Source organism: Rhodnius prolixus, unplaced genomic scaffold, assembly GCF_049639745.1.
Source record: "Rhodnius prolixus isolate KJV_2025 unplaced genomic scaffold, Rpr scaffold_2, whole genome shotgun sequence".
Classification (NCBI taxonomy): domain Eukaryota; kingdom Metazoa; phylum Arthropoda; class Insecta; order Hemiptera; family Reduviidae; genus Rhodnius; species Rhodnius prolixus.
The window spans coordinates 38,550,914-38,763,472 of NW_027411592.1; the positions used below are offsets into that span (position 1 = coordinate 38,550,914).

The 212,559-nt window shown below is 34.2% G+C and overlaps 2 protein-coding genes across 3 annotated transcripts; one reads left to right on the top strand and one right to left on the bottom strand.

Moving 5' to 3' along the window:
- Nucleotides 1-22,890: 22,890 nt before the first annotated feature.
- On the top strand, nucleotides 22,891-211,655 carry LOC141449614 (uncharacterized). 2 transcript variants are annotated; one of them, XM_074119180.1, is made up of 9 exons: nucleotides 22,891-23,050; nucleotides 200,287-200,471; nucleotides 201,505-201,668; nucleotides 202,858-203,020; nucleotides 204,536-204,763; nucleotides 206,675-206,795; nucleotides 206,879-207,065; nucleotides 207,892-208,188; nucleotides 210,680-211,655. In XM_074119180.1, exons 2-9 carry the CDS (start codon nucleotides 200,292-200,294, stop codon nucleotides 210,891-210,893), a joined length of 1,554 nt encoding a protein of 517 aa, XP_073975281.1. In that variant the 5' UTR covers nucleotides 22,891-23,050; nucleotides 200,287-200,291; the 3' UTR covers nucleotides 210,894-211,655. The 2 variants fall into 2 exon arrangements, with proteins under 2 accessions (XP_073975281.1, XP_073975282.1); XM_074119181.1 differs by lacking the exon at nucleotides 22,891-23,050 and adding an exon at nucleotides 200,091-200,167.
- LOC141449609 (dynein light chain Tctex-type protein 2B-like) lies at nucleotides 169,499-170,123 on the bottom strand. The gene has a single exon (XM_074119168.1). The coding sequence runs from the start codon at nucleotides 170,008-170,010 to the stop codon at nucleotides 169,558-169,560; it is 453 nt and encodes a 150-aa protein (XP_073975269.1). The 5' UTR covers nucleotides 170,011-170,123; the 3' UTR covers nucleotides 169,499-169,557.
- Nucleotides 211,656-212,559: the final 904 nt, after the last annotated feature.

Here is a 212,559-nt window from a genome sequence, read left to right on the forward strand (position 1 = left end):
AAATTTTGTGTTTTGCCAATCATATTTTTCTTTCGTTTAGAATTATTGTATTTAGAGTTTAAACATTGCTTCTTCCATTCTAGAAATAATAATGTTTCTTTAAAAAAATTATTAGTTTCTTTTTCATATTGTTACTTACGGTGACTCCCATTAATATTGGGACACCTATTACAAAATGATTTAAAAGGAAAATGAAAACAACATACAAAAGTTTGGAATTTTTTTTTTTTTTTAAATAACAGCAACATCTGTGGAAATTATAATAAGTAATAGTAGTAGTAGATAGCTTTATTTACATACAAAATATAAACATACAAAATAATTTATAAAATTTAAACAAAAGCTTGCTCTAGGCATGGTATAAAAAAACCGTCTGCCAGGAGTTGTTATATTGAACTAAACTCAATAACTCAAATAAAAACTATAAAAAATGAGGAAAAACTGCATAAATATGAAACTTAAACAAAAATTAATTAAGAGAAAATAATACAATAAATAAAGAGAAATAAGAACATTATTATTTTTTTTATTTTTTATTTAATAATAATTTGTCTTGGGGACATACCCCATACAAATGAAGACTGGTCAAATATAGTGAACAACATGGTAAGAAAAAAGAGACCAGAATATATAAATAATACAATAACAGTAAAACATAAAATCTAGAGTAATAACAGTAAATATACAGCACACTGCATTGTATCCATATTTTAAGTAGCAGATGTATAATTTATGAATACAAGAATATAAACGGACAAAAAGTGGCGATATAAGTATGTAATCAATCTCTCACACTGTAAACTATTCATTTAGTATAAATGATCGTGTTTTGAGGCAATTAATTGTAAAGAGGTATAATTGTTTAATTTCATTTTCGCACCTAAAAACAAACATTGTGGAACTGCTCCATTGATACATTCTTAACCTGCAGTATGTACTGATTACGAAGAGATTCGTAAACCGGACAAACTACTATTAAGTGGTACAAATCTTCCGCATCATTACGCCCGCATATTGTGCATATTTCCTTAGGTTTTATTAGGTGTGTGACATTTTTCACTGACAATTTGATCTGGTAATTGCCCGAAAGCCTCAATTGTGTGACTAGTTTCACTATACCAAATGGCAAATTCAATTCGCTAGAATATTGGCAGACCGAACTTGTGGCAAGTATATCGTTGTAAATAGGGCTGTACTTTGCTGAGTGCATTAGATCTAGGTCTTTTGACTTTTGGAATTCCTTATATCTATTTAATGTTCCAGAGATAGAGTTTTTAAAGGCTGTGGGGTCTCTTTCAAGAAGGATGTCATTTGAGCCAATCAGACTCAATAAATAATTCATCTGCGAAAACCAGTTGTACTTTATCGAGGGTTTATGACTAAAATGGATATGTTTTAGCTTCAAAAAGCACAACTTAGGAAGTCTATGGTCTTGCATCTCAAGGAGCTTGCAGATCCAGAACAGCGCTGATTTGACCACATTATAACTGGAGTTAAGCAGATCAAACTCAGTTCGGATAAGCCAGGCAGGAGTACTTTTATTCAATGAAAAAAGCTTTTTGTAGAACTCCAGGTGCGCTTTTTCTATTTCAGATAGATATCTCAACCCCCAGATTTCAACCCCGTAAAAGAGAGTACTCATGGAAATAACATCATTGACTAAGAACATTATTAAAAATAAAAACAATAATAAAACCCTAATTGAACAAAATTACTTTAACTTCTTAGTAATTGAACTCAGAAACCAAAAAATTTCTATACCTACTGGCTACATTAACATATTTAAATAGGCTGTCCCAGTCTTTGCCATTTAACGCATCTATCAGTTCTGCCTGTGTGAGCTCTTTATTCCCCAGATACCTGGTTCTAAATTCACTCAATACAGGACAGACTGCAAGGAAATGTTTACCATCTTCTTTTTGACTCAAATTGCACAAGGAACATAATTCAGAACTCTCCTTACTGTATGGTCTGGAATTAAGGTTTAACAGTTCCCCTCTACATTTAATTATGGTACTGATTTTTATTAAATTGTATTCATCCTTAAAGCAATTCATATCCTTTCTAAGTAAATAATAAAGGCCATGATACGTCCCAGCTTCAGCTCGATCAATCGAATTGCACCTTAATAATGATGTATACCCATTAATCATTCTCTCTAGCTGCTCTTTTAAATTTGGCGCCTCTAAATCAATAGACATCCCCACCATGTTTGCTGTTTCTGTCCAGTATTTATACCATGAAATGTTGCGCTTTACAATCCCCTTTGCCCCCATTGTACAATATCTATTGTTACCGTAATTCAATATTTTCCGAACATAATCCAAATGCAATTTAAACGTATAAATATGAATTAGATTGTATGAGGTTTCTAAGTTTAAAATATAATTTGGTGTATTGTATGGCAGTTGTAATAATTTTTTCAGGAAAAACCTCTGAAATTTTTCTAACACCTCAGAACTTTGATATCCCCAAGCCTGCGCACCATAGCTTATAATAAGTATAAATCGATGAAATTCCAAACTATTAGGTAGCACTTTTTGAAAAAGTGTAAAATAAGGCTCTCAAAAATATTGGGACACCAGAAGTGCTAGAGTTTAAATGTTCAATATTTAAAATCTCCTACTATTTAATAATTGGTTGGTAATAATTTAATAAATGCTTTTTGACTTAAAACAGCCCTCAAACGATCAGGCATAGGTGAAACAAGTTTTTGGTTAATTCAGGGGGTGTTTTTTTCCCATTCTTCCAGGAAACATCGTTTTAATTCATTTTTGTTAGATATTACTCGTTTACTTAAAGCACTAGCTAAATATTGCCATAAATGTTCAATGAAATTAAGATCCGGTGACTGCGGAGAGGTTTGGAAAACTTTGGGCAATTATATAACAGTCACTGACGTATCACCCAAGCCGTAGGTTTGGGGTCGTTGTCTTGGTAGAATTTAGAAGACCCTAAAATACCAAATGTTTGGGCACTTTTTTCAAATTATATTTTACTATAAACCATTTTGTGCATCATTCCATCAATAAACACTAATTCTCCAAATTCTGATGCGGACATCCAGCCCCAAACCAGAACTGACCCACCTCCACCCGGAGGTGCAGCTTTAAAACCCTTTAAAGTTGGCTGTAAATTCTTCTTTTCGAGTTCAGCATTCGCTTTCCTCCAGACTATAACCCTTCCATCTGACTGGAAAACATTAAATTTTGATTCATCGCTAGAGTATATCATTCCAAAAGTCACTATTTACATTGAAACATTTTTCGGCAAATTTCACTCTCTTATCTTTATTTATCTTACTGACAAAAGGATTCTTCCAGGCTACTCTACCATGATAGTCGAGTTTTCTTAGCACTCTCCGAACTGTTTCTGCTCCTTTTTTGCTCTCTGAACATGTCAAAAATTTCACATTGAAGTTTTGGAGCACTAAGTCGGTGATCTTTTTTAATTCTTTTAATATATAACGCTGCTCTCTCTCTCAGAGAGCAGTTGAGGACGGCCTTTTTGTGGGGTTGAAACAATTCTTTTTTCTTTTTGGTAACGCTGAATGATGTTCCACGCAGTAGATGTTTTAGGTCCGATCAGTTTTTCTGTCTCTCTAACACTTTTTTTTGTCTTTGTGCAAAGAAATTACAATTTTTCTTTGTGCAATCGTTGTATTTGTATTTTTGCGCGACATGTTACACCTGGCTTGATTTATATAAACTAATATAATTATTAATTTCATATTGAATATGCATTTAAGGTATATATTTACAAATTGTATAGATATTCGGGCAAAACCTTGGACAAACTATAAATTATAATAGTGTCCCAATTTGCACTTATTATTATATATATTTTTTTTAATCTACCAAAACATTTTTATGTACTTATTTAAATAGTTTTTATTTAATTAATAGTAATTATAAAATGAAATGAATTTATAAAAATTTGAATAAATGGGTGCCACTTTTAATTTTCGTCAATTTTTAACTTCTGTAGGTACTGTCCCAATATTAATGGGAGTCACTGTATATGAAAAACTGTCTGTAGTATCATGTTTACAACCTTGTTACTTACAGTGACTCCCATTAATATTGGGACACCTATTACAAAATGATTTAAAAGGAAAATAAAAAACAACATACAAAAGTTTGGATTTTTTTTTTTTTTTTAATAACAGCAACATGTGATGTGTTACTGCAAACAGTTTTGACTGAGAGAAATATTTTCTCTTGAATGAATGAATGATGCTTTATTATTAAAAAAAAAGAAATTAAATACAAATTATATTTCTAACATCTATATGACATGGTCCATAGACCGTCTGTCAGAGTCTACACAAAATATTTAAATACAAATTCCAGGTAAATTTAAACCACATGATATCAATATAATGTAATTAAATACAATTATTTTGTTTTTATTTAATAATTAAATTCTGCTACCAACATGTTTCTGTACATTAATGACGTATTTTGTGTACAAGGCCAAATTCCACCAATTACCTCCATTTAACGTAACAAAGAATTCTTCTTGTGATAATGATCTTTTGACGTGAATACGTCTTTAAATTTGAATCATATGGTGGCAATCCAAAAAATCTAATGATAACAAAATCGGGGGATACAGTTTGGCATTATAGTTTCGAATCTATCGTCTACATCCAAAATTAAATTAGACCACTGGATAGCTAAAGGATCAAAGAATTCATTACGATAAGCGAGGACTCTGACGCATCGCGCGCGGTGGAGGGGGAAGCGCCGCCATTTTGAGATAATTTTGCTGCGTATCCAGATTTGCAATTAGTATAACTTCTGACTCGGAGAAACTACAATGCTAGTTTAAGTTTTAATCGTCAGCTGTCGTCACAATCTATCGATTGTATATAAAACATTAGAGTAAAATAGTGACAGTGAATATAATAAGGTGTTAGAATAAAAAAATATTATCAAAAATATATAATGTCGGCCTTTATGCGTCGAAAAGCCAAAATCAAATACAGAGATCGTTGGAAAGGGCTTCTCAAGAATAATCGAATGGTAAAAGTCGCAAAGCCGGTGGATTCGCCATATATCGCAACATCAATAGCTTCACTGATTGTAATAGAATTAACATTGACATTTCGGAAATTTATTTGGTAATGAAAGACGCAAAAGCTGGTGATGTCTGTCTAGTAAACGAAAAAGACCAATGGCATCTTCAAATTCGTACTCGGGTGTGTGTATATCCATCCGGGCACAGCGTTAGCAGAAATTAAACTCTATGTTACGATCGTTGTTAAAATATTCCAAAATCATCTCTAAAATTATACCCGATTACGAGCCTGATCTTACTACACCAATTATGATAGTTGGAGACTTTAATGTTGATGTCTCACAAAACCGCACATTGTTCGACTTCATGCTCAGCGAGTTCAATTTATCTTATATTGAAACTTCTCCAACAACGTTATGTAATACCTATATTGATTTAACGTTTACCAGAAATCTCGATGTATCTTGTAGGCCATTTGTGTCTTACTTTTCGTATCACAGACCTATAATTAATGAAGTTATATTGTAACAAAGTAATTATTTGTTTCCTTGATTTCATCCTAAATACATAAATAAAAATATTTTTTATAAAAAATATAACCCGTTACGTAAACGTATTCACGTACAACTCACGGCCGTGTCCATGACACAGCCACAGTAGAGCTTTTTTTTTTCTTTTTTTTTTTTTTTTTAAAAAATCGGGTTCTGTAGTCATTAAAAATGGGGCATTCGGCATTAAAACGAAATGTATTTTCTATTTTATTTAAATTACACATTGAGCATTTAAAATTTGTTCCAGTAAGCCGTGGCTTGTAATTTAGGTTCAACATTTCTCCGCTAATTTTAAAAATCAATATTTTACATTCTAAGCTAAAATTTTCTAACATATAGGATACATTAAACTTCAAAGAATTAAATTGCTCATGATACTGGGCATGTTTAGCTAAGAAAAGAAATTTCTCTCTCTCATTACTTATAATTGCAGACCATCAATTAATTCATATTTTGAAGTTTCCAAAGTATGTAGTAACATCAAACCTCTCTGCCAAACTGCAACCAACCAAGAAGAGAAAATAAAAAGCGATGATGTATGTTGGCGCTTACTAAGAAGTTCTTCATTCAAATTTTATTACTTTATAAAGTTGCTTCAGATTTTTTTAGTAAATCACTTCGGATAATTTAACTGCCAAAAGATTTCGAATTTAGATGCTGAGAGGATGGTCTTAATGTACTTGTCTTAAAGGTTTCTCTGATTATTATAAATTCTTTTTTGTTTTAAAATACTTATACTAATTTTTTTAATTTCTTACTTATCAGTATGACCAGAGAATGGATTATACGTAATCAAAGATGACGATAAAATCATTTCCTGTTACCGTAAAACTTAATAGCTGAAATCGGACATTTTTGGTACTTAAAAATCAAATACTTGCCTCATCAACCCTTCCATGACATTTTTAGGGCATAATTTATTCAGCGAGTGTACTAAATCTTCAAAGTTTAATCTTTGGTGACCTCTATTTAGAATAGCTATATATTACTACACTTTCCTTTGTTGCACTAAGAGCTAGTAAAAAAATAAAATAAAATAGTAAAATATTATGGTTATTCCATGTGGTACACGGACGGGTCCAAGATGGATGACGGAGTGGGAGCCGGCGTGTACGGGGCTCATCCGAGATGTAATATCTCGGTGAGCCTGGGAAGGCTAGCTACGGTCTTTCAGGCGGAGCTAGTCGCGATTATTATCTGCGCCACCGAAATAAGAAGACGGGGAGTGCATAACTCCAGAGTTGTCATTTATTCGGATAGCCAGGCTGCTCTGCGGGCAATTGACTCGTGGGAGATCAGCTCAAAGGCTGGTTTGGGACTGCCTAGGTGCACTGAAGGAAATTAGTAGCCATAATAAGGTCTTCCTGGTTTGGGTACCTGGGCACTCGGGTTACAGAGGCAATGAGGCGGCGGACCGCCTGGCCCGGGAGGGTTCAATGAGAGCGCTTATCGGGCCGGAGCCGTTCTGCGGTGTCTCAAGATGCCTCAGGAGTACATCCATTAAGTTATGGATGCAGGACCGATCAAGGGAATGGTGGGTCAAAACTCCAGGCCAGAGACAGGCGAAAAAGTTTATTCATAGCTACTCGCCCAAGCTAACTGCAGAATTACTCCAACTAGGCCGGGTGGCCATAAGGATAGCAGTTGGCATTCTCACTGGCCATTGTAGATTAAATAAGCACATGCATCGCATGGGCCTGGCAACGGATAGCCTGTGTAGGTTTTGTCAGGAAGAAGAGGAGACGGCACTGCATGTGGTATGTCAGTGCGAGGGGCTGGTCTGGCTAAGGTACCGCCTCTTTGGCAATGAGAAGCTGGTGCCAACAAGCCTCAGCCAGGGCCCTCTCTCGGACCTATTAAGGCTTTTAAGGCAAACAGAACTCGAGAGGGTGCTCTGATGGCAGGTGCTCTGATTGACCACCTGGGAGCCCCCCCCCCAATTCCACAGTTTGGTTAAGGACAGGATAGGGGGAGGGTCTCCAACTAGGGGGGTGCCACAATAGATCCTTGGGGTGTCGCGGTGGCGTAGGCTGAATAGCCAATTCCCCCGGTAGAATCTATCTATCTATCTATGTTTGGTTAAGGTTTATCATAATAACTTCATTCATATAAATATATTCATTATTTTATTTTTTTTTTTAAGCCTTCGGTGATGCTCCGCTGGCTGAGTGGTTAGAGGCGAGGCTAGAAATGCCAAAGACGTGGGTTGAAATTTGGTGCAATTCCCTGGTCTCTTGATCTTGGTTTTTTTAAAATTAATTTGATACGAGAATTTTTTAGTAAATTAAATTAGCTATTGGTTTTTGTTCGCTAACACGTGATTGGTAAATAGAGAATCGATACCACTTTACTTATTAATTTTTTTTTTTTTAAAGTTATGGATTAGCTCAGAGTTTGTGACGACACCGGATGTAGAGATCCGGATTCCAATCTACAGACTACTCTTCTTGATTTTCCGACGATCGATTGATCAGGGATAAACACTTTATTATTAAATTGTAAAATGCATATTTATTTTTATTGTTGTAATGTACTTTTAAAATAAAGTCTACTACTACTACTACTACTCTTCTTGAATTTTCACTTAAAAAGGAGTCACTAGCTGATGAAGTTTCAGCAAGGAAAAAAAAGATCATTGGGAAATTTCAGAAAAGTTGCATTTCCAAGCAACTTACGTTGATCAAATTCAATTTTTAACAACTTAAATGAAATAAACATTATGTTGGTGTTAGCATTTGCGTTGTATTGAAACGTTAATAAAGAGAGCATAACTTCTTCACTTAACTTCAGAATATACGAGTATTTTATCGCGAAAATGTTCTTAATAAAGTGATAGAACTAAATGCACGCTTGTATTTGCATAAAATGTTTTAAAAAAAAATTCCTATTGTCAATTTCGCCAAAATAGCAAAAAAAAAAACACTGTAAATTTATACTCAGTAAAGGGCTCCTTCCGGTAGATAATTTTGATAGAAACCTAATTGACGGGCACCTAAACAGAATGTCAATATGGACTTCCTTTATTGAGTTAACGCTAACACTTTATCTCTCTCCAACAATTTGCAAGCAGTCTCGCAAATTTGTAAAAAATTACATTTTCTTTTCAGTGTGTCTAAAACACTATTTCGATGAAAGGATGTTCGATAATATGGTTCTAAAGCTGGATTTCCTCTGGGAGTGGTAAAGGAAAATAAAAAAAGATGAAAACTGGCTGAACACAGCTGTTGAGGTAAATCTTTAACGAAAATGAACGATCCAATCATAAAAGTCTTATCATCTTTGGCAATAATATTATTTCTTCCTTAAATTTTCCTTAATGCATAAAGTAAGTTTAATAATATATTCTTCGTTTTTGAGTATTTTAAAGTAAATAAAGAAAAGTAAAGAAAATTAATTTAGGAATGAATTGTTAAATCTGGCAAAGTTAGGAAATATCGTTAAATTGAATGGAAAAAGCCCATCTAAGAAAATCACAATTCCCAATCAGCTTATTGAAGTTTAGTATGAAAGTTTTTAATGAAATTTTCAATATTTATTGACCAAGTTAAACTTTAATGGGTACATTAATTTTTACTTTATCATCTTTTATATTCATTGTTAATGAAACTTAATAATTAACAGTTTAATTTAAACTGTTAATTATTGTGAAATGTAATATTAATATAGTTAACAACCTTTTTTTTCTTTTATTGCTGTAAATTTAACAATTAATTCTTTCAATTTATTCACAGATCAAACATTTCGTTCCTCAGCAGCGAATGCAAAAGCAAACATAAAGTGTTGATGCTAAAAATCTGTCTGACTGCTGATGTCACAGGCAAAAACATAGAATTGAATGACTTCCAGTTTAAAACAAGATTAGGTAGGTACAGAATATATAATATTCGTGATTGAATATATTTCTAAATATCATATAATTTTCATTAAGTTTTGATAAAAAAAAATTATGCGGATCAAACGCGAAACCTGTTTTACGTTTCTAGTACAGTATTTTATCTATTTAGTTGGATTTATTATCCTCACGAGAGCACGCATCCGTAGGGGACCAGTTGTCAAGACCTGCACCCATTACTCTAAAATTAAAAACATAAAAAATACTTCAAACAACAGCATCACACTTAAATTTCACCAGATTTTCTCTCTACATTTTATAAAAATATAATTTATACCATTTTTAAATTATTTACAACATATAATTCTTCAGGTTCTTAAATCTTTGTACTTTCCTTTACTCGCATTCGTGGTTCTGACTCTGCCATTTGAAAATCACAGATATTACATAGTCTATCAAGATATAAGGAAGATGGAGCGACTTTTGAATCTAAACGATGACAAAAAAATTAAACTGCCTGATTCAGAAAAGAACTCTGATAAATAAGAGAGGTGCATCTATTCTAATTTTTCTAATATAATTCAGATATTTGATTATTTGTGCCGACGCTAGTATGTAATACTTAGCTTTATAGACAGTGGCAAATTACGAATACAATGATTATTCTCAAATAAAGAACTTACATTAGTTGAGAAAGTTCATTGCCAAAAAGTTATTATTTAAGTTTTTGTTTTAATTAGTTACTTCAGTAATTTAGAAAATTAACTAAACTATTACAACGATTTTACAGAGGAAATAATTTGGGAAGTACCCGGAAACAGTAATTACTTGGTTTGTAAGCTAAGCTTGTAACGGCCGAAGCGGCAGTTTGTTAGTTGTGGTGCCCAGAATGCTCTGCATACTAATTAATGTTGATTATAGTTGCTTCTTTGATATTGTGATCAGTGTGTATTCATTCGCGGAGATATATATTTTTTTTTATACTGTATTCTTTACTATTCCGAGATTTGCTAATACTATTCCGAGCTGCAGCATTCACAAAAAAAATCTGTACAGCTAAGATTTCATATCACAGTAAAACAAGGTATAATTCCAGTAATTTCAGATAGTTAGGATGCTTTGGGAGATTAGTTTCTACTTGATCATTGGTATAGAAATACTTTTACATTTTTGAATAAGGAGCTTTGCTACTATTCGCAAGTGTTATATAAAGTCTCTCACTTAACCCGATTCTTTTTCCTGCAACCCGAGATACTCTGAAAGCAAAACTTGCATTACAAGTTACAATAAGAACGGAAACCCCAGCCAGGGTTGGCGAAATACTTCAGTAACTATTTAATTGCCCAGATTTGTTACAGAATTATTTCATATTACCTAACAAAGCACAAAGGACTGAATAGAATTTCAAGGTATTTCCAATATTTTATTTCAGATATTGTAGCGAAGTTCCTTATTCAGGACAATAAAAATAATGGAAAGATGCTGACCAGCTTCTCTGTAGACTGACAATTTCGTAATCTGTTGAAACTAATGAAACAGTTTAATAAAAATATAAAATTCAGAAATTAATAAAATACAGTTCTGCATTTTGGTCTGCCTATAAACTAACCTTCACGAGTCCAAATTGTGCTGCATCCTCGTTGACGGCTTTCTTCAATAGAATTTTGGACGACATTTCTTTCCTTTTCCATCTGATTTCCACTACAAGATTTTCTTAGAAAATCTTCCATCTTGCATTCTCTTCACATGTTCGTTCCAAACAAGTCCTATTAAATATTTATCTGCCTAATGTTATTGTTAAATAGTAAATAACAAAGGATAAGATCCTCTAATTCCACATTCTCTGTAGCTTTCCGTTGCTAGAACGCCAACTTGGTTTTTCTTTCGAATCCCAAAATAGATTAGATTAGATTAGGGCGGCCTCAAGGCCTACGCCACTGCGACCCCTTTGGATCTATTGTGGCTCCCCAACTTTAGACCTCCGGAGAGCGACTCCTGAGTAAAGCTCACCGGCCTTGGTTTTTCCTCCCCGAGAAGTAACATCCTTAGCCACACGAGTCCCTCACACTGACACAACACGTTTCAGTGCCGTTTCCTCCTCTTCCTGACAGAACCTACAGAGGCTATCATCTGCCAGGCCCATGCAATGCATGTGTTTTCTGAGCCTGCAGTGGCCATTTAATAGGCCTACAATCATCCTTATAGCCCCACGGCCTTGACGGATTAATTCTGCAGTCAGCCTTGGCGAATAGCCTTTAATAAACTTCTTCGCCTGCCTCTGCCCAGTGGTGGCAAGCCACCACTCCTGAGATCTACTCTGCACCCATAAGTTAATGGCCGCAGAATTCCTAGCACTTCGAAACACCAAAACAGGGCTCCGGGCCAACGAAGTGTCCCGCAGAGCCTTCCTGGGCCAATAAATCTGCCACTTCGTTTCCCTTATGACCTGAATGACCAGGTACCCAAACCAAAAAGACCTTATTCAGGTCACTAATTTCTTTCAGGGCACCCAGACAGTCCCAAACCAGCCTTTAGTTGACCTGGTAGGAACAATCCCAAAATAACATCCACCCATTTATTTATTTGTCTTTCCCTATTTCTCCAAAATAAATAAATTGGACATTGAAAGTCATTATAAAAACAATTTTCCTTGGTACCCTATTATAAGGATGCTATTTTTAGAAGGAAAATTTAGTAGATTTCACAAGGAGTTATATCTCATCAATGCTCAAAATTCAACACTCTTTGCCTTTTCCTAATCTCGTTCTCAATGGACTCAAGCATTTCCCTCCAAACTCTGTCCAACTTTTCCAGGATCTACCTTTCTTTTTTCTTTCCCAAGGGATGAAATTAATTTCCTTCTTAGCCATTTCTCCCCGTTTACCCGCGTCAAATGGTTGTACATTTCAGCTTCCTTTACTGAATACAGTTTCAGAAAAGAGTCATTACCATTAAATCATAAACCCTGGTTAAAAGACAGAAATTTTGTTTGTTCCTTGTGCAATCTAAATGCTATTGAAGACTCGTTTCATTTTCTGGCAGTGTGCCCAATTTTAAAAGAATTTAGATTAACCTGCTTTAAAAGGAGCCAATTGGATAATGAGGAATGTGTGTTCTATCTCAATGGCGGAGACTGGATGGGTTTGGTTTAAGTTTGTTGCAGCGGCGTCCTCCTACAGAAATTTTTTAATTAAAGAATCCAATTTTTAGTTCGAAGGGAATATTATTATTAGTGTCTCGAGTATGTCTTTTTGTTCATAGTATTTATTTCTTATAATTTGTTATTATTTTGTCTTATTTTGTATAATTTCTAGTTTGATAACAGCTTGACAGACGGTCGAAAGATCATTGTCTAGTGATGTTTTTTGTACGAGTATATTTCTGTGTGTACTTGAATAAGTAAAATCAATAAACATCTTTATTCATTCATTCATTGTCACTGAATACAGTTTTTTTTTTATTATTCTAAGATGACGTACGAACATGCCATAACAAATTTTCCTCATCCTAATCCTCAAAAGGACAATACAGTTTCTTATCCAGAATCCATTTCTAAGCCCATCAGCTTATTTTCCATTTTCTTAGGTTGCCCCAAGTTTCTACCGCGTAAAGAGTGACGCTTGACAGAACAATCCTGTATTATCCCATCTGTTCCAAAGTTTCGAGATCAATAATTATTATGTAACTTGCTTCCCTACTACAATTCACAACATCCAATTCTGAAATCCCTGCTAATGATATTCAGACAATGAAACTCAATGCATGGATGCAACTAATAATCATCCGTAACCATAGTCGGAGAAGAATCAAGTATTACCATTTTGGACTTATTGACCACTAAGCTTCATTTCGAGCCGATTGGTTGCGTGCGGCTTCCTCATCCACATATGCAAGTTCATCCTTGTCTCCATAGCTATAATAATTTGATCGTCTGCAAACTGCAACGTATACATTACTCATTTCTAATTGACAGTATTTTGTGTTACATTCTGAAAAGGGTTCACCGATGTAGATTTCAGGGAGCAGGAATGGATGAGACACTGCTATTGTCTGAGTCCATTTAATTAGAAGATACGATGCTAATAAGCAAGCAGCTTCCAATTTAATGAGACCACTCGTGTTCTTAATGCGAATCGTACAAAGTACTTTCGCTTTACTCGCTTTACTGTGAGTTTCTCACGTAAGTAACAATATCGTCACCTTTCTGGAGACTTGCGAGCGCCGGGTAATCTGCAGAGTTATGCACTCATTTCTTCTCCAGTAGCTGGGTTCCTCAATAAGTCATCCTGCTTAATAGCCTGTATTTCTGCTAAATTCTGTTTTTTAGAACTCTTCCATTAAGCCTACTAATCCCAAGATTCTACCTAATCCTCTGTAACTCTTTTAAATTCCTTCTAATCTAACAGCATTTATTTATAAACAATAAGTTGGTAATGTTTATCCATAGTTTGAGATTATAAAGGGAAAATATTCCTTTAAATCATTTTCTTATTCTAATTATTAATTTACAAATATTTTTAAACAGGATATTAATAAACCATTGCTTATTTTGCTTGAATAATCTATTCTTTACGAGTAAATGAAATAAGTATCTTAAGGTTTTGTTTTCGCCAGTAGCAGCTAAAAGGTAATTTGAAATGTATCATAAATCATAGAAGTAATGCGCGAGACAATTTAGTTTGGCGTGGAGCTCGCGGATGGTTGGTATGGCGCACGTAAACAGATGACTGTGATCGTAATTCGTACAAGTAAATGGTAGTGATACTAACAAATGGAATTGCACAGTAGAAATGCGGCCATTTTTAGTGAAAGCTGACGTGGCCAGCTTGGAAATTGCCTTTTGATACAGATCTCTTAGAAAGGTGAAAACATAGACCACTGAAACAAGTTAAACGTGGAAAGAGAACTTCTATTTATTTATGTTTTAGCATATAAATTATAAATAAGATTAAAGGAGTAAATATTTTATGATGCTACAATGAATAGTAATTCTTATAAGAGGATTAACTCTTATATTTGATAAATAGAACTTACCTTTAATATAATTTTTTCTTTTTCATAGTTAATTCTTCGGAAGAGCTAGCTATGTTTTGATATTCTATATTTAAGGTATTAACCCTAATTACAACGATTTTTGTTCTACTGCTTTAAACCTGCTCTTCGAGAGCCACATACTGCAATTAGCTACGAGGGTTGGCTGAAAAGTAATGCACACACGCTAGGAGAGGGAGAAAGAAAAGAGTTACCAAGTTAGGACAGAAAGTATATTAAAGTGCAATTCATAAGCTTCACAATTATGTATTACTTTTCAATGTAGTCACCGTTAACGCTAATACATTTCTCCCAACGTGAAACAAGTTTTTTCATTCCGTCACTGAAGAATTCTTTTGACTTTTCTTGAATCCAGAAAATGACAGCTGCCTTCACCTCATCGTCTTAGGTGTAGTGATTACCCTTGAGGTCTCTCTTGAGTAGAGGAAACAAATAAAAATTGCAGAGGGCAAGATCCGGGGAAGAACGAGGGTGTGGAATTGGTTGAAACTTCAGTTTTTCCAGAGCCTCTGGCAGTTTCGCGCAAGGTGTGAGAACGAGCGCTGTGGTGTTGCAAGATTATTGGTGCCAAGCTGTCTCTAACAAGACAAACTCGACGACTGAGGTTTCTTAGAGTCTCTACACACCGAGAAGAATTTACCGTTGCCCCTGGTTCCAGAAAAATCGGTCACATAAACTTGGTGAGCATCCCAAAACACAGTCAGAAGAATTTTTTTTTTTTTTTTGCGGACGGTTGTGTTTTGAACTTTTACGGCCGAGGTGAAGACGCATGTCGATATTCAGTGCTTTGGCTTTTCTCTTCTGGGTCGTAATGATGGACCCATGATTCGTACCCTGTCACAATATTCAAAATAAAGTCGATAACAGTACACTGTTTATCTCGCAGTGACACAGCACTAGTACACGGTGTCCATACTTCGGCTTCTAAAAATACACTGGGTGAACGCAGCGAGTTCAAACTGTGCATACATAATAAGGGGAAATATGACTTCCAAATGCCACGTCGAGCGCTTTTTGAAGCTCTTCGTTCGCGCTCTGCAAGCATGTGTGCATTATTTTTCAGCCAACCCTCGTAGAAATGAAGGCCAGCATTAAGGCTCGCCAAAATGAAGTCAATATTCTACATGACCTTTATTTCTAAACCCATCTTATTCTTCTTCAAAGTAAAAGTTCCCTTAACACTTGGCCTATCAATCGTTTATACAAATTTTTCATTCTAAATTGATTTCATGAATTTAGAAAATGCTGCTAAATACTACTTACAATTCTACGAAATGCATTCTTTTCCAAATCATTTCATGTTGTTAGAGGTTTCATGGAAATGAATTCGAAAGGTATGTGGGTGTTAAGGGGTTACATTTTTTTGGGGGAGGGGTGCCTGAAAGCTATGAAATTAGATTTTCTGAATAGAGGGCGCTGTTTACCCTGAGGACACTGTTTACAGGAGAGGTTCTTTAATGCCTAATTTAATTTTCGTTTATTTTTTCCAGTGTACAGCTACTTTTATATATAAAAGAACTTTTGAAAATTCACGTCAAAGAATGATTCAGATGAATAAATAGTTATTTATTTAACAAGTGTGGAAAGTAGTACTTTTCCTCACGCGAGGCAGGGTTTGCACGCACGAGCGAGCGAAGCGATGCGAGTGCAAGTGCAAATTGCCGAGTGTGAGGAAAATACTTTACACTAGAGTTAAATATTATATTTTTTCTGCAACCATTTATTAACTAATAAAATTAAAAATTTCATTTTTACAGTCTACAAAAAGTAATTTATTTATTATAAACATTTATTGTTATATTACAATTATTTACATTGCTTACGTATTCACATTACTTATTACATTTTCTGCTGTTTCTTTTATTGATGGAGGAGTGTTTTCTAAACAGGCATCACTAGAATCCATTTTAAATTTCTATAAGGTAACACTATAACCTTTTTAACTGTTATAATTAAAAATATCTAATTATTTATTAAAGTATTATTTTTATTTCTATATTCCTTTCAATTTTTATTTTATTTTTTAATATTCGTTTTTTAATTATTTAAATAAAATAAATTTAAATAAGCTTATTAGAGTTTTACAGAAAATATTTATGTTAATAACAAAACTTCTTATATCAAGGAAGCACAATAAAGTTTTTCCACTCACTTGTGCGGAAAGTGACACTAATGGGAATTTCCCCCCACTAGTGTGGGAAATTGGGCATTACACAGCTGATTTTAATTGAGTAATGAGAACTACATGGTTGCAGAAAAAAGTAATTATTTAATTATTCCTTCCAATATTTTATTTTTATATTTATTTTGTAAATATGTATTTTGTTTTGCATATTTTGTCATATTTTTGTCTGCTTCTTATTCTGAGTTCTTGCGCTCCACGGCGTTAAATAGATAGCTAAATTTAGATAAATCTTATATGTTTAGAGGGTGGATTTTGCCTTTTGGAAACCATTCATGCTCAAAAATGGCCTCTCTTTTAAATACAGTACAGAATTCTAGGTGGCACGTTATTAATAAGGAACTTCCTTTGATTTTGGACCTAACCATTCGTAAAACAGATACTAGGTAATAGTTTGTTTTTTGTTCAAAATATAATTAAAATTAGTGGTTCTTTATTTAATTTAAATTACAGAGTTGGCCGTAGTGAAGAAGCTCAAATATGTTCATTGCGCAATTTGCGCGAAATAGAAGATATTTTCCATTATATAGCAGTGTGTCTGATTTTCGCAGAGTTTAGAAAGACATGTTTTGGTAAAGACATATTAGATAAAAACGAATTTATTCGCTAAATGAACGGTCATAACTGGGAGAAACTGTACAAATATAATGTAACGGCTGGCAAATACAGAAACTTCTTAATTAATGAATTTAATTTTTAGTTGGTTTCAGAAGCTGCCATTCGACGATCCAGCAGGCCCATCGTGTTGTAGACACCATCGCTTCTTCACTCGAGCGAAAACAGTACTGCGCTGGAGTATTCCTCGATGTTTCGCAAGCCTTTGACCGAGTCTGGCACGAAGGTCTACTGTGGAAACTAAAACGCATCCTTCCTAGCACTTATTACCTCATACTCAGCTCTTACCTCTCTGACAGATTCTTTCAAGTTCTTCAAGGCACTATTCACTCTTCTATCTATCCCGTCCTTGCTGGTGTGCCACAGGGAAGTGTCTTAGCTCCTCTTCTTTACACAATCTACACTGCCGACTTACCTTCTAACTTTAATACCTCTATTTACACCTTCGCTGACGACACTGCCATTCTCTCCACACACTCTGACCCTATCCTCGCAGTACGCTCACTACAGTCCCACCTTCACTCAATAGAACCTTGGTTAGAAAACTGGCGTATAAAAATTAACCCAACTAAATCTAAATACATAGTCTTCACACTCAAACGTCAAACTCCGCCACCTGTCTTCTTACATCACACACCTATCCCACCAGCCGACCATGTGCGGTACCTTGGAATGTACCTAGACAAGAGACTTACCTGGAACCCCCATACGAGACTTAAACGTACCGAACTAAACAAACGATACAAACTTCTAGCCAGGCTACTCGACAAACGCTCAAAACTCTCACTGCAGAACAAACGACGACTCTATACAGCCCTTCTCACACCAATATGGACTTACGGACTCGAACTTTACGGTACAGCCAAAAAATCCAACCTCAATAGACTACAAACACTGCAATCCAAAATTCTCCGCCGCATACTAGACGCTCCATTCTACGTAAGCAACCACACTATACATACAGATCTCCAAATTCCACTTATCTCCGAACTTGCCAAAATTCGATACAAAAATTTTCACCAAAAACTCTCACTGCATCCCAACCCTTTAGCTGCAAACCTGTCTACAACTACGCTACCCTCCAATCCTCGAAGACGGCTGAGGCGCCGTTGGCCCCGTGACCAACTGGGTGACTAACGGCGGCCATCAATGGATGACCGTCATTCACGTCTGCCACGCTATTCACATACATTCATCGCATTTACCTATTGTACCTGTAGGTACAGGTGTAAATTTCATTAAAAGGATAATAAAAAAAAAAAAAAAAAATTTTTAGTTGGATAGAATTGAATTTTGTTGGTAAGCCATTTTGTATTTAGTTATATAAATTATATTGTTATTGAGTGACTGAAATATATGTTTTTATAATAAGACATAGTATAACTGAGTAGGAGTCCACTTCTGCTTACGGACTTCAATCCATGCGGTAGGTGCTTCAGTTTATGATTACATTGTGAGTTTTTGTAAATTTATTTAAAAAAATTAATAAAGCATATTATTAAATGGCCTTTCTTCAAAAATTGTTTTATTACCTCTTCCGTTAAAGGGAGCTTTTCCTTAAATTTTTGATAAATATTGTCGATGTCGCTGCAACAACAAAACGGAAAGCTAGTAACGCGGAGCATTGAAAGAAAAAGGAGTTCAAATTAGGCCATTATTAGACATAAGTTTTTTAAATATTATTTTGTAAAAGAATAAACTAGTTATGCCTGCATCAGTGTTTAAGATTCTAATCAAAATTTATTTAATAATCTAAAATAGTGAAGTTTTGGTACAAACATTTCTGTTTTTTAAAGTAAGGTAGGCTAGGAAAGCGAAAGCTAACGCATAACAATGACAATAATAACAATAACAGTATCGGTAATAAAAATGTCAATTTTTTTATTTAACCTCCTAACCGGTTATCAAAAGAACTGTCAACCCCAATAGTTGCTACTATCCTATTACTCGTAAAAATAAAAGGTTTTTATTTGTGCCGATAACCTGCATGATATTTATGCATTGCGTTCAAGTATCACACTTCTAATAAAAGATTAGATTCCCATATTGCTTTAAGAACAACCATAAATTATTATTAGTAAGTATGATGGATGCTATTAATATTCAATTTGGGGTTTTTATTGAATTTAATGTGCCGATCCAATATTAGATTCCTAGGGGCACAAATAACCACAGTATTAGATGCCCATATAGGAAAATGTTGATTTATAATATGATAATATGATTGCTAGTGACGGACCTGTTCCTTAACACATTCAGATGAATGAATCTCTCATCTGTCCGAGTTGTACTACTTGGACAGCCCGTCGCAGGTCTTCAGGTGTACGAGGGTCGTTTGAAAAGTCCTTGCAAAGTCAGAGAGATAGCACTACTGGCGCGTATCGAGGTTACGTTTAGTTAGTAGCATCTCTTGGAAGAACACACACCAAGTTTCAGCCAGATCGGTCTATTTCTTTGTGTTTGGCATTCGTTTGAATCGAGGAAGTCGAGTGATTTTCAAAAAATGGACGAAAAAGAATTTCGTGTGTTGATTAAACACTACTTTATGAAAGGCAAAACGCCTCAGGAGACTAAAGAGAAGCTTGATAAACATTAGATTTCTACGGAAAGCATGTTAAAACTATTGAATGGCCACGATTGGTCTCAAATTGTTGCCTATGTACGATGTGCTTACAAATATAGACAGTCTGTACTTGAAAACTGTACATAAATCACCGGCATTATTCTGCGGTTGAGTTTGTTTTCATAAGTTCTTATATTTAAAGTGTACAATATATGAAATAAAATATATGTATAATAAAAATTAAATATATAAATAAATAAATAAAATATATATATATAAAATATAAAAAATATATAATATGTGATTGCGAATTTGATTTCATATTAGTGATTATTTCATGTTACTGTTTGTGTTGGTTCACTGGATTTAATTATATTTATTGCAATTAATATGTAGATATGGGACAAATTAAGTAAATAATAAATAATTGGAAATGTAGGCAATATTTGTATTGGTTATTATAGCTGTGTTAAGTAATTGTTGAAATTGTTTATTTGAAAATTTTTTGGGCTTTTTGGTTATTTTGATAATTTTAAATATCCGATATTTTTAAATAAGTTTATTTTTGGGGAATTACGATATGTTGTATACTTGTACTGTAACGCGGAACTCGCCTGACGGTCACTGTACCCTAGGCTATATGATTCAATGAATATTATTTGTGCAATTTATGTATTTTGATCATAAATAAATAAATAAACATTATGGTGACTCTGCACCTTCGATTAGAACAGTTTATAAGTGGTTTCAAAATTTTCGGAGTGGCCATATGGGCACAAGTGACGCTGAACGTTCTGGACGCCCTGTTCAGGTTACTACTCCAGAAATCATTGATAAAATCCATGATATGGTGATGGATGACAGAAGAGTGAAGGTGCGTGAGATTGCTAGTGCTGTGGGCATCTCGAATGAACGGGTACATAATATTTTGCATCAACATTTGGACATGACAAAGCTATCCGCAAGATGGGTGCCGCGATTGCTCACGCTTGACCAAAAACCAAATCGTGTGAAGTGTTGCAAGGACGGTTTGCAGCTGTTCCACAAAAACCCGCAGGACCTGGATACATCACTACACTCCTGAGACCAAAGAACAATCTACACAATGGGTTACCAAGGGGGAATCTGCGCCAAAAAAGGCGAAGACCGTTCCTTCGGCCGGAAAGATTATGGCGACTGTCTTTTGGGATTCGCAAGGAATAATCCTCATCGACTATCTGGAAAAGGGTAAAACTATTACAGGTGCATATTATTCATCGTTATTGGACCGTTTGAAAACCGAGCTGCAAGAAAAACGCCCACGATTGGCCCACAAAAAAGTCCTTTTCCATCACGACAACGCACCAGCTCACACCTCAGCAGTTATGGTCGCAAAATTAATGGAAATAGGGTTCCAACTCGTTTCACATCCCCCCTATTCTCCAGACTTGGCTCCCTCGGACTACTATTTGTTCCCCAATATGAAGAAATGGCTGGCGGGAAAAAGATTTTATTCAAACGAGGAGGTGATTGCAGAAACGAATGGCTATTTTTCAGACTTGGACAAATCCTATTATTCGGAAGGGATCAACAAACTAGAGCAGCGTTGGACGAAGTGTATAAGCCTAAGGAGACTATGTTGAAAAATAAAAAAGGTTTACCCCAAAAAATTAAGTAGTTTTTATTTTTGCACGGACTTTTCAAACGACCCTCGTATCTCCCAGTCATCCTGTAGCGCATTAAAATTTTTGAAACAGTGGATTGGTTCATTCCTAATCTCTTAGCAATAATTGACTGCTGAATCGCATCTTTGTGCATTGTTACCACACAAACCGCTATCTCTTCAGATATATCCTTGACGAGGCATTGATTGTTTTAAAAATTAAAACATCTTTACAAAAAACTGATAACAAAAACACTAAAGAAAACTTTGTAAGAGAGAGAAATTACACAGAGGTAATGAAATGACGCTCTGAGATGATTTGTGTTCACTAGCTATGAATAGATTATTCGCTATGAAGTCATAAACGAATTGGTTTCATCTTGTTCTTGTATTGGGCTAGAGTTTATTTACAATGAATCTAAAAAATAAATAAAACATTTTAAAAATTTATGCAATACTTTTGTTCAGCAGTTTACATTTCATAACTTTCTGTGATGACTCAATAACTTTCCTCAGAAGAATAACGAAGACGGTTTTCCGTATTTTAGAATATGTTTGAATGGAAAGCAACAATAGGGCAAAGCATGTTTAAGTTGGAATCCTCGACTGCACATATCTGCAGAAGATAAGGACAGAAAGTGCTGCTTATTTGGCCAGTGTTCTTTTATTACTAACATTGTGTTCGAGACAAGCATTCTCAAGATGTCCTTAGGATCGTTACAGCTGTAAAGAAAGTTTAGAAAATCTTAATTCTAATCTATGATCAGTACTAGTTTCAAGCAAATCCACCATTTAAGAGGTCCATTCGAAGTAGACTTCATACTTAGTATTGTTGGTTTGACAGTTGAATGGTTAATCAAAAGCGATGTGTGCTCTAAAAGTAAATAAATAAATCAACCTCCAGTTTTTTATTACATATTCTGTTATTGGCTCCATGAGTTAGAACAAAAACTAAAGTAAAACAAAGCAACAGGCAATCCCATCTTTGTCACTTACGACGCAGAATTTCTTTTGACAGTATCGATTACGCTATAGACATAGAAACCCTCAAACTTTTAGTCGTCTATAAAATTCATTCGACTGCTCTGGTTTAGGTTTTCATTCGAGATTTATTTTTTTAAAGGAATCCTGGAAATATTTTATATTTATTTTAGGTATGTCTATCTAGGTAAATATCATTAGATTAATTTCTTTAGAATGGGCTAAATTTTTAGAAAACTTAAGAAGATTAAGCCAGTCAAAATAATTAAGGTAAGAATTTAATAATAAAAAAATAGTTTTGCATAATAATTCCTTGTGGCAAGGACTTTAAAAAAGGAGTCGGCTGAACAAGTTTGTGTGGGCTGATATTTCAGTTGTGGTGGTAATAGCAGAGCATGCGCAAACCTCTTCTTGCGAAATCCCCCTCTTGTATAGAACTTTAACCAGAAGGGTTTCCCCTCTAATGTAGGGGGATAACGATAAAGGGGGTTGAAGTACTTGCGGCGAATCGATGCTCGCTTTCAGTTTGTCTGGCCGAGGCTGAACCGTACCGTAAAAGGGGTAATTCTGCCTCGAATCTATTCTACCTAATCTTCGAACTTTCGCTAAGGTATTTATTCAATTTTCTAATAATAATTATTATCAAAGAAATGATTCTGATATTTGTATATTTTTGCCAATATACTCGGAACTTTTTTTTTTCTAACCTCATCATATTGATGATTTGCTTAAAAATAAACAAATTGATTTTAATACTTTTATCACAAATATTTTTATTTAAAAAAAATACAAAATTAAAGCCAGCATTTGGAAATTTCAGAAAGTCAAGAGTTACTGCTTTAAGTCATGTTGTTTTATGAACAATTATAACAGTGACGATACCTCTCGTTTCAGATTATACAACAATAGTACACAGTAAAACTGATTACGTTTATCTATTTTAAGAGTTCAGGTAGATTAAAAAAATGAAAATAAAATTTCACAATGCCAAGTGGTTTACAGAATAATCAAACGCTGTAAACGGTATTACTTTTGCGCTTTTAGTGGAATAATTGAAGAGTTCTTTTTAATTTAGATTGTTAACTGAACATTATTTACTACAGTAATGAAAATCCCTAGTTCCATACACTTTCAAGGGCAAATAAGAGATTTTTTTTAAACCAATTTTTAATGCTCACCACGCAAGAACACTCTTTTAGAGCCCAGAATGTTTTGATAAAAGTCGTTATACATTTCTTTTCTTGTGATTTACGATTTATTTTGTGATTCCTTTCATATTGCTTCAGTAACTCTAGATGTAGAGGAGAAAATTGTTTTATCCATAATCCAATTTCAGTGAACATAACTTAGTTAATGTTCTGTTACCTGTAGTGGTTTTTTAAATTATACTATTTTTTTTTAAACATTAAATTTCAGGAAACCAAAATTGTGTGGTTACATTTTGTTCTCTCTGATTAAGAGATTTCTGGTAAAAATTTATCCCGCCTCAGAGTGAAAAATTCAAGACTAAACGCATTTTATTTATAATTTAATTTATTCATTTTTGTTTAATTCAACTAAGAACACTATATTATCTATTTTTCGTTTAGTACTAATTATAATCGTGCCAATATTTTCAGCTAGTCAATATTAAGAATGACGTAAAATGAGTTAAAAGAAACGTACGAGTTAAAGAAAGTTTTAGAATTGACATTTTATTTTTTATTTGTTAATTTATTTTATTTATTTGTAATGTTTGACATCAATTAAAAGTTAAACTCACGATGTCGTCCAACTGACCCAGAAAAGTGGTTGTTTCATGGAAAAATCTGTTATTGATATTTTATTCATTACACTGTAAGTTCTTTAAAAGTCAAATGAATACAAAATTGCTGGCTTTTAATTAATTTTTTCTTTTTCTTGTTTTACGTAAAGTTTATTTTTATTCATTTTTTCGTTAAAAACTAAATTTTTAAATTTGAAAAGAATGTTTATTTTTAATTAATTTTTTTTTAACATTTTGAAGAATTATTTCTTTATTAATTTATTATTACTTTTTAATATTTGTTTTTTATATATCCTATAAAACAATTTTAAGTTCATTTCAATATACAGGGTGACCAGAGTTATATGCTCCACCCACTTTTTTTTTTAACGGCGGGAAATTTCGAAAAAATAAAAAACACGTACGGGTGTATAGTATTTGAGCTCCTAAATTTTTTATAGTATTTGAGCTCCTAAAAAAACAAAACAAAAATTTTTGAAATCGGTTAGGTTTTTCAAAAGTTATGGTAGTTTATAATATGAAAAACAAATTTAAGTTTATTATCAAAATTACGTTATTTTTCTTAAAGAATCGGTTCAAACTGGGCACAATCAACGGATAGGCAAGCCAAAACACTGGACTCCCACGCTTTGCTTGTAACAGCACTTACGGTGGCGAAGTCAAGATCTAGGCAGGCTAGATCGTGGCGAAGTCAAGATCTAGGCAGGCTAGAGTTATTCGACGTTCAGGTGTTTTTTTTTCTACAAACGTTTGGTGTGGAGTTTTAGGAAATCAACTAATCGTCCCATACTTCTACAGAGAGAACTTAACTGGTGCAAGGTATCGAACTTTTTTTAAGAGACATTTTGCCAGTTCTGCTTGAAGATGTTCTTCTACAACGTCGACTAGATATGTATTATAAACAAGATGGTTGCCCGGCACATAATGCGAGAGTTGTTCGACGTTACCTGGACAGAAATTTCCGGGAAAAGAGCATAGGAACTCATTGTCCGATCCAATGGCCACCACGATCTCCGCACTTGACCCCAATGGACTATTTTTTTTGTGGGGATATCTAAAAAATAAAGTGTACAGTAACCTTAATCCCGTGGCTTCAGTCGATGATCTTAAACGTCGAATAACTCTAGCCTGCCTAGATCTTGACTTCGCCACCATAAGTGCTGTTTCAAGCAAAGCGTGGGAGTCCAGAGTTTTAGCTTGCCTATCCGTTAATTGTGCCCAGTTTGAACAGATTCTTTAAACAAAATAACGCAATTTTGACAGTAAACTGAAATTTGTTTTTCATATTTTAAATTACCATAACTTTTGAAAAATCTAACCGATTTCAAAAAAATTGTTTTTTTTTAGGAGCTCAAATACTATAAAAATATGCAAAAGAAAATATAACGTTCCATTTGAAAAACAAAGTTGGATGCTGTATCTCGAGATACAGGGGTTTAAAAAAATGGGCCAATCGCTAAAAATAAACTAGACTAAAAATGATTAAATACGTGTTTTTTATTTTTTCGAAATTTCCCGCCGTTTAAAAAAAAAGTGGGTGGAGCATATAACTCTGGTCACCCTGTATATGAATAGTTTTTTACTTTTTCTCTCCTTATTACAGTTAATATTGTGTTGAAGATCTTTTTCGAATTTACAAAAGAAATAAATGTATTGGGATCCCTGAAAAGCGTTTTTTTACTGCTCTTTGTGTGAGGTATGCGCAACTCAAAAAGAGAATCTAAAAAAGGAACTTTATGTTTGACATACGAGGGTCGTTTGAAAAGTCCGTGCAAAAATAAAAACTACTTAATTTTTTGGGGTAAACCTTTTTTATTTTTAACATAGTCTCCTTTTAGGCTTAAACACTTCGTCCAACGCTGCTCTAGTTTGTTGATCCCTTCCGAATAATAGGATTTGTCCAAGTCTGAAAAATAGCCATTCGTTTCTGCAATCACCTCCTCGTTTGAATAAAATCTTTTTCCCGCCAGCCATTTCTTCATATTGGGGAACAAATAGTAGTCCGGGCGAGCCAAGTCTGGAGAATAGGGGGGATGTGAAACGAGTTGGAACCCTATTTCCATTAATTTTGCTACCACAACTGCTGAGGTGTGAGCTGGTGCGTTGTCGTGATGGAAAAGGACTTTTTTGTGGGCCAATCGTGGGCGTTTTTCTTGCAGCTCGGTTTTCAAACGGTCCAGTAACGATGAATAATATGCACCTGTAATAGTTTTACCCTTTTCCAGATAGTCGATGAGGATTATTCCTTGCGAATCCCAAAAGACAGTCGCCATAATCTTTCCGGCCGAAGGACGGTCTTCGCCTTTTTTGGCGCAGATTCCCCCTTGGTAACCCATTGTTTAGATTGTTCTTTGGTCTCAGGAGTGTAGTGATATATCAATGTATCATCCATATTGACGAAACGACGCTTAAAGTCCTGCGGGTTTTCGTGGAACAGCTGCAAACCGTCCTTGCAACACTTCACACGATTTGGTTTTTGGTCAAGCGTGAGCAATCGCGGCACCCATCTTGCGGATAGCTTTGTCATGTCCAAATGTTGATGCAAAATATTATGTACCCGTTCATTCGAGATGCCCACAGCACTAGCAATCTCACGCACCTTCACTCTTCTGTCATCCATCACCATATCATGGATTTTATCAATGATTTCTGGAGTAGTAACCTCAACAGGGCGTCCAGAACGTTCAGCGTCACTTGTGCCCATATGGCCACTCCGAAAATTTTGAAACCACTTATAAACTGTTCTAATCGAAGGTGCAGAGTCACCATAATGTTTATCAAGCTTCTCTTTAGTCTCCTCAGGCGTTTTGCCTTTCATAAAGTAATTCTTTTTCGTCCATTTTTTGAAAATCACTCGACTTCCTCGATTCAAACGAATGCCAAACACAAAGAAATAGACCGATCTGGCTGAAACTTGGTGTGTGTTCTTCCAAGAGATGCTACTAACTAAACATAACCTCGATACGCGCCAGTAGTGCTATCTCTCTGACTTTGCACGGACTTTTCAAACGACCCTCGTATGTTATCTTTCCGCAATCACTATCCAATGATCTCGACGATCAAAAATCAACGAACAAGAATTTTCACTTTACTCAGTCTATCTTTTTTATAAATCCTTAACCTTCATAATATAGTCAACTGAGCTGTAACTTTTAATTTAAAATATTCTTCCAGGATAAATTAATTCAGGAAAATTGAGAGGAAGGCTCTTTTTGGGAGAGTGACTCCTGTAACTCATCAGTATAAAATTTCGAGTAGACATTTGTTAACTGGATGTCTGACTTTACAGCATTTTTTCAGTAAACTCGGATTTCTCGAAAAGACTTTTTGTTTTATTTGTTCATTAAAACTCTCCGGTAGGACAGTTGTATATGGGTTGACCATCAAAAACTGCACGAAAAAGCGTAACGTTGAAAAACACCCAACTTTGACAATTTTTTTCTCTTTTTCTATAAAAGATAAAATTCCCAAATTTTCTTTAAATCTTACTCCAAACCCTCCTTTATAACTGTAATTTTTTTGTAACCACCCAGATCTAATAGGTTTCGAGAAAAAAGTTGCCGAAAATGAGCAAAAACGGCTTTTTCAAAAAATGTTCATGTTCTTGTTCTTGTTCTTCTTGTTGTTGCTGTTGTTGTTGTTGTTCTTGTTGTTACCTTTTTTGTAAACAACGTAGCGCCTAAACGCGTGAACCGATTTTCATGAATGAGGTGTCATTCGATTCAGTATTTTATGTAGATGTGCCTTTTGGGGGTCCCGACGCTGTACATCGAATGGGAGAGGAGTTAGCCCCCTTTATGTAAGGCCCCCTCCAAAATTATTATTTCTAATTACTCTGTAAATCTTGGCCCGATTTTGATAAAATTTGGTAGGATGATAGAGTTAGGGCTCCCCTAAGTAACATTAATGCGGCGATCAGCTCTTACACTTGTTAAGGGGAAGTATAGCAATCGTTTCAAATTATCGACACGTGAACCGATTTTTATGAATGAAGTGTCATTCGAATCGAAATTTTGTACAGATTTGCACTTTAAAAGTCTCGGCACCGTGCCTCATAAGGCTGGAAACATAGTGGAGCGGCGCGCAAAGCGGCGATGATAGCGAAGAGCAAAGCGGCAAAAACAAAAACTAGAAATAGATAGAGTTGCTCTATCTTCGCTTTGCTCGCCACTATGCGCGGTCCCATATGTTAACTTGTGTTTGATTTCGCCGCTTCGCTCTTCGCTATCATCGCCGCTTTGCTCGCCGCTCCACTGTTTCCAGCCTAAGGAGGGGAGTTTGCCCCACCCAAATAAGGCCCTTTCTAAAACTATTATTACCAATATTTCTATAACGCTTAGTCCGATTTTGATAAAATTTAGCACGAAGCAGTAATTAAAGCTCCTCTACGTGGCTGTGATGTGCCATCATGCTCTTACACCTACTAAGAGGAATTACTGCAATCGTTAAAATTATCAATGGGTGAACCTATTTACATTATGAATGAATTGTCGTTCGATTCAAAATCTTTGCCTTTTAGGGAGAAGTACTGTAATCGCAGTTTATTTTTCTTGCTCCTCTTAAAAGGAAGTACTGAAATCGCAGTTTAATTTTGCTATTTACGTACAAATACCTTCCTATGTTATTCAAAACGCTTTCTCCAAAAAATTTTTATTGAGGATGGTTTGGGAGCCGCAACTACAATCATTCTTTAAAAAGATCTCTCCAGTGGTAGTTAACACCTTATCAGGTTATAATGATAGAATTGCTTATTCCAAATTTTAAAAAAATCTGTAAAGCAGATATGTAACTTTGTAAAATAGACAAAAAGGAAAATCTATCCAAAAGGTACAAAAATCTCCTTAACAAAAACTTACAGTTTAAAATGTTAAGTATAAGGGTTGATTAAACGCCAAAAGGTACACAAATCAGCGAGTACCCAACATTTCATTAATACTTCATTAATATTTAAGTAATTTTACTGCATTAATTTTCATTAATAAGTTATTTTTTAGAATTTATTAGATATCACAGACCCTTATGCTGGCCATTTCATTTATATTATTTTTTTGTTATAATGATGATAAATCACATATACGTACATGCATGATAAAGTAAAGATAAAGTTAGAGTAGGCTACTGTCTTGAATTCGTCTTACCGAAATATTCGTGAGCACAATTAACACACAGTTAATAACAAGTAGATTATTAAACAATAATTATTCATTTCTCTATTGTAATGTAATTTAGTCCCCCTAATTTTACTTATAGTAAAATACTGGAATAATTAGCTGTCCTAAATATAAATATATAAATATATGCATAACTTATTTACTTTATATTACATATATACAACATTGTGGGAAGAACACCTAGATGGAGAATGTAATTGAAGAAAACTATATTATTTGCGATAAAGCCAGATAATTATTACCTATTATTATAAACGTTTGACTACTTCATAAAATAACAATTACTTTAATCGAAGAATAAACTTAAACCGACGATTTTTATTTAAGAAATAAAAATAAATAAATAAAATAAACAAAATCATTGGTGTAAGTTAGTGTAAGCATTTTTTTTAAACAAGATTTTGAATTTTTTAGCCTCATATTTTTATTTTATTTTTTATAACGTTTTTCTTTTTAACCTGTAATTAATAGTTTGATTATTATAAATAACTAGATATTACAGTCAATCTACAGTGCTACTTGAACATATATTTTGTAGACGAAAATGGCCAGCATAAGGGTCTGTGATATCTAATAAATTCTAAAAAATAACTTATTAATGAAAATTAATGCAGTAAAATTACTTAAATATTAATGAAGTATTAATGAAATGTTGGGTACTCGCTGATTTGTGTACCTTTTGGCGTTTAATCAACCCTTATACTTAACATTTTAAACTGTAAGTTTTTGTTAAGGAGATTACTTAATATATTTGGATTTATTAAATTTATAACAAAATTTTATTACATGGATTTTATTGGAATAGGAATTAATTGGACTAGTTTGCATTGTTCACTACTCCCATGGCTCTCATTTTATTGCAGTAAATCTATATTAATCGTATTGAAGGAAAAAAAAAATCTTCATTAAAAGTTCCATATTTGACGAAAACCTGTATATTGTACTGTGAAAACGAAAAAAAGGGAAACATTTGGCGAGTGTTCCGCTAACAATAACTATAAATATGGGATGATCCCAAAGCTGAATCTGTTTGGTGATCAAATTATTTTAATGCTAGTTATTGAGGTAGATTTCATCGAAATTGGTAAAGGAAAATTTATATTTACGACTGGTGACGTCAATGCCCTTTGTGTACCTTTATGTCGCTGAAAAACCCCAGATGATTTACAGCTGAAATATATAAAACATAATTGAGGAAAAGCATTTATTGGAAAATATTTTTTCACTAGACATAATATTTGATTTATGTGCCTTACTCTGTAAAACGATTTAACTGCAATAGAATTTACAATTTGAAATTTTTATAAAAATCGTCATTCGAGAAGATTAGAAAGGGGTTGTCAGGAAAACCATTTGTTCGTTGATTTCATCTTTCATGGTACTCATGTCTTATCATTCATTCATTCACCATCAGTGGTTGCTTCATCAAATAGATGTAGAGAATTTGACATCCATTTGGAATGTTTCTATGTACGCTACATTTGCTGGTGAATTTTCAGCAAGTGCGGAAAAGTTCGCTAGTTGAGTTCATTACTTTCTTTTTCTTTTTTATTTGTTTATTTATTTTGCAACTACTCGTATAATAGATATAACAAGCAAAAGAGATGAGAGTAAGGAAATGGCGCAAATACACGCGCACGCACATATATCCGCTTACATACACGTGCGCGCACATACATGTGCGCCAAGAGGCGTGAGTGGAGTGAACGACGACCATCCAGTGATGGAAGCCGTTAGTTCGCCAGATTGGCAAGCTTACACAGCAACCATCCTAGGAGGTCGGCGTTGTGTTGAGATGATCGCGTGGCCACCGCCGCTTTTTAGTCTGCGCTGTGGATTTGAAGGAAGTGTTGTAGTAGACATGTTGTGGATCAGAGGGTTGTAATGACTGTGTAGATTTGAGTGGAGTTTTGTGTAGTGAGATTGTGCTATTTCAGAAACGAGAGGAATATTTAGATCAGAGTGTATAGTATGATTGGAGACATAGCGTTAACTACTGTTCTTAGGATTCTAGACTGTAAGGTCTGAAGTCGGTTGATGTTTGATGTTCCGTAGAGCTGTATTCCGTACATCCATATTGGGGCAAGTAGAGCGGTATATAGTGTTCTTTTGTTCGTAAGGGTCAGTTTTGATCGTTTGTCAAGTAGTATTTTCAACATTTCTTTCTAAACGTCTTTTTGGCTTAATAATGTATAAACTGGCCTTGTACGACTACTAAAATTCGTCTGGTTAGCAAACATTAAGCGTGAATCTACTGCAAAGGCAGGGTGAAATTTATTCCTGTCAGGTGTCTACGTAGCAGTTCAAACCTGGTGAATCGGAACGACCTCAATCCATAAAATCAATTTATAATGAGCAACTTGCAATATTGAGACAGAAGGACCTGCAGGGTCCTTTGCACTGGACGGGTACCTCAAGGCAGATTCGTACTTCCTTTTACCGGCCATTGTCCGCGAAAAACATTTGCTCACTGCCTTTGTAGACCATACTATTTGCGAATGCATGGCATTCCGTTTAAACACTTACGGAGGATCAAAGTGTGCCGTTTTCAAAGACCGTTTTATTGTCTTAGATGGATTCGACGGTAAAAACAGTCAAAGAAGATTCTTCTCAGTTCTTCAAGACAAAGATAGTCAATTCTTGAGCCATCCTCAACAAACCTAATTTCGAATAAGTGTAATCTCATCTGAATTGATTAAATACATGAAGACATTTAATTTTTTGGTTGCCATAACCCAACTCTGACAACATAGTGAGCGATTTTTGAACCAATCGTTAGCAAGGCAAACTCGAATGGTCCCAGGAATCACCATGTCGAGAAAAACCTCGTTTTTATATAACCAGCGCTTATTAAATATTCTCAGATCATCCTGAAGGAATGCTGCTCATAAATTCCTGCGAGATGCCAATGACATTCAAGTGTCTATCGATGGGTTTCAGCTATGCTATGTAGCTAGCAAATTCATAGAACTACAGCAGCGATATTTAGCGTAACTAGAGCAGGTAGTAAAATCAATTGCCCGAGCTATTTGGAACTGTGTGTTCCAACTATAAAAGGCGGTTGGTATTAGTTGCTGGGCTGTGCGTTGGGATGGCCTCGAGAGGCACTGACCTTTAACAGTGTGTTTTAATGTTGCAGGTCGCTTATGTCAATTTACCAATCTGTTGGATTAGTAAACTAAACTAAGAATATAGTACTAGTAAGTTCAGATTAGCCACCATGTTTGTTTTTCTCTGTAAAATCGCTGCGTCTACAAAATCAATGTTGGATTTTACAGTATAGATTTCTGATTTTGTTTGGATCAGGTTTACTGTCACTCATAACACTTTCTATCTTGATTCCATTAACCAAGCTTTCCTACCTTGCAGGATGCTGTTGCCTTCCCCTTGTAATTTAAAACTCCTTCGCTGGTCGGAGTGTAATTACCAGTTACTATCGCTTTTCTTCATACACCTGACGCTAATATTTCAGCCTGAATATGTGGCGCATCTTTCTTAGTCTCTGAAAAGGGTTCGCAAAAACATAAATGGCATTGATCAATTTACATGCTAATTAACTGGATAAAATTTGAGCTAGATTTGAGCAGAATAAACGACCATGGTAATCTGCTATGATAATTGCATGCAAGCGATTTTCTAATGGAAACATTTTAAATAATATTTTAAAAATTATCAAAAAATTTATTGTATGAATGGTATTAATTGGATACTTTTACAACTACTCATATGATTGGAATAATGAAATTACTCAATGAATTGGTAATGTTTAACAAATAAATATTTCAATGTTCTGTTATTATTATTACAACTAACCTGATTGGTTGAAATCATTTAAATGGTGCAAAATACCACATATTGGGTAAAATTATTTAGTACTAACTTTTTCAGAAAGGCCTTCAAAATTAATCAATCAATAAACCTTTATTTATAATTAAATGAAAAAAACAAAAAATACTCTTAGGAAATGCATGGCGTATAGCCGTCTGCAGGAGTTGGTACATCAATTATGAAAATCAAAAATAATAGAAATAAAAACGGTGATAAACAAAAATAAAGGAGTATGGCAATAAGATGTAAATGAAACAGAATACAAAATTATCTATTAAAGTTATATGAGAAAATAAGGATGAATAATAATAATAAAACTAATAAATAATTACAAATAAATTATACAGTAATAAAAACTAAATAATTCCTTCTCTATTTGGGCAGGTTACAGAAGTGATGACAAAAATAATAATAATATATTAATCATAATAATAAAAATAATAAATTAAAAAAAAATAGAAAAAAATAATAATAAGCATCACGCTATAATATGGAAAATGCGTATCAACTATGAATGAAGGAGCTGTCTACATTCAGAGCTTGAATCCTAGATCTCCAGGCCACTTTAGTGAAATTTAGAAGTGGGTGGAATTCCAGTGAGGATAGCAGCCGGACAATTTGGTAGAGGCTCCCATATACCGAAGGCGAAGCTCACCCAGTGATGGACATTCGGCTAAGAAATGGAAGAGGTCTTAGCGGACCCCGGATGTACATAATGCACAAAGGCTCTTGTCCTCCTCACAATCCAACCATGGCACGCTATTCACCTTCAACAACTCTCCCCTTAGCTTAAATAGCCACCTTAAGTCCCCTAATTTCAGATTAGTGGCAATATCTTTATCGAAATAAGCCCCAAAGTGTGCCTTCACATCAGTTAGAGTTCTATATAGGAAAAAACGCTCTGTACTTCCGGCCCTCCTGACAGACTCTTCTCGACAAACATTCCGGATTTTAGCAACTAAATCTGATAGCTGTGTTTGCCAACGGCAAACATCGTTGGCTAAACATAGTGCTACAAAGTAGGCGTCATGAGTGTGCATTTGCGAATACTTCGTTATTTCCTATTTTCTATTTTTATGTATAAAATGTTCGAGCTAAGTAATGGCGAAATTTTGTTTTTGTTTTGGCAGAGTTTATCCTAGTTAAATCTGAGCATCAGCGTTAAAACTATCGTCGAAGGTCGTTAACACCAAGCTAATATACTGTAACGAAGTTGACCTGGGCATAGAAGAAAGGCCTAGATTGTTCTAGGGGTTGAGCGATCAAAGTCGGTAACAGGCCACCACTGTGTGAACAAAAGGGCGGTCTCTACTGAGGAGAAAAGAAAGGCCTAGATTGTTCTAGGGGTTAAGCGACCAAAGCCGGTAACAGGCCACCACTGTGTAGACAAAAGGGCCGGTCTTTACCTGATCTAGAAAGGAAAGGGCTAGATTGTTCAAGGAGTTAGTGACCTGTGTAAAAGCCAGCCAAGAGAAAGGCCTCAGTTGGGGTGGTGGCATATGTGTTTCCCAGCCAGTGATTGACAGGTGAGAGTGAGACAGACGGAGTTGGAGAGAGACAGAGAATGGGAGGAGGCGGCTCACAGCTGAGGTGGTGGCAGTATGTTTTCTCCAGCCAATGAACGTCAGGAGGGCGTGGAAACTTATGCTCAGAGAGTTGGAGGAGGGCAGTCCCAGTTGGAGGGAGGCACGCAGTTAAAAGGAGGCAGACACAGCTGGAGAAGTCAGTTTTTTTAGAGTTCTTAATGAGTTGTTAATCAGTTTTAAAGAGTTATTAGAGTTTAGAGTTATCAGTCAAGTTTATGAGTTAGTTTTGAGAGAGTCAGTGTTGCGGAGTGCTTTAAAGTGGTAGCTAGTCAGGCGGTTAGTCAGTTAGTGAGTAGAGCTTTGTTTGTGTAGCAGAGACTAGTGCAATTCGGTGCAGTGCGGACCGAATGTGGTCAGTCGGGGAACAGTTTTGTGGCGTTACGTAGTGAGTAAGTAACAGTAAACTGTTGGGACTGTTGTAAATGGTAACTGTAATGAATAGCGTTAGTTGCTAGTAAATGTTAATGTGAGTAAAGGTAATGTGTTAATAAATCAGGTTATTACTTATAACTTTAGCGAGTTTTATTATTTATCAAACCCACATATTATTTAATAACTAGTGGCAGGCATTAGTTGTGTAAGTAAAGTTCTTTCTTAGTAAAAAGAGCAAGAAAAACTTTACAATACTTTAAATTTACTTGACGGCTTGATTATCATTATTTTGTATTATATTAAGTATAATTATTTCTATAGTAATGGAATTTTTTACTTTTCTTGAGTAATCTTTTATTATACACGAAATCTTTGTTTGTTTTTATTAAGTAAAATTGTTTACTTAATTTTCTGTTTTTCTTTCTTCACTTTTCTATGCAATTGTTTTCACAAACGTTAAGTATAAAATAGTTTCACACGAGTTTCGAACTGGAGGCGACCCAGTTACAAGTTCAATCTCATAACTACCAAATCAAAATCTTAAACATGAACTAGTATATAAATGATTATTCTTCTAAATAAATCCTTTTCCTCAAAAACTTGTATGTACCACAACTAATGCAGTGGAAGAACATCATCTCTTAGCCGCTTTTGAACATGATGTCATTGACAGAAAAGGGACACTGACGTTGACAGATCCAAATTGAATATATATTTTTTTTTATCATCTTCTTGGCAATAATAAGAATAAATTAAATTTAAGAAAAATAATATCAAATATTTCAAAAATGGAATACCCTTATTTAAATATTCCACTAAACTTAACAAATATTTTCATTCAAATCAAGTCTTTTTGTATTACATTTTCTATGAAATATTTATGCAATTTTTAATTTATTTTTTATAGGAAGTTTAAATAAAATCTTTGGTGTCTTTAAGAGAAAATCTAAAAATGCGGAAAATTTTGTTGGGTAACGTGATAACCTAGTTAATCAATTTCCATAAAATTTAAGGAAATTCAGTCACAAGTTTTAAAATCAGTACATAACTCAAAAATGACAACTTCTAGCAAAACTAAACTATTTTCCTCCAGAACCTACTATAGTTTTGTAGTGAATATCTGAAGTTTAAATATATATATTGTAACGAAGTTGACCTGGGCATAGAAGAAAGGCCTAGATTGTTCTAGGGGTTGAGCGATCAAAGTCAGTAACAGGCCGCCACTGCATATACAAAAGGGCGGTATCTACCTGTGGCAGAGAAGAAAGGCCTAGATTGTTCTAGGGGTTAAGCGACCAAAGTCGGTATCAGGCCACCACTGTGTAGACAAAAGGGCCGGTCTCTACCTGAACTAGAAAGGAAAGGGCTAGATTGTTCAAGGAGTTAGTGACCTGTGTAAAAGCCAGCTAAGAGAAAGGCCTCAGTTGGGGTGGTGGCATATGTGTTTTCCCAGCCAGTGATTGACAGGTAGGAGCGAGACAGAGAGTAGGAGGAGGGCGGCCCCAGCTGAGGTGGTGGCAGTATGTTTTCTCCAGCCAATGAACGTCAGGAGGGCGTGGAAACTTATGCTCAGAGAGTTGCAGTCCCAGTTGGAGGGAGGCACACAGTTAAAAGGAGGCAGACACAGCTGGAGAAGTCAGTTTTTAAGGAGTTCTTAACGAGTTTTTAATCGAGTTCTAAGAATTTTACAGTCTTGTAGTTTCTAGTCAGTCAGTGAGTTTTGGAGTTAGTCTTGGAGAGTCAGTGTTGAGACATAGTTAGAGAGAGTCAGTGTTGTGGAGTGCTTCAGTGGTAGCTAGTTGGGCAATTAGTCAGTTGATGAGTAGAGCTGTGTTAGTGCAGCTGAGACTAGTGCAATTCGGTGCAGTGCGGACCAGGGGTCAGTCGTGGAACAGTTTTGTGGCGTTACGTAGTGAGTAAGTAACAGTAAACTGTTGTGACTGTTGTAAATGGTGACTGTAATGAATAGCGTTAGTTGCTAGTAAATGTTCATGTTAGTTAATGTTAATGTGTAATAAATCAGGTTATTACTTACAACTTTAGCGAGTTTTATTATTAATCAAACCCACATATTATTTAATAACTAGTGGCAGGTATTAGTTGTAGGTAAAGTTTCTAGATACAAGGTAGAAAAACTTTACAATATCTTATATATTTAAGTAGTTGAAGTTGATAAATTTAGCTAGAAACACACAACACGGCACAGCAACTATATCCAGGGTACTTCAGCCTTACAAGTTAACCCTGTTACAGCTGAATAGTTAATTTACCCATTTAGTAGAAGGTGCACTCTTTAGCCCACCAAGTTGAATCTTTAACTTCTCTAGACGTAACAGCACGGCTGAGGTGAGCTCATATTTATTGTATAAATCTAAATATGGATTCCCTCATCCATCTTATACTGGATGGACAGCGACGTCATAAGAAATAGTAGCCAGGTCGAACGAAAGAAAAACCTGTGGTTAGCATTAACGTTAAAACACAAACTGTAACTCTGAAAGGCGATGTAGGTGAACTTGAAGGTAAGCCAGTAATTTTGGACGAAGTTTCTTCCAAAAGTTATTTAATCTTTACAAATCTTTAATTTTTGAAAATATGTTTTGATGATCCAAATTAAAAATTAGGATAACGCCAAAATTAAAAATGGTGTCACCAATGAAACTTATTGACTACTTGTGTACTTCTCGTATTTACTTGGTTAGATTTATTATTTATTTTTTTAGAGGATTTGACTCTTGAACTCTTATAAAATAATATTAGAAACTCGAATGTAAAGAACAGGGTTTAATGTACTGGATTTCCACGCGGTGATACCGGGTTCGAATCCAGCTGCTGGTCCCTCAGATTTTCTCTTACCAGGAGCTTCTCACAGCTTTCTGTGTTTTAGCTGCAATGATTAATCTGCATAAAGCTATCAATATCATTGATGAAAATGGCAAAAAGTAAGGGTGAGATACTATCTCCCTGCAAAACGCCTTTCGATACCCGAACCTCGTCAGTATATACTTGTCCCACTTTTATCTTGGTATTTATAGAGGTTTGATAAAATTCTGATCCACTTGCAACTAATGCCAAAATTATACAACTTATACCAAAGTAAGCTGTGATTGACAGTATCAAAACCTTTGCGAAATCTACAAAACAAGCATATACTTTCCTTTTATCTCTCGCAATCTGACTTTGAACTAGAGCAGTTAGAGAAAAAATACTGTCAATACAGCCTCTAGACTTTCGGAAGCCGTTTTGGTTTCCACTTAAAGGGTTGCCGTATTCAAACCAATCAGTCAACCGATTACCAAGAGCTTGAGTGAACAATTTGGCAATAGTATTCATGAGAGAAATACCTCTATAATTTCCGGGTTCCGATGGGTCACCTTTTTTAAAACATAAACATGAGCTTCTCACAGCTTTCTGTGTTTTAGTTTCATTTTTTCATTCGTACTCCAGCTCCAGCTTTCATATTTCCTGTAGAATCAATAGTGAATTTGTTTCGATTTCTAAAACTTCTTAAAGATTAACAAGAACAATAAAACAAAGATAATTCTTGTAATAGGTCTTGCAAACAGCCCAGATAATCAGGAAATAAAATAATTATTTTCAAATGTGTGAAGACAGTTAGTATAATATCTGTTTTCTCAATAATTTTATTATCGACTACCATTTTTATCTGAAAAAAATAAAGTATATTATCGCAGAGATTGTAGAAATTATTGCCATTTTTAAAGAGAAGGAGGTCTGCATTAATTTTTTGTGGGTAAGGTGTCATTGTGTGGTATAAAAGAAAATGAAATTGTGGATAAACTTGCAAAGGAAAAGATGGGAAATGGCTAATTATAAATTACCAAACACCGATATCAAGTGTATAATTGCAAAAGCAGCACTACAAAAATGGCAGACAGATTACAGTAATGGTAATAATGGGAGATTCTATAAAACCATCTCAGATTGGTTACCTAGACAACCATGGTTTAAGGGAACTGTCACTAATAAATGGGCTGTTACGACAATAAGCAGGCTGAGAGCGAACCACGCTGTGTGCGGAAATGTATCTTTACAGGATCAACAAAAGGTCCTCTCCTCCTTTGCGTAGATTGCAATGAGAAGGAAGATTTCAAACGTATAATAATGATATGTCCACGTTATGTGGCAGAAAGGAAACGAATGTTTGACGACTTATACAGGTATTTAGATGCACCATTTTGCTACGAAGACATAATATTCTCCACCAACATATATGTCCTTAAGTCTATAGCAGAGCTAGCAATGAAATATGATTGTATTTAAAAGTTATAGAATGAATGGAAGAAAATGATTAGAGAAGGATTACGTGATTTTAATTTCGGTTAAGCTATAAGGATAGCAGGAATATAGAATACTGATCCATCCATTAGCTGTAGTTTATGTAAATAGTTGTATATAGTAGAGGGATGAATGTGTGAAGCGAATGTATTTATAAGTAAGAATGGAGAGTGAGTGATATTCTAGTGATTAGCACCTAGACGATGCTGGCTGTATGGCGAAAGCCAATGCCAAAAAATAAAAAAGTAAAGAATTTGACTTATTGATACTGTCCAATGTGAGTAATGTACAGAATTAATAATTTGATTTTCTAAAATATTTTCGAACATGCGCTCGGTGAAAAGCGTAGGTAGAACAATAAAAATAAAAATTTAATCATTTGTCTTCTTCATCAAAATTACAAATTGAACAAAAATTTACCAAATCTAACTGATATTTAAAACTTTTGTGGCAAATAAAATGTTAATTTGTTATTACACATTCTCAATCGTGCAGCAAGCCTCATTTTATAAACCAAACATTTGAATTTTAAATAATCCCTAAACCATTATTACTAAGAGAGCTGATATGTCCAAAAAATATATTATGGTTGGAATTATACTTTTCTCTTCGCCTAGAGAATGAAATTATTGTTTAATTTTTATGGAATAACAGTATTTCTTTCTCCAAATCGGCTATGCTGGGATAAGCTGTCTATATTAATGCTTAGAGTGACTAAAAGGGTGACCAGCTGTGAATTCCTATTACATTCCCGTAGATTGTGAATTCAAATCAATGATGATTATGATTCAATTTCATGAATGTTTTTTTTTTTTAAGCGTCCACAACATAACTGAGGGTATCTATTGACTAGTCTGCTAAAAATTTTGCAAACTAATTATTAATTAGAAAAAGTTATTCAGAGAAATGACTGTTGCTTCAGGAATGTATGGACCAGTCACTTATTTTTATTCTCTTTGTAAGAGCTTCTTCAATTGCCGGCCAGTGTAGTCTGTAATCAGTCAGTGACTGACAATACACCGAAACCTATGACTACAACTGTTGAAAAATGGGGGTTGGATTTATACAAATAATACAAACTGAATAGAGTTTTGGTCTATGTAGAACGATTCACTGTTTTGTTTCATCTTGATTTTTTTTTCTGAACCGAACGATTTTCTTTACTTTTTGTAAGAGACGATTCATTTCAAACTCTTCATCACATGGGATACATACTTGAATAAGCCGTGCCATATCGGAGGGTTTAATATTGCTCTCTGTAAACACCGTTCACTCATAGCAACATTCAATGAAAACATTTATTTGTAGAATCATGGAATGAAAATGAGAGCAAAAAGTTTAAAAGAAAGTTTTAATCGAAAATGGGAGCTTATCGAACGTTTTCTTTATTATCGATTGGAAAAAGTTAATTTTCAGTAGTAATATAAGGAAAACGTATAGCTTACATAAAATTCCATAGATACCAATTATATATAAAATAATTCCAGAAACTTACACGACTTTTGTAATTTATTAGGAGACGTATTTTTGCGAAAAGTCAATTTTGAATATTTGATCAATCGCAATAATACCGTAAAGCTTTCAAAAAGTGCTGAGGTATGAAAAACTGTATTGATTTTATTGTTTTCTTGGTAATTACATGATATTATTTCATGTTGGTAAGACTACTTTTAATGCAACCTCCATTTTGCTATAAGTTTTTACAATTCTCGCAAAAAAAAAAAAAATTTACATTATTTTTTAAGCGTACTGATCTCGGATTTTTTTTCTAAAATTAAAAAAATCATTAGCGTTCGCTAACTAATTTAGGAAATACTCTGATAAAGAATTGTGCTTACTTCAGGATGTCTGAACTTATTCTCTGATTCGCATAAATTTTTTTTAATTTTTTTAAGTAAAATTTTTAAAAAATAAGACGCTTGAACATCTATTGATGGCCTTAGACTTCTCAGTACATTACTTTGGTCAGTGTGTTCTCAGGTAGAGATCCTAAGAAAAGAAATGTTAGTTAGTATCTCTCTAAATGTTCAAAATGTGATTCGGTCTGCAGTGCTGGATAATATCTTTGATTTTATCTATCGTAGCATGCATATTTTTGTGCTTTCCTGACAAGTTTCTGATTTTAATCCGTATTTCTACCTCTGATGATGGATTTAAAGCCCGAAACCTGTCATGGATTCAAGAAATATGCGTGCTACGATGGATAAAACCAAAGATATCTCTCTCTATATGATTAGGGCAACGCAATAAGGTGACAGATGCGATCGTTATGTCTACGAAATTCCAGTTACTCGTTATTCTACTGAGGATTTGTTGTAGTTGTATATATTTACGGAAGCGAGAGGTAGATGACGCGCACAGCTGTATTGCGCTATTGGGCTAGATTCCAGTTCTTGGCGTTGGATTTTATTCAATGCGATAATTTAAGAAATTTATAGTAAAGTATTTTAGCTTACCGTCTCCGTCCACAGCACCTGGTCGTTTGGTTGGACTTAAAGCTAGTTTTTTAAAAAAATAGGCATTAGACAATAATTTTTTTTTATTGTTTTGTATATTTAGCCTCCATTGCAACTATATATACAATAAGTTTGATCATGTGCCAGCTACTTATATATTCCAGGAACCTCTTATTCCAGACTGTGTTGAATCTACAGAAAATGAACACTCTCTAAGAAGATGACATCCTGTCTCGTTCACTGATAATTTCCGCTTTATCCGCTGAAAAACCATTTTTATGTCAACTACGATTCCTGTTTGATTTAAACAATTCGTTGTTATTGCAGTGTTTTAAAAAAATAAATTACATTTTATTTAAATAAAGGGGGTAGCGGAATAAGAGGGGTCTGGCGGCCCCCACCGGTTTTGCTTCCAACCAAATTGAGTTTCAATTGCGCCATTTTGTAGAGTAAGAGTGTATCTTTCAACCATAGTTAGGCCGTCATTTTCCATCGAGTCAGCCCAAAATGCCGAAGACTTGTTTTTAAAAAATCCCGATTTTTAACGATTTTTTTGGATTCAAAGTTATGTTTTACTTCATTTAACTGTACAGTAAAAACCGGAAAAATTCAGTGAACATCTACACATCCAAAATAAATTTTTAGTTGCGTTGGAACCGCTTTAAAATGATTTGAACGCTCGAAAAAAATTAAAATATAAAAAAAAACACATTTTTCTCGTTTACGGGGTTTTTATGGGGTTGGAGAGGGTCGGAAAAAATTTCAAAAAAAATTTTTTCGGTCTCCTCCAAGGTTTTTGGGTCGATTGTATCAAAACCGGTGGAGGCCGCCAGACCCCTCTAATTCCGCTACCCCCTTTCCAATATAATCCATTCCGTTTATCAAAGACTGTTCGATTGCTTAAGAACTAATTCGGTAATACTCTATAATATAGTCTGTGATGTTAAAATTCCTTAACTTGGTTAAATTGAAATTACAAATACAAAATTAAGCGTAAAATTAGAATTTCTTGGGTAAAGTAAGAGTACTAGATATTACATGTAAATTTGTTGCTTTGGAAAATGTACCAAACAATACGAGTTGCTAAATAAACCATTCACAAACTTGTAACTTGTTACAGTTGTAAAGAACAATGAGATAAAAAAAAGAAAAAAAAGATTGAAACACAAAACTAGAGGAAAGTTCTACCGTTTTTTGCAAATGCAAGATAAGAAAATTAATTAAATAGGGAATGATTTAATTTGCTCAGTACCAATGATATAAAAGTATAATTAAATTCGCAAACCTTACAAATTTAAAGGTTATTTTAAAAATAAACTTTAATTGAAGAAATTGTTGCTGTGCCCTTAATTTAATCAAACTTATTGAAATATTTTACAAATAAAAATAATATATATACAATTCTGGGATAAACTAAATCTATGAAATTTAAAATAGATAAAAGAAAAGTTATGACAACTTATAAAAAATTAAAAAAAATGGCACAGTCTTAGATAACTAATAATGTTAACTTATTGAATAATAATAATAATGTTTTATTTGTAATAAAAAGAAAGTAAATACAATTAAATAAATAAAAAAAAAACATTCTACGGCATGGAAGTTCCGTCTGCCGGAGGGTTAGCGCAAAATTAATAAAGCAAAATAAGCACTACATAAACAGACAGTAGAAAAATTAAATTAGACAGAAAAATAAATAAATAATAATAATAATAATAATAAATAAAAATTAACAGCATAAAAAAAATAATAAAAATAATAACAATAAAAAATGAAAAAGAAATAAAACAGAATATCTGATTCATGCTAATCTAAAGAAAATTATATAATACATACTTTGAAAAAAGAAAGTAAAATACATTCATCAATAAATAGAATAGGAAAAAAAAGAAAATTATAGTATTCTGGAAAAAGCAAAGAAAATACATAAATAGAAAAATAGCAAATGAGAAATACCTACAAGATGGCAAAAATAAAAACATAAAGAATTTAATATAAATATTGAAGTTAATATATTTGGATGAAATTCACACAAGCCTTGAAGGGAATAATACTATGATGGCCAAATCATACGACGGCGATAATGCCAAGCCAGTCGCGCAAAGTCTAAGGGCAGTACACTCGCACAGAAAATGATGCAAATCCTCCCTCACAATCGGGGCACAAAGAGGGCAGTTAGAATTAGGACGGTCAAGCCATGGGATGAAATTTAAATGTAAAAGCTCACATCTGAGCTTAAATAACCATTTCAAATCGTACAGATTAAGAGCTAAACGGCACTCAACCTCAAGACAGAAAAGTTTAACATCGTAATTGAGTTCTTTATACAAGAGAAACCTGTCAGAATCCTGAGCAAGCCGTACACATTGTTCTGTATGCCGAACCTTAATAGTATCTAACAAAGACCTGAGCTGCCCTTGCCAGAGAGAAACCTGATCCAGAGAACTATCAAACCTACAGGTGTATCTTAGCGCCAGCTCGCACCAGTGCCTGAACCAAAAAGCATTCTGATTGATTACCTCGGTTGCCAGAATACGTGGTAAACGATGAGAGGGAAGATTTATAGCCCTAAGACAATATCTAAAATGTAAATTTAAAGTAAACACTTTAAGAAGATCTAAAGAAGTTTCCAAGTAAATCATATAGTTAGGTGTGGAGGAAGGTAACGAAAACAACTTCTTCACGAAAAACCGCTGAAACTTCTCCAACTGCTCATACCTCTGAAAACCCCAGACCTGGGCCCCATAGCAAACAATGGAACGTAAAACGGCATCGAACACTTGTTTCTTTGCATGAAGAGGGATCAGTTGCTGAGCGATGAAATTCGACCAATTCCTATTAAGAGCTAATTTTGCTGCTGAAATTCTTTCTTTCAGGTGGTATTCCAGGGAAAGGCGAGAAGAGAACGTAACGCCAAGATACTTGTAAGAATTAACCACCTCCACTGGCTCACCCCTGTACCTCCACCGTTCTGTAAAAATAGATAAAAGAAAAGTTATGACAACTTATAAAAAATTAAAAAAAATGGCACAGTCTTAGATAACTAATAATGTTAACTTATTGAATATCTAACTGACTAAGAGAGTATCCCTTAAGTGGAGAGCTTTCACAGTCAAATAAAATATATTATTAATTTTTTCTAAGGTGTCCACAGATATTAATGACAAAAAATACTCCGCACTACCAGTTATATGTCTATGTAAAGAATTTAGCGATGGGCACGCTAGAAAGAAGTGGACTAGGGCTCGTCTGATTCCTTCAAGTTACATAATATACAATTCCTTTTTACATCGAATTTAAATTTACGCCCTTGTATATTTTTTTATAAAACTTTCGACCAAATATATATAAGTTGGCGATACAGATGGGTGAGTTGTATGCGGAATTCAATGAAGCAAATCGCTTTAGCCTTTTCAAGAAAATTTAAAACAATCAGGTGTAAATAATCACTGGCATTTCTCTTGCAGCCATTACAAAGTTCTAATTGATTAAAAACATGTTCTCCAATGAGTTTTAACAAATCATTTAATTGTTAGTAATAATACTTGGGTGGTTCAACACTAGTATTTAGAATGGCAAAGCACCCAAATTGTGGAAAAAATAACATACATTGTAATAGAAATACTTGCCAAAAAAAGAAAAAAGAGATTTATATGCAAATTTCCATGAAGTTAACTTGAGTCGATTAAAAAAAAGCGTAAAACTGTAAAAAATAAAAATAAAAAACCTGAGTAAGTTCCCTGACCTGGTGACACCATTTACATAAACTTAAAATTGCACGAATCAATTTAATCATCGTATAAGTTAACGGAGGTCCTTACATAATTCTAAATAGCACGATAGAAGGACGCCAAATCACTACTTCCTCAAGCTGAAATGCCTTAAAAATGTTCTTAATTTAGGAAAGAAATAAATTAATAACAATTTTTTGGCAATTAATAACAAACCAGAGTTTCATTTCAAAATCACCACGATATCCACGGTAAACTATTTTTCAAAATCAGTAAAGCGAATTTGACAGGATCTTAGCTAGTGCTGCACGAGAAACGAGACAAATCTCGGTCTCGGTCTAAAATTCGCCGAGACCGAGATCGAGACATGATATATATCTCGTCGAGAAATCTCGGTCTCGTCTCGGTTTTTCAAATATTAATTTTTAGCTACAAAATTATAAAATTGTGTTCTTTATTAATAAATAATCATTACGGGTATTGAATTAAGTATTAAAAGATACGATTTTATTATATATGTTCAATATTAATACATCTATTTGACTTCGAATTACATAAGTAAAGTAAGCAAAGTAAAGTAATCGCCTATTTTTTCAAGCGGGGTGTTCGGTCGTGACCGAGACCATTCGGCCAGTTTGGCTAGCGTCCGTCTCTCGCGAGTCAGCCTCGCGCCCGCGCGCGTACTAATGTACGCATCCGCCTTAATTTCCTTTTTCTACGTATCACTTATCGCCAATTACTAATTTATTATTTTACACCTTTTTTATCCTCTCAAACTTTCTATATTAACTTGTTGTTTCCGTTTCTATTTCCTTTATTTGTTTTTCTATATTCTAAACCCTTTGCCCCACTACTTCCTTTGAACCATGTGGTCACCTTTCTAGTCTGTGCAGTTCCCCGCTAGTCCTTGTTTAAGACGCTTCTCTGCTCACGCTTTAGCAACTCTTAACGCATCTCAACCCGCTTCACTTCCGCTGACACCTAACAGTACGCATCATCCGCATCTGAACGCCTCTCCAGAATATCGCTTCACGCATATTCCACCGCTTATAGTGCACTTATTGCACTATTCCCCCTTTACTCTTCCGCTTACCTCATTTCCACTTCCGCTACGCTTCTCTGAGCCTGAGCCCAAATATTGCCTCCCTTTCTCAAAGCTCAACACACACACACACATTTACATAAACATATATACACGCTTCCGCTCCACAGCTTCCTTTCCTCTCATCGCTTCTCAGGCAGCTTATCAACATACCTCACGCACATCGCTCCTTGCAAAGGGTAAGTACCTTCCCCTTTTTCTTTTATTTCTCTTTATTTTTCTATTCTTCTTTGTCTACTATTATTTCGTACAGCGCCCACTTGGGCACCTTAGCATTTGGGTGTAGGCGGCCACGCGCGCCTACACGGGGCTTTACGTCCAACTACCAATTAGGTGTCGCGGACGGAGGCGACTAGCAAACATACTTTACTGTAAATTTCTCATATTAACCATTAAATAAAATCCAAGGCCTATGATCAGGAATCGAACCCAGTACCACAATACACATTAGCTTCGCAGGTCTCGCACCGCTCGGCTACCGTGGCGGCCCCCTTCGAATTACCTAATTTTTACATAAATTCACTAAATTTCACTATTCATTCATTCAATTTCATAAATTTCACTATTAATAATCTAATACTTTGAACTTAGATATTATTTGAATTTATATTTTAGAATTTTAGAATTAATGAATTTGAAAAAAAGACTATCTATGCACCTAAAAAATATTGCCACAAATTTTTGTTTTTAAGATACACTTTGCCCTAACATTGATTCATAAAAGAGCTTTTACTGAGTCAGAAGTTAGAGAAGATCTTCTATTGGTCATTATCATCGCAGCTTGCGAAAATAATCTTTCAGATGGCACTGAAGTTGCACAGATACTAAAAATATCTTTCGCCATTCTAGACAAATTTTTGAAGGAATTCTCAAGTGTTTTCCACCATTCTAAAATGTCAACGTCTACTGGTGTAATTAATTATTTCTGTCTTCCATGCTTCGGTGATAGTTGCTGATTTTTGAGCAAATGTGCAAAAATATTGATGCAGTCGTCGTCGCCGTCAAAAGGTGAATCATCAGATTCTTTATCTTCACCAACAGCCATAACTAATGGAGCGGGAAGTTTGTTGGGAAGTGTATTTTTTATTTCACGAATCGACTTGATATAGGAGGCAGATATGTTATTTGGGTCTTTCATTTGGCGCGTTTTTAACATCTTTTTGAAATTATATAAAGATATATAACAGTAATAGTAATATATGATGCATTGAAGTGTAAGTAGTCTTCTTTTACACACATTTTCATTATCAATATATAAATTAAAATAATTATTAGAAAATAATAACATTTTTTGAAAAGATTATTAATAGCAAACCGCTTTTAATACTTAAACAAAAATTCAAAAAAACCGAGACCGAGACCGAGATATCTCGACGAGACCGAGATCGAGACTGCATAAAGTCTCGCCTCGTCTCGGTCTCGTGCAGCACTAATCTTAGCACTCACCAGATGGTAGAAATTAAATGTGACCCGATGGTAAAAAGTTACTGTATATATTGGTTTGCTAACCGTTAGAGTACGGCCAATTAGTTTGTGAGTTTCGGCCAACAGGAAAATCTTCCTGTTATCAATTTTTGTTTTGTTTGATACTCTACATCCACCGAATAGCTGCAAAGTGAGAGAAGTTAATATTATGGTTCAAATGTAGAATCAGAGTTTTAACCAATGATGATTAATCAATCATTCTTAAACTATGAACTCTCTTACAACTTACGAATAATTTTGTAAAATTAAATCGTCAATAGATTTACATCGTTAATTACATAATTGCTGATCATTTTTTCGTCAGTTTTGATTCGATTAAACGACATCTTTGTTTCCATAATAATTGCTAGAGTTGAAGTGCATTCAAAATCACAAAAAAAAAGATTTATAAATGCAATTTAATTGGATAATTTCACATACCTAAGTGGGGATCGGGTGAATTTTAGGGCTAGATTTTGTCTTTAAAAAAAGGCAGCTAATTATACACAGAATTAAATTAAAAAATAGTAGCTTAAATTGAAAGGTAAAGCAGACCAGTGTGAGTACTTTGGCCCAGGATAAACGACTAGACATCTATTACGCAGGATGAACATGTCTAGGGTAAGGTTAAAATCCGTACGGAAGAGCACTGCAAGAAACGTTCTAATTAAGAGATATGGATAAAGAAGAGGACACATTACTCTTAACAGGTGACAGAAATTAATGTTTCACATTAATTATTAATCCAAAAATTAAGATATTTTATTTTAGAAGGAAAATTTTAATTGAAGCAGTTAAAATTAAAATATTAAACTGGTATATTGCTTGGTTCTAGCAATAATTTTACCACAAACTCAACCGCCAACCAATTTTGCACCATTTAAATGAGTTCAACCAATCAGAATTGCAGCGATAATAAAACAATATGCGCATTATCGCAATAATAAAGCGTCGTCCAGTATTCTCATTAATAAACTGTTATAACGACGTAATTTGCAATAATAATAAAACCTTTAATTGTAAATATTTTAATTATTCAAATAATAGATACAAAGGTATAAAATTAACACTTTCTACGATAAAAAATATAGTTTTCTTCGGTTAATAGGTGATTTCTTTACAACAATCGTTTAACCAGTTAATCTGTTTTTAACAGAATTTAATTTTTTTAAAAAAACTCACAATGTGCGGAATTAAAATCTGACAATAACGTGTACATATACACGTCGAACGTAGCAGGGCAAAACAACCAAAAGTTTACAATGTCATAATAGTCACTGCAAGCGGCTTTTTCTGCAATATCTAGGGCTTGAGATAACAGAGCATTCTGTGCTCTTTCAAAATCTTGCACCGCTTCACGTATGCATTGCCTAGTTCACTAGAGACGCAAGAGCTTTTAACAAGGAAGAAAAGAGCTTTGAATTCTGTGCAAAATGAAATCATGCTCGTACTGAGGTCTGAACTTCTATCTATGGTAAGAACGGTATTGCACAATGGTTGAGAGCTTCTATTTGTGTGCCTAATTCCCAATCTCTAATGCGGAGACCAAACATGTACCAACTACTTATCATTTGGCTGATTCCCACCAACCCTCTCCATATAAAATACTGGCAGTTCTATTGGTAAGATAAAGGGAAACATCCCACCAAATAATATTCTTATTGTATTTTATTAAAATTTCGATTTTTTATAGTAAATGGAAATTTTATATTACGCGCCTAGCTGGTGTCGCCAGAGCTCACAGAACTTCTCATAGTTTGCCTCGTATACAGGATTTTTTTTTAAAGAAAATTTAAGAAAGGGGCACCAATTTAAATTAAGATTCTTTTTTTCACTTTTACTTCATACTAAGTGCTTTTTAACGGGATTCCGGAAACCCAGTTCATTCTATTCAAGTTTGGTGTGTAAATGCATTTTCATCTACAGTAAATAGAGGTTTTAAGCCGAAGATTTAATTCAACTGACATGGTTGAAACAACCTTTCCTTTATTTAATTCTATTTCCTGAAGGATATGACAGTCATACAAGAAATCTGTTTGCTCTTTCAGGTGTTCTGCTAGACGGCACTCAAAACCGCCACAACAAACGTAACTTTTTAATTTTAAATAGCCTATATTATATATAAAACATGTAGAAAATGCTAAAGGTACATAGATATGTGGAAGATGGTATAATAAATTTTAACTGTCCGAGTAGCGGTTATTAATGGCTTCATACTTTTCCATTACTTGGAACTGCTGAATCAGATAAAAGCCAAAAACACAACAACACTATAATTCCATATAATATATATATATATATAATAAAAATGATCGCGATAGCAATTAGGTTAAAAACAGGGATGAGAAATTGATATGTGGGAGTAGCCCCTCGCTTTGCCAACACCCACTTCTGACCTATTCGCAGTCTGTAAACAGTGTTCTTATTTTGAAACTGTATAGTTTTCTAAGACCACAATCCTAATGAAAAATTATCTATTTTTATTATTATTATTATTAGATTAATCTTCAGCGACTATCCAGAAATCGTAAGGTCATCTGAATTACCTATGACCATGTCAAATACTTTCAATTTCACAAGTACAAAACAATATTTCTATAACCTATGGCGTAAAGCGTACTGAAAAGTAGAAATAATTCCAAACATAAATATTATCATTTATTTAAATAAACAAAATTTAAAAGGATTGCAGTGAGCTGGAATGAATGAGATTAGATGATGAATATGGAACAGAATATTACATCTGGAAAATGATTTAGAATTGTCTGAGATGTTTGCACTGAGGTTTTACAATTCAACTTGTGTTTGAAAGTTCTGAATCTCCTTGAGCTGTGCTTATCAAGATTCACAGCGGAAGAGGTTATTAAGAGTAAAGTATTTTGGTTGGAGTTGGCTGACTCTTATTAAAAATCATTCGCCCAGTTTCCAATCTCTACTAATCCAGGTCCCACTTATGTTATAATTATTAATTAATAACCTTTTTAAAGGTATCGCCATTAGATTTTAAAATCGAGCTAAAAAATAGTAATGAATATAAGTCAAATTTGAATAATGACTTAAGCAATTTTGGTAGTAGGAATTCGAGCGGTTGTTGAGTCTCATGTCTCGTTGAAACTGTCGATAAACTGGCAAATCTGTTGCTGTCCATGCCTTCGAAGACTCTTCATTAAAGTTGTAAGATCATGGTAAATCCCAATCACTTCTTCCAAGCTAGACTCTACTACTGATTCCCAATCACAGTGAAGTCCCAACTATCCGTAGTAATTATTAAAGAGATTAATGCGCTGCGATTAATGTAAAATTGCGGAGTAAAAAGTTTTGTTAAAAACCGAACCAAATAAAACTGATTGAACAATAAAACCATTTTCAATATTTGTTGTTTGACAAACATAATTAGGTAATATCTTCTACTAAATCATTAAACAATACATACATCAATTCTTTTCATGGAAAAAAAGTGAAGTAATTATGATCTATTTCATGTATTTACTTCTATTGATTCATCTATTTTTATTGATTTATTTTTTGCAGCTTGAAAGGCGGCGTCAATCAACACTTAAATGTAATTGATTTTGCTACAGTCAAATAACAAAAATAAGTAATCTTTAAAAGAAATTAACTAAATAAAATATTTTATTCTAATAATAGTAAATATTTACTTTTCCACGAAATATCTTTTCCTTTACTTTCTTCTCCTATTTCCCGTAGCTAATCCACAACAAATCCTAGAATGGGTGTGCTAGGAAATGTGACAACTTGGAGAATCCCTAGGGAGAGAAAAAGACAGTCGCAGCTAGCAGAGAGGTTTATAACTGTTCTTTTCAGAATCTCCCAGACAGATGTGAAAATGTACGATAAAAAACATAACCCACAAGAGAAAAAAAATATTAGTTTTGCTGTTCATTCACTACGAACCTTTTTTTTTATCTACTTAAAACAATGTAGTTCAAATAAAAATGCTTTCCAGCTCTAATCTGGACCGTCGGCGAAATTAAGAAAATGCACTCTGACATTTACATTTATTATTTTTAAGATTATTAACCTAATTACATTGTTAGATAAATTGAATCAGTGCTTACAGAAAGGCCTTATTCTTGAATAAATCTTACTTGAATTGAAAACTTATCTTTCTTAGCAAAAGTTTAAAAACAGAATAAAACTCGCTTCTACGAGGGTCGTTTGAAAAGTCCGTGCAAAGTCAGAGAGATAGCACTACTGGCGCGTATCGAGGTTATGTTTAGTTAGTAGCATCTCTTGGAAGAACACACACCAAGTTTCAGCCAGATCGGTCTATTTCTTTGTGTTTGGCATTCGTTTGAATCGAGGAAGTCGAGTGATTTTCAAAAAATGGACGAAAAAGAATTTCGTGTGTTGATTAAACACTACTTTATGAAAGGCAAAACGCCTCAGGAAACTAAAGAGAAGCTTGATAAACATTATGGTGACTCTGCACCTTCGATTAGAACAGTTTATAAGTGGTTTCAAAATTTTCGGAGTGGCCATATGGGCACAAGTGACGCTGAACGTTCTGGACGCCCTGTTGAGGTTACTACTCCAGAAATCATTGATAAAATCCATGATATGGTGATGGATGACAGAAGAGTGAAGGTGCGTGAGATTGCTAGTGCTGTGGGCATCTCGAATGAACGGGTACATAATATTTTGCATCAACATTTGGACATGACAAAGCTATCCGCAAGATGGGTGCCACGAATGCTCACGCTTGACCAAAAACGAAATCGTTTGAAGTGTTGCAAGGACGGTTTGCAGCTGTTCCAGAAGAATCCGCAGGACTTTAAGCGTCGTTTCGTCACTGTGGATGAAACATGGATACATCACTACACTCCTGAGACCAAAGAACAATCTAAACAATGGGTTACCAGATTATGGCGACTGTCTTTTGGGATTCTCAAGGAATAATCCTCATCGACTATCTGGAAAAGGGTAAAACTATTACAGGTGCATATTATTCATCGTTATTGGACCGTTTGAAAACCGAGCTGCAAGAAAAACGCCCACGATTGGCCCACAAAAAAGTCCTTTTCCATCACGACAACGCACCAGCTCACACCTCAGCAGATGTGGTCGCAAAATTAATGGAAATAGGGTTCCAACTCGTTTCACATCCCCCTATTCTCTAGATTGGCTCCCTCGGACTACTATTTGTTCCCCAATATGAAGAAATGGCTGGCGGGAAAAAGATTTTATTCAAACGAGGAAGTGATTGCAGAAACGAATGGCTATTTTTCAGACTTGGACAAATCCTATTATTCGGAAGGGATCAACAAACTAGAGCAGCGTTGGACGAAGTGTATAAGCCTAAAAGGAGACTATGTTGAAAAATAAAAAAGGTTTACCCCAAAAAATTAAGTAGTTTTTATTTTTGCACGGACTTTTCAAACGACCCTCGTATTACTTCTTAAAAGACTAAAATAACTACTAGGTGGAGAAGTTTTGTGTTATGAACATTACTTCACTCATTCTAATTGCTTAAGTCAGGGGTCGGCAACCTTTTTCGGATGGCGGGTCATTTTCAAAATAAAATTTTTTATGCGGGCCGCACATTCAAATAGTGCTTTTATATCATATACAAGTATAAATATTATTAAAAATAAATATAGAAAAAATGTATTTTTTATTGACATGCTATAATAACAATAATGTCAGAGAACAAAATTTTTACAATTCTTAAAAGGGGAAAAAAAAGAAAATACAATTCCAATTACATATGTATAAATATGTAAATATAAAATATATAAATTTAAAATTAATAAAATATTAAGGAAAATAGTATATATTTCCTTTTATTCATTCATTAAAATTCAATGCGCTTTTTGTTCTTGAATATTGTTTGATAATTCATTTAAGTCCGGTTGTGTTTGGGATACTGAGATCCTCAACAAGTTTTGTAAATTTTCATCCGTCAACCTCGTTCTATATTTTGATTTTATCAAATTCATTCTTGAAAATGTTTGTTCGCATAAATAGGTGCTTGAAAAAATACAAATCATTGATTTTGCAAAATTTCTTAAATTGGGAAATTTGTTTTCTGGTAGATTTGAATAAAATGCAATTAAATTATTTTCATCAAAATTATTTTTATACACATTGTTAGATTGCAAATCAATTAACTCTATTTGTAAATTGTCTGGTGCTTTTACAATATCAAATTTTAAAGGATTTTCAAATATTAATATGTCCATTTCTTTTGCATGAAAATCTTGAAACCGATGCTGAAAATTTTCATCCAGTACTTTTAGTGACTCAATAAAAATATTCGAAGGACACTGTTTGTCGTTTTTGATTAAAAACGATTGCAAAGTAGGAAAATGACAATAATTATTCTTTTCAAGTTGAGAAATAAACAATTTTATTTTAAGCTGGAAACTTTTGATTTCTGTAAATAACTCGTTGATTAACTTTCCTTTGTCTTGTAGTATTATATTTAATTTATTGAGGTAAGATGTAATGTCCACAAGAAAAGCTAACTCGCTTATCCAATTAAAATTCGATAATTCTGGTATATTATTTTCTTTTTCTGTCAAAAACATTTCAATCTCGTCTATCAACTCGAAAAATCTTTTTAGAACTTTCCCACGGCTGAGCCATCTTACTTCAGAAAAATAAATGATATCTTCATATTCTGCGTCAATTTCATTTAAGAAATTCCGGAATGTTCGATGGTTCATACCGTTTTTGCGAATATAATTGGTGGACTTTACTACAATATTCATAACATTTTTCAAATTTACAACTTTTGCGCAAAGTGCATGTTGATGGATAATACAATGAAGTTGTAGAGGAGGCTGTTTAATATTTAATTCTTTCAATTTTTTATTAATCATGCCTACCAAACCAGTATTGTGCCCCGTCATGTTCTTTGCACCGTCAGTTGTCACATTTTTTAATTTTTCCCACTTGAGATCGTACATATTGAAAACATCTAATAGTTGCATAAATATATCTTCACCTCTTGTATTCCCATGGAGGCTTTTTAATGCAGCAAGTTCTTCTGTCACACAAAATTGTTTATCAATACCACGGATAAAAATCACCAATTGAGCGGTGCTAGTTATATCGTTGCTTTCATCAAGTGCTAGTGAAAAATACTCAAATTGTGAAGAATTTTCTTTTAATTTATTAAACATATTAGTTGATATATTTTCAATACGTCGAACTACTGTACGTGTAGACAAACTAATATCTTCAAATTTTTTAATTTTTTCTGGACAAATTTCGTTAACAGCAGCCAAAATACATTTTTTAATGAACTCTCCATCCGTAAATGGTTTGTTATGTTCAGCAATTAATTTCGAAATATGTAAGGACGTTTTGACCAATGCTGAACTTTGTTCCTTACATTTTTTAAAAACGTTTTGTTGTGCTTCTAATGATTTTTGTAAAGAATCAATTTTATTTTGTCTGAATTGAGATTCAAATTTATCATATTCACTTTTGTGTTTCGTGTCGTAATGGCGACACAAATTAAATTCTTTGAATACGCTTATAGATTCTTTGCAAATTAAGCATAGTGCTTTATTGTAATTATTAATAAAGAAATAATCAAATGTCCACTTTTCATTAAATTCGCGGTTTTCCTCATTAATTTTTCTTTTTTTTGGTATTTTATTCATTTTTCCTACAAAAAAAATATGAATTATTAAAATAATAAATTAAAAATAACATGTATTTCTCATTACCTATTGTAGTGAAACGTCTTACGGTTGTCAATATGAACGTGTTTATGTGCAAAATTCACATATGAACGAACATACAGTAGCAAACTGGCGAAATGAACGAAAGCTGTTAAGCGAGCTGTCGTATTCGTTGGGGAGTGGGGATTAAACTTGCGCAGTAAAATAGGTTCCCAATATGCTTCTGTTGATTTTTCCTAAAATTATATTGATGTTTTGGCGGGCCGCGCAAAAAGTTTCAAAGGGCCGCATACGGCCCGCGGGCCGCAGGTTGCCGACCCCTGGCTTAAGTTATGGCACTGCAATTAAAATTTTAAATTGCAAATCTTTTAATGTTTTTTAAGTATTTGCACAATTCACATAAGAGTTTTTGATATTTTATTTCAAGTAAATGGTTCATTAAAAAAAAAAAATTATAACATTAAAAATTAATTTAATGTAGGTGCAGCAAAGCTTAGAATTTACCTGAAGACATTGCGCAATACAACCTTTGTTCTTTAGTAGGAACTTATAAAGAAAATTTTAACTGATCCACATGTCTGCATTCCCTAAAATCTTTTTGATTCAATTTTTTTTACAAAATGTTTCAAACAAAAGTGATTGTTCATTAAATAATCAGTTTGAATTCCAAGTTTAATAATAACGTTATTTAATCAATGTTTAAGAAAATATAAATGACATAGAATTTTTTTCTGTGGACTTGCATTTTAGATGAACAATATTTGGGACGAATTTAGAATTAAAAGATTACTTTTAATGTTCTTTATTATTATACAGTTAATAAAACAATAAATTATTCAGATAAGGCACGCTGAGAACCTCTATAAAATTAATTTCCTTAGTTATAATGACTAGCGAAAACAAAAAAATAAAAAATAAAATAAAACGTTAAATTGAAAGAAGGTGCAGAAATTTCAGAGTAAGAAGAGTGCCAGAAACAAAATGGCAAACCAAGTTGGAAATAATTTAAAAAAAAACTTAATTTTTAAAATTGATATTAAATGCATTTCTGTACAGTGCTGCCTACTTCGGAAAATTCAAGAAGTAGTGAAGGTCCAATTTAAACTACTAATTTCTTTATCGCTTATTTCACCATTTTAAAACATAATGTTTTAGCATAAGATGATGTTTTTGGTGAAGGGCGCTCTTAAGAAATATTTAAAATTATTAAATTTTGATTAATAGAAGAACTGAAGGTTGTTTTTCATTAATGAACTCCTGTAAATCTATATAAAGTTTTAATTTAATAAGCTGAGAGTAAGTATTTAATTATGATTAGCAAAAAATTCTCTTCAATTCATTAAAATAATAGTAGGTACTATTTCCGGCAGCCGGAGTGTGGTTAACAGCCACCGAAACTATTAGAAAGCGTTTTTTCATTTTTAGTTTTAAGTCCGAAATGTTGTATTAAATATCTTAACAATTTAAACTTGAGTATTAAATTGTTTGCAATGGAACGATTATAGCCAAATCAGTTTAGTACAAATTGTTGATATTAATTATGTCTCTCAGTCGTTGGCTACAAGAGAATCGTATAACCACAGGAGCACAGTCTGATTAGTCGAGCTAGTTATTTCCTACAGAAGTAGCTCAGAACCAGCTCAATCTTTCGTAAAAATGGTTCAAGAAATCGAGAATTAACCTGAATAAAATGAATACCAATACTTAACTTTTATCCTTAAAAGAATTATTTCCGAGTCTCTTTATTTCCAACCAAATTCCTCATCCTGGATATACATCGAAAAGTGAAATATTTGGAGCCACTAAAACCGTCTTAGAAGATAGAAAATGGCCAAACACTGAAGACAGTTAAAAATAAAACTCCTATACTTCTACTAGCTAGACAACAGACCTAGCTTTTATTTTGGAACAAACATTTATTTTGTTGATCACTATCAAATCGATCTTAAATCACATCTTCCAACTTTGGTGTTAGGTTGAACCTAACGTTTTGTTTCCAGTCCTTAAAATCCAAAATCCATTGAACAATTGCAAACGTTTCTTAGCATGTAAATTCAATCAAACCATCCAAATGACCTGAATACTCCCTTCTTACCTGAAGTAAAAAAACTCAGACACCAGAGTTCCCAAATCATTCCTTCTCATTCTCTTGTCCATCACATCTCATCCCGAACTCTACTTGACAACTGTTCTAGATGGCTAAAATGTGAGCAGCCTTAAGTTATCCTCACTAATGTCAATGAGTGAATCACTGACGGTTTTAGTGGCTCCAAATATTTCACTTTTCAATGTATATCCAGGAAGAGGAATTTGGTTGGACTAAAGAGACTCGGAAATAATTCTTTTAAGGATAAAAGCTACGTATTGGCATTCATTTCGTTCAGGTTTATTCTCGATTTCTTGAACCATTCTTACGAAAGATTGAGCTGGTTCTGAGCTACTTCTGTAGGAAATAACTAGATCGAGATCCGGGAAGAGTGACATCTACAAATGAGAGAATGATTTTTGGATTGGTTGGAATGTCTGCCGTGAAAGCAACCAACGGGTAGTTTTTTCCATTCTAAATATTCATGTGATGCCATTTCTGTACAAATTTACTTTTGGCACCAGAATACCGTTTTACATTTTTAAAAAAATACAAAGTTTCTGTGTAAAAAAGTAATGCTTTTCAAGTAACATTTAGCTTATAAATTCGGAATTCGATAAGTGAGTAATTGCGCAAACGTTTAATAATTAATAAATGCAAAAGGTGCCAGACGGATAAGCAATTTCAATTTGAAATATAGTTAGATCAACAATCATAATCATCTCTAAATGGAAAAACAACTGGCCACAATTCTTTAAACAAAACGTATGATAGAAGCGAATTCGGCGAGAAAATAGTAACTCTTCAAGTTCACACAACACAATTAACAAGGAACAGTTAAATGTAACAAATGCTCTCGATTAAGAGGGGTAACAGTGAGGAAGGCTACCCCTGGTACTGTCTGCAGGGTCTCTGCTAGAGTGTGCTTCGAACTTTTACCCTAATTTATTACCTTTTCAACTCGGACACACCTCATCTAAAAGTAATTGCTGGGCCAAAGTTTTCGCGGTTCTTTTAAAACTTTTTTTTGGGTTTCCTCCTCTTCATCAGTGTTTCTCTTTCATGCTCTCCTTAGTTCGCTCCCCTCTTTACTCTTCAGTAAATTGTACTAGCAAACTTCATGAAATGAGACAAAGAGAAATTTCGCTTCTTCATCTACTTATTTCACTTTTTCACATGAAATTAAGTTTTTTTTCCTCCTCTGTTGTAAGAGATAATAAATATATATATATAACAAGAAAGAGCAAAAAAATTATACTAACTCTCAAGAAATATGGAGACTTTGAATTATATTTGGACAGGATGTATATGAAGAAACCATGTTGTGCCATTATTTTCCAAAAGACCATATTTCTTGGCCCTCACTCCTGTACCACATTTTACTTTTCTCCATACCCTCATCTAGTTCCTGGGTCTGTGGGAATGTACAACTTTAATAAAAAGAAATTTCAGTAATCTGGCAATTCTGCATACATACTGAGTATTCTACACATAGAGGAGCTGCGGATGTGGGGCGAAGTTCTGCAAAGGTTCCTCCATAGCCCTTTCTTCCACCCCTCACAACCTCTCATACAGCACTCACACTAAATACGTCTGCCCTTGCTCGTTTCCTAAAAAACTTCTTCACCATTTCCAGTTTCTTAGTATTTCAAACATTATAAAAAAATAAAAAAAGTAGTACGTGACATATTTCACAAAAGGACTAAAGATACTGGTGGCAAGCATTATTTCATTTTCTAAATTTCTTTCCCTTCACTTATTAGAATAGAAAGACAGGAGCGCTCATCTTTTTCAAAAGGCGTTTTACGAGCATTATCTCCAACCGTTTCTTTATTCAAACGTTCGGATTACTTTATTTTGCATAAAAGAAGTAGAGGAGCAAAAGAGACAACTCCATCTAAATAAAGAAAAAAAAATTTAAGAGTATTTTACATTCTTTTAACCCCTTACTCTGAAGATTATTTAATATAAATGCTAATTTTATATGTTCAATTTTCAACCAGTGGAGTGAAATTAGTGTTTTAATAAGAAAATTTTAACTTAGAACTTTTTAGAAAAATGGTAATATAAAAAACACTAATTAGACTTCTTCTTTTTATCCGTGCCAGAGGAATTGTGGAAGGGGTTTAACTCTGGCTCACAAAGGGAGAGCGCGGTAAGTCCCTCCTTAATTTCGTACTAATGTTTACTGTTATAACAGAGTCGAAAGAAAGTCCATGCGTATTCGTCTGAATGAGCCTTCAGCTGTTTTTTCGAGTTGAAAAATGGCTCTCAGGAAACAGCTACTGCTGAACCCATCTTAATAAAATGTTTGGGCTGTTTCTATGTAAGAAAAAGTTAAGAAATTAGCCGCTGGAAGACCAAAATCAAATTGGGTAAATGTAAAGTTGGGTTTACAAAGTTTTTAGACAGTGTTTAGATCAAACAGCTTTTAAGTTCAGCAAAAGAAGCCACGGTTTGTGATGGTATTGCACGTAATGTGCGTTTCTTAAAATTTATTTTCTGAATTATTCCTTCTATTAACAGCTATGGTATTTATTACCTAACATTTTACCTAAATATTTAATTTTTCCCTTCCAAACAGTGGCTGGAGCCAGACCGCGCCAAAAGTACAACATTATTCCATTCCTGCTTTGATTTGTTTGCAATAATAATAGATGTGGAAGAAAAGAATGCAGTATGACAATCTGTCGGGTAAAGTATCCTTAAGGTTTCGGTTCACTAGGTACATTTATTACGGATAAGATGTAATTTCGTATTAGTGTTACTCCTGATGACGTTGGTGGCATATATTTTGTTGAAAGTTCCTTAGCTTTAGTATTTTATGTAGTTAAGGTTGCTCAAGTCGTACCCCTTGAAAAAGCGTGCTCAGGAATCAGAGAATATATTAGAAAATACATACTCAAGGTTATCATTGGAAACTTTAGTAAACCCTGCTCTTATTCATTGCAAAAAATTAATAGTCTACGCACTTTTTCCTTAAAAACCTAAATATTTATAAAAAAAAATTGAAATCGGTACGACTTAGGAAACCAGTACCTTAAGTCGTACCTGCTTTCTATGGTTTATTTTCAAATAAATATATTTGGGCGCGGAACTGAGCTAGCAAATTCAAATTTGCCTTTATTTCAGTCGAAGTCTGACGTGATAAGTAGGGGACTGAATTTGAGACAATATATCGACAGCAAGTGTTTCAATTTCTATATTTGTCACCACTTGTTTAGGTGTTGTCCTAGAGTCGATGGAAGAGGGTCGGCTGACGGACATTCAGTTTTCTTCAGTTTCAATATTCTCTTCTGGAGTTGGTTTGGACAATGAGTCCTCAATATTTATCATTGAAGCGGAGAAGTCTTCTTCCTGAAAGGCAAGTCTATTATGTAGCCATGTGGCTACATCCTGTAGATTTAAAGCCGTTTAAAGCGATATCCGCAAGAACAGATTTTGGGTATGCTTTACCCAATAACTCCGAAACGGTACTATGTTTAATTGTTTAGCCAGGATTTGTTCTTACCAAATTGATGAGGCTTCGTTATAATAACTTTTAAGAGATTTAAAAAAAAAAAGAACCGTCTAATTTTTGATGAAGTCGGTATGCTCATCTACCTAGCCTCAGAGTTATTGAAAACGTAATTTAACAAATTCGCCGGTGATACGATTTAGGAAGCGTAAGAGGGTAATGAGGTAAAGACATAGCGCGCAAGTCTGTTAATAAACCCCCAAAACAACTTTGAAAAACCTTTCACAGAACTAGAAGAGGCAAACAAATCACTAATAGATATATAACTTATACCAAAAAAGCGAAATGTATTTACTAGTGTTTTTTTTACTTTAGGAGCTTCCACACACCAGTTGATAATAACATTCAAATGGCTATAAATGAATTTATTTACCAAAAATTTCATTGAAACGCAGATGGCACTGCCTACGTGCATAAGTATATCCGAGCAGTATAACTATATACTGTTGCCATTTATAAGGCGCGAATAGTCCTTTTGAAATCATTTAGGTACGCTTTAATGAGCACCGGTACGACTTAGGCGACTTTCCCCTAATATTATTGATCAAAATTATTTTAGAATAAATCAATTGATTGCATGATGGATACAACTAGCGTAATAAAACTTTAAGGATATTTTTCTAGACTAAATGAAGTGCTTGTTGTTGGTATGGATCATTAAATAGATTAATCATGAAATAGCTCTACAGAAACAAACGCCAATTTCGAATAAAAAGCACTTTGAACAAAAAACTTCGTCTAAAACCGTTTTCTCGAGTCACCAGGCTTACTCGCCTAAAAAAAAAGTTTACATCTTTAAAATAGCAGCTCTAGAAAACATAACGCGAAGCTAAAAGACCAAATCTCGAAATTTATTTTTACTCTTTCAAGTGACAGTGTTTGGACTTGTCTGAAAGGTGGGTGCAACTTGCAAAATTTGAATTGTTCAATTCAAGCTCAAAAACTATACTATTTTATTTAAAACTTCCAACGTAAAATGATAGAGACGAAAGTTTAATGCTTCGCCGTATTTAAATAAAAGTTTCATGTGAAAATCTTTGATAAATTGTCTTCCACTGTTCCCAAATATATATTAGTTTTCCCCAGAAATAAGGAAAAAAGTTTTTGATAAAAAAAAAAAACTATTGTTGAGAAGTAGATATTTTCCTTCGGCCTTCTATTCCTTGAAGTTAATAGATTGTCAATCGACAAACTTTCTTCAATAAGAACAAACTTTAAGGTAGAGAATAGATACTAGATATGTTCTTGGTGGTAGTAGTGGGACGCAATGTTTCACGGCAGAAGTTAGAAAGTAAAAGTCACGACATTTATTGGCGTCTTCATGAGTCAAATCACAAAAAAAAAAGAACTTGTTTGAATACTTAAAATTACCGAACAGAATAATTAAAATTGCAGTATTCTTATTCAGAAAGAAATACTTAAAAATATTGTAATTATGGAAGAAAACAGACCGCAGAGACATAAAACAAAGAGAAAAGTGGAAATAAAATTGAAGAGATAAATTTAAAGCAATAATTTCTAGTATGTGAACTCACATTGAAAACTTTCATAAAGCTAAGTGAAAAGTTGTCATGCACAAACCCATGTTCTTAAGAAAAATAAAGGCAGAGCTTTTGGAACAAGTGATGCGAACATTTTTTGGCGATTTTCAATTTAAGAAGGAGTCCAGAGTGGGTATTGTAGAGAGCATCATTTTAAGAGGTTTTCACACTCCAATTGAAAATTATCTTTCGGGTTATAGTTTTCTATATTTAGAAATAGAAATTCTATATATAGAAATAGTTTTCTCCTCTTAAGTCGAAGCTCTAACTTCTCTCTTTATTTATTGAAATTGAATGCATCAAAGAACGAAAAAAGAAGTAGAAACTAGAGGGGCACACAAATAAATACATTAAGAGCAAGGAAAATATTTATCGTTTAGAAGATGGGTAAAGTTGATTTTATCCCTAATTTTATGGCTACTAAAACATATAATCAATTTCCGGCTGTAATAATTATTTTTTTTTATAACAAATAGCTTCTACATCCAAACTGAATTCTTCGGTAACTGTTGTAAAGAAGCACAGTTTATTACATAGAAGTATTTATTAATGTATGACATAGTTCATAACACAGTTAATGTTACAAAAGTTTATTATTTTGGCTTTACTTACCTTTATTATGTATTTATAAAGTAAAAGTAAAGTAATGCCTACTTTTTTAGGTAGGTTTTACGTCCACCTACCAAATTGGGTACAGTAGACGGAAGCGACTAGCAGACATACTTTACCATAAAGTTCTCACAATTACCATTAAATAAAACCCAAGGTCTAAGACCCGGAATCGAATCAAGTGTCACAATATATAATTGTTTTGCAGGTCTCGCCTCTAACCGCTCGGCTACCGTAAAATGCGCTTGTAACAATTAAGATATAACAAAAAAGAAATGAATACAACAAACAAACAAAAAATTGTTTGAAACCCTTGGAGCTATTGATTAAAAAGTTCTGACTGATGAAAAAGCCGTTTTGAACAGTAGCTTTTCCTGAAAACGTATGTTGAATAGGGAGGGTGTTTCAAAAAATGATGGACTTTTAAATTTTAAAGAGCGCCGGGCGCAAAATTCATTTAAAAACAAAAAGTTTCGTCAGTAGTAGAGCAAAATCGATATTTAGAGTCGCTACCATTGATCAAAAAAAATTATTTTTTTTTTAATAAAAAAACTTAAATGTTTTGTATCTTTTGAAATTATTAGCAAAACATGTAATTGTACAAAGTTTATTTAAATATAATTTGTTATAAAGGCAATGCTGTTGGAATCATTTTGATGGCCTTTTTATTTTCAAAGTTATGAATAATTAAAGAAGCTGTATTAAAAAAAAAAAAAAAAAAAAAATATTAAGAAAAATATACATTTTTGAAAAATTTCGATTAATTAACGTTAAAATCACTTCACTTTTTATGTGTTTCGTACAGAATCTAAAAAACATACAAATAACAAAATCAAAAAACAAATAACAATAAGATGTATATTTTTCTTAATATTTTTTTTTTTAAATACAGCTTCTTTAATTATTCATAACTTTGAAAATAAAAAGGCCATTAAAGTGATTCCAACTGCATTGTCTTCATAGCAAATTATTTTAAATAAACTTTGTACAATTACATGTTTTGCTAATAATTTGAAAAGATACAAAACATTTAATAAGGATTTTTTATAAAAAGAAAAAAAGAAACCTCTAAATATTAATCGATTTTGCTCTAATACGGACGAAACTTTTTGTTTTTAAATGAACTTTGTTTTTCCGCCCGGCGTTCTTTAAAATTTAAAAGTCCATCATTTTTTGAAACACCCTAATGTTGATCTACACTCTATATTCGGATACGATAGCAGCGCCTAAATGGGACACTTCTTTTTAGAAAATCTAAGAATAGGCAGCTGAATTCGGTCCCAGGATCTCTTGGAGGAATTGGTTTTTATCTCTTTTAGAAAGTAGAGATATCAGTTCGAGGTATTTAAGTTACACCTAGTTTTTCACCTTAGAACTTAATTTTAGATTTTCTAAAAACACTTTATGGGTTAGTTTTAGAACTAACGTTTGTATTGTACTTTTACGGATGAAGTTCTTTAGATAAAAGTTTTCACAAAGTAAAAGTTAACATTTAATAAAAACTTCAGTAAGGTTAAAATAAAAGGTATGAGTTAAACCTATAGTTTTTTAAAAAATAGAGGTTAAACTTTTTATTTCGACCCTTGCGAAGAACTCTTTAGAATTCTACCATCTACCAGACCAAACATCTTGGCAAGCTAACGAACAAGAATATGAGATAAAAAAAAAAAAAATTGATGAATGAACGGAAGCAGCAAATGTATTCTTCAACAAACCAAGAGGGGAACTTTAAAGAGGATAATATCTTTGCTCTTCCAACAAATGAAGCTGCCGTAGAGCCCCGTAAAATGAATGGCTATAGAGCTCTAAATCAACAACCCCATAATTATTACGAAGAAAGATATTTCATTTAATTGAGAATCTTATTTTATTTCATTTTTTTTTGTGGTTGAATATAAAAAGAAAGAAGTTGATAGAGAAAGACTTATATTCTTTCAGAATTTTAATATTTCATCCAAAGGCTCTTTCAATGTACACTTCTCATTTTTTTTATTGAATTCATTGTGAAATGTAATTAATTCGGGTAGCATTAGAACGCTATACATAAAAATATTTATACAAAAGAGTATATAGGAAAGGTATACAGGAGTATAAAGGAACGATAAATATATAAAGGAGCTTAATTTAAACATTAATTTGGACAAAATATTTGTACTTAGAAGATGGTTAAATATATGGTACTAGTGTGGTTACAAAAATAATAACCATTTAAAAAAGAAAATAGTAATTTATCTTTGAAAAGTTATTGATCTTCAAATGGTCTTCTTAAATATCTTATTTTATCTTTTGACACCTTCTTTAGTTTATAAAATTTTTATTTTATTTATAAAAACGAGGCTGGTTAATTTATAAAAAGCCTTTATACACTAAATTTATTTAGAACTATCATTATTATCTTAATATTTATAAAAGATGGTTCTACCATAAGTAATTATAATAACTGTTAATGTACGTATGTTGTTCCTAATAATTTTCTTTTATATTATATATTTTCATTTAATAAATAAATATTTATATAACTATAATAATTTTCTAATTCTTTGAACTTTTATACTGATAAAACTGTTCCTGAACAAATTTTTCGTGTAAATAAATAATTTTTCAAATTTTTACGAAACTTATTCGGACAGTCAAGCGGCACTGAAGGCCCCCTCTTCCTTCAGAATTACCTCTTCCCTGGTCTGGGAATGTAAAAAGGCCCTAGATAAACTGGCTCGGCACAACAAAGTCCGATTGGAATGGGTGCCGGGCCATGTGGGGATCAAGGGGAATGAAATAGCTGATCAGTTGGCCAGGAATGGAGCTAATACTCCCTTCACTGGTCCGGAACCAGACCTGGGGATCACTAGGGGTGCAGTTCGTGAGGCTCTCAGAGACTGGATCTGGAGAGAACACGAAAAGTACTGGGTGATGCTTCCAGGGGTCAAACACAGCAAGAGGGTTATGCCCTTGTTGTGCAAACAAAGAACTAAAGTGACTTTCTTTGTTTGCACAACAAGGGCATAACCCTCTTGCTGTGTTTGACCCCTGGAAGCATCACCCAGTACTTTTCGTGTTCTCTCCAGATCCAGTCTCTGAGAGCCTCACGAACTGCACCCCTAGTGATCCCCAGGTCTGGTTCCGGACCAGTGAAGGGAGTATTAGCTCCATTCCTGGCCAACTGATCAGCTATTTCATTCCCCTTGATCCCCACATGGCCCGGCACCCATTCCAATCGGACTTTGTATGGGCAGCAATCAGATTACTCTGATTACAGGCCTATTCACGGGGCACGGAAGGTTCAGAAAGCACCTGCACAAGATAGGGCTTATTAGCTCGGAACCTTTGTGCAGATTGTGCGAGGAAGAGGAGGAAACGGCCTCTCACCTGTTGTTCGATTGCGTTGCAATTGAGAGACTGCGCTATGACATCTTTGGAACCTTGAGGCCAAAGGAGATAATAGCGCAGAAGGAACTAGTAGGGAAAGCTCTCGACCTTCTTAGGAGGGGAGGTTTCACGTATTAGGTTTAAGGGGAAGGCACAATAAGCCTCGTGTTGCTGTGGTGCCGTGGGGATAGGGTCCCGCCCCGTCTTTTTAAAATCTAAAGCTAAAATCTATTCCCAAAAACTTTAGACTTCCTTAGTCCTTCAAAACATGCGTTTCGTAGTAACTTCATTATATGTCTATATGTACTAATCTTTATAAACCAATTTGTTGATAGCTGCCGGAACAGCTTAAATCTTATGTTTAAAGGCTGTTATAGTTATATTACACGTGCTTTGCCTCAGAATGCCTAATTATTAAGAGTCAAACGCATTCAATTGGAGCCAAAAGGAATATAACGTTTCATTTTATATCATGTCAATTTAAATCTTTCCATTATTTGGTAGTACTGGTAGTGTCTGGTTATAATAGACATTAAACTACCGTTCAAACAGTTTAAATAAGACAAATTACAGAATTCGAACTAGTTTTGTGCAGCTAAACTATCTCTGATAGTCGAATGAGTGATGATGTGTATAGAACTCCAAAATCTATCGAGAAGTTGTTGGTCCACTTTCCCTCCTCCACCCTCCAGGACATATTTATCTACTTCAAAGTCTCAACATGTAAGTTTGGGAGTTTAAGCTGTCAGGGATACTTGCTTAACCTGAGTAGATATTCACATTTTGCTGCCTCCATTTGCAAACCTTTCTAGCTCATAAAAAGAATGTTTGGGGAATTAGTAAGAGTTACTGTAGCCGTAGTACATTCCTGTGTAACAATAGACTTTGGAGGGCCCAAATTATCCAAAATAGGAGATATCTCTGTTCCTAGAGTCTCAATGTTTTGGTTGAGACTACGAACTACAAAGCGTTAGGTGGTTACCAAATTACCAGATATTGATTATTGGGTAGCGGTTCTCCAGACACTATTAGATTGTAAGAAGAAGTGGAGCTCAATTAAAACAAGATGAGCTCGGATCTAAAAAAGTAGGAAAAAAAGAAAAAAGCGCGCGATATCAACCAAATACACAAGCCTCTTTAAGCTTATCCATTAATATGTATTAAAAAGAAGCGTTATAACCAAACAAATGTAACTATATTTAAGTAGGATTTATCGTCCTTATTTAATTTACATAAAAAACTAATAAAAAAAGATTCATTTTATCCTAAGCATTTCTGAAATAAGTTCTTTTTTTCAACGAGTAATGTAAACAATATAATTGATGTTATTAATGAATAGATCCGTTTATTTATTAGGGGTTTTGGCACAATTAGCTATTAAAGTATTAACAACGGTTAATACGTTAGTAGATATGTATTTATATAATTTTGCCGGTTTCTGTGATGGGGTCAAGCCTAAAGGAGATCCAAACCTCACAGACTCCTTCTCTCACAGCAGATCTCAAAGTTCTATTCAATAAAGTTACTTTTCAAGTGTAACTATAGCGAGTTCGTTTCGTTACTTGTTTAGATTCACTCAAACAAATGGTTTTTCTTGAGGTTAGCTTGATACTCCACAACCTCCAAATCAACAGTCTTTAGAGACAAGTTTGAACCAAAGTTTGAGCCTACAAGTCTTGGTTAGAACACCAGATTTAAAGGGACGTATTATAGTTATTTCATGATCATAGAAGAACGTTTTGTTATGCGAAGTCCGAATTGAGATATCTTATTAACTTTTCATTTGTCTTAGAGGGACCAACCGGCAGGTCGACTGCCACCGGCAGATTCACATCCTCTAACTCACTAGAGGCCCACTAAGGGAAATGGAAGGGTTGAAAATTTCACCCAAAAAATGTGCAAAATTATAGATGTAATCACCAAAATTACCTCGCATCTGCTTTGACGCTCTTCTCGCTAGAGAAGCTCTTCCGTTTAATAAAGTTCACTACAACTGGATCACCCATTCTAAATCAATGTTAAGTTCCTTTGGTGCTTTAGATCTTATGCAGGGAGATCCCGTTATTCTCAAATCCCAAATTAAAAACTTAGAAAAACAACTTTGGCATGATAAAATTATTGATAAAATCCATGATATGGTGATGGATGACAGAAGAGTGAAGGTGCGTGAGATTGCTAGTGCTGTGGGCATCTCGAATGAACGGGTACATAATATTTTGCATCAACATTTGGACATGACAAAGCTATCCGCAAGATGGGTGCCGCGATTGCTCACGCTTGACCAAAAACGAAATCGTTTGAAGTGTTGCAAGGACGGTTTGCAGCTGTTCCAGAAGAATCCGCAGGACTTTAAGCGTCGTTTCGTCACTGTGGATGAAACATGGATACATCACTACACTCCTGAGACCAAAGAACAATCTAAACAATGGGTTATCAAGGGGGAATCTGCGCCAAAAAAGGCGAAGACCGTTCCTTCGGCCGGAAAGATTATGGCGACTGTCTTTTGGGATTCGCAAGGAATAATCCTCATCGACTATCTGGAAAAGGGTAAAACTATTACAGGTGCATATTATTCATCGTTATTGGACCGTTTGAAAACCGTGCTGCAGGAAAAACGCCCACGATTGGCCCACAAAAAAGTCCTTTTCCATCACGACAACGCACCAGCTCACACCTCAGAAGTTGTGGTCGCAAAATTAATGGGAAATAGGGTTCCAACTCGTTTCACATCCCCCCTATTCTCCAGACTTGGCTCCCTCGGACTACTATTTGTTCCCCAATATGAAGAAATGGCTGGCGGGAAAAAGATTTTATTCAAACGAGGAGGTGATTGCAGAAACGAATGGCTATTTTTCAGACTTGGACAAATCCTATTATCCTATCGGAAGGGATCAACAAACTAGAGCAGCGTTGGACGAAGTGTATAAGCCTAAAAGGAGACTATGTTGAAAAATAAAAAAGGTTTACCCCAAAAAATTAAGTAGTTTTTATTTTTGCACGGACTTTTCAAACGACCCTCGTATTTGACCGGTGTAAATCCAATATTTTGTACCGTCGTATAAGTAGTCTGGGCAGCAATGAACTGCATCTATCTTCATCTTATCTCCATCAAAAAAAAAAAAAAAAAAAAAAATCGTTTAATATCACAGCTTAGATTAGCTAACCTCAATAAAACAAAAAAATATTTCAACTCTGGTACTTATGTCTTCAATAGTTCCAATTTATGCACTCTATGTAAAAATAACTTTTCAGTCTCCTTGCTCCACCTCCTTTTCACTTGCCAGGTCTTCGAGCCTTTCCGATCACATAAATTAAACAACTATATTGTAACAGCTTTGCCTGACTCAGAAAACTATGTGAATCTATTTTCTATTAACTCTGTACATCAAATCAACGCTGTATATGATTATGTCAAATTATCTTTAAAAATAAGAAGTTTTCTACCTAATGATTGGTATTTTTTTTTAATTTTTTTTTTAAAGCTGAGAAAGATAATAAAAGCTAAGATATGACGTAAGACAGGAAGAAAAAGAAAAGCTCGTAAAAAGATGATATAATCTTGTTTTTATGAATTTATTATTTTGTGTATTTTATATCTGGCATATAATGTATTATATTATTTGTCAAATCATCCATGCTAAGGGTATAACCCCAAAAGCATTATGTAATAAATAAAATAAATTAAAAGAAAATTACAGATGTAATGATCCTGTACAATATATTCATTATTTTAGATATTCCAGTTCGACGACACGATTTAATAGTCTAACCCTCTTATAATTGCATAAAAGCATGAATCCATGTTATCCACATTCTTAACATAATTTTCTTAACAAAAACTTTCACGAAAGTTTTGTTTATATTAGATTCTGTGAGTACTGGCCAGTCAATATATTCCTTCCAGCGCGACCTAGGGGATGTGTTTTGTTACCCTCTAGAGTCTAGATGGAGTACCCCATCTATTTAATTAGGCTTAGTAGTCTGGAGTCCGGAGGACAAGTTGTTGTGCTGTTTATTCTTCTTCCTGACAAAGATAACAAGCTCTCCGTTGACAGACCCAAGCAATGAATGTGCTTACTTAGTCTACAGTTGCTTTTTTTAAGAAGCTTACGATTGCCAGGAACATTTCGCCAGGCTCTAGTGAGAGATTTTTCACTTTGTATTGCTATTTGTTCATCTACATTTTGCTATGCCATAAATGATACAGATTCTTTGAAATTTGAAATTTTCTAACTCTTTCTCTTCTTTTTTGCCATAAATTTTCACTTGTTAGTTACAGCGTGAAAACTTAAAAAATCAAGTACAATGAGTTAATCTTAACACTGATCAAAAAATATATTTGAATAGATCTGTTAAACAAGGCAAAAACACACACAGCTCTTCCGTACGTCCGTCTTACAACACAGCTGAGGTTCTTTTTGGATACCCTTCAATTATTTATTGTAATTATTTGAATTAGCTACAAAAATATTCACTTAAAGGACAATCTTCATCGTTGCAGTTGGTGGAGTACTGAAAATGTCTGTAATGAGTATTAGGTAAACTTTGTTGAATCTTTTTAAAGAATACTTAACCAAAATTCTGCAATATTTCCATCAGTTTCCGTGCGCCTCATAGAAAGCATTTCTTGATTGTTATTCCATACAATCACCTGTTTCATAACTAAACGTTCTTAATTCTAATTTTCAACTTTTGCCTATTAATTATTAATTGTTTGTTGTTGTTTTAATGTTGCTTTCTAGGCGACCACTTATTTAATTATTCACTTGTGATGTTTGTTTAAGAGAGAAATGGTTTCAAAGCCACATTAATATTTACTTAGACCCAATTTAATGTAGAGATTGGTACATAATTAATATTAAAATAATAACTAAGAAAAAAATATGAAAAATCTTCCGAATCCTTACATTTATGGATCTGAAAATTTAATACTGGATTTTCTATATGCTTACGCACCTTTTTACATTGAAATAAGCCTAATATTGGATATCTATTCGGTAGTTCAAGAAATATTTATCTAGGAAGTATTTTCAGCTTGGATATTATTTCTGTATGCTAATATAACTTACATCTAGGTAATGTACGAGGTGTGTTCAAAAAGTAACGGGAATTTTCGTTGTTTGAAAAAAATATTTATTTATTCATCTACATTAATATTGTCGCCTTCAAAGTAGTCCCCTTCGCATACAATACACTTGTGCCAGCGCTTTTTCCAATCCTCGAAACACTTCTGAAACTCGATCTTTGTGATAGCTTTCAGCTCTTTCAGCGATTCGCTTTTAATGTCATCTATGCTTGTAAAACGACGGCCTTTTAATGTTCTCTTTATGTTTGGAAATAGAAAAAAGTCACATGGAGCCATGTCTGGCGAATATGGAGGCTGGGGCATCGTTAAAGTTTTGTTTTTGGCCAAAAATTCACGAACAAGCAATGAAGTGTGAGCAGGTGCATTATCGTGGTGCAAAATCCATGAATTGTTTTGCCACAAATCCGGGCGTTTTTTTCGGATTGCTTCACGCAAACGGCGTTGAACTTGTAGGTAGTACTCCTTATTGATTGTTTGACCTTGTGGCAAGAATTCATGATGCACTATGCCATTAAAATCGAAGAACACAGTGAGCATAACCTTCACATTCGACCGCACTTGTCGAGCCTTGTTCGGTCTTGGCGATCCAGAATGCCTCCACTGGGACGATTGAGCCTTAGTTTCGACATCATATCCGTAAACCCATGTTTCGTCACCTGTTATAACACGTTTCAGTAGATCCGCATCGTTGTCGACTTCGTTGAGTGACTCTTGAGCAACTTCCATTCTCCGCTGTTTTTGTTCGAAATTCAACAATTTTGGAACAAATTTTGCTGCCACACGTTTCATACCCAAAACATCCGAAAAAATTTCATGGCATGAGCCAATTGATATGGCAACATCATCAGCGACTTCTCTGATTGTGATTCGGCGATCGTTCATAACCATTTCTTTCACTTTTTTCACGTTTTCATCGGTTGTTGATGTGCTTGGACGTCCAGGTCGTTCGTCATCTTCAACGTTTTCGCGGCCATCTTGGAAACGCTTATACCACTCGTAAATCCTTGTTTTACTCATAGCAGACTCACCATATGCCTTTATTAACATTTCACACACTTTATTACACTTTATTTCATTTTTTACGCAAAATTTAATACAAATTCTTTGATCCATTTTTTTTAACAAACAAAAATCGCCAAGCTCGTAAAACACGTCTAACCTTAACGGCTGCCACTTAAGAAGTAAACAATGAATATTACTGAAAATTTTATCGTACTTCAGGGGCATGTGTACCAACATAATAAAAAAAAAAAATTTACAATCAGACTCTCCAAACCCGCGAAATTTAAAAATTCCCGTTACTTTTTGAACACACCTCGTACCTCTTCAGATGACAGATTCGTGTTTTTTCCGTGATGGTCTGGCCAATTTTTGTTCGTAGACCAGTTTGAGTGTCCAGGACAAATTGCTAATTCGCTGGAGATTAAACTATTTAGCTCAAAATGAAGTTAGACCAAACTTAAAACCTTTTTTTACGGGAAAAAGTGTATGATAACATTCGGCTGAAGCCAAGAATGTAGATATAACTTAATCTATTTCTTTATAGTAAAATATATTACAGCTTTATGTTGTAAGTTGAATTCTGTTGGGTTTGTGGTCAAAGTAGAAGAAGGTCTTATACTTTTCAATTAATAATTGAGTTGTTTCATTAAATTGTTTAAGTCCTTAATTAAGTTAAGGATTCTAATTGAAACCCAACAGTTTTCGCTCATCAGCACTGACTGCCAACAAACTGTAATAGATAATTATAATAGCGTGCAGTTCTACTTGCAACAACTCATATATTTGCCCCTTCAAAGCAAGCGAATGTGAGCAAGTTTATTACATTATTGATAATATCATCAGCAAATAGCCTAACTTGCAGTGTCATCCAATAAAAAGTACCCCACACTCTCATTTCTTTAAATAAGCGGGCACATTATTTTAAGGTATGGTTTATACGATGCAATTTCGTTCTGTAAAGTTAATGGAAAATAAAAAACATTTATTTATTTTTCAGTTTCGTTTTAAAGGTATATATTTGAATGCTTCAGATTTTTTAGAACTCGTCTAATCGCTTTTTCACTTCTTCCTCTTTCTAATGGTAAGGAATTACGTTAAATTTTGGCATCAAGTTTGAGATTTGAGGTTCTCTGAATCCGAAAGTGGTTTTAGAAAATATTGTGTACGAGGAGTGGCTATTAAATAACGAGACTATTGCTGTAAAACATTTTATTTAAAATTTAAACATATTTAGTTAATATCACCTTCAATATACACCCCTCCCCTAACCCTACAACGCTCTAATGCGAATTTGCCATTGTTCGAAACCGTGCTGGAAGTCTTTTTCTGTGAGCTCCTGCACGACGAGTGCCGCTTTTTCTTTCACAGCCTTCAACGGACTGAAATCGTGTTTCTTTTAATGCAGATTTAACTTTGGGGAACAGATAAAAGTCACATGGGGCCAGGTCAGGCGAATAAGGCGGATGGCCTAAAACTGGGATGTTGTACTTGGCCATAAACGTCTTGACAGACAATGCAGTGTGAGCCGGCGCGTTGTCTTGATGAAGAACTTGTTCTTCCACAAATCGGGTCGTTTTTTTCCTTACTCTTTCACAGAGTTGGGCAAGCACCTCACGGTAGTAAAGTTGATTAATTATAATCGATATTTTCATCCGTTTTGGACGGGTAAGGGCGACCTGGGCGGTCATCATCTCAGACGTCTTCTCGGCCATCTTGGAAACGCTAGAACCACTCACAAAACTCGCGCACGTGATTAATATTCATCGCCATAAACTTCTTTTAATAAAAGATAAGTTTCAGTAGCGGTTTTACCAAGTTCCATGTGAAATTTCACGACGATTCGTTGCTCTACTACATGAGTATATATCATGTTTTCGGCAAAACGAAACTAACACCTCTTACACAAACGACGGTTCCGGTCAGACGGATTTCTCTACAAACACGTGAGACGTTGCAATCGAAAGAGAAGGCTTTACGCTGCACAGCTGTCGGTCGTTAGGATTTAATAGCCACACCTCGTACGTGAACAAAATATCTCATAAAATAAATAAATAAATAAAGAACAATAATGATAATGATAGGAAAAACTTTATTTTTATTGGGGCTTATTAGAAAACCAATCTGTAACTTAGCGATCAAAATAGCATATCCAGAATAACCATTAAATGAATTTTAAACTTTTTTACAATAGTCCTAACAATTTTATTAGAGCTTTGCACACTAATTATACCCGTAATTAACGTTTATTTGAATTATTTGTTTTAGAAAACGGTGATAATCTCTTTAATGGTCATATTAAACGAGTATTGTGAATGGTTGATAGGTGCCACTTGTCATCCATGATGTTTTTAGCGTTTTCAACATGAAAGTATTAAATTCATGCATGATGTTGTTCTGTTTCATTAAAGGTTATTTGAAATTACAACAAAGATGGAATACTCGTTTGCTTCTTCTCTTTCAAACACACCATACAGGGCAAAACCCAATATATTGGAATGAATACTAATTGAAAAATAATATAAAACCTTATTTAGATGAGCTCATCGCATACAACAGCTGATTGACCCATACAAACCTCTCCCTTCAGGTCTTGCATGACTTCCTTTTCGATTTATTTCGACTACATCCAAACAAATGACATCTTTTTTGATCACCAGCAAGAGTGCTTCTTTAATTTTTGCCATCAATACTTCTACTAGACCTAGAAGATTTGTTACATCTTCTTTCTATCATTACCGCAACTTGAGCTAAATTTCCTCTTCTTTCTAACTGCTTAACTTGGCAAGCACTCGAAGCTGTTCCCATCAATTGACAGGATTGCTTGACTTCTTCGAAACCTAAAACATATTTAAAAGAACAGTTCTATCTATGCGATTTTTAAAGTTAAGCGATGGGAGATTAATCATTTGATATAATTAATTTGGCTCATGTAATTAGTGGGCAAGGTATTGGATATCTTCAACCATGAAGATGTTGACGAATTGCTTGTTGGTAATATTTTAAATGAAGATTTAACTTCAAATCTCAGCAAATATCCTTAAAAAAAACGAAGTTGAAATAGAAGTTCAGGTTTAGCCTTAATTTTCTGTTGTTAAAATAATTGGAAAAAGACTTTGTACGAGGGGGTACCCAAAAAAAACCGGAATTATTTTTTAAAAGCTATTTATTTACAAATTTTTTACAGAACAACCTTATCCCCTTCAAAATACTCTCCATTACAACTAATACATTTGTCCCACCGGTGCTTCCACTGTTCGAAACATTTTTTGTAGTCATCTTTAGAAATGGCTGACAGCTCCTTCTTCGTTTTTTTCTTGACCTCTTCAATGTTGTCAAATCGGTGACCTTTCATGCCCTTTTTCATGCGTGGAAATAAGAAAAAGTCGCACGGAGCCAGGTCAGGCGAGTAAGGTGCGTGGGGCAGCGGAACCATGCCATTTTTAGCCAAAAACTGTGTAACAGAGATGGCTGTGTGTGCAGGTGCATTGTCGTGGTGGAAGAACCAGTCTCCTGTTTGCCACAAATCAGGTCTTTTTTGGCGAACACTATTGCGCAATCTTTTCAAAACTTCCAAATACAAGGTTTGATTGACGGTCTGACCTGGGGGGACAAACTCTGAATGGACTACGCCTTTGGCATCAAAAAAGCAAATCAGCATTGTTTTGATGTTTGACTTGACTTGACGACATTTTTTTGGTCGGGGTGAAGATGACGTCTTCCATTGGCTCGACTGTTGCTTTGTTTCTGGGTCATAACCATAGCACCATGACTCATCACCAGTAATGACCTTTGACAGAAAGTCTGGATCAGTTTCAAGCTGTTGTTTCAAAGCACGACATGTTTCAACTCGATGTTCTTTTTGATTGTCAGTCAGAACTCGAGGAACAAACTTGGCAGCAACCCTTTTCATCCCCAAATCTTCCGTTAAAATTCGCTGAACCGAGCTCCAAGATAACCCACTACTCTCTGACAGTTGATCAATTGTCTGTCGACGGTCTGTGAACACCAGTTCTCGAATTTTTTCAACATTTTCGTCGATTCGGGAAGTTGATGGACGTCCAGAACGAGGTTTGTCATCAATCGACATGTCGCCATTTTTAAACCGAGTAAACCACTCGTATACTTGAGTTTATCCCATAGCGTCATCTTTGTAAGCTGTTTTCAACATAAAAACACTTTCAGCAGCATTTTTGCCGAGTAGAAAACAAAATTTCAGAGCTGCACGTTGTTCACTTAAACTTGCCATCATAAAAAACGAAAAAAGAACAAAACAGCGCTGGTAAAAACAATCACTGCAGATGAACAGAACAAGCCAGGCAGACAACACAGGCAGGACTGAACTGGCAAGGAATTGCGCTATACACGTCTAGCGGCAGAAATGCGTACTACATAAGCTCCATGCGCGGCAACGCAATTCCGGTTATTTTTGGGTACCCCCTCGTACGAGTATTTGTAATTAATTGGAAAATAATTTTCTTAATAATGATACATGATATAATGATAATCAATAATAATGATACTTGCGAAAGCAAGCCATTAAATTTCAACGTGATTTAAATAATTTGTAACTGTTTAATATGAACAAAACAAGACATGCTAAGTTTAATAACTGACTACCTCGTTAAAGAAAACAAATAAGATTCTACTAATTCACTTTCCTCTCGTTTAATCACGATTCAATGACCAGTTCAATAAATATGAGAATTTTCATTTAACGGCAATAACTTTGAATAAGTAATGAAAGACAACTTCATAACCAAAATTTCTCATAACTTTTCGTTTTTAATTTACTTATGAATGTATTTATTTTTTTAGTGGAACCTATTCTTTATTTTACCATTGCATGTACTTGTACGTATTTATTATTTTGTTTTTTGCAACTGTATTTGTTACAGACCTATCGCATAAAAGTGGGTCACTCTGTTACCAAATCTATTGAACCTGCGCCATTTTTAGTTGACAATGTAATAATCTAATGATGTAAATACAAAAAGTCACGTGGGTCACAACTAAGTAAAAGTTTTTTAAGTAATTTAAGTAAAAGTTTGTGTTCCAACTGGCTTTATTCTTCATGTCCAAAGGTGGGAGAACTTACTTGCTTTGAAACTGTTACCTGAAAGTTTGGTTGAACCTTAAAGTTCAAGTCTGAGGGTCCATATCGGTTTAAAGAATACGCCGCGGTTAATTACCTTGTGTACCAGTAGTAACTGTAATTGACTGCCAAGTAGTCGCAACAGTAATTCGTTCCATCGTGTCGGTTAAGTTCAAGTTTTTTTTTAGTCTAGTGAGTGGGTCCTACGTAATTCGTTCGTCATTGTTCATTCCAAGGTAGTGAACTAACTTAGCAGGAGAAATGGAGGTTAGTCTTACTGGTGGACAAGAGTTAACTGGTCCTCTCAGCAATATTGTCCCCTAGAGAAGAAGAAGTACGGCGTCTGCTACTCTGTGAAACTGTACACAGGGCTGTGATGCAGAAGAAAACCAAACAGATGCAATGGAATGATTCCTTGATACTGTAGATACATTTAAAAAGCATTTTTTTTCCATAATGGTTGACAAACTGTCTGCTATTTGTATGCAATTATTTGCAAAGTGTTTAAGTTCTGTGAAAACATGCAGCCATATTGTCCAATGAGTTTATTCGCTGGGTGTGTGTTCAATCGTATATTCCTAGCTCTTCTGTCAAATCAAACAATGACAGATTTTTAGTTCGTAAGTGCTTCATTTTTCTTTGATTGATTTATTTTATTCGTTATTTATTTGTCTGTGGCTCTAGGGGACAGCTAACCAAGCCTAGGATCTTCCGTAACCATTTCTAAGGCTGCTAAAACAGCCCAAAAAAAAAAAAAAAATCATAGGCAAAAAAGAAAATCACTCCCATAATTTGGTATCTCATTATACCAACTCTCTGATCTTAGTATTATGAATAATGTACGAAGTCATTAAATCCTTCTATGAACAAGGTCCTCTGGCCTGAAAAGGATAAAGCCAGGATTATTTGAGGATACTCTAGCTGCTGTCCCTTTTATTATAATTAGGGTCTTTACTCTCTTCAGAAATTTTCATTCGCTTTTATTTACTTAACTAAATTTGGTAACACCGCCTGTAAAACTGATATTTCTACACCATTTCTTATATTTATTTTAAAAATTAGGAGAATTCTGACAGACCTAAAAGAATTTAAAGGAGCAATCATTACGTACTTTGGCTGTTATCTGAAATTCTCTTTATTTTAATTTTTATTCATAACAACCTACTTAAGAAAACTGATGCAGACAGCTAAAGGCTTTCAAATATCTGTATCATCATTATGTACGAGGGTCGTTTGAAAAGTCCGTGCAAAGTCAGAGAGATAGACCACTGGCGCGTATCGAGGTTATGTTTAGTTAGTAGCATCTCTTGGAAGAACACACACCAAGTTTCAGCCAGATCGGTCTATTTCTTTGTGTTTGGCATTCGTTTGAATCGAGGAAGTCGAGTGATTTTCAAAAAAATGGACGAAAAAGAATTTCGTGTGTCGATTAAACACTACTTTATGAAAGGCAAAACGCCTCAGGAGACTAAAGAGAAGATTGATAAACATTATGGTGACTCTGCACCTTCGATTAGAACAGTTTATAAGTGGTTTCAAAATTTTCGGAGTGGCCATATGGGCACAAGTTGAGGTTACTACTCCAGAAATCATTGATAAAATCCATGATATGGTGATGGATGACAGAAGAGTGAAGGTGCGTGAGATTGCTAGTGCTGTGGGCATCTCGAATGAACGGGTACATAATATTTTGCATCAAACATTTGCACATGACGAAGCTATCCGCAAGATGGGTGTCGCGATTGCTCACGCTTGACCAAAAACGAAATCGTGTGAAGTGTTGCAAGGACGGTTTGCAGCTGTTCCAGAAGAATCCGCAGGACCTTAAGCGTCGTTTCGTCACTGTGGATGAAACATGGATACATCACTACACTCCTGAGACCAAAGAACAATCTTAACAATGGGTTACCAAGGGGGAATCTGCGCCAAAAAAGACGAAGTCCGTTCCTTCGGCCGGAAAGATTATGGCGACTGTCTTTTGGGATTCGCAAGGAATAATCCTCATCGACTATCTGGAAAAGGGTAAAACTATTACAGGTGCATATTATTCATCGTTATTGGACCGTTTGAAAACCGAGCTGCAAGAAAAACGCCCACGATTGGCCCACAAAAAAGTCCTTTTCCATCACGACAACGCACCAGCTCACACCTCAGCAGTTGTGGTCGCAAAATTAATGGAAATAGGGTTCCAACTCGTTTCACAGCCCCCCTATTCTCCAGACTTGGCTCCCTCGGACTACTATTTGTTCCCCAATATGAAGAAATGGCTGGCGGGAAAAAGATTTTATTCAAACGTGGAGGTGATTGCAGAAACGAATGGCTATTTTTCAGACTTGGACAAATCCTATTATTCGGAAGGGATCAACAAACTAGAGCAGCGTTGGACGAAGTGTATAAGCCTAAAAGGAGACTATGTTGAAAAATAAAAAAGGTTTACCCCAAAAAATTAAGTAGTTTTTATTTTTGCACGGACTTTTCAAACTACCCTCGTATTTGTTCCCGTATAGATGTAGTTAATTATCTAAAAAAGAATCTTTTTTTTTTTTTTTTTTTTTTTAATTTATTTATTTTCACAACTGCAGAATAATTCTGCATCAAGTGAAGCTGATACAACATGATACATAGAATACATACATGAATACATGAGGGGAGAATTCACCCATTGGTGAAACTCCCAAAGTGGTACAGTTCACTACTGTACATTGGCTCTTACTTCATTTAGAAGATCGCGTGGCCACCTGCGCTTCAACCGCCTGGGAGGATTTCCTGGTAGAGTGGTAAGTTGAGCTACTAGAGGATTAGGATGTGAGGTGATTGATGTGTGGAATTTAAAGTATCGGGATCTTACAGCTTCAGAAACATAGGGAACAAGGAAATCTCGGTGCAAGGTATGATTGGAAACAAAGTAAGGAGCATTAGCGATTCTACGGAGAGTTTTTGACTGGAAGGATTGGATTCTGTAGATATTGGAAGCTTTGGCTGAGCCCCAAAGTTCCATTCCGTAAGTCCAGGCAGGTTTTAGTATCATAGTATAGATAAGTCGTTTATTCTGTAGAGAGAGTTTAGATCGCTTGTCAAGAAGTCTAGAGAGAAGTTTGTATCGTCTGTTCAGTTCTTTCCGTTTGAGTCTAGTATGTGGATTCCAGGTTAGGCGTTTGTCCATGAAGAGTCCTAGATACTTAACACAATCTGTTGTGGGAAGAGGAGTGAGGTTTAGGTAAACGGGTGGAAGGATAGTTCGCCTTAGGGAGAATGTAATGTAATTACATTTATTTTCATTAATTTTAATTCTCCATTTCTTTAGCCAAGGCTCAAGAGATTCTATATGGGATTGGAGGAAGCGGTAGGCAAGGACCGGGTCTTTATGAGGAGAGAGGATGGCCGTATCATCGGCATAAGTAAAAAGGAAGGTACGAGGATTGGTAGGAATATCAGCAGTGTATATGGTGTAGAGTACAGGCCCAAGGACACTTCCCTGGGGAACACCTGCTCGAACTGGGTAACAAGGAGAGTAGGAATTTCCACAGACGACACTAAATAAGCGTCCAGTAAGGTAAGATTGAAGGATGAGAAAATATGTAGTTGGTAGGATGCTCTTGAGTTTGGCAAGCAATCCCCGGTGCCAGACGCGATCGAAAGCTTGAGCAACGTCGAGAAAAACTCCCGGACAATACTGTCCATTCTCAAGAGAGGTTGAGATTACATCCACAACACGATGACATTGTTGGACTGTAGAGTGATGAGCGCGGAAACCAAATTGATGGGACGGAAGTATTTCCTGTGATTCTAGGAGAGGATAAATTCGTTTTAGGAGCAGTTTCTCAAGGAGTTTTCCTAAGATTGGAAGAAGGCTTATAGGACGATAGGACGAAACGCTGTTTACTGGCTTTTTAGGTTTAGGAATCATTATTATTTTGGAGAATTTCCATTGAGTCGGGAAAAATGTGGTTCTAAGTACTGAATTGTATAGGTAGGTAAGGAAAACGATAGCACGTTTTGGCATTTGCCGGAGGACTTGGGCGGTGATAAGATCGTGACCAGGGGATTTTTTCCTAGGAAGATTCTGGATAGCATACTTAACATCAGAAGGAGAGAAAGCTTTGGGAGGAAGTTCGAGAGGTAACGGTCTATTAAGTTCATCTACAATTTTGCTGGTATGTTCGGAGTCGAATATGTTAGTGTGGGGTGTAAAAGTGGTATGTAAGTGTTGAGAGAATAGATCAGCTTTGTCGCGGTCAGTCTTGGTCCAAGAACCATCCTCACGTCTAATTGGAGGTGAAGTGAACTTATACTTAAGTAAGCGTCGTGTAGTGTTCCATAGTGAGTTGTCTGTAGTGTTTAACGCTGCAGTGAATTTTTCGTGCTGCTCATTTTTGTACTTACTCAACTCCTTCTTAACAAGACGTGCTAGGCGATTAAATTTACGTTTGTAAGAAGGTAGTCGTGTGTTTTGCCATAACGATCGTATCCGTCTTTTATAAGTAATAAGGATTCGTATGTCACTAGGTACAAAAGAGAACTGGTCAGGTAGAGTACGAGGTCTTTTATTTGTTGTAGAATTCCGTACACTTTGCTGTATGGCAGAGGTAAAGTTTTCTACTGCACTGTCAATCTGTTCAGGAGTCTTGAGAGGTATTTTAAAGTCTATTGAACTGTCCAGTAAGTAGCGAAAGTTGTCCCAATTGACGATTCCGTCAATCAGTCTCGAAGGATTTTGTTTGAATACAGGTTGAGTGTCTAAGGTAAGTAATACAGGACTGTGATCAGAAGAGAGTTCATCTAAGGTTTCAATGTTGGGATGTAGAAAAGAGATAGGAGTACAAACAAAAAAGTCTAAAATATCTGGAAGTTTGGAGAGTGAAGTAGGCCAATAAGTTGGTTTGAGTGGAGATAAAAAGGAGTAATTCGTTTGGGATAGGACATTGTTCAGTAAACAGCCTCGAGGATTGGACACTCTACAGCCCCATTGTGGATGCTTAGCGTTATAGTCACCTCCTGATAAGAAGCGGGATCCGAGGGACTGGAAAAAGGAGAGGAAATCATTGGAAGATATAGTATGATTAGGAGGGCAGTAAACTGATGCTAGTGTCAATTGGAAAGAGTTTATTGGGAGAGATATGACAGTTGATTGAAGAGAATTGGTAGGATTAGTTGGGATCAGATTGTGTTGAAGACAGTTTTTTATTAGAATTGCAGTGCCCCCATGGGCAGTATCATCAGGGTGATCAGTCCTGTGGATAGTGTAGTCGGTTATGTTGAAATAAGATCTGCTAGTAAAATGAGTTTCAGTGATGAGTGCGATGTCTATTCTTCTGTAGTGGAGGAATGCGTCCAGTTCGAGTCGTTGGGAGCTCAGCCCATTGGCGTTCCATAGGAGGATTGAGAGAGAATTGATGTTTGAGGGATTAAGGAGCAAGCCTGGGCAGGAGATTCGTTATTAGGGTGGTAAGGAGGTTAATAAGAGGATTGATTGTGCTCTTTAAGTCACTTAAGAAGGAAGTGATTACAGAAGTAATATCAGAAGTAGGATTTGGTTGAGGAAGAGGTAGTTGTGGCTGAAGCGCAGGTTCACTTCTGAGCATTTGAGCATACGATATTTGAGCATTGGTTGTTGTTGTCCTGTTAACTTCTTTCAGTGCAGGAAAAGCGTTGAGAGATGGTGGCCCTGGATAATCTCTTCTCACAGCCGAAGGGTGCTCGTAGACGGGCTTCGGCCTCCTCATTCTCTGGAGCTCCTTATGAACAGAGCATCCCTTATAGCTGGCAGAGTGATTGTTTCCACATAGAACGCATTTACGAGGGACCGTAATTGGTTTTGGGCATTCCTTGCTGAGGTGGGGTTCTGCGCACTTAGCACAGTAAGGTGGATGCCGGCAGTAGGCCTTAGTATGTCCATATTGTTGGCATCGTTTGCACTGAACGATTTCAAATTGTTTATAAGGCTCTTCAACTCGAATGCGAGTGTAGTTTAAAACTTTCAATTTGAATACATCCTTATTATTATTTTGAGGCTCCAGATCCACAAAAAACAGTGGAAGAGGCTTTTTAGTATTACGGTGAAGCACATTTGTAACATTTCTCGGCAGAAATCCAAGATCTGATAATTCTTGTTTAATAACTTCTGGCGGTGTAGTGTGGTGGAGTGAACGGATAACTACTCTAAATGCTTTATCCTGCTTAAGTTGATAAGTATGGTATTCCGCATTCTTCTCAGAAAGATAATGAATTATCTTTCTGTAATCTTCTATGGTTTTGGCTGATATAATAACGTTATTAATTCTGCACTTGCATACAAAATTATTTGCGCCACATATCTGTATAAGGTCTGCACACAGTTGCATGTAATTAGTAAGATTACTTACGTAGATGGGTGGTGGTTTAGGTATTTTTTCCACCGGTGCTCTGTCCTCGTCTTTTTCATGAGGTGCTAGACAAGCAAAAGGGTTAGAGGATAGTACTCCAGGTGGTGCTACATCAGTGGTCCCCGTCTGACTGTGCATCTGGCTGTCTTTGGTTGGTGACATGCCAAGACGTTCCTTGCTTGCTTGAACAGTTGTAGTAAAAGGTGACGGAGATAAAGAGCAGGAACTGATCACGGAACTTGCACGTGAAGTGGAAGGAAATGATTCCTTAATTTGAGCTTTTTTAGATTTTGGAGAAGTGACAGGAGGCTTTTTTCGTTTTACCATTTTGACTTAATTTAAAAAAAAAAAAAAAAAAAAAAAAAAAAAAAAAAAAAAGATTTAACAAATAATAAAATATAATTTAAGGAAAATAATAATAATAATAATTAATAATAATAATAATTAATAATAATAATAATTAATAATAATAATAATAAAATAACTATAAAGTATGTACAAAATCGTATTTACATAAAATATATACAGTATAATATTAGATACTATCGATAATAACGATCTTCATGTAGTTCGATTTCAATTCGATAATGTTCGATTTAGTTCAAAGATTTGACACGTTCAGTTTTTGATTCAAATAAGACAGCTAACCTAAAATGATTGTTACATAGTTTCACTCACTTATATCTAAAATATTGCTCGATAGAATTGTGTAAAATTGCACCAAAATGTTTCAAAAATGTTAATTAAAATCTGTGCAAAAAATAACTGAAAAACGTCACTTTTTAACTAGCAAACAACTGAAATGAATTTAGAGCGACACTCACTCCGTCATTACTTCAGCGGTACTCAAAAAAAAAAAAAAAAAAAAAAAAAAAAAAAAAAAAAAAAAAAAAAAAAAAAAAAGATTCTATTTGATTAATAATTCACCATACCTATATTTGTTTGAATAATTCTTCTTTATAATGTCAGGACATGTGACTGTAAATATTTTTTTTTACTGAAAAACAAAGGTGACATTGCCTACATAAAAAATAAGATTATTCTTTTTTTATCAGAACGTGGCTGGCAGTAATGTCTTTGACCCCATAAACCGATAAGAGATCCCTTTTAATTCAATTTCTTTCAAGAAGGTATTTACTGAAAAAGGTAAAGATAAAATATCTTACTGCGGGCAAGATATTTTTCTTTCTTAATAACAAGAATGAAAGATGTAGAGCGCCTCACAAGATATAGAGAATAATCTAAATAAGGGGTTTTATGTGATGTTGATACAAACTGACTGACAGTAGGCGGGCAAGAATTTTCATTCTTACCATAAAGGAAGTTAGAAATATATTGGACTTGAAGGATTACTACAGTAGAGGAGACAAGCTGCCTTACTGCTTATATCTGGAATTATTGCAATCGTGCCAAAATTTTCTCAAAGATTTTTATTCGAAAAGATACGTTTTAAGGCTCCTTAATTTTTATTTTTTATTTTAAAAGCGTGCTTTAATATCTGAGGTCATTGAAGCCCGTTGCTTTCCACTTCTAAAACAGTTTTATCAGATTTTAGGAACACAAAGCTTGAGTTATTTTATATTAAGTAATTATAAATATTTAACTTATATTTAAAAGTTTTATGAAAAATAAAACTCGCCATTATCAAGAGTACCAAAGAGATAACTTGCCCCCGCTAATCGAATAAATAATATTTCTTTGTAAGCGAATGAATCTTTACGTAATAACAGTGTTTATGTAAACAGCCAGACGAGCTTTTAGCAATATTCGTTCTTTATTAAAATCAAAATTTTCCTTAAATTTTGTATTTCCCTTCAGTAGTTTACTTTAATGAGGACTCTTCATTAAATTATATTGATGACCATATATGTATATGGTTTATTTTAGTGTATTATTAGATTGGTAGACATTTGTTATTTGATCTATGTGAATTTATTTGCGTTTGACCAAATATTCTCACTTTTACCAAATTATATCCTCAAAAATATCCTTAGGCTTAAGGCAGATGCTTGCTAACAGGTGATGCAAGTTTATTCGGGCTATCCTTGTAACATTTAAATGGAGGCATTCTCTCTTCTCTCTCCAGGAACACATCCTATCCTTCAATTTCTCCTCCTAACTGCTGATCCTGATGATTAAGAGGTCTACATCTCCCAGACTTTCCTTTTGTTGGTCATCCAGTTGCTTTCTTCGTGAATGACACTCGAAGGGAAGTGTATAGGTTCACAGTGCGGAGGTTGATACCAACAATGTGAGAAGTGCTGAGAGACACAAACTCGGGGACGTCCTTTTCAACTGACAATCATATACGAGCAGGGGCGGCTTAACCTATAGTGCAGGGTGTGCAATGCGCCGCGGCGCCCCCTGAGGCAGCTAAGAGCATCGTCTTGGACCATCATGGTACAACAATGATATGACAGAAGCGGCCAGCCAGCGCGGAGGCGGCAGTTATCAAACGCGATAACTTAGTTAATAGTTATAGCCGGGGGGGGGGGGGGGTCAGGCCTAGGGGGCGCCAGGGTTTCATTGCACACGGGCGCTACACGAGCTAGAGCCGCCCCTGTATACGAGCATTATTATATTTTAATAATCTTCTTTCACTCAATAATAATAACATATTTGTAACTTTTAGAGGCCGTGTGAATTTTTCTCAACAGAATTATTTGACCCATGCTCTTTTCAAGTAGATACGTTTTAATTTACACAAAACTAATGAAGCTTCACAATAATTTTCCCGACATAGTCTAATGTTAGTTTAAAAGAATGCGAATCTGGGAAGTTAAATATTAAAATTTTGCTTCAACTTGTTTATTAGTACCGTCTTTATTTCGTATACAGGGTGATCCATTTAAAACGCACCAATCGCTAATAACTTTTTAGGAAAGCGGAATTTCGAAAAAACCCACGAAGTAAACTATATGTTTATTTTGGTTTAGTTTTCAAATTTTTTACCCCCGATGCTGTAACTTTATTTTTTGCGGAGTTACGTCTAAAAACCCAATTGGGGTTTCATAAGGACCACTGGTTTGGACAATGACTGTGAAAACTACATTCAAAATTGTGAAAAATGACGTTGACCCCGTTGTGATACCCCTAATAATAGTTGAGATATTTAAGATCAAAGTTACTATTTTATCAACTCGTGAACGGTTTTCGATATTAATTTTCCACCAGAAATACACGTTTTGGTAGGTTCTCTGACTGCAAAAAATGTTATTTGCAACGCAAAGAACAAAAATAATAATAATTGAAGATTTTAAAATATGAAGTGTAATGTAATGGTTATGGGTGAGTCAGGATAAATTTGTTCTATCATCAAATAAAAGCAACCATCACATCATTTTAATGTACCCCGTATGCAAGACTTCTTGACCTATGATTATGGTAAGAATATCTTGCCAGCGAGGGGCGGGTGTTCGTCTAGTGATCAAGAGCGTGGCTTTGTAAGTGAGAGAACCCCAGTTCGAATCCCGCGTATGCAGTCATTCTTATTACCTAAAAAATGATACTTTTTTTAATAAAGTGTAGTCATACGCGGGATTCGTACTGGGGATTCTGCTTTCATAAAAAGTTATAGCGATTGGTGCGTTTTAAATGGATCACCCTGTATATAAATAAATAAATATAAATAAACGTACACTAACAAATAATTCAAAATAACTTTTCAAATAAAATAAATTTCGCACCTTAGACAATGGCTCGTAGGCCGTCTGTCGAGTAGTTCTATTTCAGTTTATAAACATAAGTTCGAAAGTGGATGATATGTAATCTATAAGAGCAATAATGTACACAACAAGCGATGAGGGGCTATATTAATTGTTATAGTTGCGTATTATTAATTTATTTTAATTTTTATTTATATATTAATTATTATAATTAATTGCGAGCATAATATTTTCCTGTAACGATATGCATCGCGGACATATTTATATAAATTATATAAACTATTGACATTATTAATACCATTTACCTAGTATATAAAATATATTCTTGCCACTCCAATCTCTTTTTCCCAAAAAGCCGTAAGTATAAAATATATTTAATTCAAGGCATGTCGACATCTAAGGTCAAATCAGTTTTTCCTTCTTACAAACAACAATGTCCATCACCGGTCAGCGAGCTGTAAGAAGCTCCTAGGAAGAGAAAATCTAAGATCTAACAGCAAGGATAGAATCAGCTAGTGATTCACTAACCACTGACTGATTTTTTTTGTTCGTTTTGTTGTATAACTAAGTATATAGAATAACAACAAAAACAAGAACAACAATTTTTGAAAATGCCGTTTTTGCTCTTTTTCAAAAACTTTTCTTTCAAAATCTATTATTTATGGGGGGGGGGGGGAGTTGCAGTTATAAAGGAGAATATGCTCTATATTTTAAAGAAAATTTGAGAATTTTATTTTCTATAGTAAAAGAGGAAAAAAATTGTTTCAACGTTACGCTTTTTCATGCATTTTTTCGTCAATCAACCGTTATACAACTGTCCTACCGGACAGTTTTAATTATAACGGTAATTTTTCTACCCGTAAATATATAAAAACATCTTTACATTGACAGTAAATGTATTGTAATTTTGATTGCCATTGTAGAAAGGTTCTTTTAATAAACAGTACATTATCACGAATAATTAGTATGCAAGATTAATATGAACAGCTAGTATTGTAAACAACAATTTGTAAGGAATTGTAAATGATGCCTTCTGGTCAAAGGCGATAATAGAACGGAGCAGTGGTCCATAAATTTGGTGTAGTTTGATTGAACAATTGCAGTTGACTTTCGCATCTCTGTTTTATGTCCTAAAAGGGTTTCCATTGAATTCGATTCCACACATGAGTGAATTCTATTAAAGCTCTCGTTCATCGTGCCCATTAACCTGGTTGAATTGAGGAAATATAAGCGAAAAAACTAATCGGAAACCAAGAAACAATTGCGCCAGTATTTTTAAATGATTATTGATTGGTCGCCAATCTTGATTATTTCTCACTGATTTAATTATAATTGGTAAAAAATGTTTACACGTTGTTACAAAATTTAAATTTCTCACGAATTATCGAATTTAATTTATTAAATGGTACAATAAGTAATGTATAGCCAAGTAAGAGAAGTTTATTTTCACTCATAAGTTTGGTATTTCGTATTTTTTAATTTATATTTAAGCAGTGTTCTCAAGCAGACGGCTTTGCCATTGCTTTGTTTATTTTTTAAATCTACTTTGGCTATGTATATACGAGGGTTGTTTGAAAAGTCCGTGCAAAGTCAGAGAGATAGCACTACTGGCGCGTATCGAGGTAATGTTTAGTTAGTAGCATCTCTTGGAAGAACACACACCAAGTTTCAGCCAGATCGGTCTATTTCTTTGTGTTTGGCATTCGTTTGAATCGAGGAAGTCGAGTGATTTGCAAAAAATGGACGAAAAAGAATTTCGTGTATTGATTAAACACTACTTTATGAAAGGCAAAACGCCTCAGGAGACTAAAGAGAAGCTTGATAAACATTATGGTGACTCTGCACCTTCGATTAGAACAGTTTATAAGTGGTTTCAAAATTTTCGGAGTGGCCATATGGGCACAAGTGACGCTGAACGTTCTGGACGCCCTGTTGAGGTTCCTACTCCAGAAATCATTGATAAAATCCATGATATGGTGATGGATGACAGAAGAGTGAAGATGCGTGAGATTGCTAGTGCTGTGGGCATCTCGAATGAACGGGTACATAATATTTTTCATCAACATTTGGACATGACAAAGCTATCCGCAAGATGGGTGCCGCGACTGCTCACGCTTGACCAAAAACGAAATCGTGTGAAGTGTTGCAAGGACGGTTTGCAGCTGTTCCACAAGAATCCGCAGGACTTTAAGCGTCGTTTCGTCACTGTGGATGAAACATGGATATATCACTACACTCCTGAGACCAAAGAACAATCTAAACAATGGGTTACCAAGGGGGAAACTGCGCCAAAAAAGGCGAAGACCGTTCCTTCGGCCGGAAAGATTATAGCGACTGTCTTTTGGGATTCGCAAGGAATAATCCTCATCGACTATCTGGAAAAGGGTAAAACTATTACAGGTGCATATTATTCATCGTTATTGGACCGTTTGAAAACCGACCTGCAAGAAAAACGCCCACGATTGGCCCACAAAAAAGTCCTTTTCCATCACGACAACGCACCAGCTCACACCTCAGCAGTTGTGGTCGCAAAATTAATGGAAATAGGGTTCCAACTCGTTTCACATCCCCCCTATTCTCCAGACTTGGCTCCCTCGGACTACTATTTGTTCCCCAATATGAAGAAATGGCTGGCGGGAAAAAGATTTTATTCAAACGAGGAGGTGATTGCAGAAACGAATGGCTATTTTTCAGACTTGGACAAATCCTATTATTCGGAAGGGATCAACAAACTAGAGCAGCGTTGGACGAAGTGTATAAGCCTAAAAGGAGACTATGTTGAAAAATAAAAAAGGTTTACCCCAAAAAATTAAGTAGTTTTTATTTTTGCACGGACTTTTCAAACGACCCTCGTATATTATTTCTCAATAAAATAATAATAAATAAGTTCGGGTGTTGCCCATTCGAGTGTTAAAAAAGCCCATTGGACTATGCAATTTTCGGTTCTAGTGTTTAATGCAATTATTTTTCTGCATGACGGAAATGCTGTAGAATAAAGCATAAAGACAAGGTACAGAAGGTTTGGCTAAGTAGTAGAAGAGCTTATTGTAATGTTAATGTACCACCAAACGGTGTTTTTTATTATTAAAAGAGTGCCGCGTCTACAAAAATGGTTGAGAATCATTGTTCTACGGTCTTCTATCACAGCAGGACAAATTTCTTCGCCGAATAACTAATACTCCGGATTACCATTGGTCAGATTACTCCAGATTACTACATGGTCTTATCGTACCATTTATCAAGGACTTCACCTCCATACAAATAGTACCAATCTCATCTACCTGGTCATCCTAATCTATTAATCCATCAACTCCCATCTCTTAATCAGAATATTGGAGCAGTGAATATATATAATTGTGTCGAATTATTGATTGGATTGGATTTATATTGACAAATATATTGATGTAAACCTCACTTAAATTCAAATCATAGATACTAACTTGATTCAATTCTCATCAAGTTTCTCCAATTGAGTTCCTTTAATAGACTTTACGATGAAAGGGCTGTCACACTCCAACTAGATAAGTAGTAAGAAGCAACATTAAGAGAGAACTTTTCAATTTCATGATAAACATTTTAATGCTCGACACTATGCGCACTTGGAAACCCTAACAACCCAAGGTAATTTAACGTTTTCGAGGAATTGTTCCCATTTCATTTTCCCTTCGTTAGAATGGCAAAGTGAAGCGGATTTTTTTTTTTTTTTTTTTTAATGGTATCAGTGTTTACACTATTAACCAATCAACCACTAACTGTATGTGTGTTTAGCAATAACTGGCTGATAGGTTTTTAAACATTGTAATGTTTAATAAATCTACCAAAGACGAATACACATAGATATTATTTGAGAATATTATCTCCTTAAAATAGAGGGGAACAGTACAATATCTTGAGATTTCGTTAAAAAACGTTTCCCTTTCTTTACTATAATTAGGGCAAACCATAACTACGTGTTCAAAATCCTCCGTTTCATTACATCTCCTACACAGAGGAGAGGCCAATTTACCTATTCTAAACAAATATGACCTACAAATACCATGGTTTGCTCGCATTCTATTTATTGTGGTAACAATTCTTTTACCAAAATAACCATCTTTAAACCATACTTTATGGGTAACCTATGGTACCATTGTTTTATAAAATAAGCCCTTATCCGAATTTTCAAATTTACACTGCCATTTTTCCATGATTTTTCTTTTAACCCAGCCCTTTAAATCTGATGGCGGAAGAGGGATCGCTAAGTACTCACCAGAACTACTGGCCTCCTTAGCAAGTAAATCTACTGTTTCATTATTACTAATACCACAGTGAGCTTTGCACCAACCAAACTTAATATTCTTTCCTTGATTTTTCAGATTTAAAAGAGCTTCGGCAATGTTAATCATTAAATGATTGGCTGATGCCAACTTCCAATGATACAGGGCATCTAAGGCGCTTCTACTATCACTAAATATGGTGATATCTGTGGCATCCAAAGTATAAGAGTATACCATAGCCTGATGAATGGCGATCAATTCGGCTGTATAAACGGTAGAATAGGCAGGCAGTTTAAACATTTTTCTTGTATTGCTATTGGGATCAAAATAGGCACATCCAACCTCATTATTCAATTTGGAGCCGTCGGTAAACAGTGTGTATGTGGAGGGAAATAGTTGTTCAGAAATATCATCTAGAAATACTTTATTTACTATTGATCAGTGAGGTCAATAATTTCTTCTTGTACCTCATTCTGCGTTCAACCTGAATTCTCGATGATTTTTTTTCTATTTTGTTCAAAAAATAATTACAATTTGTTTCTTTTGAAAATATTTCTGCGAAAAAATTCCCGTTAGAAAAAATATTTTCATCCCTAAGGGTCGTCTAAAAAAGATATTTACTTTGTAAATTCTGAGATGATTAAATCGAACAAAAACCTCAGGGGGGTTTAGGAGAAATTTACAAAAAACAAGTTTTTCAACAACAAGCTATTTAAAATTTAATTGTGATGTTCACTTTAATTATTAATGTAAATTATATTTTGAAGAAACGCCAGCTGTAAGTCAAGGATAAATGGCCGACCTTTTTGTTTTTCATGCCATCGGTATTACCCTTACAGCCTGCAAATCATTTATTTGTATTGTACATACAATTACATGCGATAATACTCGTAAAAATTTAGATGAAACCCAATTACTGCAAATATTTCAAATCTATAATTTCTATCTTTTCACCTCATTACATTTCTCACACGAGTTAGTATTGCGCTTTCCTGATTTTATATAAATATTCGGTTAGAGCGTAACCTGCAAATACTGCTAACAAATCTCTTGTTGATGAACTCTAAACTTCGAAACCAAGGTTTACTCATACCAATGACCGGATTATAATATTCTTCATAGAATGCAGCTTTCTCATTCTTGTAAATCTTTTGCCAACCCTCCGTCGCTCTTTGTCGGCTTACTGTGGTAAGACTCGTCAGTAAGTTAGCAGACTGGCCCAACTCATCAATATCTATTACAGCAACATGAATCTATTTGTTTCCTGCATTCTAAACATAATTCTTTATGTTCTTCATCTAAAAAATTGGACGTAAGTTTGAATTTGATTAGATGCTGTGAGAGCTGACCAGTCAGCCTATTCCAACTCGAGCCAGGAAAGATGATGTGGCCCCATCTGGTTGGAACAACCCTTTACAATTTGTTTGCTGGAGATGGACTTCTTGAAAAAGCTTTAAGACACATTTTCTACTCCAAAGTGTCTAATTCTGAGCCGGATTCGCTGATCATACTGAAATACTTAACTATGTTTACTGTGTCATTTCTTCTTCTTTCTGGTCAACTTAGGTTTTGGCTTTGTCTAATCAGGTCTTGGTGATGCATGTGTTTACTCAGTTGCAGTCTCCAACAAGTGGCGTAGAGTTCTCCATAAAGCCTGCCGGCCTTGGAGAAAAGTAGGCGAGTGGCTAATAATCAACTTTTTCGCTAGCCTCTTGTCTAAAGTTTTCAATCACCACTTTTGTCTTAGAGCCGTCCGAGGACCTTACTGAGCCGTAAGCATAAGTAATTACGTAATTAATGATGTCTGTCATTATTTTACATTTTGTAACTTGATGAGATTGTGCTGCCTTTTATTTCTAAACATATTTTCGGAAACACTCCAAATTAAGTAAAAGACTTTGTTGTGCTTTAAAGAACTTAAAATGAAAAAGCATTTACTTCTTTTGCCCAAAACCTCTCAAAAGAAAATTCTAAGTACGCCACTGTATTTTATGTCTGACATAAAACAGTATAACGTGATAAAAGAGTGATAAGACAAAGTTATTATGAGTTTAAGTAAAAAAGCGATATAAGAAAAATGGAAATATGCATTGAAATATTATTTACATTATGTTTAGCAGTAAATTTAAGGAAGAAAGATAGACAGATTTTTTATGAGTTTAAGGCAGTTTGTTGGCTAAAAGAAGTGGAGAAGATGTACGGTGAACCCAGCACCACCTCCTTGGCTACGAAAGGAGGCCTCAATCGATTCCTTGACACATAGACTGTACTAAGAGAGAGATAGAAAACTTAGAAATAAGGGAATGAGACGGATGTAGAAACATGACAAAGCTTGCAAGGGAGATAGTGTAGGCAAATCGATATGTAGATATATACAGAGCTTACCACTCTACGTGAGATAGCTTTTTAATTGTATCAGAATCAAAAAGTTTTTTTTAAATTTAAACGAAGGTGGTTGAATTCTCTTCTAAAATTATCAACTTCAGTTTATTAGTCTCTTAAAACTTCCATTTACAGCTCTAGTAAGCTATTTTTTATTTTGAAATGTACAAGAATTATACCAAAGGTTGACGCTTTTACCAGCCACAGCAATTGCGCAAGTCTCAACCATTAGTTATGATTTCGGCTAGAGGGTCCAAAAGCTAACCTTTCGGCTACCTTTGGAAATCCTAGAAAGCCGAGAAACTTGAAGAACTTTAATTTATTTGTCCAGTCTGAAAATTCGTCCGTCGATTCTGGACAAACGTGACATTGCTAACTTGCTGCATTAATGTGATCTTTTTTTTTGCGCTGGATCCAAGTTACAGTGAGGTGGAAAATGAAAATTAGTTTTCATTAAATTATTGTTCTGTTTGTGCATGAAGATATTTAATCTATAATTGGAAACGAACATTAAACAGGAGAAATAATTGTAAATAAAACCCTTTACATCCACATTCAATTTTCTTTCTTTAAGGTAGGTTCTTGTAAAATTTACACGACTTTTCCAAAGACACTGCATGGTCTTTCTGTTAGGAAATTGAAAAATGATACTTGTAAATCTAGCTGCAAAAATTAATACAGTTGAACCTCTCAATAACGGACACTGGCGGGGGAAAGCAAAGTGGCCGCTGTTTGGAGGTGGTCGTTAGAAGGAGGTAGGCAAGTTTCATAATGAATAAATATGGGTTTTTTCCAATCATCTATTTAAAAAATGGTTTATTATTAATAAATTTAAAAACGTACATAATTGCATAATTATTTAGCTATATGATATGCATCAAATTTTTCTTAATTATCCAAAAAATTTATCAAAAATCTACATATTATTGACTTAATTAATAATTTTTATAATAATCATCACATTTATTCGTAACCATAATAATTTATGGTAAAATTATCATCATACTATCATCTATTATTAGAAAAATGGAACAAACCTTTCGTTCGGCAAGTTGACGATGGCTCGATTTGGTTTTTGCAAAATCTTTCAACACTATTATTTTCTCTTCTAGAGTTAACCACTTTCGTTTGAGAGGCATCGAAAAAAATAATATTGTTCGTCCAAAGTAATATTGAAAAATGATTAAAATGGTACAAGATGTATGCGCTTATATAGGAAACTTTAGGAAAAACCAGAAAAAAAACAAAAACTTGAGAGAGGATAATTATTTTTATCACCTCGTCAAACGAACTTTTAAGAATAAGGTGGTAGTAGGTGGGAGGTGAAACATATAATCCGTTCCCCAAAATCAATGTCCGCGGTTGCTATGTAGAGTGACCGTTAGACGGAGGTTCTTTTATGTAGAAAGTGTATAGGGGTAAAACGGGGACATCCAAAAACTGTCCGTAGATGGAGGTGGTCGCTAGTGAGAGTGTCCTTTATGGGAGGCTCGATTGTACTATGCAGAGATGTTCACCAAAGTAAGACATCTCCCTCATGATCTAATTATCTTTATTTCATGACCTCGCAACAAATAAGTCCGATGTTCGGTTAGACTTCTGATAATAAAAGTTTTTACTGATAAAAATTTGTATTGTCACGCCGGCTTTCGCCGATCAGATAAAGTAACCACTATTCGCTACAATTTGTATGTTTTCTTTTTTTTTTTTTTTTGGAATTAAACAAGGCAAACATTGGGGAAAATCAGGCGCCACGGTAGCCGAGAGGTTAGAGGTGAGACTTGTAAAGCTAATATGTATTGTGGTATTTGGTTCGATCCCCGGTCCTAGGCCTTGGATTTTATTTAATGGTTAATAAAAGAAATTTACAGTAAAGTATGTTTGCTAGTCGCCTCCGTGCACGACACCTAATTGGTAGTTGGACGTAAAGCCCGCCTGAAAAAATAGGCAATTACTTTATATTACTTACATTGGGGAAAATCAGCGTAAGAAAATGTCTATTAAAATCCCGTATAATGAAGCAGTAGCTCAAGTTAAAATGGAAATAAAACACACTTCATGTTTTCCCATTAGGGATGGCCTTAAGCGAGGATGTTAGCCATCACCGACCACCTTTAACATGTATATGCGTACGCGCGCGTGTGTTTGTGTATGAATGTATGTGGGTGGGTGTATGTGGGGGAGACAGAGAGGGTGTAAAAGAGTGAGCGTTGAGGTAGCGGACATTGTCCTTCTGAACTTTACGATTTACTGATAATCAGCTGTTAATAACTTCTGATGAAGAAACTCCAGTATATATTGAGGAAGCTGTTACAAGCATTTTCCAAATAGGGTTTAGGTATTAGCAAACAGAAAACGGAATTTATAGCACTAAAGTTCGAGTGGTTATCACTAAGGTGTGGTGTTTATATTAATGAAAAACTTTAGAATTCTTTACGCCCTGTTGTGGAATAAAAGAGTACGCGGAAGACGGAAAAGAATAATGAATGAACTTTTTTCTATAGGCACCACTCTATTCGAGGCTGCGTCCAGGACCATCACCATCAGTATGGTAGACATAATATCTTTGAAATAATTGATCAGTGAAGATTGATGCAATTCGGTACCTAATGAAAGTGGATAATGTCAGCTGATCAAAGAGGATTTTTGTACAATTCAGATGAGAAGAATAAGAAAGATCGACCAAAGAGACGAAATTCCAAAGATAGAGGTTACTGGAAGTCAAATAACTTGGGTAATAATATATTTATAAAATATAAAACATATATTACTCTTAAGTAAGGTATACTCTCTTTTAGATAAAATTTAAGAGTATTATATTAAAGAAAAAGTATTATAGAAAAAGAAGAAAAAATGGTAAAAATAGACTGTTTTTCAACATTATTCTTTTTAGTAAGTATATTTTTTTGACGAGCAACCCTTTTACAAATGTCCTACTATTCAGTTTTAATATTTTAAGACCGATTTAAAGAAAACAAAAAAGTTAGTGATTTGAATGTTGCGAAAGCCTCATGGATAAGAACATTATGGATTCAACACACAAAAAATATATTAACATAAATCTAAAATTTGAATCTAAAATTTAACTGTACTTCTTGTGGCTCTAAGTTTAAGTGAATTTTGTCCAAGCAGAGATGTATCGTGAATGCTAGTCCAACTTCTTATATCTGTTTCTTTTATATGTTTTCAGGACATTTTTACTATTTAGTACACTTCATCGTTCTAAATCATGTTTGTTACTAATTATATTAGTTTTTATAGTATCGCTCGGGTATTTTGCAGTTCTACTAAAATTAAGTGAACATTATGTTCAAAGGAATAGTTTATGACTAGTTTAGAAACATGGCGACTTGTTACAACGATGGTCAAAAGTTCCACTTCAACGAGTAAGGCAATCTACTTGAGTTACAATATTTAACGGAAAGAATATTGTTCAAAATTTTTGCAAAACGTTTTTTAAAGGCATTTTTAACTTCTTTAGTCCTAGTAGAAGTAGTACAAAGGCCCGTGAGTTCGAAAAATTACTTTATTACAAATTTCTTTTTGTGTAAATGTAAGTGATAAACTAAGAACAGATAATTGCAGAAAGTTTGAATTTCATATTTCGAATCTGTGCCATAATAAGTATGGTACAATATCATGCAATCGGAAATGCAATTCATTGAAAATTTTATTTCATTTTTTAATTTGCAGTTCATGAAAACGATCGTTAAAATGTGAATATTCTCCGTCATGAAAACAACGAAGTCAATGGAGTTTTGCAAAAACAATGGCGTTTAGAGCATGATTTTACTATGAAGTGATCACGCCGTTGGCCAAGTGATTTTTCTTAATAAAGTAAGTGTCTGAGCTTATTAGGGCAAAGTTCTGCTTGATAAGTTTCACAATTGGTGAATTCTGCTCTCATGCTGCTCATGTACGTATTTATATGCATCATGTTGGATATGCTGATATGCTGATGAGCTTCACAGGTAGAAATGCGCTGCAGTTGTGCGTACATAAAGTTGACAAGATAGATAGAGATAGATAGATAGATAAACTTTTATTTACACCGTAGATAGTATACAAAGAAAGAATTTAACAAAAGTATTAGCTGACATAGCCATTGGCTGTCTGTCAGGAGTGCTAATTTCAAATAAGGATGTATATTTTTTTTTCATTGAACTGAAAACTGTACAATAAAAATGTAAATAATTAAACAACGAAATTAAAATAATAAAAGAGTAAAGAATTTTTCCCTTTAAAATTATATTTTACATCATCATTAATCCAACCACCAATTAGTAATTGAAGTGGCTAACCAAAAAAGGAACGACAGGCTAGAGCGTCTCTTATAAAGCCAGCCAACACCGCCCAATTTGCGCCATTCAAATACCTCAACATTTCCTCTTCCGATAAGGACTGTGCATTAAAGAACTTCAATCTTATCTTTCTACGAGTTCTACCAAGAAGTGGAAAACATCCTCGGCTTCCCGAAGGTCACACATCGAGCAATTGTAATTTCCTCCAACAATATATGGTTTGAAATTTAAATTGAGGGGCTATCCCTGGAGGTGGATAATTTGAATCTGGGACTGGAGAGGTCGCAAATCAGTAAAGTTGACAATAACACAACAGAAACTAAAAAATGCGAGATGCCATATTGTAAACCACTCACTGGTAATGCTTTAGTTGACCAAATAAAATTCAAAATGATTTTTGAAAACAGAATTCGTTTAAAACCACTTTTTCTAAAAAATGTTATTAAAACAAGGAGAAACCTACAAGAAGTTACGTGTTTTGTTTCGTCAGATATTCTCTTTGTAAATTTCAGTTTATACACAAACATTTACTGTTAGAATAAAATATTTCCTAATCAATCCACAGATTATGAAATATTTCATTTAGTTAAAGTGTTTCACAAGATAAAATTACTCCAAATATTAGACTATACAAACATGAAAACTTGGCACGGGCCTTCTTCATTACGTACATGTATTCCACGTGTGTAACTTATGGTTTGGACCAAACGTTGTTTGCTGTTATCTCCCAAATGAATTGCTATGTACAATTTAAACTGCTTCTGTACATAGGGCAATTCTTGCAGTTTGTATTAACCATGGTGTTTTAATATTTTGGTAGGAGAGAAGTTATTTTTTCCCCAAAAAAAGAGATCCCAGCTTCGAATTCAGCTGCCGGACCTTGCAGCCTACCTAGAAGTATCTTACAGTTCACAGTCAGAAGATGGAATTATTTGAAATTTTTGCCATGAAATCTTCAAAAGCAAGTTTAATTCTCTCTGAAATCTTTTTTCAGAAAAGTAGAAATTCTCTTATTTACGAGTATTTTTACAAAAATAAGCAAAAAAAGTTACAAAAAAAAAGAGACGCTTTTCTTCATGTAAATTGAAAGGAAATAAATGAGCGAATGTGAACAATGAAAATTCTTATTTTTTTGGGAAAGAGGGAAGAAAAGAGTACAAAATAAATTTTTGTAAAAATAAAAAAAAAACGTGGAGAAGATGGAAATACAGTCTGATTATTTGTTTTCAGCAGTAGAGAAAGTTGATGTTGAAATGAAAAAAGAGGAAAATTTTACTTTTATAATGAATTATTAATGAATGAATAATTAATGTGTCTTATTGTTGCTGTCAGCAGCTAAGGGCTAAATTAACTTTTAATGATATTAAGTATAAAAAAAGTAAAAATATTCTCTGATAATTAAATTACAGAATAATCTCAAATTCTGTCGACAAAAACTTAATTCTTTTCAATTTCACTTGGAAAATTTTAATATTAATACGGATTGCTAAATATTAATATTTGGAAGGGTGATCACCAAACTTAAATTTCATGTGCCTAATAATTACGTATTAATAATGAAAATTTTCAATTAAAAAATATCTGTAGTAATGTATTTATTTTACTGAAAATGAATTTTAAATTGATAACAGATATCACTGGGTGCCTTCTCTACTCATGATTTTCACTTATTTTTTTATCCTGGTATTTGTACCACATTTGCTTGTTGCCACAATCGTTGATTAAATTCAGGAATTTATTTCTCTTGTATTATTATTATTATTTTTTCCCGGCGCATCGACAGCTCGGCCATTAGTGCCATCTCGTTACATAAAAAAACCTCTCGTACTCGGATGGCCTTCTTCTCCCTCGCTACATCCTTTACAGCTTCCATCGGGAAGTAGTGTAGAGCCGAAGGACACTGGAGCACATCTTCCCTCTACAACCATTTGACCATCGACTCCAGTCGACGGAGGGAAGAGAGCTGCTGATATGTTGGCACCATCCTCTCGTATCTTGTATGTTTTGTGTGGACCACATAATGAAGGGCTAATCGCTCAAGATAAAATAATTAACCCATCCACCTAATCTATCTAATCTAATTCACTATTAATAGGGGGGAAGTACTTTGCTTAAATTTAAATTGTGCTACGGTAGCCGAGCGGTTAGATGCGAGACCTGCAAAGCTAATACGAGTATGTATTGCGTTGGTACTGGGTTCAATTCCCGATCTCTAAGTCTTGGATTTTATTTCATATTTATTTGTATTATTATTATTTTTTTATGATTTAAGGCGCGTCAACATCTAAGGTTATTAGCGCCCGGAGCTTTTTTCAGTGCACTGCCAACCTCCGGGCAGTGTTCTCTCGTTACAGACAACACTGTCCATCACCGGACAGTGAGCTGTAAGAAGCTCCTAGAGAGAGAAAACCTAAGGGTCAGCAGCTGGATTCGAACCCGGGACCTCCGCGTGGGAATCCAAACCGCATAACTAATCCCTTCTCTTATTTGTATAATTTTTTGTTTTTTTAGATTTAAGGCGCGTCAACATCTCAGGTTATTGGCGCCCGGAGCTTTTTTCAGTGCACTGCCGGCCTCCGGACAGTGTTCACTCTTTACAGACAACACTGTCCATTTTTTATCAATATTACCAATCTAATACTTTAAAGAAAAAAAAAAAATTATAATTTTGACAAGTAACGGGCCCTTCCACACCATAGGCTTCCCCAAAATTCCCAACTATTTTCGCTTCTGGATTTGGCTACTTCAAAATATCCAAACCAACCGAACCGTGAAACACTCGGCTTATCTGTGTGCCTACATTTTATTACAGAAAATGGGAGAAAATAAATATTTTACTTAAAAAAAAAATGCTAATCCTAGCAACGGGAGAGGTTATAATAATGTACTGTAGAATGCGCTTGGTGATTAAGTAGTCTAGCAAAGTTAGGCCCACTTAGATTGTATTCAATAATTTAGTGTTGATGGAGTGTTAATGATAGTATAGAGCTCAAAAGTAACAACAGCTTGTGCCCAGAATCCAATGAAATTTCAAAAAATTAACACTAAACTGAAAGATAAATGTTACTTTGATGTTTAAACGTATTTTTTTTTATAAATCTTATTAATATTTGTTTTTTTTTTTTTTTTGAGAGGATTGCGACCGCAAAAAATAGAAAACTCACGAGTATCATGCCAAGATTGTCCATTTCTTGAATCAGTTTTTCCAAATTTAAACGTTTAATGTAAAAGGAGGGACTAACTAAAAAAAAAAAATTAAATGATTTAGTTAATTAGTAAATTTAAAATAAACAGATATTTAAACTAAACTTTACTTCTGCAGTAAATGGGGCGAAGGAAGCTACTCCAAAATATCTGTGGAGAAAATTAACAACTTTGGGGGGGTTAAAGTTTGTTTTGGCGAGATAAAATTTATTAGAGAGAATGTATCTAACCCTGGATTGAGCACTTGTTGTTTGTTAGTCAAGTTGTTGGGCGGCCAAGAACACAGTGTCAAGGAGTCTGTCCGACCTGTAGACAGTGAAGGGAAGAAATACTCCACATAGGAACTACCCTTCTATCTACCTCTCCAGACAACATTTCCCTTCCGGTCTTAACTATTACCTGCCTTTCGGCTATACTCCTTGGCACTTCCGCCCTTTCTGGCTCAAGTCCGCTAACACGTAAACAACTAACTCACACTATTTTCACCTTCAACAACTGTCCGTCCTGTCTTTGTTTATTTTGTCACAACAAACTTAGCTCTTTTATTTCACCCTTCAGCAAAAAAAAATGTGGGAAATATACATTTCTTATCATTTTCTCAAAGTTTTCAGGTAAAAAAATGTTAAACTATATAATAAAAGAATAATGTAGTAAAATGAAAGAATTCTCATTTCTGAAGTAAAATTAATAACTACAGTTTTTACTACTATATTCTCTTCTTTTGTCCAAAAAGTATAAAGTCAAAAACACACGATATACTCATAGCCTGAAGAGCTGTCTGAGAGGTGGTCATCATCGCAAGGGTTTATGCGTTATTATAAAAAGGCAACGAATATAATGCAAATAAAATTGAAGGAAAAGGAACCAAAAAAGAAAAAGAATAACCTTGATACCTTCAAAGATGACGAGATAAACTAAAAGGAAAACTTCATTATGCACAAAAAGTATCAATATGGAAACACAAGTAGGTGAAGGCACTAAAAAACTCTTACTGGGGTACTTAAATTCGATTTCCAGAAAGTAACTGCAGCTACACGTAGATTTCAACATTGTATCTGCATCTTTCCATTCAAATATTCTATAAATTGATTTAAAATTTATGAATTCCTTCCAAATACAATATTGAACCTTACGAATAATGTAGAATATATTCAGTACCCTCTCTAAGAGAGAACTGTTTTTCCCTTTCTTTAATTAGCCAACCTAACGAGTTGGTTTCCAAGTTGAAGTAACCAATTACGAGTTACCTCTCAAACCTTTATAAATGGAATAAACTTGTAAATATATTTATGAATTTCCCATCATACATACGTAAAGATCATACATACAAATTGAAACCTCCTCATATACTTATAGAAGAAAACAAAGAGTTTATTTATCACATAAATCGATTGTTGTGATATTCGATTTCCAAATAGGAAATGAGAAGGATTTTTAGGTAGGAAGGGAGAAGGTTTCTGTAAAAAAATGGGATTCCATTGGCTGAAGTTCTAACTTAGAAGTTACCAGCACTATTTGTTAATTTAAGAAATCTAGATTTGGAAATAACAAATGCTGTAAAAATTTAATAATGTATTAAGTACCAAAATATAAAGCACAAAACAGTTCCTTAATCAAAGGAAGATTTTTGGCAAAGAAATGAACGATGGAGACTGTTCTCATATCCCGTCTTGCAGTAGACCAGCTTCGCTGATTACAATTATTCATTAGTGTGAGGGAAAACTCTGCAAAATCCCCGCCCGGCTGCCGCAAAGAAAAACTAGAAGAGCGGAAAAGAAGGTGAGCGGAATGAAGTCGTGAGCTTTTCCAACTTTAATCTTCTCCGATTAAAGATCCAAAACCTGACTTCATCATAAAATGGATGAGAGTTTCCTTCTCTATTTCACAAACTTCACTGAAAGGAAGGAAGGGCATGAGCCTCCATTGTGTAGTGGTTTCGCCTTAAACCATAATATCCAGGCGTCTGAAAGTGGTAAAAGACATTCTAACCCCAGTCTCGAAGCGAAAAACTCACGAGTTCAGCACCTTGTATCCGAAACACAAGAGGGGATAGAATATATCTCGGCCAAGAAAATACAAGTCCTCTCTATAAAAAGCAACTAACTACCTAATATCAAAGTAGATAGACCTTCCATCAAATCTAGAGCCGTGTAGCACGTATAGTGATATGCAGGTAACACACAGACGGAGCCAATGTTAACCAGTCCTTCCAAGAAGGTGACCTCACATTTTAAGAATGATCAAAACTATAATTTTTCCAAATTTACCAAAAAAGAGAGCAAAATCTTGGGATATTTAACAGCATTTTGCTATAAATGAACAAATGTTGCCGATAATCCAACCGTCTGATTCTGTAACAGGTGTTTATTGCCAGGATTTTGCAGCTATGCATCCAATTTTAGCGAGAGATAATTTGAATTGGCTCTAAATGCTCTCTTTTTTTTACTCCTAATGCTTCCTGAAGAGAGAGACCCTTCAAATAATGTTTCTCTGTCAACAATAACTTCTTAGTACGACTCGTTTTGAACATTTGCACACAGCAGTGCTCTAGACTCTTGAAATCAAGAACAATGGAGATTACTTGCCGAGTTGAGAGCAACAAAACAATAAAAATGTTAAGCCGCGTACCGTCCTTTCTCGGCGGTACCGTTTGACAGTTCTCCATCTCGCCTTTTTCTATTTCTCTCTCTCTCTCTCCTTATTCCAATTCTCGTAGTACGCGTTATTTTTCGTTAATCTTTTCCTTTGGTATCGCCGCCAATATCTTATTTTTCTGCTATTTTGTAGTTTTGTTTAGTTCTCAGTTCCCATGGTTTCAACCTTCCCCTTCTCTATCCTCTCTTACCCGTGGGGTTTTTCCGTCTGCTGTAGCTCAGTACGCCGCTGACTCTGTGCAAATAAGTTAGTGCTCCTCAATTCCATACCGCTTCAAAACGAGTCGACGTCTGGCCGTGCTCTGCATCAGATATAGTACGCGTCCGCTGGACCAACGCTTCAAGTACAGCTTTTCGTACTTCCGCAACGTTTCATCATCGGCTGCTTTCGGCCCTACGTCACTCGAGTCTGCCTGCTGGTGTACTTCTTACTGCACCTCAACCTGCTAAGAGTCACTTCCGCTGATATCTAGCACTTCGCTTCATCCGCATCTAGTGCATTGATTGTACTATTACCTCTTCCTTCATGCGCATCTAGTGCATTGATTGTACTATTACCTCTTCCTCATCCGCATCTAGTGCACTTGGTGCACTATTACCCTTCCCTCTTCCGCTTACCTCACTTCCAATTCTAATACGCCTCTTTGGGCTTGAACCCCAATATTTCTTACGCTTCTAGGAGCTCAGCTACACATTACACACACACATCTTTACACACTTGTTTACCTAAGCTCCTTAATAGTTCCTATTCCCTTCTACCGCTTAATTAGAGATCCTTCACCGCCTGGCGGATGCTGTGTGCGCTCGCTTCCGGTGCGTTAAAGGTAAGTGTTTTCTTGACCATTTTCATTACTAAATATTTTCTTTGTATTTATTTATCCCCCCCCCGAGCACGTATCGATTTAAATTACGTTTACGTTATCTTCCCCTCTCCGCATCTGGGTGTAAGCCTCACGCGCTTACAAAAAAGGTGATCTCAAAATCAAACTATTAGACATCCAGATTTTGGGCTTGTACAGAATAGACCAGCTAATTATTTTGTTTGAAAAACAAATCTAAGATGTCGCATAAGATTAGGAATAGAACTCACAAGAATATTATGGCTACAATTTAAAAAAATAACGAATAAAAATAAAAAACAATTTTGGTTTGGCCCGCACCCCGTTCACCTGCAGATTCAATGTCTTTATACGACCGCAATCCTTCCTGCACTAAAAGTAAATAAATAAGAAGATTTCTTTCTCAAACTTTTCCTCTCAGAAATGGTGGAGATATCTGACTATCGGTGGCGTTGGAGATCCAGCCGATTTATTCCTTCCATTCAGAGCAATGTTACCATCAAACTAAAATTGAGATTTATTTTATTACATTTTGGATATTGGGATACATATCAAAGAAAACTCACTGCGCAAATATTGCTCTCTGATTTGGTACTCTCTTTCACTTGATACATCCTTTGAAATTTGTATTTTTTTTTTCTCTTTTTATTATAGGTTACATTATTTTCTTGGCAATAAAAATGAAGCTGAAAAAAAACAATTTTTTTTAATCTTGTTTAATTTAATCCATTCAGAACTTTAATCCACGCAAATCTAATAAGAATTAAAATTTAAAAAAAAATCTGGTGCATTCCACGGCTTTACCTTAACAAATTCCAATTTGTAAAACATAATTAATTATTAATTAACATAATTCATCCAGATTATGAAACCATCTTACTGCGAAATGTCACTTTTAAGGAAGGAAATTTCAGAAAAGTGAAAATGTATCCTTCAGGGCCGTCCATGTTATTGAAACAGTACTTTAAAGGAAAGTCTAGCCAACTAGTTCTCTCCAAGAAGTACCCATCCTTAATCAAATTTTTAAAAATGTTAGAAATAAATGCTGTAGTCCATCCTGAGTGCAAGGTGTGTACATTCTCAAAGATTCGGTGAAAAATCTTAAAAGCTGTTTTCGAGAAAATTTCGAAACATTGAAGAATCTCTTTCATGATAAGAAAATACTTCAGGTAAGTGATTTAAGGCAGTCGGGTTCCCTAGTTTGGATCAAAACAAGACATCAAGATTCAGCTTCTTTTTGACTTGATCGTTTAGATTTTTAGTTCACACTTGCACAAACACATGCACATAAGCAGACATTTTTTTTAAAAAAAACTACTTTTCATACTCAGAAAACCACAAATATATACAGGGTGAACCAATAAGTAATGTCCATAGGCCTACTGTGTGTAGTACGTCTAAAGTGGAGTTCAATGACGTATTGGCTAACTTCATATTTTCCATTGTTCTTGAGTGACGTCACTTTAAACTTTTTTCTAAAATCATTACTTTTTTCCAATTAAAATGTTATTACTCAGAAAGTTTTAGTCCGAATTCGATTCTGATGACACGGTTAGAAAGAGAGATAAATTTTCTAAAAATTGATACCATTTCGAAGCATAAGTTATTCTCCAAACAGTCTCAATCTTCCTCTGAATGGTAATAAAAATAAAAATAATCGAAATTTTTTAGAAAACTTATTAGGCCGTTATGTGATCATTATCAGACCTAGGTGCTGGCACTGTTTATAAAAGTTTCCTTGTCTAATGGGCTTTCAAACGGTATATCTTTTCCAGGATTCCTTTTATCTTCGTGTAAGAAATTACGATTGTTTTGCAAGAAAACGTGAAATATGTGAATTTTTGTTTATAGAAATAGTACTTGTTTTGCCAGTTCTGCTTGAAAATGTTCCTCTACAACGTCGGCTAGATAAGTGTTTTCAACAAGATGGTTGCCCGGCACATAATTACGAGAGTTGTTCGAGGATACCTGGACAGAAATTTCCATGAAAAGTGCTTAGGGACTCATTGGCCCATCCAATGGCCACCTCGATCTCTGGACTTAACCCCAATGGACTATTTTTTTGTGGGGATATCTAAAAAATAAAGTGTACAGTAACTTTACAGTAACTCACTTCACACTTCAGACCATGATCTGAAACGTCGAACAACTTCTAGTCTGCCTAGATCTTGACTTCGCCACCATAAGTGCTGCTACAAACAGAGCGAGGGAGTCCAGAGTTTTGGCTTGCCTATCCGTTGATTATGCCCAGTTTGAACAGTTTCTTCAAAAAAAAATAAAGTAATTTTGACAATAAACTGAAATTTGTTTTTCATATTTTAAATTACCATAACTTTTGAAAAACCTAACCGATTTCAAAAATTTTTTTTTTGTTTTTTTTTAGGAGCTCAAATACTATAAAAATATGCAACAAAAAATATAACGTTCCATTTGAAAAACAAAAGTTGGATGCTGTATCTCGAGATACAGGGGTTTAAAAAGATGGGTCAATCACTGAAAATAAACTAGACTAAAAATGATTAAATACGTGGTTTTTTATTTTTTCGCAATTTCCCGCCGTTTAAAAAAAAGTCGGCGGAGCATATAACTCTGGTCACCCTGTATATTAAGTAGGAAAACTGGAAATCGGAAATTAGACTTTTTCGCTAAAATGTTTCTTAGCTAGTTTGAGGCTTCATTTTTGCAATTATTTTTACTCTTGGTTTCCTTAAACATTAACCTGAATTATTCTTTGATAGACCAGATTCTGGACCAAAAGTAGCTCCTGCTACAAGTGAAATTTCATATCAATATAAAACTTAGTTCATCACACTTTCACAATAATTGTAAATGAAAAAAAAATCAAAGAAAATTCAAATGAACGTCCGATTTTCAGTTTTGCTCCAACCTTATTTTAGATCACCAGGTGGCAAAGAGAATGTTTTTTCTCATTAGTTTATTGGTTGTAGGCATATTGCGACCTTACGAGGTCAGGTAATTTTTTCATTATCATCAAAGTCGTGATGATCGGTGCTGATAGGGGTTAATCATAGCGCATTGTCAATTTAGGTTCATTTTTATTTTTTATTTATTTTATTTTTACGACTAAGTCAGACTTGAAGTTCGAACTAGAGGCATTAGTCCCGGGTGATCCAATAAAGACGAAACAAGGATTCAAAAAACTATCAAAGTAAAATCTGAAATAATCAGAGTTTTTTCCCTCCAGAGTTTTTATAAAAGCAAAAAATGTGTTGAACGAAATATTTGCCGAAAACAAAATAAAAAAATCAAAAAATGAGAAAGATTGAAGTGCCCATCAATCGGCTCTAAACAGAAGTTCAACTACATTTATGTTTCACTAAGCTTTTATCCCTTTAAAACGGCTCTACTTTTTATTTTTATTTTTTACGTCAGAATTCATTAGGACCCAGAGATTTTGCCAATAAACTGCCGTTTTCTTGTCGAAATTTTAGTGTTGTTTTTTACATATTAGGAAAGTAGAGCCGTTTTAATTAATGAATCCTAACCTCTAAAACTGTCAAAAAGTACGCGTTGAGTTATGTTTATCATGTTGGCCATCTCTCTCTAGCGTTAGGGACAGATGGCCATCAAACAGTAGGGATAGATGGCCAATTATTTTTACTTTTTTTCTGTTATAGTTTGACTCAGTTTCCAATTCACTACAGAAAAATGTCAATTCAGCATAAAAGACAGAACACTAACCGCACTTTATTAACTTCTCTCGAGCACATTGCTGTTGTGAAAAACAGTGTTGCAAAGAAATCCAAACCAACAAGAAATACCATCCCCAAAGAGACAATTCTGAAAGAAAGGATTGTCCAAAAAAGAAAACGCTCACCTTCCCCAAGTTCCGATGAAGAGGACGAAACAGGAATCGAATCTGAAGAGGAAAGTGATGCCATTTTAGAAATCGATGAAACAGAATGTACAGGATATGGGGAAAGCTACAACAAGACCAGAAAAAAAAGATTGGTTGGAATGCATAATATGCCGGAAGTGGGTCCACGAAAATTGCTCTTCTTTTGCATACGCTTGCCAAAATTGTAGTAAAAGCGCATTTAAAAAGAAGAATAATAAGTAAATATTAAGTAACCATTCATTTTTTGTCTGTTATTTTTACGTTTTACTAGTGCAATATCATTTACAATATGTGGCCATCTCTCCCAAGTTACACTGGCCAACTCACCCAACCCAGTGGGGATAGATGGCCAAATGCTATTTTTTGTTTTGTAAGAATAAAAAAATGTTTCCCTTAACATTTTTTACGAAATTTTTTCCTTATCTTATGTTTGTGAGCGTATGAGGTTTCCAAAAATAATAATAAAGTAAGCCTAGCCCTTACCAAAAATTTGCAGGCACCCTCCAAATAAAATGGTGGCCATCACTTTACCCTATAGACAAGATATTCCGTCACCGGAGCTATGAAGAAGCAGGAAATGATGTCATGGGATGATGAGAGTTAGCCCACTGCAGTTATGCCTCCAGGCTCACTAGCTTAAGCAAGAATTGGTAGTGACCGTGATTTCGTAAATTAGATCCCCTGCTTCTTTCTAGTCTGAAGAAATTACTGTGGTAGAGAGTCTGCGGAATAAGATACTTCAACGGTAAAAAAAACGACTTCTCATCTCCAGTAAGAGATGCTCCTAGTAAGAGAAATTGCAAAGGCCAGCAGCTTGTTTCAAACCCGTGATCTTCGCGTGTTTATCTTCTTGGTGAAATTTATTTACTCAAATTGGTAGTGAGTTAAACGACGACCACATTTAGATAATATTATCACTCAATAAAAATGGCATTGAGTGATGATGATAAGAAGGGCGTTTATCAATGGTGCAGCTTAGAAAAGTGTGAGCATATTATTTCCAACACACTCTGAACAGATTAAAAAGTAAAACTTTTTCTGACAGAGTGAATAATCACCGCATTAATAATAATATTTAACAAGCATCAATTATGTTTTATAAAGGATTATTGTATAATAAAACTGTCAGGTAAGGCAGTTGTATAAGAGTTGATCGTCAAAAACAGCAAGGAAAAGCGTACTATTGAAAAAAAACGAACTTCAACAATTTTAATGGTACTGACCTAACATTTCATTAATACTTCATTGATATCATTTAAATAATTTTACTGCATTAACTTTTCATTAATATGTTTAGAATTTATTAGTTGGCACAGAACCTTATGCTGGCCATTTTCATATACAAACTATTTGTTCAGCAAAGTAGCGCTTGTTTAACTTAGATTGATTGTAGATATTGTTCGATTGGTGACTGTGGTTTGCGTAAGTTGAGTCTGTTTTGTTGTATTTGTACGAATAGATGTTTTCTTGGTATCAGTCTGATTTTTCTCCCGCTTTAATCAATATAAGTACAACCTCATACATAGGATAGACTAGTTTTTTAAGACCACGGTTGCCATTAGGGTTGGTTAGTTTCGGTTTGTTCACTTATTCTATTTCCTAAAAGAGGTTTTTAGGCCCAGATACTGAACACCTAACGAACGACGCTGAGATGGCAGTACCATTTCCACCATATGTTGAAAAAGTATTCGCAACTTAGCGGTTGACATTATTAAAAATATGCATAAAAAACTAAAGACAGAAAAATAATTATGAACAAGGCATAGCAAACAAATCTAAGAAAGACACTTTAACTTAAGAGGACAAATGCAACTGTACGGTAATTTTAACACACTCAGACTATGTTAACAAAACGACTTCATGAACAAAAACGGACAAAACCCGACTAAAGAACGACCCGACAACACGAGTACAGCAGCAAATCAAGAGAGCTATAAAACAGCCACCTTTAACGTACCTAAAAATGGAGAACTCAAGTACGTATCCATCAATCCTACAGCACCTAACCTGGGCAATAAAATACAGAATATTAAAAATAAAAAATACAGAATACATTATTCACTTATTGAAAGACCCAGAACTAACATTCTCATCATGCCTCATGTCCCTTGACATTACAAACCTTTACTGTTCTAACCAGTCTGGGTATCTTCAAACAAAATTACTTTAGATTTAAATTTTACCTTGCTAATGACAAATTAGTAACGGGACACTCTCCATCTGCAATATTGCCTGAAATATTTATGCAAAATTATAGTGAGTTCCACAGTTCAATAATGAATTCGGTGTAACATTTTACGCACATTATGTAGACCATATTCATACTCAAATTAGATGGAGACACGTGTAAATGATTTTTTTAAACTAAACAGACATCGCCCTAGCACAAATTTCACACATGAATATGAGAACGACAAAGCTCTTGACTTCATGGATATCACACATACTTAGGACCAACAACAAACTTGTACAAACAGTGCACAAATCGAAACTAACAACCCTTATAACAACAGCGGTATTTACAAACTCATTTACCCAGACTATGATAGTACCTTTTATTGACCAGAGTGGGAGATAAATCTAAGATAGATTACAAAGAACACATCCGCTCGAACAAACACAAACCTCCTTATCAAAAACAGTCATCAGCTGGACAAATCACTTTATCAAATACCGTCACCAATCGAACAGTATCTACAATCAATCTAAGTTAAATTAAGTGCTACTTTGCTGAACAAATATTTTTTATATGAAAATGGCTAGCGTAAGGGTATTAAAGTTCAAGGTTAATGCAGTAAAATAACTTAAATTATATCAATGAAGTATTAATGAAATGTTGGGTACTAGCTGATTTGCGAACCTTTTGTCGTTTAATCAACTCATACTCGTATACTTAACATTTTAAACTGTAAGTTTTTAAGGATTTTTAAGATTATGTTAAGTATATAAGTATTTGCTTTTTAAACGTGCTCATAATGTCAATTAAAATACAAGTTTAATATGTTTCCATTTATCTTTACCACAGAGACTATTTGAAATGTTTCATTCAATTTATTTCAGATCAAATTACTGCTTAAACAAGATTATGTTAAATGAACTTATCCTTTAATCAGAACGTAGCTCTCCAAAAAAAAAAAATTACTAATTACTATCTACAAAAAAGGATAAATGTTGTTCTGCAGCAAAGAAGGTTATAAGTTTTTTAATAAATGTGTTCCTTAATTAGATTCTATGAAAGTTGGTTAAACGGAAATCAATAATTTTATCAACTGAGCCGTTCACTGCACAGAGTTTTGATTACGTTCATAAAACAAAAAATGGAGAAATGCGATGAAGTAATGTACATTGATCTATAAAATTCCGTTTATAATATAAATTCAAATAAATTTACCGATATCATTTAGCACCCGATAATGAATTTAAGTTGAATTATTGCAACGATATACAGTGACTCCCATTAATATTGGGACACCTTTTACAAAATGATTTAAAAGGAAAATGAAAACAACATACAAAAGTTTGGAATTTTTTTTTTTTAAATAACAGCAACATCTGTAGAAATTATATATAAGTATAAATCAATGAAATTCCAAACTGTTAGGTAGCACTTTTTGAAAAAGTGTACAATAAGGCTCTCAAAAATATTGGGACACCAGAAGTGCTAGAGTTTAAATGTTCAATATTAAAATCTCATACTATTTAATATTTGGTTGGTAATAATTTAATAATTGCTTTTTGACTTAAAACAGCCCTCAAACGATCAGGCATGGATGAAACAAGTTTTTTAGTTAATTCAGGTGGTGTTTTTTTCCCATTCTTCCAGGAAACATCGTTTTAATTCATTTTTGTTAGATATTACTCGTTTACTTAAAGCACTGGCTAAATATTGCCATAATTGTTCAATGGGATTAGGATCTGGTGACTGCGGAGAGGTTTGGAATACTTTTGGGTAATTATATAACAGTCACTGACGTATCACCCAAGCCGTAGGTTTGGGGTCGTTATCTTGTTAGAATTTAAAAGACCCTAAAATACCCAATTTTTTGGCACTTTTTCCAAATTATTTTTTAATATATTACTATAAACTATTTTGTCCAACATTCCATCAATAAACGCTCTCAGAGAGCAGTTGAGGACGGCCTTTTTGTGGGGTTGAAACAATTCTTTTTCTTTTTGGTAACGCTGAATGATGTTCCACGCAATAGATGTTTTAGGTCCGATCAGTTTTTCTGTCTCTCTAACACTTTTTTTTGTCTTTGTGCATAGAAATTACAATTTTTCTTTGTTCAATCGTTGTATTTGTATTTTTGCGCGACATGTTACACCTGGCTTGATTTATATAAACTAATTTAATTATTAATTTCATATTGAATATATGCTTAAGGTAAATATTTACAAATTGTATAAATATTCGGGAAAAACCTTGGACAAACTATAAATTATAATAGTGTCCCAATATTTATGAGAGGTAGAATTTGCACTTATTATAATATATATATTTTTTAATCTACCAAAACATTTTTATGTAATTATTTAAATAGTTTTTATTTAATTAATAGTAATTATAAAATGAAATGAATTTATAAAAATTTGAATAATTGAGTGCCACTTTTAATTTTCGTCAATTTTTAACTTCTGTATGTACTGTCCCAATATTAATGGAAGTCACTGTATGTACATTAGAGCACTGAGTTAATCAAAATGGCTTCTGAAATTAATTACACCCCAACTCTTTTTTAAACTATCTTTTTTTTAACGAGTTTGAAATAACACGGTTCACCAATAAGAAGAAATAAACTTTTTAACACAAACTTTATGTACTAGCACGAAACCCCCCCAAAACAAATTTTAATTCTAATTTTGACTGTGTGATTAGAAGTCGGACAAACGTGCAAGAGGCGATGAGTAGTTGCGAAATTGATTTTTATTCCTAATTTAAATTTAAATTTTTATATGTAATTATGAGCTGAATTTTCACTGTACAAGAATTTATTTTATTTTTATTTTTTGTAATAAATTTTTGTTTTATAAATATGTAAAATCGGTTTCATTATTAATTTTTTTGCTCGGTTTTTTGGGAGAGTATTTAGAGTTTTTTTCATCTTACACGATTTTTATTCGCACGGTTTTCTAAGGACTGTAGAATGTACCTACCGTGTAAAAAAAGAGTTGGATGTATTTATTGTTTAAAGGCCAAAAATATTTGGACGTTTAATGGTTTTAATCTTTATTATTTGGGAAATTTATTATAAATATAAAAAGATATGACTGAACCAAGTGCTTTGACAATTAAATTTAAGAAATTTCAAAAATTGGATTTAAGAATTTTTAATTTTATATAAGGAGTTAAGAAGAGGACCTAGGACACTGCCCTGAAGAACACCAGCTCTGGCTAGATAGATATCAGAGTCTGCTGCTCCACAGTTGACCCTGAAATATCTATCTTGTAGATAGGATTTGATAGATAAGGTAGTATGTATGAGGAAGAATCTCCCTCAGCGTAAACAGTAGTCCCTCGTGCCACACCCTGTCGAACGCCTGAACGACGTCAAGGAAAACACTCGGGCAATACTGCTTTCGCTCGAGGGAGGTAGCAATAGTGTCTACAACGCACCTGGTGAGAAGTTGAGTGATGTTTCCGAAATCCGAATTGATGATCCGGAATCATATTTTGTTCTGACACTAAAGGTTAAAGTCTTTTAAGAAGTAGCTTTTCGAGGATTTTGGAAAGAACTGGTAGTAAGCAGATTGGTCGGTGAGAAGTTACACTAGTGATGACTAGACCATTTTGATGACTTCCACATTAAAGATAATAGAGAAAAAAAAAATTTTTTTTAATAAGTAAGCTTAAATTATTTAATGATAAAAAAAATTATTTAAATGATGAATTATGTGGACAATGGTTTTACAGGTGAATTATGGGCGTATGTTAGCTGAATAAGGTTGACAGAAATTACAATGACTAACGATCTACGGAAACAGGTCCTAATTGTAATTCCACCATTTTCATTTCGTTAAAATATTTCCTATTGTTATAATTTCCGTGTGTCACCTTTTTTATTTTTATGTTTCAATATAACGGTATTTTTGAAGATAAATGATAAGGTTGAACGTTCAATATTTATAGATTTGATTAAATATTTGTTAATAAGGAGTGCACTTTCAAAATAGAGTTTTATTGATTCTAAGAAAGGAGCTATTAAGAAAAGTATTTATGGAAGGACCCTGTCTTGTCTCTCGCAGAATGTAACTAACCTAATTTTGGAGGACTTCTCTGTAAAGTCGGTACTTGCTTTAACTTTTCTGGTGTAGTATCTTCTCTTCTAGGTGAAGTACCGTCAACTTTATTTAGTTTCTTGATGAACATAATGTGCAAAACATTTACGAGATAATAAGATTTGTGATCAAGTCTGTCCGAGTTATAATTAATGCTTAAATGTTTCCCACGAATTCAACAAAAGAACTGTGAATGCCTGCAGGTGTTACTAAGGTCTATTGAAGTAAATGAAGGACATAATAAATAAATAAAAAAATAGATGAGTTTCAAACGCCTAGTTAATATTGTGTAACTCCTAAACATGGACTACTTCCACAAGAGCACCCTTATAAGGCATAGTAAAGAATGGTTCAGTAAGGGTAAATCCTGAAACTTGGGTGAACTATATAAAAAAAGATAAATTTCTTTGACAAGGCAGACGTTGTTCTTGAAGTAAAATTGAGCAATCTGGAGCTGGACGAGTCAAGTGACCAAGTAAAGTAAAGTAATCGCCTATTTTTTTAGGCGGGGCTTAACGTCCAACTACCAATTAGGTGTGGACGGAGGCGACTAGCAAACATACTTCACTGTAAATTTCTTTTATTAACCATTAAATAAAATCCAAGGCCTAAGACCGGGAATCGAACCTAGTACCACAATACATATTAGCTTCGCAGGTCTCGCCTCTAACCGCTCGGCTACCGTGGCGCCTTCAAGTGACCAAGTTGAGGTTAGCGACATGCCAAAGATGTTACTGGACTTGGTCGTATCATCATTGCCAATCGACCAAATCGGCGCTAAATCTGGGGACGTTAAAAGAAAGAAAGTGAGGTGGCTGGAAACTGTTTTTGATGATTATGGTCTCCAAATTGATACCGCGATATCAGAAGATTGAAAAGCTAATCAAAGCAGTTGGCCAGCCGTGTTACAATTGTAGAGGTTAGACTACTAATGATGCAGATATCTAGAAGTACGAAATAAATCACGTTCGTATTTTGGCAGTCGATGTTGTTCGTAGTTTAAAGAAGGCATTCATTACATTGTGTCCATTTGCCACGCTTTATGTACAATATCAACTCAATTGTCAACTTTAAAATTCATCTTAATGCAACAAAGCTTATGTTTCGGCATATTAAAACTTGATGGAAAGGAATTGTAAGATATGAACAATTTGAGTACAATCTGGACAATGTAATGATAGTGATACTTGAATTACAGTACTACGGACTTGTGGAAACAGATTATATTAGATTAGATTAGATTATCGGGGTGGGACCTATGCCCCACAGCACCGCAGTCAAAAGAGACTTATTGTGCCATCCCCTTTGGATCTAGTTGATGAAACTTCCCCTACTAAAGAGCTGAAGCACTTTCCCAACTAGTTCTTTTTGCGCTACTATCTCCTTTGGTCTCAAAGATCTAAAGGTTTCATAATGCAGTCGAACAGCCAGTGAGAGGCTGTTTCCTCCTCATCCTGACACAATCTGCACAACAGTTTCTTGTCCTCCTTGTACAGATTACTATGCCCTATGTGTACTGTGTAAATGTATTAAGGTGTAACAGTATATGTTGCTCATGTTCATGTTGTTAGACTGGGATAACCGCAGGGACGCCAAGTACGCTGAAGAAGTGGCTAATCCACTTACCCCTAAGGGGTGTGGAAACAGATAATGCATATATCTACAATTTGAAGAAAAAACCAAATTTATAGAGTAATAAATTATTAGGAAAAAGTAAATATTTCCTAGTTGCACCAAAAAAAAATGTCTAATAATTCATGTGCTATCTCAATAGAAAAATGTGCACCCTCTACAGAAGATATGAAAGAATTACCCTCGCTAAATATAATTGCATTAAATAGCATATCGTCATTCAGAAGTAAATGCAAATAAAAGTATGAAACTAAATTCAATATTTCTTCCACTTGTCATTAGATAATGTATTCATGTCTCTTTTTTCGACAACAATGGCAGTTTTAATAAAAATAAATTTAATAAAAACTTTATTCAGGTTCAGGATGTTATGCAGAAAAAGAATTTTTAACTACGCCAGGACTTGCTGACAGTAAACATAACAATACTGCCAGTTTTCATGAATGTTTTATTCATAACCTAGAAAATAATATTTCTAAGGATGTACCTGGGGGTTGTAATGTTCTGTACATTGGTCAAGAAGGTTGGTTGGCATCTCCATTCTATCAACTGTCGTTTTCTTTTTTTGTTTTTTTAATGTTTAGCTAAGAATAAAAAAGCGAAATATCATTCTTTTATTAATTTTCCCTCGTACCATACAAAATAATAAAATTTTCACAGAAATATATGTGAAATTTCAGGTACTCTGAAAAATAAATTACCCACATAGCTTCAGATCACCCGTTGAGCCATCAGGCTCGCGGTTAGAGGCGAGACCTGCAAAGCTATTATATTTTGTGGTACCGGGTTCGATTCCAGGTCTTTAGGCCTTGGATTTTATTTAATGGTTAATAAAAGAAATTTACAGTAAAGTATGTTTGCAAGTCGCCTCCATCCACGACACCTAATTGGTAGTTGGACGTTAAGCCCGCCTGAAAAAATAGGCAATTACTTTACTTACTTTACATTATTTCCAAATATTATGATTTCTTATAACATTTATTCAATATCTTTTAAATATATCAATGGCCTAACCCGTCTGAGGAGTCTAATTGTATATTTTAATTTGAAGTTAGATTATCATTTTTATTCGTATTATTATTATTATTATTATTTATTTTTCTTCTTTAGTTGTTTATTTATGTTTTAAAATTATTATTATTGCTGTTTAAAAACTTCTAAAAAATTTAATTGAATAATAAAAGGAACACTGAAAAAATAAAAACAAAAAACAAGAGATATTAATTATTTTGATTAAGTAAAAGTGAAATCTTAAAAAAAACGATAAAATACCTAAATAAAATAAAAATATTAAAAATCAGATGAAAAAACAACAATAAAAATAAAAATTAGTTAGTTTTTGGAGAAAGATACCTCTCTCTAGAAAGATTTGTAGATTTGATGAATGGTATAGATTGGTATAGATACAACGGATCCATTGATACATTAAATAAAATTCCTCAATGAGCCTGTTTTTCATTTTGTAGTCATCTTAGAAGAGACTTTGTATTTGTATAGTTTGTCATTGATGATTAATTGCCTAAAAATTCTTAGCGAATAAAATAATTAATGTATTTTCTCTCTTTTCCTCCTTTTTCTTACTTCTTTCTGAATTTAAAATGTTTCTGTTTATATAAATCTATTAACTATAACTTTCTTTTCCTAATTGTATAGATAATATATGTTTCAAACTCCGGCAGACTATAGAAACCGTGCCGATTAAAGTATTTTGTTCTGTTTCAAAAATATTGTATCTTCTATTTTTTTCATTTAAATAAACTTCATTACTACTATCAAAAATAGTTTTTCATAACACTTATATCACAAAAGAAAAATTTTCCAATTAGAGTAATCTGTCACAAAAAGTTGTAAGCGCATTAGGACCAAATTACACCCGCAGATCATTTATTTAGAAAATGAAATTTACCGAACATAAAGTAACACTGTACACTTTCCGGAAATATGGGCAATTACAGTACTCATCTACCTCTACAACTGAGCACAATTGCAGCCTTCTAGCTGTATTTTTGAAGGAGATATATGGTGATAAAGATTGGGTACTTTACGTTTCCTTCATATTTCGAATTGTTGTATCTCCTGCACTAATGGTGTAATCCCTGCGAAAATATCTACAATTATGGCACTCGTTTATCTCTATAATTGTGCATAATTGCAGGTTCCTAGCTGTATTTTTTTAAGGAGATAAATTTTGGGTGCTTTACATTTCTTTTATATTTCGAATTGCTGTTTCTCCAGTACTTTTAATGTTATCTTTCCAAAAATATGTACAATTATAGCACTCATCTACCTCTTCAATTGAGCACAATTGTAGCTTTCTAGCTGTATTTTTGAAGGAGATATAGGGTGATAAAATTTAGGTGCTTTAAAGTAAAGTAATCGCCTATTTTTTCAGGCGGGGCTTAACATCCAACTACCAATTAGGTGTCGTGGACGGAGGCGGCTAGCAAACATACTTTACTGTAAATTTCTTTTATTAACCATTAAATAAAATCCAAGGCCTAAGACCGGGAATCGAACCTAGTACCACATTACATATTAGCTTCGCAGGTCTCGCCTCTAACCGCTCGGCTACCGTGGCGCCTTTTAGGTGCTTTACATTTTCTTCATATTTCGAATTGCTGTTTCTCCAGTAATTTTAATGTTATCTTTCCAAAAATATGTACAATTATAGTACTCATCTACCTTTACAATTGAGATCGATTGCAGTTTTCTCAGAAAGCTTTTATATGAATATTTTGCACATTTTATGTCTCTCCCAAATTAAATTTTTAAAATGTTATTATTTATTCGTAGCTACCTAATATATTTTCACCAAATGTAATAATTATGGAATTATAACATCCAAAATTTAACAGTTGCTGTAATAAGTAATTATATTATTTGTATTGAATGTTGCAAAAATTGCACAAACTAAAATATTTTATAACTATTGTTACATTCTAATATCTCATAAATTTATATCTTTAAATTAATATTATAAAGTAAAATTATAAGGTCGTTAATTAAAAATATTTCATCATCGGACAGATGTCTGTTATCAGAGCATATTAGTGGCGGTATCGCACATCCTGATGATAACTTCATGTAATTAACTACGCGTATCACATCATTACTCTCAACTTAGCAAAATAGAAACTTTAAATAACTGAACTTTGCCCATCATGGCCGCAGCGAGTTCTTTCTAACCTCTAAAAACGTCATTTTAAAAAAATAATTCAGTAGCGTAAACATCTGAAGCTATTCTCGCCTTTTTCCAGTGCATTCTTATCTTCGTGTGCATAGGTTTCCTCGTTAAACACTTCACTGTCTATTACTAGACAATGTATGTTGGAGGCTGCTATGAAGAGAAAGTTTAAGCACAGATGGATGTCGTCCTTAGATATTCATCTGAAACATATCAAAATAAATAATTATTTAGCACTTGAGAATTAATTATAAAGTTTCTGTCAAAGATATTGTAACTAAATATATTCAGTCGCTAACTAACTTCCAGATAGTACGTCTTAAAGTCAGATAGGCGGCTCACTGTAATTAGTATTAAGGCATAGCGGGTTAATGAGCAGCACCTCATTCTACTTACGTCACCAAATTACATTTAATGTATTCATTCAACCATTTTTCTCAAAAAAGTAGTCTAAAGAAACAAAGGGGACATATTATATTCTATTTTTAGAGTTTTTATTAAGCATCAGTGTTGCACACTTTAACTCAAAGTAATCAATATGTCCAATATGTTTTAGAACTATTTCTGATCTCGCGGAGAGTTAGGTTATTTCTAACATATATATTGCTTTCTAGCAATAACCTGAAACAGACTAACCTGAGCAATAACTGAAAGGTACCAGGCTGTTCAATGGAGGTCAAGGCACAGGAACTGCATTGAGCAAAAAACCTAGAAAGATGTAACTCCCTCATTCTAAACCTTAACTCCCAACATATCATTTTACTGTTAGCCTGTGAGCCAAGCACCGTCACAATAGGTCATTGTTCCTGGCAGCAAACTTATTAAACTGGCTAGCCTAAATAAATTTTATATCAAGATAATTATGTATACACAGGAATGTCTGCAAACAATGTATTTTTTTTCCTCTTTATCATAAATCTGTTAAAAACCAAATATTTAAATTGAATAGACAACGACTATAATTTAGCTCAGTCGCTATAACTTATATCATGTAATTTTTAATATAGCTGCATTTCAATTAAATTTTGTATTGATATAAGCATTAGAATTTCATTCTCTTATTTACTACTTATGAGCATAATTATACTCGATTGTTGTATTAGAAAATTAGCGGAGAGATTTAGTATTGTTTTAACTTTTACACATTAATTTTTCAATTCAATACAGTCATATATTTTTAAAATTAAATTAATCAGACAATATGTACTTGCAGAGATTAAAATTTAACTTTTACGGAAAAGGTTGGAGAAAAACCTAATACTTTGTTAAAGAAAATTAATTTCCAAAGATTTTCTTAATTAGTTTACATTAAAATTGTAATTAATTCACATTATATATGTTTTATTTTAGTTTTCGTTCAGTTCTGGCTTTAAAAAGAGCGTCTCTGTTGCATAAGGCAGACCTGTGTTGCCACAGGCATTTAATGTATTCCTGGGAGATCAGTCACAAATTTCAAGAATTTAATCTGGATTCTATGAAGCTACACCATAATGATTGGACATGTGAAATTCCATGCTGGTGCAGCATAAGTTAGAGCTGGTCTATCTTCAGTTTAATAAGTGTTTACTGCTGGTTTCTAATTTTGAAACCGATTTAGAAGTGGGAAAAGTGAAACTCAGCCATTGATTGGCCATGATTTTCACATTTGAGGTAACACAATCAGACTTCTGTCCAGTTTCAGCCCTAAACACGTCACTTGTGGCGACCTCTCTACGTTCGATTTTTTTTTTTTTTTTTTTTTATGATTTAAGGCGCGTCAACATCTAAGGTTATTGGCGCCCGGAGCTTTTTTCAGTGCACTGCCGGCCTCCGGACAGTGTTCTCTCGTTACAGACAACACTGTTCATCACCGGACAGTGAGCTGTAAGAAGCTCCTAGGAAGAGAAAATCTAAGGGTCAGCAGCTGGATTCGAACCCGGGACCTCCGCGTGGGAGTCCAGTATGCTAACCTCATAGCTAATCCCTTCCCTACGTTCGGTTATTAATTCAAACTTTGTATTGAATTGTTATTCTCTTTTTTTGCGAACAGAATTTCCCGTTTCTTGGAATCATTTATTTTGATTTCCTAACGATGGAAATACTTGTACATTATGTTGAGGCTTTCTGTAAATGTTTGTGTAGTGGTATCTGCACGCGATCATAAAGAAATTAAATCGTTTAGCGGCATACTGATTCGGAATACTTTATTCCGTTCCTAAGGAGAAGAGTAATTTTTGTTTCTTGCGTTTAATTTAATTTTGTCCATTCGACTTCGTTTTGTCGTGGTTTAAAAATGAGATTTAGCCAGACTTTAGCTGATACAGTACTTTTTGCCAGTGAATCATAAATATTTAATTAAAAAAAATTATAAACATACATTTATATAATATACAAATTATGATTGTGATCAAAAAATGAGCGAGTGGTTTTTATTTGTTGAGGCAGGCTGAAGTCATAAGCATTTTCAAAATCATGTTAGAATAACAAAAATTACTTTGTTAAAAATGAAATACTAACAATGAATAAAAATTTTATTCTTTATAAAAATTAGAATCTCAAATTAAATAATGAAATCCTCACACCAAAGGTGGAAATGTGTTTCATACTTTCCAAAACAAAAGGGGCGGCCAGCCCAATTCAAACAAAGCTCGGCATTGATTGGATTGTTAGCTGCAATTTCTACTAATTTAATTGTGTGTACCAATTGAAATAAAAGTATTTAACAAAATAATCTTTAAAAATCTTCTTTTTTAAACAGAAATTATTTTCGTACATCTGCATTTGAATACTTACTCGACGAAAAACCAATAAATGATCAGTATTTATAAAGCATCAACTGTATCTCCGTCAGATCTAGGACTGTAACGCCAACGATCTCACAGACTCCTCGCAAAGAAATCTAACTATACCATTTCTTCCTTCATTAGAATGAATTTCATCTGCAATACCAAAGGGCTAAATATATTACTAAGATGCTAATGATGTGGACGCGTCCATATTTAGTAATACGTGCCTCTAACCTCTTGCTGAGGGAGTCAATACAATCAGTATAAAGCCATTTCTTCTTTGAAATTACCGAAAAGGTAGGATGTATCGTTAGTTAGCCTATCAAACGGGGCACTAACATTTATAGCACTCTTGTTAGCTACTCTCTATTTTATAAAGAAATTATTTGCTTTACCGTCCGCTACCCCAAACTACCTTCTGTCCATAGAGTTTTGTTTGGAACCGCTGGAAGTATATACATTCAATCTCCATGTAAAGTATTGCCTAAAGGTATTATCTCTTCCTGCACACAGACTTCCTAGAATAGTTGCTCTTAAAATAATTGAAAAGAAAACCTATTGGTACAAGCATTGGCTTACTCTCTTCCAATCAAATAACCTCAGTTTTGAAGGCTCTTTGGATTCTTTGCATGGTTGGCGTGCTCAGCTGGATTTGTTGTCCAGAAGTATTAAGGAGTCTCATCTGGAGGAATGTGTGAACCGTGCGGTTCAATCGGAGCGTTTTGTTCTGTACAGATACTTAATCGCAGAATACAGACATAGCACCACGGCAGAGTTTTCTGAAAGTTTAACATTCCTGGAATTGCGCTGGTTTCTTAAGCTAAGGGGAGAACTTCTCTACTTAAATTATAGGCCTTGGATAGACAGAGACCCTGATTTGGAAAAAAGTTCTCTTTGTAACTGTGGTTCGCGAGAGGAGGTCTATCACTTTCTTGGAGAGTGTCCTTTGTTAAGAGAATTTCGCCTTGTTTATTTCCGTAAGAGTACACTCTCCAGAGAGGATATTATTTCTTCTTTAACTGGCCAATCAGATCCTCGTCCAATTATCCGTTACGCTCGCCATGCTTGGAAGGCAAGGTACTCCTGGATTTCCGATATGTAATTCTGTTCATTTTGTTTTTTCCCACTCTTTATTTTGCGTTTGATTGAATTTGATTTAATATAAAATTGTTCTTTATATCTCAGTGGAATGCAAAGAAATTATTAATTTAGTTCATTTTATTTAAATTTTATATTAATTTACTTTATTTTATTTAAATTTTATATTAATTTACTTTATTTTATTTAAATTTTATATTAATTTACTTTATTTTATTTAAATTTTATATTAATTTACTTTATTTTATTTAAATTTTTTATGAATTTACTTTATTTTATTTTAATTTTATATTAATTTACTTTATTTAATTTTAATTTTATATTAATTTACTTTATTTATTTTATAGAATATTTCGTATTTTTTAATTTATATGTAAGCAGTGCACTCAAGCAGACGGCTTTGCCATTGCTTTATTTATTTTTTTAAATCTACTTTGGCTATGTATATATATGATTTTTCAATAAAATAATAATAAATAAATAATAAAATACTCTCTGGTCCCGGTACCAGTCTAAGGGTACGTTCACAACGGAGCTGTGAGCATAGATGATAGCGGAGATGATAGCAGTGATGCATCAGCGCTTATAGAATAACCTAGTACATTCTTATGTGAGCGTGCACAACGAAGCTTCGACTAGTGACTCATACGCGCTGCTATAAACGAGCATAGATGATAGAATTGAATTTTTCATTTTTCTGCTAGCTGAACTCCAGTATCGGAGCTTCAAAATGGAGGTAGAAAAATTAATTAGTGCTGTCTTTACTCATTATTTTTGGTTATTATTTTATTATTTACTTTTAAACAATATTTTGTTTTTTAAATCGTGCTTACATTTATTTTTATGTGTATTTATTTGTTTTTCCTCAATATAACCTTACCTCAGAGTTATCACTAGTTTTTCTTCTATAGTTATAGGATTTCCATGACAATTTTTCCTACGTTTTCTTAATTTTGACCTTATTTTTTCTAAAATTTAGTCAAATGTGGTTGGACCCATCCTCACATATTCAAAAAAACGATCCGGATAATTTCTAAGTTCCTTATATAAATAGTGAAATTCGCCCAAAGTACTTCGTTTTTTTATTTATGGGATGTACATGATATTTTCTACATCTTTTTTTTTTTAAATATACCATTTCGTTGCTGGTGAACATAAAAACTCTTCTTCACTACTCGACATGTTGCATGTATCACAGCTCCGTTGTGCACACTAATCAGCGATTATATTTTACTCTATCAGTTATCATCTCTGCTATCATCTATACTCACAGCTCCGTTGTAAACGTACCCTTAATCATCATAGTGGTAGCATACCCCATGGGAACGCTGTCTCAACTTCTCCAATGTCTTCTGATTGCTAGTAGTGCCTCCGAGGATTCGAAATAGGTTCTTCTTCCCTTTTGAATGGCGGCAGAATTACTTAATTTCTCTTTTCTTTTCCATTTGCGCTTTCCCATATTCACATCAACTCACCGTCGTTACAATTCTATCATAAAGCACTTTCTTGTTACAGTGCAGGCAAATTTTTATGCAAGGCCGTCTCGAAGATTTTGTGAAGTCATCTCTTCTGGTAGTACATCCTGAAAAAGCCATTTATCGCTGCGGATTCTCAAAATTCAAAGATTAAGTCGGGGAAAATTTTGACCTCAAAATAAAAAGACCGTGGACATAAGCTATTGTCCCTATGTCCACATATTATGTGGACATGTCCACATATCCATACAATGATCACAACTTCTTGGCTAGAGATGGAGTAGATCTGTTCAATTTGGAAAAGATATTAGAGAAAAGCCATGTCAGTTCTTCATCATCGTACATTTTTAACTGTGCTAACAGATGGATGGATAATGAATTCGCAATCTAACATTGGGTAAGCCAAGATTGGTGAAGGCCAATCATGTTTTCTTGAGTCAATAGAATGCTTTGTCGAAAAGTTAATTTTTTTTTAAGCAACCGATGTAGAAGTGTGACTATGTCCTTAAATCCTTTAACGAATGTTCATTAGTAACTGATCCATAGATCTATTATGGTTACCTAAAGAATAATGATGTGCATAGAGTCTAGACGTCTGTAAATCATTAAATTTATTCGTTTTTTGAATGAAGGTGGTTTGTAGGTTTGTGATGGACTGGATTTGTCTTTGAATTCGCTAAACTCAAATAGTTGGACACAATAACTACCCCAAACTATTGTATGAACTGGGAAATAACAGTATAAAAACCTCGAAATGTGTTTATGTGTGTAGAAGTGGATAATCCATTTTCCCGCAAGTAGATCTATCCTTCTTTTGATCTCATCAATTAATTAGATTCAATTCTTTGAGCACATGTTTGGCGGAAGGTACAAGTGTGATTGTGAACTTAGAAAGTGCCAACATAACTGCTTGAAATTTAAATATTAAAGTTAGAAAGAAGTTTAGCTTTAGGCAATGCAATCCCTCTTTAGATTCCAAGAAAATGGAAACCAACAAGGAACTTCTTATTAAGAATATCAAACTAGTTAAAATTAGTTATCATCAAGGACGTAAAGTGATAAAATCTCCAGCTTATCAGGTTAAAGTTTTTAGAAGTAAGCAGAGTTTGCAGAATATGGAAAACAGATGAAGAAGAAGTTAGTGGTAGAGAAATTACTCTGATTAAATGAGAGCTCTGCCAGGAGCTTGTGTAAAGTGTGACAAACTTAGCAACGCTGTGTTTTACTGTCGGCCAGAATATCCAATAGTTTTTGTCGCTAAAATCTTACTTTTAGATTATATTTTTCTTTAATTTTATTTATTATTAAGTATTAGATTATAGATTAATAAAACATTATCAGAATTTCAATAGTGTTCAACTCTGTTTTACCATTTTTATAGAGTTGCCAAAGTATATTAACAAAATTTGGTTGAATTTTTTCTAAATTTTTCGGTATATGCTGATATTAACTAAATAAATCGAAATTCCTTGATATTTTGAGACTCCTGAGATCTGAAAGTTAGTTTTGATAAGGAGCAGGGAGTTCGAAAAAGCGCAGATGACCGTGCATGAGCTAACTATGTGACAGTTAAATCTAATCCAAAATTTAAGCCAGACACCTCTTGAGTGCTATTTAAGTTATGAGATTTTTAGTTTCAAAACAAATTAATATATTAAAAAATTACTCTACAAATTAAATTACAGCGAGAGAGAGTTTTGTGTGAGAGTCCGAACATTAAGTAATTCTCGACAAATTCCCAATTGTTTTTGTACCAAAGTTTGAAGTCCAATATTCTTATTACTGTTTTATTATTATGACAAAAACGACATCTATGGTTAAAACGTAAATTATTTTTCATATTTTTTATTTTTTTAATTTAAGGCGCGTCAACGGTTGTTGGCGCCCGGTGCTTTTTTTTTAAGTGCACTGCTGGCCTCTGGACAGTGTTCTTTCATTACAGACAACACTGTCCATCACCGGAAAATGAGCTGTAAGAAGCTCCTAGGAAGAGAAAATCTAAGGGCCAGCAGCTGGGATTCGAACCCGGGACCTCCGCGTGGGAATCCAATACGCTAACCTCACAGCTAATCCTTATTCTCAATAATTTTATTATAGTAATGATCTTGTGAGGAATTAGGTTGTGTAGAACATACTGTGTGATCTTTCTTTACCACTAATGTACAAATTCTGACCCTCAGACTTCAAAAGCTATTAATAATGTCTTTTGTTAGCTTATTTAAAGAAGCTTCTGAACGCGAAACGTATAGATACGAGTACATTTAAAAAATTATAATTAAGTTAATTCAAATAAGACTTTATCCGATCATTACCGATGGAAATCTCATCTTTATTTCATTTTAATTTTTTCTGATTTATTTATTGAAATATTTACAACTGCACAAATTTGCATCTATTAAATGTGATGAGGGGAATATAAGAGTTCGAGATTGCAGCAGCTGCCCAATGGCAACCATCCTTTTCTTTTAAATTGGAATTTCGCCTTTTCAATTAATAACACAGGTCTACAGTGATTTTGCTGTTTTGAGTTTTTGAGTCATTTTGAAGTATTATACACGTCCTGATACCAAGTATGATACCCGTTTACTTGTATCACATACCGTTTTTTTTTTATTCTTAGTCTTAATTTTTTAGTCTTAGTAACGTTATTTCATACTTCACACTATCTTTTATTTTTAATATAATATATTTTGTTAGAGGAATGCTATTTGTTGGACCTAAAAACCTGTGGTCGTAGCACTGCAGAATATTGTTGAACTCTTTGCCAGATGGCAGCACTCTTAACACCTTTGTGAAGTGAATTCAGTTAAAAGCTCTAAGTGACCAGCTAGATTTCCAAACGAAGAAGTTTACTTTGAATACGTGTGCATTTATGGTCAGTTTCTGTTTTATGATTCTGTGAGTGTTCTAGTTCTAAAGGCGACAGTGTTTGAACAATCCAAATGTGTTTTGTTACATTTGTGGTAGTTTTGTAGTGAAAAAGCAGAGACAAAGCATAAACTCATTTGTCGCTAAAGCTTATAAAGCTTATTTTGGAATAAAATTAGGAGATCAAGACAAGTCATGGGCGCCTCATACAGTGTGCAGCATTTGTGTTGAAGATTTGAGAAATTGGACAAAAGGGAAGAAAAAAGCATTGGTCAGAAAAAAAAATGGCCTGATCGAACCACCTTAACTCCAGGATGTAAAAATGTTGTTCAGAAATGCTTAGTTCAGAAAATACTATTACCACCTCTTCACATAAAGTTGGGTCTGATGAAGCAGTATGTGAAAGCCCTCGACGAAAAGGGCAATTGTTTTCAATATCTTTGCAACAAGTTCCCTTCTCTCTCAGAAGCAAAAATAAAAGAAGGTATTTTTGTAGGACCACAAATCAGAAGTGTAATGAAAGATAAGGAGTTTGAGGCTACAATGACTCTTGAAGAAAAAGAAGCCTGGCAAGCCTTTATAGATGTAACTAAGAAGTTTTTAGGAAACACCAAAGATCTTAACTATGCAAAATTAGTAGCCACAATGCTTGAGAAATTCAGAATTCTCGGATGCATCATGAGTCTTAAGGTGCATTTGGATGTATTTCCTGAGAATCTGGGGGAGGTGAGCGAGGAACAAGGCGAACGCTTCCATCAGGACATCCGGGAGATGGAACGACGGTACCAAGGACGATGGAGTATATCAATGATAGCAGATTACTGCTGGACGCTTCAAAGAGAAGACTCTGCAGCAGGTCATTAGAGAATTTCCAAGAAAAGATCTCTGGAAGGCAAACGAAAACGTTATTATTGATTAAATAACATTCTAGTGAATCAACATTGCGCAGTTCAAAGTAATACAATCAGCATTTTAATCAAAACTGTATTAATATTTGAAAAGAAATGTGTATTTTTTGTAATTAACATTGAATTTTTCATTCTCGATTTGTAAAAAAACCTGATGTGATAGGAGAAAAGGGGGGTTATTTTTGAAAATGGCTGTACTCAATTGTATATAATCACTTTTCAGAAGTAAAACAGCTCTCAAAAAGTTTCATTTTGTAGACCTGTGTAATGAATAAGTTTTATTATTATTATTAAATTTGATTTGTTTGATTTTTTAGGTTAGGTTAGTTCATTATCTGAACATAATGAAGTGTTTCTATATTTATTTAATCTTTGCTACTCAAAGAAAAAGAATAATTCAAAATTTAATTTGCGAAATATTTAAATAATAATCCGAATAAATTACAATAGGTAATCATTATTCTAGTGTTTTATATTTGAACTGGACCTATAGTAGTATTTATTTAATGGAAACTATAACATTTTGGTTTCTTTTGTTTCGCATGGCAATAAGTAGTGTAATGTTAGGAGGAGTGCTACCCCAGCGGAAGATAATTTTGAACAGTTGTTAAAATTAAAGTCCATCGTTGTCAGCCTAAAAAAAGAGAATCAATTATTCCGAAAGGTTGCATCGATTGTACTTCACTAATCGGATCATAATACACTACTGATTTTATTCATGACGCATTTGACACAAAAGATCCACTGTACTTAACATTCTAGAAAAAGTAATCGGGTTCACGCTTTGGTGACTACGTAGCAATGCAATCGCATTCATCTTTTCCAACAATTTGCTATAATTTGTCATTTATTGTATTACAATCAGTCAATAAAGTTGCACATTTAACAGTAGAATAATAAGAGTTAAAATTTATTTGGTTAGTAGTTTGAACAATTATGAACTAAATAATATAGATTATCGACCGATAAGCCTACTGCCTCTCTTGAGCAAAATATTCGAGAGACTTCTGTTACCACGCCTCCACGAAATTACAGAATCTCTCGGAATTATACCGGACCATCAGTTTGGGTTCAGAAGCTGCCACTCGACGATCCAGCAGGCCCATCGTGTTATAGACACCATCGCTTCTTCACTCGAGCGTAAACAATACTGCGCTGGAGTATTCCTTGACGTATCGCAAGCCTTCGACCGAGTCTGGCACGAAGGTCTACTATGTAAACTAAAACGCATCCTTCCTAGCACTTATTACCTCATACTCAGCTCTTATCTCTCTGACAGATTCTTCCAAGTTCTTCAAGGCACTACTCACTCTTCCATCTATCCTGTCCTTGCTGGTGTGCCACAGGGAAGTGTCTTAGCTCCTCTACTTTACACAATCTACACTGCCGACTTACCTTCTAATCTTAATACCTCTATTTACACCTTCGCTGATGACACTGCCATTCTCTCCACACACTCTGACCCTATCCTCGCAGTACGCTCTCTACAGTCTCACCTTCACTCAATAGAACCTTGGTTAGAAAACTGGCGTATAAAAATTAACCCAACTAAATCTAAATACATAGTCTTCACACTCAAACGTCAAACTCCACCACCTGTCTTCTTACATCATACACCTATCCCACCAGCCGACCATGTGCGTACCTTGGAATGTACCTAGACAAGAGACTTACCTGGAACCCCCATACGAGACTTAAACGTACCGAACTAAACAAACGATACAAACTTCTAGCCAGACTACTCGACAAACGCTCAAAACTCTCACTGCAGAACAAACGACGACTCTATACAGCTCTTCTCACACCAATATGGACTTACGGACTCGAACTTTACGGAACAGCTAAAAAATCCAACATCAATAGACGGCAAACACTCCAATCTAAAATTCTCCGCCACATAGTAGACGCTCCATTCTATGTTAGTAACCACACAATCCATACAGATCTCCAAATTCCACTCATCTCTGAACTTGCCTAAATCCGTTATAAAAATTTTCATCAAAATCTCTCATTTCATCCCAACCCTTTAGCTGCAAACCTGTCTACAACTACGCTACCCTCCAATCCTCGAAGACGGCTGAGGCGCCGTTGGCCCCGTGACCAACTGGGTGACTAATGGCGGCCATCACTGGATGGCCGTCATTCACGTTTGACACGTTAATTGTTTATACATTTATCGCATTTACCTATTGTACCCTTTGGGCACAGGTGTAAATTACATTAAAAGGATAAATAAAAAAAAAAAAATGTAAAATGAAGATCTAAGTTCTAAGATTCATTAAGAATAAATATTTTACGTTAAATAAATTTTAAAATGTGAAACTAAAATGTAATTTTGCCTGTCTGGCAAACTTTTGTACACCTTAACATTGTTACCTTCAACAATCAGGACCGATGCGAGTAACTATGGTAACAAAGCTGTCTTCAAGGTGAACAAGATGAAAGGCCAATAGTTACAAGTAACAGAAGCTACTCTCGGCAATAATAGAACTTATTCTTCATCATAACAGGGAACTCTAGCTTTTGTTGGATCATTTAATTTTTTCAAGGATTTTTATAAAATTAGTGAAGTCCTTTATGTGTAAGGACCTCGAACCATTGAATGGTTGGTTGGACTAAAATTCCCATGTTTAAGACTTGGTTTTGAGCTTACTGCCGGCAAGATCTTGACACGGCCAAAGTCACTGTATACTAATTACACAATTCATCTCATCTTCTTACTACTCAACGGACTACAGCGGTTCGAAAATGAAATGCACAATCTAAGTAAAATTGTGAATAAAAATACATTTTTACGACAAATTTTGCCTTATCTGCGGCGAATAGGAAAAAGTCTAAACCAGTTTTCAAAGAAGAGCTCAAGAGATGGATTGAAGAGAATAGATTAAAGAGATTTGGCGATAGAAAGTGACAACCAGCTTCAGAGCATAGTGATCGAGAACAGTGTTTAGTAATCAAAACTAAGTAATGCAAAAATGTGGAATAAAATCTGCAAAATTTGCACTTAAGACAGAATATCTTTAAAAGATTATACTGATAGTATCCGATGTTTCTTATGATAAAGAAGATCCTTAATGACAACAGTCCACTTAGGAGCAAGAATCATGGCAAAACGAATGAATATAAATAAGTTTATATTATAGGTAGCAGTGAACTTTAAAAGTAAAATAAACGACAGAATTAATTTTTCATCATTCATTTTCATCATTGATATTTGTAAAAAAAACCTAATGAAAAAATATTCAATATATTGGCAAAGTATAGATGGTTTCATCATTGTAGTAGTTTTGTAGGTAAAAATAACTTTATCAGAACGTTTCAGTACCACGTAACATTCATCTAGACTCATTTCAATGATTCCAATACTTCGGAGTACATCAGCGGTATAGGAAGCCAGTAAAACACGATCCAAACTACGTAAATACGTAGAATAAAGAGGAAGATTGTTTAAATTTTAAAAGTTCTGCGGAATGTTTAGAGAGGACATTCAGAGGTGAATTAGTTCGGATTCGGACAGAAGACATTCTTCTGGTTAAGAGATCTATGGTTTAACGGAAGAAAAAGTAATCTTGAAGAAATGTCTCAGAGTGATGACGCGTTTAGATAAAGAAGTGTCGTTTGGTTAATAACACCCAGTTCATGTTATTTAGATCTTTATAGTGAAAATTGTCTAGATTCTCTAAAAGAAAAATGGTTCCAAAAGCTCCTGATGAAGGACACAAATAGTACCCGAATTTTCGAGCGTCAATACAAGTTCTGTATAAAGACTTTTTCCGATCATTGCCAAACACCCATCTTCTTATGATTTATGGGCATAAGTAAAACGTGAACTTTGTCTGTAAGTATTACAGTAATACTTCTCTAAAATTTGCTCCTTTAAATATGCAAATCTAAGAAATTCCATTGCTTTGTTATTAACAAAATTCATCTCTTGCAATTGACCGCAGTTGACCTCCATTTTCATATACACAGTTTTTTGTTAATTAAACGCAACTCTCTTTAATATTACCAAAAAATTATTAAACCTTCTTGTTTGAAACAGATGTAAAATTATTTTTTAGCCATTTTGTGTATACTTGAGAACATCTAAAGCTCTTAACATTTGATTACTGCTGAGAAAATCACTCGGAAAACTACTTATTTCCTGATATTAAGAAAAATACTAGCTTTACTGCCTTGACAATATTTTCAGAAGAAAGGGGATGAAAAAATACATAAAAATGACCTATCGCGTGCTCTTCTTTCTCTTTGATAACAAGTTAAAAAATTGAAATATGATTAATAAATATCAGATTTTGAAATGGCCTAGCATCTTTAATTTTAATGATATCGAATTGCGGTTTCCGGTTTCTTTCATAACTTTTTATACTTTTTAAAACTGTGTATATGAAAATGGGGGTCAACTGCAAACCCTTACTTTTGGTCATGCGTCTGTACTTGTAATCAAGTAACATATTTTGAAACTAGGGGTGACGGGCAACAAATTTTGCCTCTACCATTTTTTGATCAGACCAACATGAAATGCATTTGAGCGGTCTTAAAATGAACACCCTGTATATAACAATCGCCAGCAATGTGGTTTTAGTATTACCGGAAGAGACAAGTTCTCTCTTGAACGTAATTACATAAAAGATAAATGAAGCAACACGTTACTAAGTCAGTTAATGAGTTCACGAGGATAAGTAAGTACAAGTGAAAGCGCAATACTGTTTAAACATTCTTGTAGAATAAGTTAGTTGAGTTGACTCCATTGCAGCAACCAAAATATAACTCAAAGCTATCACAGCTGATAGTGAGAGGAGCAAACCCAAAGTGTGATGAGGCTAATAAAACATGGCCGTCTAACTTCCTCTAACTTCCGGCACGATTCTGACTGTCGGCGCCATTCAATCTGTTTGCAGCAACCATTTACATGGAGAATCTTACCTGAATCTTGCAGGACATACAAAATTCAATCTGATCAAATCACTTGCATACCCTGTAACAGAATTTATCTCGCTATTTATATCAAATTTTTTTTCAAAATAAGTTACCAACTTATTGAAGTTCGTCAATATTGATCATTCTCAGAAACTTAAATTATTATTATTTTTTTTTTTAAGAAGCCATTAAAAGGTTAAATAAAGGCAAATTAAAATGTTTCTGCTGCGAAATTTTTCCGTTACGTTATTAACGTCCGCTGCTAACATTTCTAAATCTACCCCCTCGCAAATCTCTTTAAAGACACTCACGTTCTCTTATAAAACAATTCTTTTCTAAATCTATAAAATATCTATGGGAATTGAAAAGAATTCTAGAATATCAAGTTTGTAAAAAATCGGCACTAAATTTTCTGTTTTTCAGAAGCGACTGGAACTATGATATAAACCTACAGATATTTTGTTGCAAACATTTTTCTTTCAAAAAAATTATTAAAAGTATACTGAGATCTAAGAGCCGTGTGTTTGAAAAGGGAAAACAGAAGGGCTCGCTATTTGAAAGTTTTTCATAAATCTTAAAAACTTCTAATTGCAACTACTTACCAACTAAATTATGTGATGAAAGTTTTAAGCAAATTCGTAAATTAGAATTACTGTAGGAATTATAGGAAGAAATTGTTGTGAGAAGGTTCGAACATTTCTATAAAAGGTCCCATGGGTTGGAAGATAGTTACTCTATATTCAATGTCATTACCTCTCGCTGGCCACTTATATGCGCAGATAAGGAATAAAAACCTAGGATAGCTTAGCGATCTGTTCACTCTTCATAACAAACTGTATTTTTTTTTTTTTAATTTATTTCGCGTGTTAATTTTCTATATTTTATTCGTGTCACCTCTCAATTAAGGTGCCCTTGTGCGGTGCCAACTCTGCCCAGCCTCACGCAGTGGCCTTGCTCACTCATATAATTAACTGGATACAGTTAGCTGCCGCAACTCACTTGGGTGAGCCACAAAACAAAAAGGTTTGCAACCTCCGCAAATAGAGTAAATAGAATATATTCCCGATCGAAAGTCCATAACATTTCCAAAATTCCACTAAAACAATTGCTTTATCCCTCGCAACCCAATTATTCAAGTAAAGGATCTTTGAAGAGTCTTTCTGGATTGTCAGTAGCCGAATCGATTGATGGATAGGTACTCTATCAGTTCAAAACGTGAAGCATGAATGCTCTGAGTGGAATTAAGAGAAAAGTAACTATTGTAATCTTTGTTGAATTTCGTAAGATAATAAGTTCAGGTTTTGAGGTGAAACGCAAAAAAAAAGTGACCAAGTTAATAGATTTGCGACTTACTCTGATATTTGCGTAACAGTTATCAGTAGAGCGAAGTGGATTCGACGCAAGTTCGAAATAAAGTTTTCTTGTGCCTCATGAATAAAAAAAGGTGGATATTTTATTAATGGCAATGCAAACGTACTGAAATTACCAGGAAGGTCCAAAAATTAAAAAAAAAGGAACCTCCAGAACTATTCATGCGCAGAGCCTATGAACTGCTGCAGGACTTAATTCTAACTTATATGCAAAAGAGGTGATATTCCCTGAAGCTTGGCAGGCAACAGTATTATGTCCGATACACCTATAAACTCCAACAACTATCTTGATATATCACTGTTCTCTTGAGCGTAAAAAGATCCTGTCAAACATAGTATTCAATCAATTACTAGCTTAAGCTGAGCGGAAAATCCCAGCTGAACAGGTTTAGACAGGAGAAATCTAGAGCTGAAAGATATATTTTCCGGATCCAAACTCTTGGCACAATATTTAATAGAATAAGTCAATTGTTAGTGCAGTAAACTAAAGTAAAGCCAGTTTTTGGAGGAACGTTCAACTTAACGTCGAACTATCCCTGAGATGTGATGATGTTATTATTTTTTTTTAAATAAATAAAAACTAACTACACTCGGGATTCGAACTGGGGATCCCCACTTACCTGCTGATGTGAGAATTTTCATAAATTGTGATATAAATATACGTACAACATAAATTTGTTAGCAAATAAGAACTTTTTATAAACATTACTTCCTTTGTTCCGCAAAGGACATAATTAAAACATTCCATTTATATACATCAAGGAACTTTTAAAAAAGATGGCTCCATGGAAATGATAATACATTAAAGGCAATTAGAGATGTAATAAGTCTCGTAAAACAATTATAACTTTTAGTGAGGGAGAGGTTTAAAGATTTAAAGTTTACTGTCTAAAATTAATGCATACAATTTTTTAAAATTAATGGTAATAAATCTGTTGCGAACTGTCATGCGTCAAATTTTCACAAAACAATTTGTACAGAAATTTATTTATTTATTTTGTAATTTACAATCTGTATAAATATATACAATAAGTAAATAGGAGGTAAATGAGATGAACTGGTGCGGGAAGAGCAGGAGGAGAGAAGCTGCCCAGCGGTAGCACTCTCTATATGAGATAGGGGAATGTGAAGAGGAGAATATGAGTAGGAGAGAGCAGAGATTTAGTTCTTCAGATGGTAAGGAAGTCGCGGAGCCACTGGCGATTCAGTCGGCGAGGAGTATTAGGGATGTCAGAGAAGGCGAGAGACTGTACAAGAGGATTTGAGCTAGTAGAGAGAGCAGTATGGAATTTTTGATATTTAGTCTTGGAGATTTGGTCTTTGAAGGGAATGTTGAGGTTGGTATGAAGAGTGAGGTTAGTTACGTAGAAAGGAGCGTCAGCTATCTGTCGGAGGAGTTTTGACTGAAATGTTTGTACTATCCGTATGTTTGTAGGTTTGGCTGAACCCCACAGCTCTAGTCCGTAAGTCCACATAGGTTTGAGAATAGTATTGTATATTAAGCGTTTGAGTTCAGTAGGTAATTTGGAGCGTCGTCCAAGAAGTCTGTAAAGTAGTTTCGCACGTTTTGTCATTGCTTGTCTTTTAAGTCTAGTGTGTGGGTTCTACGTGAGTCGCTTGTCTATGTAGAGCCCAAGGTAGCACGCCAGATCTGTATAACGAAGAGGATTGCAGTTGAAAAGGACAGGTGGAGAGGAGCTTCGCCGGATACAGAAAAATTAACAAAAAAACACAAAATGGCGCGTCCCTCCCACTAATTTCCTTCAAATTTTATACTTGATAAACAATGCATACTTAATACTTTAAAGGCAAGCTTAATTCCACCTCTTCTCCAGTACTGCCTTAATAATCATTATCCTAAGAAAATAAAAGCCATAGATGCAATTAGCATGGAAGTTTAAGGAAATTTTTGGAACCGTCTTTGTGAAAATCCAAAAAAACAAAATGTATCCTGTAAAGTAGACTGATCTCTTTCCGTAGGGCTGATGTTAATCAAAATTATATTGCCAGATCCCACAAAGACACTTGTTCGAAACATCACATTTGAACATTCAGCATTTTTCTCTTTTTTGAATTATGCTGCTCTTATATTTACTTCACCTATTTCAAAACGGATATACCCGTTGAATACATAAATTCTGATCGATAGCAATACCCCTAACAACAGAAAGTGAAGGTAGTATAATTTACCTTAATGGATGAAAGTGAACTTCCATAAATTAGTGAGTTAATTAAATTTTAAAGGTTGAATAGTTGATAATATCAGACAATTATTCTGTGATGTCAAGCAGAAAGCAAGGCACAAGTTCTAAAGTTTGCTGGGCATGTGGTTTCAATTTGCAGCATTTGAGATGGTACAGATTAGTTGGAAGTTCCATTATTGCTCTATTTCAGTATTATATTGAATGTTCAACCAGTACACAACAAGAATTTGCTCTTTTACCACCTGTTTAGTGTCCCAAGTTAGATTAGCACACAAATATTGTACTAGATAAATGAATACTTCGGTATTTTAACTAAATTAAAAACCATTAAATAATGCGCATTTTTGAAATACTCACACGAGGATTAACTCTTTCTTATGAACATTTTCTAATCAATAAATGCTCTTACAGCTAAACTTAAATGTCTACTCCGCATAAATGCAGTGGATTAGAATTGCGCTTATTAATTTCAGTCAAAATATATAGAAGGAGTGTATTGCCAAAAGTTAGTCCTGTATACTACAGCTCCAAATTTGAAAATCGCAGTTGTTTGTGCACCCAATGGACCAGGGTACTAAACTTTAGGACAAACCAATAAACCGGAAGTTCAGCCAACACAGAATCGATTTTTCGGTTTTCTAAATATTTTTTCTCGATTCAACGATTTTCTGTTCCGCAAAAATAATCGTTAAACTAAAAGGCCTTGTATGTATCGAGAGCATTTCGTGCAATCCCTCGCACCGAATTTGCCCAATCCGGAAGGTTATATAAATATGTGTGAGTATCTCTTTGCTTCACAAATCTAGTGTTAATCATACACACCATCATTGATGGTGTTCCTCTGCGAAGTGTCCTTTACAGCTAGCTTCCTTACTGCAGACATTTCTACCCATCTAGCAACACTCCGTTTCACCTATGCAGATTGCAACAGCACCATAGATGTTTTGTTGTTTGTTCTTGAATTCCGATCTTGTTCACGTTTCTAGAGCCTTTCAGTTGCACAAAAACTTCCTAAAAAAAGACATAGCTTACGAAAAAACGAATAAAAGTTGACCATAATTAATGCAAAAACATTACTTTTTCACTTCGCTGAGCCATCTTCCTCCCACATAGGACTGTGGACAAAGTACGACTCATAGGACTTTACTCGATTAACATGGAACCCATATACAAAGGCTGAAAAGGAAGAAACTTCAAGCAGTACTAGAAACTTCTCTCGAAACTACTTCAAAGTATATTGAAACTTACTTTAATCAATAAAAGACTAACACAAAAGTTAGCCATAAAACTCCTTTGGACTTTGCGATTTAGGAAGCACGTCCATCTTTCTAATCCAAAGTTCTTCGCCAAATCACAGAAGGTTCTGTATTATGTTTCTAATATAACCCTCAAACCTAGTACCTAGAAACCCCTTTTGTACCCAAATTAATCAAATCTTGATTTCACAAATTCCACAAGTCTGCCGAGATTATCCAGCCGCAACGTTTCAGATAACCCTCCAAGATAATACCCCGACCATCTTAGTGATTGGACACAATACTAAGTGAAGATATTTACCTTCAAGGTTTATCCAGGAAGCCTACGCCATGGCGACTCAGAGTATTGGCACCCAGTAATTACAGCACCCATTCCTGCAAGGTCTATTTAACTAGACCCAGGGAGATACTTTCCCTATGTACTCCCGCCGTGACATGGCAACCATGTTCAACATATTTACTTGTTGGATTTGTACACGGTACTGAATTTCCAATGTGATAATGACAATAAAATAATAAAAACAGAATTATGCTAATTTCTAGTTAAGTATATAAAAACTTGAGTCAACTTGATGCCATTTTAAATTTAATAAAAGCAATGAAATCTGTTTGGCCTATTTTATACTTAGTTTTCTTGGTTTAATAGTGTTACTTAAACTTAAGTCAATTTAGGATTCAAATAAGACAGCTATTAGAGCACAAAACATATGGAAATGTTGAGAAAAAGTTTCAAATTGACCATTTAAGAAACAACCACAAAATTATTCTTCTTCAAATGTCTTCCTTTCTTAGGGGGTAGAATTACGGAGTTTAAAAATCTAAAAAAACATAAATAAACCTCTTAATAATTATATTTAAAAAACAGAGCAAATTTATTGACGTCCAGTCACTGCTGCAGCCATTCATCCACTCCTATTAAAAGACGATCAACCCTCATAAAACTTTCCTCTGGAAAATTTTAATTACTAAAGTAAAAACATCATTTTTTTTTTAAAAATCTTTTAAAGTTATCAGTGATATTAAATGCACGTATCAATACTTATTGTAAACTCGTTACGAGTAATTAAACGTTTGGTTAAAATTACGGCTTTTATGAAACTTTTTGTCAATTAGAGAGAGTTTTCTTGCCAAACCCCAAAGGGAAAGCGATTCAGGAAAACTTTCCAGTGCAGATAAATTGTAAAATTGCCATTCCATATAATCCTCAGTAGGCAAGTTTTATCGCATGTTTAGCCCTAATTCTGAAGAAAATCTTTCAAAGCCATCTCTTCATAATTGCTAAACTTACCAAACTAAATTTAATATTGAACTTTTTAAATATTATGACAAAAATGCTATTAAAGACGGATTTTAAAAAGACAATTTTCTTTATAAAGAAAGTAAGGAAAAACAAAAGCTTATACAAAAGTCCTAATAGAACTTGGGAATGGAGTCTGGACTCACCATTAGCGTTCACTGCAAAACGATCTTAACTCCACCAAATTGACGACTGGTCGCCATTGTTAGCCGCTCTAATAGTGGACCTTCTTAATACCACTTTAAATCGGCACTTAAACGTGTCATTGTCATTTCTCAAGAGAGCGTAGAGCTCGTTACTAGACAGTTTCTATTCGCTCTTTTTTACCGAGAGGTTTTCCATTTAATGGGTTCATTAAGAAAAAGCAGCCTTAGAACGAGAGAGAGAATTCTTTTAAAAGTTGGCTGCAATCTGATTCTAAGAATATTATGTCTCTGAGTAGTTAGTTAATAATTTTGAAAAATCCAGTGAGAAACACTCGTAGACCATCTTCATCTTAGAATATGCTTTATCTTCACATAGTTAGAAGATCTACAATGTTGGCCTAAGTACAGCCCAGCTTGCCTAATTTCTATATCCTGTATTATCATTACATACAATATATTTAAAGGTGGGTATTCTCTGGTAAGTAAAAACTCTCCACAACGTTCTTCCGGACCTACAAGTGGTAATCGTTCTAGTCAGGGAGGAACTTGTGCTTATGAATCGAAAAATAAATTATTATTTCACAAATTGAGGAATAAATAGTTATTTAACAAGTGTGGAAAGTAGTACTTTTCCTCACACGAGGCAGGGTTTACACGCACGAGCGAGCGAAGCGAGGCGAGTGCAAGTGCAAATATCCGAGTGTGAGGAAAATACTTTACACTCGGGTTAAATATTATATTTTTTCTGCAACTATTAGGGTTATTAACTAAAAAAATAAATAAACAGGAATCACTAGAATCCATTTTAAATTTCTATAAGGTAACACTATAACCTTTTTAACTGTTATAATTAAAAATATCTAATTATTTATTAAAATATTATTTTTATTTCTATATTCCTTTCCATTTTTATTTTATTTTTTAATATTCGTTTTTTAATTATTTAGATACGTTAAATAAGCTTATTAAAGTTTTTAATTAAATTATCAAGGAAGCACAATAAAGTTTTTTCACTCACTAGTGAGGAAAGTGACACTAATGGGGATTTTTCCCCACTAGTGAGGTAAAGTTGGACATTACACAGCTGATTTTAATTGAGTAATGAGAACATTCCAACATGGTTGCAGAAAAAAATAATTTTTATAAATCAGAATGCCTGTGGTGCGTGCTAGGAGGAGGAGTAAAAGATAATTTGCATGACGAGAAGAAAAATAATCAGTTATTTGGAATCAGTGCTTTGTGATGATAAAATTAAGATGAGAGTTAATCAGTTCCAGAAAACAGTAAGAATGCTGCATCCAGTTTGGTGCAATGTTAATAACAAAGTAAATAAATTACGCAATAATATAGACAGAAACCATACCTACGGGGCAAAAACTTGCACTTCAACAGAGTTGGTCAGAATGGCAATGAATTTAGCGGAGATGGAAACAATAAGAACAGGATGGAGAAAATGAGAAATATGGATGCACAGAAGGAAGTGAGAGCAAAAGAAACCATGAAGAAAAAATAGATGAAAATAAATCTTAAATGGTAATAAAGGCAATTGAGGATGATGGTCCTGGAGCGGTGGCCAGAGGACGGGAAGAAATGAAACCCTGAAAGTAGAAGTAGGAAAAGAAACCCAGAAAAACAACAGGAGGGAGAATGGAGAGGAAGGGCTCTGACAGTAACCCAGTATCGGAGAAACCGACTAATTATAAATAAGTAAGTACTTATGGTAAAACTGCCAAAAAACTACCCTGTACAAATATAAACCGAAAGCAAAGATCAGTTTTCCGAAACGTATACAAACATAAACCATAGAAATAGAATTCAGAAGGAAGCGTTTGTCCTGTCCAAACTGCCCTAAAACAGCGTTTCCTAACCTGTGGAAATCCCAACAACGTTTCCCAACGAGTTGCTGGTTGGAGGTACGCGAAAAATAATGGCGGACATAAAAAATTAAATCATAAAAATATCATTGAAACGTTTTTTCCTATAATATATAAAAATTATTTTAATTAATAATATTTTACAGTAAAGTTGTTAATATATGTATACAGTAATCATTATCAATAAAAGATAAAGAGAATTTAATAGAATTATCATGTGACAGAACTTAAATGATAACTATGTAAATATCTGCTTAAAGAGACTGATTGTAATGAGTAAGCTCTATTCAAGCAACATTAAATTTAACTGGTACTTACATGTAGTTGAATGCTTAAAAGAAATTAATTTAGAAGATTTGGGCACAAATATAATAATCCTAAAGAAGAACTTTGTAAATTAATTAATAATTTTGAAGAGAAAAATATGTGCGCAATTTTTAATTATTTAAAAAACTTTTTTTTTTGTTTTTTTAAAAATCTTTTATTGTAACTTACCTCTGCAACAGTTGTTGCAACAAGCAAATATGGTGAAAGAGAAAAGAAATAAAAGGAAATCATGAGTGGAGAAGGCACCCAGTGGTGTCACTCCAGTAACGTGCTTTAATCTCACGATAAATGAAGATCACGAGGCCATCTTCTCTTCAATCTCCTTAGAGGATTACCTGGTAATGTGGAGGAAGATAGGTGTTCTATGAGAGGGTTAGGATGAGCTGCTGTAGAGGATTGAAATTTGAAGAAACGAGTGTTAGCAAGATCTGTAATGAAAGGAATTTTGAGGTCATTATGGATAGTGAGGTTAGATACATAGAACGGATCGTTAAGAAGTTTTCGAAGTATTTTTGACTGTAATGTCTGGAGGCGTAGTGTGTTGGAACGCTTAGTCGATCCCCATACTTCGATGCCGTTTGACCAAATGGGTCGCAGTAACAGTAGATATGAGAGTCTTTTGTTATGTAGGTTAAGTTTCGATCGTTTGTCAAAGTAGTCTGGCGAGAAGTTTGTAGCGTTGGTTAGTTTCTTGTTTTTTCAGTATAGTATGGGGATTCCATGTCAACCGTTTGTCTAGGTGCAGACCAAGGTAGCGTACTTTGTCCACAGTTGGTATAGGAGTTTGGTTCAAGATGATAGGAGGTAGGATTTTCCGTCTGAGAGTAAATACTATAAACTTAGACTTCGTAACGTTGGTTTTGATTCTCCATTTGAAAAGCCAGTCCTGTAAGTGGTTGATGTGTGTTTGTAGAGTTTGTGTAGCGATAAGAGGATCGGAATGTGAAAAAAAAAGAAGTTTTAAACTAAGATCTTACACTTTACAAAGTTTATAAAGTGAACATGAACTTGAACTCCTTTGTAACAGATACATTGTATCTCTATGCAAATAAAGATAATAATAATAATAAAATAACACTCGGAATAACAAATTTCACGAAATACAATCATTTTTACCAAGTTGTATAAATTAACATGATTTACTACCAAGTGATACGCGAGCCAAAAAAAAGGTTGGGAAACGCTGCCCTAAAATAAAGTTTCCAGGCAATATTAGTAGATTTAGATCTTCAGAGAACAATAAAGAACAGTAAAGTTGTGCTTAGGCTTACCTAAATAACGCCACAGTCTAAAACAGTTTCAATTAACAAATGTTAATTTCGGAAAAAATGTTATTAAATGTAATCTTAATGATAAATCAGAAATTAAACTACTTAAAAATACTAAAAAATATTAAAGTTTAATTTAAAGTATTTAATCCTAACGCGTAAGATTTTTTTTTTTTAAAAAAAAAAAAGACTAAGGTAATTTAAAGATATCTAAATAGGTTACTAGATATGTCTCAAAGTTTACGAAGATAAAACAAAGTTTGATTATTACTTCAAGTTTTTAGAGATAACCAAGGAAATTACTGGCTTTCTTAAAAAGTAATTTTAAAGTTAACTAAAAAAGTTAATATTACTATCATATTGTAGCATTAAGTTGAGCAGAACACTTAGCCAGTACTTGAACACAAAAATTCAACCTTACTTAGATTCATGAAAATTGCAAGGAAAACTTTGTTTAGTTAGTGAATTAGTAATAAGCCTATGTAGGCTTATTTTCAGGTATCCAGTCTACATAAAACTCATATTTTATATCTTTCTAACGCATTATGGTATTAACTTTTCTTTTTCCATTTCCTAATATTTTAAGAAAGAGAATTTATTTAGAAAACAATGGAGATGTCTGAGATAAACAGTTGTTTTAGGTAAAGAGCTTTACGTTGTGGCAGATAGCATCTGTCTTGGGAATAGCATTATGATGTTACTGTCTATTTAAACGCCATTTACTTATGCAAACTCAGTTAGAAGTTGAGTTTGTTTGATGAAAAGCATTTAGATTAGATTCTTGTGTTTCAACGTTCAGAGATCATAGTTTTCAGTAGTATATAAGTAAAATAATTCTTATAGTAATTGTAAGTTTAATAATAAAAGTCTACAAAAATTAGTTGGTCACTTAATAGAAGAATAAAATTTAAAGTTATTTCATCTCTGATAGATTCGTTTTGATTGTGAATTTTACTTTCCTTTATGTCACGATTTATATTCTAATATTATTAATTCTCTTTTACCCCTTTCTACCCAAAAAATAAAAATGAAACTAAAATATCGTGATGAACATGTTCCATGATAAAAACTATTAAGTTTTTAACCATGAACAAAGAAACTAGTCGCCTTGGTGAATACTATTAATGCTTATTACATTTTGGAGTTTACAGAGATCTAAAAAAAAAACATATTATTAAAATAAAACTTCAACTAAATGTAAATGGTTTAAAGTATGTAGATTCAGTAGACCAATCCCTTGTTTTAATTCTTACCGACAGCAAAAGTGTTCTCCAAAAACTACAAAATTTCAGAAATAATGCTCCCGCTTTAATCTTAGAAACTTCCCAATTATTAAATAGTATTCTAAGAAAAGGCCAATCGGTACATTTAATCTGGATTAAGGACCTCACAGGTCTGAGAGGAAATGAAATCGTGGATCGTATTGCCAAGGATGCGATCTCCCTACAACATACATCTCCATACTCAATGTTAGTCTCCGATATTAAAAATTATGTAAAAGCGGAGTGCTATACAGAATGGCAGCAGATATACGAATTGTCAAAGGCGAGAAAAGGCCAATTTTACACAGCCAAACAGTCTAGTATCCCCAAAAGACCTTGGTTTTACAGATACAAAAACTACAATAGGAAATTTGTTAGCACTATCATTAGAATGAGGTTTAACCACAATTATTCGCCGCACCATCTATCCAGGATTTGGGTGGAAACATCTCACCAGTGTTCCTGTACCTCCGGAGTAATAGCAGACGCCAACCATCTAATCCTGGAGTGTGCTAATTATACTAAAGGAAGAGAACGTTTGTGGAGGGTTGTGATAGCGACTGGATGTCCGTTACCTGACAATTTAAATACTATTCTGGCAGCTGATGATGACAGCATTTACACAGAGCTCTTTGAGTTCATTAAAAACAACAAGATAACTCTGTAAATATTCAATATAGGTATTAAAGAAGCTTCGAAAGAAGAATGTAAATGGCTGATTTGCTAGCTCAAGAGGCCAATAAAAAAAAAAATGTAAATTTATGGCATTGCTATATTGAATTGATTAAAAAAAAATTAAAGTTAAAAAAATTAAATAAATCTGGTAGGAAAAGGAATGGAGAATCCTACACTCACCATGACAACCGTTTAAATCAATTGACATTTTAAGAGTGCAGAAGAGATAATTGACTTAAAAAGCCGATTTGATCATTCTGCAAGTCCCAATCTTATTCGTTTAATTTAAAATGGTTCAATTTCTCTCCCGTAAATCCATTCTCCCTTGTTCCCAAATAGATTTTTTCTTTTAACATTGTATTTCTGGGATAATTCAATCACTATCAGTGACAAAAAAATCTGATGTGAAGTCTAATTATGAAAATCATAATTTTTTCCGAAATTTATACGAATTAAAGTGATTTTTAATTACATTATCAAATAACACTTCTCATTTAAAAAAGTATCGTTAGACCTATTTACGAAAAATACATAAAAACGTAACCCGCAAAAAACTTACAGCATTGCCCTGTTGCATAAGATTCATTCCTTTCTTTCAGACACATTTGATAGAGGGTCGTGTCCACCAACTGCAACCGGTCATCATCAAGCTGGTAATTGAAGATAATGCGCTCTCCATGTTGCACACTGATCAATGCGAGCATATCCTTCCATAGAGGTTCAAAGTTTTCCAACTGTTAAATTAAACGGATTCACTCGATCAATAAAAAAGAAAAATACAGACCAAGTACAAAATTCGTGTTATTGAATTCAATATTGATGATAAAAGAGCGCTGAGATTCTGCCATACACTAAGGCATATTGCCAGATTTCACATATCTCCCGGGAAATTATAAAAAGTATTTTCAACTTTATCTATATATGACAATATTCCTCTTTTTGTAATGGCGAACGATTCTATCATTTTACTAGCAACATCAAAGAGTTCGTTCTACAATGACTTGTATAGCAAGATTGATATAGCCGGTTACTGTCTAGTTATTACTGGCAACATAAATCTTTAAAAACAATACTTCCCATCCAATCTGATTCTCACAGACGTCCTAAAAACAACATCAAAAATAATTTTATTCCTAATTTAATGTAAATATGCCTTCATTTGTTTGCCTTTTAAGATAATATCTGTTAGTATTTAACGTACCTAAATCAACTATAACTGAGAGGTTACCTAACCTTGCAGTAGAACATACATATAAATTTAGTATAAAGTAAGTAAAATAAAGTAATCGCCTTTTTTCCAGGCGGAGCTTAACGTCCAACTACCAATTAGGTGTCGTGGACAAAGAGGACTAGCAAACATACTTTATTGTAAATTTCTTTTATTAACCATTAAATAAAATCCAAGGCCTAAAGACCGGGAATAGAACCCAGTACCACAATACATATTAGCTTTGCAGGTCTCGCCTCTAACCGCTCGGCTACCGTGGCGCCCAAATTTAGTGAAAACATAAACTTTCAATATAAACTGTCAGTAGTAGGGAAATGGCGGTTCTGGCGCACCTAAATTTTGCTAGATCCAAACACCTCCAAATCTGACCGGGTAATCATCGAGTTCAACGAAGCTGTAAGCCATACCCCATCAGCACCATTCTATCCCCACCTATCATCGAATTTGACAAGGCTGAAATCCGCACCATCACAAAAAAAAGAGGAATCGTTTTAAAAGATCTAAATATTTAAAAGATTTAAATCGATATAGATATATTCAGATCTCAGAACTGTTAAATAATAATTTTGTTCTGAATAATGTTTGAAATAAATAGGTTTATGACAGAGAAGTTTAAAATAAACAACAGACTAAAGGGTTTTTTTAAGCGTATGCTTATTTTTTTCGAAAAATGAGTTTAAAAAAGCACTCACACAAAACAAATAGGGTGAAGGGACCGGTAATTTAGAGCTTAAGAAATAATTCGAGTTTCGTTTAGAATATCTTCCGTTATTTTGGCTCCAGGTGTTGGTTGGTACAATTGTGCCGCTCCTTTAGATTGTATTATGTATTCAGTAGATTCGATTTTTATGTCAACCAAAAATTATTACTTTTTTAAAAGTATTTCAATGATTGACAAACCGAATTTTGGGTGGTACCAGTGTTTGACATGGGGTGGGACCAGTGCTTGACATGGGGTGGGACCAGTGCTTGACATGGGGTGGGACCAGTGCTTGACATGGGGTGGGACCAGTGCTTGACATGGGGTGGGACCAGTGCTTGACAACAAGTATATTCCTGAAACGACCTAAAAAATTAAAAACACCTAAATCACTGTTCCACTTAGATTTTTAACAAAAAATCAGTCTTATTCATAATTAATAACAATCGGTTTTTAAATTGGCCTACCTAAATAATGTAATATTTTTCAACATTACGCTTTTTCATGCAGTTATTGACGATCAACCCTTATACAAATATCTTACCGGAGAGTTTTAATTTCGTTCAAACCTTCTAGGGCATCTGCGTCATTCAATTATCGAGAAACTTCATTATACAAAACGTTCAAACTAGTATTGGTTACTTTGGCTCAAGAAACAGTTCGCTTATCCTTCCTGCAATGATAGGATGACGGTTCCGAAATGCTTTCTACCAAGATTTACCTGGTAGGTTATTATTGAAAGGGTTCGGTATATCTAGTTTTTTAATAAGTTGCCACACACTCATCAGTAGAAGGCTTTTAGTGAGAGGAAACCCAGCTCTGGCAACGGATGTGATCCACAAAACTAAAAAAAATCCTCTTTCGCAGAGAAGAGTACTGTACATGGCTCCATTCGTCTGCTGACATAGATTTACATTTCACATTGTACAGTAGGGTAACTCGAGCAACTGAGTGCTTTATAGCAGCTTTATTAATTGATGTTCCTTGACCTACAACTACCTCGCGCACTTAACAACACATTATTGGCATGAAATTTGGTTTACTTATATACTAAATTTTACTGAGTTATAGGTTATATGCTGTAGTTTCGTCGAGTACTGATCCATTAGTCCAGAAGATATTGAAAGTTGAAATTTTTTTGGGTCATGGTTTTGCTGTGAAATGGGGTCCTTATAACTCCCTCAGTAAACAACAGATCATTCGTATGAAATTTTGTGCTCTTACATACTCTACTTACAACGACTAATTGATCAGTACTCAAAAAAACTATAACACACTATTCAGTAAAATAGAGTGTGTAAGAGAACAGAATTTCATACGAATAATCTGTTGTTTACTGAGGGAGTTATAAGCGCCCCAGTTCACGGCAAATCCACATACTACTCAGTAAAACAGAGTGTGTAAGAGCACAAAATTTCATACGAATGATCTGTTGTTTACTGAGGGAGTTATAAGGACCCCATTTCACAGCAAACCCATGACCCAAAAAAATTTCAACTCTCAATACCTTCTGAACTAATGGATGTGTACTCAAGAAAACTATAGCATGCTACTCAGTAAAACAGAGTGTGTAAGAGAAAAGAATTTCATACGAATAATCTGTTGTTTACTGTGGGAGTTATAAGGACCCCATTTCACAGCAAAACCATGACCCAAAAAAATTTCAACTCTCAATATTTTCTCAACTAATCGATCTGTACTCAAGAAAACTATAGCACACTATTTAGTAAAATAGAGTGTGTAAGAGCACAAAATTTCATACGAATGATCTGTTGTTTACTGAGGGAGTTATAAGGACCCCATTTCACAGCAAAACCATGACCCAAAAAAATTTCAACTCTCAATATTTTCTCAACTAATCGATCTGTACTCAAGAAAACTATAGCACACTATTCAGTAAAATAGAGTGTGGAAGAGCACAGAATTTCATACGAATAATCTGTCGTTTACTGTGGGAATTATAAGGGCCCAATTTCACAGCAAAGCCATGACCCAAAAAAATTTCAACTCTCAATACCTTCTCAACTAATGGATGTGTACTCAAGAAAACTATAGCATACTACTCAGTAAAACAGAGTGCGTAAGAGAACAAAATTTCATACGAATAATCGGTTGTTTACTGAGGGATTTATAAGGTCAGAATTTAACAGCAAACTATGACCCAAAAAAATGTCAGCTCTCAATATCTTCTCAACTAATGGATCTGTATTCAAGAAAACTACAGCATGCTACTCAGTAAAACAGAGTGTGTAAGAGAACAAAATTTCATACGAATAATCTGTTGTTTACTGAGGGATTTATTAGGTCCCAATTTAACAACAAAACTATGACCCAAAAAAATTTCAACTCTCAATATTTTCTCAACTAATGGATGTGTACTCAAGAAAACTATAGCACAATATACAGTAAAATAGAGTGTGTAAGAGCACAAAATTTCATACGAATGATCTGTTGTTTACTGAGGGATTTATAAGGACCCCATTTCACAGCAAAACCATGACTTATAAAAATTTCAACTCTCAATATTTTCTCAACTAATCGATCTGTACTCAAGAAAACTATAGCACACTATTCAGTAAAATAGAGTGTGTAAGAGCACAGAATTTCATACGAATAATCTGTTGTTTACTGTGGGAGTTATAAGGACCCCATTTCACAGCAAAACCATGACCCAAAAAAATTTCAACTCTCAATATTTTCTCAACTAATCGATCTGTACTCAAGAAAACTATAGCACACTATTCAGTAAAATAGAGTGTGTAAGAGCACAGAATTTCATACGAATAATCTGTTGTTTACTGTGGGAATTATAAGGACCCCATTTCACAGCAATACCATGACCCAAAAAAATTTCAACTCTCAATATATTCTCAACTAATCGATCTGTACTCAAGAAAACTATAGCACACTATTCAGTAAATTAGAGTGTGTAAGAGCACAGAATTTCATACGAATAATCTGTTGTTTACTGTGGGAATTATAAGGGCCCAATTTCACAGCAAAACCATGACCCAAAAAAATTTCAACTCCCAATACCTTCTCAACTAATGGATGTGTACTCAAGAAAACTATAGCATACTACTCAGTAAAACAGAGTGTGTAAGAGAAAAGAATTTCATACGAATAATCTGTTGTTTACTGAGGGAGTTATAAGGACCTCATTTCACAGCAAAACCATGGCCCAAAAAAATTTCAACTCTCAATATTTTCTCAACTAATCAATCTGTACTCAAGAAAACTATAGCACACTATTCAGTAAAATAGAGTGTGTAAGAGCTCAAAATTTCATACGAATGATCTGTTGTTTACTGAGGGAGTTATAAGGACCCCATTTCACAGCAAAACCATGACCCAAAAAAATTTCAACTCTCAATACCTTCTCAACTAATGGATGTGTACTCAAGAAAACTATAGCATACTACTCAGTAAAACAGAGTGTGTAAGAGAAAAGAATTTCATACGAATGATCTGTTGTTTACTGAGGAAGTTATAAGGACCCCATTTCACAGCAAAACCATGACCCAAAAAAATTTCAACTCTCAATATCTTCTCAACTAATGGATCTGTATTCAAGAAAACTATAGCATGCTACTCAGTAAAACAGAGTGTGTAAGAGAACAAAATTTCATACGAATGATCTGTTGTTTACTGAGGGAATTATAAGGGCCCAATTTCACAGCAAAACCATGACCCAAAAAAATTTCAACTCTCAATACCTTCTGAACTAATGGATGTGTACTCAAGAAAACTATAGCATGCTACTCAGTAAAACAGAGTGTGTAAGAGAAAAGAATTTCATACGAATAATCTGTTGTTTACTGTGGGAGTTATAAGGACCCCATTTCACAGCAAAACCATGACCCAAAAAAATTTCAACTCTCAATATTTTCTCAACTAATCGATCTGTACTCAAGAAAACTATAGCACACTATTTAGTAAAATAGAGTGTGTAAGAGCACAAAATTTCATACGAATGATCTGTTGTTTACTGAGGGAGTTATAAGGACCCCATTTCACAGCAAAACCATGACCCAAAAAAATTTCAACTCTCAATATTTTCTCAACTAATCGATCTGTACTCAAGAAAACTATAGCACACTATTCAGTAAAATAGAGTGTGTAAGAGCACAAAATTTCATACGAATAATCTGTTGTTTACTGTGATTATAAGAGCCCAATTTCACAGCAAAACCATGTCCCAAAAAAATTTTTACTCTCAATACCTTCTCAACTAATGGATGTGTCCTCAAGAAAACTATAGCATACTACTCAGTAAAACAGAGTGTGTAAGAGAAAAGAATTTCATACGAATAATCTGTTGTTTACTGTAGGAGTTATAAGGACCCCATTTCACAGCAAAACCATGACCCAAAAAAATTTCAACTCTCAATACCTTCTGAACTAATGGATGTGTACTCAAGAAAACTATAGCATACTACTCAGTAAAACAGAGTGTGTAAGAGAAAAGAATTTCATACGAATAATCTGTTGTTTACTGTGGGAGTTATAAGGACCCCATTTCACAGCAAAACCATGACCCAAAAAAATTTCATCTCTCAATACCTTCTCAACTAATGGATGTGTCTTTAAGAAAACTATAGCATACTACTCAGTAAAACAGAGTGTGTAAGAGAACAAAATTTCATACGAATAATCTGTCGTTTACTGTGGGAATTGTAAGGGCCCAATTTCACAGCAAAACCATGACCCAAAAAAATTTCAACTCTCAATATTTTCTCAACTACTCAAGAAAACTATAGCACACTATTCAGTAAAATAGAGTGTGGAAGAGCACAGAATTTCATACGAATAATCTGTCGTTTACTGTGGGAATTATAAGGGCCCAATTTCACAGCAAAGCCATGACCCAAAAAAATTTCAACTCTCAATACCTTCTCAACTAATGGATGTGTACTCAAGAAAACTATAGCATACTACTCAGTAAAACAGAGTGCGTAAGAGAACAAAATTTCATACGAATAATCTGTTGTTTACTGAGGGATTTATAAGGTCCGAATTTAACAGCAAACTATGACCCAAAAAAATGTCAGCTCTCAATATCTTCTCAACTAATGGATCTGTATTCAAGAAAACTACAGCATGCTACTCAGTAAAACAGAGTGTGTAAGAGCACAAAATTTCATACGAATGATCTGTTGTTTACTGAGGGAGTTATAAGGACCCCATTTCACAGCAAAACCATGACCCAAAAAAATTTCAACTCTCAATATTTTCTCAACTAATCGATCTGTACTCAAGAAAACTATAGCACACTATTCAGTAAAATAGAGTGTGTAAGAGCACAAAATTTCATACGAATAATCTGTTGTTTACTGTGGGAATTATAAGAGCCCAATTTCACAGCAAAACCATGTCCCAAAAAAATTTTTACTCTCAATACCTTCTCAACTAATGGATGTGTCCTCAAGAAAACTATAGCATACTACTCAGTAAAACAGAGTGTGTAAGAGAAAAGAATTTCATACGAATAATCTGTTGTTTACTGTAGGAGTTATAAGGACCCCATTTCACAGCAAAACCATGACCCAAAAAAATTTCAACTCTCAATACCTTCTGAACTAATGGATGTGTACTCAAGAAAACTATAGCATACTACTCAGTAAAACAGAGTGTGTAAGAGAAAAGAATTTCATACGAATGATCTGTTGTTTACTGAGGAAGTTATAAGGACCCCATTTCACAGCAAAACCATGACCCAAAAAAATTTCAACTCTCAATATCTTCTCAACTAATGGATCTGTATTCAAGAAAACTATAGCATGCTACTCAGTAAAACAGAGTGTGTAAGAGAACAAAATTTCATACGAATGATCTGTTGTTTACTGAGGGAATTATAAGGGCCCAATTTCACAGCAAAACCATGACCCAAAAAAATTTCAACTCTCAATACCTTCTGAACTAATGGATGTGTACTCAAGAAAACTATAGCATGCTACTCAGTAAAACAGAGTGTGTAAGAGAAAAGAATTTCATACGAATAATCTGTTGTTTACTGTGGGAGTTATAAGGACCCCATTTCACAGCAAAACCATGACCCAAAAAAATTTCAACTCTCAATATTTTCTCAACTAATCGATCTGTACTCAAGAAAACTATAGCACACTATTTAGTAAAATAGAGTGTGTAAGAGCACAAAATTTCATACGAATGATCTGTTGTTTACTGAGGGAGTTATAAGGACCCCATTTCACAGCAAAACCATGACCCAAAAAAATTTCAACTCTCAATATTTTCTCAACTAATCGATCTGTACTCAAGAAAACTATAGCACACTATTCAGTAAAATAGAGTGTGTAAGAGCACAAAATTTCATACGAATAATCTGTTGTTTACTGTGATTATAAGAGCCCAATTTCACAGCAAAACCATGTCCCAAAAAAATTTTTACTCTCAATACCTTCTCAACTAATGGATGTGTCCTCAAGAAAACTATAGCATACTACTCAGTAAAACAGAGTGTGTAAGAGAAAAGAATTTCATACGAATAATCTGTTGTTTACTGTAGGAGTTATAAGGACCCCATTTCACAGCAAAACCATGACCCAAAAAAATTTCAACTCTCAATACCTTCTGAACTAATGGATGTGTACTCAAGAAAACTATAGCATACTACTCAGTAAAACAGAGTGTGTAAGAGAAAAGAATTTCATACGAATAATCTGTTGTTTACTGTGGGAGTTATAAGGACCCCATTTCACAGCAAAACCATGACCCAAAAAAATTTCATCTCTCAATACCTTCTCAACTAATGGATGTGTCTTTAAGAAAACTATAGCATACTACTCAGTAAAACAGAGTGTGTAAGAGAACAAAATTTCATACGAATAATCTGTCGTTTACTGTGGGAATTGTAAGGGCCCAATTTCACAGCAAAACCATGACCCAAAAAAATTTCAACTCTCAATATTTTCTCAACTACTCAAGAAAACTATAGCACACTATTCAGTAAAATAGAGTGTGGAAGAGCACAGAATTTCATACGAATAATCTGTCGTTTACTGTGGGAATTATAAGGGCCCAATTTCACAGCAAAGCCATGACCCAAAAAAATGTCAGCTCTCAATATCTTCTCAACTAATGGATCTGTATTCAAGAAAACTACAGCATGCTACTCAGTAAAACAGAGTGTGTAAGAGCACAAAATTTCATACGAATGATCTGTTGTTTACTGAGGGAGTTATAAGGACCCCATTTCACAGCAAAACCATGACCCAAAAAAATTTCAACTCTCAATATTTTCTCAACTAATCGATCTGTACTCAAGAAAACTATAGCACACTATTCAGTAAAATAGAGTGTGTAAGAGCACAAAATTTCATACGAATAATCTGTTGTTTACTGTGGGAATTATAAGAGCCCAATTTCACAGCAAAACCATGTCCCAAAAAAATTTTTACTCTCAATACCTTCTCAACTAATGGATGTGTCCTCAAGAAAACTATAGCATACTACTCAGTAAAACAGAGTGTGTAAGAGAAAAGAATTTCATACGAATAATCTGTTGTTTACTGTAGGAGTTATAAGGACCCCATTTCACAGCAAAACCATGACCCAAAAAAATTTCAACTCTCAATACCTTCTGAACTAATGGATGTGTACTCAAGAAAACTATAGCATACTACTCAGTAAAACAGAGTGTGTAAGAGAAAAGAATTTCATACGAATAATCTGTTGTTTACTGTGGGAGTTATAAGGACCCCATTTCACAGCAAAACCATGACCCAAAAAAATTTCATCTCTCAATACCTTCTCAACTAATGGATGTGTCTTTAAGAAAACTATAGCATACTACTCAGTAAAACAGAGTGTGTAAGAGAACAAAATTTCATACGAATAATCTGTCGTTTACTGTGGGAATTATAAGGGCCCAATTTCACAGCAAAACCATGACCCAAAATAATTTCAACTCTCAATATTTTCTCAACTACTCAAGAAAACTATAGCACACTATTCAGTAAAATAGAGTGTGGAAGAGCACAGAATTTCATACGAATAATCTGTCGTTTACTGTGGGAATTATAAGGGCCCAATTTCACAGCAAAGCCATGACCCAAAAAAATTTCAACTCTCAATACCTTCTCAACTAATGGATGTGTACTCAAGAAAACTATAGCATACTACTCAGTAAAACAGAGTGCGTAAGAGAACAAAATTTCATACGAATAATCTGTTGTTTACTGAGGGATTTATAAGGTCCGAATTTAACAGCAAACTATGACCCAAAAAAATGTCAGCTCTCAATATCTTCTCAACTAATGGATCTGTATTCAAGAAAACTACAGCATGCTACTCAGTAAAACAGAGTGTGTAAGAGAACAAAATTTCATACGAATAATCTGTTGTTTACTGAGGGATTTATAAGGTCCCAATTTAACAACAAAACTATGACCCAAAAAAATTTCAACTCTCAATATTTTCTCAACTAATGGATGTGTACTCAAGAAAACTATAGCACACTATACAGTAAAATAGAGTGTGTAAGAGCACAAAATTTCATACGAATGATCTGTTGTTTACTGAGGGATTTATAAGGACCCCATTTCACAGCAAAACCATGACTTATAAAAATTTCAATTCTCAATATTTTCTCAACTAATCGATCTGTACTCAAGAAAACTATAGCACACTATTCAGTAAAATAGAGTGTGTAAGAGCACAGAATTTCATACGAATAATCTGTTGTTTACTGTGGGAGTTATAAGGACCCCATTTCACAGCAAAACCATGACCCAAAAAAATTTCAACTCTCAATATTTTCTCAACTAATCGATCTGTACTCAAGAAAACTATAGCACACTATTCAGTAAAATAGAGTGTGTAAGAGCACAGAATTTCATACGAATAATCTGTTGTTTACTGTGGGAATTATAAGGGCCCAATTTCACAGCAAAACCATGACCCAAAAAAATTTCAACTCTCAATACCTTCTCAACTAATGGATGTGTACTCAAGAAAACTATAGCATACTACTCAGTAAAACAGAGTGTGTAAGAGAAAAGAATTTCATACGAATAATCTGTTGTTTACTGTGGGAGTTATATTTCAACTTGCGGATTTCAGCCTCGTCAAATTCGATGATAGGTGGGGATAGAATGGTGCTGATGGGTATGGCTTACAGCTTCGTTGAACTCGATGATTACCCGGTCAGATTTGGAGGTGTTTGGATCTAGGAAAATTTAGGTGCGCCAGAACCGCCATTTTCCCTCTACTACTGACTTTTTCTATTACTATTAATTAGTATTTTCTCATACGTTATTCTGTCCTTAGAGGCAACTCTGCCCATGACCTCAAAAAGACTCCTAATTTGAGTATTCTAAGAAACGGCTGCAGGATTCGATCCTAGGATCTTTGTGTAAGAATTCAGTGCGTTAACCACTGAGCTAATCTTTTTCGTGTCGTTCCCTTTTTAATAATATCATTCTAGTTTCTTCCCGCAATGGTAGGTGACCGCAAAAGGTAGCCGGCAGGCTAAAAGTAGCCAAGACAAGTCTGTCTAGCCACGTGGAATATTGCTGCTGATTTCTTACCTATTCGCTTTAAATATTTCTTTATTGCCTCCAATTATCGTTTCGGGCTCCTAGAACCTAGATTATCGGGAGCGGTGCAGCTCTTAAATTTCAGTGCAGTTTGGTACAATCAACCACAACTTCTGAGATGTTAAGTTTTCTTATACTCTGTAAATACCTTGATCGAATAAAACTGCCTTTAAAACTGTTCTAAAGGAAGGAAATAAAATAATGAAAAAAAGCCGGCTATAGACGTACTGATATTAGTGGATACATCACTCTGACTTAATGCTGACTGCCCTGAAGAAACAGAAAATGTTAAAATATTTTAAACCCTGGTAATTCAAATGTAAGATCCTCAACAGAACTTAGGCTATCATAAGCACCAGATTATAAAGAATGGCTTAGCTTAAGAGCTAGTGACACTTTTGAAACTTATTTAATTAAAACGTGATTTTCAGATTATTTTCGGTAGAAGAAGCCCAAACAAATTTTCCTAAATCAAATTGTATAAAATATTTCTTTGGTTTAACCTTCGTTTTAAACAGACCTTGCTATAGGGTTTAAGGCTATTTAATTAGCTGAGTTATTTCAGTAAAGTTAATTAATGGGTGCACCAAGTGACAAACACGAATTCTCTTCTAGATAATAATTATCTGATAACTGTCCTCTCATCTTTATTAGATTTTATAAAGTTAATTTGTATATTTTGATCATTTGATCAAAATTTGAAACATTATTTCCTTAAAAAGCGAGCACTTTCTGCGTTCTTTTAGAATTTAGCAACAAAGTTCTAGATGCTGTACACCTTTCATAATCCTTTACGGCACATGACCCTTAAAGAGAAATGATTTCTAGTTTAAAAATTATCAGAAGCGCGTTTGTACTCAGATTAAATCACGGAAAATGTTTTAATAAGGGAACAGTTGAATTTGTATATTTACGAGGTGTAGCTATTAAATGCTGCTACAGAAGAACTATGCATGCGCCAAATCCTAACGACCGACAGCTGTGCAGCGTAAAGCCTTCTCTTTCGATTGCAGCGTCTCACGTGTTTGTACAAAAATCTGCCTGACCGGAACCGTCGTTTGTGTAAGAAGTGTTAGTTTCGTTTTGCCAAAAACATGTAGTAGAGCAACGAATTGTCGTGAAATTTCACATGAAACTTGGTAAAATCGCTACTGAAACTTATCTTTTATTAAAAGAAGTTTATGACGATGAATGTTAATCATGGGAGTTTTTGAGTGGTTCTAGCGTTTCCAAGATGGCCGAGAAGACGTCGGAGATGATGACCGCCCGGGTCGCCCTTGCACATCCAAAACGGATGAAAATATCGATTATAATTAATCAACATTACTACCGTGAGGTGCTTGCTTAACTCCGTGAAAGAGTAAGGAAAAATGGCCCGATTTGTGAAAGAAAAAGTAATGGGTTCTCCATCAAGACAACCGCCGGCTCACACTGCATTGTCTGTCAAGACGTTTCTAGCCAAGTACAACATCCCAGTTTTAGGCCATCCGCCTTATTCGCCTGACCTGGCCCCATGTGATTTTTATCTGTTTCCCAAAGTCAAATCTGCATTAAAAGGAACACGATTTCAGTCCGTTGAAGCTGTGAAAGAAAAAGCGGCACGCGTCATGCAGGAACTCACAGAAAAAGACTTACAGCACGGTTTCGAACAATGTTAAATTCGCATGGAGCGTTGTAGGGGTGTATATTGAAGGTGATAATAACTAAATATGTATTTCCACAGATAGTGATGCAGTCATCCCTATATTTTTAGAGAATTCAGTACTAAATTTTATAACGTCACATTATAGAGTATTGTCATTAGTTTGACTCGATCTATGAGCTAGATGAACGTTCATGTTTTAGGTTTTACACATGTTAATTTGCAAAATGAGGAATAGTACACATGAGGTGGCAAGGTATACTCACCCATAAATCAATAATATTCACTAAATATACATTTATCGGAGTATGTGTACATATAGGTAAGAATCTTTGGGAAAGGTTAGCTTATGTTGGTGTTTGTACGTATTTACTGGTAATTGTTTATAGCTGTGTAAATAACACGATGCGAATTGGCAGAAGGAAATTTATATTATTGAAAGTGTTATTAAAAAACAAAAAGAAACAGCTTATTAAAGAAAACCATACTTCATTTCTTTTTTGTTTATTCTAGCAGGAGGTGCTAAGGTAGCACTTAGAGGTTAACACAGAGTAGAAACAAATAACACAATTGTTAATCAGATAAATAAAGCCCTGAAGATGATTTAATCGCTAGATCGAAAACTCGACCTGATAAATAAATATGGCTGAAAGTGGTAATCATTCTCTTCTATGGAAACTTGTATGCACTAATTGCACTATTCAGATAGGCTTCATTCTATAATGGTACTTCACTGAATGATGTGATGACACCAGTAGTGCAATATTTTGGTAGAATTCAACTTGGTACTAGAATTGGGTGACTGGAAGTGTGATTCTATTCTGTTTATTGAAAATGTACCTACCGCTGTAAGGAAAACGCTTAACGTTTTGGTTAAAAATTATTTTCAATAAAATTGATTTTAAGCAGGGAATTTCCAGGACGTCATAAAACTCAATAGCATTTTTTATTAGAGAACGATATTTTACCTTCCAAATGTAAGTATCACACACAATATATCATTGAACAATTAATCAAGAGTTCTTTATTTATAGAACTGAAAACAAAATAAACCACAAATATTTAGTTTCAGCTTTACTTAGTTTGGTTGACTGAAGTTTAAAGAGTATTACTTTTATTAATGGAACCATTTGCTGCATTCTGTTTGCTAGCTTGTCAGCTGTAATTTAGATAAAATAATATCAGTTTAAATAAAGGAAATAGATTGAAAGAGCAATGTGGCAACAACAATGTCCAAACCAATATTGTACTAAGTGGAGCGCAAGAAAGTGACAGAGCGGGCCAGCAAAAGGTAAGATAGGAGCATAAAAACCTCTTTGTTGACAAAGCTGGTTATTGGCATTCTCAGAGTCACCAGAAAGTTCCTCCATTTAACTTCTCTTTTGTATTGTATCCTTACAAGTCTAAATTTGAGAAAAAAAAAAAAATCTCTACAGTGTTTTGAAAGGGTAGATTCTTTGTTTACAAATGTTGATACAATAACTTACAATAATGAAAACTTGAATTGAACAAAATATTTCAACTCCAAAGGTAGGACAATTAGTAGTATGGGAAAGGAATTTCTTATAGTCAACATAATTCACTCTCGAAAATCTAAAAATTTTAACTAAATCTGTATTTAACGAATTAATGGAACCCTGAACTCTCAGCTCTTAAGAACTAGCTACTTGTGCATTTTTCATGTACAACAATTAGAAAGGATACTGTTCACGTTCTTTGGAGCTAGCTCTCCGCTTCTTTAATCGGTTTTGGTAAATAAGAAAATCGTTTCTGAACAAATCGGTCATTTAAGTACGTTACACTACATTCTTAAATGATTCTATGATGGTGCAAAAACACATCCATCTGGAAATGTTTGGATACTTCAATGATTTTTTTATTTAAGACCAAGGTTTCCCAAATAAATTCAACAGTATCCTTCATTCTTTTAGGAAGTTTATTTTGTACATTTTTAATGATTTGGTTTGTCAACGTCTGGCAGCAAGGTACCTTTTCATTTTACCTAAAGAAAAGATATAAAACATTTTGCTTTAGTTACTTTTATTTTTAGATATCTTATAAAGATTTATTTTTTCCTGATTTAAAATTTGCACATAGAAGCTTGATTATAGAAAATTAGCAATACATGGGCAAGTAAAACTGATACAAAATATTACTTCGAAATTTTCATTCACTGCATCCGCATGAATGAATTCTTGGTTGTTTAGCCAGGACAATGTACGGCCTTTAGTTTACCTGTGGGCCACAACCTAAGGTAGAAATTCTTACTCTTTATATTCTATTGTTATCACTAAATATCTCTTCAAATATTTTCAATAACTATCTTAATAAACCTAGCATCGGAACAACCATTGGGGCTGATTAAAAACGGAAACTACAACGATCTGGACAAATATAAATCCTCGAATTATTTTGATAAAATAGCATTTCATGCCAGCCTTAATGTTGGATCAATGCATAACAGTTAGGCTCACGTCGCCTAAATTTTTCTGTTACACTTCAAGTAACTTTTTATAATTAATCAAATTTGGCCTTCAAGCTATTTATTGCAATTATTAGTTAGATGCGATAGAATATAATTTCGTACTTCTCATTAATGTTTTATTTTTACAAATTTCCTTATTCTTATTAAGTTTTTAACGCAAGAATGGTCTTAAATAAAGAATCACTACATTTATTCTATATGATAGTTTATTAGACTTTTATTGGAATAAGTTTGAAACTGAGTCCACAGAAAGTACTATATGACTATATGGTAAACACAATGCCGTAGAATCCATTCTAACAGAGTCTATATTTATATGGGTATGAAAGAAAATGATGTAGCTTAAGGTAAAATTTTAGGTTATTTAAGTGGAAGCTTTAGAAAAGTAATGGTTAAGCGTACTCCTATATTCCTAAGGGATATTCTACAAGGAAATAGGCCTACATATATAACTAGAAAGTTCAAGTTCTTAGTTAGTAAAGTGATTCAACTGCTAAAAGCTTACATTCCACTGGTTTAAAGTAAATCAACCTGGTTTATGTTAAAGCGCCCGCGTTAGATTTACTAAATTGTTCAATGTTTTGGAAGAGAGAACAGAAAGAATTACTTTTGAAAAATCTATTAATTATCAAGTCAAGATAATATAGCTCAAGGCCTTATATGAAGCGGTTAACAAAAATAAACTATCTAAGTACATAAGCTACTTATTTATGGTTTAGTTTCTTGTTCAGACGTTTCCTTTAAATTGCAAAATGTTGGATAAGCGATGCTGGAGAAAAGTTAACAGCCAGGCTAGAAAAAACAATGCAGTTCGTTCGGTAAAATCTGTTGGCCAATCCTTCTCACAGGGCTCGGAAACCAATTGGGATTGTTTTAGAAGGGTCACTAGCACGATTTTCAACAAGACCACTTGTATCGATTGAGAGAGTGGTTAGCCCTATCTGACCTTTCTGCGGAAGTGGTGATCATATATGAAAAGAATGTTTGCGCTTTTAGACAGATAATGGTCTGATCAGTTAAGCAAACCATTCTCCGACCGGTGGCTTTAACTTAATGAAGTAAAAACAAAGGAAGAAAAATAAACATGAAGAGCAACTACAAGGAATAAATGGTTAATTTACTAAAATAGGCTTTCTTTCAATGCTCTCCCTTATTATCTGCAATCATCACAAATCCTCCAAAAAGTGCAACTCAAAATAATTGGGAAGAATTGGATGTTTTCAATTTAATGTCCACAAGATCTAGCTTAATAGAATTTCGGTTTTAAACGGCCCTTTCGCAGGATCAATTCATGTAGAGGTTTTTTTAAAAATCTATTTAATAAATCTCCATTTAATAAATATCTTAAAAAAATGTATCTTTAAACCGAAAGTTTATCAATGCCCCTATGAGCAAAGTGTTGTACACCACTTGTGTTCAACCACATCTGATGGCACCACATTTTCAACATCTTACAGCTATTTAGTGTAAAGTTTCTGTTAGGCAAATATTTGTAGATTTAACTAATTTCACTACATCAGCGTTTAGAAAGCGGTCAATTTTAATTAAAGCGGTCAATGTTAATTAAAGAATATTATGAACTATCATCAAACAGTAATTTAATCATATTTATTTATTTATATCATTTTTACGTTTATTGAAGTTGTGGCATTAAATGGGGTGCTGCCATCTATGATTTTTATTTTGAAATAAACATGTAACTAATCTGTGACATACTAGGTCCCTTAAGATTAAAAAAACAAGTACAAAAAAAAACCAAATCTGGCCAAACCTATGTATTTGTTAAGGAATTTAATTTGAGTATTTATTATTTTTTAACTTTTATGCAATCATTCAAAACGTAGTTTGGTTTGAAATAATTATTAAATGCAAAACAAAGGGATGAAATGATTTGGCCACGCTGCTGTAAAAAATATTTAGAATATTATTAGAAACGGTAAATATTCTGGGAGGCCCAGGTGTTAAAAATTTACCTATCAAATCTGTTTCTTACGAATATATAGAGAATTGAATTTTTTTTTTTATAACGCTCAATATAATCTGGGACTAAGCAAAAATATAATTTTACCAATTTAAAGTTAAATCCAAACCAGGCCAAATCATCTCTCATTTATCTTTGACAGCTGGAAATTACTTCATGAAATCTAGACATTGAAACTGAAAAACCTTTTACGCTGGTAGGCTTTCCACAGTCAATTCTCTCTTTAAATAAAAAATAAAAAAGTTGGAAAAGAGAACTTTACAATTACACGATCTGGAATATTTTTTTTTTTTTTAGAAAAGTTTTTCCAGACAAACGGTACTAATATAAAAATAAAACAATAGGAAAAACAAAAGTACAATAAGTCGACACAGTTTTTCAATTAATTCTACCAGAGTTTTTAATTTAAATAAATTGTCTTACTGAGTACAAATAACTTTATTGAATTTCAATTTAAAACAGGAAATTTTCAAACTTGTTTTATGTTTTAAATACTTTATTTAATCCTAGGGCACATCTTTTAGATATGGATACCGTTCATGATGATTGAATCTTGATCGTGGTTGAAACTTAGCCCAAACGGCCCACATGATTTGTTCCCGACTCGACCAAGCAGGAAGAAACATCAGTATCTCTGTTCTAATGCAGAGACACCGAAATTCACAGAAGACGAACTATACAACGCAGTAGCCTTAATGCGAAACAAGCGGGCCCCAGGACCAGATGGTATTCCTTCCGAGGTACTCAGGATCACTGCTCAAGTTTGCCCATGGCTCTTGTTGAACATGTACAATCAGTGTTTGGAGGCGGGTATTTTCCCGGAGATCTGGAAAATTCAGCGCCTGGTTCTGATCAGTAAAGGGAAAGGAGATCCAAATACCGCGTCAGCATACAGACCATTATGCATGCTGGATACGGCTGGGAAACTGCTGGAACGATTGATTAAACCTCGCTTGCTAGAAGCAGTTAAGAATGCGGGGGACTTAGCTATTCGTCAGTATGGTTTCAGGAGTGGACGTTCCACAATCGGGGCAGTTGAAGAGGTCATGAAAGCAACCAACGCGGCAATACATGGTAGTCACTACTCGAGAAAGATCGTACTCTTGGCAACATTGGATGTGAAAAACGCTTTCAACTCAGCTAGGTGGTCAGATTTGTTGAGAGCCCTGGAGAAGGATTTCCAGGTGCCCGGATATTTGCTTAGGATGATGGATAGCTACCTGAGCGATAGGCAGCTTCAGTACGAAACGACTGAGGGTATCCGACAGCTGGAGATTACGGGCGGAGCTGCGCAGGGTTCGATCCTTGGCCCAGACCTCTGGAATGTGGCTTATGATGGAATTTTGCGTATGGAAATGCCAAATGACACCTTTCTAGTTGGATATGCGGACGACATTGTAGCTGTTATCTCGGCTAGAGACATAGATGATGCTCAACTAAGGCTTAACCAGGTAATGCGCCGTACACAATCCTGGTTAGAGGATCATGGTATGGAATTGGCATCACAAAAGACGGAAGTCCTCCTCATTACAAGACGGCACATTGATACCAGAATCCAGATGCAAGTGGGAGGGGTTGCAATGGGAACCAAGAGCGCGTTAAAATATCTAGGAGTATTCCTAGATACAAAACTAACTTTTGGGGAACATTTAAAACATGTATCTCTTAAAGCTGAAAAAACCACATCGGCACTAAGCAGGCTAATGGGAAACGTTGGAGGACCTTTGCCTAGCAAGAGATGGCTCCTGATGTCCGCGGCAAATGCTGCCATGCTATATGGCAGCGAAATTTGGGCGGAAGCCTTAAAAAAAGGAAAACATAAGAAGTGGCTGGCGGCAGTCCAAAGAAAAGGGGCACTGAGAATTATCAGTGCTTATAGGACGGTTTCGAGGTCGGCGGCCCTGGTAATAGCAGGTGTTCCCCCCATTGACTTGGTGGCAATGGCCAGAAGAAGGACCTACCTGTTGAGGGAGTCTCTAGGTAGTACCGACGCCAAAAAGAGAGCGACTGCTCGGCTGGCACAAGATTGGAGAGCTTGCTGGGCCAATGACCGCCATGGGCGATGGACGGCAAAATTGATTGTTGACCCGGTGATCTGGGCGGAAAGGAAACATGGGGAGGTGGATTATTACCTCACACAATTCCTTACCGGCCACGGGTATTTCGCAGGATTCCTTAAAAAAATAGGGAAAAGGCCGTCTGGGGCGTGTATTTACGGGGACTCGGACTCGGATGACGCCCTGCACACCTTTTTTGAGTGTACACGATGGGTACAAGAAAGAAGAAGCTTGCAGGAAGTCACCGGTCCGATAGCTCCGGACAGCATCGTCGGACGGATGCTGGAAGACGAGGAAGCCTGGGCAAAAGTATCTTCCATTGCTAAAAAAATATTAATAAGGAAAAAGAAGGACCTCGAATTATTGTAGGTAAGGTGGAAGAGCAATAAAAAGAAGGAAAGCCAAGTAACGAGGCGCCATCCCGAAGTAATGCTGTTTGGCGGTTCCGGGATGGATATTTACGCCTGAAGGGGAGGGGGTTTTTTAGTGGGTTGAGCCCCACACACCCGACAGATCGTCGGAAGGTGCCTTTGGCATTTTTCCCCCTCGCAAAAAAAAAAAAAAAAAAAAAACGGCCCACAGTCATTGCAACCCATTAGGATCTACCAAAATACTGGTATCGGTTAACCAGCGATACCAACGGCTTAGAACACAAGCGTACAATAACCTCAGATGTTAAGACCTCTCAGAATTACAATTCCATATAAATTGGATTTCCTTGAATTAAGCAGCGATTGGAATTAACGATGGTGGCAAGCAAAGTTGATGGTTTTGCATTTTTTCAAATTTGCTAAATTTTATGTCATTCTTTAAGCTGTTAGCCCAAATTAGACTTGCAAATATTATGGGAAATGCTTTAAAGTCCACAAATATATTTCATATTTTTCCAGTATTTGTCCTCTATAGGGGTCGAGTGAGAAGACACATATTTTTAATTTAGTTGTCCTATTTTGGAGCAGTTACTTACACAGATAAGCATTTCAAATGGCTTCGTTCTAAAAATTACGCCTCTAAACAAACGCAATCTTCTGATTAATTGGTTGTACTAGAACCTGGAATCCCCGCGTTTGAATTAAACTCCACAGGTACAAAACTTATACTAAATTCGAGGGATATAGATAAATACTAACATTTGTCAGTAGGTGTAGAAATGTATGCGCCCCAAGGGGTTTTTAGAAGTGTTGCTTTCCCCTTAAATATATATAAAACTTTTCCAATGAAATGGGCTACATTTAGGAAATTCCAGCTCTAAGACAAGATTTAATAGCAAACCCTCCATACTTCTGTAAAGAAGCATGAATGTTATTTTTATGCATAGTTGTCCGCATTCTAAACATAATTCTCTAAACTAAACACTGGAATTATTTTTAGACTAGTTGAATTCCAAGAAAGCTTTTCCGTCAACTCACACCATGCGACCCTGGGGATCCTCTTATTGAAGCACCTCTCCAATTCTGCTTTTTTGATTAGGGTTCGGAGAAGGACTTCTCTATAAAGCTTGAAGACAAGAGTTTCTCACTTTGAAAGAGCGGAACTCGCAGCCCTTATTACTGTCAGTAAAGACTTAACAAGTGTACTGTCGTTAATTCTTCTTCCTGACATGCATTTGTTCACTCAGCCTACAGTGACCGGTCAAGATCGTACGAATGGCGACCCGGTCTTGCTGGAGTAAGTCGTAGTAACCTTACCACTTAGGCAAGTGGCTAACAATGAACTCTCTCGCTTATCTCTGGTCTTGGTTTTCACCTTTAACCTCTACGACTATTTGAGCTTGCACGCAAAAATGGCTTCAGTACGGACAAGGTAGGCAGCCTTTCAATGCGTTTTGTCCTGAATGACAAGCAACAAGACTGCTACACTGATATGACAATACTCACCACAAGTCGATCCAAGCTGTCTCAAACTGCCTTGAATTAACTTCGTACGACTCAATAATCATTGGAGCCTACTGAATGTCTGAGGCTATGAAATTGATTATTCTTTTATCTCAGCAGTTCGAATGTATCCCTAGTTAGAACTTGTTAATTTCCCAGACTTACCGCGATATCATATCGTAGTTTAGCGCCAGACACTCTGGTCCATTTTTATCTGCGTGCAGCCGTCCGTGAACTTCACAGAATTAGAAGTTAAAAGTAAGCAATAAAATCTTGTCAGTTATAACTTTAAAAACAAAATAATGTTGCCTAAATTATTTGGAAACATAATTCTCATTAAAAACTTGGTGGTGTTGAATCTTAAACCATAGTTTTAAAATGAAAATTTAATGTATTTATATCTCAAACCTAACCCTTTCCCTAAAAAAAATTCTAGATGCGCCTCTGGATGGTAAATAATATATAAATTTTGACGATTTTACTTTTTAACATTTACTAAATTTGTCCCTTGCACAATTACGAAAAATAACTTAATGGCTTTTATTGTTGATGTCACATCTGAGTAAATATTTCTTTGGCCACGAATTGTCCGCATGCCCAACAGCTATTACTGTAGTTGGTAATATTTTTTCAAGCAATTTCTGTTATTTCATATCTTTACAAAACCTGGAAGATACTTGGAAGATATTTGACATTATTATAACACTAAGATTAATAATACTGCAAATAATAATAAAAGTCGAGTGAAGAAATATATAAGAATATAGTATAGTAAACTAGTTTTATCTTCATGTTGTTGTCGATTATTTGTGTAGTTCAACTGCTTCGTTAATAATGTTTCAGGCAGCATTTAATCAATCAAACTTTCAATATTAGACGGTTTTGCGAACTTCAAACAGATTGAATTCTCTTAGATAATGAATAATAGATTTATCATTTGTTGTTAGATTTGGATCTTGACATGGGCCTAGTTTTCTGAAGAATTGGCAAGACCTGGTTGCAGTTGGAGAAAGTAAATATTTAATCGCTTTTGATCAAGCATTTTGTACCGAAGGTGTGGGTTCCTTTAACCAAAATGGTTACAGAAATCTTAGCATTAACCTTCTTTAGTTACAGATCCGATAATAATCGTGTTATGCACCAACCAAAATGATAATCTAATAGACACTCAACACCAGTCGTATTGCTTTGAAAACTTTTCGCCCTATAAGGATTGTTAAACATCAGGAAACATGTCGTCCTTGTAGGTCAGCCTAAAAACACTTATTTGAAATTAGACTCGAAACAATTCACAAAGGGCAGTAATAGTGCAACTATTTGGATTTAGAGAACTCGCAGACAATCTCCAGCTTATCTAATAACACTAATTCAAACAACGCACTTGATGAACTGTTTGGGGTAGAAGCTGTCAATAAGTACGAGAACAACTTACCTTCCCACTAAGTAATATTAGTAACTAGTACATAAAATCACAACAACTGTTTTTAGAAATATTTAATTGCACTTTAAATTAATCGTCAGAGTTTTTTTTTTTTTTTTTAATAATAGTACGTACCAATGATCATTACAACACAAAACAAAGAGGGATTGGCGAAATATGCCGAAGTATAATTGTCGTTGTTCAGATCCCAGAAACATCTGAGTACAGTTTGCACACCTCCGCTGTTATGATCGCCTAGTAACACATGCACCACCAACTTGTGCCTCTCTGTGAAATATTCTTCAACTTCCGCACGAATAGTGTTCGCCAAATAGCGAGTTAGTTCGCCAGGGTCCTCATGTTCTGAATATTTCTTTCCTGCAAGGTTTTTACGTAGAAAGCCTTCCGCTATTTGCTTCACAACTGACCATTTCACATGATATTCTAGGCCGGGTTTGGTTGTAAATTGTATATAAGGTGTTGCATCTCTTTTCTTCTTAAAAGGTGGTATTCGAGGGATTTTTGTCACTTGTTGATCGTAGAGAGCTCGCCACCAAGCAGGCTCAGTCATTATTACAATAGTTATTAAATTTATTTGTGTCTTTATAAATTATCAGGGATCGCGCTAGTTATTTACCAAGGTAATCATTCTTCTATTTAATCATTTAACTAAATCTGAATCACATATGATTTTTTTTACAACAAAATCTAAATTACATAATCTTTATGATTGAAGTAGTAATTTCAGTTATTGTTTGATTATTCAGTTTCATCTATTTGATGCATGATTAAAATACTTGATACCGATTTTACTTTCTTTACCTCAAACTACAACAGATCTTTCTAGAAATGGGCAAACGCAATGCAATTCAAAGTCATTTATCTCCTTGTTCTAAGTGGTTGTATTGTAACATCGTATCACATGATACAAACTGCATAACTTGATTTGTAGTTCATGTTTTGTAACATAAAATATTGTAAAGTTTTTGTCCTTTTACTAAAAACTTCACAACTACAACTAGTGCGTGCCTGCCACTAGTTAATTTAATTTAATATGTGGGTTTGGTAAATAATAAAACTCGCTAAACTTATTAGTAAGTGATTCGATTTATTAACACATTAACATTACTAACATTAACTTTTACCAGCAACTAACGCTATTCATTACAGCTACCATTTACAACAGTCACAACAGTTTACTGTTACTCACTGACGCCACAAAACTGTTCCACGCCTGACCCTTGGTCCGCACTGCACCGAATTGCACTAGTCTCAGCTGCACTAACACAGCTGTACTCACTAACTGACTACCTGCCCAACTGGCTAACTCTGAAGCACTCCGCAACACTAACTCTCTCAAAAACTGTCACTTCCAAAGTGTCTCTCCAAACTGACTCTCCAAGACTGACTGACTCCAGCTGTGTCTGCCTCCCTTTAACTGCCCCCCTCCAACTCCGTCTGTCTCACTCTTAACTCCATCTGTCTCACTTTCACCTGCCATTCACTGGCTGGGGAAAACATACTGCCACCACTCCAACTGGGGCCTTAGTTTGCTTTTACACAGGGGTGGACCGTTACAGGCTACGGTCACTAAACTCCTAGAACAGTCTAGCCTTTTCTTCTCCGGCTCAGGTAGAGACCGGCCTTTTGTTTACACAATGGTGGCCCGTTATACTTTGACCGCTCAACCCCTAGAACAATCTAGGCCTTTCTTCACTCCTCAGGTCAACTTCGTTACAATATTTTGACACATTAAGTGTTACAGGTGTACAATATTCTATTTAATTCAGATCTTTTGGCCAGTATCATTTATCAATAAAAATGCACGCAACTTATTGCAGCTGCTGGACGGCAAAATCAAATTTTAAAAAAGAACAGTATATTGATAAAACAAACTTAAAAGACAACAGTCAGACTTAAAAGGTTTTATTTGTCAGTGGAAAAGTTCAAAATTGCACTAGAATGCATGCGAATACTTAATGAATGAACTTAGTGAATACTTAATGTTAGTTACCGATTAGATATATTAAAGGCCCACTGGTACTCTAGGCCCTATGCCGTAGGGCACCCATCTCCAATAATATTAGCGTTACCAAAAGGGGGTGCAAATTTCTAAACAAGTGTCCTAATTCCTAACTAATCTGGACAGGTTCGCACTAATCTTCTCCCTCGCATCTTATCAAAATGGTCCGAAAATTTTGGACCTAACAATCTTCATGTTGCTTCTTTATTTCTATTAATTCTATTGTCTATTCATTTCTCCACTGCATCTCATTAAATAATATAACTGTACTCAATAAAACAATAAGTACAATAATTAAAAAAAAATACTAAAATAAGAGAAATAGTGCACATAAAAAGTAAAAAATTGTGATAAATTAAAATGAAATTTAAAAAAAAAAGAATTAAGCACCAAAGAAAGAAACAGAACTAGGTTAAATGGTGGATATTAAATTTAGGAAGGAAAAAGGACGATATCTACCTTTAGTAAAAGTCACAAAAACCTTTTGGAACCACAAATGGCGTGTTTTATATTATTTTTTCGATGTTTAGGCAAAAAAGAAAACGTCAAATGGCTGATCAGCCTACTAGCAGCACAGCTTTGTAACATACTGGATACTAGCTAATTGCAGAGCATCCACTTGTATCATTGCGGTGATAAAAAGATACGCTTTTGTAATTCAAGACGCATTTTGCAACAAGTGGATGCACCTCTCAAAAGATCTGTGGCGCATCCTTGCAGTGTCCGTATTTGTTCACAGTCTATAGAGTGCACAATTCATATGTATAAAGAAGTGTGCACGCGGTGATGATCTAAAGTTTGCTAATAAAAAGTAAAAAGTGGATTTCCCAGTCACAGACAATTCACCAAGGGTTTTGTTAGATCTATAGAAAATCCAACGCTAGGATTCAGAGTATTGTAAATCGCTTTGCAGTTCTGAGTGATTTAAACCATAACTTTGAATTATATTGCTGAATAAAGTGACTTAATAATACCTACAGAGAGTACGGTATGAGCTTTTGACCGAGTAACATCGTGTCTATACGAGTGTATTTAGTTCTGTTTTTTTTTTTCGGTAATTTGTGCTTGGATTTTGATGAAACTTGGTGTGTGGCTAGTTTTTCTATTATTTACTCGTTTCTCAAATTTTCATAAAATTTCATCGATCCATTTTTGAGAAATTCTATGGTGAAATAGTTAATTTTTTCCTTCTTATTTGAACTTAATTTCTTTGTGTGTCTGTGTTAGTGAAGTACATGCTGTTGGTCTGTATTGGACTGCGTGCGCATTCATTTGTTTACTAATTTACTGGAGCTTTGTTATTCAGTTGAAGGTATGGAGAAATCTGCAAATTTAAGTAAAGACGATTTATTACAAGCTCTAAGTCAAGTTATTGATGCAAAACAATTAGCTCAAAAGGCTGATATTAGTCAGTTGATGACTCATGTATAGTTGAATTGAATGATCAATGTACAAAATTAAAGCAAACGATTGAAGTTCTAGAAAATAAGAATAAATATTACGAAAAACGTTTAGATATACTAGATAATTTTAATCGTAGAAATAATTTGATTTTTCGAGGGTTAGATGCTCGTAATGATAAAAATGAAGAAACAGTTGTTAAATTTTGTAACGATATTTTAGGAGTGGGATTTGCTAAATCCGATATAGATGAAGTGGTTCAGATTAAAAATTTAAAAAATGAGAATTGTATGCTTAAAGTTACATTTAATACGAGAAATGTGGTTTTAAATAATATTAAAAATTCAAAAAAATTGAAAGGCACGATGTTCTCTGTAAGTAGAGATTATTCTTTAGCTGTCAGAAATAGACGAAAGATGCTTCACGAGTTTAAAAGAAGTATTCTTCAAAGAAACAGCAATAAAATGGTATTGATTAGGGATGATATTCTGATCATGGACAAGAAATTCTACTACTGGGATGAAGAGTGTGAAGGAAAGAGAGAGACGAGGAACCATATGTGAGGGGAAGAATTCCACCGAAATACACTTGCCGGTCGTTAACAAAAAGCCTGAAATTATATCTATTCCTGACAACTTTGTGGCTCCTGTGAATTTATCTGGAGAATCCGATTTGAGTGCGTCTTTAGCTGGTACCACGAGTTGTGCTCACCATTTCATCCGAGCTTGGAGTAGGCAAGGGTGTCTCTGAGATAGTTCCTTACCAGGAAGTTCACTCTTCGCTATATTCAGATAGAGGTTAGTCTTCGGCCTCATACATGAAATCCCCGCCAACAAAAAGAAGAAACTCTAAAAAGAAGTAGAATGTAGCTAATTGTGGTGCGAAGAATGCACACCCATCCGATGGAACTTCTTATCGTTCTGGCGGTTCCCCTGGATTGAGTGTTCAATGTGATGCTGCTAGCTCTGTATAGCAGTTAACGAGGCCTTCTATCTTCCCAGCTGGCGTTAACGATTTCTGCTCTTCTCACAGTTATCAAGTTATTTATGTGAAACATTGGTGGTATTAAAAATTTATTTGGTACTGATTCGATTAATCAACATTTCTTAATTAATTGTGATATTTTGTGTTTTGTGAATAATGATCTTCCTCTGCTGGCATAGCCTTGGCTTCTTTTTTGATCCATTTAATGTTTTCTTAAACGAGGGAATTCAAGAGAAAACTAAGGGTAGGGCTAGCGGTGGACTGGCCATTTCAGTTAAGTGGGAAACTTATTTTCAAATTAAGCTGATTTCTAAGCCAAATTTGTGGTTTGCTGTTAGAATTAGATTGTTCCATATGGAATATATTATTGTTTAGTGAATTTTAAGCCTACTTGTAGTCTAGTTTTTTGTACTGAATATCTTGAATAATTTATAGCAGAGATGCAATTTCACTGTTATTTTGATACAAGAATAATTGTTTTGGGGGATTCTAACTGTAGGGTGGGTGAATTGAATCAATAAGATTGTGACGATTTTGAATTTACGATAGTAATCTAACAGGTAATAGGAAGTCTTTTGACAGGATCTGCAATGGACAGTCCTTCTGACTCTTCCGCTAATTTTACTTTTATGTCTTTCAATAGCAGATAAAGATCAATTAGATAATTTATTTCTAATTACTGTAAACATGCTCAAATTGAGGTTCTCCATTTTGTATGAATAGTTAATGTATAGTTAGTGTTTTTCATTTTTGTTGTTTATATTTTTAATTATTTTTGACAGTAGTTATACTGACTTAATATTCATCTTTATTTTAAGAAGTGGGTTTATTCCTTTCATTTTATAATACTCATTTATTTTAATTTGTATAATATCTAATTTATGTTCTTTCTATTTCTTTTTTCGACATATGAGTTAAGTAATTCCTTTTGTTGTTTATTATAAGATTATTATTATTATTACTTTTAATTTTTTGTGTATAAATACTGTACTCATTTGTATGGCTGAGGCTTCACAAATAAACAATAAATAATAAATAATAATAATAATGCCTTCAGCAACATTTAAATAGGCAATATCACATAAAAATTGTCTTTCCTTTACAAATTATTTTTCGATATTAATGATTCTCTGAGTTCTAAAAAACACAGCATTATTTAAACGCTCGATTTCACTTAAATTTCAAGCAATAGAACGAACTGTAAACACTGAGTGAATTGTGCTAACTCTTAATTCGATTCTTTGTGGAACCTAAACGAAAATTTATGAACCGTAACATTGGAAAACTACCGAGAAATTCCTTGAATGTAGAGATGGTGTGGTGTTGCACTGATGGCACTTTATAAGAGAGCCTGCGCAACAAAAGTTCTCTTATAGAATAGCTCTGGAGACCAACCCCTCCTGGTCTAAATAAATCTAAATATATTCGTTGTCGAAACTGAGAGAATAGATGCAGCTGAATTAGTTTCAATCTACAATATTAATAAAAGTAGATATTTATTTTATTAACAACCCTTACATTACTAGAAATTTAATATTCCTACATAAAAGATTAAACTATTTGTATGACCATAGTTTTTCTTAAAGAAGTTTCTTTTGATTTGTTCCATTTATTCTAGAACATGATTAGACCTCATTGAAATTCGAGTTTGTAACCTCATGAAGTTTACTTAGTAATTTATTTTGAATTTCCTGCAACTTGTGTAAGTTAGTGATATCTTAAAATTTCATTGCGGCGTTGCGAAAGTTAACATTGGCCAACCAGTTCTAAATGTAATAATATTTTATATGCAGTATTCAGAGTTGACCGACTGCTGAAAACAGTCAGGCAATCAGTCCCTAACTTTCTGACATTGATAATTAATTTCTATTTCACGTACTATCTAAATGAGTTACCATTGAAACTGCATCAAGTATTTGTTAATCAACCATTATGTTTCTAGTTAATACCGTTCTCCGTTTTAGTAATCAACCATTATGTTTCTAGTTAATACCGGTCTCCGTTTTAGTAATCAACCATTATGTTTCTAGTTAATACCGGTCTCCGTTTTAGTAATCAACCATTATGTTTCTAGTTAATACCGGTCTCCGTTTTAGTAATCAACCATTATGTTTCTAGTTAATACCGGTCTCCGTTTTAGTAATCAACCATTATGTTTCTAGTTAATACCGGTCTCCGTTTTAGTAATCAACCATTATGTTTCTAGTTAATACCGGTCTCCGTTTTAGTAATCAACCATTATGTTTCTAGTTAATACCGGTCTCCGTTTTAGTAATCAAATTTGCTATATTTTTCTTTATATTAATACTTAATTTTTCAACAACGAAAATATCTCAAATTTCTGAACATTGACAACTATATTTAACTTACACTTCATTAGGCATCATTAATAGTTACTTGGAAACTATGTTCTGTTAACTATGAATATATTACTTTAACTAAATACACCAACTCAAGATAAACATCAGCAAAACATTATCATTATCAGCAAAATGGAGCGTAACAGTTTCTAAAAAAAAAAACGTGGTCTTATCTCAAGGTTGGTATTTATTTTTAAGTTTTTAGGTTTTAAACAATTAATTTTTTTAATAAATTTGACTTTCGAGCATTATTGAACATCATTAATTAGATCACTAAATTCGTACTCATTACTTCAAGTTGACTAAACTACTATTAAGTTAATTTTAGGATAATCCTAACTCAACTTGAAATTAGATTAGCAATCCCACTCACAAAACTACTTGATTAAAGCCAACTTTAGCAAATATTTAGACTACATCTCTAATAGAGTTAATATTTCTGTGATGTATGTAACTGTTGCTAAATAACTATGCCACTAGCAGGGACAGATTTAGGTTAGTTGTAGCACTGGTGCTTAAAAAATATTGGCCAAAAACTAAAGTTAATAAATTCTTCAAAATTCAGAAAAATTAGATTAAATTTCAAGATATGTTCTTCAATAATCTTAGAACACTGTGCAATAGCAATGTCATTGATGAATTTTTATATTTAACTCTAATAAATTTATGTTCTATTCTTGTTTTAAGGATGTTACCTAGTGACGTAATAATCAATTACCTGTCGAAATACAAAATATTTACACTTCATTTAAAAATTATAAAATGCAATTGATCATATTGCAATATTGCTTTTTTGTTAGTTTTCTTGCTACCTCTCTCTTCTAGATGAATCCTGATACGAACAATATTAAATTAAGCTCTAGATATTTGTTTTGAAAATTTATTAATTAGTGGCCAACAATTAAGAGGTTGAAAAAATACTTTTTTCTGCAACCATGTAGGGAAGTTCTCATTACTCAATTAAAATCAGCTGTGTAATGCCCAACTTCCCACACTAGTGGGGGGAAATTCCCATTAGTGTCACTTTCCGCACAAGTGAGTGGAAAAACTTTATTGTGCTTCCTTGATATAAGAAGTTTTGTTATTAACATAAATATTTTCTGTAAAACTCTAATAAGCTTATTTAAATTTATTTTATTTAAATAATTAAAAAACGAATATTAAAAAATAAAATAAAAATTGAAAGGAATATAGAAATAAAAATAATACTTTAATAAATAATTAGATATTTTTAATTATAACAGTTAAAAAGGTTATAGTGTTACCTTATAGAAATTTAAAATGGATTCTAGTGATGCCTGTTTAGAAAACACTCCTCCATCAATAAAAGAAACAGCAGAAAATGTAATAAGTAATGTAAATACGTAAGTAATGTAAATAATTGTAATATAACAATAAATGTTTATAATAAATAAATTACTTTTTGTAGACTGTAAAAATGAAATTTTTAATGTTATTATTTAATAAATGGTTGCAGAAAAAATATAATATTTAACTCGAGTGTAAAGTATTTTCCTCACACTCGGAAATTTGCACTTGCACTCGCATCGCTTCGCTCGCTCGTGCGTGCAAACCCTGCCTCGCGTGAGGAAAAGTACTACTTTCCACACTTGTTAAATAAATAACTATTTATTTACAAAATAGATATTTCTTTGAGCTTGTCTCCGCTCATTGCATTTCTTAAATAAGTTTTTATTCTTTTTAATGATGAAAAAGGTCACTTACCCGACGCTTTTGGAATTTGAGTAGTGAAGGTATTCCATTGAAACATATACACATTAATTACAAAAAGAAAAGAAACAAACAAAAAAACAAAGATGTTTTAAAAAGTTTTAGTCAGATTGAACTTTAGATGTTTAAACCTTGCAGACAGTGGTTTATTAGTTCAGTAATAAGTTTGTATAGGGAGAAGATCAGCGCACTGGTTAGCTAGCTGAATTCTAGACTAAGAAACATCTGGCTGAATTTTAGACTAAGAAAAAAAATGGACGAAAATACTACAACTGCCCATAAAAGAAAATGATCTCGTTTATGTGATGCTTTTAGAATTTACACAGCGCAAAGGGTTGAAACATTATTCTGAAATTTTAATCAGACTAAAAAAGATAGCCGAAAATAAAATCTTTAGCGAATTTACAGTCTTTGATAATGTAAGTATCTTTTATTAGCTAAAGGCTCAACGATTTGTGAAGTCACAGATCGTAAGACCAAGTGCAGCCCAAATACTGCTTCGATTTAGTAGTATAGATGTAAAACTGACTCATAAAAATGGTATATAATAAGAATAATAAAGAAAACCTAATGAAATTTGCGTAAAAAATGTGAAGCTTTAATTGAAACAAAATAAAGTTAAATATAATAGGTAATTATTTATTGATTTAATAGAAATATATAAATATAATACCTCGAAAATAACAGGAAAACAATAAAATAAGTAAATGAAATTACTTTTTAGAAATAAACCATAAACCTTTTTACAAGTTATACTGAAATGAAAATATAGGTTTCTACAGATTTAACAAACAGATGGTAAAGGACAAAACGCACCAATCTCCAAAGAATTCAAACTTTACAATCTAAAATAGTTCGATCCACTTCTTTTTATGTCTCTAACCGGGCTATACATACTGATTTTAACATTCCTTTTATCACCCAAGTCGCCAAAACCCATAAACTCCAATTGAACGTCCAATTCACTCACGTTTAGCTGAAAATCTTTCTTCTAGAACTCTTTCTGACAATCCAACAAGTTGTCTTAAAATACAATGTCCTTCGTGATCTTCTCTCTAGTGAAGAAAGTGCTGCATAATGGTTCAATCTGTTTCGGAATGCTGCTATTGCGATACTTCTCTATAAGTTTGTCTAATTATACATTATTATCGCTCTTACATATATTTCCAACACACAATGTTAGTCCTAAACTTTTGTCTCTATCTATCCGCTACAAAGCGCAGAAAAACATCTACAAACCGTGGGCATTCTACCAATTATTATGCAAACGGACACCTTCACATTGCCGATATTGTGCAGGCCAAAGCATTTTTAGATAGTACATATAACCCCTCAACCAGTCGCATAACATTGACATTTATTAATTGGGGAGCTTGTTTTTTTAAAAGAAAAAAAAAAATCAAAAAATACTCTGTTTACACAAAATACTCGTACCTATATAACATAACTTTGATCTGAAACTTTTATTTTCATTTTGAATAACGAAAAAAGGTTACCTCTAGTTGAGGTACGTTATTAATCATTTCTGGGGATAAATACTATTTAAAATAAAAAAAAATATATCTCTGTGCTTTAAAAAACTAAATGGACGAATCAAAAAAAGAATGACAAGGGAAAAAGTAGTAGTGAAATTGTGATTGATAGCTATTTGTTGCGTTTCTTTTGTTCCATACCCAGCTGATGTTTCTCGACTGATACACAAACCAGTATGGATTTAGTACTTCATAGTACACACTTTGCCAAAATGTAATCAATCTTCACGAAGATACTTATTCTGTCATCAGTCTCGCTATCCGCCAGGTTTTTCCAAAAAAGAGAAGTTTTTCTTATTTATTTCATCTTTAATGTTCTAGAATCTAGGCTGAGACTATCTTTCAAACTTTGATTTCCAGTGCAGACTAGATCTCTGATGAAATTTACTGATGGTCCCACTTATTAATGTAATGTTCCCATGGAAGGGAGATTAACGATTTATTTTTTTCAAACAAGCCAGTGTCTGCTTTTCAAAGTTTTTTAAAGTGGTATAAACCTGTTAGCATAGATTTGCTGGAAATATTTACAATTTGCAATCGCACTTGTGGTATGCTTTGCATTCATCGCCTGTTTTAATCTTCTAACTACACCATTAGCAACTTTTAGTGGACCAAGCACACTCCTCGGAGGAACTCGTCTTTTTCCGATTTAGCAGCATCAATACTAAGTAGGAAACTACGTTCCGTCAAATATTAATTGAATTATTTTCTCTAAATACATCGGCCAAAGATAAATTAAGGTATACAGAATCCCTACACACTATATCAAGCGCTTGTTCAATGTCAAACGACAAAATACCCGATTTTTTCTTTTTCTTAACTCCCTCTTGCTTGTATTGTAACGCTGCTGATTTCCAATTCAGATTTTTCATCAGAAATAGTTGATGCAAGGCTTCAAGAGTCCGAAAAAATTGGTGATAATTTTACAAATTATCTGATTTTATATGGATTTAATCGTAACACAGGATGCCTCCACAATAAGATTGTGGTTAAAATCCGTAAATAAGTACCACTTTACTAAATATATATTTCAGGTTTTTAGGAAATTCTCAAAAACTTCTACAAATTTCTTTGACCTTAGTTAAAAATTGTTCTTAGTAGATCAAGGGACTGAAAGGTGGATAAGTTAGGTTTTTAGGATAATGATAATGGCTTGTCACCTATACGGTATTAACCGTTCATTGCCTAGTGCAGCGTTTCCCAAAGTGTGGCTCGCGACCCGGCACCGGGTCGCAGAAAAATTCAGCTGGGTCGTGGCAAAAATTGTAAAAACAAAAAATCTATAACATTTTGCTCTAAATTTAATATTTTTCAAAACTTTTTCAAGTACTGCAGGTGGCAACCCTTTACCACCGTTTCCTATCGGACCGTTTAAATTCGGATGCTCTGATTGGCTGATTTCGATTCGTCATTCAGTGCCTTCTGTCGATATTGAAAAGGAAGAAATGCTTAATCTTAGTGAACAAGAAGTTGATAATTTAATTGAAATTTCAAATCTTAAAAAAGTGTTTGAAACTGTACCACTAATTAATTTTTGGTTGCGCTGTCAAAAGGAATATCCAAGCGTAAGCGAAAAAGCGATTCAATTTGTAATGCCTTTTGTCACCACTTATACGTGTGAAACTGCCTTCTCAGCCTTGGTGTACTTAAAAAATAAGTATCGAAACAGATTGGATGTCGAACCTAATTTGAGAATAAAATTAACATCATTAAGTCCTAATTTGAAATTACTATGTGATGAAAAACAACATCATCCTTCGCACTAAGGTCAAAATATGTAAAACAAAATGAAGATAATGGATTGTCTTTAATTACTTATGTTTTTGTTATATAATTATTTTGCAATTTTTATGTATGAAATAAACAAACAAATAACTTTTTTTTCTTCTTCTTTTTTATTTTGGCATTGGCTTCCGCCATACAGCCAGCATCGTCTAGGTGCTTATCACTAGAATATCACTCACTCTCCATTCTTACCTACAAATACATTCGCTTCACACATTCATCATTCTACTATATACTGCTATTTACATAAACTACTGCTTATGGATGGAGCAGCACTCTGTGCTCCTGCCATCCTTATAGCTTAACCAAAATTAAAATCACGTAATCCTTCTCTAAGCATTTTCTTCCATTCATTCTAATTCGGCTGTAGCTTTTAAATACATTCATATTTCATTTCTAGCTCTGCTATCGACTTAAGCACATAAATGTTGGTGGAGAATATAATGTCTTCGTAGCGAAATGGTGCATCTAAATACCTGTATATATCGTCAATTTTTCTTTACTACTGCGCCCTATCGGTTACTTGATGCATTTACCCTTTAGAATAGACGTTTTTGTTTATGTAGGTCAAAGGTTGACCCCCAAAATGCACTGGAAGAGAGAGAGTAGTGTTTTCTCTATCGGTCCTCACATTTGATTTTTCCCCGTCACATTTTGCTCCAGAAAGAAGTTGGTGGAAATGATATTTCATTTAAGAATTTGGATAAATTACTAGGGTAACCTTATACACCTAGCTAAGTTCTTAAGAAAGATGTACTTAGTTAAAAAAAAAGTAATAAATTTATTTTCTTTAAATTTGTCTGTTGCCGATTGGCTACGAGTAAAAACCCTACATAAAATCAATTTGAAATGTTCAGAATTGGTTTTACTAATTTCCCCATGAAATAGAGAGGATTTGAAGGATCTTCTGTAACTTTTTGAATGAGAATAAGGTGCGAAACTGAATATCTAAATTTGATGAAAAACGGCCGCCCGGAGATGTCACTTTGCCGAATACACTTTTCCGTATTTCATGATTTTCTAGCAAACGGCTCCTACGATCTTATTTGAACTCTGTACAGTGGTTACAAACTCATTAAAACACATTTAAACTCATTTAAACACATTAATCAACGAGTTTTACTGGAAACATTTCTCTTGGAAATTTGATTACAGTACTTCTGAGAGAGAAATTGGATAAATTCATTCTAAGGACTCAAATATGGCTTAAATTTTTTAATTTGAAGTAAATTTTTGAGAATAGCATGAAGTGAAGGGTCCTTTTTTCAAATACTCGTACATTAAGTTTAATACTAGAAAATAGATCCCAGCAAATTGCTTATTTGTTGAGTGACGCTTTCTGAACCAAAACCCTAAATGTCTCTTCATTATTATGTGGTTCTATTTCAAGTGTTCTTACATTAGATTTAAAATTATTGTTCTCAAAATTTACCATTTTCCATGGTAGGCCGATAATTATTTGGATTATTATAATCTTTTCCATCGCTGGATATGAATATTAAGTACTTAGAAAGATTTCCCTGTTAATGGTTTAATATTATTATTATAATATAATATTGGTTTAATATTATATTATTTCTTCTATTTAATTTCCCCCAAATTCAAACTTGAACAATAGTGTTGTAATAAGTGAAATTATTAGATAGGTTTCAAAATTTTACTTGAACGCTAACCGCTGATTTATGAGGTTTTTATCATTTTTCTTAAGGGCGTTGCTAGTATTTATCCGACTAAAGGATTTAGCCCGACAAGTTTTGGTACTTCTAAAGAAATATTTTTTATTCCTCACTATACTAAACATCATGTCTTTTGAAACTTATAACTGGAATTCCATTAAGGCAAAACAACCGGAAATTACTTTACTTGAAAAGGAAGTTTGGATTAGTGAGGTAGTCGAAGGGTTAAAATGATATTTTTTAATCATGGAAAATTTACTAAATATACAGGTCTCATTTTTATTTTAAATGTTTTTCTGAAAGGCAAAAAATTGGCTTTAGCGATTGCTAAAACACTTTAGAGGAACGTAAAATAAAACTCACCCATATAACAGCTGATTATTGATCATAAATTATAAATGTTTAGCTTAATAAATAATTAGCGGCAATCATTTTTCTAGTATTAAACTAATAGTTTTAGTGAAAAGATTAATATTAGTTATCTATTTGAAATTTAATGGAAGAAAATTCTACAAAATAGTTCTGATACTCACAGATTGCCTCTTCTTGTTACAGCTCCCAACAGACCCCAAACTGTTAAGATTATTTGGATAAAGTTTGCGTTAAATTGTAAAGAGAGGATAAATTTCTTACAGTTATTTCTCAAGTGATATTCACAATAGTTTAAACTTACTTTCATTAAGATTAGATTATTTTTTTTTAATATTGTAGTACTCGCTTAATTAATACAAATAATAAAGTTTAAAGAAACACCAAATAAATAACAAATAACATAAACTTTGATTTGTTCTATACACAACCATTGCATTAATATATTTACACTTTTTCAAAAAAAAAGCTCAAATTCGGCTTTTCGTTTTGATATTCTATCTCGCTTCTGACACTACGGTTTTGACCGAAATCCTTTCACAACGGAATAGCTTCTTGACGGAATGGTTTATTAATTTCTCACGAATTTTTCTCGAAAAATGCTCGCAACTATTTTTCTTTAAACTTCTTATACAGGGTGTACACGGAGGAGTGGTCGAAACTTCGGGAGGTGATTCAGCAGCTCAAATGCAACAAAAAATATTCTCTTCACTTTGGCCCGATTCTCAATAGTGTCCAAGATATTTGCATTTTTAACTTTTCCGTCGATATTCGCGTTTTCCACCATAAAAACGGCCGTAACTTTTCTATTCTTTATCCTACAACAAATCTGCTTAATCCAAACGAAATAGCATTAAATTTCCTATAAATCTGCTTGGTACAGAGTCTCAACACTATTCTTATAACAATGAAATTTTTACTTGAATGTCTAAAAATTTCGTTCTCGATGATTTTTGTTAAAAAATTTCAACTGCATTTTCTCAATGGTTAATGAATCAAGGAATCACATAATTTCAGAAAAAGTTGCACATTTATTGAGCTTCAAGATCTTATGGATTTTTTTGGTTTTTAATAAAACACTACCCCGAACAGAGGGGTGTAAATGCAGAAAACTGGGATTTTGCAAACTGACTTTTCATTACTAATTTACTCAAATATCAATTTTTACCATTTTAGTAACCATTTTAGTTTAGAACAATTATTATTTTATAAAACGGAAGTAAAAAATAAAGTAGCAATAAAACACAGAAGTCAAAAAGTGCAATAGGCAGGTGCCTAGTTAAAATTGCTACAAAAATCGTTCCAACTATTCAAACAAGGAAGTGGGAAAGAATTGTGGCAAATTTTTAGTTTCTTGACTACAATTGTTTGTGCAACATATTTTAACGACATAATGGAGGTTTTTTTTCCATCAAAGTTAATTAATAATAATTCAAAACTAATCAATTTTTGGAAGGAACAAAAAGAATATAACCATTTTATTTTTGAATTATTATTAATTAACTTTGATGAAAAAAAAAAACCTCCATTATGTCATTCAAATAAGTTGCACAAACAAAATTGTAGTCGACTACTGCGTTTTATTGCTACTTTATTTTTCACTTCCGTTTTATTAAATAATAATTGTTAAAAACTAAAATGGTTACTTTTCTTTTTGTTCCTTCTCCAAAAATTGACATTTGAGTAAATTAGTAATGAAAAGTCTGTTACGCGACTTCCCAGTTTTCTGCATTTACACCCCTCTGTTCGGGGTAGGGTTTTATTAAAAACCAAAAAAATCCATATGGTCTTGAAGCTCAATAAATGCGCAACTTTTTCTGAAATTATGTGATTCCTTGATTCATTAACCATTGAGAAAATGCAGTTAAAATTTTTTAACAAAAATCATCGAGAACGAAATTTTTAGACATTCAAGTAAAAATTTCATTGTTATAAGAATCGTTTTGAGGCTCTATACCAAGCAGATTTATAGGAAATTTAATGCTCTTTCGTTTGGAATAAGCAGATTTGTTGTAGGATAAAGGATAGAAAAGTTACGGCCGTTTTTCTGGTGAAAAACACGAATATCGACGGAAAAGTTAAAAATGCAAATATCTTGGACACTATTGAGAATCGGGCCAAAGTGAAGAGAATATTTTTTGTTGCATTTGAGCAGTTTAATCATCTCCCGAAGTTTCGACCACTCCTCCGTATAAACCCTGTATTACAGCTACACATAAAAGCATAACAATTTTGTTCAACAATTTTTCAGAGGATCATTGTTATTGATGAGGGGAAGGAACTAGTCAATTGTTGGTTGGCACAGATGGAAGGATATTTCGCGATATGGACAACGATCGAATACGAACCAATCACACTTGGTTAGAAAACATCAAATAGCTGAAAATGCCTTGAACATTAGGCGTAATTACAGTAATTAAAATAAATAATTTAACGTATATACAATCCTTAGCCGGTAACTCTTAGAATCTAGTTGGTAACTGCATCTGAGTATTTTTTTCTTGTTTAGTTTTAAGCTCATTATAGCAAGTAAGTGAAGGAACCTGTTCCGTCTTCTTAATGCGTTATTAAAATTTGTTAAATAATTAAAAGAAAACACTATGAATTGTACAGTAATGCATTTTAATTGCAACACTAAAACTGTTCAATGGAACATTTTTCCATATAATAGCAACTGTTTTAGAATCTATTCCGTTTTAAACTTCCCTAAGATGTAAAGTTTATTAATTTTAATTTAACTAATGTAATTAGTGAAAGAGCTGCCTTGGCTGTTAGTGTAACCAAAATCTCATTAGTGCTTCCTTTAGATGTAGTACTTACAATAAACACGTGGGTTATTCCAATTAAACAAATAACAAAGAAAATAATTATAACATCTAGTCTGAATTTAACATATTTACTTAAAGTGTACTATAATTATTAATTATCTATCAATTTTTTCTGTCATTTAAAACGTTTTTTCTCAACCACGAACGGAGATTCTTTTTTCTTCAACAATAGGTAAAAAAAATTTCCTGTAGCTAAAAAGTTAATCTTAGACATTTCCCGAGTTATGTTTATTTGAAATGAAACTTCCTTACATGTGAAACGGTAAACAAACTCTTGTAACGAGTTTTTGGTACTAATTATATCAAGAAAACATTTATGACTTATAAATTATTTAAAATTTTAAACAATCTAAAAACACATCAAAAAGTTAAGATTGAAACTGAATCAATGAAGCATATTTTTCTAAGGTGTACAGGGAACTTATGGTACGACATATTCAGAGAGAACATAGATTGTAGAATATAAAAAATGAAATCAAATAGTTGGATCTAATAAAATCAATCACAGTTAACCAATAATTTTACACTTGCTATTGCCTTTAAAAGTTTTATTAAGAGAGAAGCCCCTTCAATAAATATAATGTGCAATAACTCTTTTCTTATAAAAAAAAAATTATATTGAAAGATTAATGATTTAATTAATGGCTGTCCATATTTTAAAGTGATTGGCTTTAGCTTCATAATAAATATGGCAGGACTTTTTGTTGTTGTTGTAGAAGAAATGAAAGTAAATTAGTGTTATAAATTAATGATCTCGCAAATTTTTGAAGCTACGACTGGGTGAGTGTATTTTAATCGTTTGTCACCTACTATTTATTACCCATAACACATTCACCCATTATTTTATTTTAATCATTTTTAACTTATATTTTCAGTAAATCAATACCATCAGAGCGGAGAGTAATCATTATAAATATTTATTTATTTTTTATTATTTTTAGTTTATTGCTAAAATAGTTCATGAAAGCAAACAGAAATCAGGACTCAACACTCTTACGATTTGCTCATACCACTATTTTTAAGGTTCCAAATCATAAATTTACTTCCATCCCTTTGAGTTTAATGTACGTGATTTCTATCAAGTTAGAAGGAACGTACCCAACCATTCTTACCAACCAACCCCTTGGCGCTACATTCCATCAAGAACCTGGATCTCCTGAACTACTCTCTACCATTTTCCTTTTCATAGACAAGTCTCCTTCATTTCCTCACACTAAGTCTTCGGAGGACTTCCTCCAAATCATACAGCCATCCTTTACGTGGGCATCCTCTGTTTCTACTTCATCCAGACTAACCTTTCAATAATTTTTTGGGGATTCTCTCAGCTGGCATCCTCTGCACATGTCCCAGCCACCTCAATTGACTCTATCTGTCGGTGTTCGGCATTCTTCCTGATCCTCCAGTGTCCACCCCTCACAGATAGGTCCATATATTCTTCTGAGTACTTTCCTTTCCCATAAATTCAAAATATTTTCGTTTTCTTTGGTAAATACCCAACCTCCGCAGCCACAAGGTAACCATTGGTCTAATTACTGTTTTATACATTTATAAGAACCTTTGCTCCATGTGTCAAGCCCCTGAACTTTAGTGGCTTGTAGAGTGCAAAATAACATATGTTACTCTTTATTTATTTCTTCCAGTTCTTCATTTTTCTCTGTAACTAGAGCTCCCGAATATTTAAATTGATATACATTGAAGACATGCCTTCTAAAAGTGAAGTCTTCGATGGTACTACAGGGATTTACCGAGGTTTTCATTTGCACAGGTTTATCGTCATTGGTCTGCAAATCCACCTTTGTTTCTGCCTCCTCAAATTCCTCAAAAGCTCCTGTGAACGAGCCGCTACCTAGATGGCATTCTTTTATTCTCTAGATTATTTACACTAACCTAAGAAAGTAAATGGTTTAAAATTACACTTGGATGAATTTCTGTATTTATCCTTGCCGCCGTTGAATTTGTTGGACTGACGATGCAATTAACTTGTTTTAATAGCCAGAAAATTTCTGTATGTTTCATGGGTGTTCCTCAGATTCCTGGTGAATTCAATGTTAAACAGTGTGGTTTTACATCTTTACTTAATAGAGCTTGTATATGTATTATGTATCAAGGTCAAAACCATTTATACGATATATGTCCAAATCAAAATCGAGAGGATCCCTTGCCATAGGAAAGAGAAGTAAATGGTACTACAAACTGGAAAACGAAAACAAATTTAAAAACATTCAGTTCTTTGTAGTTATTTTTTCATTACAGTTTTTGCAATCGAATGACTTAATTTCCGCTATTGATGTCTCTTCTTAAATAATAAAAATATTTATATTTTACCATAATTTATATTAAAGTATTTTTTTTTTTAAATTATTTTCAGTTAAAAGTTGCCATTTATGAAAATAACAGCAGACAATCCTTAGCGCTACTACTTAGCCAATGCTTGAGCCACAATACTTCATCTAGCCAAAATATTCTAACGTCAACAAAACAACAATTCTTTGTGCAAAAATAAAAATAGGGATAAATATTATATATTGGGAAACGGGACATGAACGACAAAATTGTATACAACTTCGTTATTCAAATACGTTCAACAATGAAATATGTTCTCATCACTTCACCATTCACTGTCAAACTTTTTTTTTTTTTTCTTTCAACTTACTGTTACAACTTTTGATATAAACTTTTCTCTTTTCATTCATTTTCGGTTTTTGTCACAAGTATTGTGAATTTTATTGTAATTACTTTTTCCCCTTCGTCAATTTATTAAAAAAATTTAGATTTATTCTTTTACCCGTTTGTTTATTTGTTAAAATACTTTGATGATAATAAATTTTCAGATATTACTATTTTACCTTGGAAAGTTTATTTTCTTTATAGTTATACATCACGTGTTAATTATCATGATCAAGAGTATATATTGGCAAATATTATGATAGGAGTTTATACACAATTATTGATTACACAAAATACAATTATTATTAAGTTAAATTTAATGATATTATTATAATAAAATTAATGTTAATTTCAGCAAATATATATACATATGTATATTTGAGGGCCTATATTGTTTAATTTATAGATTATTTGTAAAACAGAAACAAGCTGCCGGCAATATAAAGTTTTTATCTTTTTCTCTTTCAGTTTATTTTTTTCAATTGCTCAAAATAACTGAATTATCTATAACTGATATTTCTCTGTTACCCTAATACCTAACAATATTTAACTACTATCCTAATAATTTGATTGTTGGCTTGCCGAATTGTCATTGCCTATTCTTCTCATTACAAGCCGTTATCACAAATGAAAGGGAAAAATCATTGAATTCGAAACTCAGCGCTCGCCAAGCCCATCGCTTTTTTTAAACATTTTTTTTCTTTATGTCTTAATAGAATCAAGTGTTGTGTAATTGTTGTAAAAGTTCCTCGGTAGATAATGTGCACTATGTGTGAAGTTTTGCTGTTTAATCCGTTTTGAATATCTATAATGAGCATATATTTTGAGAATTAGCAGTAAAGTAAATATTAAATAAAACCAAGCAAAAAAATCTTCCATGATAGAAAAATAATTAAAAATAGGAAATTAAATATATCGGTATGTATATATTATTAGATCTTTATTAATATAAACTAGAAAATAAAAACATGAATATTCGAAAATCTCACTTATTAAACTATGCTTAGATTAACTTAGATGTGACTAAAGAAATAAAAACACTGTTTTAAATAAATGAATGAATACAAGCATATCTAAATTTTAGGCCATCCATCTAAGTGAATTGGACATCATTTAACTGAGGCTGTTTTTTGTAATCAGTAGTACTTTTTCTAATTTGGTAGTTGGACGTTAAAGTGGCAATTACTTTACTTGACATTCTAAATTTGTAACCTTAAACTTAAACGGTTAATTTCTCTGCAAAAGAAACTCTCCTAATTTTACAACAGTTCTCACATACGTAAAAAGTTAATAAGTTTTTTAAATGTTATCTATTTTGTATTTTTGTTTGTTTTTGTTTTTAACTGCAAGTGTTGATGATGCACTGCAACCTATACCATCTATAGTGCCCCTTACTGGTGATGACGAAACCCTACATCAACTCTTCAAGTTCTAGACATCTGAGACAGTTTTGAACGCGAGAGTAATCTAAGAAGCAGGTTGTAGCGCCTGTAACTTCTGGGATGTCTAAATCTTCATAAGATAATGACATCTCAATCCTTCATTTCGCTACAGAATCTGAAATGCCATCGTGTTCCAGATCAAGATTCTTCAGGTGCCCTCTAAATCGACAATTCCCTGTCAGAAATGATAAAATCATTTCTATTCTTTAAGTTTATTTCTCCAAATAACTCTTTATAAATTGGATACTTCCCTACAATAAGAAACATTTCACTTCTTCGTTACTATATAAGTGTATATTTACAAGACTGCTTTTTATGTATGCGGATATAATTAACATAGTCTTACAAAGTTGTACAGACTGTATTAGACTTTTCTTAATTGCAAAGCAAACTATATTTGAATATATATGTATATTGAATATATGCTACCTTAAACTCCACCTCATCCTTTTCATTCCTTAGAGAGATGTAGCTTGATTTACATTTCAAACGATCGCCTAATCAAAAGCATGCAGAAAAAAAATGCCTACAGACTTGTAAGTTCAATGTAGTAGTAACTTTTCACTGCCACTGTAATTTGAGTTAGTGATGTTACATTTAGGCTCAAAACAAAGAAGTCTAATTACATTTTGCTCTCATTTCAAATATATGTTCTTGCGCCGACCCAACTCTTTATAATCACAATATCCAAACTGCCTGCAAAGGTACATTGTATTAGGATAGGTTAGGTGATAAGGGAATTTGTGGAAAGATAAAAAATTCTTAAGGACCAGGAAAGCTTCAAAAAAATAAATAAATAAGTATTGTAAAAATAGGTGCTAGGGTACAGAATCATGAATAAAAACATATTCAATGATTTAAAGTGTAACGGAATATTTATTCTGATCTAAGATTGCTTTGTGTAGATAGACAGAAATCTGAAACTGGACAAAATAAAAGAAAAAAAGCGTGAACTATGAAGGATTAAATCGACGACAACAGAAAGAATCCGTCCACGTTGGTTTATTCAAATTTATGCCGAACACAATTTATATAGCCTTCTTTCACAATTCTCTTTAATCAAGCTTTCATTATTATCCAACAATCATGCATGTGCTTCTAAAAAAAATGTAAAACATTAAGAAGTGTTTATTGTCCATAAAGTTAGTCCTTTAAAAATGTATAATTCTAAATTATTTCAGAAATATTACTTAAGCAAAGCCACTCGTTAATAAAATTACTGAACAAGAGATATTTTCTTTTTTATTAATTTAATTAGAAAAATAAAATGTAATCTCTTTTGCTGAGCATTCAGCCATGACGAATTCTTTACATGATAACTGCTTCTAGTATCAAATAACAGGGAAAACGAATTCAAGCTCTTTGCATAATAATATAACTCAATAAAAGAGCCATTAGAGGAACGATTTTATGCTGTAAGTAATGCGATCACAGTGATCTAAATGTGATTTATTAATATATTTTAACCTAATTCATCGTATGAATTAATTAAATAATTATTTTAAAATTTTAAACATGATTTAGGTTACGCATTTTTGTATTGATCCAAAAAATAGAGATCCTTCGAAGAAAGCCTACTGTTCTGGACTTTTGAGTACTTCTCAAATTTTGTGGGGAAATTTCTTATAAGTCTTTTTTGGTTGTTTTCTCGTTAAAAAAGCCCAGTCAGGCGATTCCTACACTAAATTGTACTCGTCATTAGGAGAGGTCTGTTCAATTCCACTATCTTCAACTACTATTTACAAAAGTAATATGTAGGTACATCTTAGAATAAATGGTTATTAAAAGAGATTTAAAGAAACTCTAGGATCACTTTCCAGTAAACCGCTAATAAAAAAAAAACATTACCTTATAAAGTTACACATCTAATTGATGAATTCTAATCAAAACCTTAGTTCAGAACTCAGCTTAACATCTATTTTAAGCTTCCTGTGATATCCTGTGTGATATTCGTGAGTTAAAATAAATCAAACAGATTTATTTCCACTGAAAACTATAAAATGTATCTCAAATTTGTTTTAGAAGTGCAAATACAGTTGCAGGAAGCCCAAATTTAATGGTTTTTTATGGAACGATTTCTGATAGAATCCTCAAGCTGATTATGGTTAAAATCATTCAGACGGAAGATTTAAACCGCTTAACTTGAAACATTCGGATATTTATGCGTTTTCGTGGTTTATGACCTTGTTATATTTCCCATTTGATAGGGTACAGTAAGATTTTGTGTTCTATGTTTGAAACTCTGCAAAGTGAAGCAATCTTTTGAAATTATTTAAAATATGCGAAGTCAATTCTTAAAACAGGTTATTTGACTGAACTGAAAAGATTTTTTCTTTTTCTTTGGTGCTCGGATTTTTTTTATATTTTTTTAAGTTTCCTGCTGGCCTCTGATTCGGATTGAAACTAAATCCTTCGATCAATAAAAAACTAAAGCTGTTTCAATACTGAAAAATAGATCTAGCAGCTGCTGATGCATTTAGCGAAGCTGTTAACTTCATTCTGTCGTCGCAGTACCTATCGATGCCTGTGAGCCAGCAGGAGTAATACTGCGAAGAAAGTACCTTTCATGAATCTCACTAAAATCTTGAAGTTTAGATCTTGTATGTTAGATCTTGTATTAAACTTTCAGTCAGTTTAATGCCAGTTAGAATTCGTTTTAGAAAGGCTCTTTAAAACTAGTCCAAATGAATATTGTATCTCTATAAGTTTCATTCTGCAAAATTATGAATTTTTTTCGAAAAAAGTTAAATCGAAAGGTTATACGGAACAAGGTCTCATATTGTTTGTAGAAATATCACAACACAACTTGAAGTGAGCGGGCATTTTCTAAATGTTTATTGTTCTCGCAATTTATTTTGTTGCAGGTGTGTTTCTTAATATTTAGCGATTTCCTTATAATCTAGAATAAGATCTCGTTCAGTCTTGACAAAGTTCTAGGAGTGCGTCACAGTTCCAGCTATTAGTATTACAATATTACTATATTATTATGCCCTACTTTCTTTTAATTTGGCAAAATGAAATTGTCTTAAATAGTTTAGAGATGTCTTTTTGCTATTTTTAGATGGTTACAATGGTGTTTTAAGGATTTGTGCTCTGTAAATTTATTCTTCAAGTATGGAAACTCGAATTTCTCTGCTTGAAGTGTGGAGTACACTTCAAATCCAAGCATTTAAAAAGCCAAGGTGCATTAAAAATGGAGTGATTATTGCGTTTTGACGTAAAATAAATTTTTTTCTTCGATTCCGTCACAACAGAAAAATGTCACTAAAAAGCATTGTTAAGCAATCCATAGAACTCAAGATACTAGAAAAAAAATTCATTTAATGCAATTATTTCAGCTTATTTCTACTAAAATGTATTAACAAAAACATCAAACCAGGTAAAGGTAATACATATTTCTAAACAAAAAAAAAGTGTAAGATAAATAAATAAATATTACAATATAAACAATAAAAAAAAATTAGTTTTAAAACTGACAATCAGGTAGCACCACCCACTGTGCCACTGTTTGAGCTGTCAACAGTTTTTTGTTTTTAATATTGAATTCAAAATGTTTTTAAATTAGACTGCACATTTCTAAATCATTGGTAATAAATAAAACTTAATTAAGTAAATAAATAAAAAGAAGTTTATCAAAATGTCGAATAAACCTGTGCTCAGTAGAGCACCAAGTCATCAAATATAAACAAACAAGAACAAAAATAAATCAATTTAATAAATCAATCATTTAAGTAAACCAATTTTGAATTCAATAAAATAAACTTAACTGCTACTGATTCAGTTTGTAATGTTGTTCAAGTTAAAAAAAAGGGTTACTATCGTTAAACATTAATGTAAAGTTCTAACTGCTTCTTCGTATTCTTAGTCTTCAAACTCAATGCAAAAATCTATATAACAATTAACGACGAAGCTACATATTATAAAAGAAAGCGACAGTGGCTCGCTTTAACGGCGGTCATCTAGCGATCACAGCCTTAGGGGGTGATACTACCTCTGTGAATAACCGACGTCAGGTATTCAGATGGTCGTGCAGCCAGCCTCGAACGTCTTGGAGGTTTGTGACAGCTAGGATAAGTGAATTTGCATAGAAAGATAGTTTGAATTGTAATTTTAGGTAACAGAATTTGACTTGGCGGAGACAAAGGAAATTTTTAAGTCGGTGTGGATGGTGAGGTTTGAGATGTAAAAGGAGCAATTTACTACACTACTTAGGAATTTTGATTGTAAGGATTGAATGTGGTAGAGCTATGTACATTTGGAAGTCCCGTTTAGTTCAAGTTCATAAGTTCATACTGGAGCTAGCAGGGTATTGAACAGTTCTTGCTTGTAAAAAGTAAGTTTGGTGCTTTTGTCTAATAGTTTCTTTAATATTCTGTATCTGTTATTCTGTATCTACAAAAATGGCAGACAGATTACAGTAATGGTAATAAAGGAAGATTCTTTAAAACTATGGCAGATCAGTTACCTAGACAACCATGGTTTAAGGGAACTGTCACTAATAAATGGGTTGTTACGACAATAAGCAGGCTGAGAGCGAACCACGCGGTGTGCGGATCGTATCTACACAGGATCAACAAAAGGTCCTCTCCTCTTTGCGTAGATTGCAATGAAGAGGAGCATTTCAAACATATAATAATATGTTCTACCAACGTTATGTGGTAGAAAGGAAACGAATGTTTGACGACTTATACAGGTATTTAGATGCACCATTTCGCTACGAAGACGTAATATTCTCCACCAACATATAATTGCTTAAGTCTGTAGCAGAGCTAGCAATGAAATATGAATGTATTTAAAAGTTATAGAATGAATGCAAGAAAATGATTAGAGAAAGATTACGTGATTTTAATTTCGGTTAAGCTACAAGGATGGCAGGAATATAGAGTACTGATCCATCCATTAGTTGTAGTATATGTAAATAGTTGTATATAGTAGAGGGATGAATGTGAGAAGCGAATGTATTTATAAGTAAAAATGGAGAGTGAGTGATATTTTAGTGATAAGCACCTAGACGATACTGGCTGTTTGGCGGAAGCCAATGCCAAAAAAAAACAAAAAAAAAACTGTTATTCAGTACAGTTCGTTTGAGTGGTATGTGTAGGTTCTACGTCAATCGTTTGTCAACGTGGTGTCCTGCATAACGGGCTTGAGTTATTTCTGGGATAGAAGTATGATTGAAATATCTTGCGAGAAGGCCTTTGTTCTCTACTTCCGGAGCCAGGGTTCCAGGATGTTTAGGTTTAGTGATGGCGAGTAGCTGTTTATAGGGGAAAAGATGAAGTATCATCGGCGTAGGTAAAGGTGATAGTGTTGTGTGATGTAGTGGGAGATTTACCGTGGATACTATAACAGAACTATTATTAAACTAACCAGTGTAGTGTCTCTATACTACAGTTATGGAAAGTAATTACACTTAATAAAAACAAGGCGTTACTTCTTTCAAATGCTGAATCGAACTGCCTAAATCTTATTTATTTAACATTATTATAAACAGAAAATAATAATTATCATATGTATAAAATAGAAGAAAAATATATAGTCCCATATGGGAGTTGAATTCTTTAGAGTGCTGCCGCCACACCAGTCCCCTCCGTAGTAGGTTGGCCGTATCTGTGCGGGGGCAAGATGAGACGGCCAGCCCGCGACCGATATCCTGTTTGGCTGCGTGATTGCTGTAGGTTTCCTGCTTCTTGTGGCGCGGGTCGCTGCTGGTCCTGTTGTGTGGCTTGTTGTGGGCTTCGCTTGTGATGTAGGTCAGAAACGCCGGCTTGACGCGGTCTATGGGCACTGTTTTTTGCTTTCCCTGTTTTTCCAGAGTGAAGGTCTTGTGGTCTTTTGCAATCACTCGAAATGGGCCTTCATATGGTGGTGTAAGTGCACGGCGGTGGCCTTCTTTGCGTAGAAAGACGTGCGAGCATGAGGCCAAAGCCTTATGTACAAATGGCCGTTGTGTTGCGTGCAACTCAGCTGGTACTGGGCGCAACTGACTTAGTGTCTGCTTAAGTTGTGCGACGAATTCCGTTTGTGGCATTATGGTTGGTTGGTCTGCGAAAAAATCTCCTGGCAGTCGCAGCGTGGTGCCGTAAGTCTACTCCGCCGGTGATAGTCCAGTGTCCTCTCTGACAGCGGCTCGGAGACCCAGCAACACAGTGGGCAAGTGCACTGCCCAATTTGTAGTGTCGTGTGAGCGTAGTGCTGATTTTAACGTACGGTGCCAGCGTTCTATAATGCCATTGGCTTGCGGATGATATGCTGAAATGTGCTTAATTTGTGCTCCTGTTAATGCTGCTAACTCCTGGTATAGTCGCGACGTAAACTGTGTCCCTTGATCTGTGGTGATGGTTGCTGGGCAACCGAACCTTGCGATCCAATGCTGGTAAAAAGCTGCGGCAACTTCTGCGGCGGTGACGCTGCGCAGAGGGATCGCCTCTGGCCATCGCGAAAACCTATCCACGCAGGTGAGGCAATAAGTGTAGCCTCGCGACACTGCTAGGGGGCCTACAATGTCCATATGAACGTGCGCGAAACGCTCTTCTGGTGGAACGTAGGGTACCAAAGGGGCTTTGGCGTGCCGCGCGACTTTATTTTTTTGGCATTCAATGCAAGCGCGGGCCCATTCCCTGCAATCTGTCTTCATTTTCGGCCAGACAAAGCGCTGCCCGACAGTCCGTGTCGTGGCCTTGGGACCGATGTGTGCCAGGCCGTGAATCCGCCGTATTACTGACTCTCTAAATTGGAATGGTAAATAGGGGCGCAAGCGTCCGGTTGAAGTGTCGCAAACGAGTGTTTGGCCGGTATTTCCAATGGGGATGGATGACAGGTGCATGGCGGTACTATGTGGGGTGTCCGGCGTGACTTGCAAGTATGACTGTAGTTGTGAGTCTGCTGCTTGTTCTTGAGCAACCTGGGTGTAATTTAGTCCTTCGAATGCGCTAACCTCATCAATTCTAGAGAGAGTATCTGCTACTGTATTAGCCTCGCCTTTGATATGGCGCACGTCGGTTGTAAACTGCGCGATGAAATCAAGCTGTCTTACTTGCCTAGGGGAAGCTTTGTCCGGTGGCTGCCGGAAGGCGTACGTTAAAGGTTTATGATTTGTACGTATTACAAACTGGCGCCCTTCCAACCAATGGCGGAATTGTCGAACCGCGGCATATGCAGCCAGGAGTTCCCTATCATATGCGCTGTACCTTCGTTCTGTATCACTAAGGCGTCTCGAAAGGAAGGCTAAGGGTTGTCTGCCTTGTGCGGTGAGCTGATGTAGCGCAGCGCCGATTGCTACGTCTGAAGCATCTACAGATAGCTCGAGATTAGGGTTCTTTTCCGGGTGTGCTAGTTGGGTAGTTTCGGCTATCGCCCGTTTGCACGTGTTGAAAGCGGCTTCTGTGTCAGAGTCCCAGTCGATTGGCCTAGTATCGCGTTTGCGACTATTCTTTAGGAAACGTAGAAGTGGGGCTTGAATGTGTGCTGCACTTGGGATGAATCTACGGTAAAAATTGAATAATCCCAGAAATCGCCTAAGTTGTTCTACTGTACGGGGTTTTGGGAATGAGGAAATTGTGGTGCATTTGGCTGGAAGGGGGCGTATTCCCTGGTCATTTACCAAATGCCCTAGAAATTGCACCTCAGGGAGTCCGAAATGGCATTTCTGAGGGTTTATTGTCAACCCATAGTTGTCCAGTCGTTGAAGTAGTTCGTCTAGGTGTTGTTTATGTTCGTCCTCTGTCGTGGAAGCAACTAAAATGTCGTCGATGTAGACGTAACAGGCGGGGAGATCTCGTGTTACCTCGTGCATGAATCTTTGGAATGTTTGTGCCGCATTGCGGAGGCCAAAGGTCATGCACGGGAATTCAAAAAGCCCGAATGGGGTGATAATAGCGGTTTTGGGTATGTCCTGGGTTGCTACCGGAATTTGGTTGTAGGCTTTCTGTAAGTCTATTGTAGAAAATATCGCTTTACCCGCAAGAGAGCTTGTGAAGTCCTGGATGTGTGGCAATGGGTATCGGTCTGGTATAGTCAGTGCGTTTAGTTGGCGGTAGTCGCCGCAGGGGCGCCACTCTCCCGATTTCTTTCTTACCATGTGCAAGGGGCTAGCCCAGTGGCTATTAGAGGGGCGACAGGTGCCTTCCTTGCACATGCGGTCAAATTCCGCTTTGGCGGCTTCCAGTTTGTCTGGGGGAAGGCATCGCACTCTTGCGAATGCTGGCGGTCCAGAGGTTTGAATGGTGTGTGCAATTTTTAGTTGTGGCTGTGGCTCTGGTGGCAATAGCCCGACGACTCGAGGGAAGCGGTCTAGCATGGATAAATAAGCGTTCGTAGGCCGGTTGGGTGGTACAGTGGACGTCTCAATGCTGGCTGCAATAATACCAGGCCCGTGGTGCGTTTGCGGTCGGGATGAAAGTAGGCATTGTTGGTGCAGGTCAACTATCCATCCCTGAGCCCGCAGAATATCCGCTCCGAGTATGGGGCGAGATACTCCCGCGATATAGAAACGCCAGCATGCTATTAGGTCATTTCCGAAATTGAGGCGTAGTGTTTTTTGCCCAAAGACCGGTATGGAGGTGCCGTTAGCTGCTATCAAACGTGTAGTAGGGGTATTGTGAGTTGTATTGTTATCGTTTGGAGGTATTGCAGAAACTTCTGCGCCTGTATCTACTAAAAAGGATGTTCCTGAGACTCTGATATAGAGGCGGCTAGATATTGAGGCCAAACCGCTTGCCGCCTCTAGCGATTGGCCGAAAGGTTTTCCGAGCGGAATTGACATGGGAATTTACATTTTTGAGCACGAGCTCCAAAACGAGTGTGGTAGTAGCAGGTGGGTGTTTCTCGCGCTTTAAGGGTGTGCAACTGATCAGAGAGCTGTTTTATTTGCATTTCTAGCTCGGTTATCCTTGAGGCATTAGCACTGTTCTTTCGTTGGTGTAAGTATGTGCGAGCGTCTGCGACTTCCGCTTGAGCAAGCCCGTACTGTGCGGTCGCGCCTTGCTCTTCGGGGTTCGATGTTTCTGTGACGCCATCGACTGGCGCCATTACTGGTGGCATGTTTGTGGGGGCGGCATAGCTGGGTTGTTGTGCGGTTAAAACACGGTCAGCAATGGCCGCTAACTCTTCTAAAGGCGCGGAATGCGCGACCACTATAGTCCGCAGGTTAGTTGAAAGTCTTTGGAGCCACAACCGTCGTATGACGGTTGCTCCCACTTCTGTCCCAGAAGCTAGTCGCTGAAGGTCGTCCAGCAGTTGCGTGGGGCGTCGATCACCTAATTCGCCTTCGGCGAATAATCTATCGAGGCGCCGTTCGCTCGTTACTCCGTATCTAGTAATTAAATAACTGCGCATGGCCAGATACTTACCCCCTGTGGTTGTGCGTATAGCGCCTGCTGCCTGAGCCATTATGTCCGTGGGTAGAAGTGCCGTTAGATACGCATATTTCTTCTGATCGTCCTGCACCGCTCCGAGGTTCATAGCATTGTCGAACTGCTCCAGCCACGTTTCTACATGTTCAGCCGTGAAAGGCGGTGTTAGAGCGCGAGGATTGTAGACCTGCGCTGCCGGCACAGCGTGTTGTGACCATGGTGGTGTTGCTACGGTAGCAGAGATGGTATCATGCGTCTCACCTAGTGCGTTTGGTGAGCTAGAGAGCGCCCTCCTGGTTCTCTGTCTTTTGCCCACCATTTCCGGTTGTCCAAGGCGGGGTCACCAGTGTAGTGTCTCTATACTACAGTTATGGAAAGTAATTACACTTAATAAAAACAAGGCGTTACTTCTTTCAAATGCTGAATCGAACTGCCTAAATCTTATTTATTTAACATTATTATAAACAGAAAATAATAATTATCATATGTATAAAATAGAAGAAAAATATATAGTCCCATATGGGAGTTGAATTCTTTAGAGTGCTGCCGCCACACCAGTGGATCATCGATTAACCTGGTAATAAAATAAAATAAATAAAGAATTGATAAATTCTAGGCAATGGCAAAATCACATGTTTTATTTCATTAAACATTCTCTTTTATTGTGTTTCATTAAAAAATATTTTCTGATTGCAGATGACATGGGTAGAGTGTCGGGGCGCGTATTGCGCGAACGAGCCAATATGTCCTTTTGCATTGTGGTCATCTTCTTTGCTGTCTTCTTTGTGATCGTTCTCACGGAAATTTTTCTAATTGATCAGAGCAGCAGATCAAGAGGAAGGCGGGCTCATTCCAGAAGTCGCCCCAGCTATGAAGATGCTGTAAATAATTTTATAAATTTAATTTTTGTAAAAAACTTTGGAATAATTTTTTGTATTTTATTAAATTTAACCGGCTTCTCTCACAGTTTGATTACAAAATATAACATTTATATAAATGTTAAGTTACCCTCAAAACAGAGATGCCATGGCATTGAAATCGTACTGATAAATGTTAAGTTGCAATTTCCCTAAAACGTCCTACATAAATTTATCTGAAAAAAGTTTTAGTTTAAAGTTGGTGCTTAGTCAATACAAAGTATAAAAATTAATAATTCAATTTGTTTTGAGAACGTTTAGATAAAAAAAATGTAATGATGTTTTGATTTCGACCGTTGTTAATAGATAATCCTTGGAAATATTGAGAAGCGGACAATCATATTTTGTAGACAAATTTCTTTTTTTACCAAAGTTTCGGCTAATATTACCTTCTTCAGGGTAATATACATTTGTAGAGTTACTACATCATCACAACTGTTTGTCAATACTTTTGTATTCAATTCGCGAACTATGGGATTTCCCAGGTCTGATCAGGATCTAGATATTTTATATTGCTTGTACGCTAGAAGTAATACAATGTACAAACCTACCTTCGTAAACAAGACCTTAAAAAGAAAATTTATGTATTCATTTTATCTTGTAATTAGAACTCATCATCTCAAGAACATTTAATGTTCTTCTAAGTCTTTCTAAAAACATTTTCTTTTACCCTTGTTGCTTAATGTGAAAGAAAAATGAGACCTAAAACTCTGAACTCAATAAATGTCGGTAAATTTATGTAACAAATGCAATTGATGGTAAAGTATATTTTGGGTTTGATAATTATCGCTTTTTTTTATCTTTGATTACTGATTGAGTGCTCATTAGCTTCCAAAATAATATTCATTAATTTTAAATTAACAAAGAAGTTGTGTGAGTTAATACACCTACTTTTTTAGCAACACTTTCTACACTTTTGGTTGGTTCAGCTGTACATTAAATTTATTTTCTTAAAAGATTTTCATCTTATAAATAGTAATCAGATTTTTCATTCTAGCATGGTGAAGATTACCTTGTGTACCAAGGAGTACCAGAAGAAGGCAGAGCTATTTTTGCTAGGCCTCAATACCTGAGGCAAAATTCTATCTCAGCTTTCAAACCAAACGCCAATACTAGCATTCCAGCTAAAGATGGGGTGTGGCAGACCGTGGCAGGAACTAGGTATGTCTCATCACCTAGTTATTATATGCTTTAGAATTGAATTATTGATTAATGTGACAAAAATCAACTCACGCAAGATTTTAAACCTTTAGAGGTTCATTATTATTATTATGGTGTTGATATAGTGATTACGAAGCGAAATTTGTAAAAACGAGAAGCCCAGTTAAAATTTATTTATTTATTTGCCAGAAAAAAATGTTAATAATAAAGTAAGTGCTTTGCTTCTGCCCCGACCTGATATGGTAGTAATTTGGGAACCCTATCTCTTCTGCCATAGTTTTGAGGGAAATAATAGTGTAGTACTATTTTAACGGTTTCAGCTCCTCCGCCAGTTCCAGTATTTCTTAACTAGCTAAGCATTTGAGGAGCCCATGTTTCCATCAATATAATCACTTTTTGCGTTTCTTTGCCAATTACGAGTATACCTGCTGTGGCAGTCAAAGTAATGAAGGCCCCAGTACATATTTCAACTCTCTCATCTTCCACCAATCTGGGCGGAGTATCCAAATATAAGGGAAAGCTCTCAACTTGAAAATTAACTGGGGACAATAAGACAGAATATTTAACAGGAGAGATGGGAAACCCTACGCTTTCCAAAGCATCTCTAGGCCGATTTAGTTACCACAATAAAAAACAACTACAACAACTACCAAGCTGAGGATGAAGCCGGGTCTAGTCCCGTATCTGAACCACAGACTCACGAAATCTGGATGAATCCTTAAGGGAAAATTAAAGTTCGACCATCATTCTAATCCTAACCACCCCTGACGGTGAACAATCCGTCTTAAGATAGATGGATCCGTCTCACAAACACCACAGAAAGAGTCGTGAGCAAGTGCCTTATTTGTTGATTTGGATACCCTAGAGTATCGCTAAGCTTACACACACAGCAGGTGCCTAAAAGAGGTTCGATCGAGATCCTACAAGATCTCAACTGGACTAAATAACGATAACAACCTGGACTAAATTGAACAATCTATTTAGTCAAGTACTTCCGCAGAAGTATCTTTACGATAATTTAAACAGGTCCTTTAATTGAAACTTAAATTATCACCTTCTTGCGACGGTCTTCAAAACAGGTATTCCCGATGGAACCTCTTTACTGAAAATTCACACGATTGTAATACTTAGAATTGTAGGAAATATCATTGGCTCATTTTTAATGTTTTATTTATTATTTACTGTCTAGATACAAATTCTATGTTTTTTCTGCCTACTATGATTGGAGAGGTTCAAGAATGATAAGAGTAATGGGTGCTACAAAAACCAGAGGACCAGATCGAGTGTGGTGTCTACTTTGGTACAATTTACCGAATAACACCCATACAGTTACCGTCAATGCAAAAGTCAAGGTAATTATCAATCATGTAACCATTGAAACTGTACAAATTTACTCTTCTCAAAACATGTTCAATTAAACAGCTTCGTTTATCTTGTTATTGTCATAAAATATTTTTGTTGTTCAGATGTCAAAGCAAATTTGGCCTCAAAAATCTGTAGATTATAATAACTTCAAAGATATTCTTTTTTGGAAATTCTCAGAATAAATTTAGTTTAGAAAAGTGCTATTCCTTCATCAAACGAAAACGAGATTCGTTTGTGTCCCTAACCATCAATCAGCGTTGTTTGTCTAATGTTATTTAGTTGGCTCTCTCAGGCTCTGTAAGAACAATTACTTTAAGTATTCCATTAGAGGAAAATCAGATTCGACCGGCTAATTACTGAGATCCTTTGAAATGCGTTCAACAATTAGTGCCTTGGGCCAATTCATTTTAGGAGAAGCTGCTTTCAATGTCCTCCTTATCCGTGGCATTCACTCCTGAGCTCCTTGAATATAGATCGTTTGCAGTACCTCGCCTTCCATTTTACAGACCCATCCTCCTTTGTGATACCTTCGCTCATCACATGCCTTCTAGATAAAAATAACACTGAACCGCCATTGAGTCACCTGTCTTGCATAAGTCAAGCCTTTCCTCGTGATCCTCTAATTCCACCGCGCACGGAAAACTTCAAACGCTTGCTCCGGGTATGGTGCGAACCAAGCTCCGACTTGTACCCACCTACTTATTTTGCAACATTTTGCTCTTCCATTTTCATGCGAATCTCTGGACAGAGTATGGAATGCACACTTAAGAAAGGGCTAAGAGCTGCACAAAGAATCTTCCTGCTTTTGTGTCAGGCATGCTACATTGCCTCTACCATGTATTGAGTGGTTGACCGCAGATAAAAATAGATGTTGTCAGATCTTTAGGGGAACATTTTATCAGGAAGGGTCTCACAGAATAGACGCGATGTTTGGAATGCTGAATGATTACCTAAAATCAGAACCAAGGAGTAGTCTAGACCTGTCTGCTAGTAAAGTGGCAGATGAACGATTGTAACTGATTAGGGAACAGAAGAATGACATACGTTTCCCTGAAGTAGATTCTTGTAAAAGAAGGACATTATCCTCCTTATGAAGTGGTGTGTTTCCTCATTGGGCACGGTCCTTTTAGGAGAAATTTTATCTGATGAATTTTGCGGAGGAAATTTTTGAATATATTGAAAGAGAAATCTTAGGAACATGTTCTATCACATCGCATTGGTATATTACATAGACCAGGTTTATAGGTTTGTATATTTTATCCGAGCAGGCTCCCCAAAAAATCCTTTCCTTGAGGGTCAAAAAAGGAACACGCTATTCCTGTTAAATGTTTTTATATCTTCATTACTTTCTGCTTAGCGTTGATGATTCAGTCAGTCAGTTTTACACTATCTATAAAACTTCAAGTCGTTTTAATGACTTTATTTATCTTGATTTTGATTTATCTTGTTATTAGGCAATTTCAAAGTTTGTTTTTATTTTTATTAATGTGTTATAATTGCAGGTTATAAGAGAAAATTGGAATTTAAAATACAGTGCCTGTTTTATATTATGCACTTTGCAAGGAAACTTGACTGTACCTCACTCTGTGTCAATTGTAAGCAGATCGAATGTTACACCATTAAACAGGATGATTGTAAATCACGCATACGCTGGCATGAAACCAACGCCTACCCCGCCGCCTAATACAATAGCTGTTTGTGTAAAACCCTTACACTTTACATACAATCAGGTTAGTTCTTATGATCGTTTATTTACTTAAAGGTGTAATACCTTATTGCTGCTTCTAGGTGATCGTTTTTTCACCAAATTTAGACATAATTTGAACAGATACTTCTTGAACTAAATTCTCCTCTTTTAATGTACGTATATGCTATTTTTCTTTTACTTAATTCTCACTAAAATGTTGTGAGAATAATTGAAGTCATGTTTTCCACTAAAAGTTTATTAAAAATTTTGGCTAATGTTGGAAATGAGAGACCCCTGTCACTCATCTGTTGTCAAAAAAATTTGAACTACAAATGTCAGTGGTTCTAAAACGTTATTTTTGTTATAAGATTCTATTTTTTTATAATTTTTTTTGGGGGCGCATCGACTACCGAGGTCATTAGCGCCCTTAATCAAATGATATATTGTGCGGAAAAATAGTATTTTTAATACAAAGTGAGGCTAGGTAAGTGATTTGTTTTCATTCTTAAAACATAAAGAATAGGTTCCTAGATATCACTTGACTTTATGGAACCGGTTCCTAAAAATGTAGGATGTCATCACTGGAGCGAAGCCTATCCGTTCCTCTCTCAGAAGTTTCCTTAATCTGATTAAAATGAAAGTTGAAGACAAACGTGAGTATAATATGTTTACAAAAAATAAAGAAATTCTCTGGAGTTGAATCAATCCATTCGGTAAAGTTATACTTGCGATTGAAGGGTTCTGTTCGCTAAGTTACAATGGGATCCCCGTACAAAACTCAGTCTAAATATAAAATTTCAGCTTCTTGCGATTAACAATTTTTCAGATATTTTGTTCACATACAATGTACAGAAAACATTTTATAAAAACACTGATTTGGGCTAACGGGATCTCAAAACTCGAATCAGGGGAGGTTTTCAATGGAAAAACTGAAAATCAATAATTTGACAATAAAACTGTCCTTTCTATTATATGTTTGCTTAATTATTATAATTTCTGTTAGATTTACCTACTACAAGGCTACTTCTATCATTAGAAAGATCTCTTTATGTACTATAATAGAAGAAAGATAACTTTTGCTACTAATTTATTTAAAAATTCTTTTAATGCATTCGCCTTTCTTTTGCTAAAATTATTATCATTCTTCTAAGATTAAGCTGGCGAAGAAGTCACTTATGTGCGCCGTCCTTGTTATTTGAAAATATAATTACTGAATAAGTCCGAAAGGAAATCCATAGAAACAGCCAGACTCTTTTGTTTAATTCTCAATTAACTTACTAATTACTTACTTATTGTTAGCCTGAAGTCACAGATGGCTAAAAATTATATTAAATTATTTGACTTCGATAAAGTATTGAAAATATGAAATAGGTATACTACATTTGAGAAATCGTAATTCATTGAAAGAATAAGAGAAAACCAAAATGGCATTCAGACGATTTTTGTTTTCTATCTCGCACTTTCAGCCGTACATTTTATTTACCACAGTGTACGTTTGAGTTACCAAATCAGACAATATTCACCACTTTAGCAAAGAAAGATGGAGAGACATCTTTGATAGTGGGTTGTAGAGCCTCGGATGATTATGCAATATTCCAGAAATCAATTCAATCAAATCAGTTTTCGAAAAAGTAAAATTTAAATCTGAGTAGTAATTAATTATTCAAAGTTAAACGAAAAGAAAGATGAAAACACACTTTTGTAAACAGATAGTTGAGCATTAGAAAAAATCAACTCAATTCCTGGCGTGCTAAATATAAAGAAAAAACTCGATAATCACGAGTTAGTAATATGTTATCGCTAATAAAAAATTTAGGTTCAGTACAATATGAAATTTAATGGTCAGTGAAACTGGAAGAATAATATCTAATGGATAGCATACCAATTTACTCAGCATCTGTTATGTGTTTCTGTAAAGAATACTACTTAATTTATATGTTAAAATATGTTTCAGTCACTCCAAATGTTGGAATTTATTGAATTGAATAGTTTATTGGGAATGGATCATATCACTTTTTACAATGATTCTATCAGTTCCACAACAAATTGCATTTTAAATCATTACATTCGTGAAGGTTTGTAAAAAAAAAATCTCAAATGGTATTTTAAATAACCGGTCTATCTTTGCATTTAAATGATTTACTATTCTAATTTTTAGGACGTGTAGCAGTTCTTCCATGGAAATTAGACATGGCTTCACAACGTGAAATACGAACTGAAGGACTTTTTGCAGCCCTTAATGATTGTCTGTATAGAAATATGTACAAATTCAGTCATGTCGCTTTAATAGATATGGATGAAATTGTCATGCCAAAATATAATGATACGATTCAACAATTTATGCAGTAAGTGTAAATTTATATTTGGATCTTCTTCAGCAGAATGTAAATCTCTTATCTTTCACATCTTCATGAAAGTTCCAAATGCTAACAAGAATAAGTCTCTGATTTCTTACATTCTTTAGAGCTCTAATCTTTTTTCGATTTCCTTATTGGAAATTTGAAAATCTTTATTTCGTCAATACAGTCAAACTTTATTTTTTTAATGTGTGTACAAATCTGTGGTAATTAGGGCCTGAAGGTTTGTTTTGAACAAGACAGTATCCTCTCGTTACAATTAGGTTATGTGAGGCTTCTATGAAGGGAAAATCTGAGAATAGTTTTTAAAAAAATCTAACTTCTGAGCCAATCTGCGATCCTTCGGGCATTAAGGGCAATTGTGACACATTTTGTCCAAAGAGGATACGCAATATTTTCAAATAATAATTTATAAGATTATCACTTAGAGATGTTTGCTAATTATTTAAAGATAAATATTTAAAACAGAACCAATGAAAACCTCTTCATTCGTCGTGGGTGGATCTTTCTCCCTCTTTTGACGTATTACGGTTCGGTAAGTACTTACCGATAGCTTTAAACTCTTTAAGTGAGTTGGGCATCTGTTTTGGTCTCTGTTCTGTACAATATTTGAATCTTGCGAGAGTAATCTATTTTTTAGCGGTAAAAGCCAAAGCAAAACAAGGAATTATCGCTCTGCTTGAACTTTGTAAAGCTAATGATCGAGCACATATGTGTCTTATTTCTCAGTTGTGTTTTATGCATGGCTGTTCTCAAATATTGGCTTATTAAATATTATTTCGGGTTGTTTATTTACATTTTAAATATGTTTCAGATGGATGAGCACGAGATTGAATACTAAATCCACAGGATCCTATTCGTTTCAAAACGCATTTTTTTACTTACAATGGCCTGACGATGTAACCCTTTCTGATGAACCATTTGAAAGCAGCCTTACCACCTTAAGAAAAACTAGGCGACGAGCTAAGTTACATCCACACAAACAAAGGTCCAAATATATTTGTCGTCCAGAATTCGTTATTGAGGCAGGTAATCATTTTGTCTGGGAGTTTGTACCTGGCCATGGTACACTTAATGTTCCATCGGATGCTGCGATCTTAAATCATTATAGGTAATATTTTCAATTTACATGTAACCAGCATTCTATTAATTATATCTAATATGTGTAAATATATGAATCGAGAATAATAGGATTATAGTAGGAAAGTAAGTTTTGTTGTAGGTGTTGTATGTTGTTGTTGAAGAGAACGAAAAGTAGATTACAGAGGTAGATAGAGGGTGGCGAAATTCACTGTACCTCTACAGACCTATTGTTGCTCCCCTACCAGTATTGTTCGTAGAATGTTGACGTTTTAAAAGTGTACTATATGCAAATGTTAATAAGATACAAACGTGTAAGTTCGATGAGTATATGAATTTGAACGTGAGTTTGCCTGGGTATACGTTAAACCTACCAAGGTTGTACTAAACATCATCTGTCTCTGCTGGCGCTTCGTATAAATGTGTGTGTGATATGCAAGTTAAACTGGTATATTCACGAGGTTGTCAAAATCTCTGAAGAATAGCAGTTGCACAATCTCTTTAGGTCCAAACTCTTATTCTTTATCAGACTTTTTAATGTAAAAGAATACCTAAAGGAAACGTTGAATAACCTATCTAATTTAAGCAACATAAACATGAGTTACACTATTTTCAATTTTATAAAATTGATGAACTGAACTTTCTACATTTCACTGACGGTTGAAAAATGCTCATTTAATGAAGATACTTCTCTATATCCTTGCAATTATATTTTTATATATGAACTAAATTGAAATAAGAAGGCTCCTAATTAGCTTCTGAAATTATTACATAAATTTGTGTAAGGTGTGGGACAAACAGTAAAATATTAGTACCAGTATTAGTCTCAGTAGAAACTTAAAGATTAGTAATTGAATCAAAATTATTATTGTGTTTCAGTTTCACAAGTTTAATCATAGAATATAATTATATGATTTTCCTTTATTATAAATAAATAAGCCATTTATTGCTGAACAAAAACGCATAAATTTAATAAACAGTACAATAGTAAATTTAATCAAATCAAATAAATTTAATTAACTCAGCCGGTTTTCTTTATTAAAACTCTATAAAAATTATTTCTTCTAGTTTCCAAACAACAAGAGGCAACAACATATAGTATGGTATTATAGTATACTATAATATAGTATAATAGAGGCACCCAGTAAGAATTTAGCTCTTCTAAATTATTGTAAAGAACTTCATACTCAGCGTCTCTACATATACATGTATTTACAACTTCTAATATAATTTGTTCATTGGCAGATTTAATAAAACATACATGTGTTCAGTGTAAGAGATTTCTATTTCAAGTTTCTAAACATTAAATCCATTTCTTATTGCTAGTAATACCTTACCTCTTCTAACCTTGTCTGTACGCTGTTATGATTTTAGCGAAATACTTTTTGATTGAATTTAATTCACAATTTGATTAGGTTATTTTAAAACATCAATTCATCAAAATTTAACAAGAAAACCAAATTGAGAGGATTTTTCAGCAATTTCAAGAGAATTTCTTCATTAAAAAAAAAAAAAACATTTTATTGGTGCTTTACTTTTAAGAGGCTATTGACTTAACGTCCTAGGAAGATCAATTTTTTTTTTTTTTTTAATGAAGACATTCTCAGGGATTTGCCGGACATCCTTTCTTTCTTCTTCTTCGAGACCGCAACCTAACAATGTTAACATTACCACCTATAAGTAGTGCCTATCCCAAGTCGACAACTCCAGGAGACTGAGGGGCCTTCAGCGTAGGCAGTCTTCCTATGTCTGGCGGGGTTCTATAGAGGTATAAATTCCCAGCGTATTTTTAGGTGACATGTAGACTGAAATAAAATTTAATGGATAAAACATGGTTAGGAAATGGTTCAGCGAACACAGACTTCGACAGGCAGTGAATTATTTAGAGTGACTTCAATGGACTGGGTTAATAAGGCACATTCTAAACAAGTAAGGACTACAGCGTTGTGAGGGAATGATCTAAGACCAGAAGAGAAGATATCACAGAGGCGACTAGCGGGGAAAAACCTGGAATTTTTTTAGTCACGTTCATTTTTAAGGAGTTCAAATTTTTACTTACTGTTGAGAGTATTTAAGTATTCAAGTGTTATACTCGTAATATAACCATTTCGCTCCAGATTTTATGTATTTTCCCAAATTCTCTAAATAGTCAAGATACCAAATATCTATTCTATAATCAGACATCGGAATTAAGATTGCAGATTTACACTTTCTGAGATTTTCAGTTCAGACTTATAGATACCTTCAAAAACAGTTTAATTTTGAAAAATTGTATTTTCTTAGGAGAAGAAAGAAATAAGAACAACACTCAGCACTGTTAATTACTTCATATTTATGTCGTGTAATGGACCACATTTTCTTTATAGTCTATGTAATAAAAAAATAATATTTCATGAAATGATCCTTTTAAAGAAAGGCATGATTTTGTTTTTGCTCAATGTACAGTAAACAAGTACATATGCCCACGATTTTAGAATCTATTATTTTGAATCCTACTCATTGAACTCTTTTTCTTCCAACAGGGTATGTGAGTTTGGTGGTGATGATTGTGTTAAGTCTGCTTCAGTCATAGATCGGACTGCTTACAGATATAAGAAACGACTAGTGGAACGAGTGAGGGCAAAATGGGCAGAACTTAAAACTGAATGTTTTCTTCCTGAAGTTGAGGATGCTCAAATTAAGAAACGAGTTGTTAAAAAGAAATCAGTGGACTCCATTAAAGTAAAAACTAGGTAGCAATAAAAAATAATAATTAATTTAGTAAAAAAGTGAGTTGATGTAAAAGTATAAAGATGGTTATGGGGTGAAAAAACAAAAATGAATTCTCCGCAAGTCGAGCTTCGAACAACATGTATGTATGTACATACATATACATATGTATATATATGTATGTATGTATATTTTTTTTAATTAAGTTAAAAATATAATTAATGATTTACTGTGATATTTCTAATTTTAATGTAATATATTTATTGATTATTGTAAAGTTATCAATATTTTATTGTGAAAGGATATTACTCATATACATTATGTATAATCAAAAATTTAATAAGTAATTCCCAGACGTGAGTGTAACTTAGTTTTGTGTAGTGTAATTTAGTTGTATTATCCGCAGGTTCCTCTAATTATAACAAAATAGTCCTAGCTTAAACGTATCCATTTTGGTTCAATTTGATTACGAATGGAAAGAAAAATTTATTTATAGAAAGAAGGATTTATGAATTGCACATGTAACTGTAATTGAGAGTGAAATAATTCAATGGCGTTTACAAAAGCTATTTGTTGATAGAAAGTAATTTAGTTGTACATATTTATGTCAGATTATAAAATGGCTCTCAACAGATCTATATACGTCTAGTATATTCGTATAATATGTATATTAAATTTTGTATTTTATTATTTTAATGAATGATGATTTGTTTCTTTTTTTAAAGAATTTTTATTTTTACGAATGTAAATTTATACTAAGTTTAAATTAAATTAGATTTGTAATATCAATTATTTCGCGAGTTAAATAAAGTGGCCCTTTTTTTTCTTTTTTTAAAATTCTAATTGCATGATTTGTAAAAATTTATTATTGTAAGTGCCTTCATTTTCTGGCAGCGCCTCAAGTTTTCCTTACTCACTGGTCTTTATAACTTGAGTCATCAGTTTTTCAAGACAAATTTATTAAGATTTATAGCAATTTCCAAAAAAACAAACAGAAGATGATTCAGTAATTCACTGTTTTGTTTAATCTGTTTTATTCAAGCATCTAATTGTAGCAAATATTTGCTTAATGTTGTACATATAAGTAACATCCGAACACAACTCAAGAGGCCCTACTTGTCACTATAAAGATATACGGACAACATTACTTCTCAAGTTACTCGCAAAATACAAAGCAAGGTTAATGTAATGAGACGTATCTTCAACGAAACTTTTACCCTTCATATGATATGAAATAAAGCACACAAATACCCTTCCTCCTATATATAGGCTTTAGTACTATAACTAAAAAATTTAAAGTAATCTAAACAAATTATATAATATTAACAAAAGAGTTAATAATTAAAGGTTTAACTAATATGTCTTATACGAAGTTTAAAGAAAATACAAAAAAAATTTCCTTCACTCAATGGACCTCAACAATTTTATATTTACGATTTAATTTCGAAAATTTGAAATCGCAAAAACTCGCTCATCAAGCAGTTTGGAAGTAACAGGATAGTACGTATGAAGTATTTTTTTATTTTTCTAAATAGTATTAGCATTAGAAATAGTCACAAGTAGTGAAATTAATTCATGCAATGAGTAACCATGAGTGCACATAACTGCAAAAACTCGTGTAAGTCCGGAATTATAAAAAATGGTTTAAAAAAAAAATTAAAAAAAGGTTTATGGGTTTATTTTATAGCTGAGA

Bases quoted from the DNA above. Each gene is read 5' to 3' on its own strand.
- LOC141449609 (XM_074119168.1), bottom strand. From the start codon at position 170,010: ATGACTGAGCCTGCTTGGTGGCGAGCTCTCTACGATCAACAAGTGACA.
- LOC141449614 (XM_074119180.1), top strand. From the start codon at position 200,292: ATGGGTAGAGTGTCGGGGCGCGTATTGCGCGAACGAGCCAATATGTCC. The intron at 203,021-204,535 runs GTAATTATCAAT...TTATAATTGCAG, and splicing joins CCGTCAATGCAAAAGTCAAG to GTTATAAGAGAAAATTGGAA. The intron at 208,189-210,679 runs GTAATATTTTCA...TTCTTCCAACAG, and splicing joins GCGATCTTAAATCATTATAG to GGTATGTGAGTTTGGTGGTG.